Source organism: Martes martes, assembly GCF_963455335.1.
Source record: "Martes martes genome assembly, chromosome: 12".
Taxonomy (NCBI): Eukaryota; Metazoa; Chordata; class Mammalia; order Carnivora; family Mustelidae; genus Martes; species Martes martes.
Window position 1 is genome coordinate 27,195,270 of NC_137900.1, and position 288,358 is coordinate 27,483,627.

The 288,358-nt window shown below is 38.9% G+C and overlaps 1 protein-coding gene, 1 long non-coding RNA gene and 1 pseudogene across 7 annotated transcripts; 2 read left to right on the forward strand and 1 right to left on the reverse strand.

Moving 5' to 3' along the window:
- Nucleotides 1-75,833: 75,833 nt before the first annotated feature.
- AGTPBP1 (ATP/GTP binding carboxypeptidase 1) lies at nucleotides 75,834-228,867 on the reverse strand. 5 transcript variants are annotated; one of them, XM_080819315.1, is made up of 26 exons: nucleotides 228,678-228,867; nucleotides 206,276-206,340; nucleotides 195,122-195,246; nucleotides 184,679-184,746; nucleotides 181,245-181,308; nucleotides 180,670-180,816; nucleotides 179,728-179,859; nucleotides 177,356-177,449; nucleotides 170,562-170,599; nucleotides 167,414-167,622; nucleotides 165,233-165,410; nucleotides 158,032-158,129; nucleotides 152,884-153,000; nucleotides 139,598-140,313; nucleotides 130,932-131,015; nucleotides 129,257-129,343; nucleotides 129,025-129,173; nucleotides 110,380-110,467; nucleotides 107,076-107,220; nucleotides 104,384-104,537; nucleotides 103,074-103,254; nucleotides 101,023-101,152; nucleotides 99,874-100,005; nucleotides 97,199-97,375; nucleotides 93,277-93,437; nucleotides 75,834-76,679 (listed from the first exon to the last, which is right to left on the reverse strand). In XM_080819315.1, the coding sequence occupies exons 2-26, from the start codon at nucleotides 206,305-206,307 to the stop codon at nucleotides 76,502-76,504; spliced, it is 3,684 nt and encodes a 1,227-aa protein (XP_080675441.1). In that variant the 5' UTR covers nucleotides 206,308-206,340; nucleotides 228,678-228,867; the 3' UTR covers nucleotides 75,834-76,501. The 5 variants fall into 5 exon arrangements, 4 of the variants coding, with proteins under 4 accessions (XP_080675441.1, XP_080675442.1, XP_080675444.1 ...); XM_080819316.1 differs by having other exon boundaries at nucleotides 228,513-228,858; XR_013967697.1 differs by having other exon boundaries at nucleotides 75,930-76,679; nucleotides 107,189-107,220.
- On the forward strand, nucleotides 110,654-111,143 carry LOC308352944 (large ribosomal subunit protein eL43-like; annotated as a pseudogene). Its single transcript has 2 exons — nucleotides 110,654-110,700; nucleotides 110,865-111,143. The product of its transcript is annotated as a large ribosomal subunit protein eL43-like (transcript).
- Nucleotides 228,868-253,678: 24,811 nt separating the features above from the next.
- On the forward strand, nucleotides 253,679-258,379 carry LOC308353061. The gene is made up of 3 exons (XR_013967729.1): nucleotides 253,679-253,952; nucleotides 254,724-254,853; nucleotides 255,964-258,379. It is a non-coding gene; the product is annotated as an uncharacterized lncRNA (long non-coding RNA).
- The last annotated feature ends 29,979 nt before the right edge of the window (nucleotides 258,380-288,358 follow it).

Here is a 288,358-nt window from a genome sequence, read left to right on the forward strand (position 1 = left end):
AGTCTTCACCTCACTTACATACACAAACATCAATTCTTTCTATGTCTATGCATTAATTTTTTAGAAAATATTAAGGAAAAACTGTCCTTTTGCATAGCAATGAAGACAAAATAACCTGAAGTCAAATCAACAGAAAATGTGTGGGATTTATATGAAAAGAATTGGCAGCCTATATGGAGGTACCCAAAAGCTACAAAAGTGGAGGGATATACTGTGGTCCAGATTATAAGTTTCTATATTGTGCAGATGACAATTATCACCAAATTAACATTTAATGCAGTGAAATTCCAAACAAATTCTCAATGGTGTTTTTTTTATTTTAAACAATAAATATAAATAGGATAATATAAGATGTGCACTATCTTGTAGTGAAGAAGGCCCCAGAAGCATAGAATAAAACCCAAAATCCATCTAGAAACTCTCTCAATGGACCGCACACATAAAAATTTAGAATTTCTGCTTGGAAAAAAAAAAAAAAGCTATGAAAAAGTAAGAAAATGCAAAGGCAGAGGACACGCTAAAATAATTTTACAACATAAAAAACAGAAAAAAGTTGACATATTTGGAAGAGGTATTTTTAATCAATAAAATACTACATAACGAGAAATCAAGAAACAAGTGAAAAACACAAACGGGTCACAAGTGGCCAATAAAAATACAAAGTACTGGGCCACCTGGGTGGCTCAGTGGGTTAAAGCCTCTGTCTTCGGCTCAGGTCATGATCCCAGGATCCTGTGATCGAGCCCCGCATCGGGTTCTCTGCTCAGAGGGGAGCCTGCTTCCTCCTCCCTCTCTCTCTGCCTGCCTCTCTGCCTACTTGTGATCTCTGTCTGTCAAATAAATAAATCAAATCTTTAAAAAAAAAATACAAAGTACTGTTCAACATCAATAGTAACCAAAGAACGCAAGCATTCTTAAAATAAGATAATTATCCTTTATCACTAGGCAAAGTTTTTTTTAAGTATTCTTAAGGATTCAGGAATTGCACATTCTCATACACCATCAGCGTATGACAGGGTATAAACCTGCATAAGTTAAAAAGTGTTTTGGCAGTAAACATAAAATCCATAAAATGTGCCTAACATTTGACTTAATAGTCTTTCTTTCAAGAATTTGTTCCATGGAAATAACTATACAAAGGGTCTAATTACCTGAGCAAAAGAATGATTGTCTTGACCATTATGAAAGGTGAAAATTTAGAAACAGCCTGAATGTCCAGCATCTGCCAAGCCCGCTAAAATTAAGCATCGCGGGGTGGACTATTGGACAGCCATGAAAAATGCTGCTGCCGGCTCCAGGATGTTAGCAGGAGGAGCCAGGCACCTGCCCTCCCCACAAGCACCGCCAAGATGCCCAAGAGGAGGGGCGATTCAGCCCACAGACAGTAAAGGAACCCCAAGCTATCAGCAAAGTGGTCCACCAAACCCATTTCTGCGAAAGTTGAAACCGGTCCCCACCTCACAAAGGCAACAGGGAACTCTCAGTCTTCAGAATACAAACAAATAAAGGAGAAAAAGGAGCAAAAGGAGGGGCTGAAGTGGGTCACAAAAAATCTATAGACCGATCTGCAGAAAACAGAACAAACAGGAGCGGCCAGGCTCTGAGGAAGCCGAGCAAAAGCCGAGTCTGGTGACGAATATCCTATCCCAAGACTTCTCCGTGCTGCCCGCCCTTCCCTCACTCGCCAACTGTCTTATAAAGACAAGATTTTTAGAAGCTCTGGAAATAATTATTAAGAGGTTTTGGGGGGTTGGGGGGTTTTGTGTGTGTGTGCGTGTGTATGTTTTACATCCTTAGGTAAGCGTAAATGCTTTTTCTTCAAGGGCTAAACGAGGCCTGTTGTTCAGTGTTTCTGCACAGCCAGGAGTCACAGGAATACTGGAGTGAAGTAGCCTGTGGCATCTGGTGCACCAATTTACCATCCCACAGGCTGGTGGAGGGGAGGGTTAGAGCCCATAATATGAAACATAATTAAATGCCATGCATACTCATAATCATGCATGCAGCATGTCTCAAAGATTTCAAACTGCGAAGCTTCTACCCCCGTGTTCTTTGAGAGCACAGTTTTTTCAAGGCACCTGCTCCCTGACTTTGGCTCTCCTACTTAGACGTGTCACCTGTGACATTTCTGGTAGCAGCAGTCCAGTCTATCCTAGAGCTTTGCTAATACACTGCTAAAGATGGGACTTTTTTTTAGAATGTATGATATTAAGAAGATTTAGAAGTATGATATGAAGTCATGAATTCGTAGAACCTTAGACTTTCACTGAAGTGACTGGGCGATTTTTTAGAAAAGGATCGCAACCATTCTTTTTTTAGATTGTTAATACTTGCATTGGAATTACATATAGATTTCTACATGTATAGATTCTTATATGTAAGAATTGTTTTTTTTTTAAGATTTTATTTTTTTTTTTATTTATTTGACAGACAGAAATCACAAGTAGGCAGAGAGGCAGGCAGAGAGAGAGGAGGAAGCAGGCTCCCTGCTGAGCAGAGAGCCCGATGCGGGGCTCGATCCCAGGACCCTGGGATCATGACCTGAGCCGAAGGCAGAGGCTTTAACCCGCTGAGCCACCCAGGCGCCCCTATATGTAAGAATTGTATACAGATTGTTTATAGTGTCTGTGAACGAAAGAGGCAGAAGCCTTAATATCTCAATTATTAACCAAAGGGGGAAAAAAGGGGAGGGGATTCTTGGTAGCTCAGTCAGTTTAGTGTCCAACTCTTGATTTTGGCTCAGGTCATGATTTCAGACTCCTGAGACAGAGCCCTGCACTGGGCTCCTCACTCAGTGGGGAGTATGCCCTGCTTGAGGATTCTCACTCCCTCTCTCTCTCTCCTTCTGCACCTCCCCCTGCTCATGCACTCTCTCGCTCTCTCTCTCTAATAAAGGAATAAATCTTTTTTAAAAAGGGGTGCCTGAGTGGGTGGCTCAGTCAGTTAAGTGTCCAACTTGGTTTCAGCTCAGGTCATGATCTCAGGGTCCTGATATTAAGACCCATGTCAAGATTTTCTCCCTCTCCTTCTGCCCCTCCCCTACCACCACTTGCACTCGTTCTCTCTCTCTCTCTCTCAAAACAAACAAACAAACAAACAAACAAAAAAAAACCATGGTGCATATATGCTGTATTTTATTGACTTGACCACCTACATTTTTCACACAGGTCCTGCTATCCTTCTAACTGCTTGGACATGCACAAACCCCAGCAAAGCTTCCATACGGTTATCATTTCAAATTGAGTTACACACTTTATTGGTAGTAGAGCCACTGAGTTTCATCCTTATTTAAAATACCTTTCCAAAGATTTCACCATAACGTCATTGGAACAAACTTCCATAATGTATACAGAAAGATAGGGAAACAAAAAGCAAGGAACAAACTTAATATTACTGAAGAAAATAATCTTTGTTGGAAGAATGAATTTAAGTTCATTTTTTTTTTCTAGAGAAGACACAACCAAATGCTCAATGGGACCCAAGGAAGAAAATACGCAGAAGTGGCTAAAGATAGGAAAATATAGAAAGACAGCCATCACACACCATGCAATGCAACTGAAGGGTGGAGAAACACAAAAGTCAGAAGAGATGAAGGAAATTTTAAAGCATCAAGAAGCTGCTTCTGTCAGACAGAGAAAGACAAATACCATATTGATCTCACTTGTATGTGGAATTAAAAAAAAACAAAAAACCAAACTCATGGACACAGAGAACAGATAGGGGCTTGCCAGGCATGGGGGCTGGGGAGTAAGCAAAATGGGTGAACCGGGTCAAAAGGTACAAACTTCCAGTTATAATATAAGTCCTGGGGATATAATGTACAGCATGGTGACTACAGTTAATAATACTGTCTTATATTTTTGAAAGTTACTAAGAGATTAGATCTTAGAAGTTCTCATCACAAGATTAGACATGTGTAACTATGTGTGCTATTGAATGTTAACTAGACTTACGCTGATCACCTCACAATATATACAAATATTGACTCATTATACTGTACACTTGAAACTAATATAACCAATACAATATAATATAATAATATATGTCAATTACACCTCAATTTTTTATAAAGTTTTTTTATTCATTTATTTGAGAGAGAGAGATAGAGCAGATTGAGTGAGAACACGAGTGAAAGGACGAGGGGCAGATGGAAAGGGAGATGCAGGCTCCCCACAGAGCAGGGAGCAGAGTCCAATGTGGGGCTCGATCTCAGGACCTCAGGATCATGATCTGAGACGGCGGACCCTAACTGACTGAGCTACCCTGACGCCTCTACACCTCAACTTAAAAAAAAAAAAAAAAAAAAAAAAAGGAGGAGGAGGAAGAAGAGGAAGAAGAAGGAAGAAAGAAAAAGAAGAAGATGAGAAGGAGAAAGAAACTGGTCATGACAGGACTATCACTGAGGCATTGTCCCGTAGTTTAAATGGCTGCATTTTTTTCTTTCTTCCTCAGCAGAACATAAAACACTAACAATAATGGTAACTTACATTCAGTGAAATACAGTTTTTGTGTTAACACGAAAGATATCCTTGGTACACTGTAAGCTTCCCTTTCAGCAGCACACAGGCTAAAAGAGAATGATCCAGAGTTGGTGCAGCACCCGGATAAGGGCAACATGCAACCTCACGAAGTGTTCCATGGTCTTTCTATTTCTTAATCTAGGTGTTTATTTGTGAACATCCACCCATCTGTACACTTACGTTTGGTGCACATTTCACTAAGTGCGCCATGCTTTAATATAAGTTTCTTGAAATATCAGCGTAGAACAGTTTATAGAGCATGGATACCCTTTTTGGTAACTAGGTGCAGGTGGGCACGTATTCTCCCATTTGCGCGCACGTTCGTGAATGCAGGCATAGAATCTAAATGTCAATAGGAATGATCGGAAGACAGGTACCTTTCACTTTCTTCTTTATCCTTTTCTGTGTCTGAAGACTTTCCTCAATGAACACATTTTTTACAATCAGAAGAAAAAGACAGAAAGACCTACCGTCACTTTACAAACACATGCACATAAAACTGGCATATTGTGCTTCACAGAAATTGTGTAGAGAAATAATGAAGGATGTGTACAAATCAGCTATTAGAATACTCATCACATTCATATCTTCTACCCAGTATTTTCATTTCTGAGAATTTAGCCTACAAATGATTAGAGATATCGGCAAATATTTATTTACTAAGTTTTCATCACAGTGTTTTATAAAGTATCAAACACTTCAAAAACATATAAATAGTTAAATTACTGTACATTCATACAATGAATGCAACCATTAACATGGGTGTGGATTTTGAAGAAAATGTGATGACACAGGAGATGCTTATTCACACTGTCAAATGAAAATGTGCAACACAAGACTCTAAATGCAGTATAAAAAATTTTGTAAAATAGGCATAAAATAAATATATGAAATACACGTGCAAATAAAAAAGGAAGAAATACATGTAAATGTTTATAGTGGTTATTTCTAACTGTGAATTTTACTTTTTAATTGTCTTTTTATACCTTTCTGCATGTTCTAAATTCTGTAAAATGAGTATTACATATTCTGTAATTTTTACAAGGTCATTTTTTAAATCACTGTAGTCACAGACACTTAATCCAGAGAGCAAACATCCACACCAAAATAAAATGCTAATTCTACACAGAAGCACAGAAAGTGCCCCAGGCCCTGCTTTGCAGCCCTATACTCACCGTAACTGAAAGATGCCCTGTTTATTTAGAGTCTATTGGGTCCATTGAAATGCAGTCCTTTTACTCCTGCTCATCTTATTTCCTTCCCCAAAATAAATTACAAAAACTGATGGAGGCAGGCAGAGGAATGTAGTTGTCAAAAGATATAACAATTAATGTAAACATGAGAAAAAAAGAAAATAAAAAATAATAGTAGACACAGTCATAATCCAGGGTTATTTAGTCACAGGACATAGAATCCTATAGACTTGAGGGCAACAATGAATTAAAACAATCCATATCCACATCCAGAATGTAAGTCAAGTCATTAAAAACTTTTCTATGGAACATTTCTCTATTAAAAACTCTCAAGTTATAAAATTTCATAGAAGTGAGCAGAGTTATAAAAGCTAGACCAAGGAGTTTTATAATTTTTTGAATGCATAACAAACATTTCCTTTAATAGGTTAATATTGTACTACCATATTTATAGAGAAACAGAAATAAAAAATATAATTTTTGAAGGATCAGACTTTGAAATGTGTCTTACATCATAAATGGATCATCTTGTGCATTGATTTGGTTCAGATTTCAGCAAATTAATATCTATGTTTTTTATTCATTCCTTTTATTACTGAACACTTTATTAAAACACAAGATAAATTCAGAGAATAATTTTATTCACATTTTTACTGAGAATTTCTGTATTAAAAGGAGGGAAGTAGAAAACACCACCTGCTCAGCATTTAATTTACCTGTCACCTTATGATTCTTCTGGCAATCTTATAAGAGATCAGAAGAACAAACTATAGCCCTAGTCTAACACTATTGGGTGATTAAATCTGGCTGCTTTTTGATACATAATGAAGCCCTCTTTACCTGACAGGCTCCCTATCTCTTACGAAAAATAAAAAGCAAAATAGATTATCTTTAATACCTATTATGTTACACTTTACATGGGGGAGGAAGGGTCTTTACTTCTATCTGCTCATGTCTTCTATACATCACAAATTTTTCTCAAGGTAAGCACCTAGGATTTGAGACAAAGGAAAGCAATTTTGTAACCATAACAATAATAATCACATATACAGATCTATCTATCTATATATATATAGTAAGTTATGCTAATACGTGAGTCTTGTATTACATAGTAACGGCAGTTACATTTAGAAGTGATTATGGGCAAAGGTGACTTATGGATAAGAACTGCACTAACAACATACAACAGTGTTTTTCCCAACAGTAGCTTGTAAATTATGGGGGAAAGTATTCGAGTTAAGAGATATTTGCCTAATTTTTAAAATATTACATGAATGGCTGAATAATGATTATCATTTACTAATGTTTATAAAAACTTTTACATTTTATGTATATTATCCCACTGTTTCCAAAAGCATGAGAGATGCAACAAGCAAAAAGAGACATTGCAGATGACTGGACTGAAGGCAACTGTGGTTCAGCCACAACAGTAGCTACAACAACATGCAACATACATAGGAGACACCCCTGAAGCACCAGGTCCTGGTGAACAGGGACACTACACTGCAGGGCACTATAAGATCTCCTCTTCACAATGCCACTACTTTCAAGAGCAGGAGACAATAACTGACTTTCCTAGCACACATAAGGAGTTGGCAAAATGGGAAACAAGAGAAATATGTCCCAAATGAAAAAACAGGACAAAACCACAGCAAAAGAGTTACATGAAACAGAGATAAGTAACATGCCTGATAGAGAATTTAAAGTAATGGTCAAAAATATACTAAGTGGACTTGAGGAAAGAATGGAAGATTTCAGTGAAATCCTCAACAAAGAGATTGAAAACAAAAAAGAACCCATCAGAGATGAAGAACTCAATAACTGAAATTTAAAATACACTAGAGGGAATAAATAGTAAACAAGAGGAAGCAGAAGACAGATCAATGACCAGGAAGACAGAGAAATGGAAAACAATCAGGCAAACAGGAGAAGAAAAAAGAATAATAAAAAAAAAGAGAATAGATTAAGGGAACATCAAGCATAACAACATTCACATTATAAGAATCCCAGAAAGAAAAAAGAGAGAGAAGGAGGCAGAAAATTTATTTGAAGAAATAATAGCAGAAAACTTGCTGAATCTGGGTAAAGAAACAGAAATCTAGATCCAGGAGGTACAGAGGGCCTCCAATGAAATCAACCCAAGGTGATCCACATCAAAACACATAGAAATTAAAATGGCAAAATGTAGGGATAAAGAGAGAATTTCAAAAGCAGCAAGAGAAAAGAAAACAATTACATAAAAGGGAAACCTGATAAGCCTATCCACTGATTTTTTAGCAGTAGCTTTGCAGGCCAGAGCAAGTGGCATCATATATTCAAAGGGCTGAAAGAAAAAAACTTGTGACCAAGAATACTCTATTCAGCAAGTCTATCATTCAGAATAGAAGGAAAAATAAAGACTTTCTCATAGAAACAAAAGTTAAAGTAATTCATCACTTTAAACCAGCCTTATAAGAAATGTTAAAGGGGATTCTTTGAGTGGAAAGGAAAGACCATAAGCGGGAATAAGAAAAGTAGGAAGCCCAAAGAAATAAAATTAAGTATATCTACAAAAATCAGTTAAGGGATTCGCAAAATAAAAAGAATGTAAAGTATGACACCATATATCTAAAATGTGGGGGGAGGGAGTAAAAATTTAGTACTTTTAGAATGAGTTCAAACTTAAGCAACCATCAATGTTAATATAAACTGCTATATGCAGAAGATGTTATATGTAAATCTAATAGTAACCACTAATCAAAACCAGTAATACATATGCAAAATATAAAGAGAAAGGAATCCAAGTATATCACTAAAGAAAGCCAGCAAACACTGAAAGAGGAGAGCAAAAGAAGAAAGGAACAGAGAAGGACTATGAAAACAAGCATAAAACAAGTAACAAAATGGCAGTAAGTGCACATCTATCAATTGTTACTTTGTTAATGGACTAAATGCTCTTAGCAAAAGATAGAGGGTGACAGAATGGATTAAAAGCAAGATCCACCTGTATGCTGCCTACAAGAGACTCACTTCAGACCTAAAGACACATGCAGATTGAAGTGAAGCGATGGAAAAGTATTTATCATGCAAAAGGAAGTGACAAGAAAGCTGGGTAGCAATACTTATATCAGAAAAAAACAGACTTTAAAACAAAGAGTGTTATAAGAGACAAGGAAGGAAACTATATAATCATAAAGGGATCAATCTGACAAAAAGATGTAACAATTGTAAATATTTATGCACCCAACATGAGAGCACCCAAATATATAAAGCAACTACTAACAAACATAAATGAAATAATCAATAGTAATATACTAATAGTAGGGGACTTTAATGCCCCCCTTACATCAATGAATAAACCATCCAAGCAGAAAATCAGCAGGGAAACATTGGCTCTGAATGATACATTGGACCAGATGGATCTCACAGATATATTCAGAAGATTCCATTCTAAAACAGAATACACATTCGTTTCAAGTGCACAGGGAACATACTCCATATGCCACAAAACAAATCTCAACAACTTCAAAAAGACTGAAGTCCAACCAGGCATCTTTTCTGACCACAACATTATAAAACTAGAAGTCAACCATATGGAGGTTAAATAACATGCTAATAAACAATGAATGAGTCAATCAAGAAAACAAGGAGGAAATTTATTTAAAAAATGGAGACAAATGAAACTGAAAAAACACTGGTTCAAAATCTTCGGGATGTGGCAAAAGCTGTTCTAAGAGGGAATATTATAGCAGTACAGGCCTACTTCAAGAACCAAGAAAAATCGCAGATAAACAACCTAAGATTACACCTAAAGGACCTAGAATTTTAAAAAGGGAGAAACCTTAAACCAAAATAAGGGAGGAAATAATAAAAGATTAGAGGAGAAATAAAGGAAAAGGAAATTAAAACACAAATACAACAGATCAAGGAAACCCGGTTCTTTGAAAAGATCAACAAATTTAACCAGAGTCACAAGAAAGAAAGAAAGAAAGAAAGAAAGAAAGAAAGAAAGAAAGAAAGAAAAAAAAAAAAAAAGATGATTCAAACAAAATCAGAAATGAAAGAGGAGAAATAACACCACCACCACAGAAATACAAACAATTATAAGAGAATATTATGAAAGATTATATGCCAGCAAACTGGACAACCTAGAAGAAATGGATTAATTCCTAGAAACATAACCTCTCAAAACTGAATCAGGAAGTAGAAAATCTGAACAGACTGATTACCAGCAATGAAACTGAATCAGTAATCAAAAAACTCCCCAAAAATGAAAGGCCAGGACCAGTTTCATAGGTGAATTCTACTGGACATTTAAAGAGGAGTTAATACCTATTTATATTTAATTATAATATATATATTATAATTATATATAATATATATGATATATATTATATATTATAATATAATATATATTATATATAATATATATGATATATATTATATATTATAATATAATATATAATATAATTTATATATTATATATATAATTTATATATTATATATTATATATTATATATAATATATAATATATAAATTATATTTATATAATACCTATTTATTAATACCTATTCTTCTCAAACAAAACAGAAGAGGAAGGAAAACTTCCAGATTCATTCCATGAGGCCACCGTTACCCTGGTTCCAAAACCAGATAAAGACACTACAAAAAAAAAAAGAACTACGGGCCAGTATCTCTGATGAACGCGGATGCAAAAATCTTCAACAAAATATTAGCAAACAAAATCCAACAATACATTAAAGAAATCATTTGCTATATGATCAGGAGGAATTTATTCCTGGAACACAAGGATGGTTCAATATTCACAAATCAATCAACGTGATACATCACATCAATAAGAGAAAGGATAAAAACCATATGATCTTTTCAAAAGATGCAGAAAAAGCATCTGACAAAGTACAACATCTATTCATGATAAAAACTCTCAAAAAAGTAGGTTTAGAGGAAACATAGCTCAATATAATAAAGGACATATAAGAAAAACCTACAGTAAACATATCCAAGTGAAAAACTAAAAGCTTTTCCCCGAAGATCAGGAAAAAGATAAAAATGTCCTCTCTCACCACTTTTATTCAACATAGTACTAGAAGTCCTAGCTATAGCAATCAGACAAGAAAAACAAATAAAAGGCATCCAAACTGGTAAGAAGGAAGTAAAACTTTCACTATTTGCAGATGACATACTATATATAGAAACCCCTAGGACACCACCAAAAAATTACTAGAATGGATAAATGAATTCAGTAAAATAACAGGAAACAAAATCAATATGCAGAAATCTGTTGCATTTCTGTACACTAATAAATGAAGTAGCAGAAAGAGAAATTAAGAAAACAATCCCATTTACAACTGCACCAAAAATAATAAAATACCAAACAATAAACTTAACCAAGGACGTGAAAGACCTGTACTCTGAAAACTATAAAACACAGACGAAAGAAATTGAAGATGACACAAACAAATAGAAAGATATTCCATGCTCATGGGTTGGGAGAACAAATATTGTTAAAATGTCCATACTACCCAAAGCAATCAATTTAACACAATCCCTTCAAAATACAAACAGTACTTTTCACAGAACTAGAACAAATAATCCTAAAAATTTTTTGGAACCACAAAAGACCCCAACAGCCAAAGCAATCTTGAAAAAGAACAAAACTGGAGGTATCACATTCCTAGATTTCAAGATATACTACAAAGCTACAGTGATAAAAACAGTATGGTCCAGCATAAAAACAGACACAAAGATCAATGGAACAGAAGAGAGAGCCCAGAAACAAACCCACAATTATATGATCAATTAATCTATAACAAAGGAGGGAGGAGGGAAAACTCTACAATTGGGAAAAGACAGTCTCTTCAACAAATAATGTTGCGAAAACTGGCAAGCTACATGCAAAAGAATGAAGCTCAACTATTTCTTACACTATACACAAAAATAAACTGAAATGGATTAAGGACCTAAATGTGAGGCCTGAATAAAACCCCTAGAAGAGAGCACAGGGAGTAATTCCTTGGACATAGGCTACAGCAATGTTTGCTACAAGATGTCCCCTAAGGCAAGGAAAACAAAAGCAAAAATAAACTACTGGGACTACATCAAAATAAAAAGCTTTTACACAGCAAAGGAAACCATCAATCGAGAAAAAGGCAACCTATGGAATGGGAGAAGATATTTGCCAATGACATATCAGATAAAGGGTTAGTATCCAAAATACAGAATGAATATATAGATAGATAGATAGATCTATAGAATATATATATATATAGAATATATATAGAATTTACACAACTCAACACCCAAAAAACAAATAATCTAATTCAAAAGAAGACATACAGCCAACAGACACATGAAAAGATGTTCAACATCATGCATCTTCAGGGAAAGGCAAATCAAAACCACAACGAGATTACACCTCACACCTGTCAGAATGCCTAAAAATCAATGGAACAAATAAAAATCAAACACACAAGAAACTACAAGTGTTGAAGAGGATGAGGAGAAAAAGGAATGCGCTGCTGGTGTAAATGCAAACTGGTGCAACCACTGTGGAAAGCAGCATGACAGTTCCTCAAAAAATTAAAAATTGTTACCATATGATGTAGTAATTCCACTACTGGGTATTTAACTAAAGAAAAGGAAAACACTAATTCAAAAAGACATATGCACTCCTGGTTTACTGCGGCATTATTTACAATAGCCTAGCTATGGAAGCAGCCCAAGCGTCCATCAACAGATGAATCAATAAAGAAGAGGTATATTGTATATATACATCATGGAATATTACTCGGCCATAAAAAAGAATGAACTCTTACCATTTATAACAACATGGATGGATCTAGAGAGTATAATGCTAAGTGAGATAGGTCAGTCAGAAAAAGACAAATATCACATAATTTCACTCATATGTAGAATTTAAGAAACAAAACAAATAAACAAAATAAAAAAGAGACAGACAAAAAAGCAGACTCTCAAATACAGAGAACAAACTGGTAGTTACCAGAGGGGACATGAGTGAGGGGGATGGGTGAAATAAGTAAAGGAGATTAAGAGTACCCTTACTGTGATAAGTAATTGCTGAGTCACCATATTGTACACCTAAAACCAATATAACACTGTACATTGACTGTACTAGAATTTTAAAAATTAAAAAAATAAAATAAAAGCATGAGAGATACTCTTCAACAAAGCAGTTCTGTGATCAAGTAAGTTTAGGAAATACTATATCTTTCTTGGAAATTCACAATGTCTTTAACATATCAAAGGCTCTGAAAAGGACCAAGGTAAATATTTTGTCCAAATCAGAATTGCCTAACATAGAATTTCCCAAATGTATTTGACCATGAAACCTTTTTTGTTTATTTGCCACCTGTTAGTATCTCATGGAACTAATGTCCCTGGGACTACACTATAGAAGCTTTATCTTCAGTTTCCTATAATGAAATTGACCGTGGAGAAGTTGGAAAACCTGCCCAAGATTTTATCGCGGTAAAAGACAGAGCTAGGCTTCTGACCCACATCCATGGTCTTCCCTCTCACAATTTCTCCATCACTTGCTTTATGATTAATAATAAAGAAGCCCAGTTAAATAAGAAACCTACCATTTCTCATTTAAAATACGTTCTCCTTGTTTTACATTCTTGTTTTGTAGTTTTTCTTTTGAAAATGAGTCTATAGTCTTGTCAATAGTCTTGTCAATTATTAATGAAAAAATGAGGGACTTGTAGCAGGAAAATGAATGCCTTATGAAAACTGTAAAAGAAATGAGGGGTACTTTACTCTGAACATGATTAGTTTTCTTCCCTTTAAAAAACATTGCATTGTGAGCTCTCATGCAAATAACAAAATGTACAAGATAAATTACAATAATATATTATGCTCCAAAAACCAATTCTTGAAACTATACAATGGAAAGAACTATAAGAACAGTCACTATGCAGATCAGTGGGCATTTTCTCGTATTGCTTACTAAATGGCTCAAATAATACTAAGTGTATTTCTTGTGTTACAAAAAATGTTTAAGTTAAATGCTATGAACCTTCTTACTGAGTTTGTGTGACAGGCCAAGTACTTTGTATACATATCTCATTTAATTCTCAGTGGGACCCAGCCAAGTATAGGAAGTATATGCTCTTAATCCCATATGAGAGATAGCAAAACAAAGGCTCAGGGAGTTAGCACAGGATTAGGAGCTCAGAAATCCAGAACGGATGTGCTTCAGTTTAAATGCTGTCTCTCCCTTCTGTGTAACCTAGCAAGCCCCTGGGCTCCTCTGTGCCTCAGTGTTTTTATCTGTTAAATGGGGACAATAATCCTCGAAGAAAAGCTGCCATGACTAAATAAGCCTCAAAAAATGTATGTTATTTCTAGGAACTCCTGGGTGGCTTGAGCTCAGTTGGTTGAGCGTCCCGACTCTTGATCTCAGCTCAGGTGATGATCTCAAGGTCGTGAGATCAAGCCTGGCATGGGGCTCTGTGCTCATTGCTCAGTGCAGAGTCTGCTTCAGATTCTCTCTCCCTCCTCTCACTCTTCACTCTCTCTCACTCTCTCTCAAATAAATACATATTTTTTTAAAAATGTATGCTATCCTTGTTTTTAAGTAAATTTCACAGGCTCACTGAGTGGATGCTTGTTTTTCTCTCATGACCATAACCAGCTCCCTCCACCTTCTGCATTTATTATCCTGTTAAGTCTCAATTCAAAAGCAGCAACGTGAGTGCTACTTCAATCCACTACACCCCCATCACAGAACGAGCGCCCACGCTTGGCATTCCTTGTGCGTCACTTTAATACACCGAGGGAAACCCTGGGGCCCAGAGGCCTGGTTCTGAAATGCAGACTGGAGGTGTCAGGGCATGCCCCTGAGAGGATGGACCAGCCAGGTCCCCAAAACGCTGGCTTCCTGATTGCTTCACGTCCCTCCGTGTTCTGTGAAGACGGGAATCAACAGAGCACATGCCTGAAAACACAGCCTATCCAAAGGCAAAACAAAACAAAAAATCTTACCAGAAAGGATGGAGAAGCTTGCGTTTAATATGTGAAACTGTAATTTTCTCAGGCTTGTGAAGGGGGAAAGGAAGAAACATCAAAAAAGCATTCAGAAAGCTGACTGCGACCACGAAGAAAATTCACCTCAGCTGAGCAAATATTTATTGAGAGTCTACTTGCTCAGGCCCCGGCAGATGCGAAGGAGTGTGGGACTGGAATTTTACAGAGTTTATAATTGGCTTCCTATTACACATGGCAGGCTGAACACCTGTGTTCCCTCCTTAAATCCTTCTAAAATGCCTAAAAGGATTTCTGAAAAAGCAGCAGCAAAGTTTAAGCTCACCGCCTCAGCTTACCCTCGTCCTCACTCTCAGCTAATGACCGCACTGCATGTTCCATGAAAGACCTGAGGCAGTCGGAAAAAACTCCCCCAGCTCCCATCGCATCTCCCCCCGCTCCAGCTGCCACAGCATCTGCACCCATGAGTCCTTCCTTCCTCTTACTGAAAACGAGCTGAGTATGAGCACTTACGGCTGCACGGCAGTTGTGAGGCTCCCCCCACTACGAGCTAGTTCAGGGAACCACTCCAGCGCTCTCCCTGTCCCACCCCACCACGTTGCCTCTCTCATGGGCCACCCCATCTGTCGACAAACCAGCTGGATTTCTCCTTCCTCCTTCAGCTCCCTCCATATTTCTCCATATAAAAGGTCTGCAAAGTCATCTTACGCACTATTTTATTCAATTCCTTTCCCTATTTAGGTCCACCCCAATCAATTTTCCCACCCCACAATCTTAGTGTGCCACCAATGATGTCCACATTACTTATTCCAACAGTCAACTCTCTCCTTTCCTTACCTGGCACAATTTATCACTCCCTCTGACTTGATACACTTCTCTCCCTTTGCTTCTCTAATAACACACTCTTCTGACTTTCCCACCTTACTGGTCCCATCCCTCATGTTAATCCTCTGTTCTCTCTGCCTGTTCCAGGGGCAACTCAGAGGACACATGTTGAAGATGGTGGCATCAAGAGATGGAAGGAGCCTGAATTCCTTGAAGGTGTGGAGAACCACCTTCTACCTCCCTGACAACCTACACTGGAAAAGAAAGAAGACTTTGTTGGCAGGGTCTTCTTTCTTTCCTTTTTTCATTCTTTTTTGTCAAGCCAGCATGATGGGGAGGTTGTTTATTACAGGAGTGAGCATTACTCAGCCTAATATGCTCAACCACTGGAAGACAATGAAAAAATGTGATAAATCAAGAAACAGACACTGAAGAAAATACTTAGATATATGGATGTACATAGGGAAAAGAGAGAGAGCAAGAGAGAGAAAGGTGAAAATGATCCATCCAAGGAGTGGAACTAGGGTGGGGTGGGGTAGACGACCGCTGATTTTCATTATAAGCCTAAAAGTAATACCAACCTTCTAAGTACATCTTTGCATCATTTAAATAAATTATTGATTTAAGAGAGATTTCTAAGCTTCTAGGAGAAGTAGACAGAACACAATCACAGAATACACACTATAAACACCCAAAGTGAAGCATGATGTGTCATGAGTAAAACCACAGGAAAAGTTCTCAAAAGGAATCAAACACACTTGAGTGTAATAAATGTTGTGTTCAATTCAGTTAGATTGTTTTGCCATAGATTTGGGGTACGATGGCTTCACAGAGGGTAAAAATCTTGGCAGTGTCTTCTTTCTTTTCTCTTTTCATTCTTTTTGGGGGGAAGAGGAACATGGAAGAGGCAGATATTTTAAATAAGTGGAAGAATGCCAAAAATCAGGGCTTTGCTAGCACACCCTTTCTTTGTGCAAATTTTTTTAAAGCACCCCTCTCGTAATACTTTCATCTGTTGGAAAATTGCCTCTAACAGACTTCTACTGTTAGAATGAGACACTTTACTGACATCTGGTGGATAAACATCATAATAAATACTCAAGTTCAAATACTCTTACCCGCGAAGTGAATTGCCCTCCTTAGATGTGTAATTTGTTCTGTGCACAACCTGTACAACTCACGCTTTGGATGTCATTGTTCCTAAAATACCTGTTGACAACCCCAGGCCTTCTAGACCCTGGCCCCTCAACTGACCCAGTTGCTAGCTCCTGTCTTTCCCCTCCTCCCTTCCATCCTTTTCTTTCTCTCTGGCCTCTTGTTGAAGAGCGCCTCTCTCCTTCAACCTACACCCCCTTCTTTTGCAGAGCCAAAGCCTTGGTTTCACCAAACGAGACCCTTAGAGCGTCACTGTCTACCCAGACCTATATCCAAAACGAAGGTGTAAATCCAGAGCCTGTCGTTAATAAAATATTTTCCACCTCAATATAGATATAGGCCACAATTCAGTATGTCTTCTAATTTAAGGCCCTGTGCACCAGCTGAAAGGGGTCTGCCCATAGCAGTATCTTGCCTGGAGGCTCTCCTGGCTCCATCCCTGGGACCAGGAACACAGCTAGTTTGGAAGTGAGCATTTGCCACATCCATTCGGGTCATCTTCAAGGACTCACCTCAACCAGGGAGGGGCCAGAAAAGCAATGAGTGTGCTTTCTTCACTTCTCCTAGAAATCTAGGCTGGTTTTGCTGATGTTTGCATGAAGCCCCTGCCTGATTCAGCTCAGCTGATTAAAAGGGAAGCCTTACTTATTTCCCTCTGCTTTTTCTGGTTCACTAAAGGGATTGGCTGATACACATCTGCAGAAAAAGTTTCATTCTTTCTGGGCCTAACTCACCTCTTTCTCTTTGTGAGGAATTCAATGAACCGACCTATGATTTGAGAATGTACAGTGTCCCAATCCCTTTTACCCACGTGCATGGCTTGATGCCACCAATTCTCTGTATTACTCCCTACAACCCATAACCCCAGATTAAAAGATTTATCTCCAATGAATCTCTTTCTTGCCTTCTATCTCCCCTAACACTAGTAAAGGGAAATAAGGTGCCTTCAAACAGGCAACCCAATCTCAATGACTAGCTTCTGAATTATTTTGATTCTTAAACATGCCGAACTATACGAAACATTGTCTGTAAACTGGGGGCAGTATAAATTCAAACGTCTTTAGCCAATTTCATCACAATCTACTGAGTTTGAGTCCTGGGGAAATTTTATGAAATTGAGCTAGCTTCGGCCAGAAAGGAAAAAAGAGAAGTTAGCCAGGGAAGGCATGGATACCTTCAGATATAAAAAGAGTTACTGTAAGGATCTTACCATTCATTTTTATTTACGTCCAATAAAATAAGCTTAACTTGCAATTATACAGCAATTGGTTAGAGAAAGATTTTAAACATGCAGAAGAATAAACTCTGGAAGGCCGTCCTTACTCACACGGGAGAGCTTTTTGCTTTGTTGTAAACCCACTGGAGGCAGGGAGATGAAGAGACGGCCTCCGGACCCCCCCGGAGCCCGAAGACTACACTGCTCGCTCAACGAGCACTAATTGGGTGTCTCTATTCGCCAGACACTGATGTGAGATGAGGAGTACAGAGTAAATCAGCTAAAATCCTTGCCCTTAGGAGCTCGCAGTCTGCCTGTGGACTCCAGTTGCACAGTCCTGAAACAGCTCAGTTTGTCCAACCGGTAAGGGGAAGTCACAAGTTACTCCCTTAAACTAAAGTCCTGCTGATCTGAGCATCTCTCAGACTCACCTGCCAGTGTAAGTGTGGCTATAATTTACCCCAAATCACCAAACACCTGGATTCTGTGCCCTTCCAAAGAAGACCCCTTGGCTCTCTATTAGCCAGCCAGCATGGGAGCAAAGAGGGTTTTATGTTAAGTGTCCTAGAAGTACCTTCAATTACACTATACATCAGGAATGACTTAGGAGTAACATAGGGAGGGATTCTAATTCCAAACTGGAAAATTCAGTGCCGCTCTGTCTCTTCTGCAGCTATAATCAAGACTTTCCCTGCCCATCCAGGATTACAAGGCTTGTAAGAAATCAGAGCAAGTGTAAAATCAAGACGACACACACTGAAACATGAAAATGCTATATTACCTATTATATGATCTACCCTTCTTAGTCCTCATAAAATTAGGTCATTATTATCATGTTTAATTAATGATCATTTTTCATAGGTCCTATATCAGCATTCTAGCAGAAAAGACTAGAATATTCAAATGGGAACATTTCAAATGAGAATACTTCAAGAAACATTAAATAAAAGAACAATTTTAAGTTGCACAGTGAAACCACAAGGAAGAGAACAGCCCCCTAAACTAGTGGAATTGGTATTAAACACTTGGGACTCAAAGTGGGAGGGAAGGAGTGGTTACCTACAAGAAGGTGTAAGTCATCAGAGGATCCCATTTGATGAGGAGCTGTGACTTCTGTGAAAGGGCACAGCCATCCAAGGCCAGCCCACAGGGGGCAGACATCCAGGACAAGAAAGATCCCAGCCCCACCTCCCTCCCTTCCTTCCTCCTTTCCTCCCCAAGTGGAGCTGAAGGACAAAGAAGCCCATTGGTTCCTTCAGGATTATCACCAAGAGGAAGAGAGCAATGCAGAGTAGACATGGATGGGCAAAGAAAACATCTAGACCAGAATTCAAAGTCTGAAACCAACATCCAGTTCCCAAGATATCACCAAACAACTTTAAAATTAACTCAGTCCACCCCATGTGATTAGAAAATAGATGTAGCAAATTCTCAGTCCAAACTGGACCATCCTTCTGACCCATCCTGCACTTTTTCTAACAGTGTATCATCAAATGCCAATGGACATCCTTAGTAAGTCACTTGAATATGTTCATTAACTCCATGTGGGAAACCCTTTCACACTCATATGTTTATCAAGTCTCATGTTGTACACTCTAAATATCTTACAATTTGTTTACAAAAAAGCCAAAAGAAATACTAAAATAATTTCTTAGAAAGAAAAATAATAATAAGGCATCTGAAAAGATAAAGATACTGGTAACAATTTAATAAATGTATTTAAGATGCAGGGTCAGAAGTATGATTAGTAAATGGAGGAGCACCAGTTAAAAACCTAAAAAGCTTCTGCTACTTTTTCTCCTCATTTTTCTATATAATCTATATTGTTCTATCTGTATCTATAGATACTTATTCTAAAATAATAGAATAAGACTTTACATTCAAAATCAACAACCACATACAAATATTTACTTTTTCTGTCAATCAAATCGCACTGAAACAATAGAAGAAATAGTAATGACTAAAATAAATCCACAGCAATTCCCATAAGCTAGGTAAGTGTCACCAGAAGACCTGACAATGACAAACTGAGAGATAAAGCAGAAGGGAAACAGTAGGTGCCAAACTGAATGGAACTGAGGAGCTCATAAACCCAAAGTCAATAGAGAAGGGCATCCAATAATAATGAGGATCTCTCTTCAGAACCTCTGAATAAACCCAAGCCAGCAATGAGGGCCTGGAGAAAGAGCTGTTAGGAAGCTAAAATCTGATCACTGGCTCAAGCTTTCTGAAGATGAACTTCTGATGGGGCAGCGACCCAGGGTGGGTGGGGCCATCAAAGCTGATGTTTATAAGGAACAGGCAGTGTCCTTGACCCAGAAGACAAGTTACCAGCACACCTGCCTAGCCACGCACCTGGCTAAGAGAAGGTCATGTACCACGAGGGCTGAGGCCTCAGGACCTGCACTGGGGCCCTTTCGGAAGAGCTCATGCCCTCCAGGTTCACAAATAGCTGATGCCAGAACCTTCCCCAGCCCAAGGAGTCCAGTAGGTGAGCAGAGGGTAAATTAAACCCACTGTAGCATTATTCCACTTTCGAGCTGAGTGGAGTTGGTAGAAACAGCTTTTGTTATATTATTTATACTTCTTGCATGTGTAAATACTTCATTATATTTAAAGAACTGCAACTTTAAAAGAATTGTTTAAACGTTTTTAAAGAACTCTTGTGATAGAAAAACATTTATCTGAGTATTTCCCTCAGTTTCATTTCAGCTGCCTTTTATAATAATTTCAGATAATATTACTTAATAAATATTGTTTTTAATAATACATGTGGTATAATCCCATGCTTCTGAAATTCTTCGTGCGTGTGTGTGCACGCGTGCACGCACACCTGCATAGATGCACAGAAATGTATCTATTTTGGTGTTCAGAAAATATTAGCACAGGTGTACTGGGGATAGTTGGGCTTTGTGGTTTATCCCCTTCATTTTGTAGTTTTAAAAAAAATCATGTTAATTTTTTATAATGAGCATGTTCATTTGTGGAGAAAAACAGTCATTAGACCAAGGAGCTGAAATCCTGGGGATCTAGACCACTTGCCCTTAAACATAATTCAAGAGAGAAGGAATGATTTCCCGTTCTCTGAGGAGTGACCAAGGCTGATCAGGACACCAGATTTCTGCCAGTTCACTGAGAGATGGTCAGAGAGAGGCTCCTGGCCCCAGGAGCCCTTTCAGGGTATCCCTGACCCCAGCACCAAGCCCAGCCTCCCACTCCACTGAGCACAGCCACGGAGAGAAGAAAATCACCAGCAAGACTGGGCAGCCAGCTCCCTCACACTCTCACTCTCACTCTCTCTTCCCACCCTACCCTCCTCCCTCTCTCTCTTTCTCTCTCTCTCTCTCTCTCTCTCTCTCACACACACACACACACACAGTTTAAAGACCAAATGAACCACAGGAGGAGGCCTACCCTCTTTACCGTGGCACAGGAGAACTAGGGAGGAACTGAAAAAACCTCTTAATCCCACCACTTATGGGCGGGCCAATCCTCAGCCATTCCAGCCACAGCAAAAACACCCTTAACAACCAGCGCCAGAAACTCGGGCCTCCAGAGGAACATGGGGCACCTGATCCACCAGCAAATGTGATTCTTAGAAAATCTGGAGACAGGGACATGATGCCGGATTCTGAGAAAATCAGGGGAGAAGTGGCCTTGAGAAAAGACTAAACTTCCTGCCAAACTAATGGTTTAGGACTTTGTAGAACCAGAGAGATAAAAGTGACCTAATCTATTCTTCCAAGCTGTTCTCATCCATTCTCTCTTGTGTTACTTTTCTTTGCACCTAGAAGGGCAGAAGGAAGGATTGCCACATATTTATACCTTTTGTATCTCCTATATTGCTATAAATATTTGTATATTGGTATATCCCTGATTTGTGGACTCAGTCTCTCATTCCATTCCTTCACAACACATATCCCATTAACAATTATTTCATTTCCCTGCCAGTTTATTAAATCTCCATACCACACAGGAATATAACCTCCAGGAAGGCAAAGAGTTTACCAGTGTTGTTTATCATGATATTACCGCTGCCCAGCACACTCCAATAGCTGTGTAAATAATGAATAAATGTTCTACCATGTGGCATCTACTACACTAGCTGACTTATCTACATCATCTCATTTAAGGGACTGCCAGCAGCTGGACCAGATATTCTGAAATAGGGGCCTATCACACAACACCCAAATACTTGATGAATTCATCAAACATAATTTTAGATGCACCGTTGTGCTCACAATAAAGGATATCTCAACCCCACCAGATCCTCCCTCCACACCCCACAAAACACACCCGTAAGCTTAAAATAGAGGAAATTTGGTAGGTAAGGCTACACTGGAATGGCAGCAAATGCTGATGTCAGGGACTCGGGGCCTTAGGGAATCACAGCCACCTGCAAGGGAACAAGGCCTTGAGCCCACTGAAAATGAGACCCTACAAAAAGCCGGCACAGCTTTAGTGGCACCGTGAAAAAGCGGGCAAGGGGAAACTGGCCAGAATCAAAGGGAGCCCATTAGGGAACCTACCTGCTTCTACCAGCTCCCAGCAGAAAAATTAACAGTCATCAGTTCCTTGAGATACTGCAAGCACAGATGTGCTCTCACAAGAACCTGAGAAGGAAACCCACACTGGCTGCCGTGGCTTGGCAATGTGTCGGCTGGTTGGGCCGGACCACAAGTCCCAGAATTCCCTTGCTTACGTATTTCTGGTTCGGGCGGAAGACAAGAGACTTGTGGGAGGTTTGGAGGGAGGGAGAGAAGTCCTGCTGTGTTGTGGCTCCCACGTGTGCCTCCTTCTTTGCTGGGTTATCTCGCTGTCAGCAGGCCGCAGAGGGGCCTACAGCAGCCCCTCCTTCCTCTGGAGCCTCCTTCAGCTACTCTGATTCCAGGGCCATGTGTGTGTTTAGCTTTCTGACGAAGGGCCGCCAACATCAAAGGTAAGGCGAAGGGACATGCATTCCCGTGTGTCCTCATGGGAGGTTCTGGTATGAGTTCGAGCTTGCCCTTATTTTCCCTGCTCTATGCCCCTGTTCTCTTCCTGACTGTCTGGAGGACTTCAGGCTCCAGTGTCAGAGCGGAGAGCGGAGAGCGATCATGACCAGCCTGCGTGAACAGTGGCCACAACTGCATCAAGTCGTGGTCCTGCCCTAGTGGCACCCTGACTGGTCCTGATCCTCAGAACTGAGAACAGGGGAACAGAACCTCAAGGATGGGTTCCCTGAATTGGTTCTGGGTTTTCTCTTTTTAATTATTATTATTTTAATTTTTTAATTGAAATATAATTGGCATGTAACATGTATTCATTTTAGGTGCATAACTTAATGATTTGCTATGATCACCACAATAAGTCTACTGAACATCCATCACCACACAATTACAATTTTTCTTTCCTTGTGATGAGAACTTTTAAATTCTCCCTTAGCAACTTTCAGATATACCATATAGCATTGCTAACTGTAGTCACCATGCTGTACATTCTATCCCCGGATTTATTCATCTTATAACTGGAAGTTTGTACCTTTCACCCACCCTCCTCCCCACGCCCCTCACAACCACCAGTCTGTTCTCTGTATCTAAGTGACATCATACAGTACTTGCCTTTCTTGGTCTGATTTATTTCACTCAGCATAATGTCCATCCCTGTTGTTGCAAATGGTAGGATTGCCTTTCATATATACTGCCATCTTTATCCATACGTAGTTTAATGGACACTTAGGTTGTTTACATATCTTGGCTATATAAACAATGCTGGTGTAAACATGGGGTGCAGATATCTTTTTGAGATAGTGATTTAGTTTCTTTCAGATAAATGCCAAAAAATGGAATTGCTGGATCATATAGTAGTTCTGTTTTTAATTTGCGGGGAGCCTCTATACTGTTCTCCTTAGTGGCTGCACCAATTTATATCCCCACCAGCAGCGCACGAGGATTGACTTTTGTCCATATCTTTACCGACACTTGTTATTTCTCATCTTTTTGATAACAGCAATTCTAAAATAGCATGAGGTGCTATCTCATTGTGGTTCTGACTTGCATATCCCTGATGGTTAGTAATGCTGAGCATCTTTCCATGTACCTGTTGGCTATTGGTATGTCTTTGGAAAAAATGTGTATTCAACACTGCTTCCCATTTTTAAATCTGATTGTCTCTTTTCTATTAAGCTGTAGGTCTTCTATATATTTCAGACATTAACATCTTATCAGAAATCATTTGTGGGTATTTTTTCCCATTCCTTAGGTTGCCTTTTCAATGTGTTGATAGTTTCCTTTGCTGTGCAAAGTTTTTGTTACAGTCGTTGTTGTTGTTTTTAATGTGGTCCCACTTGTTCGTTTTTGCCCTTATTGCCTTTGCTTTTAATGTCAAATCCTAAAAGTCATTGCCAAAACTGAAGGTTCTGGGGTTTCTGATCTTTAGTTCTCTGGTCTAATTAGATTTAAAGGCATTAGTAAGTCTCCTTCTAGTGGTAAAGAGAGGACTGGTTTGGGGGCACCTGGGTGGCTCAGATGGTTAAGTGTCTGCCTTCGGCTCAGGTCATGATCTCCGGGTTCTGGGATTGAGCCCCATGTGGCCCCCAGCTCAACGGGGAGTCTACTTCTCCCTCACCCTCTCCTTCTGCCTCTCCCACTGCTCATGCTCTCTCTCTCTCTCTCTCTCTCTGTCTCTATATTTCAGGACTGGTTTTTAGTTAAGCAGTAAACTGAAACAAAGCACTGTTTGCCTCACATTCTCTTTGTTTGCCCTGCTCTGTGTCAGCAGTTCTGTTTTTTGAAAGGTTTGCTCCAGGCCTAAGATTAGAAATTAGTAATTACATTATTCTTCAAATAATTGTCCCTGAAGATTAGCGGCTATCATTTTAAGACATATGATTTTCATGCTTTTATTGGATTTCTTAAAGCTTAATTTACCTTCTTATCTTCACAAATGTATACATAATACATACTTTTTTCCTCTCTTCATTGATCTATGCTCTCGATTAATCCTGTTATTCCTTGTCATTTGGTATCTATCCACCCAGAGCCTTTCTGTGGAAAAATCTCTCTATCCACAGCCCCTTCGGCCTAATTTTATAGCATTTGGATGCTTTACCACCTAGTCTTTGCAGGTTGGATTAGAAATAAACACTTAACCCACGGGCAGCCAATCCATAAACTTGCCAGCAATGACATGGCCTACCCTTGAAGAACCAGACTAAGCAGACCTTCTTTGTCTGTAATTCAAATTGGGAAAATCGGGGATAATGGTCGTCACATGAAAATTAAAGCAATTGAGGGAGTGTAAGCTGTGTGTAGGTAGACCAGCCCTGTCCATAAATGCTGTGGAATAAAGCAGGACACACAGAAGGCTGCACGGATCCTGAAAGGGGATGGGTGGCTCGTGAGTTAGAGTAACTGAATCCTGGGGGCTGTTCAGTCTTTGCCACTTTCCCAGTTCCAGTTCTAGATAAGTTCCTTGTGTGCCATTTTCCTGAGTCATTTTCCTCAAGTAACAGCCATCAAAGGCTTATCAGCACATCACAGATCAATATTTTCACTATTAATTAATAAACTTAAAAGAGAAGCAGCAGAAAAACTGTCCCCAAAATGACAGTGTTAAGATCACTGATCTGTAAATAGCTCTTACAAACCAAGAAGCAAAATAGACCCCAGCAAAAATATGGGTACAGGAGAAGAGACAATTCAGAAATAAAAAAGAAAAAAGAAATTGTTAATGAACATAAGAAAAAAGTAATCAAAATCAGTTGTAAAGGAGAAAGCCAGTGATTTAGGTAACATATGATTTTTTTTAAGGGCACAGAGTGGCAGAGGGAGATGGGGAGAGAAAGAATCTCAAGCAGGCTTCAAGCCCAGCACAGAACCCACCTGGGGCTCAATCTCACAACCCTGAGATCATGACCTGAGCCAAAATGAAGAGTTTAATGTTTAACTGACTGAGCCATCCAGGCACCCAAGTAATATGTGATTTTTAAAATCTCAAATAGCAACACTTAAAAGTGAACACTAGAGATGAGGGAATTCCAGGGTTGGGGCATTAGTGCAAAGTATGTACACATCTGCCAGCCAAGGGAGTGGTGAGGAAGGGAGGTGGTCACTGAGGACAGGCCGGTCAGGAGCAGATCACACTGCAGAGAGACGGGGCTGAGGTTTGCCGGTCTAGTCTATCCTGGTCTCTCCTGGTCTCCCAGGGCAGAGCCCTCAGGACACCATTTCCCCAGTCTTTTGGGTGGTCCCTGATGGTCCCATCCGTCTGCACATTCATCTGCATCTCCCCTGTGTCCTGGGACATGAAATCTTTTGAAAGTTTAAAGCCAAGTTGCTGACCATCCTTAAGAGTTTTTTTTTGTTTGTTTTGTTTGTTCATTTATTTTGTATTTTAGATTTCACATATAAGTGAAATCATATGGTATCTATCTTTATCTGACTTATTTCGCTTAGCATAATGCCCTTGGGTCCATCCAGGTTGTTGCAAATGCAAGATCTCATCCTTTTTTATGGTGTGTAATATTCTATTTATACACACAGACACACACACACACACACACACACACACACCCCTACATCCATTTGGTTGCCAGAGGGAAGGTGGGTGTGGGAATGGGAAAATAGATGAAGAGGATTAAGAGGTACAAATTTCCAGTTATAAAATAAGTAAGTCACACAGATGGAAAGTGCAGCATAGGGAATATAGTCAATAATATTGTAATAATGTTGTTTGGTGACAGATGATGACTGCACTTATGGTGAGCACTGAGTAATGTACAAGATTCTTGACTCAGTGTGTTAAAAGTGGAATCAATATGTTGTACATCTGAAACTAATATAACATTGTATATCAACTATAGTTATAAATGAATAAATAAAGCTGCTATAAACCTCCTATAAACAAATGAATGTAGGATATCATTAAATTATGGACCTCACCATTCAGTTATCAACTTACCTTATCCTTTCTGGTCGGATTCTCTTCTCTCTTTCTTTTCAAGTTGCTTTTGTTACACAGTTAAGCAAATGGTTGGTGGAGGCTTGGTCAGAAAACCCATCAAATGCCCCAAGTGTTGCTGATGCTCAGAGAGACAAGCTTTGTAAATGTTTTTGTAAAACTAAGGTTTCTCCCATTTCGGGGGTGGAAACATCAGATACATCCAGCCTTGGTAGTTCAGAATTTATAGTTTCACCAGAGAGAAAAAAAGAAGAAGAAGAAAGAAATAGAAATAAAAAATTGCCAGCAAAGACATTGCCTCTGGGAAAGATTTGTAAACATTTAGGATTCTAATCTCAGTGTAAGTTGACATCCTCTCCCCCAGTCCCACCCTGTGGGGCCTTGTCAGCTAATTCATCGCCCTCCCAACCAGGAAAAGAACATTCTTTTTCTCAGAAGAGCTCTCAAGAACCTCCAATGTGGGGAGAAAAACATCTCAACAATAGTAGTTTCAGGGGAAAATTACAGAAGGAAAATGCTCAGATGGAGGTGGGTGATTGAGCTACTCTTCAGCAAATCTGTAACTTTGGAAGACTATGGGGACAAGGGAAATTTGAAGTGGTCCCTGAGGCTGCAGACAAGGAAATGGGAACTGAGTGGGCAGAGGCTGAAGCTCCCCCATGAAGTTACTGAGGTGGGGGTGAGTATCACAAAAAGTGTAAAACCCGAGCGGACTGTACATCTGAAGCAAGTGTTTGAGACTCCTGAGTCATCCATAGAGTGGAGCTTTGTGAGGAGGGAGAATTCAGATTCTGAGAAGGCGTCAAGGTAGATCATCCAAAGCCTTGCTCACACCAGTTAGAGCATACCTTCACAACAGGGCACACTGAGATCTGAAACAGGAGGGCACAATGGTTTAAAGCAGCTTTATGATGCTAACAACTTCCACATAAAGGTAATTTACACTTAGATGTGGGGAAGCCATGCTGTGCCTCACTGTGGGATTCCTGCAGCTAGCAATGCCCATGGCCATAGCCAGCAGTGTGACATCGGGGCATAGGTGCATGAGGACACATTCTTATGTGGAACCTACCCTTTATGGCAAGCTCAGAAGAGAAATTTTTGAATTAATAAAAGAGAACTACATTTTGAAGATCTACTTTGGGACTCTACAAGTGACAGTGCTAAAAGCATTTCCAAACAACTTAAAAACGTGGATCTTGCTCCCAGAAGCACATCTGAAGAACTGCTGGGTAACCAGTGGTTAGCAGGCAATATGCTTTGTTTGGCAAGATCCACCAAGGTACTAGAGATTATCTAAGGATGGAAAATCAACCTGGGGACTGATGAGGAAAACAGATCAATCATTCCATTTAAGAACCGTTGTAAATTATCAACCCAGGAGAAGTGTCACTGGTTCTGAAGACTGCCATCGAAGTAGAGGAAACCAGCCTTCTACTTGGGAAAAGGCTGGTTGGACAAAATGGACAGTTTGAAAATGTTCTGTCCAGGTTCCATATCTAGCAAACTAATCCAGTTGGGTTTGAGGAAGAACTAGAAAAACCCTTTGTAACTTCAAGCCAAGGAAGGGGAACCCAAGGCACTACTAAAGGTGATGTCCGTGTAGAATTGAAAAGAAGGTTTACTGTTCCCTCCCATACCGACAGAATGCTCTTTCTATAGCTAATTCGAGGCTGGGAGAAAGGACTGACCATGCCAAGCCTGTTAGTGTTGCTGACCCCTACGCCCGCCTGAAGCCAGTCATCTCCAAAGCCACAGGCACTGCACAGGGGGGTTCAAGGACAGCCACCACTTGGCTTGATGGCAGACTGCAGTTGGAATCCAGTTAAGCCAGATGCAAGGGTTATCAAAATAGACACCTTCAAAGCAGCAAGGCTAGTTGCAGAGGCTTCAGGTCTACTTGCTCAGTTTTACTGATATTTATTTTATTTTTAGTCACAGTTATTTACAGGTGAATAGGAGAAGCCAGATATGATCATGGAGGGCACAGGTTAGGCGCACTCCACACTGGAAGACTTGGTTGGCACATTGCTCATAAGCTCGCCACAGTCGTTACGGGCACATGCTCTGGCGACCTACACGTGTTCTCATGGCTTGGGGTTGCTAGACCTTACTCAAGATGACATAGTTTAATTTTAGAAGAACAGCAGATTTTATAACTACTCGCTATTGACCTACTGCTAAATTCCACATTTTATTGATTAAGTCAAACAAATATATGCTAACTGTGCCTCCCCTCCAAATAAAATGAATTCCGCAAGGGTGTGGCGAGATTCACCACTGGTCATAATGTAATTCAGAACACATTTTCTGAAAAATAGTGGAACATGCAGCAAAAACCTTAAAAGCATGTATATTCTTTGCATAATCGTCCTGAATCTCAGTCTTCTCACCATAAAGAGAGGACGATGATGCCCCCTCCTCAGGTTGCTGTGACAGTGGAAATTCTGTGTTCGGATCAACTGGAAGGAATAGCTGCTCAGTAAACGCCACTTCCGTTCTCCCTTCCCTCTGTTAAAAGCCCATCTGTTCATCGCCCATGTCCCTTTGCTAGGTCCCACATTCGCACAGCAACTCAGTAGAGACCATGATTCCCCATGTTACTCTGGAGACCTGGTGCCACATGACATACACGGTGAGATGGCTTTTAAACAGGGAAGATGACCAGTGTGAGTCCGAGGCCAAGAAGTCAGATGCAGCCAGCTCATGAGACATTAAATTCATGATGTGTCCTCACTTTGTTAGCTTTATGTTCTGAACAAATAAGCCAAGGAGATAGAAAATGCACCAAGACCATTTGTCGTATACCCAGCACTGCCACATGTCTGACCTTATTTAATCTACCCAGCAACAACCTGAAATAAAGATTTAACTCCATGGCACAGTTGAGGCACCCAGAGCTCAGAGTAAATATGTGACTCCCACGTGGCAGTCAGAGGTAGACCCATAATCTGAACCTAGGTCCTCTGACTCTTGAGACCCATCCGGGATCTTCCTTCCACCATGCCCCCTCAGCGAAGCTCCTGATTCCATCTCTTACTCAGCTGACCTGACAAGCTGTGCTGTGGTGTTGCAGAGAGGACAGTGGCTTGTCTACATTCATCTTTCATCGGATACTAACTGAGCATCTTCTGTGTTTGGGCCCCATGGTAGATTCCGGGAATGCAGAGGTCAATGAGCCAAAGCCCCTGTTCAGCACATGGACTTATGTTTCAGCTGGGGAGTCAGCTTGTGGGGAACTGGAAATGTGATGAGGGTAGCACTTGGGATGGGGCAGCCACAGCATCCAAGCAGACTATATTTGAAATGAGATCTGGAAGAACTGTCCTGTAAAGATCTGAGGATGGAGAGGTCCAGGCAAAAGAGCACAGACAGCACATACCCTGGGGCGGGTGGGAGCTGAACAAGGAGAGGATAGAGAAAATGCTAGTGTGGCTGGAAAGGAAGGAAGATGGAGAGTGGCATGAGAGAGGGCAGGAGGTGAGCAAGGTCTAATGAGTCACCACCTCGTGGACCACGGTTGGATCATACTCTAAATTATGGTGGGAGGCCACTATGGGGTTTTTAGCAGGGGGATTACACCATCTGATTCATATTCTTTTTTTTTTTTTTTTAAGATTTTATTTATTTACTTGACAGACCGAGATCACAAGTAGGCAGAGAGGCAGGAAGAGAGAGGGGGAAGCAGGCTCCCTGCTGAGCAGAGAGCCAGATGCGGGGCTCGATCCCAGGACCCTGGGATCATGACCTGAGCCGAAGGCAGCGGCTTTAACCCACTGAGCCACCCAGGTGCCGCCTGATTCATATTCTTAAACAACTACTCTGGCTTCTGTGTGGAGAATGGAATGAGAGCTGTAAGACCAATTAGAGGGCCCATTATAGTACTTCCTAAAGGAGCTGATGGTGGTCATGGCAGAAGCAGTAAAGATGCAGGAAAGTGAACCATTTTGACACCTACGTTAGAGATAGCATTGAGTCAGTTCGCTAATAAATTGAATCTGTGACTATTGGGAGTAAGGTGAGGGTAGGGGAAAGAAAAAATTTGAACAAGGTGAGTGGCGAGGCCATTAACTGAGGTAAGGAGGCCTAGGGGAGGAAGCTGGGCATCAAGAATTCTATTTTGGCCATTTGAGATGCCACTTAGAAATCCAAATGAATGTGAGAGAGGTAGGCAGGTGAACTTGCCTTTTGCCCTGTGGACTGGTCACTGTCAGACTGGATCAACTAGGAAGTGAGTGAGAGAAGAGGAGGAGTCTGGGCCCTTTTTAGAAAGTTGGAGCAGTGCTTCCTGCCTGGTCTGCCGTAAACATAGTCTTTCCTAGGAGGAATGAGGTGAGGGCATATCTCTGTTGCAATGCCAGGGATCGTCACTGAGTTGTAGATGCCACCTTCTTAGAGGTAAGGTGGCTGATGAGGATTTTCCAATGTGGAAAAGCCCCCCAATAACTAAAGAAACTGAAAGAGGTGCTGGAGTGACCTCACCCCTCCCTCTAAGACCAGCTGGTTTCTCTGAGCCTTAGCTTCATTCCAGTGACCCTGAAACAACTAAAAATGAGCCCATCTTCTTCCCCATCCCGCCGTTGTTTCAGTGACTGCCACCATCATTGCGCTGAAATGCAGGGCCCACCATGATGCTGAGATGCTCCTGGAGCCATTGGGCAGTTGGCTGGAGAATTCTGGGTGAAGCCAGTGCTCCCTTTTCTCAAACTTGATAGGCACGTGGAAGGATTCATTTTGTAATTGCCAGATGTTCTTTAGTCTGTTATCTACGAGGAAGACAGATTCTTTTTATTTTGTTTGCAGTGTTACACACACACACACACACACACACCCACCCACCCCCCCCCCTTCCTCCCATCTAGCCTCAAAACAGAGAACATCTTTTCTTTGATTTCATCTCCTCTCCCGGGGAATGCCCACCAAGCGTAGCAAATTTCCAGTCGACGAGCAATTCCTCCCAAAGCTGTGACGCCCATGAGGACAGGGTGCGGTAATGACCTACACCTGCACCCGGGCTGCATGCTCCTCGCTGTTGGCCCATGGGGCAAGCGCCGGGCTGGAGGCAGGCACCTGCTCGTTACTCGAACCTCCACAACTTGTCCAGCCTTCCACCGAAGAGGATGAAAGCATTGTTTCCTCCCCAGGGGTGCTGTGGAAAATGCATGGGAGAATCCACTGCGTGTGGGCTTGTGGTCTGAGTTGCTCTAAGACGGGAAAAAACGGAAGTATAAAATAAATGCATTAGCAAAGTCTTCTTTGATCTTACTTGGTGATTAAATAAATAAATAATAATTAATAAACAAATAAATCCTTGTTATATCATATTATCCATATTATTCACTCAATACAAGCTTCTCTTACTCATTCCCTCAAAAACACTGTATTGAAATGTGTCTTTGTACATCTGTTTACACAGACACTTTGCTACACTTGCCTCTTAAGCACAATTATACACAAGGAGGCTATAGGTTACACGAATATTAAATATCTAGAAATTTTTCTGAAGTCCTATCCTGTGTCAGGGTCTATGCTAAGTACTACTGATTCAAAAATGAATAATGCACAAAATATCTTTTCTTGTGGAGTTCACTGTCTCATAGTAGATACAGACTCTTAAACAATCTCATTCTGCTTACCAAGGACAACCTTAGGAATTTTTTCAGGTTTAGAGAATGTTCAGAGGACAGAGCAAAGCTGTGTGGCAGAAAAAAATAGGCTGAATAAAGGCTTCCAGATATATCCACGTCCTAACCCCTGACACCTGTGGATGTGCCTTACATGGCAAAAGGGATTAAGGATCTCGCTGTGGGGAGATTATCCGGGATTATCCAAGTGAGTCCAATGTCATCACAAGGGTCCTTGAAAGAGGGTGGCAAGAGGATCAGAATGAGAAAAAGAAATGAGGACAGAAGCAGAAGGTAGAGGGATGTGTTAGGACAGGGAGGTGGGGGCCACAAGCTGGGAATGTGGTAACCTCTAGAAGCTGGAAGAGCCAGGGCACGGATGCATCCCCTGACACCTCCCCAAGGAACACAACCCTGCTAGCATCTTGAGTTTAGACTTCAAACCTCTAGAACTGAGAGAATAAATTTGTGTTGTTTTAAGCCACTGAATTTGTGGTAACTGGTTACAGCAGCAGTAGGGAACTAGTGCGGAAGGATAGGACGTGATGCCTGGAGGAGAGCAGGTTTAGGTCTAAAAACTAAGTAGGATGTTTCTGGAAGCCAACACGGGGGTGACACACTGAGGCAGCCAGGCAGAGGACCACCTCAGCAATAGGTGCCCCTGTAAAAACACACATGCTGATGAGGCTTTGCTTTCGTGTAAATTTTGTTCTGCTGGTAAAGGCAGTGGAGGGAGAATGAGGTGACACTGAGCACACCGTGGAGGCCTTGAAAGGGGCCTGTCAGCTACCTATGGCCACAGCCAGGCTACATAACAAACCACCCCAACACTGTGCTTCCAAGCACTACCCACTTACCATTTCTCACCAGTTGTGTCATCTGGGTGGTTCTACCCACCTGAGCAGACAAGGCTGTTTTAGCTGGACTTGCTCATGTGTGCGCAGACAGGTTGGCTGTGGGCTGGTTGGTCCAGAGCAGCCTCAACTGGGAGGTCTTGGCCCTCCACCACTTGTCTCTCATATCCTTCCAGGGGGCTAGCCTGGGCATGTTCTCTTAGGAGCAGCCAGGGTCAAAAGAGAAGCAGACATTCAGAACAACTTTTTCAGCCTTCTGTTTGCTCGTAGATTGCCACTGTCCCATTGGTGAAAACAAGTCACGAGGTGTATTGGTTTACTAGGGCTGCCAGAACAAAGTACAGACTGGGTGGCTTAAACATCAAAAATATATGTCCACACTATTTGGGAGACTAGAAGTCTAAGATCAAGGTGTTGGCACAATTGTTTCTTCTGAGGCCTCTCTCCTTGGCTTGTGGATGGCTGTCCTCTTCCTGTGTCTTCACATGGTCTTCCCTCTACACATGTCAAGTTCCTAATTTCTTCTTCTTTTAAGGACACCAATACTGTTGGATTAGGGCCCACCCTAATGACCTAATTTCAACTCACAATTCAGCCTATGACACGTGGCCAAATCCAGAGTCATTGTGAGAGGGGAGTATCAAGGCCATGGACCGTGGGAAACATGAAAATGTGGGACCATTAATGTAATCAATGTCCCACATGAACTGAGAATTTTGCTTTAAATCCATTAAGTGATTGGAAGTCTAAAGATTTTTAACTGGGAAGGATAATGATTTAAAAAATATGTTTAAAAAGATGATAGTTCCAAACATATATTTTTGGCGTACAGAACACTATTTGCGGAATATGAATAAGAGTAGATTCTAAATGTCATGGCTCTGATCGAACATGCTGATTTCAGGTATCTATTGTAAAACAGCTCCAAACTTACGACTGAAACAACTACTTTCTTAGATTGCATGTTTTTATGGGTTTGGAACTTGGGCTGGACCAAGCTAAGCCCCTCCGAGCACCCAGATAGAGTGTTCCAAGAGAAAGTCCGGCCTTGTAAGGACTGTGCCCAGAAACAGGCACAGAGTTACTGCCACTGCACTGTGTTGGGCCAAAAAAGTCACAGACCAAATCAGTCTCTTCATTTCTAAAACCCTGTTGCTTCCTCAGGAAAACGGAGGCCGAGTGGCTGGGTTTACATTATCCTTTTTGCACATGTTTGAGAAGGGCTTTGCAAGAACATGAGCAACACTTCACACCTGTGTGGGACAGTACTGGATCTGGAAGGTGGGTTGGTAGCCTGTTCTCAGTCCTACTGTAGATTCACTCAGGAGAACTGAGCTTGGCACTGTACCCAGACCCAGCATCGCCAAGCGGGGCCTCTGTGCTCTTGACCACTACCAGCAGCAGTGGGCTCCAGACTGTCTCTGGCGTGGAAAGAATGAAGGGACTGACCTTCTGGCCCTTCCCTACAGGTGCTGTTATTCTACAGCACCAAGAAAGGAGCGAGGGGCACAGGCGAGCATTGTGCCAGTTCCTCTACCCCATGAGAGTCTGGGGGGCAGGACATAGCTCCAGAAAATGTTCTTCTCTCTCTTCTCTCCTCTCAAAAATGCTCACTTTCTCAGAACATCCTCACCTGACTTCCCCGGCTCAAAAGAGAAAGGCAGTCCATCTTCCCAGGATACACACCAGAACTTAGGTCTTGGTTTGGCTTACCCCGAGACGGTGAAACGAGGATTCAAGTGCAAGAAGTTAACCTGGGAGGTGATCGCAGGAAGCTCTAGGAGTGCAGAGGGGAAGGGAAGGAAGCCCAAAGAGAGCATGTTGTTGAGCGGATGGCCATTGTGGGCAATCGAGACTCGCTCTTGCTGGGGGCCTCTGGGGCTGAGGCTGCTGTGGAGCGCACTTCAGAGTGGCCCCACGCACCAGGCGGGAGCCCCCATCCATTCTGCTGAGGACTGCTCTCAGGACAACTCCCCTGCATATCAGGCCTGCCCCCTGCATGGGGCTCGCAGCCAGGGCAGGCTCAGGCGGAGCGCAGGCACTCAGAGCGGCAAGCTGCCAGCAAGTGCAGGACAGGAACAGTGTCAAGGGAGTAAGGACAGGACACCAATAAGATCCACCAGAAATTCATAATCCAGGGGCCCACGTTAGACCTCACATCCTGGCTATTTTTACCAATTACATCGCTGAAATATTTTTTTACCAAATAAGAAAAGAAAGGAAAACTTGAATGGCAGATACGTCTCAGCGAAATAAAATACACGGAAGTGAGCTGGAACATTTCAGAAACGTATACAATCAAAAATAAAAGTGCCTCTCATCTCTTTGTTCCTGTGCCCCATTCCACAGAGGCATCAACTCTTCACTGTTTCTGTTTTCAATGGTTGGTTACAATCATTCCTCTAAATCATATACTTAGACAGAAGGTCCTCATTATCCAAGTACAATTGGCACCGGAAAAAAAGCCACTTAAAGTGAATCCATTTAAAACAGATCAAAATTTCACAGTAAATGGTGATTAGGAGATTATCTTGAAAACTGAAACTAAAATTATAAAAATAAATGTGTTTTTATTTAATAAAACTTACGTTATAATGGCAGCTGTGCACTAGTTCTTAGAAAGAGTAAAGAAGAAATCAAGCATTTAAGGGGCTGGGGAGTCATTTTTCAGACAAAATTGTACAATAGCAGGAGACGACATCCTTTGTTTCATATTTGACTTTCACAGTTCAATCATAGGACGATCATTTTTGCCAAGAGCATTCAGAGATTCCATAAATGTTCCCAAGGACTTCTCTTTACTATGAGATATTAAAATTCATTTCCAAGCAATGGTACCATTGCCATTCTGGCCAGCTTTTCCCTTCCCAGTTGTTAACCCGCCTCTTCCTGCCAGCCCTTCATTTGCCCTTGGCTTTGAGGGTGATACATGCAGCTGTGCTTCTTACTTTAGAGTTTACACAAACCCCTACATCTTCTTTAGGATTTTGATTGACTGAATTAAAGTGATAAATGGAGACAACCATGAATGTCAAGAAGGGAGGGTACTGGGGCACCTGGGTGGCTCAGTCGGTTAAACTTCTGCCTTTGGTTCAGGTCATAATCCCAGCTCTCGCTCTCTCTCTCTCTCTCTCTCTCTCTGTCAAATAAATAAATAAAATTTAAAAAAAAAAGAAGAAAGGGAGAGTGTCAGGGAGATTACCACATAATTTTTAAGTATATGCATACTTTGACAACTTTTGATTCTCTGTACAACCTCATAACTACAGAGACTGACATAATGAACCCTCGGATAATAGGGGCCACTGTACATCCATGTCTTATCTTTAGACAGATCTACTGACATTCCCACTATGAAAGATGGAACATTGTTGCCCTTAAATTGCCTGCTGCATCCCCACCCTATACCTCTTGAATTTTGCTGTATAATCTTCTAGGTCTTCTAGGTTTGCCTTTGTGTTTTTTCATAAGATTTTATTTATTTGACAGAGAGAGCAAGAATGAGAGAGAGCACAAGCAGGGGGAATAGCAGAGGGAGAGAGAGAAGTAGGCTCCCCGCTGAGCAGGGAACCCAATGCGGGGCTCAATCCCAGGACCCTGAGATCATGTCCTGAGCCAAAGTCACTTAACCAACTGAGCCACCCAGGTGCCCCAGTTTGCCTTTATGTTTTTAGATACACGTCAACTTCTATCTTCCGAGCCAGAGATTTTGAACTGCAAATATTGACTCTGCCGTGAGAACCACTGCCTTAAGCCCCCACAGAGCTTCCCCAGTGGACCAAGAGCACAGATACAAGTGTAGGACGCCAGGCCTCTGGGCTGCTGAGAAAAGGTCTCACTGCACAAGGGTGGGCCCTGCTGTGCCTGGGGAAGGGCAGCGCTGAGCCCCAAGGCACCTGAAATTGAACTTGATTCAATCTGGGTTTCTTAACCTGGTCCATTCTCAGTTTCAAGGGGGAAACTAAGGTAGCCAACTCCACCAAAAAGACACATGCATGTGTAGCAGAGAAGAACATCTCCGAGATAACAATCTGTTAAAAAAAAAAAAAAAGAAAAGAAAAAGAAGCAACAGCTAATGTTGATGAGAATTTTCAAATCAATGTACCTAGTCTGTAAAGGGAATTAAATCTAAAATCCGAAAGAACAGTAACCTCCAGGGCAGCAGTCCCCAAACCTGGTAATACACCCCAAACGTCTGAGGAGTCCAGTTTCCAGGCCCCACCTCTATCTCTGGGAGTGGGGCCAGGGAGTTGGGCTTTTCATCAGGAACCCCAGGTTTCAGATCCTTCTGGGCACCCTGCAGCCCAAGACCTCTGAAAGGCATTTAAGGACAGCTTCTGCTGAAGTGCTCAGCTATCCTGACTAGGCCACGGCTGGAAGGAGGAGGAAGAAAGAGGTCACCGATGTTTAGTGAAGGCCTCTCCCACACCTGGCACAGGGCCAGGCTCTCTACAAGCGCTATCCCCTTTCGTCCTGACAACACCACCATGAAGTGTCAGTGTTCCCATTTTACAGATAATATATCTGAAGTTCAAAGAGGTCAAGCAAGTCATCTGGATCATTCAGCTTATAAATGGTAAAACCAAGATCTGAACCCACGCCACTTGATTCATCAAGACCATTTCTGAGAACAGAAGTGCAGAAAAGAGTATTATGGCCTGAACTGTGTCCCCTCAAAATTTATATATTGACGCCCTAACCCACAGTACCTCAAAACAAATTTGGAGAAGGACATTTTTAAAGGGAATTCAAGTTAAATGAGATCACAAGGGTGAAGCCTAATCCAATAGGCCTGATGTCCTTATAAGACGGATGCACCAGTACAGAGGAGAGAACAAATGAGGGCCCAGTCAGAAGGCAACTGTCGACACACCAAGGAGAGTGGTCTCAGGAGAAACCAAATGGTCCAACACCTTGCTCTTGGACTTCCAGCTTCCAGAACTATAAGAAATAAATGTTGGTTGTTTCAGCCACCCAGCCTGTGATCTTTAGTTATGGCAGCCCTGGGAAAGGAATAGAGAAGGGAAATGGAAAAGGAACAGAGGAAGAAAAGGGAAAGGGCAGTGAAAGGGAAGCAGAGGAAGTGAGGAGAAAGGACTCATCGTTGGTCTCGCTTGGGTTGGGGGAGAAGCTTGCTTCATGAATCAGCAGAGAAGGAACAAACAAAACTTTAAGGAACACTCTCTTCACCATTGATAAGGAAAGCCTCTAGAATGTGCTATGCACAGACACCAGCTCCACACACATTCTGGTCCCTCGGAAGAACCTGCTGATCCTAATAAGGATGGTCTTTGTTTTATTTTCTCCTGCGCCCTTGACGTGACACAACGCCCTCGAAGGGAGGCGTCAAAAGGAAATCATACCAAATGCCTACTAAACAAGCAGATTCTGTTTTTCAGATGGATTTCCAAATTCATGGAGGAATGTTTCAGAGCTGCATGTTTTTCCTAAGCTCAGAGCTCTGTTTTCCCTACCCTCACTGCTTCTAGTTCTGACTTCAAAGCCCCTGGGAGATTTAAAGAAGCAAACAAGCTCCTTTGTCCCCGTCAAAAGCAGATTCCACAAAACAGCAGCCCTCTCCAGAGTGATTGCTCCATGTCCACGGTGAACAGCATGGCAGCCGGAAAGGGGTCTGCACCAGGAACCCGAGGCCCCTGCCTAGGTGTGTTCACAGCAGACTCAGGACGCTTGCTTTAATGTCATCCAACCATTGGAGGGCACAGACCTTGAAAGAGCTTCTGTCTGAGGATGTGAAGGGGTGAGCCCCTCACACTAGCAGCTGAGAAAACCAAGTCTTCAAAGGTGGGATCAATTCCTGACCACAGAGAAGTGTTGTTAGTTCTGAGAAAGGAGGAATTTTTTAAATTTTGCAGTAGAGATTCTGAAATAATAGACGGGATGTATCTGGAGGTGTGGAAACCCAACTCCGAGTAAGAATCACTCAACACACACCAGAAGGATTTAGTGGCTTGCCTGATGAGGAGGTCTAGGAGGGGCTGACTTCAGGCCTGCCTGAATTTGAGACAGGATCATCGATTGCCTTAATAATTTGTGTTTGGTTTTTGCTATGTTTTTCCCTCTGAGAGCTAAGAAGGCAGCCACGTCTTTCTTGCTGCCTGACTTCAAAGAAGTGTTGTCACAGAGAAAACAGCAGAAATTGCCTGTACACGCTCTGCCTTCTGTTTCCCTAAACCAGGGCGTCCTTGAGAGGATGTCTGGGTTTGGGAACCTCCAAAAGAGACCCCAAGGCAAGGATGTCAGTGCACATGGTTATTTGGGAGGCGATGTCAGGAGATACTGTGGGAGTGCTGGAAGTGACAAAAGGGGAGGGAATTAGCAGGTTAGCAATGCGGGCAATGGGGCTCATGCCTACAGTGGAGCTCTGGGAAATGGTGTAGACCACACCTCTGAGATATCCCAGTCAGGAGGAGAAGCATCGGGAGCATTGGTCCACCACATCCCTTCCGTCATCGGTTGAGGGCTGCTCCTGGTGGGACATGAATGATCATGCACTTCAGCCTGCCCTGAGAGCAGGCTCAGGGGCTGCAGAGGCCAGAGGAAGGCACAGTCTGCACGCACTTTCAGCTGGAAGTGGGCTTTCGGAGCATGTGAGGATGATGAGGGCTGTGGGAACGTTGATAGAATACCACAGTCTCCCGCCCCAGGGTTTGTGCTAAGGGAAGAGAGAGATGCCTGACGAGTTAGAAGTGACACTCAACTGGTCGAAACCAACAATGGCCAATAACAATGGCTTGTGTCAGGGGAAGAGCTCTAGCTGTAGACAAACCCAGACCTAAATACAAGCTTGTGGTCAATGGGCTCTGACTGCCAGCCTCTGCTTTCTGCATCTTTTCTCTGCCTCCCATTCTACCTCTTTCAGCAATCCAATATCTTCATGTGGCCCGGTGCTCCTTGCTTTAGAATTCTCACTCAGGAAATGCTCATGTGTCAGTCATTTACACCATAGTATGAATTTAAGATACTAAAGCATCTGAATGCTGAACTTCATCTCGACTGTGGAAGAAAAGGCAGAATCTCTATGAAAGACACATTTGTAGCGGGCCGTGGTGGGGGGGTACTTTGCCTTACAGCAGCCCCATGGTGGAATCCCACGAGGGTAGGCCATAAGGCAGACCAATCTTACTTTAGTGTTTTGAGGGAGCTTGTGGCCTGTCTTCCCAAATCTGTCACAGCCATTGACCCTTACATCCCTTACTCATCAAGCCTGATGACCTCCTAGGACACTGATCGACTCTTCCTTGGTGCCCCACCCAACCACATAGCATAGCATCTCACCAGAAACCAGCTCGGTGCTTCATTCCTCCACAGGTCGGGTGAGGAACTCTGGGCTTATTGAAAACAGAAGCCCTGCTTTTGTAAGACTGTGCCAGCCGGGTCCCAGGGCATGCCTGCATGGGCTCTGTCCTCGCCATGGGGTGGAAGAGGAGGAAGAACTCTCTAGCCTTGCACAGCCCTCAGTCCCTATGGCCATGCTCGCCCGAGACTGTGCCTCTTCTAAAGCCAGAAGAAGTCTCCACCCCTCTTTCCAGCCTCTACCCACCCCTCTGCCCTGGGTTTTGCTGCAGATTTTTTTTTTTTCCCTAAAAGCACGCTGAGCAGTCTTTAAAAACACAGCCAGAAGTAAGCTGTGTCCCCCAGCAGACCTTCCAGTGGGTTCCTGCTGCCTTTTCGTAAGTCCCCCAAGACTGAACTTAGCTTGGAGGGCATCGAAGAACCTTTGCTGTCGCTTTCCCACACTCGGGCCCCAGAGTCCATAGGACAACCACCCTCACCTCGGGGGGAAATACAGAGATCTGTTCACATGTCCACTGCTCAGGGGTCCACGAGGTTGGCCTACCTCTACTGCAGCATGTGTGGGGCGTCCCCTGGGAAGACGTGAGATTGGGTTCATTCCAGTGGGCTGGGAGGAGGTCAGGACTGCCCGCTGGGGCATGGACGTGCAGCTGTTCTATGTGGAGTGGCTTCTACATGCTCAGGGGTTAGGACTTCTTCATGGGGATTCGGAGCTCTGTATGTGAGTGTTCCCATTCCCAGGGCGCGAACCGCAAGTCCGGTTATGGCCTAGCCTTGCAGATCCGGCATCATCATTAACACGGAGTTCCAGCAGCTACATACGGGGCACCAGCCACACCCTTCAAAGAAAGAAGAGAAGACCTCCCATGACGCATGGGAGATGTTGCTAGGATCATCTTTGGAAAATATGATCTGCCCAGTAAGTAGAAGCCAAATGAAACCTCTCGCTGTTAGCAAAGTGTGTCCATGCTCTCCCACCCTTGGCCCCCCCGTGGGAGGCCTAAATATTCTAAATATGGCCTGGCCTTTAAGGTCCTCCCTGAGGGCTAGTGCCCCAGCCAAAGTCAGCCCTTCCTTCTCTGCTTCCCCCACGCCATAGCTGTGTTCAGGTGACTACCCACTTCTCCCTTGCGTGCCAGGTACCTGGGTCCGCCTGGCTGCCCTAGTCCCCAGGGCTCATGCCCCACACCTCTTTGTGGCCCCTCTGTATCTGGGAATTGGCCTGACTCACAGTAGATTTAAACCCCAGAAGTATTCCAAGAGCACCCGTGAGGGGCCAGGGTAATGGGAACGTGTCCTGGGGGTGTGTCTGTTGGCAAAACATGCCCCTGGCAAATTTATTTAGCCTCCGAATGCAGCCTCGGCCCTGGCCCAGCCCCAGCTGGCAAGCTCTGGAGAACAAGCTGGACTGGCTGGACATCGTCACTGACGCTTTCCAGGCCCGTACTCTCGCCCCTGGCTCCTTAAACACGATGCTCTCAAACCAGGCTCCCCAGCCTTCTGAGCTAGACAGACATCGCCTCCAGGCCTGCACGGAGCTGGCTGGCATGCAGAGCTCTTGCTGTACAAATTCTGGGGTCCTCTAGAGGCTTGGATCCGCCTAAGATATCTTTTCTCTCTGGGCAATGGTACTCATGTGAAGACTATGGCCGCTCCCCCTTCTTTTTTTTATTTTTTTCCAGCTTTATCAAGGTATATGCGATAAGTAAAATTGTAAAATATTTGAAGTGTACACGGCGACGATTTGATAAATGCATACATTGTGGAAGGAGTCCTCCCATCAAGTCCATCTTCTGGACCAAGGATGGCAAACCACACCTGGGGGCCAAATCTGGCCCGTCACTCGTTTTCATAAGCTTAGATTGGACCACAGCCCTGCCCATTTGTTGCATGTTGTCTAGGGCTGCTTTCCCACTCTGATGACAGGGTTGAGTATGACAGAGATTGTACAACTTGCAAAGCCAAAAATACTTACTATCTGGCCATTTACAGGAAAAGTCTGCTGACCCCAGCTCTAGACACTTGTAGATGATCTCACCATCCCTCACTGGGGAGGAAGAGCCCCAGTTGGCATGTCCAACCTGCGACTCAACCCAGGAGTTCAAGCAAAGGAGGAAAATTTCCAACCAGCACATAAGACAGAGTCTCACATTATACCAGATCAAAGGCATAACGAGAAACAGACTCCTGGAACCAGCAGGCCATCCAGCCTCTACTTCTCCCATCTCCTCCTATAGAGATAGGCAAGTTCTTTTTTACCTGCCTCATCTAAGAGCTGGGATTGAAATTGTATTAGAAGAAAACCCAGAGAAATAAAAAAAAAATTGGGGTGAGCTCAAAAAATCAGTGTCCAGCTTCAATCAGCTCAGTGAGAACTACCCCCAGATTCAGAGCCCACAGCCCCCCTCAGCCAGGCTGGAGGATAGTGACCGACGGGCAGCAAAACTTGGGTCCCCAGCATGAGAGGTCTGCCACCAGGTCCTGGTTGTCTCGGGTCCTTTTTCATCTCAAATCTCAGCTGACACCATGGTCCCGGCAGCCCTCGGATGGGACAGGTAGATCCATTCTCTTTCGCCACAGTGAACCACCCACCAGGCCACTCTACAAAGAGACCCCCCTAGTCACCCATCCGCAGCAGAGAGATGACGACCTTACCCTGAGGCAGAGAAGGCTCAGAGGCTTTCCTTCAGGTGACCAACTTGTAGCCTTTTCCTTAAGGAAGGAAGCTTGCAGAATTTTATTCCATAAGGCTGTCAAATAATGAGTTCCAAGAATGAATCGCTCCTTTGCCAGCTTTGAACCTCAAGCAAATTATTTAAATCTCTCCCAAGCCTCATTTTCATCTTCTGGAAATGGGATAATACTGCCAACCTCATATGGTTAAATGACATGTATAAGGCCCTCACTAGAGTGACCTGTGCAAAGGGTGAATGAGGGCTTTGAACAAAGGGGAATAACGACACCTGTATGTCAGGGGAAGTTTTGTTCACCAGACCTCTTGGGATTATGCCTCTTTCCCTTTGTCCTGTTTCATTCAATTTATCCTCATTTATCCCCACAGAAATTTCTTTCCCTTTTTATTCCATTCTCAAGGCAATAAAGAATAAAAGATACACTTGTAAATTAAATTTATATTTAGTTCATTATATTATACCAAAATATAAAATTTGACAAGACAGCTGTACATTGCTGCTTCCTCTCTTTCTTCCCTCAGACCAAAGTTAGCCCCTACATATGCAGCCAAATTTATTAATGCCCAATAAACATATGTATGTGTACCTCATTTGCATAAGGAAGTAACTAAATAAAATTTTCTAAATGATCGAAAGGAGCGGCCAAAGACTAGATTCCAAGTTTTTGCTTTGCCCACAGATACATCGTGTGACCTTCAGAGACTCACTTGACCTCCGTGAGTCTCGGTTTCCATAGCTCAACATAAGGGGTTTGGACTAAATTCTGTTATGCTTGGCCCTCTTATAAGACCTAACATTTGAGGAAAAGCATTTGGGTTCTTAGGTATTTTTGGAGAACTGAGACTTTTATCACTGTGTAAGAACCCTCTTTATCTGCGACAACTCTCCTTGCTTTGAAGTCCGTTCTGTCAGAAATGAATATAACTACTCCTGTTTTCCTTTGAGTGGTGTCAGTGTGGCGTACCTGTCTCCATTCCTTTACTTCTAATCCACACGTGTTTAAAGTGAGCTTGTTGTAGACAACATATAGGTGAGTCTCACGTTTTGATCCACTCTGGCGATCTCTGCCCTTAAACTGGTGCCTTTAGACCACTGAGGCTCAGCGTGGTTACTGATAGAGTGACAGCCCCCATATTTATTACTGTTTTCTAGTGGCTGCGCTTGTTCAGTGTGCCCATTGTTGTCTTCCACTTCCTCTACTTCTTTTCTCTTTTTTTGGCCTTGTGTGATTTAATTAATTTATTTATTTTTTAAAGATCTATTCATTTATTTGAGAGAGAGAGCGAGAGCACGAGCTGGAGAAGCAGAGGAAAGAGAGGGAACCTGAAACGGACTCTGTGCTGAGCGTGGAGCCTGACACGGGGCTCAATCTCACGACACCGAGATCACGACCTCAAGAGATTGCAACCTGATATGAAACCAAGAGTCAGATTCTTAACTAGCTGTGCTGCCCAGGTGCCCCTGCTTTGCCTGGTTTTAACTGATCACTTAATATGGTTTCATTTCCTTTCCTTTCTTAGCATGTCAGTTGTACTTCATTTTCTTTTTTTTTAGTGGTGGATTCAGATACGCAGGAATCCTATGCCTCACGCTCACAGGTGCCTGCCAGCTCAACATCACCTTAACAGTTACAGCTTGCCTGTAGGACTCAGCGCATTTCTCTGCAGACCAGGCTTTTGTACTCAGCTGATGGGACCATAAAACGCTGGCTGGCACGTATATCCTTCTTCTTGAGCTGTATAGCATTCTGGATAACTGAGAATTCGGGCAGATATTTTCATTCCAAATTTTCAGTCTTCCTCCCACACAAAGACTTGTACAGGAGTGGCCGGAGCTGCATTGTTCATAGCAGACCGAAACTGGACACAATTCCAGCAGGCAACAAGCTCTGGATGAGTAAAAGAATGTGGTATGTCCATATAATGGAATATTTTGCAGTGATGAAAGCAAACAGAGTGCAGATCCATGATGAGACATGGATGGACCTCAAAAACGTTTTGCTATGTGAAAGAAGCCAGACGCAACAGACTGCAGAGTGGATGGTTCTGCTTATTAAAAAATGTCCAGAAAAAGGCAAATCTAGACACACAAAGTAGATTATTGGCTTCCTGGAGAGTGGAGAAGGAGAAATGGGGATTAACAGTAAAGGTGCATACGTGATCCTATTAGGTGACAGAAGTGTTCTAAATGTGATTTTATGGTAATGATCACACAACTTGGTAAATTTACTAAAAAAAAAAAAAATCATTGAATTGCGCACTTGAAATGGATAAATTAGATGATATGTACAATATACCCCGGTGAACTTTTCTTTTTTTAATTCTAAAATTCATAAGCTTGTCTTTTAAAATATTTTTTGCGTGCCTCTGCCTCCCAGCCTCAGTCAGTCAGTAGAGAGGACCATAGTACATTTTCAGCTGATTATTGCTGAAGACTTTACACTAAAGGTGCAGAAGCTTCAAATAGAGGGCTAACATCCTGAATCCGTAAGACCTACCCAGAAAGCTTTTTTTATTAACAGGTCTCCAGCTTCCACACACCGGCAAGGTGTCCATATTTCTGTAAAATGGGTTCTAAATTAATCAGAAATTTTATCATTTTTCCTCTTTTCTTCCTCCAGAATCTTCTCCTGGGGAGAGTCAGACCATCAAAAGCATTGGGCGCAATTCCAGATGGGGTCCTCGTCACTGCTACACTCCCCCCCCCAATCACTTAGCACTTAGTAGGACCTCCATATTTGTGAGGCCGTAGAGAAAGGCAGGTTGTTTGCATTCCATCTGGGAAACATGCATGACCCACTTCCAAAGCACCTCCAAGTGGAGCAGCTGGCTAAGCACAGCACCAGGGAGTCAAATTTGTGTTTGCAGGAGAAACAAATAATTAAAACAGATCAAAGACTCGATGTGATAATTAGAAAACATGCTCATCGCTGTTCACACACCGGGAAGATCTCCATTCTCCAAGACAGAGAAACAAACACAGGCATTATTTTAAAACTGTCCTCATTCCCAGCCCCCACCACCTAGGTTCACTCCCCCACCCCCGAGGGGGTTTGAGATTTCTGCTTGTCATATTTGCAACCTAAGCCTCGGTCTTCTTTCTCAGACTCCTACACATACATTAAGACAACCTCAAATGCCACATCGTCTGAGAAGCCGGTCTTGGTCCCTTGGGGCTCCAGCTTGGCCGTTGGAGCACTTCTGTTGTGCTTTGTCGGGCATCTGGGGTGAGGCTGCAGGTTCCACCACCAGCGCATCGTTCTATGAAGGCCAAACCTGGGACACTCATCTCCGGGCCTTTGCACAGCCACCGGCCCCCGGGGCCCAGCAGACGTGCAATGCGGTTCACACAGCACCTGCCACTGGCCACACAGCATCTCTCCCACTCTTCCAAGGGGCACCAACATGCCCACAATACCCACAAGTCATCCACCTCTCCCCCCAGACTCACTGAGAAAGGAGAAACATTCGGAGCTAATATTCCCTCCACCCTCAATCATTCCCCACTGCCAGTTCTCACCTGATCCCTTAGTGTCGAGAAGGAGACCCCCTTCCTCTCTTTAAAGTGAAGTCCTCTCTCCTATCATTTTCCACTTTGGTTTCAAGTACCTGGCATTGCCCCAGAAGCTTCAACCTCTCCCCCTGTACTTACCTCACCTCCCAGCAAACTCCAGAGGACCCCACCTTGATCCCACCCAGGTGCGTGCACACGTACTTGCCCACACGGGCGTGCAACATGCAGCAATGACGGAAAGGCTGGCGGGGAAGAGGAGAGGAGGAAGTGAATAGATTGGGGAGGACCCAAGAGGGATTACCAGGGCCTCCCCAGGTCTCTGTGCTCCGCTTTCTCTCCAGGCAATCTGATTCCCATCCAAGGCTCGGGTAGGCGCTACACCACACTCACGGGCCACCCCTAACTCGGTTTCCCTGGCAAGTTCTACAGGCAGGTAAACATTTGCCCTTCTCTCGTCCTGCCCTTTCCATCCCACCCACCCCACCCCTCCAGGCCCACCATCCCTAATAGGAACCCATCCCCCACCTGTGGCCCGTTCACAGATGCTCAAGACTTCCATATTCGGTCACCAGCCTGGTTTCTCAGCCTCCAGAGCAATTCTTCAATCCTCCTCCCCCCCCAAACGCTTTGTGCACTCCTCAAGTCCCTGATGGGCCAGGTTCGAGAGCCCGCCCCTGCTCTCACGGACTCCAGCCTCCAGAGCAGAAGCCATTCCGTCCCATCTCTTGCTGACAAGCCCTCACCAGCTCCTCGTCACTCGGAAATCAACGTCACAATCCTTGGCTTGGCATTTGAGACTGTCTCAATTCACCATCCCATGCCTTCCTGCCATCCCACACCCTGCATCCCAGCCACACCAAACTTCCGGCCCCATCTTACTGCGCCACACCCGCCCCAGCTCTGTGCTCTGTGTAGGCTTTTCCCCTTCTCTTCTTTCAAGATGGGCTCCGAAGCAGCCGTTCCAGGCCCTGCCCTTGGTGTTCATGGCACAACCCTGAATCTAGTATTTCCTGCACTGTGTTGTCAATCTGTGTTTGCTTGTCCGTGTCCACATCCAAATCGCAAGGATCCTTACAGCAGAGACTCTGTTTTGCTCATTTTCACGGTGCCATGACTAGCAGATTTTAATAGGTTTTTAATATTAATCTGGTATGCCAAAGCCAACAGACCAGGAGAGGACTGCCAGTGAAATGATGGTATGTTAGTCCCAGTTCCCAAGAGGAGAGGGCACAGCACGCCACCATGTCATGGCACGACATACGGGGAAGCCCCAGAGCGGGCGGGGATGCGGAGGGAGTCAGGGGAGAGCAGGGGCAAGAGCCTTTATTGTGGTTTCCGTGGGAAGAATGAGGGAATAGGGTGAGCAGGTTTAGTGTTGGCTCATTGGAATCATTTCAGAGGACAATGGAATATAGGAGCTGCTCCTAGAAGCCTAGCATCTGGGGTGCTAGGACACGTTGATGGTGGCCCCAAGTGTGCAAGTCCAATAAGGAAGGTAGCTGGGTGTGTGGACTCTGGCTGGACTTCTTCGTATTTGAAAAGCACACTCCTGGGAGGAGGACTCCTCCCAAGCAAGTGGGAGGTATCAAGGGAGATAGACACAGAGGCAAGGTGATTCAGGCATATCATCCGGTTGTCCAGAACAACGTGTGTCTGACATGTGCACGCACAGCAGATGTTAAATCCTCGAGTTCACCGAAGCTGGAAACATGGTTAACACCATAGATGTTTAAAAGAACTTGAAATAATAACCAAATGGGTAGATGGTTGGGTGGGTGGATAGATGGGTACATGGATGGGTGGGCGGTGTATGAATGGAGAGATGGGTAGATAGTTAGATGAATGAATGGATGGGGGGTAAATGGATGGACAGGTGTGTCGACAGGTGCGTGGGTGGGTAAATGGACAGAGAGCTCACATGCCAGTAGTTTCAGGTAGTCCAGAGAAATCACAGAGGCATTTTGGTCTTCCATCCTTTAGAGTTTTGCATACTAAAAAAATATGGGAGAATTAGGATTTCTCCCTAAAGCAGTGCTCAAAAAACCTGAGAAAGGCTTTTGTTCATAGCCTGATTGTGATAGATATTTTACAGATACTATCAACTCAAAATATTTCCTTCTAATTATGGTTAACTATAAAATTCATATTATAGTTTTGATTGGGGGGGGGACCTCTACGTTTACTGCCCCAGGAAATGCAATAAAGACTGTAATATCCGGCCTTTGAAGAGCTCATTGGCGCTGATGGAGTCCAGACCTATCTGGACTGGGATGTTCAAGGCCAGAGATAAAGAGGCTTTGAGGAGGCTTAGCCTCAGCCTGGAGTCAGTGGCTTCAGAAATGGCTACACTGAGGCTAACAGCCAAGTAAGTCTCCGATGACGCCTGATGCCAACCACCTCCCTGTCTCCCTCTCTCCTTGTCTGCCTCCCTCCCTCTCCTTCTCTATCTGCGCCCCCCCCCGCCCACCACAAATACCAAATTTTTGCCACCAATTAAAAATTACTGATGATTTTTAACCTAGTGCAAAGATGTTTCAAAAGAAAGCCACACTCTGGAAACAGAGCAGAAATCCAACTTTCAGACGCATCCCAGAAATATCCCTGTGGTGCATCCCCCACTTTAATCTTTTTTACGTGATTATAAGATTTTAACTTTTTTGTTTTTACATTGGAATCATCAGTCTCATAAAAAAAAAACCACCCTGCCTGCTTACATAATCCAACTTAATATAAATCCAAACAAATATAAAAGGAAAAGAGGCTGCATTTATAAGATCAAAGACGGCAAACCACTGTCATTGCTAAAATCTCACTTTCTTTCTTTCTTTTCCTTCCTTCCTTCTCTTTCTTTCTTTCCTTTTTTTTTTTTTTTTAAATCTCATTTTCAATGGCTTTGGTTTACCACTGCATGAGCTTTCCACTGCTCCCAAAAAGAAGGCCACAGGGGCTCGTGTAGCATAGCCTTTAGCTGAGAGCTAATAAAAAGTGGGGAAATAAAGCACATTATTGCAGTCAGTGCAGGAGAGACTCCATTAAGCAGGCCAGAAAGTTTAGTGCTCATTCCTCAGGCTACTGAAAGACATGGTGGTTCCAAGTTCCCAATGAAGTGGACGTTCCTGGCAATGCAAGGAGAGTCTCAGGGAACTTGGGGCTCAAACTTTGTTTGGTTTTCTCCCCCATGGGGAGTCAGAAACAGGCAACAGAGCACAGGGAGCAGGGGGTGGGGGGCAGTCTGCACACCCAGCCCCGCCTCACGGAAACTCACAACCAGCCTGTGCAAATGACCAGGCGTCCTTGGGCTCCCACCGGGGTCGCGGTCTCTGGCATCCTGACACAACATCCCATCTCCTGCAGCTGTGTCGGCTCCCCGCTGCAGGGCTCATGGTGGCAGGGGCACCCGGGGACAGTGACTGGAGCGCCCCAGGTGGTCACTTTTCTCCTGCCCTGTCACCGTCCCTGCATCAGGGGCCCCTCAGTATCTAGTCTCCGATACGTGTGCCGATTGGCAGAACGACTTCCCATTTTAGCCGGATTCTCCCCTCCAGCCTCTACTTGTCAAGGTTCTTTGAAGAATTTTGAATTCAAGGCCCAGAACCTGTTAAAAACATAGCCCCAAGTTTGTGATGTATAAGTCAGGATTGAGAGCCCTGAATGTTATTGCTATGTGTTATATAGTGAAATAATACTTCACATATACTGGGCTACCTTAAACATGGACTAGACGTGAGCTGTTATTATGAAATCATTGATATTTTCTTAGTGTGATAATAGTGCTGCGATTGTTAGGAAAATTTAAATACAGACTCCTATAGAGCTCGATACATCCTATCCGTAGCAAAATGTAAATGAATCTAGATGAAGTATGTGGGTATTCCTTGCACTATTATTTCAACTTTCTCACAGTTTGAACATTTTCTTTTCCTTTTTTAGAAAAGATTTCATGTATTTGAGAGAGAGCAAGAGAGGGCACAAGCAGGGGAACAGCAGGCAGAGGGAGAAGCAGGTTCCCGGCTGAGCGGGGAGCCTGACTTGGGGCTCAATCCCAGGACCCTGAAATCATGACATAAGCCAAAGGCAGAGGCTTAACCAACAAAGCCACCCAGGTGTGCCCCTGTTTGCACATTTTCATAACACACACACACACACACAAAAAACAAACTGCAATTAGCAAACAGCCAAATAAATACTATTATTATAATAATCAGAAGCTTATAACCATAATTTAAAAGGAGAAAAAAATCTTTATTACATGAAAATTTCCCATGTCAGGATATGCTAATCATTCAGACATCTAAGAGAAGGGAGATGCTTGCAGAAAATGACCGCTATGGTCCGGAGGGTCCCGGGGTGGGGGTGGGGGGGGCTGTCGTGAGCGCAGGCATCAAGGAGGGCAGCTCCGGACTGGTCTTCATGGCTTTTCCCCAGCAGTTCCACTGCAAAGAGGTGAGCCTAGGCAGATTGTAAAACAAAGGGCCAGGAAGACGCACGTCTAAGGATAAACACAGCTGGCAACTCACCAACCGTCCCTCGGGGCTGGGAGAGCCCCACGGTGGACTGATACTCAGGCATCACCATTTCGGATATAGACCACATAGGCTGCCCCTGAAAGACATCTGTAGTTGAAAAAAAAAGCAGCTTAGATAATAGATAGAAACAGACAGGGAGACATTATGGCTCTTTTTTTTTTTTTTAATCTTTACTTTTTGTTTCCTGAAAAATTTAAAGTGATCATATTTTTGTAATGGGGGGGGAAATGGCCAATGAACCAAAAGGTCACAGGCCTGGTTACCCAGGGTAAATCTGTGGGGGCACAACGCGGGCCCCGCGGCCCCGCCTGTCTGCAGCGAGAGGCGTCGGCGTATGTCCTCCAGGACCCCTTCCGGGCACTGACGGGTTAACCGAGTGTGCAGCTCTCAGGCTTCTCGGAAAGAAGAGCACGCAGTGTTATTCTTTCCCTCTCTCTCTCTCCAGGCATGCCAGGCTGCATTTCATAGTTTGATTGAAATTGTGCCATCCAGTCTGTGTCTCCACAAACAAATGGAGTATTCTGAGCTTCCAGCATTTGGAGGCACACAGCTTGCATCTTTTTATGAAGAAAAATAAACACCGTGTATGGTAACAACCAAGTCATGATGGATCCAACATGCCTGCCACGCAGAAGCCCTCCCGCAGGCTGGACGGCCGACCGCAGCCAGGTGAGGACCGGCTGGCCGCGATGGGGGCCCGGCCAGGGCGTGGGGAACGCGTGGGGACGCGCCACGGGGAAGCATGCCCTTATCTGGTCACGTGCCCACCTTTCCTGAAGAACAAAAGGAGCATGTTGTTTATCCCAATGGCGACAGCGGTGGAGTCCGGGTCCCTCCAAGCTTCTGGTCACGACTCCTGTCACCCGAGTGTCTCCTGTCACCCCTTCCCCCCCGGACATCCCCCCGGCTGCTCTGGGGCTGGAAGGAATCAAAAACCACTCCCGTGCGATTTTCCACCCGATGTCTTAGGGTGGCCGAGCGGTGGTTCCGCAAGCGCGGTCTCTGGGCGGGCAGACCCATACGGGCAGGAGCGCGTGTAAATTCCAAGTTCATAAGCTCCGCCCCAGACCTACAGGAGCGGGTGGGCCAAGGGCAAAGAACACATGCCCCGTGAATCTGCACCCACTGACAGACTTTCCAGAAGGTTTAGCCAACAAGCTCAACGGGGTCTCTTTGGCCAGAACTGTGTTGTATGGCCATTAATCACTGCAAGGGAGATGGAAAGTGTAGCTTTTTGGTTGGGGCCACTGCATTGGGACATATACACACGTCCCCAGGAAACGAGGGTTCTGTCAGCGTGGCCGAAGGGAAAGAGGCTGCTGAGTAGTGGCTGGGAATGCCTGCTACCATCATTGTGTGTCTCTTGTTCATCCTTCCCCTTTCCACCCCTCCAGCAGAAAGACCAAGGAGAACTGGTCCACCATCTATACGTGGGCGGACTGGAGGGTCCTGGAGTCATCAGCTTTTCTGAAGGCCAAATCCAGGATGTCCCTAATCACCTCTTCTCATCTTTGGATAACACTGTCTCCCTTGGCACCTCACCACTGACAGTAGAGAGACGTCCCTATCCCTAGAAGAGTGCCTCTTTCCTCACAAGCGCACTTTCTGTGTTTGGGAATTTCCCACGTCATCAGCATTCTCTCTCTGTGCCAAGAGGCTGGGTGACATGTCACTGCACCCTTGAAAGCCACTGCAGCTGGTCCTTGGTGTACTCGACCAAGGCTCTTGACTTGCTTTCATGGGACAGTTTGTCTTTGTACTTACAGCATTTAGGAAAGCTTAGAAAGTCCCTGTAAAGGATGTCGGGACAAATCCCTTGTGTTCCAGTCAACCGCTGCTGCCCAACAAACCAGCACAGAACTTGACTTGAGACAATAACATTATCTCCCATAGTCCAGTGGGTTTATGGACCTCAGCTAGAGGTTCTCACGGGGACTCTCACGCAGTTGCATTCAGATGTCGGCTGGGACTGCGTCACATGAAGGCCTTGCCATGGACGTAGCAACCTCGTGGGGCAGGTGCTTGGTGCTGGCTGTCAGCTGAAAGCTCAGCCGGGGCCGGAGACTGGAGTGTGCTCCCAGGGCTTCTCCGGGGCGGGGGCGGGGGGGGGGGGGACTTTAAGTAAAAATTCCAGGCTTTGTTCTAGGGAAAACCCATTGAATATAGATAGACTTCTTTTCGAAACCTCACAAGATATCTCCCTATTTCAAATATGATACACAGCTGTGGCTGTCCATGAAGGTTAACACTCACTTGTAATAAAGAAACAGTAATATCATGGCGATTCAATTCGGAACTAGATCCTGGAGCAATTCTTCAAGTATTTGTGACAACTATTCATGGAGCCTTCCTATTTACTGAGTCTTTTTAAAAATAGACCATAAAGGGTGCCTGGGTGGCTCAGTGGGTTAAGCCTCTGCCTTCGGCTCAGGTCATGATCTCACGATCCTGGGATCGAGGCCAACAGGGGAGCCTGCTTCCCCTCTCTCTCTCTCTCTCTCTGCATGCCTCTCTGCCTACTTATGATCTGTCTGTCAAATAAATGAATAAAAAAAAATCTTTAAAAAATAGACCATAAAGAAGATCTCTACTCATGGGGGGTTAGATTCTAGGGCCGGAAACTGAATGAGTAAGTTGTCTTAGAAAGCAAATGATCCTAAATGCCTCCCTCACATCTTTCTCAGATACTCCAGCACTAACTGAAAGTATTAGGAATTTTTGCCAAAGTGACCTCCTGGTGATGTCCCCGAATCGAGTCTCCAATGTTTCCACGAGTTTTATCTGGCCACATGGCCACTCACATAAGAACTACAATTCCCAGGGGTGTCTGGGTGGCTCAGTCGTTAAAGATCTGCCTTCGACTCAGGTCATGATCCCAGGGGTTCTGGGATCGAACCCCGAATCAGGCTCCCTGCTCAGTGGGAAGCCTGCCTCTCCCTCTCCCATTCCCCCTGCTTGTGTTCCCTCTCTCACTGTCTCTCTCTCTGTCAAATAAATAAAATCTTAGAAGAAAAAAAGAACTACAGTTCCCATCTGCCCATGCATCTCGCTTGGCCTTGTGACCACATCTGGACCAATGGGATGACCACTGTCTGGATCATGACCTGAAAGGGAAGAGGCAGGCCCTGCACCTCTCTTGTCCCCTTTCTGCCGACTGAAACACAGGAGTCCTGGTAGGAGACAGAGCAGCCATCTGAGACCCAGAGGTTGGAAGCCCGCTGTGAATGGCAGCATGTGGCCACCCTTCACACAGCTTGCCACTGTTCAGTCCTCACCTCTGTCCCCACACAACTGTTGGAGAATTTCTGCCCATTGAGTTGTGTGTGAGCATGTCACTCACTGATATGAGGCCGCTGCTGTGACCACCAGAAATGTTCCAGTAGTGGCTGTTGATCAGCCTGAGTCCCAGATAAGGACAACACCCCTTTGCTGACCCTCAGTGGATAGGGAGCATAACGGGGAAATAAAAACTATCCTTTTAAGCCACTAAGATGTTGGGATTATCACTGCAGCAGAACCTCGCCTCTCCTGACTAATCTACCAGCCAACAAGAGAGAGGGATCTTGGGTCCTTGAACTCCCAGCACCACCATCTCTCCTGTACTGCTCACACCGGTAAGAGAAAAAAAATCTTATCTTTTTTTACGGCACTATGATTTTGGCTGTTCTTTGGCAACCAAGCCACTAATTTACTCACATAATTCTCTATAAGGAATCAAATTTGGGAAGGCACTCAGCCCCCTGGTGATTTAAAAAAAAAAAAGGAGGGGTGAAGTTGGGGGGTGGGCACCAGGAAGTTGAACTTTGAGTTCCGATCATATCTGCATGTCCAAGTTTGGACAAATGGGGTTTAATCCCATAAGGGAAACTCTGAAAGCCAGGGTCAAACAGCCCAGTTATCACACCCATGGTAGCCAGGATGCTGGGGTATGTATCCACCAAGCCCTGAGAGTTCCTGGTTCAGTGAGGCTCCGGGGACATTAATATTTCAGAACTTGTAGCCCGACATATTGATGGCAAAGTCAAGGCAGAAGAAAGAGAAGGCCATCTGGTGAAGCAAGGAAGGTGCTGGTATTGTTACAGGTGGGACTTGTGGGCACTAAGGTGGGAAGAAGGTCCAGAGGAGGTGGCCAGCCCACATGCCACTTGCCTCTAGGCCCCCATCCCTATCCCAAGCCTCAGCAGGAGCTTCTATGTGCTGACAGGGAGGCCAGCAAGCAGAGATGTCTGAGGGAAGGCCCCGCACAGCCCAGCCCAGCCCCTGCTGCCCTCTCCAGCTTTCTCATTCCCTCCTTCCACACGGTGTGCTGACCATCACGGGCACCCACAGCTTCTCCCAAGCTCTGTGCCTGTCTCTGACCTTCTGCATATCCTGTTTCTGCCACTCAGAATGTTCTGCTCTGGCTTCAGAGGCTGAAGTTCATTCTGTAGGTCTGAGCTTAAAAACATCATGTGCTCTAGAAAGACGGATGCTCACCTCTGTAGCGCCCTCTGCTCCGTCTCACAAGGTCTCCCCAGCCTGCTGGGCCATCATTCTGTGGGGCTCGTCCTCTCATCCTTTAGGCCACTGACCCCGCACTAGAGCCTGGTCAGCAGATGAAGCAGGCAGGTCAGGAAACACCAAAGAGGCAAGAGCCTCATCCTTCCAGGAGGGGACCTTTCTCGTCAGGATAACTGACCAACTGACCCCTGTACCAGGACCACCAGATGGGTCATGTGTGAGGCTCTTTCTTCCATAAAAAGAAGTCAGAGGGATAAAAGGACTCTATGAACAGTAAGCAGAAGAGAGGAGGAAGCTCGGTCAGTTTCCACGTTTTGCACAATAGTCAAGAGATTCCTACGGACCCCACCCAAAGCTGACCAACATTCGCTCCCTGAGAGGAACGAACGGGCATGACCTTCCACGACAGGTTCTGAAAGCAAGGTCTCAACTCTCCCTCTCAGGGCCTGCTTTGCTCCCTTCTGCCTGGGAGTTGGCTGTGTGTCCCCCCGAGCAATAATCAACTATCTCTAGTCCCCCCCTGTACAGACAAATAAAGAAGAAACCCAGGCAACAGGGCAAAAGTGAAATAAATGATAAAGAATACAATTATCACTGAGAAGTCCACCAACGGTCAGAACCTCCCCGAAAGCCTGTTGCCTCGCACTTAAATACCAAAGCAACCCCAGGCGGTTCTAGGAGTGCTGGCCAAGAGAGGTGACCTTCCTCCATCAGACAATTTCCATCCCCACAGGAGAAACCCAGCCCCTAAAGTCCCCACCATTGCACGGACGATGTCAGGACCACACTCATCTGCAAATAAAACCCCTATTTCCCAAAGAGACAGGTGAACCCCCACTCCCAAAGGGAAGAGGACACATAGACGTATTCTTTCTCCTTCTTCCCCCACCCCATGACTTTATTTCTCCTACTTAGAGATGGTAGGCCAGAGTAACTGGGGGAGATCTATGTAACACATATTCCCTCGTAAACATTGGGGGGCCAAAAAACATGCTGATGGAACAAAGTCAAAGGAGTTAATGCTTGTTTAACCTAGGATGTACCATGTGCTAAAACAGCTGCTCTCATTCATTAACTTATCAATACCCACAAAAATCTTATGAGGTCCGTATTGCCATGCGTTACAAAAGAGATAACTGAGAATCAGAGAGGTTCAGCAACTTATCCAAGCTCACACAGCAGAGGCAGGAAAACCTAATAGGATCATCCTTTTGTTGTTATTATGGTTTTCTCCTCACCTTAACATGGCTGTTGGCCTTCTGCTCCCCTGGAATTCGAATCCATCTGCTGTCAGGAAAAGACCCCTCCCATTCTGCCTTCCCACCAGCTCCCCCATTCCCACCCAGGCCCGTGTCTATTTGACAAACTGCAGGAGGGAAAGCTGCTCCAGGCACAGCTCAAGCTGCAAAGCTTTTAGGAATGTGGGGTTTAAGACACCCTCTTTGAATGATCCCAAATCTGTGAGACACAAATAAAACCCCGAATTCTTCAGCTGTGGTCTTGGAATATCTTGGACCCTTTTCCCAGCATCATGACATCATTTCCCTTCCAGACTTCGATGTTAAAAATAGCCTAGCAAAGCCTTTGAACCACTGTCTCCTTAAAACACAATATGGATTGTATGTGTGTTTAGCACTTTGAAGAAACACTCTGTGACAGGAGACAGGCTGGCCGACGGCCCCCTCGGAGGACGCACAGGCTCGTTGCACTTACACTAAACAGACACGCACACACACTCAGGCTGCTCTTATGCGAGGCAACCACTCCAAAGCCACGGCTCACACGCCTTAAAACAGCCCTGTGAGGCGACCAGCACTCCGGACGACTGCCCCGTGTTCTGTCTCCCATTCAGGTAGATCGAAAGCCTGATCAGGAAGAATTTTAAGAAGCTGCCATTTTAATATTTCTAACTGCTTTTCTGTCTGGATGGGCACGACACATTTGGTTCGAGAAAAAGTTACTCAGGTGACTTTCTGGCCTCTATAAATGGAGGCGGTTGGCCTCCTCTGCTCTGGCACCTTAACGAAGGCCTCTCCTTCTGGAGACACTTCATAGGTGGGGCAGGCGCTGACAGGACATGAGAACGTTTGCTGGAAGCCAACACACTTTCTGGGGGCGCAAGGATGGGGCACCGACCTGAGTCGTCAAGGTTCATGATACAGGAGCCCCTCGGTTGGACTAGAATATTCCACCACGGTCAGACGACAGGACAAGAGCAAAAGCCCCTCAGTGGGAAACGGGCGTTTGACTGGAAAGCCCAGCTCAACCCAGACCAGCTAGCTGGGCAGCCCTCCCAAACCAGGCACCCTGACACAAAGGTGGCTGATCCTTCAGCCTCGTGGGTAAGCAGCTTCCCTCAGAGAAGCACAGAGGCTTGCCGAAGGTCCTGGGGGAGGGCTCGTCACAGCGCTGAGCAAAGGCACATCAAACCCAGAAGGGCAGTTTTTAAAGCAACGTGAGGTAGTGCGGCACTCAGCGAAGAAGTCGATCCCCCTAGTTGTTTATTGGGGATGTGGGAGGCGGCAAAGAGGGTCTGACATTTGCCAGCCCACTGCGCGAACCCCAGGGGGCAAGGATACCCCAGGATACCCCAGGTCGCCCGGTTAAATTGGAATTTCTGATAAACAATAAGGAAGGTCTTGTGCAAGTATGTCCCAAATATCACACTGCTGTTTCTCTGAAATTCAAGTTTAATTGTGCGAGCGATCTTTGTGTTGGCTGAATCTGGCAACCTTGACCTCACTGCAAAGTCTGCTGTGGGCCTCTACCTGCACAAGTACCAGAGCCTTCTTCCCATGAACCCAAGGAGACGGTTGGGCCCAGCAAGGATGAGGCTGGGGAAGAGGAATGATTTTTTACTTAGTCAAGAGGGGGAAGATATAAAAGCACTGATGCTGTAGGGAAATAGGTGTGAGGACTAAGGCCCATGGAATCTTAGGACTTGAACCCCTAGGTTCTTTGGGGCCTGCTGAGCCCTGGGGCAAGTGCATGATCTCATATGTGGTTTTGGGTTTCTTTCTTCCCCCAAAATCTGAAATTAGCAGCAACCAGCGCACAAGGTCCCACGACCAAGCTCTAGAGGTACCTCCTAACTGCCTCAGGCGAGGGCTCCGTGGCCTGGCCCTTCCCACTTGCAAAAGTTCACGTCCACCTCACACAACGGCAGAGACGACCACGTGGGAGGAGAGGTGGCCGGCCCTCCTGCGAGAGCAGAGGCAGGGTGGCCTGAAGTTCAAGGGCCCTGGGGGTGGTTGTCACCACTGCACCCCCCTTGGGAGGCCTTGGGCAGACCCAGTGCAGCAGCTAGTGCAACTGTTGTCAAACACCATCACAGCCACAGCCAGCGGGCGGCGGGGGCCCAGAGAAGAGCCTGCCCCGGGCCAGGCAGAGGCAACGGGAAAAGTCCAGCTCCACGTACCACCGACCTCCAGGCCCTGACCAGCCCGGGGGCATCTGCAGCTGCAGACCATCCCCTGCCTGCCCTCTTCTCCTGAGCTACCTCTGTCCATGCACCTCTCCCAGGGTCCCCGAAGAGGCAGAAAAGCCCTGGGTTTGGAGTGACTTTAGGGAGCATCTATGTGCTCCAATTTCCCTTCAGCCCACCTCCTTGAAGACACGAAGAACTCATTCTTCCATGCTCGGCTTCTACCTCCAGTCATTCCTTACACTGAGTCCAAACCCAGTGGCTCTCACACCGTTACCCAGAACCTGGGGCCACCTGGAGCCCATGACACCCTTCTACTGTATGACACCTGTATCAATTTACAGGACAGTTCTCAACTCTGTGGGGATAGAAGCATGAAACAGTTTTATTTTTTCCTCCAGTGATTTTTTTTTTTAAATTGAGGTGTAATTGACATAGAACTTTAAAGTTTTTTTGTTTGTTTTTGTTGTTTTTTAAAATAATCTCAACACTCAACATGGGGCTTGAACTCACAACCCCGAGATCAAGAGTCGCAAGCTCCTCCAACGGAGCCAGCCAGAGGCCCCTGACTTTGAACTTTAGATTAGTTTCAGCTGTACAACATGATCCACTATTTGCATATATTATGAAATGATCATCACGGGAAGGTCTTGTTAACGTCGCTCATCACACCTGTTATAAATTTTTTTTCCTGTGGTGAGAACTTTAAGATCTACTCTCTTAGCAACTTTCAAATATGCAGTACAGTATTATTAACTATACATCATACTGTATATTACATTCCCAGGACTTATTTATTTTTTAGTGGGAAATCTGTACCTTTTGATTCACCCCCCTTTGGCCCACCTTTTTTTTTTTTAATTCTACACAGAAGTGAGATCATACAGTATTGGCTTTTCTCTGTCTGACTCACTTCACTAGCAGAACGTCCAGTGGTTATTTTCGATGATACTCAACTCTCCTATTTCCTCCCCTTGATGACATTTTGAGTTCATACCATAGACTTAACCTCAGATTCTATTTCAGGCTCATCTTCTCCCCTCCTCAAGGACTAACTTGATCAGACCTTGAATGTGTGCAGAGAGGGGTCGGGGTTGAGATCTGAATCAGCTCCTGACCCTCGGGGCAAGGCTCCTCTGGCCTGTTGGGGATGGCGCAGGGAGAGGGAAAAGAGCCGGTGTTTCTTTAGTTCACTGGGTCCTGATGTAGTCCCTTTCCTGTTGCCTCCACCTCTTGGACTAAGAGTTAGGGATAAGATTAGGCTCAGCTACACACCTCCTGCTGGTTGTTGAAGTTTTCTGGCTCACACTGAGTCGCTATCGGTGCCCTTTGGGGGGTGGGCATTTCAGGGGGTTGTGTCTGAGTCCTTCAGAGCAGCCTGAGGGGGCCTCCTTATGGCTCAGTTCCCTGCTGTCTCTTTAGAGCCCTCAGCCTGTGCCCCCAGCATACAGCCCCTGGGGCAGGGGAGGCCCATCTGCTGGGCAGTGCCAGTGAGTGGGGCAGTGGAGAACCACCTCTAACCCAGCTGCTTCCCCAGCTCCCCCTCCCTGGGCCCACCGACACGCACATATCCCACCTCACCTTTTCTATGGGTCCACGGACTCAGGGAATTTTGCTCATTGTAATCCCACATGCACTGAAGGCACAGGTGTGACCACCCTCGGTACCGGCAGCTGGAATAGTCCACCTTTCCGATATTAAAAGCATAAAAAGGCCAAGGTCATTCTGACAAAGCGGAACCTTGTACAAGACTCGAAATCAAGGAAAAAGCATATGTGCCGGAGAGTCCTATGGAGTTATGCAATTCTCGCGACATCTACATATTATCAATCACTCCACACAAATAAGGACACCCAAATTGGCCAAGCTGTTTGGAGCCAACTGGGTGAGGCAACTCCCAGACCTCCTGGCAATCCTAAAGGACAGTGTCGGGCTGCTTCACGGTCTCATCTGGTATGTTTTTCTCTCTTTCCACCCAAAACTTCAACCGAACTATTACTCCACACCACGTGTTAATCCCATAAAATGCCTGAAACTTCAACGCATTTGGAACGATTTGACTTTTTTAAATGAGGAAAGTGTATTTTCTCCTAACTCAGAAGGGGATTAAAATAAACTTTCCAATACGCTCGCAAACAAACAAAAAGCAGCACCTCAAAGCTGAGGCCAAACGTGCAAGTTGGAGCTCAAGTGACAGGAGAGGTGGTTCGTGTTGTCTATCAAAGGAATCACGTTGCCAACCCATCCGAAACCTGCGGGATCGTCCCACGGTGGCTGGGCGGCTGGCTTCCGGCTCTTTGCCCTCTTCTCCTTCTCTAGATACCCCCTTTGGATTATTTTGAGTTAAAGTTACTTAAGGGGGGGAATACTTGGGTGGCTCAGTCGGGTTAGCGTCTGCCTTCAGCTCAGGTCAGGATCCCGGAGTCCTGGGATCAAGCCTCATGAAGGGAGCCTGCATCTCCTACTCCCTCTGCTGCTCCCCCGGCTTATGCTCTCTGTCTTTCAAATAAATAAATAAAATCTTAAAAACAAATAAAGTTACTTAAGAAACAGCAACACAAGAAGGACATTCCGACCCTCCTTGGTCCTCCTGAAAGCAGGAGATAAATCTCCCAAACGACGGAACCCCCCAGTACAGGGAGGAAAGCGTCCTTATCGCCAGAGATGGGGAACGGAAGGCTGAGGAGACGCTATCAACCAGCTTCGTCGCTTCTTCATTAATTTGCTATCCCAAACCCAAACCCCCTGTGTTTTGTCAGATCTTCACAAAGAAGTGAAAAAACGTGCATGAAAGCGGGCTGCGCCGGTCCCTTCTTTGAGACTCCCGGCTCTCCGGGCTCCCGCCCTCTCCCGTCCATCTGACGTAGGCCAGTGTAATTATTAGTCCAGCCGAAGAGCCCCGACGGGAAGAGGGGGAAGATGTCGGTTCAGAACATCTCTAGAATCCTGCCTCCCTCCCTCTACTTCTGCTCCCATTTACTAACTTGTTTTTCAGGTTAATTTTCTTCTTTGTGCGGACGGAGAGCCAGGTAATTTGAATCCACGTTGTCACTTCCAACCGGATGGCCGTCTGCCTGGCCGCCCCCCGGGAAGCACTCGGCTTGCAACTACACGCCGGGGCTGGGGACACACACACACACACACACACACACACAATGTCAGCGGAGTTCGACACCAGCTCCTTTGTGAAGGTTTCCCGGCCGCTGGAGGGGAGCTCTTGGGATGGTGTGTGTTGCCATCCTGCACAAAGTCGGGATCCCGCTGCAGAGGGAGAGCAGAGTGGCCCGGTCAGCTGTACGTCCCCGGCCGCATGGCCCCATCAGCAGCGAGGCGCCGCCTGCTCTCAGAGAAAACGAGCGCAGTCTTGCAAAGAATCCGACTCGGAAAACACGAGTGGAGCTTCTCTGCCTCCGCCAGAGTGAAGCTAGCAGAAGCCAGCTCCTGCTAGCTTCTTTCTCACCATTCTCCATCAGCACCCACCCCCACACACACACACAGTACACACATACCCCATACACACCAACACGCCACACACATACACATATACCACACAACACACACACACAACATGCCACACACACAACACACACACTTCCACATCACACACACCATACATACACCACTCACACACGTACACCACATACATATACGACACACACACACACCACATACACCATACACACACCACACGTGCACTTGCATATCCCCCCCCACACCATATACACGTACCTCTTAAAAGGAGATAAGCTACAAACCTTCAAATGAGGAATAAAATATGAAAAATGGCACCATTTGTTCAAATAACATGGTTAACAAGGAAATTCCTTCTAAAGACAGTAATTTTTCTCAGGAAAAATGGCCAACGTCGCTCTACTAGGAGGAAAGCACCTGCCTCACAGGGGCCCAATGGGTGGTCTCCAGTGAGAAATGGCCAGCCGCGTCTGTCTTTGGGTCTTTCAGGGGTGAGAGCTCCACCCAGAGCGGAGGTCCCTGCCTTCTACCCAGCCCACCCCTGTCCAGAACCAGAGCTTCTCCCGCTTCACTCAAAACTCAGTCAAACCTATGTGCCAAAGCAGAGAGTTCCGAAGGTACGAGAGAATCTGGGGGAGCCGGAGCTCTCACTCTGGGCGGGGGTGGCGTCACTGTAGGACAAGGGAGCCAGACACTGGGCAGGTAAGAGCGTGAGGGAGGCCTGGCAGGGGGGCGCGGTTAGGAAGGGCACCCCGCACTATGGGTCACCCTTGGAAGGACCACCCAGGAGAGCCGCCCCTTGCTCAGCCGCAGGAAGTGGGGGAGGTAGACCAGTGGCTCGACACTGTTTTCCCACCTTCCTTCTCCTCTGCACCCGCAAGGCATTTGCACACTTTCTGGAAGCTTCAGCAGTACACAGGGCACGCTCTCGCTGGGGCCCGATGAGCCAGCAGTGGGCACAGCGGGTGCTGACCAACTGCAGGGGGCAGGGAGGGACTGAATTCCCCAACGGTCGCCCTGGTAGGACAGAGAGGAGGTGGCCCACCTCCTAGATCTTCCTGGGCAACGGAGCCCAGCCCGAAACAAAAAAGCGATACAGGGGTTGGACACACGCCTGCGAACCTGACTTAACTCTTCCTCCTTCACGTCCTCCCTCCCTCTCTCCCCCTTCTCTCCCTCACCTCCCCCTTTTCTGTCTTCCCCTCATCCCAAACGAATGTGAACCTCATCCGCCCTGCCTAGTCAACCCACAGATGTTAATCCAACATTTCCCTCCCAGTCCCACTAAGAGGGCTTCTAGATTTTGCATCTGAGAGATAGAGAGCCAAGTTCAATGTGAGACATAGTGACAAGACGAGCCATAGTACTGCTTGCAACACTTAACGTTTGTTTCTTCAGTTAGTCCTGGCACACCTCCAGTTCTGTGTCAGAGTCCAAAGCAGATCCCATGGGAAGACCAGCTTCAACGGGGTGGGGAAGCCACTGGCCTGCAGTGCGAAGTGGAGGGTGCCAATGCCTGCGTAATGACCCCACTCGGTCCAGAGGGGGAGGGGTGGTCACTCTCCACCCTGTTAGAACTAGCGGTAGGAAGTGTCTATATGTACCATGAATTTATCAAACTTGTCAAAGCTAATGTGATTGATTCAAGTCCTTTCCATTATACATGTAACAAAAAACAGAGAAACCTATCTAATACATGTTCTAACAGATAAAGTTGGGCCAAATCATCAAATCAGAGAGCCAAGGGACCTTAGGATCTCTCAATACTTTGATGTTATAGACAAAAAAGATGAATTTCAAGGAGATGCACTATTTGCTGAAGGTTTGACCAGGGAGCATTGATTAGACCAGTTGGCTCCCCTCGATTCAGTTCTGTCCACTTCCCGAAGATGGCTCCCCTTAAGGGTTTGCTCAGCAAATTCATTCATCGGGAATTTGTTTGCAGCTCGGGTGAGAAGGAGAATTATTTGTCAGTTTCTGTAAGATCTGCCAGCCTTAGGGAACTTCATTCTGTGCCCACATTGATCTAGCCTGGAATCCTTAACTGACACCTCAAGATCCCTAGTTTGCAGGAGCTTATGAAATTCGAGAAGCAGGAGTTAACTTTGGTGTGATCATCACTGTCACTCCCTCTGGGCTACAGCAGGCGAGGCAGGCCCGGCTCAGAGGAAGGCGGGGGCTCATCTCTGAGGGCTTGAGAGGCTTGTTCCCCCGAGGGGCAGCCTGTGGCCAGAGGGAGCTGGGAGTCGGAGACAAACTCCTCCCCAAAGAAGGGAGGTAGAGGCATACCTAAGAAACCCTACTGGGTTGGTTATCAGATCCAAAAGTGGAATCAGGAGATTATACTCTTCTGATCATTTTTTGTCTATCTACAATTTATTTTTATTTTTTATTTTTTTTAATGTATTTATTTGACAGAGAGAGAGCACAAGTAGGCAGAGCGGCAGGCAGAGGGAAAGGGAGAAGCAGGCTCCCGGCTGAGCAGGGAGACCCATGGGGAACTCAGTCCCAGGACCCTGGGATCAAGACCTGGGCTGAAGGCAGCCACTTAACCAACTGAGCCACCCAAGAGCCCCCTATCTCTTTACGATTTAAGGCAACTCCCCCTACTTCCTTGCTCAAGATCCATCTGTAGCCTCCCATGGACCTACAGGTACAGATTCCATAGCAGAACTTCCAAGGCCCTCTGTGACCAGACCCCTGCTTCCCTCTCCTCAGCTGTCAACCAGCCTCCACCCCGTCTCACCTCGTTCCCTCTGCCTGGAATGCTGACCCTGCTCACCTGCTCTCTCTACCTGCGCCTGCTGCCAATTCCCATCTCCACGTTTCATAATTCCCAGCATTCCTTGAGGTCCAGCTGGGACTCACATTGTGACCCCTTTCCCAGAGGCCCACCTGGGGATGCGTCAGTCCCTGTGACCCCTCGGCATGGTGTCCCTTGTCCTGGCATCATATTCTGCCTTAAGTCATTGCTGTTTATTGAAACCAGGCCTTTCTCCTCCACGAGACTCGAGCTCTCCGAGGGTAAGGACCGCGTCTTACTCGCTTTTGTGCGCCTTCACCCCCTCTGCTGCCGTGCACATCAGTACTTGCAAGAAGTTTGACGATTTAATGAATGAATGAATGCTCTCAATTAAGAGCTGCCAAGCACACAGGCCAGTGTCACATGTCTCGAGTCCAAGGGCAGCTAGGACTTCGACTCCAAGAATAGAGCAAATTAAACCACTGAGGCAACAGGAGAGAAAAAGTTGGTTTTTTGCTAGATCTACAAACAGTAACAAGCACCACTTGTAAACAAAAGACAGAAACATCAAACAGAAAGCTCTGAAAATGAAAAGTCAGTCTTGAGGTACGTCGTTACGATTCTGCAAAATAATCAAAATCTTAACCAGTCATGGGGCAATGACCTGACACTTTGTGCCTTTCAAAATATAAAATGTGCCCACATAACCGTGGACCAATGATCAGAAAACTGGTGTCACTGACTCCATTATCAAATCCCATCAGCCCAGATTCCCCATTTCACATGAGCTGTCATCATCTTGCTGCTCTCCTATGCCGCCACTTAAAAGCCTCATTATTAGGCAAGGAGCGTGCACATTTGGATGGGTAGAGCATTTGCAATTATATTTTAAGGTGCTTCCCAAAGCTGTAAAGTCAAGGCTATAAATGAAAGATGGGCGATGTAATTGTCAACAGAATATGAAACAAGTCTGAAATTAGAGCCGGCTCTGCTCAGCCTAAAAGCATGTGCCAGCGGAGCGTACACATCAGAAAGGACTCAGGGAGTTCGAGATGCAGTCAGAAAGCGGGTGGCCTCCCTCAGGCAAGTCGCCTTTCCTGGATGAATTTCTTCATCTAAACAAGAGCGGAACTGGAGGACCTATGAGGGCTGAGATGGAAAAATTCTGAAATACCAATCAGGGTAAATGAGATGGGAGTCAAATGAGCCGCCACCCACAGAGTCATGCTATTTATTGAGCTGTTATTTTGTGCAGGGCTTTGTGCCTGACATCCTATGAATTTGGGTCTCTAAAACTTCACAAGCCATGGGGGGTGGATTAATTAAACAGACATGAGCTGCTCCCCCCACTGCAAACCAATTCCAAATTAGAAAAGCCGACCTCTGAAAGGACAGCCTGTCCCAGTTTATTGACTTTAGATCCCACTTACACAACAATATGAGTGACTTCCCAGGCCCACACCAGCCTCTGAACCCCTCCTGTGAGAACCTGATGCAGGGAAACACTCATTTTCTGGTGGGGGGACGGGTATTGCAATCAGTTTCATCAATAAAGACAACAAGATAGGGACGTGGGCCTGATAGAGATGCAAAGGCTGAATTAGGTACTAAGAGCTCTAGAGTTTGGACTTTACGTGGTTCATTGACTAAAGTGTCCCCAGTTTCCAAGAAGTTTAGGGGCATTTTTGACCCAAAGTGAGGAGGCAATTTTAAGCAAGATATAAAGACTACAGAAAAAGAGAGAGAGAGAGACTATAGAGTATCTCTTGCTTTCCTTCCCTCTCTCCATTATAAACCCATACTATTATGTTAGGGGACTCGAGCAGACTAGTACCATCTTCCTTCAGCCAACAGGTTGTTGCTGTTACTCTGGGCCTCCAGAACTTCACAAGCTGTGACAGTAATATTTGGTGAATTAATTAAAGGGACATTAAATCTTTCACTAACTGCAAACTAATTGCAAATCAGAAAGGTCGGCCTATGAAAGGATATCCTCTGTCCCTTCGAACAAAGTCCGATAATTTGAAGGAATCCATGCTAACGAGATTCCAGGGCTCTCAAGATGGGACCAGAAAGCAAACCTACTGGGGAGGGCGGGAGAACATGTGGGTGGTGTTGGTCAGGGAGAGGTTAAAAATGAAAACAATCATTCCAAAGACCTACAGTGGATTTCCGAGGATTTCCGCCTCTGGGTGTTAATTCTGCCCTTGTCAGTTCCGAAGCAGGTAGCTCTGACATAGGGTGGGCACTATTTAATTAATTAACCAAGAAAGTAGTCTTGTTATGTCTAGCTTTTACCTGTATGGCCCTATTAAATGACACCATTTTTTAAACAATTCCCACCTCCCTAAGCCTGGAGAAACATTTCATGTTCCTATACAAGGTGATAATAGTATATAATGCAAATACGACAGTTCTGTGGGCACAGGGTGGTTTCCTGCTGTGAGACGCTGCCCCCACACTGCCCCCTGGATCACCCGCTGATTCTCCTCCCCGGGTGCTGGGAACCTTCCCACCCCTGTGGGACACCTGTTATTGAAAGACTCAAGAAGACAGTTTAGGTGAAATCAACCCTTCATGGAGTGGACAGTCTCTCTCCGTTTGTTGAACTGCCAAGTAAGGCAGAAGGCAGAAAGCTCTTACAGGATAAGGAATGAAGAACAAGAAAAGAAAAAAAAAAATCAAGAAAATGTTTGATGGGCAGGAGCCAATGTCAAACCTGTTTAGGGTGAGAAGGAACAGGGTAGTAAGTACAGAGCCCAGGGCTGGCTTGGGCTTTGGGGATTGGCTGCCTGGACATACCACATTTCTGGCCAAGCAGAGCATTTATGGAGAAAGAAGGTTATCTAAATTTCCATTTGCTGTTGTGGCATCCTGGACAGCGGCTGCCCATCTTGGGCCTAACAACTTATTCCAACATTCCCTCCACCCCAGGTTCCCTACAGGCAGCATCTGTACAGTGATCAGGTAGACAGTCCATGGCTGGTCTCCAGAGAGAGCTCCTCCGAGCCCAACTCTGGCCCCACACGACCTGTTCAGTGCACCCCAGGCAGGTGCCTCCCAGGAAAAGGAAGTGCTGGAAGGTACGGCACCTCCCCCAAGAGGGGATGAATACAACCCAACCTCCAGATTTATACACAAGTAGCGTGGGAGATATTTATTTTAGAAACATGTATTTGTTTTTTTTTTCCTTGGTCCCAATTAACCATGTTCTCTTTATTCTAATCAAGACAACAGGACAGTTCTGATCCTATTTTCTCTCTCCTACAACAACAAAGGTTTATGATGGCTATAATTGGCAGACTGGATAGTACGTGGCTGAGTGACTGTCTGAATTCCATCATTCTTGGCTACAGGGAGGCCTGCGATGGGGGAACCACAACACAGACTGAGAAGTGAAATATGATGGAACCGAGGCCATTCTGCTACAGTTCCCAAGTCACTGAGGTTCCTAAGCTTGGACTTACGTGTTCCACTGCACCTAATCCTGGGGTTAATAAGCAAAACGGCAGGCCCATGTCCATAAGCCTTTCTTGAACTGTATCGGTTATGAAATGTGCCCCCTGGTCAGACACCATGGAATCTGGGATGACAACTGTAAAACCCAGTTTTTAGGTGGTTCTTAGTTGCCACTTTCCTGCTTGACTTGAATAAGAATCAACTTATTTTTCAACATCTATTAGCTGTTGATCTTTAACAGGTTAGTTTCCACATCTGTAAAATGGGGGTAATAATACCCATTGTGCAGTTACTGTGAAGATTAAATAGGTACACAGATCAGTATTGGTGGCTTAGTAGGCACTCAGTAAATGCTAGCCTTTACTATCACCAAAGCAAAAAGTCACTATTTTGTTCACTCTAAGTGTTAGATAGATTTGCATGCTTTGGTCTTACTGAAAGACTTTTAGGTTTGATGGGTTTACCTGTAAAGACATGATGAAACCTACCTGATCCCATTAACTAGGAGTAATGTCATGAAGCATCCTAGGGCCCTCTTGCTTGTTTAGGAGGCTCTTGCTTTTGAGTTTCCTGTACACACCCTAAGACTTATCCGTAGGGGGCGGTATCTTCTGCAGGCAGGCAGGACTGCACCTTGTCAGAAACATCACAGAGGCCTCAGGTGCCCAGTTGCTAAGGACTGTGCTCACACCCTTAAAACTGCACAACTTTGAGGACGATTGAATCAGCTTGCTTAGCTTAATCAACAACAAATAAAAACAAAGTCTCCATAAAAATTTTGCCAACAAGGTGATCAGACACCAGTACAAATCCAAGTCAGGGTGTTGAGGTCATCTTACTTCTGTTTTGTGGTATAAAAAAGATTATGTTGCTCTAGAAAACAGATCACTGTGGGCTTATTTCTAAAACTGATTTCTTGGCCCTGCCAGTTAAAGTGATAATGAAGCTACAGATTAAACTCTTTTCCCAATAAAAATGGAAATTTTTTTAAGGAAGTGAAGCAAAATTTATTTTAGGTTAAGTCTATCAGACAAAATGTACTGTTCCTTTACCATCATGGCTGTAAAAGCAGCCTTTCCAAGCCTTCAGAAAAACAAGAAAAGACAGAGTAGAGCTTCTACTAAACCATTACCTATTCTGTTAAACATATAACAAAAAAAGACTCAAGGGTCTCTCTTTAAAAAACAAAAAACAAAAAGACCCCCACAAAAAGACACAAAAACTGGATGTACCACTTTCTACCTAACCATCCATAAAAATAGTGATTTGGAAAATCTGAGAGAAAATGTTACCATCAAGATCATTTCCATAAACCCCCAGGAGAGTGATCAACACACACTAGGTAACATTGTCAGGTTTAGCTCACCCCGCCCTCTGTAGGGACCCTATGATGATGTCATAATAAAACAGTTGCAGATTTTCAAAATCATCAACCTGTTTACCAAACTCACTCGCAGGGCTGGGACAGGCCACGGGTTGGCGGCACGTGGAGAGAAAGCACGGGGCCGCCAGCAAAGGGCCCGACACCCGGGCATGGGTCCTCGCTCTGCTGCACACCAGCTAGCCTGGGGGAGGCCTATGCCCTAACCATCATGCATTCAGTGGAAATACTAGTGACATCTGCTTATCAATAGTGATGCTCAAATAAGGGAACCTGTAGGAAGTACTTCCTAAACTTTAAAGGGCTTTTTAGACACTCCTTATGCATGAATCCTGTGTGGAGATAAGGCAGGGATTTGTAGTTCCAATCAGTGGGGGGATAGAAACAGCTCGGAGACGGCTAACTAAATACCACTGAATCCTCATCCCATTATATTTGCTCACTGGTCTAACTGATGTAACTCAACAAAGGGATCCCTGCTCCCTCTCAGCTTGCTCTCGGGGTCCATCCTATTATGATGCACCATCATAGAGGCGCACTCCCTATTCCGTATGAGTAGTTCACGTTTGTGTTCTCCGCTGCTACAACAGAGAACTTCCAAGATGTCGAAAAGTCAGCTCTTAGGCTAATGCTACCTCTGAACACACCAATGACAAGTCTCAAAACTGGAGGAAATAATTCCTAAGTTTAGAGCCGGATGACAGAAATATGGCCCATTTCTGGCCCAGTAAATCTTTCTGGTAGATATAAAATAAAAACTAGTTTGACATGCTTGAGACGACAGCTGTTTTTGCCTTTCCAGAGTGTCCCTTTGGGTAAAAGGACTTGTACCTTTCTTTTAACTGCTCTCAGGATGTGTGCTTTGGGTAGGGCCATCCCTCCGAGGATGGACACTAAAGGTTGCTCGTTTTTCAGATAGGTTTCAGACACACCTGTGTAAGACATACCTTCACCAGTGGAATTCAACTTAAAAAGCCTGAACAATGCAACTGCCTAATTCAAGGTTTCACAGAAAGCTCAATACAGGGCTCCAATGATAAAAGGACCCAGTTTTTCTCACTTTCGGCTCTGTTCTTTCAACACTGGCTCGTCTTGGCAGTGTTCTCCTCTCAGGGCTGCACAGAGGCCAGCAGTAGCTAGCTACAATGTTCCTTTTCATGGAAGGGCCTTTGTCCTAGCATAACTAGCTGAAGTTCCAATATTTGCTCTGTTTGGGTTCACGTGGATCACATGCCCGCCTGACCATCCTTGTGATGGGCTGCATGGGCGGGGGCACGTGCCGAGGGGCTCAGCTCTTGTGCCCCACTCCTGAAGCCTCAGGAAAAGGTGTTGACCGCAGGACACACAGGTCTTACATGGTTTGGGGCAAAGGAGAGAATGAATAGTCAAGAAGCAAGCATGCCTGGGTCCATTCCATCCTGTAAGCGATCTGGATTTCCGAATACGTGAGAATTGTGGTTTAGTTTTTGAAAGGTTTTCATCTCCTGTAGCCATTTAGGAGGGACAAATAAACGTTGACAAAGGTAGGTGTGCACTAGACACTCCTCTCTCTATGTTAAACACAAATTATAATCCTTTAAAAGGGATCTTCTCAGATTTTGAAATTTATCTTTTTAAATGAAATTATACAATTTGTTCACTGTGTTTCAAGTGCCCACAACTGAAAAGAAAAATAGATGAAATGTCAAACATTTCTAAGAATTAATAGGAGAAAAACAGGAGAAAAAGCAGTTATATAGATGACATGGAAGAAAGCATAGAGTCAAGACACTGCAAAGAGAGTCCGTAACCTGACTTTAGTAACTATTTGGCACTGAACATGAAGATAAGTTTCCAGTCTTAAAATGTAATTACACTTTCTGCTCGAGGAACAGCTACAGAGAAGCCCATCTACTTTCAAAGGTGCAGACTTTATTCGTATTTATTAAACTCGAGCTTTTTCCATTTGTTTTTCAGGAACAAGCATCCTTGCCTTCCATAATTTCTTCCCATCTGCCCTTCATCACAGCTCTGTATGGAGCTTAAGAGCACGTTAAAAATGTTCGGAAACCAGCGTCATGATTCCCCCGGCCAGATTTTTGTTACTGTTCACCTCATATTTGCTTGGCATCCTATCAGGACATCTTGGAAAGGGACAGCCCCACATTTGTTACTGTAAAGGTAAACCTTCTGAGCCTCTGCAGCAAAGTGTCCCAAGCTGCTGGGTTTACGAAGCGAAGGGCACCACAAGTCCACCCCCGCTCTGCAGGGGTTTGGGAGTACGCATGCATGCAACCGCACAGGCAGAGCTCACTTCAGTTCTCACAGCGTCAGCCAGGCCCCAGACTCCAAAACATCACCCTGGCTGGCCTGCACGGTGCCTCAAATGCCGCCACAGGAGGCCCATTCATTGGGATTTCAGTCCTGCCTATGCATTGACCTCAAATTGGAAAATTTGTTCAATGACCCCAATAACCAGCCATGCTCTGAAGCCTAAGAGCTGATAGAAGGTGCTAGGGGGTCAAAAGGACTTGAAGTGTAAGGAAGGCTATGAGTTGGAAGGAGTGGGGACAGGCCTAAGTAAGTGACTGCTTAGGGTCTCAAAAAGAAGGCCCTAACAGTCAGCCCCGTATAGGTAAGTACAAAGGCTATATATAGATGATTAACGGTGGAAAACAACTGAAATTTGACATTCTAGGAACAGAACCCTCAAAACAGGAATTCTCATAAAGAAAATGAGACTTTCTTCTGAGTTTCCCTTTTCCTGTGCAGGAATTCAAATGTGCTTTAGCCGGAGAAATATTTGCTTCATGTTAGTAAGAACATTCCATAGGATAAAGTAGAATGGTCTTTCAACTGAAAATATCGCTTCACCATCTTTTTCCAAATGGAGAGACCTAGGGCTTACATGTAGCTGATTCATTGAATTCACAGATTTTCAATTAATATTTTATAATGATTAAAGTACATACAGGAAGGGTGCCTGGGTGGCTCAGCCAGTTAAGCATCAGTCACGACCCTGGGATCGAGTCCTGCATCAGGCTCCCCACTTGGCGGGGAGTCTGCTTCTCCCTGTGACCGTCCCCCCTCTCATGTTCCCTCAAATAAATAAAATCTTTTTTCTAAAATGTACGTATAGGAAAACAAAAGGATTTATAAAGATACATTTATGGTTTCATTAATGTCATTTATTTCTGGATCATGCACAAAGACAATTCCATCAGTACATTTATTATATTATCCACTTTAGTGCTTATAATAATATGGTCATCTTCACTTGGATATTTGAAATGTTGAAGTAGCATATTCATGGCTGTTAGTGCATATCTGAAGTGCAGCTCCAGGTTACTTATTTGTAATTAGAATTCAAACAAATGTCCATGTCTCTGAACACCACACACCACTGGCAGACGTGGCAGGAACCGAGTAAGGATACTTAAAGCGGGACGAAACCCTTTCTTCAAACAATAGTATGACTGCAATAAAGGAAATGCTGATGTGAACCACAGGTTTTTTGCATTCTGCCTTTCCTGGATCAATTTCACAGACTCAAGAAACAAAGGCTCTCAAGCTTTTCACGTTCCTTACTCTTTGGGGGAAAGGCCAAGGACAGCACCTCCTTCTGCGGCAAGAACACGAGGCTAGTCGCCTGCAGACCTGGGGTGAAACCCTGAACATGGTGACCTTGCTGGACCTCCGTGTGTCTACTGTCTTGATTCTACACCTGAGTCTGATCTAAACCATCCCTGGTGCTGATCTACAGTTCACAGGTTCTGCGACTCCTAGGAAACTGGGGGCCGAGGGAGCACATCAGATCGGACAGTGGTTCTCCCAGCGTGGTTCCTACAGCATGACCACCTGAGAATTTTTAAGAAATGCACATTTGGGGCCCTGCCCAGAGCCACACTGGATCAGCAATCTCTGATTTGGGAAGCAAGTCCTCCAGGTGATTCTGACGTACACAACACAGTACGAGAACCACTGGATCAGACCAAAACCACATTTAAGAAATTCGCAGTTCCAAAACACAAGGCAAATTAATCAGTCTAAACTCTATCACTAGGTTCAGTTTGTCAGCTACGCATTGCTTTTTCTGGGTAATGTCACTGAAGGCATCTCAAGCATTCTTTGAAAATCCTGAAAAGAAATAGCCACAGAGATAAAATGTAGGGCAATTTTAGTTACTAATAGTGACAGTTTTACCCACTAATTCAGAAAGTTAGGATTTTAAATTTTTATTTTTCCAAAGCTATTTAATAAGGAAAAAATCATTTCCTAACTATAGAAGACTTTCTCTCCAACCTTGTGAATAATGATTTAATAAAATGCATATTCAGGTTTGTAACATATACTAAAAGATGGATGTTACCCATACGAAATTTTATAACAGTACACAACTAGGGATTTTTACACTGTCAACATAATAAATTGAAGTTTTGAGTTATCTGCACACTATAGTAACTGTAATTGCTTCTCATACATGGATACATTGTGTTTCCATTTCTAGTTTTATAAGAATCAAGAAAAATTTACATACATAGTGGCTCCATATTCCACTCTCTGGAAAAAAATCATAATTAAATATGCAATTATTTTCCATATGAAATATATAAATTAAAATAAATAACTTTATGAATTATTAGATAAATTATTAAATAAATAATATTTTACTTTGCTAAAGTATCCTGATCTTTCCCAAATTAGCTAATCAACACACTAAGAGGACTGCCAATCCTCAAAATCTAGTCTTCTATTTTCTGAGATTAATTAAGACTTAGGCTACTAAGAGAAAAAGAACTCTGTCAACTGCCCCATACTATGTTTTTAAACATAGCTGCTAGGACGTCAAAAATGAGCAACACTATGGAGAAAATGCCTCAAATGATACAGTGAAAATCACTGATTTGGAAAATGCAAAGATCTGACATACATTTTATCATTTCTTTTCCATTATTATAGGTTTAAAAAAAAAGATTAAAAATTTCTAATCAGGAATAATGTACCAAAACCGAAGCACCAAATGTACCAAAATCTGGCAAGAATCTGATAATGAGGTATCTCTTTCAGATTTGTTTTATTACAACAGAACCTCAGTTCTTAGGGCATTTATCCAAAGTCGCTGAACTAGTTTTATTCTATTTGAAGACAAAGTCATTCCCGCAGCAGGGCAGCTTCAACCGGAAAGATGTCACTACAAAAAATGGCTTATGGTCACTGCAGTCATCTAGACTCAGACGCCAGGGTCAGCATCACACAACTCAGCAAATGCTAAATATGCTTAATATACAGATACACATTCAACACTGTATCGTATCCTCACTGCATGTTTCAAGCTGAACAAACTATTGTGATATACACTCTAGATGCACCCAAGAGACACAGTTTTAGAGAAAAGAGCCATTCAAATATATTGTTTACGACACTCAGAGAGAGGTACACCTATACCCTAAAAAACCTAACACTAGTAAATTCAGCATTTTTTTTTAAACAAATTTTTATCAATGTGTTTGGATGCTGGATTTCTAGAATATCTTCACAAAGATTCTATAAACCAAATAATCTAAGCTGGTTAAAAAGGATGACGAAATGAATTCAACATTTAATATAGCTTTTATTTGTTTAATTTGGTAAGTGGAGAAAGTAACGCTTTCAAGGCAAACTCTGGGTTATTTCAGTCACAAGTCCACAGTTAACATGATTCTGAAGCACAGTCTTATCTTCAGTATCTACTCACCCTACACAGTCACAGCTAGAGAAATCCATGTACATATGTATTTGTTTTCAACAACTCGGGATTTTCAACAACTCGGGATTCAGATTTTATAGTCTCACACACTTCAAAATGTATCCATCTGATGCAGGATATAACCATAAGAAGATAAAAATTCATGCAATGATACTCAGGTTTGGTTTTGTTTTGTTTTAAAAAGTAAATCCAATATTTGATGATTCAATGCCATATCAAGTGCACTGAATATCTAAAATAAAACAAGTGCCAATTTTATCATGAATTAATAACATATTTATTGTCTTGAAACCAAACAGGCCCAAGTTACTTTTTGTCTTTCTTGAGTCAGCTATTAACTCATTTCTCTCAAACTTCCTGTGTAAGAAAAAACAAGCTATTTCCTTTCTGTTTTGCACTTTCAAGAGATGGCAGAAGGTTTAAGGTAGGTATGTTCTTGATAATTCAGAGTCAGAAAGTACTTCCTCCTGAGCAGAAGGTTCATAATCCCCTGCGTTTTCCGCCAATTCAGTATCTAAGTCGTCATTACTTTCTGCACTGTAATCCACTTCTTCAAGGAATCGAGGCTCATCTTCATCCAAAACGTAAGTGGTAGGGCTGTGGCCAGAGCACATAGAGCACACGAGACTTCATTAGATCCTAAGGTTCTAATACAAGGTTATTTGACCACACTGGGTTAACTCTGATTTCAAAATAATACAAGTAGTTTGCGTCAGCTTTAAAAGTGTTATCCAAATGAAAAAGTTAAGAGATTTATAATAGTTGAGACCATAAATGGTGACATGTTAAGTATTAATTGTACAACAAGGTTGTCAACATATACCCTATAATTAGATAGCTATAAAAAACAAGAGACTCCCCTATTTGGTTGCTTTTTTGTAGGACTTTTATCAATTTGCAGGGCTAAACAGACCATTTCAGTAAGCCTTATTTTATTTATCTTATTAATTCATCCTTTATAAGAAAGTGCAATATTTAAACACTAAAACCACTTATTCTAAGTCTATACAATGATTACTTGCCATAAAACAGCCCATACACGCTTCCTCCCAGTTTCCATTGGTCAAGAATAAAAATGAAAAACAAGTGAATGCTCCACATCCAGATTAATTACTTGCCCTTGGGACACAGAATAAGATATTTGCTTAAAAGCACTAAGTGCTTCTGAATATTTCATTAGGTAGGTTGGGATAAAGACAACCTTTCCGTCTTGATTTCTCCCCATTTGGGAGATTTTACACACACACACACACACACACACACACACACGTGCATGCGTGCACACACATGGCATTATCAAAGAAACCCTACACAAACATTTCAATGTCCCCATTTTGTGACCAAAACTATCTTAATTTCACACGCATATATGTTTTATATTCCACCTGCTTCCAAAAAGGATTTCCCATCATGGATGCAATTAAAAGCTATAAAATCAGACAATAAAAAGGGAACAATAATCTGTTAAAATGAGCAGAGAGGCAAATGTCATTAGGCATCTAGAATGAAAGAAGTCCTGAACTGAATATGAAATTCAGTTCAGATTATCTCCAAGTCTAGGCAGGAAAGACAAGTTACTGGATTATACTGTTCTCGTTTTCTAAAAAGAGAAAGCAAAACTCATCCACTGAGATTATCTTTTTTCCCTAGAATTGTTTTTATCTTGCTCATTAAAAATATATTGCAAAACCCCCTTCATCTTATACAGCAAACTTCTTTAAAAGTTCAGAGCTTGCCCTGTGATGGAGTAGCCCTGATAAGCCAGCTGAGTGGCTTGAAGGACTACGTGAGACTTTATGACCTACCTAACACTCACAAGTTTCATAGCTTTCAAGTATGCAACTGAAATATTTATGATGAATCTACTAAGTCTTTAGGGAAAAAATGAGGTTAAAAGGAAAAAATTATTTTTGCCTTCTAAAATGACCATTTTTCTCTTTTTCTTTAAAAAAACAGTAATTCATTCCTCCTTCTTGAGTTTGGTGTTTCAAATTCTCAGGGTATCCCAGGTGAATCACCGCATACATTGAGGACTATTAGAACAGACTCTTAGGACAGATGGAGGCTTCAGCTAGAGCAAAAGAGGGGGAAGGACAGAAATGAGGGGAGAAACTTGCTTACTTTCTTCCTGGAGACTGTCCTAACAAGAAGAAATGATAGTGGGGATGCAAGGGAGGGGGCAGATTTCCTCAAAAGCCATGCACTCCTCTGGTACAGGGGCTGAGGAAACCAACCAGGACTGGAGAGGCTCACTCCACAGCAAGGAGGCTCCTGGACCAGAGCAGCGCAGTTACCTGCAGCTTTGTGGGGTCTCCTGACAGGTAGGAAGAGCACAAAATCCATGTGGTGGGTGGGCAAGCAACGTTCAGGATTTTTCTACGGACTGCAGAATTCCAACCCACCCTTGCACTCCACCCCCCATACCACCACCAAAGAAAACGGACTGGCATAAAGTAAACTGGTTACCGGAACCCCAGCCACTACACGGAGGTCAGGGCGAGGACCTAGTTCTACATGGGAAGCTGACTACTAGAACATTAATCAACATGACCTAAGAGAAAGGGTTTAAAGAAAAAACCTAGTTTTACGGGCTAGAAAATAGTCTTATAAGTTAAGGAAACAGAAGAAGTATGATTCAGAAGCAATAAAAATGCCCAGGATCAAGCCAAAAAAGCTCCTAGCCTTCAAGGAGACTTGGAGCAGTGCTAGGATCAGACACTTGATAAGCACTTTTGTTAAGTCTAAGAAGCACAAGAAATCCCATAATAATGAATGTTCAGAAAATACTTTGAGCCTGTCAATTCCTGATCTTGGCTCCTTCAAATGCTGACTGTGACATAAACTCCATCCATGTTGTCGCATCAACCATCGTGATACCTAGCAATGGACCGGTTTCACACTCTAAGTCTGTTCCCGGAACCCACACTGACCCTGCTATTTGATGCCTGCTTCTGCAGGTCCTATTGGTCACGTTCCTAGCCTCAGCTTCATGAAGATGTACCATCTAGCTGAAATGCAGTGAGTCCATCCAGCAACAGCAAAGCAGCCCTCCGTGCTAACCTGTGCACATGTGGCAGTGGGGAGAGCGCTGGGTAGGCCTAGGGTCAAAGAGCTGCGGGAATCCTGAGACAGCAGGAACAGAGGAATTCAATCCCCATCACTCCCCTCAAAGCAGCCTTCTGGCCGGTGTTCCAGTTGCCACTCTCCAGTCCATTGTTTCTTGCCCTTAACTGGTAGAAATTCCAGCATTCCTCCCTTCTGGTGTGCCATATTCCCCTCTGTCCCTCTTCACTGCTGAAGTGCTCTCCATCCTCCCTCCTATGCCTCAAAAACAGGTGCTTATAAAAATGCTCTCCCGGCGCGCTCGCTTTGAGTAAGCTCACATATTTTAAGTTGCATTCTGGTCATTTCCAAATTCCAAATTTCAAGTCCTGACTTCACCCCTAAACTTGCACTGTGCACACAAGCACTTGCGAACAGGTTCACATGGCTATCTCACATATACCCCCATTGTTTGTTTGCAAGGGAACTCACCAGACTCCCCTGCAAGCCTGCTTCCGCTTGCCCTCGTCCCAACATCATCCACTCAGTGAGTCACAAAACCACAATTCTCAGCAAGCAAGTCCTGCCAGTCAAGCTCTGAGCTATTTCTTGCCTCGCATTTTACATCACAGAACTTCACTGACGTTGCTTCCTCTCCTTCGGACATACTTCCCACCTTTTATCTCCCACCGACTCGTATTTCCTTCAAACTGCAGCTCAGGCTCATCCGCAGATGTTCTTCCTTTATGAAAGCCCATCTCGGGCTAAGCGCCCTTTCTCTGTATTCCCTTCGTACCCTGCACATTCTGTCCAATCCCTTCTCCCGTGCAGGTAAAACCATCTTTAGGTGGGTCCATCTTCTCAGAAGCACGTTAAGGTCAGGAGCTGTGACTTACCCACATTAGTACCTCCTATCAGCTCCTAAGAGTACTCGACACATTGCAGGCCCCCAAAAAATATTTGCCAAACTCTTTATGAGAAGCCACAGGGCCCACAAGATCACCGCTTTTTATATTACCCCATCCCACTGATTATACTTTATGTTAAAAAAACAAAACAAAACAAACGTAAGGCACAAGACCACAGCTATTCAGCTTTGCTTTTATTAATAATTCCAACATGTTTTGAACAATGTACAACTTAGGAAGGGCCTTCATATACATTATATCTCACAATAACCTGCAGGTAAGAGAAATACCTTAAGATAATCTGCCCTAGAGTTATAAAATAGTTAATCCCTTGACATCGGTAGAAAGGAATTCAATCACAAAATTTTGATCACAAAAAGAAACTCTAATCAGCACTCAATTATTTCCTATCACTATTACCTTTTCCCTATCACAACTTCCTTGTCCCCCTACTTTTCTTCATGTAAGCTTACTCCTGTTGCCCTCTTCTGCTTCATTCTCCCAACAGCTGGCCTCTGTATCGCTGCCCTAACATCCTTCTTTTCCGGATTTAATCAATAAGAAACACTTCATTCTAAAAGAGAATAGCATTTTAGTCCAAAACCAAATCTTTCTCATGGTGCTTCATGAAAAAAAATCAAAACCTTCACCCAATGGCTTTCTCACAGGATGAATTTGTTGAAATTCTCTGCTGTATGGTGTCACTACGATGTAGAAAAGGTTTAAAATTCCAACTGATTTCCAAAGATGAAAAATTGTGCTTGTTCAGATTCAGAAAGTATTCTGGCTATCACTATGTTAACTAGAAAGCATATGCAATATTGAACCTAATAAATTCACCAACTCCCCTGATGTATGCCCAGCTACTCACGCATGAGAGCTGACTGGACATCAGAGACACCTGGACACAGATCTTCAGCTCTGTTACTTATACACAAGCATGAAAGAAGCAAAACACTGGACATGGAGTCAGAAATTCTGGGCCTGTGCCTCTCTTCTCCCACTAGCCAGCTGCATGACCCTGAACAAGTCATGTACTCTCTCCAAGCACTGGTTTTTCTCCAGAATAAAAGCAGAGATAACAGTGTCAGCCCCACTACCTCACAAGTTGTTTGCCTCCAATTAGGTAGTAAGTGTGAAAGCATCTGTAAATTCTTAAACTGTACAAATATAAAATGCTATATAAAATTAATAAAACCTACCTTGTTAAAGAAAAAAGTTAATCAGTTCCTAAAGGGCCCAGGTAATGGGCTGCCACCACACCAAAAGGACTAAAAATACTGCCTTACTTTTGTAACTCCAAATCCTCCCTTAACCTCATACTCTTCTACAATTTTCAAACTAACCTACCTGTTTTCAGACAGCACAATAAAGATATCCTAGGGGAGAAATTCTGAAATTGATACACAAACAGAAATATACTCCATTGCCCAAATTAGCAGCAATTTGTGACTTGCTGATTACGTCTTTCTTGTATCGAATTATCAGATCTCATGTGAAAGTAAAGGCTCTGTCTGCCTAAATATCAGAGAATGTTTTATTTATACAATTTGATTCCCAGCTCATAAGAGATGTTTTATCTACTAAATATCAAAGCAAACAAAATTATTCATAGAAAATACAAGTTAACAATTTTGTCAGTCTTAATTGTCCACAGTGTATATACACAAGTATTTGCACATTCCTACACAGGTACATACCTAACACACAATTAGAGTACAGAATTTCTAACAGGATCATCTATGGTGGAGGGGAAGGAAAGAAAGTTGTTAATTTACTGATATTTCTTGGACCACAAATATAACCAAGCTGCCTTCAAAAAACAGTCACTAAACTCCAACTGACTTTATATTACTATTGATCTAAAAACATTCCTTGTACACAACAAAAAGGTTAAATAGTTGTTTCCCAATAATACAGGACACCCTCAAAAGCTGAAACCATTCCCTTTTAGTAATTTTGCTTAGTCACTTGGAAGATACAAGATACAATGAAAGCACAGGGGAGTTCTGGAGTCCAATCTGGGCACAATTCCTGGTTTTGTTGGGAATTACCAGACAGATGACCTTGGGTCAATTCATCTCTGAGCCTCAGTTTACACATATGAAAAGGGGTTACAATACCATCTGTCTCTGATCGTTCTCAATAGAACACAAAAATCTCGGAGATAATAATCAAACTTAACAGAAACTCAAAACGGGCATGCGTGTTTGGGGTCCCAGGGCCATCCCTGGTTTAGTGATGCGCTAGCCAGACGTACAGGATTCAGCACACAGTTGCATTAACAGCTGTGATGGATATTACAGTGAAAGGATACAAAGCAAAATCAAGAGAAAAGGTGCATGGGGCAAAGTCCAGAAGAACCCAAGGCAAGGCAAGGGCAGCTGCTAAGAGGCAGAGAAGTCATCAGAGCTTTCAGCAATTTCAAAGGACTGGAGGTAAAAATTGGAGTTCAGAGCTGCCACGTTTCCTGAAAAAAGGGAGTTGCAGAGATATGACCCCAACAGTTCTCCCCTGGAGGCGTGTGACAAATTCTTAAAATACACAGTGCAAGAGGCTGAAAAGCAAAGCAGAAAGCAGCAAAACAAACAAACCAGAAAATAAACAACAATCTGGGGCAGTATTGTGGTACTGAGGAAAGGCGAAGCCCTAGGCCTTCCACGGTGACCTCTGGAGGGCAACCACTTAGAGAGGGGGCGCATGAACCATGGCTAGACAAGTTTTACAAGTTTTGCAAACCCACCTCCAGTTAGCTCCGCCCCTTGCCAGACTGGGACCACCTGCCTACTCCACAGCCTGCCAGAGCACAGAATGAATCCTCTTGGAAACAATATGTATTCTTCCTTATTCTGATATATCATATTCTTACTTTGGCGTCTCAAACAGGCACTAAGAGGAATAACTTCATTCTTCCAAGAGGCTACTGAGAATATAGCTTATAAATATTAATAAGTACCTAAAATCATCAAATTCTTTATACCGCTGTCTTAGAGATTAACAATTACTAACTTCATACTTATCTGGATCTCAATGATAAGGATCATTTCTTTCTCTTATGATAAGCCTCAAAGCTTTCATTATAATCAAATCTGGCCTGGGGTCCTGAAGTGTTCACATTAAGTTCCCAACTTATTTTTCCAGATGATTTTAATCTCCTCTGTATTTGTAGGTAAAACAGCATTTCATTGACTTTGCACAAAACCACAAATGGTTCACTTTTAGTTATAAGCAACTATGATTTCCAGTGGACAGAAGAGGTAATATGATCTTCAATTACATGGCATGATTTATGGGCCTAGAAAATATTCTAATCTAATTATAGCTGTAAGAATTTTCTACACGGTTACAATAAATGACACTCAACAAATGAACACCAGACTCAAGCATGTGCATCACAGCCATTAAAAAGGATTTTTTAAGGAGCAGCTTGATTAAACAATAAACTGTACATTTAAAATAAAGCACATTAATAACAGTAAGTTTGACTGCATTGCTGTAAATACTGCCATTAACATGTGACCACAAACGATCTATACTGACAGACTCTGTCCTTGACCAAACTTGAATTAGGTTCTTCTGAGTCCTCTTACAGACTAGGCCCTGACCTTGGGCTCTGTCCTCAGGGGCTCCCCTGCTTAGTCTAGCTGTGGTAAGAATCTTGCTGAGTCAGTTTTATCAAAATCCCTCACTCTCTGTATCTCATCAGTCTGGCCTGCTTTAGCAAAAACTCCATCAAGTAGGTTTAGCCAGAATCTCTCTTACACGTGAGTTAAGGGCCTCTTAGTAATTTTCCATCCACCAAGCCCCCTCCCTACTCCCTGGCTGTAAACCTCCACCTTGCCTCACTGCCTTCACCCCTGATAGCAGTCCTCCTGAACAGTCTGCCTTCCTAGTCTATAACAGTGTCACAAATAATTTTCTCTTTAATAATATTAACTTAATTTTCTCAGAAGAAAAAGTTCTTACATATTTACAATAAACACTAGCTTCACATGAAGAAAGTACAGAAAATACAGAGGCTAATATTTCATTCTAGTGTTAACAGTCTGTAGCAATGAATATCTTTGTGCTACCTTACCAGTAACTTCCAGCCAGTCTCTCTGATAATGCTAGCAACAGAGGCAGAGCCTTTAACCAAGAAACATGATGATGTTAACTCATTCACAGGCCTGTACTCATTCTCTATACCTGATGAGAAAAGTACTCTATCTTTACCAAAATGCATCAGATTAATTTTTTTAAAGTATTAACAAAAAATAGAACAAATGCTAAGCATATTTTAAAGGTTTTCTCCAGCTTAAGTCCTATTTGTTTTATTAGTTGCATTAAGAACAATTTCTCACCAAATTTTCTAATGTCCATGCTGTATGCACAAATACGAATTAATTGCCGATACATGCTACACCACAGATGAACCTTGTAAACAAGCTAAATGAGTGAAACCAGACATAAAAGACCATAAACCATATGATTCCATTTATCTGAAATATCCAGAACAGGTAAATCCACAGAGACAAAAAGCAGATGAGTGGTTGTCAGGGTCTGGATATGACTATTTAACGGGTATGAGGGTTTTCTTTGGGGGTGCTATGAAAAGTTTTGGAACTAGACAGAGGTGGCTGGTAGTTGCACAATATTGTGAACATATTAAACATCATTTAATTGTTCACTTTAAAATGACTGATTTTATGCTGTATGAACTTCATCTCAATAAAAAAAAGAAAGAAAACAGGTCAAAACACTGATTATAAGACAGTCATTAGGCTTCATTTAAACACAGGCATATGTTTTTATTTTGATAAGACACTGTACAGAGTTCGGCATTTTTCAACTTCACTTTCCTATAATGTTTTAAATATATTCAACCTTCAAGTACTTCTTCTGTATACATGATATCCTGAATGTAGTCCCCACTAACCATATCCTGATGAGCAGCACTGTTAAATGTTTTATTAGTTCTCAAATACTTTAAATGAGACTCACTGAGAGGACTCTTTAATAGCTCAGGTGACAGGTAAAATAAAACACTTTCGCTAAGTACAAAAATACTACATAGTTGTAAGTTTTAAATGAGCTCTACCAATATTCCCAGCTTTGACCTAAAAGAAACACATGCCCCTAGGAAAGATATAATGCAGACTTAGTGTTACAGCCGATGAAATTTTTATTATACAACAGACGATTAAGTAAAGTTAAAAAGATTTATGTATGGTAATTTCCAACGAATGCTCTGGCAATATAAAACCTGATTAATTTTCAACCACAGGCTTCGCTGAAAAGGAAGTTCTATAACTTCTGGTAAATACAGTGAATCTCAAGAGCAACAAAGATGATTGTAAAAGAATAATTTTTTTAAAAGGATAATCCACAGGAAAAAGAAAACTGAAGAGGAAATAATAGCAAAGAAGAGACATCAACAAATGTTAGAAGATGAAAGCAGATGGATGAAAAATGAACAGGGTCTGAGTACCAACCTCTATTTTGCTCAAGTACTTACAACAGGGGAAGCCATGGGGAAAAACACTGATTTGCATTACAAAGTCAAAGGAAAGCTAAAATAATCTGGGCGATAAACCTGATTATCAGGGTGCAATTGAAAAGAGAATAATTGATTGAAAGATTTTATAAAGAGCAGTTAGACCTTCATATCACCTTCCTCAGGTTATTCCCTAGTTTAGAAAGTGGGAAAGATGACTTTCTAAAGACTTTTATCAGAGAGGCTATTCAGTTTGGGCCAAAAGACAGAAATGAGGGTCAGGAGAGTAAGTGAAAGTCTGCTCAAAGGTAAGTCCAACTGGGTCTCCAGAATGATAGCTACTGGACCTTGTGCCCCACGGCAACATTTCTCAAAATTTTTTTAAATCACCTCCCAGTGCCCTGCAGGTGTTTTTTCCCCTTAATCCCCCTAATTAAGTATTATTAAGAATTAGAAAGCTAAAAGATTAGACCCAGCTAAAGAAAGCATAGGTGAATTAAAAGCTGGTTAGAAAAAGCACCTAGCTCTGACAGTCAACAGGACTTGTGTTCACAGGATGCACAAGGCTATAATAAACAAAGAACCAAGTCTTAACTGGAATGCAGGAGCATGCATATATATATATAGTGTGTGTGTGTGTATGTATGTGTGTTCAGCACAAAGGAAGCAGGCAAAACTGTCCGTCTCCCAGTCTTTCCCTTAAAAAGTTTCACTGGCATATTTTAGAAGCTGCAGCCTGAGGGCCAGACTTCTAATTTAGCAGGAATTGTGGGCTGCCATCCTCTTCAGAGACTGGGGAAGTCAGCAGATACATATCCTGCCTTCTTCCCGCAGGGTGCTCCAGTAACCAGAGCACGTTACATCTGACGCCTCAGCTATTGTGGCTGCCGCTGAAGAGACAGACCTACAGACAGCCTGGTTCTAGCAGCCAACAGGGCTTGCATGCATGAGTCCCGTGTACTCTATCAAAAAAACAGTTCTTAGGCACAGAGGCACGTCTTAATAGCCATATAGTCAGGCTAGCACAAAGGGAAGGGGCAAAAATATCCATCTCCTAGTTTTTCCCTGGAAGGGCTTAACTACAGACTTTTCTAGCTGCTGCTAGAAGGTCCAGCTTCTAATCATCCTGCATCTAAGCACGACTATGATCCTCCTTTTTGGGATATTACTATGACCTGGCACCCTCAACCACTGGCACTAAAAACGAAGAAAGAGGCCTGGGCAATCACAAAAGCCTGAGACACAATTAGAAGCTAAAGCCAGAATAATGAATGAAGTTTATCTCCTACACAAGAACATTCTGCCACAGATTGGGAGAGATGGCTACTTCATCTAATGTGCAGAAACCAAAACAGAGAGTCATGGAAAATGAAGAAACAGAGGAATATATTCCAAACAAAAGACCAAGATAAATATCTAGAAACAGATCTCAAAGAATGCAGATAAGTGATATACCTGATACAGATTTCAAAATAATGGTAATAAAGATTTTCAACAAAGTCAGGAGCAATGCATAAACAAAGAGAGAATTTCAACAGAGAGAAGAGTAGAAATCATAGAACTGAAGAATATAATAACTGAACTGAAAAATTCAATAGAGGCTTCAGCAGCAGACTAGAGCAAATGGAAGAAAGCATCAGTGAACTCCAAAAGGGCAGCAGGATTCATCCAAAGAGGAACAAAAAGAAGAATGAAGAGTGAAAATTACTTAAGGGACTTATGGGACATCAACTAACAAACCAATATATTCATTAAGAGGTCCCAGAAGGAGAGATAAAGGGACAGAAAGCTTATTCAAAGAAATAATGGCTGAAAATTTCCCTACCCTGGGGAAAGAAAAAGACATCAGACATCCAGGTTTACAAAGATCCAAAATGATGAATCCAAAAAGGCCCACACCAAGACACATTATAATTAAAGTGTCAAAGTTAAAGACAAGGAAAATCTTTAAAGTAGCAAGAGAAAAGCAACCTGTTATGTACATGAGAACCCACATAAGATTACCAGCAGATTTTTTTCAGCAGAAATCTTGCTGGCTAGAAGTGAGTGGAAGGATACCTACAAAGTGCTAAAAGAAACACTCCCAACCAACCAGGAATACTTTTCCCGGCAAAGCTGTCAATCAGAATTGAAGGAAAAATAAAAAATTTTCCAGACAAAAAAAACTGAAGGAGTTCATCACCATAGGACTGGGCTTGAAAGAAATGTTAAGAGAGTTTTTCAAGCTCAAATGAAAGTATGCTAATAACAGAAAAACAAGTGACAGCATAAAACTCACTGGTAAAGGTGAATATATAGTTACATTCAGAATACTGTAATCTTTCAATGGTAGTGGAAAAATCATTTATAAATCTAGTATGAAAGTTAAGAGACAAAAGTATTAAAAATAACTATAACTACAATAATTTGTTAATGGATATACAATGTAAAAAAGATGCAAACTGTGATGTCAAAAACAAAATGTGGGGAAGGAGGAGTTTTGGTATATATTTGAAGTTAAGTAATTATCAGGCTAAAATAGTCTATCATAAGTATAAGATGTTTTATGTAACCCTCATGGTAACCACAACACAAAACCTATAGTAGACACACAAAAGATAAAGAAATCAAAGTATACCACTACACCATTCCTGAAGTCATTAAATTTTTTATAGCCATGTTAAAAAAAAAAAAAAAAGTATACCACTACAAAAAATCATCAAGTCACAAAGGAAGGAAGCAAAAAAGGAAGAAAGGAACAAAGAAATTACAAAACAACTAGAAAACAATGAACAAAATGGCAACAGTATGCCTATACCTATCAATAATTACTTTACATGTAAGTGGACTAAATTCTTCAAGCACAAAACACAGAGTGACTGAATGGATTTAAGAAAAAAAATGGTAACACCCAACTCTATGTTCCCTATAAGAGATTCACCTCAGCTTTAAGGACGCACATAGACTGAAAGCAAAGTGATGGAAAAAGATATTCAATGCAAATAGAAACCAAAAGATGGCAGGAGTCAGTTGCACTTACATCAGGAAGAAAAAAAAAAAAAAGGAAAAAGAAGGTCATCATGTAATGATAAAAGTGTCAATTAAGAGAATATAATAATTATAAATACCTATGCACTTGACATAAAAGCACATATTAAATAAAGCAAATATAGATAAATCTAAAGAAGGAAATGCACAGCAATACAATACTAGCAGGGGACTTCAAGTACCCACTTCCAATATGGATAGATCATCCAGACAGAAAATCAATAAAAAAACACTAGAATTAAACAACATGTTAGACCAGATGGATCTTAACAGACATATACAGAACATTCCAACCAACAGCAGGAAAATAATATATTCTTCTCAAACACACATAGAACATTATTCAAGGTAAATCACATGTGAGGACACAAATAAATCTTAATAAATAAAAGACAACTGAAATCATATCAAGCATTTTTTCTAACCACAATGATTTAAAACTAGAAAACAACTACAAAAAGAAAAAAACTCACAAATATGTGAAGATTAAACAACATGCTCCTGAACAACCAATGAGTCAAGAAAAATCAAAACATATCTTGAGACAAGTGAAAATAGAAACACAACATACCAAAATTTATGGGATGCAGCAAAAACAGTTTTAATAGGGTAATTTAGTGTGATATACACCTATAGTAAGAAAAGAGAAAGATCTCAAATAAATAATCTAATTTTACACCTCAAGGAAAAAGGACAAACTAAGCCCAAAGTTAGCTGAGGGAGGAAATAACAAAGGCAGAGCAGACATAAATGCAAGAGACTAAAAAGAAAAAAAAGATGAATGAAACTAAGAGCTAATGTTCTGAAGAAAAAAAAGATTGTTAGCTAGACTTTCCAAGAAAAAAGAGAATTCAAATAAAATTATACATGAAAGAGGACATATTACAACTGATACCAAAAAATACAAAGGACTATAAGAGATTACTATGAACAATATGCCAACAAATAGAATAACCTAGAAGAAATGGATAAATTCCTAGAAATGTATAATCTACCAAGACTAAATCATGAAAAAATAAATAGAAAATCCTAACCAGACCAATTATTACTAAGGAGACTAAATCAGTAACCAAAAATCTCCCAACAAAGAATAGTTCATGACCAGAGAGCTTCACTGATGAATTCTACAAAACATTTAAAGAAGAAATAGTATCAATCCATTCAAGCTCCTCCCAAAATAGAAGAGGGAACACATCCAAACTCATATTACAAGGCTAGCATTACCCTGATACCAAAGCCAGACAAGGGCATTCAAAAAAACAAATTACAGGCCAATATCCCTGATGAACTTAGATGCAAAAATCCTCAATAAAGTATTAGGAAATTCAACTCAACAATACATTCAAAGGATCAAACATATACCATAATCAAGTCGGATTCATCTCTGGGATGCAAGGATAGTTCAACATTTGCAAACCAATCAATGTGATATACCTCATTAACAAAATGAAGAATAAAAATCATGCGATCACATCAATGGATGCAGAAAAAATACCTGACAAAATTCAACATCCATTCATGATAAAAACTGAAAGAGGATGACACACACCTTCACATAATAAATTGATATAAGCCCACAGCTAACATCATATCCAGTGATAAAGTGCTAAAGCTTTTCCTCTAAGATCAGAAACAACACAAGAATGCCCATTCTCACACTTTTATTTAACCTAGTACTGGTAATCCTAGGAGCAATTAGGCAAGAAAAAGAAACCAAGGACATCAAAATCAGAACAGAAGTAAAATTTTCTCTTAGTGCAAATGAAAGGTTATATATAGATACCCTAAAAACTTCATACAAAAATGTTAGATATAATGAACAATTTCAGTAATGATGCTGGAAATAAAATACACAAAAAACAGTTGTATTTCTATACACTGACAATGAACTATGAAAGAGAAGTTAAGAAAACAATCTTACTTACTAAAGCAGCAAAAAGAATAAAACAGGACTGTTATCCAAGGAGGTAGAAGATATATACTATAAGAAAGTGATAAAAGAAATTGAAGGAGACACAAATACACAGAAAAGACAGTCTGTGCTCATGGATTAGAAGAACTAATGTTGTTAAAATGCCCACACTACCAAAAGCAATCTACAGATTCAATGCAATCCCTATCAAAATGTCAATGACATTTTTCAAAGAAACAATCGAACTACAAAACACCCTGAATAGCCAAAGCAATCTTGAAAAAGAATGAAGGTGGAGGCATCACACTTCCTGATTTCAAATAATCCTGCGATAGTGATCAAAACAGCATGGTGCTGGCATAAAGACAGACACATAGATCAATGAACAGAATAGAGAGCCCAGAAGTAAACCCCTGCATATATGGCCAATTAATTTTTGACAAAGGAACCAAGAATATGCATTGGGAAAAGACAGACTCTTCATTAAATGGTGCTGGGAAAACTAGATAAACAAATACAAGAGAATAAAACTAGACCCCCACTTTACGCCATATACAAATATCAACTCAAAACAGATTAATGACTAGAAATTAAGAAATGAAACCATAAAACTCCTAGAAGAAAACACAATGGGTAAACTCTTTTGACACCGGGCTTAGCAATAATTTTTTTGACACCAAAAGCAAAGGCAATAAAAGCAAAAATAAACAAGTAGGTCCACATCAAACTACAAAGCTTTTAAACAGCAAAGAAAACCATCAACAAAATAAAAAGACAACCTATGGAATAGGAGAAAATATTTGCAAAGCACATATCCAATAAGGGGTTAATACCAGACATACACAGAACTCACAGCTAAAAAGCAAAAAACCCCAATTTTTTAAAATTGGGAAAAGGACCTAAATACACATTTTTCCAAAGAAGACATATGAAGGGCCAACAGATATATGAAAAGGTGCTCAACTGTACACTGCTGGTCACCACATAGACTGGTATGGGCACTATGGAAAACAGTATGGAGGTTCCTCAAGAAATTAAAGGTAGAACTGCCATATGATCCAGCAATGCCACTTCTGGGTACATATCCAAAGGAAATAAAATCATTAGCTATCAAAGAAATATCTGCACTCCCATGTTCAAAGCAGTATTATTTGTAACAAAGTATCAAAATAACTTAAGTATCCATCAATGGATGAATGGATAAAGAAAATGTAATATACAGATATATAATGAAGTATAATTCAGCCTTTAAAAAGAAGGAAATCCTTTCATTTGCTACATGGATGAACCTGGAGGGCATTATGCTAAGTGAAATAAACCAAAGATAGACAGTTACTACATGGTGTCACTTACATGTGGAATCAAAACAAAAACAAAAACAAAAACAAAAAAATGGACCTCAGAGAAACAGAGAGTAGGCAAGTGGCTGCCAGGGGACTGGGGTGTAGGGAAAAAAGGAGAGACTGGTAAAATGGTACAAATTTTCAGCCTCAAGATGAATAAGGTCTGAAGGCTTCACTGAAAAGGAATGGTGACTACAGCTGATAATACTAGACTGTATGACTGAAATTTGAAGAGCAGAACTGAAATGGTCATATTCATTCACACACACCAAAACAATAAACATGTGCACTGATGGATGGGTATGTTGGGGGCAATCCTTGTACAATACATACATATATCAAAGCATCACAAAATCTTACAATTCTATTTGTGAATTATACTTCAATAAACCTAGGAGAATAAAGAACACCTGAAATAACTTGAAGGAAGGTTTCTAAATATCAGTCAGAACAACGGACAATCTTTATAATAAATATGTACTTCCAGCAGAGAACTCAGGTGATTACTGTCTCAATAATCACATTAAAAAGAACAGAGTTCTAATTAATGTTTCACAACATAAAACTCCTAAACTAATATATGTAACAGAGCATAGCAATAAACTGACAAATGACAAGTCAATATCTAACAAGAAAAATCATGAAGATTCTACAAAATGAGCATTTTCTTACCCATATCCATCAAACTATAAAATGCTAAGATCTGGTATTATGATTAAGAATTATAATACTGAATTATGTCTGAGGCTGTAACTGATCAAATTTTATAAATATTTAAGGAGCAAAGGTTTATCTATTGAGAATATTACTTGGTGAATATAATTAAATAAATAAGTTATATTAAATTATTTGGCAGGATATTAAATTAATTAGCTGGTTTTAGTATATGTAACCAGAAGATTACTGGAAAACCATTTGATGTGTGTAGATATCAACAAAATAAAATTTCAAGTATGAATCCTGATTCCAAGTCCTCTTAATTTAAATATAATCTAAGTACTGTTTTCCACATTGCTTTTTTGGGGGTTTAAAGGTAAACCATTGGGGCACCTGGGTGACTCAGTGGGTTAAGCCTCTGCCTTCGGCTCAGGTCATGATCTCAAGGTCCTGAGATCGAGCCCCACATCGGGCTCTCTGCTCAGCAGGGAGCCTGCTTCCCCCTCTCTCTCTGCCTGCCTCTCTGCCTACTTGTGATCTCTCTGTCAAATAAATAAATAAAATCTTAAAAAAAAAAAGGTAAACCATTAAGATCACTAAAAATAGCATTCAAAACACAAGGATGTTTCATTACAATCTCAATCCAAATAAAAGAATGAAGAATATTATCACAATTTGGAACAAATAAGTATGTAATCTAGACATTTAAACTTAATTATAGTAATTCTAAAAATATTCTTGGCTATCAAAATCTCTGTGCCTTTCCTCAATTTAATGAAGTCTAACAGTATACTACACACAATAACAGAAGGAAACAAGTGTGTCTTACCTAGTTACTTTGCAGTTCGATTCAATCAAGTCATTTTCAAAGTCAAGCAGGCTGGAAGGCAGATTATATTCCAATGGGGACGTCAGTCTTTTCAAACGCAACAGACCAACACAAAATTTTGCTCCCATCTCTTCCAATTCTCGAGTACCAATCTGTAAACCCTAGAAATAAAGCAATTTCATACATGTAATTAGGACATTTTTTTAAATTTAATTTTTTTTCAGTGTTTCAAAATTCATTGTTTATGTACCACACTCAGTGCTCCATGCAATAATACATGTCCTCCTTAATACCCACCACCAGGCTCATCCCACCCCCAACCCTCCCTCCCAAAACCCTCAGTTTTTTTCTGAGTCCACAGTCTCTCGTGGTTTGTCTCCACCTCTGATTTCCTCCAACTCACTCGCTATCCTCTGGCTGTCATCATTATAATTACATAGGTGAAATTTATAATTACATTAATAAAATTAAAAGGTGCTTTGTATGGGGCTACAACTCAATAAGCACAATGTCTTAACAATATAAGATCATTTTAGGTCACAAAGGAAACTGTCTCAAAAAACCGTTTCTAAATGTTTGTTCTCATTCATTACATGCAAACTATTTTCACTAACACACAGGGGAAAAAACATTCTGTGGTTATATTACTCTTGGGAGTTCATGTGTGAAATTATATTTTTGCGAGACATTGCTAGTATTTCTTGTAATCCACTACTTTGGATGCCAATGTTGAAATACTGTACTGTCAAAATCAAGGCCCTAATTTGTATATCTGAACATTACCATATATACTTTTTACTGTATGATAAAAGAAAATGGTAAATAAAAAACAAACAAAAGAAAGGTAACTATGTCAAAAAAAAAAAAAAGAAAAAGAAATCAAACAGATCTAGATCAATGATGTAGCAGTAAAATAAATTTCTACATTCCATGTCAATTAGGAATGCCCATTTCAAATTTGGTCTACTGCAGCAAAAAGAAAATTTTACTGCAACTCATTATCCTTTTCTAACTGACAGTTCCCCAATAAACAATATAAGGCTTATCAAAAGTTTAATGTTCCCACATAAAATGATAAAAATGGACTATAAATCAAAACATTGCTTATTGTTTAATTTTCATATAAAAATTAATCTCTAAAATAAGTGAAATCCTTACACCAACAAAAGTTGCAGTGAAAATGAGAGCACACATCATTTAGAGAAAAGGTACTTTAAAACAGTTTTACAATGACCAGACTGAAAGCACAGAGTAACTGAAGAAAATAAATTGTAAAAACTGTTACTTACCCTACCCTGCACAAAACACATGCCTTTATAATAATGACTATTTATTTTTTTTAAGATTTATTTTTTATTTTATATTTGAGAGGAAGGGGAAGGAGAGAGGGAGAGAATCTGCAAGCAAATCCTTCACTGAGTGGGGAGCCTGATGTGGTGCTTGGTCCCATGACCCATGAGATCATGACCTGAGATGAAACCAAGAGCTTGACATTCAAATGACTGATTCATCCAGCTGCCCCATTTGACTGACAGATTAGACAGTGTATCCATCTCCAAACAGTCTAACCTAACTTTATTAGAAGTTTCATTTGCCTTCCTAATTTAAAAGCTTTAGAAAGGCTATGACTGTTTCTGAAGTAGCTCACAGAAAATAAAAATAAGGATATCATTTACAGCCTAAAATTCAGTAATATAAGAAAATATTTGAGGTGAAAAGAACTGTTTCTTAAAATATCATTAAACTTGTACAACTTATTAGCTAACATTAACAAGTCTGAAAAGTATATGTTACAGGGGTAGGGGCAGATAGGACTATATGGGAATTATGTACTTTCCACTCAATTCAGCTATGCATCTAAAACAAAATCAAAGTTTATTAACAATAACAAAAAAGCTTATAAAAAATAAATGTTATGATCACAGTATTGAATTTTAGACACTAAAAAATGGCTTAGAAAAGGACATTTCTCTGCATAAGAGTTTTAAATTTAAAAAAAAGTTTTAAATCAACATTAACTCTATTAACTAAATCATACTTAAAAAATGAGTATTTACTAGGTACCCATTTTATTTTTTAAAAGTCTATAGTTTTTTTAAAAATAATTTTTAGAAAACTGGTCTAACATTTTATGTTTCAAAATATATTTTAGCTATTTTTAAAATGTTTTTTTAAATGACCAAAGAAATTTATAAAAATACAAATAGAATGTCTTAAAAAATCCAATGAAAGTCTATCAGTAGAATCCAAATATAGTAAGAAAGCACTACTGCTATATCTTATAGTTGATTTCAAAGGGCATGTAAACCTCGGTTTCCCTACTTCTCTGCCTACCCCCAGAGGCTAGTTTCAAAAACACTGATGCTTTAGGTTGCCTTCTCCTGTCTGACTGCATAAAGGATCTCTTTAAGAAGTAATTTACAGTTTATTTCCATAAATCATACAGCCTAAGGGTTTTTTCCTCAGAGACACCTATGGTCTTATACAAAAGTGATTCTCAAGCTTTGTTCCCATCCTACACACAGAACGTGAGACTCTTGTTAAAGTTGTCCACGACAGCAATGATTAGGAGACAGGGGCTGGAAACTAGAAGAGTACTCTAGCACATCTTATCTCCTATCACCATCATGTCCTTAGTAGATGAGAAGTCACTGTTTCACAGTATTTGAAGAGAATTCAAAAGACATTTTGTAAGAATAATATACTCTGGTCAACCTAAAATTTAGAGAAGTCACTCAACAGAAAGTACTAAAATTTCATTAACTTCTACTCTACAAGGCCCCTAAAGTTTGAATGTCAGTTGCAAGATCTCTAAAATTTTCTCCCAGTTTGGTACAGACTGAAAAAGTCATTACTTAGGCTCTCCATTTAAGCTTTCAGTCAACTATAATATATTGACATTTTTACTACTAACCAATTGGAAAATTTTTAACTCCTTCCAAAGTTACAACCATTTTTATGTGAAGTATATGAAAATCACTCTTAATTTAGTTTCCTCTTGCCCTATACCAAACCAAACCAAATCAAACAGAATGAGGAATAATTAGCATGACACCTGAAAATCTTTCTGTGGCAAGAAAAATAAGTACTTGTAATATTCATTTGTTTGCTGTTGATTATCCAAGCTTCAAATGATTGCCCATTAGGTTCTCAATCTTCCAAATTAAAAACTTCAAAGTCACCTAATATTTTATTAGTCTTTAATTTCAAAAGTAAACTTTAAGCCCCAGTTGTTTCCAATAAAAGACTATGGCACCAGGGGCGCCTGGGTGGTACAGTCAGCTAAGCATCTAACTCTTGGTTTCAGCTCAGGTCTTGACTGAGTCCAGTGGTGGGCTCTGCACTCAGTGTGGTATCTGCTTAAGATTCTCTCTCTCCCTCTGCCCCTCCCATTCATGCTCTCTCTCTCCCTCTCAAATAAATAAACACATCTTTTAAAAAAAAAAGTCTATGACACTAGAGAAGAGCAGTCTTAGTAAAGAAAACATTTTAATGAAGGAATATGCACTTAAAAGTCACACACACACATCTAAATATATAAAACTTTATAAATAAATGTATTTCTAAATGCATATAAATATATCTGCATCCAACAAATTAAAATGATAGAAAACTTTTATTCATAATGTACTACTTGCACTGCTCATAAGTTACCAGTCAATATTTAATGTACCACAACATGCCTTCTTAAAAATTATGATGTAGATAGGCTCAACCAAGATTTCATAAAGACCAAAAGCAAGCTATTTAAGTACAGAGAAGTAAAAAAGAATTGCATATGATTCAGTTCTATTCTTGCAAATTACATTTAACTCAGTATAACAAATGTGACATTAATACATACTTGAAAACCAACATCATACTATACGAAAAGGAAGTCCTTCAAATAATTTTTACTGCTTGAAGTCCTGAGATGTTTTACCTTATATTTTCCCTGATCACAGCCACACAAAGTACTTTCCATGGTATAGCTTCTTTGTACCCCGATCTCCCTCCAAACTACGACACGTGCCGTAGATTCTTTAGATTTTTCTACTACAAAGCTACAGCTGCTCATGCAAAATGCTGGGGCAATATGGCTCAGTATCTTAGGCAAAGTCTGCAAAGGTAAGAATGACATAAGATTTCATGAAGGTTTTTTTAAAATAATATTGTTTTTGTAATTTTTAAAACTTTTCACAAAAGCACAGTGATTAGAGCAGGGCTATGTGTGTGGATCTTCTTGCTTTATCCTCTGCTTTTCCAAGCATCCAAATCATTCTTTACTAATTTAGAATGTTCTGCTTTCCTGGATGAACAGTAATCAGTTAGAAAACAGAATAAAGGATCACATTCACAGTAGCAACCAATAAATGAATAAAAACTATGTTAAAAAATGTTTTAAAACTATGGGAAAAAAAACCTCATGTTTAAAAAACAAAGCAACTTTAGTCATGAAAGATGGTCTACTAATTAAGAGATTTCACATTATAAATGTCAATGAGCTCTAAATTAATCAACAAAGCTAAGACATCACAATCAAAATGCCCACAACCTTTTCAACTTCAAATTATTCTCAGGTTCTCTTGGAGTGTGTAAGTATGGGGGCAGAGCCAGGGCAACTCTGAAAGAAGAGGCTTTGACTAGAGACATGATCCAACAGATATTAACCTAATTACATATGTAAGGGAAGTAAAATTGTGATAGTGTGTGGGAGTAGATATATCTCCAGAAAGAAAGAGAATTCTGAATTAGAACCAAAGGCAGATTTTAAAATTAGAATGATTAGTGGAGAGAAGACTGATCACTCCCGAACTGCTGACACCACTGGAGAGCCACTGGGATAAACGAGCTGAAGCCACTCTTCAGTAGTTCAAGTCTAGCTGGATCATGAATTTAAACGTACAATTAGTAAAATTGCAAAATGAAATTAAAAACAGTAAACGTGGAACTTTAAAAAAAAAAATCTTGGGATGAGAAGTCTTTCTAAGCCTCAAAACTCAGAAGTCATTTATTTTTTTTTTAAAGATTTTATTTATTTATTTGACAGACAGAGATCACAAGTAGGCAGAGAGGCAGGCAGAGAGAGAGGGAGAAGCAGGCTCCCCGCTGAGCAGAGAGCCCGATGTGGGGCTCGATCCCAGGACCCTGGGATCATGACCTGAGCCAAAGGCAGAGGCTTTAACCCACTGAGCCACCCAGGTGCCCCTCAGAAGTCATTTAAAAAAAAAAATCAACTGGGCACCTGAGTAGCTCAGTGGGTTGAGCCTCTGCCTTCGGCTCAGGTAATGATCTCAAGGTCCTGAGATCAAGCCCCACATCGGGCTCTCTACTCAGCAGGGGGCCTGCTTCCCCCCTCTCTCCCTGCCTCTCTGCCTACTTGTGATCTATCAAATAAATAAAACCTTTAAAAAAAATCAATAAACATGATGCAAGTTTCAAGTTACCACATACACACAAAAAATGTTTTAGTATATTTGTGATACATATAAAGAGTTGTTAGCTTAAAAACAATAATGATTAGATGAGCAGTATAAAAATAAGCAAAGAATATAAGAAAAGGCCTATAAAAGAGAGGGAGAGGTCATAATTGGCCAAACATATGAAAAGATACTCAACCTCATTTATAATTACAGATATGCAAATTAAAACCCTCAGTTTTTCCCTGGCAGAGACGACCGCATGCTGTAGTAAGGGTATGGAAACAGCACTGTCAGCTGTTGTACGGAGCAGTATCAACTTATACAACCTTTTTGTAGGACAATCTGGCCATACTATTCAAATAGCCACTAACAGGTTGGACTACTAAGAAACAAATTTTGGTACGTCTGTACAGTGATAAAAATGCAAAGCAATGCACACTGGCCGTGGTATGGGAATTAAAAGAGAACTTCATAGGCTACATGTACATACATTTCAGAATTAATGTTCTTAGAGGCAATCTCACAACACACATGGTAGAAATGATTCGTGACTGAGAGATAACTTTTTTCACTTACTACTTTTGTTTCTGGAGTGTTCCCATTTTTTTTTCTTTTTATATAACCCTAATCATTTTATTTATTTGGGAAAGGGGAAGAAGAAAGAAGACACCAAAAAGAAAATGTGCCTTTGAATTTCTGCTCATGGCAGTGGTATGCTACTAAAACTCTTTTGGGAAAATAACCTGGGGTGCTTTGTTTGAGCACAAATATAGTAAGGAAAGTCACTGTGCCCAAATGGAGAGCACCCAGGGCGTGAAGCAGTCGGATCTCCTTAAGTCCTGGGCATGCCTCAAAACATACCCAGACGCGTGGAAACATGGTATGTAACAGATGGCTTTATAAATTGGCACAGGAAGGATGTACTGTTTAATAAATGGGGCTGAGACAACTGGCTACATATGGGAAAACTAAAATTAGATCCCCAACCCTCATACAAAAATAAATTCCCAATAGATTAAGAATCTAAATATGAAAAGCAAAAATTTTAGAATGTTTAACTTGAAAAAATCTGAAACAAAAAAACGGCAAAATGGCAACACTTGCTGAATCGGAGTAGTTCGTGTATGTTAAATTATTTTCTGTAGTGCTATGCATGTTCGAACTCCAAAACTCCACACATCTCTGTAATAACTACCCTGTATCCTCCATCTTCCACAACGTCGCAGGAAGCTGCATTATCACTGGTGTGCCATACGGTCTCTTTGATGCTGCAGCCATACATAAATACATTCTTCTTTCGGGAATGGCCGTGATAATCACAATAAACCTGGAAAATACGATATATTTTAAAAGTCAAAAAGTTTCAAATTCATATACTGCCAAATAAAGCTAATTAATACCAAGACAATAAATGAGTCTGTTTCTTTGTTTTTACATTGTAACTGAACCACCATTTAACAAGTAGAACTAATAAAAGTAGCAATACTGTGTTCTGGAAAGGATCTGTGATTAATTCCAGAATGGCTAAATCCTTTCCAGGACCTGCATTTTAAGCCACAAGTTCCACTCTTTCTTATGTATCTACTATTTACCATTTAAAAAATAATAAGGTCAATTACAGTTCAAATCTACAGAGCAATCATCACTGATCCAGGGTTGTTAAAACATTTACCTAATTTGAAAGAACATGAAAATGCTCTCATGAAAAACACTATTTAAAAAAGGGTATGGTTTCAATTTAATTTTTAAGAGCATCATTTTTAAAATGAAGAAGAGGCTTGCATGTCACTGCTGCTCCTTCTCTACAGATTTCCTATCTTTCCCAAAGGAAGATCACCTCATTTAAACCATAATACAACGGAAACATTCTGCGGAAAACAGAAGCAGCATATAGCGTCTATATGTTTGGAAGTCTACCACTCTGCCTACGCCACCTTTCATGTGTAAACTGGAGACCTACCTCCTTCAGAGTTGACTAAAGAACTCAGAAATAAGCTTCTTCTAGTTTGAGAATTTGGAAGATACATCCTGTTACCTTAGTATTGTTTCAACAGTGAAGTTAAGTACCTAAAACTTACCACCAGGAGTTACCAATATTCGTAAACAAAAAAGATAAAGAGCTCATGCGAACTATAAACCTTAAACCTGATGAAATAAGAATATGGATACACTGTATTAATTTGGTATCATAATACACTGATACTATGTAATTGATAACAGAAGTAATTGATAATAGAAGATATTTTAAAGAAACTGCTTTTGAAATTAAAACTTAACTTTTATAACCATATAATGCTGAGTTGTTAATTAACGAAAGCATCTCTGTGACTAGACAAATACTTACCAGTGGCAAATGCTTCACAGCAGCCAGGTACTGTAGTAGCCCCTTAGCATGATAAATTGTAGGATGTAAATCTGGATTTGGACTTTGCCACTGTCTATTCAGATCCTCTCCACTTAAAGAACAGCGGTGACTACACATACGTAAACACAACCACAAACATTAGTACTGATAAACTCCTACCTATGTTTAATTTGATGAGTCTACTATTAACTATTTCCAGTAAATACATTAGTCATTAAATAAACACTTAAGTATTTGCTTTGTGTAAGATCTTGTTTTACATGCATTTAACCTGGTAAGTTTTCAGATACTTAGGCCAACACTGTCAACCTATTAAAAAAAAAAAACTTGGGGAAACTAAGAGGCGCCTGGGTGGCTCAGTCTGTTGAGCCTCCTCTGACTCTTCATTACGGCTCAGGTCAAGACCTCGGCTCAAGATCTCAGTCGTTAAGATCAAGCTTAGTGTAGGGCTCTGCGCTCAGCCAGAAGCCTCTTGAGAGTCTCTCTCCCTCTTGCTTCTGCCCTCCCACCACTCATGAGTGCACATGTACTCGCTCTTTCTCTCAGATAAATAAGCAAATAAATAAAATCTTTAAAAAGGAAAAAATTAATTCTCATTTTATTCCAGGCTCTCTAAAATTTATTTTCCATTCTGGCTATGTAATAATCACTTGTTACATACTAATATCATGTACTTCAACTGTATTAGTTACTATGTAAAAGTGCTATCTGGGGGGCTTCCAAGCAGCCCAGTTGCTTAAGCATCTGACTCTTGATCTTAGCTTGGGTGTTGATCTCAGGGTTGTGAGTTCTACCCTACACTGGTCCCCGTGTTGGGCTCCAGACAGGTCATGGAGCCTACTTTAAAAAAAAAGTAAAGAAAAAGAAAAGAGAAAGTGCTATCTGAGCTGGGCCCTCCTAAAAAGGAGAAGTATATGAAAAGTTTACATTCTTGAAAAATTCAAATATATTTTCATTTAATTGCAGGTATTAAGTATTGCAACTGAGCAAAAATTTAAGCAAGTATCAGAAGGTGATAACAGAAATATAAACAGAATTTTAACTAGTCAATATGTTTCTAAATTAAAACCAGTCATAAAAGTCTCATTTTAATTCTGTAAGATACTACCTAAAAGGACATTATTCTAGCTTTTTCATTCAAAAAATCTCCTAAAATATGAGAACTATCCACGCTATCTTTATTAAATAAATAAAATATGGTATCTTCAGCTCTGCAGATGCTCGTAACATCAAGACCAAATTCCCATCTTTCAGAAACAGAGACCTTTCCTAATTCCCACAAAAAATAAACTGCACTAACTGTTAAGCCATCTCCACTTAAAAAGAAGTTATCTTCGGGAGGGAGACAAACCATAAGAGACCCTTAATCTCACAAAACAGACTGAGGGTTGCTAGAGGAATGGGGCGGGTAGGGAGAGGGTGGCTGGGTTATGGACATTAGGATGGGTACGTGCTATGGTGAGTGTTGTGAATTGTGTAAGCCTGATGATTCACAGACCTGTACCCCTGGGGCAAATAATACATTATGTGTTAATAAAAATAACAAAAAAAAAAGAAGAAGAAGAAGATATCTTCTAGTATTTCCAGTCTGAAGAATTATTTCTGTCAAAACTATACCTCTTCCTACGAGGAAGAGGCCAGTAGAGAGAGCCAAACCGTATCAGTGGAAAGAGATCCCAGAAGATGCTAAATCTTAGAACAAGCCAAGATCATGCCACTGACAAACAAAAAGGAATATAAGAGGATATGTTAAATATATTTCTCATATCCCAACACTGATTTTTCCAAAACAATTCAAGCAAGACATACATTTCATAAAATCATACTCTTGTAGAATACAGAATTTCTCAAAATATGATACTGCTACATAAAATGTATTTTCCTTTAAAAATTTATCTTAGATGAATTCCCCACCAAAAATTTCTTTGTTCTAGAAAAATTTCTCAATTTGTTTTCCAAATTAAGCTGGATTCTAGTATTTTGAACAGCCACATTGTCTATAGCATGTCTCTAATGTTTGCTTCACTTACTTTCCATTGATGACGCCATCTGGATTTAGCATAGGGACAATTTTAAAAATATAGGATTCTCGTAGGCTCTGGGCAGTAGGGTTATTACTCATGAGGTACTCCAATGTTCCCTTCATTACCCAACTTGCATTAGTTTCTCCAGGATGTACCCGAGCAGATAAGAAAACATAAGGGCGGTTTCCTAAAGTACACATAAAATCTCAAATTAAAATGAATAGCTACTAAGAATTTGTATGCTGTCTGACTTTGGGATTTAGAAATATTTCCATTCAATTGTAAATTCTGATACACATTCATAGCAACAATTTCCTGTGCACCTACTATATACAAGAGTGGCACAAGGTCCTCTAGAGAAAACAGATAAAACCCATATAAGCCATGTCCTAAAGGAGTTCATAGTGTAAACATTACACAACAAATACTTTTTGAGTTGCCTATTTACTTCCCAATAATTAATCTAAAACTAGTTCTTTTATATAATCTTGCTTTTTATAAAGAACAAGTAATTGGGGAAGCTTTAAATATAAATTTATTTTTCATAAAGTCATGGGGGGGAGGGAAAATGTCATTTTACCCGTTTTATAGTTGCTATGATAAGCACAGATAAAATAAGGTATATCTGCTCAGAGATTTATGAAGAAAATTTTTTCATTTTTTCATGATACATTTAGATATATAGGTCTACAATATAACCACTCAGTCCACCCACTTCTTATCAAAATTAGAGCAGTTTTCTTATTTTTTCTATTACAGCTGTACATCTGAGACAATTTTAAAAAAATATAAATAGCAGGAAAAAACAAGTAGCTATTCAGTGCTGGCATCAAAGCATTTGATAGGTTTCTGGTGGTTTTACTTATAATAAAATTATTTTATTAGTTTAATAAATAAATTACTAATCTTAATAAAATTAGTTTATTGTAAATTTTTAAATTTTTAATACAGTTTATTATAAATTTTTAATTGCAAATTTTAAATTTTAAATGTTTAAATTTAAATTTTTAAATGTTTTAAGAGTTCATGTAAACTCTTCAAACATTTTGTTGAATTATACTTTGGGTAGGACTTCTAAGGATAAGAACTACAGAATATTCATATTGAGACCTCAGAGATAATCTCACACAACTCCCCCATTTTCAAAATGAGGAAAATGAGGCACAGAAGTAGGCCAAAGGCCAGGCAGTAATAGGACCAAGACTAGAACCCAGGACTTCTGATGCCTATTCCTAGTACTGCTGCCCTTACAAAATATATACAAAGAAAAGAAAAATAAGAATAACTGGTATTTTGAGTGAAGAAGACAAACTTACGGAATTGACAGATATGTTCATAATAATTAGACTCTGGCATTGCTGTTATAGTCACCAAGGGACAGGTGTTTCCAGACAGGGTTTCACATAACACATCTTTTCGAAAATAGATTTGCTGAGGATTGTGTGCTGATTCCAATTTTTGAAGATGCATCTTGATAAAAATTTAAAAGCAAAGTATACAATCATTTAAAAACTCCCTAGGATAAACAGAAACAAATGTATCCAGAGTTCCACACAACAAAAGTGAATCAGACTCCTAATTCCTTCTCTGAAACCCTCAGGGAGTCAGATGTAGTTCAAACCTCAGTTATTTGGGGCAGGTGAGAAAGGGGGATAGATACAGTGCATATACCGTTAATTCTGCAATACCCCAGTGGGATCAGTGCCAGCAGCCTGCAATAAGCACATTATTATTTCTGCAGCAAAACATACGTGGAGTCACTCGAAGTGGAATCAATATTCTAAATAAGCTCACATCAATTCAGGCCAGGCTTTGCTGCCAAATGGGCTACGAGAAAGCTTTTGGTTTTAAAGCTTTCTGAACTTTGAAATTATAAAAGTGACTATAGACCTGCAGAATGAAATATGAAGCATAAATTTTTTTAACAACTTTTCCTGATTTCAAGATTAATTGTAAGATGTGTAGAAGACACAGAAAGTACAAAGAAAAAAATTTAAAACACCCATAAATGCATCACCTAGATTACTACTAACGAATGCCAATGTAACCTGCTTTTTTTTCCCCCCCAGGGTTCATACGGTTGTAACCTGCTTTTATCACTTAATAATTTGTACACACACAAACATTCATAATTATGAACTCTATTATCATATCACTCAACATGTGAATTATGTGTCTTTTGAAAACACAAGTTTTAATGGTTTTAGTATATGGTTATATCACGCATAAATTTTTCAATCTCTTATTTAAGATACTTAGTTGGTTTCCAAACTTTTGCCTATGTTTGTTCACACAATCACGATTTACTAGTGGTCACTATTTCTGTGCAGGAAACTGTGCCTGGCATTGGGATGTAACAGGGAACAACTAGACCCTACCTTCAGGAAAATACAGAGTGCCACGAAAGCCTGTGATCAGGGGCAGGAAGCCTAGTGGAATCTGGACAGTGAGGAAAGGTCTCCTAGAAGTCACATTCAAACTGAGATCCAAAGGATGAGTGAGGAGGGTAGAGGGGAGTGCTGCAGGTGGAAGGAAGGTACATGGGAAGACCAGGACAAAAGAAAGAGGAATAAAGAACTGATAAAGATGCCCTGGAAAGATGACCAGGAAAGCTGAGAAACAGAATTAACATAGACTGAAGGGCCTCGTAGGCCATTCTCTCACAAGGCACAGCATATATATGTATGGCTGGTAACTGATACAGAAATAAGTGACATGTGGATAACCTTAACAAAAAATGAACAGGCAAATATTTTACTGTGAATTAATACCACAAATATTAACTTAGCTGGAGGATAAACTTTAAAGAGTGAATTATTTTAAAGTTCATTTAAAGATAAATATTAAGTATATAAATAGTTCAAACAATACGTGGATATGGCAAAAATTGTGAAAAACAGTAGAGAAATGATGACATAAGATTCATAAAAATGGCAAGAGAAATCACTAAGGAGCTTTAAGACAAGATTTATGGGATTAGATCTTCCCACCAAGGAGCCCTCCTGCTATAATGTGAGCGAAAAACTAATGAAGAGGAAAGGGGATAGAAGTGAATTCTAGAACATCAGTGAGAAGAAGTGGCAGAGTGGAGAGGAGAGGCAGCGGTAATGCCTGCAAAGGTCATGGTAGTGCCATTGGAAAAAAGGAGGGGAATTCAAAATACATTAAAAAGTAATATCAATAAAGAACAAAAATATATAACCCTGTGAATAATAACATTATATATTCTGATGTTATGTTATTTGGCACAGAAAGATAAATGATAATATCTTTATTGTAAATTATAACCATTATTAAAATAATGTCAGCCACATTGAATATTCTCAGCCTTTCTATCTCTTCTGTTGGGCAGAGTATGTTTTTCTCTCCTTTTCCCCTCATAATTTGGAAGCTTATTTCTAAATCACAGTATTCCAATATCTTCCTGGGTAAACTGATCATATCCCTATGACCTAGGACAGACATTCTGTACTGAGAAAAAAATCTACCACAGTAATTACTTGAATTCATTTTTCAGTTTTGTTTTACAATGCAAACACTCATATCTCAAAAGAACCCAAACAAAACAACATTTATATCCTAAATTCTAAAGAATCTGGATCTAGAACTCTACATCAAACCACTAAAAGAAATGAATTCCCTACAGAAAAACTTACACATTTTCCTATTGTTAGATTTTTTATGAGATTTAATGCCTCTCATTAAAACAAGTGGAAATCTCACCTAGTTAAAATGTGTAAATCATGGAAAGCTATAGATTTCTACACAAAGATGGAGAGTAAAAATCTTTTCAAATTTTTAAAGTATTTTTACTAAATAAAAATGAAGACTACATTTCCATTTTATTCCTTTTAATGTTTTCAACAAGTACTGTATTTTCTAAAATATTCAGCCTTGGATTTTTTTTCTCATCTTATTAAGATATTTCATTAAACCATTTTTTTTCCAATTATCTGACACATGCATATAGCACAATGACAGCCATAAAACAACTCAATGACTTCTCACCTGTAAAGTCGAATATGTGTATGGATAGTGATAAGCAAAGTAGCAAACATCATCTTTATGTGGAAAATTGACAGTGAATGTAATTGTATAGTAAGATTTTCCCTTTTGCCCACCTGCAGCAACTGAACTTCTTGAGAAGTGATTTCTACAATAGAAAAGCAAAAAACATGTTTATTTCTTCCACACAAAAGTTCTGGTTTTCCTTACTACTTTTTTAAACAGAACTTTGGGGGGAAACCCATACAGTTTATAAAAAGTTTAGCTTAAATATTTTATAAAATTTAGACTTGGTACTAATGGAGCAGTTAATTGCTATCAACCGACGCTAGTTTTCAGCTATGGATTTACTACTAAATGGAGTTGAGACTCTACACATCAATAAAAAGTTTAGAACCTAATTCCTCATTAGCCATTCACATTACTGGATCTCACCAATTACCATTGGTGACTGCTACCACACTAGATGAAAAGCTAATAATGGCAACTGTTCAAGTGGATGGATCAGAGAGGACAATTAACTAAATTCACTATCAATCTTAAGATTACAAAAAAAGAAATAACCAGACAGGATGTGTTTCCTGATGTGATGCAACAGGAATTCACTGCACCACTTATGAAGTACTCTTGCCAAAACTCAAACCTGAAGTTGATCAAGCTTCTAGATCTAACCACTACTTTACAGGAAATCAGTAAAATAGAAGAATTAATTATCACCACAGGGATGCAACCAGCAAAACCCAAAACGTGGAAAATTTTGCATGACAAATGACCCAGTTTCTTCAACAAATAAAGGAGAAAGAATAGGGGGGGAAAAAAGGCAACCTACATATTAAAGGAGACTTAAGGGACATAGCAACAAAAATCAAATGTAATGTGCAGCCTTGGTTGGTCGGATTAAAACAAATTAACTATAAAACAACATTTATGAGGGGCGCCTGTGTGGCTCAGTCTGTTAAGTGTCTGCCTTCGGCTCGGGTCATGATCAGCTCAGGTCATGATCTCAGGGTCCTGGGACAGAGGCCCTGGGATGCCTGTCAGGCTCCCTGCTCAGCAGGGAGCCCACTTCTGCCTTTCCCTCTGCCCTTCCCCCCTGCTCCTGCTTGCTCTCTTGTGCTCTCTGTATCTCCCTCTAAAATAAATAAATCTTAAAAAAAAAAAAAACAAAACAAAACTTATGAGACAGCTGGGGAAGTCTGAACAATGACAGGATATTTTATAATATCAAGGAATTTTCTTAGGTGTGATAATAGCATCATGGTTAGACTGTCTTTAAAAATCTCTAAAAGACAAAGATCTTTGAAGTATTTATCATAAATATGATATCTGGAAATGCTTTTAAAAATTCAGTGTGGCGGTAGGGGTGAAAGTATTCCTAAAACAAAGCCAAACACGTGTTGGTAACTGTTGAAACTGGGTGATGAATAAATGTGGTCTCATTATTCTATTACCTGTTTTTGTAAATGTTTGAAGATTTCCCTAATAAAAAGTTTTTAAAACTACAATTACTTTCTAAACTTTTAAATATCACTGACATTTGATGGCCTGAGAGTACTTTGTCTATCAACCTAATTTCTAAAATTTCAAATCATCTTCTATGATTTAAGTAATGAACTAAAGGAAATCCATGACCAACAGTTTATTTATGTGCATGCACATACACATGGGCACGGTATTTTCAAACTGCTATTGTCTTCATTAATGTAGCCACCATATCTTGAGTACTCAGTGACGAGGTGCTATGGGTTGAGGAAAGCACAAAATAAATTCCAGAACTTTTGGCCAACTCTCTTCCCCCCTAAGTTTAACATCTAATTGGAGAGGTATTAATAACAACCACATTACATCTATACGGTAGTCTGTCAGTTATATTCTCTCAGAGACTGGTGGGAGTAGTTTTATTCTCACTGTGCAGATGAGACAAAGAAGCATTGGAAGACTTGGCTGACAAATGAAAAGTTAAGACACATGCAAAGACAGATTTTAATCCTATCTGGATTTCAGGTTTCAGGAAAGCAAGTAGGATACTGCTTGTTACATAGAAAACAGTTAATAAACATGTGTCGAATTGACCTGAATTCCAGTTCCAGGTCTGGAAGTAGCCAAAAGAAGGAACAAAAATGAAACTAAACAAACAAAAATCCTTGCCATCACCCCTACACAAAACAGAACCACGACCTGTCATATTATGACTTTTCACTTGACTACGTGAAAAAGAAAAGCACTTGCTGACTGACAATTCCAATTCCAATTTTATGAGAAAGAGATAAATTAAGGGTACTTTTATATTAGCCTACCATTAAAAGAAATACAAAATGTATTCAGGCACAGATGAACTGCATATCATCTTATATTTCCATCCCTCATTTACGACTTATTTTGCTATTACAAGTAGGGGGAAAACCCTGCTGAAATGAATTCTAGGAAACACTGTCCTTCTCAGAAAGTAATAGCACATTAAGAGCTAGGTTTTTCCAAAGCCATGTCTTAAACCAGTAAGAACATTTAATTTCAGAAGTCTTCTGATTAAAAAAGGAGGAATATTAGAGCTAGTTAAGCACCACATAAAAACCCAAAATCCACTGAACAAAAATGTCAGGATTAAGATTATGAACAGAGAAAAGACAGGGATGTCAAATGCATTCGGTGGAGGAAGTTATCTAGAAACACATGACACATAAAAACAGTAAAAATGGGAAGCAAGACATATAATAATGCCAGATTACTTAGATATGAAGTTGAAGAATAATCCAATCATTCCAGTGAAGCAATAAATGATTTCAAGCACTTATTTCTGACTTGATAAGCAGATGGCCTATGTGAGGTCAAGTTGAACTGCATAGGCTGCTATAATAATGTAATTTTGGAACACATCTCCACGTAAAATATCCTGGAAATTCAAATCAAGTAAATATTTGCATGCAAAAGAGAAAAGATAAGAACTGCACTTAATATCACCAGAACAACAAAAAGGCACTGCTAATTATTTCCTAAAATTCCTAATTTCAGTTTTATTTAAGTTTTCAGAGTCTTTTTAAAGCTAAAAAAGTTGAAGACACATAACTATCTAAGTGGTGAAGATAAGATTTGGACTAAGTAGGTCTGTCTGTCTTTAAGACACATTTTATTTCCACTAAATATACCTCCTCCATAAATCTCAAATTTTAAAGGACTCTGTTAAAGGTAACAGTACAGCATACCAACACAGTTCAAATAATGCAATGACTCTACTTTCTAACCTTCAAATTGAAAGAGAATGAAGATCCCCTTCTGTCACCTGATATCCTATTATTCTTAGAATACTTACTTATAATAACAAATGTCCGTTCCCACACGAATCCACCACGGTCTTGCGTTTAATGCTTCCTGAACCGAATACATGAGTGGTTGCATACCTTTGACAGAGAAATAGGAAAAAAAGGGAAAAAAAAATCTTTTCAGAGTTTCTGAGTTAAAAATTAATCACACCATTATAGAAAGCACCAAATGCTCAGCAAAGCTAAAAGAAAATACATTTCAGTTTTTAGTATGTATAAAAAAAAAGATATTTCTTTAAAATCTCCTCTAAGTCCATCAATGATATGCTTTTAATCCCAGTTTACCTAAAATGGGATTACAACTTTGATGAGTGAGAAGTTATTAAACTTTATTAACTGATCTCTATATGAGATCAAGTAAAAATAATAAAAACAATAAGTAAAATGTATTCCTTGGAGCAAGTGAGAGTCAAAAAATTTGCAAAGAAATAGAAATAGGAATAGAAATCCTCTCTGGGCCGAACCTAATTTGCAGAAACACGGCTCAATGCACCAAGAAGGTCAGAATTGTGGGGAAACACGGGACCGTTATGGTGCTTCCCTCAGGAAAATGGTGAAGATTGAAATAAGCCAGCACACCAAGTACACTTGCTCCTTCTGGGGCAAAACTAAGGTGAAAAGAGGAGCTGTGGGGATCTGGCATTGTGGCTCCTGCATGAAAACCATTGCTGGTGGTGCCCGGACCTAGAACACCACTTCTGCCGACACAATAAAGTCTGCCTTCAGACGAGGGACAGAGTTCAAAGACCAGTAGAAGCTCCATCATTTGAAACGACCGCTAGCCTATAATACATGGGTTAATTTATGTAACAAAATTACTTGGGCTTGTTGTTAAATTTATTAATTAGATCTTTCAATTTGTGGTGCATTAGTTTTGCTTTCTCAAAGGACTTGGAAATTAGAAATCCTTCTAATTTTTATTGACAAAAAAAAGAAATTATATATAATCATACTTTTAACTCTACACTGAGATTAAGGAGGAAAATATCACAAAAATGTCAAGATTGTTTTCTTTTTCAAACTTCTCCAAATATGTGCTTATAGTGGGGAGGAGGTGTAAAGACTATTAACAAAAATAGGATTAAATATGTAGTGTATCTTCTTAGGTAGTTATGGAAATATATTCTATATAGGAACTTTAATATTATCTTACCCAATTTCATAAAATAATACACTAGACTTCTAACTGGAATTAATGAAATTCCTATGTTAATTTTAGAATTATTGACAATTTTTTTAAGGCCTACTTTGACTTTCCTAGAGACAGAATAATTTTCTTTGTCTTGCTACAGAATAATTTTGTTAAATTTACCTCTGAATATTTTTATTAGTCTTTAGTAGTCTCTTGGGTTTTCTACATATGAAAATCATATAATTTGTAATTCAAAGTATTTTACCTCTTCTTTTAGTGTTTGTATCAGTTATTTCATTTTCTACTTCTATTGTCTTAGAGAAATGGAACGACCTCAAAAATGATTCCAAATATAGAGGTAAGAAAACAAACAACTCTGTCTTGTTTTTCATTTTAATCAAAATGTTTTGCCATTCAATACAACATCTGCCAACTGTATCATTTTTAATAAAAAGAGCTCAGGCTGAATAATTTCTGTGTGCCAGACACTGCTCTTAGCATTTTTACATGTGTTAATTCATTAAATCCTCACAACAACCCTCTGTGACAGGTGCTATGATTACTCCCATAACTAGAGTAGTTTCTTTCATAAAATTATTGCACTTAAGTATTTTAATTATTTTATCAAATGTCTCTTCAGCATCCACTAAAAGAATTACATGGCTTGTCTCCTTTAATCTGTTGATGCAGTAAAATATGTTGATAGGTTTCCTAATGTGAGCTATCCTTGCATTCTAAGAAAATGCTATTCTTCTACTAGTATATCATTATATTAGCTAAAATCTCATTTAGAGTTCCTGCATCTAAAAATTGGCCCCTTTAAAAAAAAATTACCTTTACCAAGTATAAGATTACACTAGCTTCAGAAAAAAATACTGAGAAGCTATCCATTATTTACTGGAATAAATAAAAGTACAACCTAATTTTTAAAAGATAAATATAATTCAGCTGAAATACCATCTAACTAAGGTGACTAACAAATATGTTTTTTTAAAGATTTTATTTATTTGAGAGAGAGAGAGCAAGAGCACAAGCAGTACGGGGAGGAGCAGAGGGAGAGAGAGAAGCAGACTCTCTACTGAGCAGGGAGCCCATGTAGGGCCTGATCCCAGATCATGACCTGAGTGGAAGGCAGACACTTAACTGACTAAGCCATCCAGGGACCCCTAAATACATTTTTATTTTCCTTTTCTAAAGTTACAGTCTGTTCAGAATCTCTACTTTTTATTAATCAATTCTGGCATGTTTTGTTTTATTTCTATTTACAATTTATATTTTTTTTTAATTTTTTAATTTTTTTATAAACATATAATGTATTTTTATCCCCAGGGATATAGGTCTGTGAATCGCTAGATTTATACACTTCACAGCACTCACCATAATTTCTATCATTATTTTCAGTATTTTAAAAAATTCATTCTCTTCTTTTTGGTTTATTTTCCTGTTTTTCTACTGTCTTGAGTACTTAGTTCACTTACTTGCGGTCTTTTTAATTTAATTTAATTTTATTTTATTTTTAAGATTTTATCCATATATTCGGCAGAGAGAGAGCACAAGCAGGGGGAGCAGGAGAGGGAGAAACAGGCTCCCTGCTGAGCAGGGAGCCCAATGTGGGACTCGATCCCAGGACCCCAGGATCATGTTCTGAGCCAAAGGCAGACGCTTAACCAACTGAGCCACCCAGGCACCCCTTTTATATTTTAGATAATACAAGTTATTAAAGGCTTTCAATTTCCCTCCAGCTACCAGTTTAGTTATGTACCGTAAGTCTACAAAGTGTCCTCTTTTGAAGGACTCCCTACATTAGAGCTGTTCAGTTGAACTCTACCAGAACACAGATGTTCTGTATCTACAACATCCAAGATGGCAGCAATCTGTGGCTATTAAGGACGGGAGATGGGCAGAGCACCACTAAAATAACAGAATTTTCAACTTTAAATTAACTTAAATTCAAATAGCCACATGTGTGTGCTGGACAGCATGGTTCCAGTGATCTGAAACACCAATTTTAAATTTTCAGATTTTTTTTAGAAGGAACTTTATATTTCCAAGTATCCACTTTTTTTTTTTGAAAAACTAATACTCTGAATCACAATGAAATGTGTAAAATATGAGTATTTTTAAATCACCAATAAGTTGTGCCTTTAACAAAATATACTAAGTTTTAAATGTTTCATGAACATAAGGAGGATACCTTCTTGCACTCCTTCTATAAAGCAGAATGTAAAATGTGAAAAACAATGGTACTTATATTCTGATTCTGTAAGTATAGTTCACTGCTTGCCCACCCCCCAAAATAAAAAATTTCCAGGCTCAAGTTCAAATGGATTCTTTCATACACTTCATCAAATACTCCAACTCATGTGACATTTTGTTTCATTCCCATTTGTAGCGTGACTTTTTTTTACAGTTCTTCTGTTTTATCCTTCTGTGGAAGAAGATACAAAGGACTTCTGTCCTATGTCCCTAACACTTCTCAGTTTCATAATCATATTATAGCACACCGTTTCTTGGGACCATTTCAATTTTTTTTTAAGATGTAATTTCAGGATCCCACTAACTTCCAATTCTAATTTGTATGATCTGCTTTCTAGAAATGCTACTCAGCTTTCATCCTATTCACAGTGGAATCCCAGATTAGTTCCACCATTTCTCCCATCTCAGACCTTACATCTCACTCTCAGTCGGCTGGAACACATCTTCAAACATATTCTCAAAATAGAATCCTAATGAATCCAAAAACCAAGCTTGTTGACTGTATTACTTGAATTTTCCATATCGTTTACGTAGTGTCTTCTTGATATGTTAAATTCTGAAAGGGACATTTTAAATTCTTACAATAGCTGTCTTCTAATTAAGTTATATTTATTGGAGCTTTTGTTTGATCTATACGGATGCCCCGTGGTTTTGGTTGCTATTGTATTATATAGAGGTTTGTGTTCTACAAAGCAAAGGAAACCATTAACAAAATGAAAAGGCAACCTACCAACTGGGAGGAAATATTTGCATATCCTGTATTCAATAAGGGGTTAAGACCTGAAATATATAAAGAACTCATACAACTCAATAGAAAAAAAGTGATTAAAAAATGGGCAGTCATAAAAAAGAAGGAAATCTTGCTATCTCCAACAACATGAATGGACCTTGAAGGCATTATGCCGAGTGAAATAAGTCAGACAAAGAAAGAAAAATACCGTAAGATCTCATGTGTAGAACTGGGAAAAAAAAAAAAAATCTCATAGAAAGAACAGATTGGTAAGGCAGAGAGGGAGCAGAAACAGAGGTGGGCAAAGTGGGTGAAAGTGATTAAAAGACACTAACTGCCAGTTATAAAATAAGTAAGGCTAGGGAGTGTAAAGTATGGCAGTAGGGCTATGGTTAATATATAATACTAAATTACACATCTGAAAGTTGCTAAGACAGTAGATCTTCAAAGTTCTCAACACAAGAAAAAACTTCGTAACTGTGTGGCAACCGATGTTAACTAGACTTCTTGAGGGGATCATTTCAAAACATATTCAAATATTGAAGCATTATGTTATACATCTGAAACTAACATAAGGTTTTATGTCAATTATACCTCAGTTGAAAAAATGTCTGTGACTGGGGCGCCTGGGTGGCTCAGTCAGTTAAGCATCTGCCTTCAGCTCAGGTCATTATCTCAGGGTTCTGGGGATCAAGCCCTGTGTCCTGGGGTTCCTTGCTCAGCAGGGAGTCTGCTTCTCCCTCTCCCACTACCCCTCCCCCAACTGGTCCTTGCTTGCTCTCTTTCTCTCAAATAAATAAATAAAATCTTTAAAAAAATGTTTGTGATTATTATACATCTTCAAGAACTGCAACTAGTAAATACGAAGTATCTATTCAGTGCTTTTGAACCTGAATTTTTCTTTGTCTGGATGGAAATGTAAACTGACACTGCCACTATGGACAACATGCATGGAGGTTCTTCAAAAAACTGAGAATGGATATACCATATGATCCAGCAATTCCACTTCTGGCAATAACAGAACCACTTCTGCTGTATTTTATTTGCATTTGGCTAGTTTATCTCTGCCTAAGCACTTATTTTCAACTTTGTCATTTAATCAACACTGCCCTCCCTCCTACTGTTTAACTTTTTTTTTTAAGATTTTATTTATTTATTTGTCTGAGAGAAAGAGAGCACAAGCAGAGGAAGCTGCAGGCAAAGGGAAAAGCAGGGTCCCCGCTAAGCAAGGAGCCTGATGCAGATCTCAATCCCAGGACCCTGGGATGACCTGAGCTGAAGGCAGGTGCTTAACCAACTGAGCCACCTAGGCGTCCCCTGTATAACTTCCAATATTTTATTTTTGAAGACATTTCAGCTCACAGTTAGTGATGACAGATATACGCTTCATTTCACTCCTTTTATCTAATTTTCTTTCTACTATTTAATGTTTCTTTCTTCTTCTTTACCTTATTATTACTGGCCTGGTTACATTTCTCCAATTTCTTTTTCTTTTTCCATTATTTGGAAGCTTTCTACTGTGTTCATCAATTCCACTTCCCATCCTCATAGTTAGGATTAACTGGTATTTCTCTGATACTGTATCAGTAACTAAGCAATCCCACCAAGATAAGTTAACTTTTCACTTCTCCCATGTCATCCCCCACAGAACATTTTAACTTTTAACACATTTTATAAATTCCGTTTCTATCTTGAGATCTTTTACTCATTTATTTTTCTCACAGAGGGCTCAGGGGTAACATATTTTCTGAATTCTACATACACATTGATGTAGTTTGTTGGTAGTGGCAAACAAATGACAGATTTTGCAAAAGACATTTGGCTGTCCTCTAGCTTCCAGTGCCACAGAAGAGAAGTCCAACACAAACCTAATTTTTTCGCATCCAGAACACAGTGATTAAGAGCATACAATCTGCAACCAGACTACCTGTTTGAATTCTAACTTCATCACCTACCAGATGCATGATCCTGGGCAGATACTAAACTTCTGATGCCCCCCTTTTCTCTGCTGTAAAATGGATTCTGTTTAATGGATGAAGAGTGTCACATGTGTTAGCACTTAGAACAAGGCCTGGCACATGGCAAATATTTAATAAATGTTAGCTGCTCTTATTATTATCATTATTTGAGTAACCAGTTGTCTTAAAGTGGAAGTATGTTAAGATTCTCTTTTTATACCTGAAATTCAAGTATTTCACTGGTACATATAATGGAGTCCAGGATCTTTATTCCTTCCTAGGATTCACTGGCCAATTTCAATCTGAAACTTCAAACTCCTCCAGACACATAAAACGCATAATCATGGTTAACTATAGTAAGATTCCAGCTGAAGTCAGGGCACATTATATTTATCTGAAGATTTATAGAAGACAATGTATTCTTATAGTACTTTTTAAATGATAGTTGATTTTAGTTACAGTGGAAGAAGGGATATTTGAAAATTCTGACTATAACAAAAACCATTTGAACCAAAGAAGTAGCCCCAGGAAGAATCAATCAAATGAGGTAACTCAGACTGAATAAACAGTCTATTCAACCTGACATTTTGGCTATAACTGTTGTCATCAGCCACAGGATAAACCTGTATATGCATAAAAAGTATGCTAAGAACAGTCAGCCTTGTCACTTGAATACAATCAAAATACTAAATTGCCACGATGAAGCCAACAACCAATGGCATTGGCTTCTAATAATAGCTGTGTAAAGGCCAAAGCTATAGGGAGTAGATGCTCAGTAACAATACAGACACAAAGAAAGATAAGGTGTTTTAGGCCTAATCATCAAATGTACTATGAATCACAGATTCATGAAATTTTCAAGTTGAAGCTATTACTCTCACATTTAACAGAGAAGGGGGACAAGTAAAGTTTAAAATGGAGCTCGAATAACCTTAAGGCACCTATCACAACCTGCATATATTATCTGGACTTGGTGATTCCACCTAGAAAAAATACATGCTTCTAATCTGGCTAGTATTACAGCAGAAATTTATACTAAAAATAGGAAGACCACATTGTTGGTCTGGAGGATAATGGTGGCCACTTAAATCTGAATCTCTACACATATCCTCACCACCAAAAAGTAAATAAATAAATTCAACGTGTAGCACAAATAAAACCACACATAACCCCAGGTTTTCAGCATTACTAGAAGACAGACTATACCAAATTTTTTAATTAAATTACCCTAAGTCTAAAAATGGGCAAAGACACACTAGGCAAATAGAAACAAAGTAGGGGTTGAAACGCTGAGATTAAAGTAGATTAAAGACCAAAAAATATTAAATGAGACAAAGAAAGAACTTTATAAAGTGACCATTCACACTGAAGAATAATAACACCCAGTACCTATGCACCAGGTAAGACCAATGTCCTGTGTAAAGCAGAAACTACAGGAGATACAGAAGACAAATCATACTATTTATAGTAGACGGACACACCACTCTCAGTACGTGACAGGCCAAGTGAACAAAAATGAAGAATATGTATATGGAAGATTTAAAGAACATAATCGATGAGGTAAATCTTATATACAGATGTTGAACACAATATCCTGATAATACAGAATATATATACCTTATTCTAACAGCACGTGAAATACTCACAAAAACTGATTATATATTAGATCAAAAGGAAATGTCAGGAGTTCCATAAAAAAGAAACACTACAAACAAAACTGCCACCATGTAATAAAACTAGAAATTAAAAACAAAATGAACACAAGCAGAGAGGCACACTTGCAGGGGTGGTGGGAAGAAAGGCAGACTTGGGTGTCAGACCCTGAATGAGGTGAGGAGGGCATCTGCCCAAAAAGGCAACAGAAGGATTTTAACATACACTGGAATTGATCACTATGTAAATACACTAAGGATAATGGAAGCCCAAATTCTCCATGTTGGAGAAGGACACTGTAAATACAGGGAAAACCACCAGAACAGAATCTGTGGAATTAAAGGTATAAAAGTGTGACCTCATGGAGATTGTATGGGGATGTGTGTATATGTGCATACAACACACACACAAACATAAATATATACATACATTCGGAGAAACTACTACAAATGAAAATTCCTGTATATATATTTGTATATACAAACATACAGTCCTCAGCTCTGTCTACTAAGAAGTCCAGTAACAATATGCGTACAGTGCACACAGACCTTGGTTTTTAAATACCATTCACAACTAAAACAAACCAGGGCTCTTCCTAGAAATGGTCAGTACCAGGCAAGGGGAACTCTGAGCACCGTATGCCAAAAAGCAAGGACGCCCATAAAGAATAATAGGGATATGTCAAAAGGACACAGAAGCCAGTACTAAAGGGATCCCACTGGCCAAATTTTGGGCAATTTGATCATGAAAATAATGACAGAAAAAAATTACAATCCATCCAGTAAAACAGGAAACCCATTCTGGACTGATATTCACATATTAAAAGTCTGAAGAGGAAAAAGATAAATACTTCCACCTAAAATACTTACTAAACACAAAAAGGAAAAGGGTAACTTTACAATGGAAAAACCTGACAGACTCAGACTTAATCAAGTGATAAAATGATTATTATCAGTAATGGGACAAACACATCCTGTGTCACCAGAGTACATCACCTCTGTAACATTTCCACCACAGACTCCTAACTTGAATTGAGTCAGGAGGAACATGAGACAACTCCACACTGAGAACCACTCTACAAAATAAGAGTCTTATAACTTTCAAAAATGTGAGGTCATGAATGTTAAAGCCTGCAAAACTGTTCCTGATTAAGAGTTTAGACATCTAACAACTAAATACACATGGTTTGAGCTGAATCCTCTTGCTATTAAGCACATTACTGAGAAAACAGATGAAACTCAAATGAGGGGCCTATGGATTAGAGAGGATTCACGTATCAATTATAATTTCCTCATGTTAGTAGTTATACTAAAAAATGCCACTGTTTTAGAAAATACACCAAAAGTATTCTAGGGTAATGAGGCATCATTCAAATCCTCAACGACTGCATTAAGGGAGTCGTTAAATTTGAAAGTATTTCAAAACATTTAGAAAAAGTTGATCATAAATTGAACTAGAATCTTCTTTTTTGAATCTTCTTTATTTGAAGATTTATTTAAGTGGGGGAGGGGTAAAAGGAGAGGGAGAGAGAGAATCCTCAAGCCGACTCCCCGCTGAGCATGGAGCCTGATGCAGGGCTCAATCCAGGACCCCGAGATCATTACCCGAGCCAAAATCAAGAGTCTGCCACTCAACTGAGTGACCCAGATGCCCCAAACTACAATCTTCTTGACATATTATTTTGTGCATATTCATTTTACATTCCTAATGGGATTTTCTTCATAGTTCATTCATCCATCGCCTCATTCATTTATCAATCATCCATTCATGCCATACTGTAAGTACAGCAGTCAGCAACAGCGACACTGTCCCTGATTGTGTGGAATTTATAACAAGTGCGGGGGGAGGGGGTGGCAGGGCAGGAAAGGGATTAATCAGCCACACACATAAACAACATAAAACTGTTATAAACACTCCAAAGAAAAAAAAATACAAGGAACATTTATCAAGGGTACTAATCTAGCCTGAAGAGTCAGGGAAGGCTTCCTTAGTCAAGAGACAGCTCAGCTCAACTTCCAAGTATGGAATTAACGTGGGCAAGGTGGGAATGCTACAGACAAGACTCCAAAATTCTATTCTGTTGCCTGGTTCCACACATGTTCAATTTATATAAGAAGGTGGTTAAAAATCCTTATGTATCTGGGAGACATGGCTGGGGGGAGGGGGGAAAGGAAGGGTGGTGGTGGGAGCTAGAGAAACGGAGTACAAAGGCACCAGGGAAGGAGCTAGAAATGAAAGCTCCAAGTAACTAAGATGCAAGACTGCCATCTAGTGGTAATCGAAGCAAACCCCTTTCAAGTAATGGGGGGGCGGTGAGAAATAGATTACAACAGATAACAGCATTATTATACAGTGACAGAAATTCTCAAATTAAATTCACAAATAAGATCATTCACCTGTGATAAAACTAAGTATTTAATACAATCACCTGAAAAATTCCCAAGAAAAGGGCAATTTGAGAAACAAAAGCAACAGTAATTCTGCCTCTTCTGGGGGCACTGCAAAAGAAGACATTTTTGGACATATTTGCTAGAACCCAATACTTAAATACTCCTGCAACCAGAACGTCCCAATCAAAAAAAGAAAAACAATTAATTAAAACTAATATTATTTCCTGATTTCAATTATGTATGGTAATTAAACAAATCCTTCTGGCTGAACAAGTTTCCATTGCAAATATTTTTAATCATCAGCATCACATCCCTGAAGGGAAGTCAAAATGAATCTAATGACAATAACATTAATTACATAGCTAGTTGCAATTTCTTGAAATGCTGAATTCCAGTTCACTAAAATACTAGTCCTTCCTTCTTCTATTGATGTTAAGAAAAACCAAGATTTCCTTTATGATGTACTAACAACAAAACTAATGACAAGAGTTTAACTTAAAAAAATACATCTACCTAAAAGCTCATTTTACAGCTATAAACAACTTCCTAGTTAAATACTTAAAAATAATGGAAATAAGAAGAACTCATAAGAGACCACTTGTTGTCAGAATTTGGGAGGAGTTTCTAGTAAACTTAAGGCAGATGGAGCAGGACTGAGAAAAATCCAATGCAATATGCCTCATGCTCTATTTTTTCATATACGTATTTTGGATTTCCACAGCTAAAGAAAAAGAGCTGCACTATACCTTGAAGTCCCGTAAAGAATAACAGATAAAACAATAAAGCACAAAAACAGGAAGCATTAAAAAACCAAACATGTCAATTATAAAAATAATTTTATATAAGTTAAAATCATATTAAAGACAAGGGTCAAACAACAAAATCAACCTCTATTTATCAGAAACAACAGGCAAAGATATATCAAGCAAATTCAAACCAAAACAATATAAAAATAGAATTCAAGGCTAACAATACTGAGGTACGGCTATTAATTTATACCATTAAATGGTACATACAAAAGGAATATGGAAAAGTTATAACTATGTGCCAAATAATATTGCTTAAGTAGAAAAAAATATGTTTTTGTAAATGAGGGATTGACAGAAACACAGAACTGAAAGACAATTTTTTTAAGAGGCAGAAAGAGAAGGTAAAAAATAAATAAGGACACAGAAAACCAAATAAATGAACTATGAACTTATAACACTAAACTAACAATGTATATTAAGTTGTTGCCAGGAGAGCCAGATCTTAAGCCATAAAAAGTTATTCCAAGTCATAAATTTTCTATGTATATGAACAAAATGCATTAAAACTTGAAAATAATTTAAAAATTTTAATCAAAATAACCTAATCAACTATAGGAATATAACAGATGTTTTCCTAAATAATTCTTGGATCAAAAAGGATACCAACACTACATACAATTAGAGGCAATCTAGAAAATAATAAGGAGTCTTAATATTAAAATCTAGAGGGGAAGGGATATAGAAATAAGTTATAATCAAGAGCAAATGCTTGGTCATCAAAAATAAATTTAGGTAAACAAACTGAAAGTTAAAAAGAAGAAAAAAAGTCAAACTTCAGAGAGGAAAACAGAAAAATTAATAAATAAAAATCTTTGAAAGGAAATAATGAATAAAACCAAGACCTAGGTTTTTAAAACAATAAATTATGTTGTGAGCACAATTAAAGGGAAATAAGCAAAAGTAACAAGCAAGCACACATACTGCAGATATTGTATAGAAATCTACATGATTTCTAGTGAATTTTGAAAATTTAAATGTGAGGTATATAAGAAAATATAAATTATCAAGATTGCCACAATAAGTAAGAGAAAACTAGGGGCACTTGGGTGGCTCAGTTAGTTAAGCCTTTGGCTCAGGTGAAGATCCTGGGGCCCTGGGATCAAGCCCCATGCAAGGCTGGCTCCCTGCTCAGCGGGGAGCCTGCTTCTCCCTCTTCCTTTGCCTCCCCTCAACCCCGTTCATGCTCGTGCTCTCTCTCTCAAATAAATAAAATCTTTAAAAAAAAAAAGAAATAGGAAACTAGACTAAGTCACAGATATCTGAAAAAGTTATCCAGATACTCCCTTTCCCACCCAAGGGGCACACAATCAAGATAGTTCTAGAGATGCATTCTTTCCAAATTTCATAAAGACATGTAAATGCTATACTGCTCCAGAACACAGGGTGAGGACATAAAATCTTCTCCATTTAAATGTTCAAAGTTAGCATCAGCTTGCCTCCAAAACTGGATGAAGACAGCCCTCCAAAAACGAAACTGACTTGCCTAACTTATGACCAGTGATATAAAAAGCCTTTAAAACAAAATACTAATAAATTAAAAATAGATGTATATTAAAATATTAATTCACATGGCAAAGTGAATTTACTTCTGAAACCCAAGGATGATTTCATAGTAAGAACATTAGTACAGGCACATTAACAGCTCATAGTATTATATGGTCACATCATATTAATAAATACAAAAAAATACTTTTGATTTTTAAAACTTAACAACAACAGAAATTCTTTACTACAAAAAAGAATCCATACTCAAAAGAAGAACTAATGTATTTAATGTAAATACTAGAAAAATTCACATTAAAGTCAAAATAAAACAAGGATGCCCAATGTCTCCTTTTTACTTTAAACATTCTCATAAGTCATATCTAAAAGTTATGAAACAATGAAAGATACACAGTATAACTATGGATAAGGAAAAATTCTAGGGACCTGCCAAGAAAATCCACAGTATCAACTGAGAAACTATGAAACCTGGTAAGGAAATTCAGTAAGGAGGCTGATTTTCAAGTGAATATATAAAACTTGACAGCTTTCTTAATTATAAGTAATAACAAGCCTGAAAACAGGGAGTACTCTTTCCTAAGAGAAATTCAAAAAATACATAAAATACTTGAAAGTAAGTAGAAATGAGCAGAACTTACAAAAAGAAAACTAAAAAACTTAGGTGAGGCCATAACAAATGAATAAACAAACCTATACACAATGTTCTTAAGCAGTAAGACTTAATATAAAAAATTCAGTTTGTAAAAAAAAAAAAGAATTTCTCTCAGATTATTCTACAAGTTTCATGCAATGGAAATTTTTTGGCACTTGAAAAAACTATTTGAATATTATTTAGAATAAACTATTCTGGAAAAATAGGTAGAAAATTTCTTAAAATTGTTTTTGAAAAAAGTGTTAGCTGTACTATACAGTCAGTTACACAACAGTGGTACTAGAGCAACAAAGACATCATGGTGGGTATTAAGGAGGGCACGTATTGCATGGAGCACTGGGTATGGTGTATAAACAATGAATTTTGGAACACTGAAAAAATTAAAATAAAATTTTTTAAAAAGATGAAAAAAGGAACCAAAGACATTACACTAGAGAGAAAGTCTTGGATCATTAAAATCAAGTGGTACTAGAGCAACAAACAGCCCCCAAACAAATGCTAGTCCACCACTGCACTGCTTCTGAGAACTGTGGTATTTCAAACCAGTGGGAACAAATAATATGAGTAGAAGGTCAGAATAATTCAACCTAGATTCAAAAAGGCAGGAACTATGTGCAAGTTAATAGTGCTATCTCACCAACCAGTTTCCAAACTGTTTTAACTAACCACACCATTTTTCTGTAAGCGCTCCCACAGACCAACCACATATAATGTCTTCTAAGCAATGTTTCCTCCCCTTCTTTCACTAGTGGGTCAGGAACAGAGTTATAAATGTAAACATTTGAGAAATAACTCAATTTGTCAATATTGATAAATACCGACTTAACTACTAATGATAGGATTAAGTGAGATCCCAATTCACAGAATATACCAAAATAAATCCTAGGTGATTAAATATTAACAATGAAAGCATATTATCAAACGCACTTGAAAAAGGCTGAACTAATTTAACACCCCTACCAGCACAAAAAGTACCCTTTTTCCCTAGTCTTCAGGAACCTATGTTCATTTTCTTTGATAAATTCTACTTGGAGGAATTGGTGGCAATGCAATAATCAGAAATACACACACACACACAAAATAATTAAGGATATCAACCACAGCACAGCTTATAATTTTGAAGTGATGAAAACTTAAATTCCCAAACTGTTATCATTAAAATAATCAGTGTACATAACTCAACAGAATATTATATAAACATAGCAATGATGTCACTGAAAATACTGAATGGCATGGGAAATTTTTTTTTATAAAATATTGTGCAATTAAAATAGTTTTGAGTGAATTTTCATATTGTAAAATGAATCTACAAAAGGATAAAATTTAATATTAAAATTATGTGAGTAAGTTTGAGGATAGATAACAAAATGCTAAACGGTGGTTTTTCTCTTCTTCCTATAAGATTCTTCTCTAAATGGGTTTTTTAAAAAATTTTTTTAAAGATTATTTATTATTTATTTATTTGACAGAGAGAGAAAAATGGCGAGTGAGGGAATATAAGCAGGGGGAGTGGAAGAGGGAGAAACAGGCTTCCTGCTGAGCAAGGAGCCCCACGTGGGGCTCAATCCCAGGACCCTGGGATCATGACCTGAGCTAAAGGCAGATGCTTAACAACGGAGCCACCTAGGCACCCTTAAATAGTTTTTAATTTGCCAAATTTCCCACATAAAGATCCACTATTTAGGGTGCCTGGCTGGCTCACTCAGTTAAGTGTCCCACTTTTGATTTCGGCTCAGTGGTGATCTCGAAGTCATGAGATCAAGCCCCACATCAGGCTCCCCGCTCAGTGGGGAGTCTGCTTAAAACACTCTTCCCTCTCCCTCCTCACTGCACATGCGTGCTCTCTTTCTCCCTCTCTCTAAAATAAATAAATTAAAAAAAAAAAAAAAGACCCATTGCTTGCTAATCAGAAAAAAAAGTATTTACAGCTGGCAGTCAATGATATTCCACTTTCGTGAATTTGTAACTAAATAATTATATACACAAATATTTGATACAATAATGTTGATCTCAGCATTATTTAAAATAGAAAATAATTAGAAACTTAAATGTACAACAAAGAAAGGTTTGGTTAAGTTCTAGTAACTCTGTAGGATGTCCATTTAAACTCTGTTTCAGAGGAATATTTACCAGAAAAAATGTTAACAATATAATGTTTGGTTAACATACAGACTGTGAAACTGCATGGGTTACATGTCTTATTTTTTTTTAAATAAATACCTAACTGTGTATATGTAGAAATCATATATTGCCTTATTAAAAAAAAAAAAGTTTAGAAAAAAACAACAATATTAAAGTGATTATTTCTGGATGATGCACTGTTGATGGTTTTAATTTTCTTGACATCACTCTGTTACCCAAATCCCTATGAGGTTGAGTTTGGAAAGTACGACAAACACACAAGAATACACAAAGGGCAAGTACTAAGGAGAAGCGGAAATTTTAAAATAAAGCAGTCATCTGTCTCATTCCTTTGATTTGGTTTGTTATAAAATTTTATTTATTTTAAATTTAAAATGACACTAAAGGAAGAGTTTGTGGTTTTTTTTTTTTTTAATGTATCACATGGAGGTAGAGGTTTCAAAAAAAATAGAAAAAATTTTTAATTAAATAAATAAAATTTTTTAAAAAATAGAGCACTGGTCCAAAACATAAGCTTTTAATTTTATGTATGTAGTATGTATTTATTTTTGGGAGAGAGAGCAAGCATGAACAGAGGGAGAGGCAGACGGAGAGGAAGAATTTCAAGCAGGCTACCTGCTGAGCACAGAGCCCAAAATAGGGCTCAACCTCAGGACCCTGAGATCATGACCTGAGCCAAAATTGAGTCTGCCACTTAACCAACTGAGCCTCCCAGGCACCCCTATAAGCTTTTAATTTTAAAAATTAAAATACTTAATAAAGTTTAAAGTAGTAAGAGTATTATTTTATAAAAGTAAACAAATAAGAACAGTTAGTAAAGAGGTCATCTATCTATAGATCTACAATTTGAAAATGATCATTTCTGGAATCGAAAGCCTTTTTATATTTATATGCTCTTACAGAGCACCCAAAATACAAACATAATTCCATTTAACTGATTGTCCTTTTCTCCTCTAAATTACTATGCTAGCATTACACTTAGAAGTTAAATAGGGAAAACATGAGATTCTCTAATTGCTATAATAATCTGAGTTTCAAATAAGGTAATTTTTTAAAATTATATGAAGGTTTAGGGTCAAAAGTAAATTTTTCTAAGAAACATGACATTCAATGATTACTAGTTATGCCCCCAAATCCCCAAAACAAAGAATGTTAAATAGATTTGTATCAAGAATATTCATATCACTGTCCATGCAAAATATAACCACTGACTCCTTAAATAAGAAATACACGTTAAAAATGGATTATTTAGGGCGCCTGGGTGGCTCAGTGGGTTAAGCCGCTGCCTCTGGCTCAGGTCATGATCTCAGGGGTCCTGGGATCGAGTCCCGCATCGGGCTCACTGCTCAGCAGGGAGCCTGCTTCCCCTTCTCTCTCTGCCTACCTCTCCGCTTGCTTGTGATCTCTCTCTCTCTGTCAAATAAATAAATAAATAAAATCTTTTTTTAAAAAAGAGGATTATTTAAAGTAAGATTACAAAATTTAAAAACTTTAAAAAATGTTTATAACTAAACCAGATATTAGTCTACCCAATCTTCCTATAATTACTGCATTAAATTAGTGAATCTGCCTAAAGCTTTTATCCCACACATGTAATCATCCAGCATATACAGTTTCCTACTTTCCACGAAAATAATGACAACTGAACACACCGTTTTCAACTCTTGAAAGCTATAATTTCCAGAAATGCCCCTTAAAAAGCATCATCATATTCACACTTAACAACTATTAATATTTTTGCTGGTAGAACACCAGAGTTTTTAAAACTGTCTCATGAGAAAAAAAAAACAACAAAACTAAAAGCTGGTTCTTGGAAAAAGTTAAGAAAATTGGCAAACTTCTAGCAGGACTGACAAAGGAAAACAACAAGAAAAACACAAATCACTATTATCAGAAATTGAAATAAGGGGTGTCACTACAGACAATGCAGACCTCAAAAGGCTAGTAAGGGAATACTGTGACCAAATCTACACACACATTTGACAATTTAGAAGGAATGGATCAATTCCGAAAAAGCACAAACTACCACATAGCACAACTCACTCCAGATTAAATAATTTGAACAGCCCTAAAACTATTAAGGAAATTTAGTTTGTAATTCAAAGACTATCAAAAAAGACATCCTTCCAGATCCAGATCGTTTCACTTGGACAATTCTATCAAATGTTTAAGAATTAACACTGAATCTATACAAGCTCTTTCAAAAAACCAGAGGAGGAAACATTTCCCAACCCATTTTATGAGGTCAATATTACCATCATACCAAGAAGAAACGGAATACAAAAAGAAAAAAGAAAATTATAGCTCAATATTCTTCCTGAACATAAATAAAAAAATTCTTAACAAAATGTTAGCAACTATACTATCCATGGTTTAAAAAAAGGCTGTTTCAATATTCAAAACTCAATCAATATAATATATCATAGTAACAATCTAAAGAAGAAAAGCGTATGATCAGACCAACTGAAACAAAGCATATGACAAAGTTCAACACCCATTCATGATTAAAAACAAAACAAAACATGGGGCGCCTGGGTGGCTCAGTGGGTTAAAGCCTCTGCCTTCAGCTCTGGTCATGATCCCAGGGTCCTGGGATCAAGCCCCACATCGGTCTCTCTGCTGGGCAGAGAGCCTGCTTCCTCCTCTCTCTCTCTCTCTCTGCCTGCCTCTCTGCCTGCTTGTAATCTCTGTCTGTCAAATAAATAAATAAAATCTTAAAAACAAAACAAAACAAAACAAAAACCTCAGCAAATAGTAACAGAAGGAAACCTCCTCAACTAGATTTTAAAATTTGCAGAAAACTATAGCTAGTATCTTGCTGAAAGGTGACTGATAAAGGAGGGGCACAAGGCTGTGTGGTGACAGAAGTATTTGGCATTTTGGTTTGTGGTGACTGGTTCAAGAACCTACAAATGTAATAAAATGGCATGAAACTCTGCACCCGCACTGCACCGACGTCAAATCCTGACTCTGGAAGACGTAGCCACTTGAGGAAATTCAGTGAAGAGAATGTGAGACCTTTCCTCAACTTCTATCATATTTCTAGGAGATTATTAAAAATTAAAAAAGATAAAAAAAAATTTAAAAAGATGACTTTATGTAATTCTCCTCTAGATAAACTGACATTAAAAACTAGATTTTATGCAGCATTAGTAATAAATCTTTGGTTGTATTTGATTTGGATGAAATCAAAGATACTCACTACATTTTAAAGGGTTTTTCCCCATCAAAGCAAAACTGAGTTTATTTTAAATTTTGCATAAAAATTACTGAATTTTGAGAACTAGAGAAAAAAGAACAATGAACCTTTTTTAAACAAATCAATAATTTAAAAAAAAAAAAAAAGCTCATGTCCCTCAGTTAAGATGCCTACATACTTTTTAAAATTAGGGGAACAAAACATGTCTTACCATAATTAAATTGACTGTTGGACTTTTCACAGTTAATGATGTTAAACCTGTAAGCAACACCCGGTCGCATTCCACTGACTTCAAAGTAAAACCACTGGTGATAATGATTGCTATTTATATCTGAGTTCAAAATAAGATCATATTCATTTCTGAAAATAGAAAATATAGAAATCTGATTAGAATTAGGAAAATATCTGTGTATAGACAAAATGTGAAAACTTAAATGACTTACTTTCTAATTTGAATTACTTTGCGCAGATTCCCAGATTCAAATTTGGAGTTAAACTTCAAAATATCTCCTTCTTCTGGAATAGCGTAACTAAACAAAATTTTTGAAATAAGTTTAATAAAATACATGGCATGCAAATAAGTGGACAAAAGATAAATAAAACTACACTACAAATTAAAACTATACCACTACGGCCACTTCACCCTCACTATTTTTAAACCAAAAAAAAATACAATCAACACAAGCAAAACACAAACTCTGGCTAACATTTATAGATTTAAAAATTATAACTACAAGTAGAGATGTGTTCCCACATTTATAGTGAATGATAATCAAAATAAGAAATTCCACCTCACTGAAGAAATGTCATTCCTAAATACTAATAATCGTATAAAAAGGACAGATTTTTTTTTAAATGCATATGACCTGTATTGAGTAGCAATAATTCTAATTAAACTATGTAGTTCTCAGGTAAAAATTTTATTTTAAATTTACAGAGCTATATTAGATAACAGATATTATCTTATTTAATTAGTACCAAAAAGGTAAAGGTATTATCTTCACTTTACATAGTCACTACTTAGTATTTACTGATTGCTTACTAGGTTCCAGATTCAATTTTAGTTGTCTGTCTGTTTCCCTGATTAAACACAAATGCTTGCTCTTTTGAAGCTTATACTCTAATAGGGGGACACTAAGACTCCAAGAAGCTCAAGGACTTTGCCAAAGTCATTTAAGTTAGAAATAGCACTGGTCTCTATGCTATCCTCAAGGTTCCTGAGTTTCTCTTATCACATCTGCCTGATCTGACACAGAATTACAACCACTGAAATAACTAAGATATTTTGAATAAGGAGATTTGGTTTCCATTTTTAAGATTATTCCAAATTCAGTAATCAGCTTTGATACAGCTTTTATCCTTATTTCTCTGACAAAGATCTTTAAAAGGTGTTTTATTTCCTCCAAAAAGACCAGTAAGATGTGAAATTTCCCCCTAAATATTAGAATATTGAAGAAGGGGAAAACCCATTGAGAGCTAATTAAATTTCTCCTCTAAGAGGGCAAATAATAGTCACATTCATCATTTCTAATTTTCATTTATTTACTTATATTTAAACCCTAAAATGTGATGATACCAGTGATAACTGTAAATAATACCAATGCATGAAGCATCATAAGCAAATGGCCTCAAAGGTCTGGAAAGTAATAGAAAGGACCAATGCATATTGTAAGCAGCAAAAGATGAGAAAGAATAACAGGGACCACGGAGATATTGGCAACCACATAGTCCTTCTATAAAGGATGATAATTTGTTGTCCCAAGGAAATGAAGGTTCAATATTACAGGACAAAACTTCAGCCTTCCATGTGAAATCTCCACTCTCTCCACTGGAGGTAATTAGAAATTTTTTAAAACATGGTATCAGTTTGTGACCTTTCCATTATTAAGCCCATTAAAAGTCTACCTATGAACAAACAAAAGGCTGTGATATATTCAAATTAACATGATTAACTATTACATTACCATTATATCCCTGCTAAAAGATGAAAACGGAGTAAGGGCAAACTAGGTGGAAGTTAGCTCTATTTTTTTATCTTTTACAAACAACACTGAAATTTGAGAGTGCAAATAAAACTAATAAAAGTAAAAGCAAAGACAACAGCAACAACAGACTTACTTGGGGTTATCTAAGTCATACACCACTCGATCTATGATATCACTCTGATGTATTAACCTCTCAATATCTTGAGCAATTTTTGTCCTGAAATCATAAAAGAAAAGTGTGACCACCGAAAGTCATTATTATTATGCCAAGGCACAACTTTCTCCAAAATAAGTTTTGGATGAAAAACATATAAAATGACAAAACTTTCTTAAAAGAAAAATGATCCCTCCTCTATGTATTTTGTATACACAAAAAATTACCAATACATAACAAGACAAAAATCAGTATTTTCATGTAGCTGTAATTCAAACAGCTTAAAAAAAAACTTGAATGTATATGACAACTTTCTACATAGAAATAATATGCAGCTACTCTCTAGTCCTTAAGCAAATAATTTTACATACATAGTAACAGCAGTAAAGACCTAAGAAGCCAGAAATTATGTACAAAGGAGATTTTTTAAACCCACCCTTACTGGAATTCAGCTAAAATGCAAATGGCAAACAGTTTACACATTCCACAGAATCTGTGCTCTCTTCTGTGGCTGGAGAGGAAATGTGGAGAGCAGGGGAACACTTGTGTCAGGAAGCAAGTGTGGACCCTGAAACTCCAGGATTCTCTAGGCCTGATCTCCCCCTATTTCAGTACAACAAAATGGACACCAACTAACTGAAAAATTCCTAGAATCCCTGCCACTGTCCTAGAAGAGTGAGCCACACACAGACCCCACAATTCTCCCTGTCAGTAATTAAGCCAAGGAATATACCAATCACTGAAAGTGGCACCAAACTATAACCAAACCAGAATAAATCTTGACCATAAAACCAGATGCCTGGAACTCCAGGTAGACTGGCCACAAGGGTCCTGGTGGGAAGATGTCTGTTGGTTGTAATAGTCACAGTGTACTTGTCATATTAGCACTTATTCTTAAAGAGGAAGCCAGTTATATGAAATGATTTAAATTTTAAGTTTGTCTGTTTCAGCTGAAGATTGGTAATGCAGGGACGCCGAGGTGGCTCAGTCGGTTAAGCATCTGCCTACAGCTCAGGTCATAATCCTGGGATCAAGTCCTGAGTCCTGGGATCAAGTCCGGAGCCGGGCTCCTTGCTCAGTGGGGTGTCTGCTTCTTCCTATGCCTGCTTCTCTCTCTGCCTGCTGTCTCCCTGCTTGTGCACGTACTCTCTCTCTCTCTCCCTCTCTGACAAATAAATAAATAACTTTAAACAATAAAAAGACTGGTAATGCAGACTAGAACTGTAGTCTATTGATTTACTAATAGAGGAGAGTGGGAAAATCTGCCAAAATGGTTATAATAAAATGTTAAGAATCCACTAAAGAACATGTGAAACTAGTCTCCTGCACAAAGATACTTCTTTGTGATTATGGAGTATTAACTCTCATATGTAATTTAGAAATATATCTAATCATATCATAGTAAAATTTCAGAATAAGCTAAGAATCTATTCTGATGAACTCAAAATTATCAGGAAAACATTAATGTAAGGACCTATTTTATATTTTTATTTTAGCCAGAGGCTTCCATTGAGGTTAAAAACAATAAAACAATAACTTTGTTGTTTAACCCTTAAATTGTTCCTGCTCCCCTTCCCCCAGGGGACTTACTTAAAAACTAGTCCCAGAAACCAGCCTCAGCTAACAAAGCACAGATACAAGGATAGGTCAGGCCAGGTGGAGACATCCGATCAGTGGGGGGTTGCATACTGTCTCCCTAGCTACCAAGGAGTACGGGCCCCGCCCTCTGGGGGCCTTTAGGGCGCCAATCTTAACCAAGGTGAAATTGTAACTCAATTGGTCACCTAGCAACACTGTGCAGTTTTCTCTGTGTGTTACAATTTCATTGGCCACCTGGGCGTGGCCAGGCCCAACCGCATGGCCTTTGCCCTTAAAAGCCAGTCGGTAAAGAGAGTGGGTCGCCCTCTCTGTAAGAGGTGTGGCCCTGGCCGGCCAGTTTGATTCTTGATGCTTGGCGCGAAATAAAGCTTTGCTTGACCTTCGCTTTGTCTCAGTCTCTCTCCTTTAATCACAGACCCATTATTGGGGCATAAGAATTAAAAGGTATGATAAATACAATACAGGAAAAATTAAGAATGTACAACTCTAAATTTATTTTTAGTTTTATTCTTCAAAAAATAGTTCATCACTGATAAGCAGTCTATCAGAAAAAATGAGTATCAAAGGATTATGATATAAATCCTTGAGTTAGGCTCAATATCATCACTTTCAAATGCCAAATTCTTTCTAAAGAAACAACCTTTTAAAAAGCTATTAATTACAAAAACAAACAAGTCCAAAATTTATATTGCCCAGATATTTGACAAGAGATGGCACTCACATATATTCAGATATGCCATGTCAAAAAAAAAAGTGAGTATTCAAGTATGTGTGAAAGACTAAATACATCCACTCTTCAGAATAACTTAGTAAATAAGGTTGATACATACTGCAAATGTGCAAAAAATAGTACCTACAAAAGTCCGAGTTTTGGTTTGTTTTTTTTTTAAAGGAAAATGTTATTAACAGGCTGATACAACAGCTCAGTTCTATAGCAAAGTTCCTTAATGTAAGAGGGTCAGGGGTGCCTGGGTGGCTCAGTGGATTAAGCCTCTGCCTTCGGCTTGGGTCGTGGTCTCAGGGTCCTAGGATCGAGCCCCGCATCCAGCTCTCTGCTCCACGGGAGGGCCTGCTTCCCCCGTCCCTCTGCCTGCCTCTCTGCCTACTTGCGATCTCTATCTCTCTGTCAAAAAAATAAATAAAATCTTTAAAAAAGTAAAAAAGAGAGAGAGAGTCAAAACAGCACTGACAGCCATGCAGCAGGCAGCTCTAACTACGTGAGCTGACCCAGTGACCAGTGTGGAGAACTGCAGAGCACAGCCTCTATCTAAAACTGCCAGGTAGGAACCATAGGTTAAGGCTATCATACCAATTTCTCAAGAAACATCAGAAACTTAGATTTCTATGGGGAATCTCCCAAATCTTAAATGCTAGCAATCAGCAAACCAAACCAAAACAACAAACAAAAACCGGTCTGCAAGTGAAGCCAAAATCATGGGCAAGTTAATATAGCCAAGGGGCCACTGGTTTTCAACCTCTGACATTGTATTTTAGGGGACATAGTGGCCCATGTAAAATTACACTTGAGGGAAATATCTGCCCTGCCATCAGCCCTCATTAATAAAGAGGGAAACCAGTCCTTTATTCAGATAGGGATTTGTGTGAAGCAACACAACTTTCATAAAATATCAATCCCTCCTTTACCTTACCTGCTTATTAAAATATACAGCTCTCCAGCCAAAACAAAACAATATTTTCCAGGTACCTTCAGGAACTATAACCTCAAACCTACTGACATTCAGTATCTATCAGAAGCTTTGCCCGGAAGATAATTCCTGCAGGGCAGTCTGAACAGAAAATACTCAGAAGGTCATGCGATATGCGGCCACCAGCAACACTGTCCTGTGTTAGTTAGGTTTTAATCAATACAGAGCAGTGTTACAAGAAAGAATTTAATACATCTCAATGCTGTATTTACTCTAAGCGTATTATGGGAAATGTTGTTCATTACACAAGTACTCCCTGAGGATCCACAGAAGATAATCTTCTTTATATAGAATAGAGTGTGGTTTAACCACAACCACATATATATGATCACTCTATCTAAAGGATGGACAGGACAGGCTCATGACCTAGACCAGAGTTTGACTTTTGGCTCTGCCACTTACTAACAGTGTAATCTTGGATAAATTGCTCAAAAACCCTAGCTTCAGCACAGTCTTGTGTAAAATAAGAGGAAGAATAGCAAGTTCCTCACAGAGCCAAGTGATACAGCTTACTTTAAATACACATATACACGGCATAAAAAGTGCTGATTACTTAGTTCTGTCTGGCCCATAAAAAACACTCAATAAAAGTTACCTGCTGCTGTTGCTCCTACTAAGCATCTTATATCTCCTTCCATCAGTGCCTAGAGATCTTTCTATTTTTTAATCACTGCACAGTATTCACAGAAAAGATACACCATAATGTATTAAGCTAATCGGGCTGATGGGAACAACGCTGCAACAAAAAACTTTGAACACCATTTCACATATGTGTAAATTATATGTGTACATATATATATATATATATATATCATGCATATAAATTACAAATTCCCAGATGTGGGATTAACGTGTCAAAGGAAATATGTATTGTTCATCTTGACAGACCCTGTAAGACTACCCTCCACAAGAGGTACTATCAATCTGAAATCCCATTATCAATGTATAAGGGAGCCTGTTCCTCCACAACCACATTAATAGAATGAGCTATCAAATGTCTAGATTTTGGCAATTTTTATGTAGGACATGGTATCTCAGTACTTTTTAATTGGCATTTCTTTTATTTTGAGAGAAGTTGAAATACTTCTGTGATTAAGAGTCACCGCATTTCTTTGTCGTATATTTCATTTTTATTTTGATAGAAGTATGTTGGTACAATGTCTTATACGCTTTCTAAAACAAGGCAATACAAATTATATTCTATTATAAAATACAGTTAGACAATCTTAAAACACACAGAAAAATAATGGAAAGTAAAATCAAATGCTAAAAGTTACCACCTCTGGTGAATGGGGCAAAGTGACCTTTCCTCTTTCTATGCTTTCTCATGCTCTATTTTACAGAATATGGAAAACAGGAAAAATGCACCCAAAAATGCTATGCACACTTTAAAACACAAGAGGTCAGTTACACTTTGATTTGTAAGCCAACTTAAATAAAAAACATGGATTCAAGTAATTATCAATATGTGATTACAGTAAAAAAAAAATTTCAAGGGTTAAAGTACAATCTACAATGAGATATGAAGCTTATAATAGGCTTTTCCCCTTCCATATGAGGTGAAGAAATTTTTAATGAAGTTTTATTCATTTGCTGCATTATTTTCAAAAATATTAATGCTTAAAAGATCAGTGATAGGGGCACCTGGGTGGCTCAGTGGGTTAAAACCTCTGCCTCAGGTTGGCTCAGGTCATGATCCCAGTGTCCTGGGATCGAGTCCCGCATCGGACTCTCTGCTCAGCGGAGAGCCTGCTTCCTCCTCTCTCTCTCTCTCTGCCTGCCTCTCTGCCCACTTGTGATCACTGTCTGTCAAACAAATAAATAAAATCTTAAAAAAAAAAAAAGGATCAGTGATATTTGGAAAGTAGAAATTCAAAATAACAAAAATATTTTCACTGACTAATTTTAAGAAGTCTAATGCTTCCTTTTTCTGAAAATGATCAAACAAGAAACCCTTATAAATTGTGACATTATTTATTTATAATTTTACTGCATTTGAACAGGGGCTGGGCTAAAAGTTGGCAAATAATTTATAAAACATTTATCATTTGTTCAAAACCTAAGTTGCAGAAGACTAGGCTAATAAGATAAGCAAACTAGAAACAACATCCTCAATGCAGTATTTCAAAAACCGAGCATTTCTGGGTAATAAGAAATACTTACTATCTGGCCTGTATTGGATATTTTATCACATACACAGAACCAGGAAGCCTTCAGACTACCTAGCTACTAGGGTCAAGCAAACTTTTCCTTTAGGAAACAAATAATAAATATTTTAGGCTTTGCAAGCCACCCAGTCTCTACAACAACCATTCAACTCTACCATAGTGGCACCAAAACAGTCACAGATCATACATAAACAAACAGGAATGGCTGTGCCCCAAAAAAATCTTTACAAGTAAACACAAATATGAATGTCATATAATTTTCATGTGTCAAAAATGTTTTGCTTTTTTAAATTTTTTTGAACCATTTAAACATGTAACACCACTCTTAGCTTGTGGGCTGAACATAAACAGGCAGTATTGACCTGTATTTGACACAACAGGCCATAGTTTGCATATGTGTTTTCAAGGTGAATGACAAAGTTTTCTGATCATTACCTACTAGAAATACATTTTAAAAATCACTGTCCTGAGTGCCTGGGTGGCTCAGTTGGTTAAGCAACTGCCTTCGGCTCTGGTCATGATCCCGGAGTCCTGGAATCAAGTTCCACATCAGGCTCCCTGCCCAGCAGGTAGCTTGCTTCTCCCTCTCTTCCCTGCTCCTGCCCTATCTCTGTTTCTCTTGCTCCAATAAATAAATAAGATCTTTCAAAAAAAAAAAAAATCACTGTCCTAATGCGTCGTCTGGGTAGCTCAGTCAATCAAGTGTCCAACTCTTGATTTTGGCTCAGGTCATGATCTCAGAGTCATGGGATCAAGCCCCACATCAGGCTTCCCACTCAGTGGGGAGCCTGCTTGAGATTCTCTCTCTCTCTCTCTTTCCCTCTGCCCCTTCCCCTGGGCACTCTCTCTCTACAACAAATAATTTTTTTTTTAAGATTTTTTATTTATTTGACAGACAAAGATCACAAGTAGGCAGAGAAGCAGTCAGAGAGAGGGAGAAGCAGTCAGAGAGAGGGGGAAGCAGGCTCCCTGTCGAGCAGAGAGCCCGATGCGGGGCTTGATCCCAGAACTGTGAGATCATGACCTGAGCCGAAGGCAGAGGCTTAACCCACTGAGCCACCCAGGCGCCCCTACAACAAATAAATCTTAAAAAAAAAAAAAAGACTGCTATGAGTGTGCACATGCACATAGACACATGCCCCTGAAACAAAAGTTTATGAAATAATACTTTGCTGTGCTGTACTACATATGACACACTATTATTTTCTCCTTTAATACATGTTACTAATGGGCATCAATCCATTGTTTGAAAATAAAATTGGTATCTAGAGAAATTAAGTTATTTCGCTCAAACATACACACAAAGAATCAGTGGGAGAGCCAAGTCTAGAATCCGAACACTTTGACTTGATTTTCAGAGTGCGCTGTCCTGCCAGGACACACCCCACTGACTCAACACACTTATCAAGTCAAACCAACTGGTTCAAGTATGCTTGCTACATGCATTTGTTCCTCCAGTCTCAAATTATTGTCACTTGAAGGAACAAATGCAGTTCCCATGCAGTTCCCCCACAGTTCCTGTGGGCATCTCCTAAGGAGAACCTGAGAAGACAAATGTGACCAGGATGAAATTTGTTCCCAACACTGCAACCTCCCTAAGGCTGCAATGCCTCATCTCAATCCCCCAGCATCAATCTAAATCCCCCTTCCCCTCAGCTCCACCCTGCAATCTTGGATTAAGTGACCCAAACTTAGAGGAGTCTGAGCCCACTAGCAATCATCTCTTCTCATTCTAGGGGGGCTGTGACATGCCCACTCATGCTTAAAACGAGTGGATCACTTGAGTTCCACACAGTCAACCTCCTGCCATGGTGTACAAGCAATCTTACCTCCTTTAGCTGTTCTGGGTCAAGATGGTAGAGCCTATTTCTGCCTGCTGGTCCTAGACACAAGAGTCTAAAGACATCCTTGGCAGCTTGTAGGGAAGTTGTACCCTTATTTCATCCCCCATGGAAAGAAAACATCCACTCTGGGAACCAGGACTACTAACCCTGCAGAGCTCAGAGGTACAGAGACAGAAAGTACCAAGTCCCCTAGTGGAACACTGAGAGCCACAGGTAGGTAGGACTACTTCCTGTCCCCACCTCCTGGTCCTCCTGGTATGAGACTTATGTGTTCTTTCTTTTGGGGATACAGAACCATGTGGAAGTTTCTAATTTAGTGCATATACTTCATTTTGAAAGATGGCAAGCCATTACTACAGAGTATTTCCTCCTAGTTGGGAGCTTCACCTGCCTTTTGAAGGCCATTCTGGCACTCTAAGAGGCCAGGTGCCTCTGGAAAGTGCAGTGTGTGTGTGTGATGCATCCAGTGGATGCAAGAGCCACGCCCACTTCTACACAACTTTCCCAGTTCTGATGCTACGTCGTATGTGATTCCATACCTGTGGGTCAAGGAGCCAACTGGTAGCATTAAACATATACTAAGTTGTTAAGTAAAAATGATTAATTTATATAATACGTTAAATATAAAAAAATTAAGAAGATACAACTGTTGTTTTAAAAAAGCCTATAGTCCAAGGAAAATCAAATGCCCACAGCAGTGTCTTCTGTATCATTATGTGCTATACTCATAACAAGAGCACAGAGATTAGGCACTAGTAAACCATCATCACAAAACCCTAAACATAATCACTGAAAATAGTCAAGTTGCACCACAAATGTACTTATAGGCCAAGTATTACTAGACAGTAATAGTTAATACTATTTGTAATTTATAAAATTAACTGGCAAGATTTAATAACTTTAGTTACTGTTTTCATGAGACCCAAATTTTCATACTGAGTATTTCCAATTTCAATTTTTGCAACAAAGTAATACTTGTCCACATTTCTATTTTTAAATCATTTATCTAAATCAAGTTCAAATTATAATAAAAGACTAAATATATTACTACTAATATTTATTCAAAGATTAGTAAATAATCTATATATTCAGATGCCATCTAAATAAAAATTTCTAAATTGTCCAATGGTCAGGTTTATTATGCTGGCTCCATCTCAATAAGTAATGAGCTTAGGAAATAAAGTCAACCCGTAAGGACAATTGCAAATAAGTGCAAATTTCCAAAGCAGGATAAAAAAATGACAATAACTTTAATTCAGAATATTTTTCTTCCTAAGTACCCATATTTTGACAATGGGCTTAAGAGAAAGAAGAAACCTGAAACTTACCTTTGTACACCATAAGGTCTTTCTAAAATAGGCTCTTTGAATGGAGGCGGAATGTGACCAAAATAATCAGGATAAGCCACTTCTGAATATTCTGGGACAGACTTTGTATTTTTCACAATCTCAATATAGAGATCTGAGTCGTGGAGTGTGGGTCCATCAGAGACTTCCACTGACGCTTGTTCCACTGATGAAATAGACTCTGTATCTTCATCATCCTCAGTTTCAACTCCAGTACAACACAGTTTCCCTAGCTGAACTGTTCTTCCCTCAAAAAGAACATTTCCACAAGTGGTCATGTGTGGACAAGCTTTAGTGCACGTGAGGACAGTAAGAGGGAGGTTGTAGTCCTTCTTGGCTCCTGCAGTAAAACCTGGGGCTGTCTGGGAAGGGATACTCTGCAACGTAATTCGGTCCAAGGCCTTCACAATATCATTATTTACGCCCTGGGCGGATGCAATAGTTCTGTTTTGATCACCTAGCTGCTGTTGTGATGTTCTGTCATTACTCTTAATATCTTCTTTTGCCACATCCATACAGGTAGGTTTCTTATCACCTTCCTCTCCTTTAGGAGACACATTTGCATTCCTGACAACTCCTTTTTTTAAGTTGCCTGGATTCCCAGATGCTTCCTCTCCCGCAGTAGGAACAACAATAGGACCACGTACTTTTCCCTCAAATACAAAAGGCTTTGGTTCTTTGGAGATCAAGTCATAGTCCTTTGAAAATTTAAAAAAAAAAAAAAATTCAGTCTTTTATCTGTAAATATTAAAATGTATTAACAAAACTAAGACTATACTCTTGTATATGCTGCTTCAGAAACCTAACGTTTGAACATCAGGAAGATGGATAAAAGAGTATGTTTTAATTTCACTAAGAAAACACAAAATATTTAGCCACAAAATTCATTACACTTATTTTACTTTTTCTATTATAAAAATAATGCCTACATATAAGAGAAATATGGGAAATTTTACAAAAGCACAAGCACATTAAAAGCATCCAGACTCCTATTAAAGAAAACACAACTGAATTGTTATTCATTAACTCAACAATTAGAGTGTCTGTTTTGTGCCAAGCAATGTTTCAGGCACTTAAATACCATCAGCTTAAAAACAAAAAGAGAAACAAAAACCTCTTCCCTCTTGCAGCTTACATTCTTCTGTGGAAGGAAGGGAGAAGAATGTCAACACATCAAGTAATAAACATGACACAGGCACGCCTGGGTAGCTGAGTCGGTTAAGCATCCACTCTTGATTTCAGCTCAGGTCAAGATCTCAGGGTCCTGAGATCAAGTCCCCCACCCCATGAGGCTCTGGGCTTGGCAGGGAGTCTGAGGATCCTCTCCCTCTTGCTCTGCACCCGCCCCCTCCAGTTATGTGCACCCTCTCTCTTCCTTCTCTAACATAAATAAATAAATAAATCTTTCTTTAAAAATGACAAAAATGTATTTTATGGAAGGTGAGTATGCTAAAGTATTAAAGAGGGGAGAATGGGGTACTGTGGACTGGGAGTGCCAAGGGGAGGGAAGATGGGCTACAATTTGAAACCCCATGGATTTGCGAAGCCTCACTGAGAAGGTAACATAAAAGCAAAGGCAGAAAGGGCTGCCATGCTCAGGAGCCAGAGTAGAAGAATGCCTGATGTATGCAGAGAGACCAGAAAGTGAGTTAGAATGGCTGGCACAGAATGAGCAAGATGAAATCCAAGATGTAAAAGAGGACCAGATACTGTAGGGCTTTGCAGGCTACACTGGGAGCCAATGGACAGTTTGGGGAAGAGGAATGCCATGAGATGATTTACATTTAGGAAAACAAAAACACACACAAAAGAAATAGAACCTGTGTAAGCACAGAGTTTCTTAACCACCTAGAGTACAGGGTTTCATAACCAAAGGGGCTGAGACATTTGATCTAGATAATTCATTTTGAGAGAGGGAAATAAACCATAAGAGACTCTTTTTTTAAATTATTAATTTCTTTTCAGCATAACAGAATTCATTGTTTATGCACCACACCCAGTGCTCCATGTCGTATGTACCCTCCATAATACCCATCACCTGGCTCCCCCAACCTCCCACCCCCCGCCCCTTCAAAACCCTCAGATTGTTTTTCAGAGTCTATAGTCTCTCATGGTTCACCTCCCCTTCCAATTTCCCTCAACTCCCTTCTCCTCTCCATCTCCCTATGTCCTCCATGTTATTTGTTATGCTCCACAAATAAGTGAAACCATATGATAATTGACTCTCTCTGTTTGACTTATTTCACTCAGCATAATCTCTTCTAGTCCCGTATGTTGATACAAAAGTTGGGTATTCATCCTTTCTGATGGAGGCATAATACTCCATAGTGTATATGGACCACATCTTCCTTATCCATTCGTCCGTTGAAGGGCATCTTGGTTCTTTCCACAGTTTGGCGACCGTGGCCATTGCTGCTATAAACATTGGGGTACAGATGGCCCTTCTTTTCACTACATCTGTATCTTTGGGGTAAATACCCAGTAGTGCAACTGCAAGGTCATAGGGAAGCTCTATTTTTAATTTCTTAAGGAATCTCCACACTGTTCTCCTAAGTGGCTGCACCAACTTGCATTGCCACCAACAGTGTAAAAGGGTTCCCCTTTCTCCACATCCTCTCCAACACCCGTTGTTTCCTGTCTTGCTAATTTTGGCCATTCTAACTGATGTAAGGTGGTATCTCAATGTGGTTTTAATTTGAATCTCCCTGATGGCTAGTGATGATGAACATTTTTTCATGTGTCTGATAGCCATTTGAATGTCTTCATTGGAGAAGTGTCTGTTCATATCTTCTGCCCATTTTTTGATATGCTTCTCTGTTTTGTGTGTGTTGAGTTTGAGAAGTTCTTTATAGATCCTGGATATCAACCTTTCATCGTACTGTCATTTGCAAATATCTTCTCCCATTCCGTGGGTTGCCTCTTTGTTTTGTTGACTGTTTCCTTTGCTGTGCAGAAGCTTTTGATCTTGAGGAAGTCCCAAAAGTTCATTTTTGCTTTTGTTTCCTTTGCCTTTGGAGACGTATCTTGAAAGAAGTTGCTGTGGCTGATATCGAAGAGGTTACTACCTATGTTCTCCTCTAGGATTCTGATGGATTCCTGTCTCACGTTGAGGTCTTTTATCCATTTCGAGTTTATCTTTGTGTACAGTGTAAGAGAATGGTTGAGTTTCATTCTTCTACATATAGCTGTCCAATTTTCCCAGCACCATTTATTGAAGAGACTGTCTTTTTTCCACTGTATATTTTTCCCTGCTTTGTTGAAGATTATTTGACCATAGAGTTGAGGGTCCATATCTGGGCTCTCTACTCTGTTCCACTGGTCTATGTGTCTGTTTTTATGCCAGTACCATGCTGTCTTGGTGATCACAGCTTTGTAGTAAAGCTTGAAATCAAGTAACGTGATGCCCCCAGTTTTGTTTTTCTTTTTCAACATTTCCTTAGCAATTCGGGGTCTCTTCTGATTCCATACAAATTTTAGGATTATTTGCTCCAGCTCTTTGAAAAATACCGGTGGAATTTTGATCGGAATGGCATTAAAAGTATAGATTGCTCTGGGCAGTATAGACATTTTAACGATGTTTATTCTACCGATCCAAGAGCATGGAATGGTCTTCCAACTTTTTGTGTCTTCTTCAGTTTCATTCATGAGTGTTCTGTAGTTCCTCGAGTACAGATCCTTTACCATAAGAGACTCTTAACCATAGAGAACAAACTGAGATTAACTGGAAGGAGGCGGGCATTAGGGAGGGCACTTGTTGTGATGAACACTGGGTGTTGTTATACATAAGTCATGAATCACTAAATTCTATGCATGAAACCAGTTTTACCTTAACTAACTAGAATTTAAATAAAAATTTGAAATTGTGTGTGTGTGTGTGTGTGTGTGTATGTGTGTGTGTGTATGTGTATTTCTTTTTTGTTGGGTTTTAGTTCTGTATTTCAGGGGTCGGGGTAGCAAGATAGGAAGCACCATCTTGCACGTTGTAGGATGTTTGGCAGCATCCCTGGCCTCTCTCCTCTGTCCACCCATAGCATCCCTACCCATTTGTGATCACCAAAAATGTCCCCAGATATTGTCAAACACCCCCTGGAGACAAACCCAGTTGAGAACCACTGTTCTAATTGTCCTTCTGAGGACTGAGGAGAGGAGAGTACAAGCAGAGGACCAATTAAGGGTCTAGGCAAGTTGGTGAGAAGGGGTTGGATTCTAAATGCACTGTGAGCCAGAAGTGCCATGATACTGTAAAAGACAGTTTGCAGGACAGAAGTTACAGAGAGGTGTCACATATGGCACCAAAGTGCTTGCCTGAATAAACGAAAAGCATTAGTTTAGCTCTGAGAGGTTAAATGTGAGCTATTAAAGTAGGCAATTAGACATATGAGTCTAGAATGGAGAAGAAATATCCGTCCAGAAGACAAATACCTGGGAGTCATTACCACACAGATATTATTCTGAACAATGAGACTGGAAATCATCATTGGAAAGAACTAAAGAGAAGAAAAAAGACTGAACACCGGGGGCACTAAAATCAATCTACAGAGGTTGAGGAGATAAAGATAAAACCGAAAAGGAGACAAAGAAGGAAAAGCCAGTCTGGAAAGACAAATACCAGGAAAGAAAAATGTCCTGAAAGCCAAATTTAAAAAAAGGATGCTGCTGACAGGTCAAGTAACCTTCTTTCCTTTTAGATTTATATAAATATTTTTTTGTCTATCTAAGACTCTGTAAAAGAAATATACTGCGATTGACTTAACCTTTATTCCACAGTTGGGCATTAAATCCTTTATACAACAGAGAAGGATTTAAACACATAAAGCATATAAGTAAGCCATTTCCAAAATTTTATTATTATAAAGAATTCTGTAATGAACATCCTTTTGCATAAAATTTTTCTTTCTCTAGGATGATTTCCTAAGCACAGACATGGAATTACAGGAACAGATACTACAATCCATTTTAATATTTAATACAAATTGTCCAAATACTCTCCAATAATACATATCTTAATGCTTATTCTCACTCTGTATGAGGTTATCTATTCCAACTGCTCCTCTTCCTTGCCAACATTAGCTACTATAGTTTTAAAATACTTCTTCAAAAGTGGTAGTTAAGAGGTATCATCTCTTGTCATTTAAATTTTAATTTCCCTATGAGAAAAGCAAAAAATTGTCTATTCGTCTGGTAACTGGCTTAATTCTTCATAGATAACTTATTTGCTCCTGGAATATAGGGTTTTTCTTATTTTGTTGTATAAATTCCTCTATTAAAAAAATACAGACATACACACACACATATACTAATCCTCTAACCCATTTTTTGCAAACATTTTTCTGTATTTGCACTTCTTTTAATTTTCTTTAACTTTTTAAGACACATTAGGTCATGAAAATTACGAAACTTTTCCTTTGTGATTCATTCCTTAAATACCCACTGTATAAAACTCAGGGACTCAAAGACGATTCACTCTCAACCCCTCTACCACGTCTAATCCAAGGAGACAGTGGAGGCACAAAGGAGGTAGTAGGTAGGTGGCTGTGCATTACAGCTGTTGAAGGGGAAAAAACTCTGTTGATTTATGAAGACTGGCATTCAGAGAATAGTGCTGAATTAAGTGGCATCTAATATCTGGATGGCATTTTGATTCAAGAAGTTACTTCTGTATCAAAGTCGGTATGCAGCAGAGGAAGTTTTCCCATAAACAAACAAGAGTGTAATATGAAAGCTGCCTTTTTTTAAAGAGTGTAAGCACATTCCATGTACATAAATGAATTTAAAATAACAAGTTGAGGCAAACAGTTAAGAAATTTGATTTTTAGAACAGCAAGTAAACTGTGAATATTTTGATGTTAGTCTGCTCATCTATGATCTGAGATCATGCTGAACTGAGAACAATATCCCCCAAAATACAATTTAATGCATTAGGGTAAAAAAGTAAAAATAGTAATTCCAGCTACAATCTTCAGATCACCCTCGTAATATGTGTTATGAGTCCATTTTTCCTGAGAGAGCCCCTATTCTGGAAAATTTTGTAGTTAATTTTAACTATTGTTCAGAAAAGATGGGCTGCTGTGTAGATATATGAAAGATAAGTTTTTTCATAAAATGGACGTTTATTTTGTATCAAAAATACCACTGTGTTTATTTTATACCATTTGTACACAGGTGGTGATATTAATGCTGAACTGTAAAATTCAGGAATTAAAATGTGACCCTGTAATTCTTAAAAAAAAAAAAAATCCTGTTGTAGGAAACATGGTGAGTTAGGTATCACCCCACAGGAACTCTTATAATTGCTGGGTAAGATATTAAAATATTTTAAGTACAACAAGTGAATAAGACAGCAAAAATGAAGAGGAAATAGTAATGAAGATGGGATCCCAAAGTAGTAACTTTCACTTGGAAACCATTTGCTAAACCAGGTGACCTGGGGGTTTAGGTTTTTCTATCTCAGAGTATAAAGAACAGGAGACTATCCCAGGACCTGCATAAGATGGGAAGTCTACCAAAAGGTCCTCCTCCCATAAAAACAACTCAGATTCCATGAAGATGAAACCCCATAAAGAATGAAACCTTTGCTATAAATCCCCTAGAAATAGTTCTACCACAAAAGAAATAGTGAAGAAAACCAACAGTCTCAAACCTTAGCACTAAGAGGGTAAAAAAAAAAAAAATGACTACTCATAAATTGGTACCAAAAGCCTAACATCACACACCACACAAACTGAAGCCTGAACTCACATTCCTTGAGTATTCCAAAAACCCTCAAGGAAGAATGTAACCTATACAAGTGCTTGTCAAAGGAAATAACAACAAAAATGTCTGGTGTTTCCACATAAGCTCCACAAGCAGAATTATAAAGAAAACAGAATTATAAAGAAAATCAGCTTGTAGGGAGGAAAAAACAACAACAACAACAACAACAACAACAACTATATGAAAAATTAAGCAAGTAGAAGAGAAGGAACTAAAACAAACAGATGTAGAAAAAGACCTACAAGAATTTCAGACACTAAAATTATAAGACTAACTAAATGGCTATATGTAATATGTTCAAAAGAAATAAAAGACAAGAAACAAGAAGTTTAAGAGTGACAAAACAGATTTTTTTTAAACCTTCAACACCAAAAAATAAAACAAGTTTGAATGCCCAATGGATGTTTATAATGACCAATCAGATAGAGCCAAAAATAAAATTACAGAACTGGCAGACTGAATGAATTCAGTTGAATGCAGCACAGAGAAAGAAAGGGAAAACATGAAAAAGAGTTAAAAGAAACAGAAGAGAGTAAAAAAGTCTACATCCAACTGGTAATGCCAAAAGAAGAGAGAAGGAAAGAGAAAAAGGCACTTTCTGGAGGAGAGATGGGTTTTTCCAACCCCTAAGAGAAAACAACTCAGATTCCAAAAGACAGTGAATTCCAAACAAGATTTTAAAAAGAATACCCACCCTTAGTCAACACTACTGGGAAACTGTGGAGCAGGAAGCTAAAGAAATTATCCCAAAAGTCACCACAAACAATGTGTTATAAAGTGAAAACATACAATTCCCATACATACTACCCAACAATTTCACTCTTAGTTATTCACCCAAGAGAAATGAAGGCAAATCTCCACAAAAAAAGCTTTTTACACAGATTCTAGTATCAATCTTATTCACAGTAGCCCCAAAGTGCAACCATTCCAGTGTTCATCAAGTGAACAGATGAAGAAATTATGGTACATCCATACAATGAAATACCACTCAGCAAGCAGGAAAGAGCCACTGATACATACAACATCAGTGAACCTCAAAACCCTAAGACAAGCACAGAGGCCTTACACAAGAGTACATTCACATAGGATCCTGGTTATGAGAAGTTCTAGAACAGGCAAAGTTAACCTACAGTAACAGAGAGCAGATCAGTAGTTACCTGGGCAGGAGGTGGGGAGACTGACCACACAGACATAGGGGCCCAGGGACACACCTGGAGTGACAGAAATAATGCTGTATCTTGGCTGGGTTGGTAGCTGCACAGTTGTACAAATTTGTCAAAACTCACTGAACTTAAAGATGAGTAATTTACTGCATGTAAATTATACTTCATTAAAGCTGATTTTTAGAAATTAGCCAGAGAAACTAACTTTCAAGATTACAAAGTAAAGACACTTTCAAACCAAAAGAGAGAGACACTAAAAGACATAATTCCAGCAGAAGGAAAGTAAGTCAGACTGAAGGTCTGAGAAACAAGAAGTAAAAAACAAAAAGTAGTAAAAATGTCTGTAAATCATAACACTGAATGTAAAACACAAAGCAGTACCATCGTATGGATTTTTTTTTTTAAAGCTAGCGTTAAAACATAAATTAAAAGTATGTACATTGGTTTGGGAGGTGATTATACTTAAAGTATTCCAAGTTTCATTTTATTGTTAAAAGAAGAAAGGTTCCGATTAACATCAGAATAGTAAAAATGTATGTTACAACACCAAGAATAGCGAGAATTTCTGTATATATGTCAATATTCAAACTTATATTTCAAAGGAATACAGTTTATTGTATGTAAATTTATACCTCAACAAAGTTGATTTAAAAAATAACAAGACCACACAGCTTTCAAAAGAATAAGGGTTAAAAAGTGTAACAAAAAAAGAGTCAATTGAAATGAAGGCTAAAAAAAAGACAAAGATAACAGAGATGAAACAAATGGAAACACAAAATAAGATCTCATAAATATAAATCCAAATACAGTAATAATTCTATGTAAATGAACTAAATGCTCCAGTTTAATGGTAAAGACTCAGACTTGATTTTTTTAAATCCAACTATATACTATTTAAAAAGATATACATCTAAGGATATCAAGAAGCTGAAAGTAAAAAGATTTAAAACGATACCAGGCAAGGGGCACCTGAGTGGCTTGGTAGGCTGAGCAACTGACTCCTGACTTCAGTTCAGGTTGTGACCTCAAAGTTGTGGGACGGAGCCTGCACTGGACTATCAAGCCTGCTCAAGATTCTCTCCCTCGGCCTCTGCTCCTCCCCCTGGTGCATGTGCTCCCCCTCTCTCAAAAATAAAATAAAATAAAAATAAAAGACACCAGGCAAGTGACCAAAGTTAATTTAGCTAACATTAATATTTTATTGAACATTTTTTGCCTTAAATTCTTAGAGATGAGCAACTTTACAGCATCAGCAACTTCGTAACTATTAAAATTTCATTTCAGGGATGCACGGGTGACTCAGATGGTTAAATGTCCGACTGCTGGTTTTAGCTCAGTTCATCATCTTAGAGTCCTGGGACAGAGCCCTGCGCTGGACTCTACGTTCAGCAGGCAGTCTGCTCAGGATTCTCTTTCTCCCTCTCCCCCACCCCCAACCTGCTTGCTTACTCACTCGCTCTTCTCTCTCTCTCACTCTCTAAGATAATCTTAAAAAAAAAAAAGTTCATTCCAGGAGGAACAGAAATCAATTCACATTTACATGCAATAAATAAATAATCTCAAAAATACATAATAAAAACAGACCTACAAAAAGAAGGAGACACACTTGCAATCACAGTGAGAAATTTTTAACACATTTTTAACACTAATTGATAGGACTGGAATAAAAATCCAGGACAGAAAAAATCTTCTCAACATGATGACCAATCTTATTCCAATGGGAAAACATACCACTGCGCCTGACAGTTGCAGAAGAGTTCTTTCCAAGGATACAAAAATAGTAACAAAAGCTGACCAAATTCAATGCCATAAAATAAGCTTCAAAAATTTCAAAAGATTCTAATTATAAAGAACATCCTCTTGGGGCACCTGGGTGGCTTAGTTGGTTAGGTCATGATCCCAAGGTCCTGGGATCAAGCCCCATGTCAGGCTCTCTGCTCAGTGGGGAGTCTGCTTCTTCCTTTCCTTCTGCAGGTACTCTCTTTTCCTCTCTCTCCCCCCAGCTCTCTCTCTCAAATAAACAAAATCTTTAAAAAAGTAGACTATCTTCTTATCCTGCTACAAATGCTAAAGTCAACAGAAAGATAAATACAAAATTGGAATTTAAAAAGCTAACTTTGACATGACTGATGAATCAAAGGAAAAATCATAATGAAAATAAAGTTTCAAAACAAAGATAATGAAAATACTAAATATCAAAATATGTGTGATGTAGCTGAAACAGTAACTGGAGAGAAATTTGTAACTTGAAAATATACATCCTGGAAAAGAAGACTGATAATTACTGGATGCCTATCTTAAAAACTGGGGGAAAAAAAGGGGGGGGGTGACCAAAAGGAGGAAAATCAAGAGATGGCACTGTAAGCCTACAGTTTAGATGCATGGAGATTTCAACTTCAAAAACATGCTAAAAGTGATTCTAGGAAATAGCAAGTAGGAAGGGGACCCAGTTTTTCCTGATTAAACTGTAAAATTATGTGACTCTTTAAACTCTGTCCATACACACCTTAAATAAAAATTTAAAACCAAATTAAAAAGAGGAAAAAAAGAAAAACCAAAGTCCACATGGTAACTGTCATCATGCTACCAAAGACATATGAAAAAAGAGCTGTGAAAATTCAGAATTTTGACACTTCCAATATTCTGCTATTAAGAAACAAAAGCAAATAAAACTGTAACCGTCACTATGAATAAATAATCACAGTTTTAAAAGCATGGTAAGGTCCTTCAAAAAGTCTGCTGATAATCACTTCAACCATTCTATATGTTGCCTTCAAATGCATTCAATGTGCCTCCATCTGGCCACTGAATAACCGCCTTAATACATCTGGAAACAAAAGTGGATGGTGTACAGAAAACACATCAAGTAATTTTAAGCTCCAATGGTAGATACTGAAAATGACATGCAAATCCAAATGGAAAAAGTTATAATTGAACTTAATTTCATTTAATGTTTAATATGTCATGATCTGCCAGTATTTGATAATTTGATGGCTGAAAAAATCCTTTCAAATACTTCTTATCTGGAACCAACCAGTATTTTCAATTCTCAAAAATCTTTCACTTTAATTTAACTGCTGCTTAGATATAGTTCCAACACACACTTCAAATAACAGAGACCAAAGTGTTTGAACAATGCATTCCTCTGAAACTGAAAAATGAGAAAGGCAGTCCAGTGCCAACACAACTACTTCAGAAATGATTTTCCAGTTATGTAAATAAAAGACAATGTGCTATTCCTGGTAACGTATGCTACAGAAATACAGCTGTTCTACATTAAACTTTATGGCAAAGTAGAGAGACACAAGAATAAATACATGTTATCTGAAATACTTGATGCAGCTCCTTTTGCTTAAACATAATAAAAAGAAGTGACTCACTTGGGGAGACTTTTCAGAGCACTTACACTCTGACAAGCATGTCTTTACCATCTGACCTTGGCCAAGTCAGACCAAAAGTAGGAACCTGCTCTCTTCAGCAGCCAAACTAAAGGCCAAGCTGGCCAGCTGTTAGGTGCAGAGCAGGAAAACATCAAGGGTAGCCTGTTCCAGGTGATGCATTGACAGGCAGACCTACAAAAACTCACCATCACAGCCTACAAGAAAGAAGTGGCCTGCGAAAGAATAAGAATCAAAATCCCAGCCTTGACACCCATTAAAAAAAAGTATTTTTCTTTACTCTCACATCAAAACTCTTACCATTTTTAATCATGTTATATAGTTCTTATACATACAGAGAGAAGAAAGTAGGTGACTTCTTCACATAATAATCAATCCCTTCCCCAAATTCCTTCCACAGTATTTTTCTGCATTGAATTAGCAGAATTTATCATCTCCAGGGTTTTATTTTGAGTTCTTTAGCTGAGCACAAAGCTGTTGAAAGAGGAGCCAGATACTTCTGGTAGGTTTAATGGGAGAAAATCACCCTGTATTCTTTCCCAAATGCCTCTTCCTGCATTCTTTTTCTCTTTCTGACAAACAGCGCTCTCCTTTATCCCTACCTTCCTTCTAGTTCCTCTGACTTCAAAGTACCCCTCCGACATTCCCCCAATCTCTGAAAGTACCAAGGAACTGGGGCAGGGGGAGGAATGGCAACCTGCTGCTGATTCTAGTGCATCCAAAGCTCCCAAGTTCCTAAAGAGAACCCTGAATAGTGACAACTATGAAGTATAAACATTAGCTAGGAACCACAGCCCAGCCCACCCTTTAGCAACATGCTGTGAACTGTGCAGGTCCTCTCACACACGGATTTTTTTTCTGATACATACAGTACAGTTCACTTCCTTATGATTTTCTTAATCATGTTTTCCTTTCCTTAGCTTACTTTATCATATACGAATACAATATATAATACACACAGCATACAAAATGTGTTCATCAACTGCTTATATTATTGGTAAGGATTTCAGTCAACAGTAGGCTTTAAGTAAGTTTTGGGGGAGTCCAAACTTATACATGCATTTTTTTACTTTATTGGGAGGTTGGCACCCCTAACCTCCATGTTTTTCAAGGGTCAACTGTACTTCCTTTTTTAATTTTTCACATATAACCTTACATTGAAGTCTTTTTCTTTAAGCAACTAGAAATTAAATGCATGGATTTGGGAGGCATGAGGGCCTGTAGTAAGAGCTGAATAAATCTGAGATTATCTGGTCCAAATGCTTTATTTTACAGGTTAAGATCCTAGGCAATTTCAGGGACTTATTCAGGGACCCACCATAAGGGAGCAGCTGCATGAGAGTAAGAAACTCTATCTACTAATTCCCATCAATTCAATCTGGTTCACTTGCTGCATAACCCACGCTAAGTAAGTACACTCCAGAAAATAAATGAGGGTAAGCAATGTTAACAAGGAGTCAGTCTCCCTATGAACCAACTCAGATATAAAGGCTTCGGGCTGTCCTGCCCTGGCCCCACAGTCCCCGGTTATATGGTGACTGTCAGGAAAAACAAGTCAACCAGCAGAGACTCCCGTTTTAATTCAGCACTTGCTCAGCTCCCACCTCCCCCTTCAGCTGGACGGAACTGACAGACGACTTCAACTTAAGACTTTAAAATGCCATTTTAAAGATTTCTTTGAGTAAAAAACTATGCTAATTAAAGCAATGAGCCAAAGTGATGATAAAATGCAAAAGCTAGTCCAAAAACTTAATAAGCTAGTTCCTTCATTTTACAGATAAGTAGCTTGCAGCTCAGAATGCTAAAGTAACTCCCAATGTCACCCAGAATACTTTCATATTTTAGAAATAAAAACCAGAAGGAAAACAGTGAACACGCCTAAGGAAGGGAAAAAAAAAAAAAAAAGAACTGTTTCTTAAAATCAATTAAGATGCTGTATTTCCTATATTTATACCTGAAAATCATCAACAAGCTCAGGGAAAAGGTGTTCATACATTTTAAGTTCTTCTATTGTTCGTCCGGGTTCCTGCTGGGGTTTTAGTTTGTTAATATCCGTTTCAATATCATCATTCTGAAATAACAAAAATGTAACCAGTTAAGAAAAAGGTAAAATTACAAAATACATTCCAGATTAAAGTTTTCCAAATTATTTATTACATGTAGAGAATAATCACTGAATAAAGGTTGTACTAATTTTACCGTAAGTTGAAATTTGCTTGTATTAGGCCATTGTCATGTTGTTGCTGTTTTGGTTACTGCACTGTATTTTGTTTTTGTCAGAGTTTATTCTAACAGAACACAGTATTTGGGCTCCTCAAGATAGAAAACCTAGTGTCAAGATCCAGACTAAAGGATGCTCCCCTCAATCTCCTTAGTTGCCATAGTTTTACTCATATTAAAGGGCAGTTAAACTTAAGAAAACTAAATTAAAAAATATAAATATATGATGGTGGTGGCAATAATCAAAATAACTAACATTTACTAAGCACTGAAAATGTGAGAAGCACTATGCTAAGGATTTTACATAATTTAATCTGCAGAAGAACACTATCAAGTAGATAGTATCAACACTTCCATTTCACTGAAGAGGAAACTGAGGTAGAAAGAGGTTAAGGGGCTTGCTCAAAATTACACAGTGTACAGAGAGCCAGGATGTAAAACTAATCACTTAATTCAAAGCATACTCTGTTAGTCAATGCAGTGCTTCAAGAAAACCAATGATCACCCTGTACTCTCGTATTCCATGGTCAACAAAGTTCCCCTAGAAAAGTTCAGTGTCACCACACAGTATGTTTTTCAGGGTGGAGGGGGAAGGGCAGGTGGGGGGGGGCAGGGATGTAGAAAATTGAAATACAGCCAGAAATGATTTCCATGCTCCTTTGGGAAAAAAGAGGGTAAATTTAAAAGGGAGGTATGACCTCAGAAAAACAGGACATGTATCTGGGATTAATTCGATCTGTTATCTACTCGAAGACCTAATATACACTGGGCCAGAAAGACAAGTGTCAGTCTACCTACCATCCAAGCTATTCTCTATGACCTTCAACAAATCTGGCCTCACATACAAACTCACCATTATCTTCATTGCTAAAGAGAGATATAAGACCACTTACTAATTTTCAATGGGTTTAATTTTGTAATTATCTTATTATCAGAGAAAACCTACTTTTAGCCTTAAATCTATTCTACCATGCTTCAATCCTTATAATGCTTTATATACATGTATCTGACTAAAAGTATATATTTCATATTACCAAGTAATTTAAAAGGAAATGTACTTTATATTATTCATATTTCATGTTCAGGTTAGCTATTATTTGTATAACCAATAAAAAATTTCCTCCCTTGCCATAAATAATAAACACTGGTTGTATTTAAAGAGTATCATGTTAGTATATAATTAATTATTGTGTAGTTATTAGGACATGAATATGTAATTTCATAGATCTTTAAATTATGCACTGATGAACCAAAATACATAACTTCCTTGACTGGCATGTAATAAAGTAGACAATGCCTTCAAAATAACAAAAAGTTTACAAAAGTATTCTTTCTCTAAACAGACTAGAACTCAACATTCAATACTACTGTGAATACAACATTCAATACTACATTTCAACACGACTTTGTGAAAACAGAGCCTTACATATGTGCTCTCTACTTTCAAAAAAATTAATTTATCTGTAAAACAGGCACTTTGGAATAAAAACTACACTTTGAGAAGTCAACAGCAGGAAATTTTGTGTTTTGGTTTAGGGGAAAACAAAGATGAAGAGCTACTGACAGCCTTAGGGGGAAAAAAAACCAACCACCTATCATCACTCCTTAAAGTTCTTCTAAAGTAAAGGAGGGGAGAAGAATGCATATAAGTTTATATACTGACAAGTGCTGGCTACTGGAGATGAGTTTTCTAAATCTCCAAGTTTCTATAAATGCTACAAACAGAAAAATCTGGATAAAGAGAATGGAATCACTATGGTGAGGGAAAAACAGTCTCTAAAGCTACAACCACAATCAAACACAAACAAATATTAAACCTGTATGTAGCAGGTTCACCTAACACAGGAAATAACTAACAAGATTTAGATAAAAAGGAAAAATTAAGTCCAAATGTAACCGCCAATGACAGTAAGCCAAACTGTGGTCAAGAAGAAAAATAAGATAATACAGCTCAATAATCTCAAAGAGCCAACAATTCTGTAGTCCTTTAAAAAATAAATAAATAAATAACATTTTGGCTGGGGCACCTGGGTGGCTCAGTGGGTTAAGCATCTGCCTTCGGCTCAGGTCTTGATCCCAGAATCCCAGGATCAAGTCTCAGGTTGGGCTCCCTGCTTGGCGGGGAGTCTGCTTCTCCCTCTACCTCTCTCTCTCTCTGTCAAATAAATAAATAAAATCTTAAAAAAAAAAAACATTTTGGCATGGTATGGTGGTAGAGAGAGCTGATATTCACATCAGACTGCTTTATTCTAAATCCTGGCCCCACATCTTTAAGCTACATTAATAATCCTTCTGTGCCTCCTTCTTCTAATTATTAGCCCTGTAAAGCAGAGGTAATAATGTCATGTACCTATAGGATAGACATGAGGCTTTAATAGTTATTATAGGTAAAGAGCAGGGTAGATGGTATAGGCATAGATGGTAAATTCAAAAGATCTAATTAGACTTATTGTGGTGAACATTTCATAATGTCAAATCACTGCTGTATACCTGAAACTAATAAAATACTGTATGTCAACTGTACTGCAGTTTAAAAATAAAAAAGAGCTTGGGCCCCTGGGTGGCTCAGTCAGGTAGACATCTGCCTTTGGCTCAGGTCATGATCTCGGGGTCCTGGGATCGAACCCCACGTTGGGCTCCCTGCTGAGCGGGGAGTCTGCTTCTCTCTCTCCCTCTGCTGTTCCCTCTGTTTGTGCGCTCTCTCTCAAATAAATTTAAAAAATAATAAAAATTAATTACTTTTAAAAAGAGCATGGACTAGAATAGGATTAGATGTTCAATAAATTCAATATATTATTTTTTCTCATTATTATAATTGGTGTGTTAAGATAAAGTGGGAGAGAATATAAGAAATCGCGGCTACTCCAGTGAACAATACAGCCAACAACTGTATTTTTCAAAGATATGAATGTCACAAAAGACAAAAAAAAAAGAGAAAATATTCTAAATTAAGGGAGACTTAAAGGACAAAATAATTAAACATAACACCTGATGCTAGCTCCTATTCTAAGAGAAGGAAAAAAAAATCTCATGACGGACATTTATTATATAGTGGAATATGGATGGTAGATTAGCTAAAAATGTATCACTATAAATTTATTAAGTTGATAACGGCATTATGTTTACATAAGAGGGTACCACTATTCTTAAGAAATATTCACTGACATATTTAGGGGTAAAGAGCCATGATACATAATATATGTAACTTACCCTCATATGATTTTTTTAAAAATTTTAAGTATGTACTCATGAGTACACACTGACAATTTCCAAGCAGCAAAATTAGAATCATTATTATAATTCTCACTGAGTTCTATTTCCCCAACAATCTCTGTCTTTACATCTGTAGTGATCACAACACAGATATTTTTAATAAGGATCCTGAGGCATAAAGAATAAATTATACTCGGGTACCTGGGTGGCTCAGTTGGCTAAGCGACTGCCTTAGGCTCAGGTCATGATCCTGGAGTCCCAAGATCGAGTACCGCATCAGGCTCCCTGCTCAGCAAGGAGTCTCCTTCTCCCTCTGACCCTCCCCCTTCTCGTGCTCGCGCTCGCTCTCTCTCTCTCTCTCTCTCTCTCTCTCATTCTGTCTCTCTCTCAAATAAATAAATAAAATCTTTTTAAAAAAGAATAAATTATACTCAATATACTATGTTTTTAATAACATGGAAACATACAGAAGAGAAAGGTTTCTATCAAAATACAATATATTAAAGTATAAATTTAGTATCAACCTGAAATTTTGCTATCCCTAAACACTCAATTCCCAAAAAATCCAAACAGGTGATTTTTAATTATAGCTCCTATTATCTAAAGAACTTTACATGACAGAATTTAAATTCTCATAGCTTGGATCGCATAGTTCTTTCACTTATATCAGGTCCAGAACCACAATCACACAGTTAACCCAGATTTTTTCCCTTGAAAATCAGAGCCTGTGCTGTTTCTCTTCTTTCTAGCTTCTTGAGGCAAGGCTAGAGACCATTATGCTGCCCAGATTGGCTAATGTGACAATTCTGCCAAAGCTTGCCTTGGTGATTGCATTTAGTGATAATGAAACTGGAACTACATCTACTATCAAAATGGATTATCTCCATCCAGTATCTTAGATTGTCTCCAGAGAGGGTTAATATTCAGTGTACCCAATTCTGATGTAGCATTTCAAGAGAAAAAGGGCCAAGCAGGCAAGGGTCAAATGAATCCCTCCCCACCCACCAAAACAGACTAAGCTAAACAGCTAAAAACTGAAGAAGTTAAGCAGGCATTTCTCCACAGATACCAAAATGACCCCCTGACACTAAATTAAAAGCAAATATCGTCTCTACACTTCCAGAAGTGCCATAAAATTCTAAAAACTCTCCTGCCTCTTTACTTAACATCACATTTATATCATGGCAATATTTTTATCTTGTCTCAATTCAATAAACACTTTTGCCCATTTCTTCTCCAATTAACTGAAACCTAAGAATCATTATGTAAACACTAATTCTTACCAAAAAGCCAGCAGTTACAGATTATTTTCCTACTCTTTTTATATCCCCAAAAGATTGCTAAAAGAGGAACAGATTGCCACTTAGAGTCTCAAACCACTTTTCTTCAAGCTCAGATTTTCCTTAGACTTTGAAACCTAAGTCAGATGGGCTACCTGAGGTTGTCCTGGTCAAGAAGAGTGAAAATAAGTTATTTTAAGAACGTTTTCAGACCAATGCATTCAAAGCAACATTATTTTCCCTTTCCTTAGTGTCCACAGTCATCACAATAAAAAGATGTGGACAAAACCAATTAATTTACCATTAAGCTACACTTATTTCCCCAATCTTTATTTTACAACTGCATATCCAATTTATAAAGTAGACAGAAGATAGAGATTTATACCAACCTTAAAATTCTGATCTACGTCATCTTCATTTTCAGTTTCATTTTCAGCTTCTAAGTCAATATCATCATTGTCATCACTTTCATCTACTACGTCATCCACTGTGACACAAAACATGCTATAAGTAGGTCAGAGGTAAGCATTCTACAACATGTACATCCAAAGGAAAGATGCTATTTACATACAACATTAGTATTTCAATCACCAAAGGAAAAGTAAATGAAATTCCTTATTAAAAATGTCCCTAGGGGCACCTGGGTGGCTCAGTGGGTTAGGCCTCTGCCTTAAACAAGGCAAGACGAGTGTACGAGTACTCAGGTAAGTAACTGAGTGCTTTAAAACAAAGGAGAGAATATTTTAAAAGGACATTTTTCTAAACTAACTCTATTGAAGAAGAAATAACTAATATTAACCGTATATATTAAGGTGTACAAATATGATGATCTGATACAAATACACGTGGTAAAATGATTACCAAGATGAAGATAATTAATACATCCATCACCTCACATAATTAACATTATTACTGTGTGTGTGTGTGTGTGTGTGTGCATGCGCGCACGCGCAAGAGCTCCTCTCGGAAATGTCCAAATATGCAATACCACATTAACAACTATAGTCACCATGCGTGCTGTACATTAGATCCTCAGAACTTAATCTTCTTAAACTGAAAATCTGTACCCTTTGATCCCATCACCCCATTTACCACACCTCTGACCCCTGGAATCCAACATTCTATTCTCTATTTCTACAAAATCATATTTTTTTGTTTGTTTGCTTTTAAAGATTCTGCATGTAAGTGATACCATACAGTATTTGCCTTTCTGTCTGGCATATTCCACTGCCCTCCAGGTTCAACCATGTTGCTGCAAATGGCAAGATTTCCTTCCTTTATATTATCTGAATAATATTCATATATATCACTGTCCTTTATCCATTTATCCATCAAAGGACATTATGGTTATTTCCAAATCTTGGCTACTATACATAATATCACAGGGAAGATGGGTGTACAGATCTCTCTTTAAGATAATGATTTTAATTCCTTTGGATATATATGCAGGAGGACTGCTAGATCATAGGTAGTTCTATTTATAATTCTTTTGAGGAACCTCCATGCTGTTTTCCAGATTAGCTGTACCATTTTACATCCCCACCAAAAGTATTAAAGAGTTCATTTTCTTTACAAGTAGCAAATAGTTCCTATGTCTTGTCTTTTGGGCAACAGTCATTCTAACAGGTGTGAGGTGATATCTTACTGTGGTTTTTATTTCCATTTCCCTGATGATTACTGATGCTGAGCACTTTTTCATACACTATTGGCCATTTGTATGTCTTCTTTGGGAAAATATTTATTCAGGTCTGCCCAATTTTTAATTGAATTACTTGCCTTTATACTCTTTAGCTGTGTGAGCTTATATATCTCTCTCTATATATATATACATACACACACACGTGTGTGTGTGTGTGTGTGTATTTGACAGTAGCCCATTCCCAGATAAATGTTTTGCAATATCTTCTTCCATTCTGTAGGGCAATAAATTGCAATTACTGTTTCAATTTATTTGTTTCCTGGGCTGTGCAGAATCTCTTTAGTTTGTGATAGCTCTACTTGTTTATTTCAGCTTCTGTTGCTTGTGCTTTTGGTATCTTATTCAAGAAATCATTGTCAAGAATAATCCCCAAGTTTTCTTCCAGGAGTTTTACAGTTTCAGGTCTTATAGTTAAGTTTTGATCCATTTCAAGGTAATTTTTTGTGAATAGTATAAGACAGGGATCCAATTTCATTCTTTTGCATGTGGATATCTAGCTTTCCTGATACAATTTACTGAAAACAATGTCCTTTCCCTACTGTGTATTCTTAGTGTCTCTAATAAAAAATTAGCTGACCACATACGCATGGGTTTGTCTGGGCTCCCTATTCCATTCCACTATAGGTCTATGTGCCTGCTTGGAGTACCATACTGTTTGGTTACTATGACTTTGCAATAGTTTGAAATCCAGAACTGTGATGTATAGCTTTGTTCTTCTTTCCCAGGACTGCTCTGGCTACCGGGGTCTTTTGCAATTCCATTAATTTGAGGATAGTTTTTTCTATTTCTGTCAAAAATGCCATTACAATTTCAAAGAGATTACTTTAAATCTATAGACCACTTTGGGCAATATGGGCATTTTCACAATATTAATTCTTCCAATCCAAAAACAGAGGGTGTCTTTCCCATTTATTTGTGTCCTCTTCAATCTCTTTCATCAATGTCTTATAGTTTTCAGTGTACAGGTCTTCAGCTCCTTGGTGAATTTATTCCTATTTTGTTTTTAATGTTATTGTACATAGGGTTACTAAATTTCTCTTTCAGATATTTTACCGTAATTGTATAGAAACACAACTGATTTTTATATATTTGATTTTATATCCTGCAACTTTACCGAACTTGTTTATTAGCTCTAACAGTATTTTGGTAGAGACTTTAAGGTTTCGTATATGTAAGATCATGCCATCTACAAACAGATGATTTTATTTCTTCCATTCTGATTTGGATGCCTTTTATTTCTTTTTCCAGCCTAATTATTACAGCTAGGATATCCAGTACTGTGTTGAAAAGAAATGGTGAGAGAGGACAATTCTGACTTCTTCCAGATCTTATAAGAAAAGCTTTTAACTTTTTATCACTGAGCACAATATTAGCTACAGATTTATTATATATGGTCTTTATTATGATGAAGAACATTCCTTCTGTACCTAATTTGTTTAGAATTTTTATCATAAAAGGATTTTGAATTTTGTCAAATGTTTTTTCTGCATCTATCAAGATGATCATATGACCCTTCATCTCTCGTTGTTAATGTGGTTTATCGCATTTTCATTTGTGGATGTTGAAATGTCCTCGTATCCCAAGATGAATTCCACTTGATAATGGTATATTATCCTTTTAATTTGTTGTTAAAATCAGTTTGTTGTTACTTTGCTATGGATTTCTGCATCTAGGTTCACCAGATATTATGGTCTATGTAGAAGTGCTAATAACACTGACTCCATCTCCGGCCGTCCATCTTGTTCACGTCCAAGCAGCGATCTCCCTTGGGGCCCAGTTACGCCCTGACCATAAAGCATGAAGGCTTATCCTAATCTTCCCTGAAGCGGTGCACAGATGACACCACTTCCGGTACCAAGGAGAGATCCTCTGGCGCACATATAGCACCACTTGAGATAATTACCCTTTCACTTCACCACAAATGCCCCTTGCTCTATAAAAGCTGTGAATTAAGGTCTGGACTGGGCAAGAACAGCTGTGCAGCAGCACGTGGATTGCCTGACCTTGTCAATAAGTTACCCTGAAAAAATTTTTCCCAAAGAAAAAAAAATACAAAATTTTATAGAGAATTTCAAAGTGTTCATAATCTTTGAAGTCTATTCATGGATTCCTACGGCTCAATAGATCCCAGGCTACAGATCTCTGTTTCCGACATACTTTTACATATTAAAATGCATATATGAACCACTATTCCTATAATTATTTTACAAATGCAAAAACAGTGCAATATACCTAAGAACAAGAACTCTATCAATATAAATAATATAAATTATATATAATATAAAAAATAAAAATTTTAGTTTGTGTAAAATAACCCAGTTTGTTATAGCTGTGTATTATGTATCCTTGGCCAAGAGTTGGTTGATGTATTTCAAAATAGTATTACAATTACTTAGTATTACATAATTAACAATTTGTACTGTTTAATACAATGATTCTGCTACCATATTGTCTCTATTCTTGTCATCTTAATTCATCACTGGCCAGACGAGTAATATTTTATGTAATTACTTCAGAAAGGGAACCTGGGTATTCTACTCCCATACTTACAGGCCTAAGAATATGTCACCTTCACATATGGATGGCAATGCAAGTGTTCAGAAATCCAGAATCAGGACTCTTTCCTCCAAACCTCTGTAAGATGCTGCTTCACTATCTTTTGGCATTTAATGTTCTAGAGACTAAGTCTTGAGGTCAGGTCAATTCCTTCAACAACAAATGTTAAGTGTATACCAACTGTGTACAATGAAGGATTAAAAAAAAAAAAAAAACAGTTCTATCCTCACAGAACTTATATTCAAGCTGAGGAAGGTTAAAAATAATGAAAACTGTGATCAATGTAATGAAGTCTGATATATGAAAAAGTAATAGTGAACAGAAGGGGTATTTTCCTTGTGTCTGCACAGTTGCTGTCAAAACCCTCCTCTCACATCTTAACCATGAAGTCTTGACAATCAGTGTAAATCTCCCTTTCTAATTTAGTGAGCCATTAGTCCGAAATGAGACAGGAAAGGAGCCCTCAGAAAAATATCATCTCTCTGTCATTTTTTCCCCATGTTTGGTGAATTCACTGCACTAGAAGTCAGCTTCCTCTACCTATGTGATTATTCTGTACGCTGAATAAAGAACACTATAGGGTAAATCCTATATCCCATCTCCCTCTCAGTATTACCACCGGCTGTATCATACAGAAGTCTCGCTGGCTTTCTACCAGTTACAACCGCCACTTAAATCCCCATAATCCTACACTGAGATACAGAAGAGAAAGGGACTCCAACTGCTCCCTGACTGTCCATCCGACTTAGGTGCTACCAGTGCCTCAACTTGGAGACAGATATAACTGCATTCAAGAAGGGAGAGCAGAGAACTGATGCTCTTCAATACATCCACACCTCCACCACGTACGGTGCATGTTCTACGTGTGGTTCATGAGAATGCTTCTTTTACCTTGTTCTCACTTCTGGTACAGACTTTCCCCTATTTTTAAAGTCTGTGGGTAATTTTATATCAATGGGAAAAAGAAACTAGACCACAGTTTTCACTTCACTATCTTACTCAAGTTCCAAACTGAGTTGTGGACTTTTTAAACACTTTAAAGGAAGTTTCTGAATAATCCATTTTGGTATTTTACATAGACTAAAGGTGTACTTTAATAATAAAATATTTTTAAAATAAAATCATAACAGTATACTCTGTGATATATACCACTAATAAATCTGTATCAAGGATAATAAAACTAATTATAATTACCTGAAAATTCTCTTACATCACTTATTTCAAGTAATTACTTTTAAAGATAAATATAAAAAACTTTCCATTTTTCTTGCAAAAAATTTATCAACTGATGAGAAAATACTTTAGAAATTGTAATAATAGTCTAGACTATATTCTCTTTTCCATTTAACTAGATTTACTTTTCCCCATACTAAAATTTCAACTCTTACTCCTTTTACTATGTTCCCAGTATTGTACTGAAATGGCAAACAGCCAACTTCTGATAATTTCACTATTTTTGTTTAGGTAAGTCACATGCAAGTTTTGTTAAGCATAAACCGTAATATTTTGGTTTCCTGTGTTGTTAATTTTTGCCATTCTACTGATGTAAGATACTGGTGGTATCTCATTGTGGTTTTGATTTGTATTTCTCTGATGGCTAGTGATGTTGAACATTTTTTCATGTGTCTGTTAGCCGTTTGTATGTTTTCTTTGGAGAAGTACCTGAACCCTCTTACACTGTTAGTGGGAATGCAAGGTGGTACAGCCACTCTGGAAAACAGTATGGAGGTTCCCCAAGACACTACTAGGGATTTACCCCAAAAGATACAGACATACTGAAAAGAAGGGGCACATGCAGCCCAATGTTCGCAGCAGCAATGTCCACGACAGACAAACTTTGGAAGGAGCCAAGATGTCCTTCAACAGATGAGTGGATAAAGAAGATGTGGTTCATATATACAATGGAATATTACTCAGCCATCAGAAAGGATGAATACCCACCATTTGCACTGACATGGATGGAATTGGAGGAGATTATGCTAAGTGAAATAAGTCAAGCAGAGAAAGAAAATTATCATACAGTTTCATTCATATGTGAAACATAAGGAATAGCACAGAAAACAACCGGGAAAGGGAGGGAAAACTAAATGGGAAGAAATCAGGGAGGGAGACAAACCCTGAGAGACTCTGGACTCTGGGAACCAAACTGAGGGTTACAGAAGGGAGGAGAGTGGGGGAATGGGATAACCAGGTGATTGGTATTAAGGAGGGTACATGAGGTGATGAGCACTGGGCATTATATGCAACTAATGAATTGTTGAACACGACATCAAAAACTAATGATGTACTATATGCTGGCTAATTGAACATAATAATAAAAAATTTAAAAATTTTAAAAAAGAAAAATATTGGTAGGTGTGTTTCTATTTTCACCTTCCTTTTCCCAAGCATTATAATACTGTGCATATTTATATGCAAATTCTGAATCATTAGAAAACACTGCTGTGAACCATATGCACTAATATCAAACCTTTTTCTTAGGAGAACTATGAATTTACATAAGGAAGCTAATCTTGATAATAGAAATTGTAAAATTTTTAAGAATTATTTAAATAGCTGAACCTTACTGCAGTAGATAGAAATTACTCTGTTAATTTGGACTAGTACTTTTTTACGCTTCTTAAAGTACATATTACCTTCTCTTTTCAATTTTTTGTTTGTTTTTTTGTTTTTTTTCTCTTTTCAATTTTTTAATCAGTGAGTCATCTGTTAAGTTCTTTCTTGCCACAGAAATTTCATGGGAATATGCAGAAACTCTATGAAGAGAGATGAATTATTGTATAATAAAAAATGAGTGTAGGGGCACCTGGGTGGCAAAGACAGTTAAGCCACCGACTCCTGGTTTTGGCTTAGGTCGTGATCTCAAGGTCCTAAGATTGAGCCCTGTGTCAATCTCTGGGCTCTGCACTTCCCTTCTCCAATCAATAAGATTTTTTTAAAAAATCATATTTTTGGTGATTAGGTATTCTTAACTTGAAAAAAAATGAAGTTCACCAGAAAGTTATAAATGTAAGCCCAAATATAATTACCTAAATATTTAACGTTTACACTCTTATCCTTTGAAAATTGATGTAAACTATGAAATAATGTTCCTATGTAATGCTTAAATTTTTTCAAATTCAAATTTACATAAATATAACACATTCTATATTATTGCCCTTAATTATCAGATCTCAATTTCTTATATTTGAAGAAATATTTAACTAAAATATAATGTGAAAGTTTATTGTGTTTATTAATGTGTCTTCTGCTGAGGAACTAGAAATGAGAAAAAAAAGTCGACAGTCACACAATTCCAAGACCACTGAAAGCCAGTGGTAAACATACAGTCTTACCTTCTGGGGGTAAACTGTAGAGCTGGGCCACAGGCCCAGTCACAGGAATAACTGGCAGCTGGAAATGGAAAGAACTTTTAATCGTTGGGAGTGGCAGGCGATTTTTAGGAAAACACTTCCTCATTATCAAACTAGAGGTGTTGACAAGGGGATCAAGGGTCCTGACTGCCAAACATTCCTGTTTTTTAAGAAAAAGAAAAAAAGAAAAAAGATATTGGGCCTTTGGTGAATAACTGAATCAACTTTACATTACTTCATAAAGTAATACATCAATAATTTTCAAGAGACAAATACCACAAAAACCTCTATTTTAATGTAATATGATTATAAAATAGCTCTGGTTATTCAGAAGTATCTCTTCATAAGTAAGAACTTCATATGGCAAATTTAATAATACTAAGCAGAAAACAGTACCATCTCTGGCCCCCAAAGTCACCAAAGTCTATGAGTCTTGCTTTATCCCTGGTTTCAGTTACTCATGGTCAACTGTGGCCCAGCGCTGATGATCTTCATTCTGACCTCAGGTCAATACTAGCCCTAATGCTACAACACAACATACCTACAGCATTTCACCTCACTTCATCTCATCAGAGTCATTTCATCATTTTACATCATCATTGTAAGGATGAGTACAGTACAATAAGATATTTTGGGAGAGAGGGACCACATTCACTTAACTTTCATGACAATATACTGTTACAGTTGTTCTGTTTTACTGTTAGTTGTTAATCTGTAACTGGGCCTCAAATAAATCAAACTTGATCAGATATGCATGTTTAAGAAAACACACATTGTATATATAAGGCAAAGTACCATCCAAGGCTTCAGGCATCTAAGATCCAAGGGATCGTGGACCGTATTCCCCACAGATAAGGGGGGACTACTATGCTAAGTAGTATCTATGAGTGACCTACAAGGCAGTCAGCAAGCCTAGGGCACAAAATAAAAATTCTTTTTAATTTAAGGGAAGAAGAAAAAAACATTAAGTAAAAAAGATAGTAAGAAAGGAATAAGAAATAAGGAATGTGCACTGGCTGAGCTTTTCTCAGAACTGTATCAGTTATCATACAACAGCACCTTTAATAAGCTGACTCTTCAACTTATAAAAAAATAGTCTGAATACCATGATTTTAAGTGCTAAGAGTTTAATATGCTGTCCTGGTATCCAATCTTGACAAGGGCTAATAGACAGGGGATTTGAACTTGTAACATACAACACTATAATTTTTATTATTATTGACAACTGGCATTTAGATAGCATTTTCATATCCCATAAAATTTTCAATACAAACTTTCACATCTGACCTGTCAGAACAGATGAGAAACTAAGGCTCAGAAATGTTAAGTGGCATAAACAAGGTCACCCAACTCTTCCTGATATATCAATTATCCATGACTGTCTACATTAGGAATAGTAAAAACAAGTGCATATGACTGATCTAGAAAAGAAAAAGCTTAGGGTAAACATCAATTGTGTTTTCAGGTACCTTAACTACTGCCATGTAAAAAGAGACTGTTGTGTGTAAGACCAGGAGGGCACAACCAAGATTAGTGGCTGCAATTTTAAAAAGACAGATTTCCTTGTAATAATTATAACCTTCTAAAAACAAAACGGTTGCATTGTAACATCCCCATTGCCCAGGGCTGACAGTCTTCTTGCTAAAGATACTGTTAAGAACGTTTACGATTAAGATGGCCGGCAGAACTAAAATTCCTAACTCCAGGTTTCACTCTTGTACCTTCTCTGTGTAAAAATGCTCTATCCAGAAGGAAGACCCTGACAACGCTCCCAAACCAGAGAATTGCCTTACACTGCAGTTGTGAAGGACCCATAAATATCTTATGAGGGGAACATGCAAAACAGCCAACTTTATGTACAGCCAACTGCACATCTTAGAAAACATGGCTATACAGATTCCCCTCCTGCCCAATGGATGGATTTATACATCCTCCTTTCACCTAAAATCTCATATTGCAGAGATATGCACGGAGCCCTTTCTCCAACTCGGTCTGAGGAGGTCACGTGAGAAAGGTTTATTATGCCTTTGGTTTTCAGATTTTTTTCTTAAATATATTTATCACGCTTTTTTGAGTATTTATAAGAAATACTAACTTTTCTTAAGAACCAAATAGTATCATTAACACATAACCACAATAATAGGAAGAAAATTAAAAACTCACTTGTGAGGTGTTATACAGAATTTTCATGCCATTGGCATCTATAAATGCTTTTCTTCCCAACTTGATGTTTGTAACACTTTTTAAACTCTGTAAAATTCCTTTCCGAATGAGCATGTTTCTATGCCGGTTATCATGGCGGTGCCAATCTACATAAATTGTTAAAAGGACTTGGACATATCCTCTGTCTACAGCTCTTCTGGCGTTTGTTTCTTTAACAAAAGAAAATTGAGAAAGAACATTTTTTAAATGACAAGAGAAAATGGTAGAATAAATTAAATTTAAATTATCACAGTACTGTAATGAGTTCTTACCATTTTTTTTCAAAAAAATATATATAGCAGCTACATATTTAAATATTTTTTCCTCTAACAAAATAAATGAAAAGTCCCAGATGGCAAACTACATTATCACTGTTGTAACTTCTATTATAAACCTTGTTTCCACTGAAATTAACTCTATTGAACTGCAGCTTCCATTACAAAATGTATATATTTCCACTGAAATCAACTGCTTTGATTACTCCCACAATTATATAAATATCCATGCCATAATAACACTAAGTTAAAAATACTTATAAAACTTTTAGTAAATGAAATGTAAGAACCACTTTACTGTTTTCTGATCATTAGTTATCTAATGCAATAAAAACTAGATTAAAGAGGTTTCTTTTGTAAATGGTTGGTTTTACTGGGGTAGAATTAACAGAAATCCACAAATCTGATCTGTTTTATTAAAGTGTTAATATTTTAGATTATTAACCAAAAGGGGAGATTTCACTAAAATGGACGTAGGAAAATCCTATCACAGCAACATCCTGAGCCCCTCAGTACAACACTGGTGGGCCAATGATAGGAACACAAACTAATGGGGAATACCAATCCAACCAAGCTTGTTTAATTACAAAGAAATTCCAACTCTCCTTAACCTAAGTTTACCCTGGCTCATGGCATAAGCACCAAGATAACGTAACTGTAAGGTAAGGCTCTGCTACTTTTAGTTACCTGAATGAATTACTATAGCTTCCAAATTGCTAATATGCTAAAACATAAAGATGTTGAGATTAACAAACTATTAATGCTCTCTCAGAAACCCTGTTCTGACTTCAGGGAGCTGGAAGAAATTCACAGGGTGGGAAGAGGGGCTTTCTTATGTAAAAGCTTTAAAAAGTGTCTTCAAGAGCTAGATGGCCAAGGCTGTGGCTATTTACACAATCTGGTCAACAGCAGTTTCCTGTATTTTAAAGGAATATTCACTTCGTTTACACCACCTGGAGCATATAAGCCTTTAGTTTACTGGTTGTGACTATGATTTTCTTAAAAGACACTATAAGCCTAAATGGTATTTATGTGAAATATTTAAATTCTTATTAAAGATCAAATAAGAAACGCCCATAACTCAAACACAGGTGCTAAATGAAGAGATGTAACAAAAAGAGCTATTTCTTTGCTTTACACTCGCTCAGGTTTATTTTGGTAGCATCATTTATCCTTTTGTTTTTTTCCTCTCATTTATCCTTTTAAAGTAAGTAACTGCCCCCTCCCAGAAAGCAGTTAAAAAAAAAAAAAAATCAATGAATGAGAATGTTCCAAAATGCCCCGGTGCACTTAGAAATATGCAAGTGCTACTAAACATTATCTTGCATTATTAAATTTTTATTCTATTTGGTGCCATGTGCCCTAAGAAAACATACCTGATATAAACTAGAGTCATCCTACTGGTCGGTTACTTTTTTTACCTGATGAAGTAAAACAGGTATGTTTTTCCACCATCCTCCTTTGAAGGAGGAGGGAGTAAAAGGAAAATTACAATTTAATACACAAGATACCAGATTCCAGTCCTCTTAGATTATCCAATTTCTATCTGCAGTTGAAATTTATGAGGGTTTTAGTTTTTATTAACTTAGAATCAGTGATTTTGACATCAGTGATTCTGAAAATTAATAACTTCAGTTGTAATAGCTATTTTAATCTACTCTAAATCAAAAATATACACTTTATATTAATTTAAAAATTAATCTTTAAATTACAATTTGAACCGCCAAGTCAGGGCACAATAAAGCCAGGCTACAAACAACTTTTAAAATTAATCCAAGTATTATTCTCTGATCTTGGTCTGAAGTTTATCATATCATACATGAAAATAAAACTACATGGCTCATCTAATCGAGTCCCACACATTTCATTTCAAAGATAAAACTCTTAACTGAATTTTATATACTCTGGTATAGAATACTAATATCTAAGATGACTTTTTAAATTTAATACATGTAATAAATCATTACTTTACCAAATACCAGATTTTCAATCAATTAATCATTTGCTACTATTCAAATGAACAATTCTGGTCATTCAAATTTAAGGGCAAGTTGGTCTCACCCTTGATAGACAGTTTTGGGGAAAAATAACATCGAAAGCCATCATATCCTTGGGTCTATATATTACTGTGGTTAAGATGTTAATTTAATCAGCCAATGAGAATGGAAGTGCTAACAAAAGTTAGTATTTAAACCACAGATACTGAATACCCTGGAGAGAGAGAACATATAATACAGATAAATTACTCTCCAAAGGAATCTTATCAAGACACATTTACTCCAATGCTTCAATTCTGAAGACAAAGAAAACAGTTCCTTTAGTTTTTAAATGAACTTAGTAAATTATAAATTTACATTAATAGTCATTTTTTAATGCTTGAAACTTGAACTTGATAGAAATAAAACTTCTAATAAGAGGTTTCTAAATAAAAATCATGTGTGTTCAATATACAGTAGTTGTTCACAATATTCTTCATAGTAAATATCCCCAATATCATGTTAGCTTCATTTTTAAAAAGATGATACTTACATAATATTTACATGTTACTTGTCTCTATTAACAGGACTTTATACTTATATATTGAACTTATAAAAAGGAAGTCAATGTAGTAGAACAAATTATATAAATGTACTATATTATAGCTCAATAAACGTAAAGGACATTAGCTATGATGTATATCAATCAACCATATGAAAAGACAGAATCAACTTTGACATTAATTATAACAAGCTAGCTTTGTAACTACAGACTAAATCTACATTTCCAGTTTCTTTAACATAGTAGACAATACTCGGAAAAATAGTATCTAGTATTTCTAGTATTTAAAAACTTACTTGATTTTAGCAATGCAGCAAGAGTGTCTAAAGCAACCCTGTCAACATGAGAAAACACAAACAACAACAAAACTAGTAAAATTAATCTACAATAGTAAATTCATACAGTCTTTTCAGATAATTATTATCTATTCCAAAAGTCATTCCTGTTATAGTCAATTACATATGGTGTTTCTCTGATGCATCTCTCCCTTCAGGTTAAAATTGGGTATGAGGAAGATTGAAATTTTAACAGGCAAGTATCAAAAAAAAATTTTTAAGGAAAAATAAAAAACACTGTTTAAGTCTTTATATAGGAGATTAGATACATAGAATCAATTATTTATACTTGTATCTGACCCTGACAGAATTCACAAAATAACAGTATTAAGAATCAGAGGCCCTGATTCACAAAATATTAAAACAAAAACAAGTTTTAACACAAAATTCATAACTACAAAATTCTACAGACACTCAAAGCTATCTAACTTTAAAGAATTTTAGCTCTATCAAGCAATAATCCCAATATTCAAGGTGATAACAAATGTAAAATATTTTGGAACTAGGAGGTTTGGGGAGAAGTAGGAGTCCTTAACATTCTTCAACCATAAGGCACCAAAGAGAATAATGAACCCAATTAATATCTCAAAAACTCTTACTGCCCATTAGAGGACAAGGAATCGTCCAAAAACTTAAAAGTACTTATACTTTCTTTGAACATAAATACACAATATGCATAGTGACATCAACTGCCATTATTTAGCTTTAAAAATGTGCAAAACATCACTGTGGAAAATCTATAATTCAAACATTAAAAAAAAGTAAGTTACTGAGGAAATGGCACTTAATTTCAGTAACTTTAAAAATCTTAATTTCAGTGACTTAAAAATCTAAAAATCTAAGGCTACAGACTACAGTACCTGTTACCGAGATTTCAACAACTACAATTTGCATAAAAATACACACTTTGTCAAATGTAAGCATGTCACTCATCATTAAGCATTTGTTGAATGCCTACTAGACACTAACAGCAGCAGGTTCTTTGTTGGTATAAAATTTAAAAACTTATCTCTTCCACAAACAATTTTACAAACTAGATAATGTGATAAAATACACACACCTATGAAAAAACAGCTCAAGAAACTAAAACAAAAACAAAACAATGAAGTAAAAGCTGCACACACAGCATGACAGAGTGTTTAACGGCAAAGAGCACAGTTGACTAGAAGACTGAAGATGGATGCTGGTTCACAGTAAAACCTGCAACGACTCTCTAGAATTAGGCACAGAGTAAGTGCTCATTTATATAAATGCTCATTAATGCTACCCTCTAGAGCAAGTCATTAACAGCTATGCTTTGGTTTACTGACACAAATAAAGCAATTATACAAACATTTATTTAAGATAACATTCATAAAAAGAAAAACAAAAGTACATGCTTTAAAGAAACATTACAAATTCAAACCTGGAACTTTCTCAAAACAATGCGAAGTTCTTGTAATGGTGAGTTAAAAGTAAATGAAAACTATGAAATTACATACTGACTTTTCATGGCACTAAATTATCAGTAAGAAAGTTTCCATAACCTATGCACTAAAATGTACCTAAGATTATACAACTACGAGCATAAGGATGGCTTTGAAATTGGTCAAAATTAAACACAGAACTAAAGGGATCTTCCAAATGAAACAGCAATACAAAATAAGAAATAGAAAAGAAGCAAGATCTGATAAATGCCAGAAATTGTTACAGATACCTTACATATGGGTTTTCTAGTTTATTTTTTTATAAAGATTTTTATTTATTAGTCAGAGAAAGAGGAGAGAACACAAGCAGGGGGGTGGCAGGCAGAGGGAGAAGCAGGTTCCCTGCTGAGCAGGGAGCTCAATGCAGGACTTGATTCCAGGATCCCGGGACCATGACCTAAGCCGAAGGCAGACGCTTAACCGACTGAGCCACCCAGGTATCCCTGAGTGAAATTTCTACTTTAATTCTTTTTTTTCCCCTAGTTTAATTCTTAAAACAATCCAGGTCCATAGAACGGGTACATTTTATGGATAAAGAAACCAAAGATTTCAGAATACAATATGCCTAGGGTCCCATAAAAATGAGATGCTATGGAAAAAGAATAATAAAAGTCTCCTGTTGTGAAGGAAACTTTCAAAATCAGAAATATCAGTCTCTGCCAAAGAGAGGTTGAAGTCCTAACCCCCAGAACGTGACCTTATTTGGAAAGAGGGTCACTGCAGATATAATTAGTTAAAATGAGGTCATACTGGAATAGATGGTCATTAATCCATTAGGACTGGTGGTGCCCTTATAAGAAGAGGAGACTATCTGAAGACAGACACACAAGGAGAGACTCTCATGTGAGCATAGAGGCGGAGGTTGAAATGCTGCAGCTCCAAGCCAACAAACACCAGAGATTGCCAGCAAACCACCAGCCAGAAAGAAGCAAGGAAGGATTCTCCATAAATGTTCCAGAGGGAGCACTGGCTCTGCTGACAGGTTAACTTTGGATCTCTAGCCTCCAGAACGGCAAGACAATACATTTCTATAATTTTAAGCCACCGAATTTGTACTAGGTACTTTGTTATGATAGCTCTAGGAAACAAATACAATCACTTGGATGCAATCAATTGCAATGAATTTACAGGATTTTCCCACCTACAGTTAAAACTGTATTCAAAATTTTAAGTATCTTACTTTTAGAAATAGTCTTTCTCCCTGGTTGATAGTAGTTTAAAATATATTTGAACCAAATAAAAGTGCTTCTGACAGCTTCTAATCCTTAAACTACATGTTTTGGGGTTGATGGTTATTCTTTAACACTGGCAAAACTAGGATGTGAACCCAGTTCTTTCTGACTCCAAAGCTCATCATGCTTGTTTCACAGCTGCACTAGATTAAAAGAAATTATGAAGGGGCACCTGGGTGGCTCAGTCGGTTGGGTGTCTGCCTTGGCTCAGGTTGTGATCCCAGGTTCCTGGGATCAAGCCCCAGCCCGGGCTCCCTGCTTGGCAAGGAGCCTATTTCTCCCTCTCCCTCTGCCTAGTGTGCCTAGGACTCAGCTCCCCCTGCTAGTGCACTCTCTCTGTCAAATGAATAAATAAAATCTTAAAAAAAAAAAAAAAAAGAAATTATGAAGTTTGGTGCAAAGTCACTTGATATTTTTACCAAAATGTTATTTAAAATATATTTTTAGGGACACCTGAGTGGCTCAGTCGGTTAAGACACTGCCTTCGGCTCAGGTCATGATCCCAGGGTCTTAGGATCAAGTTCCGCATCAGGCTCCTTGCTTGGCAGGGAGCCTGCTTCTCTCTCCGCCTCTGCCACTCTGCCTGCTTGTGCACGCTCTCTCTCCCTCTGACAAATAAATAAAATCTTTTTAAAAAATAATAAAATAAAATATATATTTTTAAAACTTCAGTACCAAAAAATTTCTGAAATTCTCTGACACTTATAAGCCAGGACAAATTTATAAAAGGTACTGAAGAATTTTAGAATAACAAATTTATCAAAATGCACAGTCTGTATTATGTTAATACATAATACTATTTTACACTTCCTCATATATTTTTCATATATTTTTCCAATCTTCCTATGTCCCACACAGAATAATACAACCAACAACTGCTTAAAAAGCACCCTGTGGCTTATTCACTTAGGAGCAGAGAAGGAAGAAGAGATTCAGCTCCAGGTACTCATGAAAGCTGTATCTCCTTTAAATTGGAGGGGGGGGGTCAATCCTTATGGGGACATTCAAGAAGAACCCTTTACTTCCTGGGTTTCCTCCATCTGGATTAACAGTGTTTAAATCCAAAACCTAAATTGGAAAGGAAAGAACATCTTCAAGGGCAGCATCACCCTTCAAACATACATAATATGTATAATAAATAATAACCCTAATCTTATTCCACTAAGCACAGGGCATTGTTTTAGGGGAGGAAAAACAAAAAAAGAGTGTTCCAGATGTCAAGATTTTTTAATTAAGGGAGAGACCCTAAGATTATTAAAAATGACAGAGAGCAAGATACAGATGTTTGATCAATGAATCTTTTATTCTTTTTAAGTAAAAACAAAGAAAAAAATTTTCTTTTTTAAATGTAAATACAGGAAGGAATGAAGGGATAATTTAGATAGCTCTATTCTTTTCTCAGGAGTTTAGACTCATTGATTTCTGCCTAATTTTGGATGTATCCCCATACTGTATATTATAATGACACTTGTGAAATGTTTTGTTTCTCCCAGGAACATCATACTAGATTTGGTAACTGGTTAGAATAGGCTAATATAGACCTTAAGAATGAGATCATAACCACTAGATAAACAAATTAAGAAGTACTTTACAGGTCAAGGGGAGAAATTGTATATAAATTTTAAAATACTGACTATACATTTAGTCCTAACTAGAATTAATTCACATCCACATTACTAGATTACTTACTTAAACTGATTACATTGCATTCATAGGCATTGTGTTAATTAGAAGAATCATCTCATTAAAACCTAACATAAACCTTCTGCTGTAGGGGCTAATACTATTATTTATAGACATGAAACCAGGGCATAAGTTAGGTATTGTACCAGGAATCCTGGAGCCAGTAAACGGCAGAGCTAACATGCAAATCCAGGTCTCCCTACCTCCAGAGCCCACTCACTACACTACACCAATTCTGTAAGTTGGTTTTACTTAATTGTGATATAATCACTTTTTGTTTCATTACATTTCATCAGATGTTCCAGAATTATGTATGATCTTTACATAAGTAAAAAGTTAAGACATCCCACCAAGTAATATTTCATGAATAAATGTATATTGCAAATAAGCTCCCATTTTCAAGAAGGATATAAGCTAAAATATTTGACTTTTTTTCTTCACCCTGATCTTTATTTCAAAAAGAGTGAAAAGACCGGAAATGTTCTGAACTTATTTGTAAAATTTAACCAAAGAGTTGATGTGAGTTCTTCCACACAAGAGTCACAACTAAAAGAAGTAGAGAGAATGAGAAAATTAGAAAAGTCACTATTTTGCAACCCCTAAAGAAATATGGATCTAGACAATGTCATGAAATACTGCTAACTTACTAGTTGAGAAGTGGAGGGATCACCTCAAGGATCTTAAGTGGTGCAAAACAGAGTATGAGCACCACGTATGAAATATTTTTGACCAGAAAAAAAAGGAACCCAAATCTAATCAGTCTCTAGATCTATCGGCCTACAGGAAATTGGAGGGACACACCTACATGTTAAAGGAGTCCAGGATACAGTCATCTTAATCAAAAATGCTGGGACAATCTACAAGACATCACCCAAGTCCTTCAACAAATAAATAAAACAGAATCCAAAAATAGAGGAACTGTTATTGATTTTTAAAGATTTTTTAAGGTTTCAATATATAGCAATCAAATAAAATGTACAGATCTTATTTGGATCCTGATTGGAACAAGCCAACTGTAAAGAAAACATTTCTCAGACAGCCAGAAAATATTAAGGGATGATATTAAGGGATTATTAATATTGCTGGACAAAGAAACAATAGTCCAGAAACAGTAAAAGAAAAAAGTTGTGTCTGATAGTGACCATACTAAAGAATTCACAGAACAAATGTAATGGCTAATATTTGCTTCGAAATACCCTACCAAAAAAAAAAAAAAAAGGAAGGACAGGGAAGGGAAAATGGAGATCAAAATGGCACAAGATTGGTTACTGCTGAAACTGGGTGGTGGGTACATCAGTTCTCTTCTAGTTTTGCGTAGGTCTGTAATTATTCTAGTCTATTTTTGTGTAGGTTTGGAAATTTCCTAAATGTGATGAGGAATAATGTGTGCACCTTGCTTGGATTCTGATTCAAACAAACTCATTATAAAAAGGCACTTTGAGACAATGGGAAAAAATTAATAATTTGGTTGAGTATGATTTTAGTATTATGGTTATTTTTTAAGTTGCTATTTAACAGAGTGATATATTAAAGTATTCAGGGAAAAAAATGATAAAATATCTTGGATTTTTTTTTTTTTACAGAAATTCATATATGAGAATGACATCTGGGATTTGCTTTAAAATACCTCAGCAAAAGTAAAAGCATAAAGGGGAAATAAATGAAACAAAAGTGGCAGAATGTTAATAACTACTAATTTCAAGTAAGTGATTAATAAACCTAATTCAAAATAATTTCAGCCTAATATAATATAAACTCTAGGTATCTCTGAATAATTCCACAATAAAATATTTTCTTAAAAAATGACTTCTAATATGGTTTTAATAAAAATACTAAATATAACCAAATAACTAGAAATTGCTATATTTTCTGAGGCTGAAAGATCTACCAAGAAATAAATATGTATACCTTGTAATATATATACATAATTTAAAGTAAGAAAAAAGAAAAAGAATGACATTATTTTGACAAAAAAGAAATGTATAAATTTAAAATACATTCAGATAATTGTGAGAATGAAGGATGTCGTCATTAAAAGATTGCAACCCTCGGTAGGGAATATAGTAGGCATTCAATAAATGTTTCTGAATGAATGCTACTCTGTCAGTGATCATTTTCCTCTTATATTATCTAGGAATGTTGACATCTAAATTTCCAAAACACTATAGTCAACGAATTTAAAGGTTTCTAATTTTGATACACCTCTGAAGATTAAACTTTCTATTGAAGAAAATCTTTACCATAACAAAAATCAGTATTTAAGAACTAAGAAAGGACCCCTAGATATAATACAATTCAACCTGTTGGTTGCACAGATAAGATGATGAGGCCCAGAAAAAATACACCTCTATTTATACCCAAAGTATTTACTCACTTCATGAGACCCGAATTCTTCTTACTAAATGGTCCAATGATTTTAAACAGCAGCTCCACAACTCCATTTTTCCCTAAGGATACTGAATTCACAGCTAGGAGGCAGAGGAAAGGATGCAAAATGATTTTAAAACCTCAACAAGTAGAAATGTGTATTCTTGGTGCTATAGAGCTGAAAACATACACAAATTCTTTAGCAAACCCAAGTCACTCATAAAGACTACCTTAGCCAATCACTTGAAGGGAAGACTATTGTTTTTTGGTTTTTGTTTTGGCTTTATTTACTACCTTGCAGTTATATAAAACAACAAAATGTTACTATTTTAAAGTAAGAGTTTTAAGATGCTCTATTTATTTCTTCAGTAATTTAAATAGCAGGTCGTGGAGATTCAAAGACAAAAACTAACAGTGTGGGCCCTCAGAGAACACAGTCTAGAGGAGAGTGATAAAAATAAACAAATAATTACTAAGTTACTTTCGAAACAGATTAAGAGCTGCAGGCTATTTAGTTACACCAGTATGGAGCCCCAAGTCCATAATGAAACTGAAGGTATCTCTGGAGAAACCGATGCCTGGGCTCACTCTGTACCAATGAAGAGGAGCTAGCTAGGACAGGGGTTGTTGTAAGGAAATGTCTCTGGAGACAGGGATAACACAGCAAACAGAACAGAGTCAGTGAACACCATGGGTATAAAGTTACACATTAAAACATACAGTACCAGATAAAAGCTTATCAACAAGAAGATGAGGTGGGAAAAGAAGGTAAACAAATTACAGAGCCCTAGAAGTTGTTCATTCTTTCAACTACATGGAATTGCCCAAAAGGACCCGACCAATCAGACATGCATTTTAATACACAGGTCAGATGTCACAGCACTGTGGGGACGACAGATTTGAGAGACACGGTCGCAGGCTGTGGTCCAGCTGAAGGGTGACGAGGACCCTGGCTAAAGCAGCTGTAATAGGTAAAAAGAAAACTAACAACTGTAGAGTTTCACACAGAATATGCAAATAATTACCTAACCAGAAAAATGTGCCTAACATTTTTAACTCTGAACAAATATATTTTAAAAGTCATAGGTAAAACATTTACTAGCCTTCTAATGGTAAATTCAGTAAGATGCTGCCAAATATGTCAGCTAAAGTCTTGTATGATTTTAATTTCCTCAGTATCTTTTTTTTACATTATCTTTTCTAATTTTATCTCTCTGCGGTCTTCCTTTTTCTTTAATTGGGGTATTCAATGGTTTATCTGTTTTAGTTTTTAATTTTATCAAAGTATAGTTGACACACAAATGTTACATTAGTTTCAGGTGTGCAACTTAGTGATTTGACAAGTTTATACATTACGCCATATTCACCACAAACATAGTTATCATCTGTCCCATTATATTGCTATTACAATTGCTATATTGCTATTTTACTTTTAATCCAATCATTTCACTTCTTAAATCAACTGGGGTTTTTCCCCTAATGTATTCTTTTTTCCTCTACATTCCTCTGTTTTCCTTGTGTTTATTGCTCTCTTCCTAACTTCTTTGGTTAGATATCCAATTCATTCACTTCCTTCTTTCTTTTTAATTACGTGTTAATTATTTAAGTGGTCAAAGCTATTTTCCTATGAGCTCACCTTTAGCCATACTGTCAAAGTATAAATATAGATAAATAATCAGACATACATAAAATTTTATACACACACACACACACACGTATGTATACACCCCCATCTCTACTGCTTTGAATACCATTATTCTGCAATATCATGTACTCCCCACAATTTCAATTTCAGGTGTTTTGTTAACCACCCTAATCCTATAGTCAAGGAATAGAAAGAAAATCCATACTTCCTAGGTTTGGGACCTAATATTAGAGACAGTGTATATCTGCGCTGGGAAACTTTCTGTGATCTCTCTTCTCTCCAGCTTCCTCGGAAGATGCTATACTATTCATTTTTCTGTTCTGCTACTTCCCTATTGATGGCTGAAAATAATTAGCTCCAGGTGACTAATTTTCCATATGCCTTCCTTCCCAGCTTTCCTCTCATCTGTGAAAATCCAAACAGGCTCAGCAGTTTTTCCAGCTGCCAATACCCTCCAATTCTTCCACATCTTTCCACGGACTGTCTACTCATTCCCTTCACTACAAGCTTTTACAAACTGCAGGAAATGAGAATTCTCAAGACTTTGTCAACTCACCTTCCTACCCCACATCACTTTTGTGGTGGGGAGATTAGGAGTTACAAAGGGTCATATTACTTATTATCTTTTCTTGTCTACAATTTTTAGAGATTTAAGGAGTTCAGGTACTTCTACATTTTCATTTTGTGTAAGCTGACAACACTGAGTTAACTGAAAGATGCTCTAAAATACTTACAGTTGGCAGAATATACTCGTAAAAGCTGAAGACAAGGCAAAACCAAGCGATGATTCTGCAAATTCTGTTTGACCAAATTCAGGGTTATAGTAAGAGCTCCATTAATTCTAGCTTTCACTCCAAATTTTTTGTCTGTTTAAAAAAAATGAACAAACACAATTTATTCATGTATAGCTTTTGAATGAAATGAAATGTCATAAACTGTATACACACTTTTTAGAATAAGCATTTTAACCAAACACTTCAAAATTTATCTCATATGTATGCCACAAAAGCACTGGGAGAACTCCTAAATAATCACTGTTCTAAGAGCTTAGAGAATCATTTTAATCTGTGTAGCTAGACAACTATAAACTAAACTTGGGTTCTATTCCAAGGATGCCTTTCTCTGTTAACCTAACCTAAATCAGCTTTCTCCTTGTTTCAAATCCCATGTTTTCTCAATTTGTTTTTTAACATTTTGCATGTCTTACTATTATAATACTCGGTTTTACAATTTTTTATAACTCTTTTGATCTGACTAGATCATAAGCTTTTTAAGCACTGAGAGTGTGCAACACCAATATGAGTACTAATGAAAAGCAAACACATTTTACCTACATGTTCCTCGAAGCATTCCCATCCATACTTCCACCTTCCAGCTTCAACCATATCCATGTAATATGTATCGTTTGCACACATACACATGCAAACACACACACACACTGAGACACACTTGTGATTCTGATATTTTTCTCCCTTTTTCCAATCTATGCAACAGAATTCCTCATGAATTTAGGATCCTCAATTTTTCAGGTCACCAGTTGACTGTAAAAAGCAGTCCATGACTAAGACCAAGACAAAGCAGTACTATTTTAGATTTTCAAAATTTACCAAGTTTCAATGCAAACAGAATCAATGTCACAAATGGTTCTATGATAAACCCACAAGTGGAAGCCTTACCTTTAGGTCCAATCTTTGCGAGAATAGAATGAATCTGCACCATCAACTCCTCATTCGGGGGAGATTCCTTGCTGGCATTCATGAGTAACTGCAACAATATTTGTGAACCACCTTTGGTGACCAAAAAACTTGCTCTTCGGCCTCCACCTAAAAAAAAAAATTGTTTTTAATTGCTTAAACAGCAAATCTTCCCATAGCATACTAGACATCACAACTTCTTAGCATTCAAGAAATATTTCAAATGATGACTTCTGAAATCAAACACCTCAAAATCAAATTTTCTTTTATCTCATTTAGTATTTCAGTTAGAACATAGCAACGAGGGTTAATACAAGTGATGCCAAAATTCTACATTCAAGGCTCTGAAAATGGGTTTTGGGGTGGTTTGAGGGATACTGGAAGACCCCTCAAATCAAAAACAAAGCAAAAATAAGAGTATGAGATTTCGGTTTCCAAATTCTGATACTCAAAATAGCCTCTATAGGAGTATCAGAAAATTCCAAATAAAGTACACATGATATATTGTTGATCACTGTTTACAAACAGAAATTAGACCAAAGGAAACAAAAACTTACCAGCTGACACCAGCTCAACAAGAATGCTTAAGATATTAAGTGTAGTTTGAAGATCTTTCGTGTTCTGAAATAAATAGTTTATTTGCTGTATTAAACCATTGTAAATCTATGATTCCCAAACCTTTTCTGATCCTGTTGTGAACTACCTATATTTTTACAAATGACCCTTCCAACTTCCCTAAGCACAAAGGTATTTGGGCTGGCACTATTCTCACTTAACACTTCAGTAGCTTCTTCTTGCCCCTGAGAATGTCTACAAGTCATCTGAGCTATTGTTTTCTTAGTATCAACATTATTACAAGAGGAATTAATTTGTCATTTGAATTCACCATCTTCTACCAAATAGATAACCCAAATGAATTAATCAAAATGTAAAAGGCACAACAATGTATATATGGTGACTACTCAGTCACCTAGCTCCCCTCTCAGAAGGCAATGGCATTATCAGTTGCTTGCATATCCAGCCAAAGATAATGTGCACACAGGAAAGAAATCCATGTAAATATATGTGTATATACAGATTCATTTCTCCAAATGGTATTGCCCTATGGATACTATTTAATACATTGACATTTTTATATATCAATATACCATTTCTTCACCCTTTTTAAAGGACCACCATATGGCTATGCCACTGTTTATGAAACCAGTTACCTACCAGTAGAATATTTAATTTTTTTAATCATTTGCTACTAAAAAACTGCAACAAGAAATTAACATGTTTATACAGATTCAAGTACATCTCCATATGGGATAAATTCCTAGAACTTCTGAGTCAAAGAATATGGGCATTTACTTCGATGAATATTTACTAAATTGCTCTTCATGGAGTAATTTACACTCCCACCAACAACGCAGAAGAGTAACTATGTCCCAAGGTCTGGATAACCAATCTAAAAGAGAAGATGTTTAAACACTGTACTTCGGTTACATCTCTTTTATTAAAAGCGATGCCTGGATAAGAAAACCAGAGAAAGCAGAATTATGGCCTATGTAAGGAACTGCTTCACCTCCAAAGTAAAGGAATTTTAAATGTTTATACAGAGGAATTTGAGAAGTGCTGTGTATTGGTAAACTGGCATAGGACCCTTATTCTCTGCCCTTCCAAAAGGGAGTGAATGTTGTCTCTGCTTCACCATTTGACGCTATAGACTAATGGAACCAAAAAGCCACATGCAGACCAGTTAGAGGATTACGCACTAACCAGAAACCCTTGTCTCAGCACTGGGGGTATTACATGGACCACCAACTCACTAGAGAGGAATTTGGAAGAATGAGAAGAACAGACATGTGTTAAAGAGAAGAGAGGACTGTGGCAAAACACTGCTTGTGTTTTGCAAACAGATCTCATCTTCTTCCTGGGTACACAGCCAAACATTTTCTAGCCCTTCAGTAATTAGAGTTGGGCCATGTGACTGAGCTCAGATTGGAACCTGAATGGAAGTTGCATTGTTATCTCTAGGCCTTACCCAGACAAGTTTCCCATATATAATTCACTGCCTCCCACCCCTGCTGACCTCAATAAATTGTGATAGAGCAAACAAACAAAGGAATGGTGTTCAATCTCAAGTGCGATTTGCATTTCTTTTCCTGAGAACTGTCCATAATGTCTACACATTTAAATCAAAGTCTATTGATTTAATTTTTCCTTACTGATTTGTAGAAGTTCTTTATATGTCAAAAATTACACAATTTGAAACATTTTTCCAAAGTTCGCCAAGTGTCTATGGTGTTTTTTTCCTCATGTACTTTTGTTAATATAGTTGAATTTAACAATCTTTTCCTTTATAGCTCCTGGGTCGTTTGTATTAGAAAAGCCTTCCCTGTTTTAAGATCATTTAAAAATTTCTCCCATTACTTCCTCTAGTATTATGATTTTCTTTTCCATGCTTAAATCTTTGCTATTGATATGGAATTTACTTTCGTATAGGAAGTAATGATCCATTATTCTTTTCTAAGTGGCTACCATCTGTCCCAGCTCCCTCTAGTAAATAATCCCTCTACTCCTCACTGATCTGAAATGCTACCTTTCTTAAGTGGTTTTAAATCGCCCTATGCCGAGATGCCCTTCAATAGACGAATGGATAAAGAATATGTGGTCCATGTATAGAATGGAATATTATTCAGCCATTAGAAAGGATGAATACTGAACTCTTGCATCAACATAGATGGGAGTGGAGGAGATTATGCTGAGTGAAGTAAGTCAAGCAGAGAAAGTCAATTATCATATGGTTTCACTTACTTGTGGAGCATAAGGAATAACATGGAGGACATCAGGAGAAGAAAAGGAAAAGTGAAGGGAGGGAAATCCAAGGGAAAGACGAACCATGAGAGACTGTGGACTCTGAGAAACAAACTGAGGGTTTTAGAGGGGAGGTTGTGGGAGGGGAATGGGTGAGCCTGGTGGTGGGTATTAAGGAGGGCACGTATTGCATGAAGCACTGGGTGTTATTTGTAAACAATGAATCTTGGAACACTACATCAAAAAATAATGATGTACTGTACAGTGACTAACATAATACAATATAAATAAATAAATAGCCCCGTGATCTTAGTTTATTTTTGGACTTTCCACTCTGCTACACTTACGTCTATTACTCACATACAATTTCTAACCCAACTGAATTACTAAAGTTTTACAATGTTCTCTGATATTTGGTGCAGCTAGTCCTTTCTCTCTTCTTTTTCAGAAATGTCCTTTCTACTCTTGCTTATTACTTTCCCAGTGGACTTTAGAATTTTAGTATTTTCAGTATTTTTACTGAGATTATGTTAAACTGACAGATCAATTTAGGGGAAAATGACATCTTGTACCATTTTTAATAGGAAGTAATTCCTATCAAAAAATATGAATTCAACTCTCTGTTCTTTTTTTTTTCCCAGTTCTACTGAGATATAATTTGATATATAATACTATGTACTTTTAAGGTATACAACATACTCCCTGTTTTTAACATAGCACTGAATAAAATTTAAAATTCTGATTCTAAATATATCCTTCTGATCCACCCAAAAATTTCACACTGGGATAGAAATTTAATTGTTACCAACATAATATAGTTACTCAACCAATATAGGTAGTAAACTAAATCACTAATATATATCACCTAAAATAATACAATAAATGAGAATTTCCAGTATCAATCATTTATTTTAGACTAAAGATTTATTTCAAGCTAATGCTTTATTTTTTATTACCAAGTGGCATGTTAAAATTAAAAATATGGTTAACATTATAATCATAGGGAAATACACTTAGGGGTTTACCTAATATATATTAGAATGTTTCTGACACCGTTTCAAGTGATAAATTAAAACATAAAATTTCCATTCATTACCTCTAGGATTAAAAATTTTGTACTTTGTATATACATTTTTTTTCTTCTACTTGTTGGTATTAATAGTTACATAATTAAAGCCTGTCTATGATTTACCTCTAGGGTTGACAGCAGAACTTCCATTCCTGTAGAACCTTTGGCTGTCATTTCTCTCCTTGTCTTTTCTGAAAGGTATAAAAAAGTTTCCTTCTAAAACAAGAAAAAATTATATATACCTTTATTCTACAGCTAATGTAGAATCAACATGACTCAATTGGTCTAGTGAACATTCTAAATTGGTTCTTAGATGTTTCTCCCTCTGATGCTGCTAATTCTACCGGGTGGGAACTTCCAGTTCTCAGTTTATAAGCCCTTCCTTGCATTTAATAACATCTCCTGTCATGAATTAGATGAATCCCTGTCAATCCATCTACAATCTTAAAATCAACAACAGAGTATGAGTACCAGAACTGGAGGTGAGGTAGAAGGTGATAATGGCAGGCCTCTTTCTTTACAACTAGAACTAGAAAACATTTCATCAAAATTGGTAAAAACAAAAATTTAGTACCGCTTTCAAATGTTTTTACTGAATTAATACTATTTTAAAATTCTGAATTATACAAAAATAAACAAAACTAAGGAATAAACAAAACTTGCTGCTTCTGCAAGAATTTGTGGAGACCAAATCATACAAATAATCCCTTTAATCTGAGATTGGGGGGGGACCAGTATAAATTTTTATAGTATTAAAGGTTTCTAGAGTTTCTCCACTATTCTTTTCCTTCGATTAACAAGATAAGAAAGGTAGATCATAGGCCAAAATTTAGGTAGATCACATACAAATTACATGTACTTGACCTTTATTACCTCATTTATGACTCACTTTATTTAACCCTTCAGGAGAAAAATCACTCTTTTTATAGACCAGGAGTTTGAGTTCAGAAAGGAGAAGAAACCTGCACAAAGTCACTGAGCAAGTAAGTGAAAGAAACCAGGTGACCCAGGTGTTTCTGAACCCAAAGCTTACGGTCCTTCATTGATTTCATGTATTTCTAAAAGACCCACAGGAATCATTCTTTTAGGCAGGACTGTTGCACAAGAGACTTGTTAACCCTCTCCAACTGTTTCACACCTGGATATCAGTGCCAGAAATAGGATGACAATGCCATTCCTTTCACATTTTGAGATTTTAAAAACAGAACACAAATAACCTATTCTCAATACAGCACATATTACACAGTAAAGTTCAAGAGGTTGACAGTACCAAAACTGTTTTACATAGAGATAACCAAGTAGTCTAAGATTAGAATGAGCCCTGAAGCCCTGATAAGGGGAGGGAGGGAAAAGTCAGGCTAGGCCTTTAGAACATCACACCCACCCAGAGCAAATCCTGTTCAACTTCCATTACCAAAGAACAAAAACCCATACAGGTATAGTTTTGACACATACAAATTACACATTTAAAATTTCACAAGAACATGAAGTATATAAGATATAGAAAAGTAGTCACAAAATCTCAGGAAAAAACTCATTAGTCTGATATCCACCTGAAAATCAGGTTATTCTAAATTAGAAGTTATTAAAGAAAGGGACAAATGTGCTACAGAGAAGTAACAGGATCATATTATTTATGACAACTATCAGTAACTACCTACAAAATAAAAACAGGAATTAGAAATATTTTTCTTTAGGGGCACCTGGGTGGCTCAGTGGGTTAAAGCCTCTGCCTTTGGCTCGGGTCATCACCCCAGGGTCCTGGGATTGAGCCCCGCATTGGGCTCTCTGCTCAGCAAGGAGCCTGCTTCCCTTCCTCTCTCTGCCTGCCTCTCTGCCTACCTGTGATGTCTGTCAAATAAATAAATTAAATCTTTAAAACAAACAAACAAACAAAGAAATATTTTTCTTTAAAACGACAATCTCACGCTATCATGCATCATCTTGGATCCAGATAATGAACTTTGTAAAACTGAGAAACACCTTACTATCTTTCTAAACATAAACTTGCGTAAGTGATCTAAAGATCTAAAACACTACTCATCTCTGCACCCTGTGGCCATAATTCCTAATGCTTAAAAGAATGACAGACTTCTTTACCATTAAAAAAAAAAGGGAAAACTCATTAATATTTGTAAAACCCAATTCCTTTTTTATTTTCATTTTTTTAAAAGATTTTATTTATTTGACAGACAGAGATTACAAGTAGGCAGAGAGGCAGGCAGGGGGGTGGGGGGAGCAGGCTCCCTGCTGAGCAGAGAGCCCGATGCAGAGCTCGATCCCAGGACCCCAGGATCATGACCTGAGCCGAAGGCAGAGGCTTTAACCCACTGAGCCACCCAGGCACCCCCCCAATTCCTTTTTTAAAAGTGATTCTTCACCTGACCCTTCATCATTTCCCTGGCCCAGCTGCCTCCATCAGTAAATATTAAGTTGTAAAATAAATACTGTTTACAAGACCAGTGCTCTAACCCCTGAGCTATGGAGCCAACTGCTAAATACTGTTTAAATATCTACAATGCACCCGTGACTTAACATTTTAAAGTTGTTTTTTTTTTTTTAATCTGACAGAGAGAAATCACAAGCAAGCAGAGTGGCAGCCAGAGAGAGGGGGGGAAGCAGGCTCCCGGCCAAGCAGAGAGCCCGACGCAGAGCTCACTCAAGCCAAAGGCAGAAGCCCAACCCACTGAGCCACTCAGGCGCCCCTCATTTAACATTTTAAATAAGACAACTGATTTAATGTTAAAGCCAAATGATTTTTTCAATATTAATCACAGAGGGTAGTCAGAAGACTGAGATCTCCTCTACTAACAAACCATTGTTTTTTCACCTTCATGGGACAAACCAAAAACTCCCTGTACTGTAACATCCACAATCATGGAGTTTACTCCCCACACTAAACGAAAACTAGGTACTACAGTTTTCTACTCTACTCTAGACTCTGTCATCATCTAAGGAGACTTCAATGTCTATATGGATGATTCCTTCAACACCTAGCTACGTAGTTTTTTGACCATGTAACAAAAAAAACCCTTCCCACTTTGTTCCAATTCATCAACTCTCTCAATTCTCAAATCTCAAATTGCCCTACCTCTGAAATCTTAGCCTCCAATCTCCCACTGACAGACCACAGCCTCCTAACGCTCCCATTTCTCTTTGCTTTCAGAAAATAAGGGAAGCCTCACTGTCACTTTCACTGAAACTTCTAACTCATCAGTGGTAGTGCTGTTCTCCTGTAAAATCAGTTCCAGACATGCCCACTTGGATACCAAGGCTCACCCCTTAAACTTATCAGTGTGAACCTTTGTAATTAAGTAAACGCTAAAATGTGCATTCTCTATTCCTACACCACAGTAAAAATAAGGCCACAAGAATTTCTTCTCCAAGTTTAAGATACTTAGTACCAAAAAATTCACCATTTCCATCCTCACTTGGAAACACAAAACTTCTATTCTTACTTACCTCAACTCTCAGCCATGTCCATCTGCCCTGCCATAGCCCACAGCTATTCCAAAATGTGTGCCAGTTCTCAACCTTTCCTCTCAATCTCTGGACCTGTTTCTAACTCTCAGCATCTACATTTCCTCAGTGAACTGAAACAAAGTAATAAGTCAACCAGAGATGAAATCCTATAAACAATGACCAAGCTCCACACACTCATGTATCCAATCCTTGACGATTCTGCATTCCTCTTTCCAGCCTTCGGAAGAAAAATGAGGATGTATCGTTTCTACTGTGTTCTAAATCCCATCCTTTCTACCTACTTATAAACCTACAGCTTCAACCTGTACCCACATATTGTTTTCTGTTTTCCCACATATGTAACAAATCTTATTTTAACTTGTCTCCTCCTCTGTTTCCTTCTTGTTTCTCAGTAGAACTCCCCCCATGACAGAAAGTCTACACTCCCTGTCATTATTTCATCTGCCACTCACATTACAGCATAATGCAATCTTCCTTCTAATTCCACCACTTGAAAGTGATCTTACTGTGGCCGATAATTTATTAATTGTCAAATCAAAAAGATCTTTATTTTAACTAACCTCTCTATGTTCCTAACATCACAGACAATGTTTCCTCCCTTGGCTTTTCTAAAACAGTCCTTCCCAGTTCTTATACCACTACATGCTAATAATAACCGAAATGTTATAACAGGCAAGAATTTTAAAGCAGCTACCATAATTACGTTCAATTACATTAAGGAAAACAAGCTCACTATGAACCAAAAGAGAAGAGATCACAAAGTGGAGAAATAACAAGTATAAAAAAGAAACACACGCACATTTTAGAAACATACACATACATTTATGTATGTAAAAAATTATCAGACATACATAATGGCAGAATGCAGAGGAAAAAGGCAGTAGCTTCAATATATAAAAAGGGAAATTATCCAATCTGAACAACACAGAGAATTAAGATTGAAAAATAGGAACCTCAGGGAGCCTGGGTGGCTCAGCCATTAAGCGTCTGCTTTCAGCTCAGGTCATGATCCCAGGATCGACCCCTGTATTGGGCTCCCTGCTTAACAGGGAGTCTGCTTCTCCATCTCCCTCTGCCTCTGCCCCCCTCTGCCCACCCCACCTCACTTGTGTTCACTCTCTCTCGTTCTCTCTCTCTTAAATAAATAAAATCTTAAAAAAAAAAAAAGAAAAATAGGAGCCTCAAGGACCTTTGAAGCAATCTCCAAAAGTCTAACATATGTATAATTATATGCCAAATTATATACCAATTATATACCAAAAGAAGAATGAAGAATAAAAAAATTTTGATCAGGAAAAATTTCCTAAAATTGATAAAAGACAAATTTACAGATTCAAGAAACTCAGCAAATTCTATGTGTTACAAAGAAAACTACACACACACTCTGAAAACCAAACTACTGGAAAATAATGAACTCAACCAGAGAAAAATGACACATAATTTTCAGAAAACAAAGATTCAAATAATAGACATCTCCTTTGAAATTATGGAGGCCACAAAATAGTAGAAGCACTGTTTTACATGTAATTTATTGTGCTAAAGGACAAAAACCATCAACCCAGAATTCTACACCCAGTAAAAATATCCTTCGAGAATTAGGTGAAATAAATCCTTTGTCAGATTAAAAAAAAAAAACTCACACAGCAGATTTCCACTAGAAATACCGAAGGAAAGTCTGTAGGCTAAAGGGAAATTATGCCAGATCAACCTCATGTCTTTGGCAAAGAAAAAAGAGCTTCAGAAATGGTAAACATGTGAGTAAATATAAAAGTGACTTTTTTTCTTCTTAATGTCTTCAAAATACACATGGCTGTCTAAAGCAAAAATTGTCTTTAGGGTTAACAGTGTATATAGATGTGATACATATCACAACCATAGCTAAAGAATAGTAAACACAAATGGGTATGTAAGGTTCCAAGGTTTCTGAATTTCATATGAGGTTACAATAGTAATTCTAAGCAAAGTGCAAAAAAGTTAATGATTATTTATTGTGATCTCCAGAGGAATGACTTTTAAAAAATGCAAACAGGTATAACTAAACAAAGTCAATAGGTAAATTAAAATGGAATTCTAAAAATTGTTCAAATAATAGAAAAGAGGGCAGGGCAATGAGAAACAAGAAATAAAAACAGAAAAGACAAACAGAAAACAACTGTAGATCTAAGTCCGATCACATTATATTAAAAGTTATCAAACTAAATGCTCAAATTAGAAGGCAAAGAATGTCAAGTGCTATCTACAAAAGACACACTTTAGATTCAAAAATACAAACAGGCTAGACGGAAACAAATGGGAAAAGCTAAACATCAAGGCAAAGAAAATTACCACAGATAAAGAGGAACTTTGTATAATGATAACAGGGAAATTCATCAAGACAACATAAAAATCATAAAAATGAACTTGATCATTTTCACAGGACTCTATTATAGCAAAACACAAAATGCAGGCAGTTCCCAGAATACAAATCTCAACTGTCTCCCTCTACATCTCCTCCTGAGACAACTTCGCTGCATTTCCATTACTTTACCTACCAAGTTTTGGGTCTAAAACCTGCTTTTCATTCAGACCCCTGTGCTGAATTTTCCACTTTTCTCCTAACTTTTTTTTACAAGGCATAAAACTGTGGAAGCAATAATGATAATATCACTGGGTTTCTATCATCTATAAATATAATATACATGACAATACAGCACAAAGGAGTGAGAAAGAAATGGAGCTATACTGAAAGAAAGTTCCAATATTTTACCAGAAAGAAGTTGGTACTAATCTGAAATTCAATGTATATTGTAATCCCTACAGGAGCCACTACAAAAATAACTAACAACTTAAAAACTAAAAAAATCAACAGATGATACAAAAGAAGGCAGTAAAGGATGAGAAGTAGAATATAAAAGACATGAATCATATAGAAAACAAATGGCAAAAAGGCAGATGTAAACCCAATCACAAGAATAAGTACAGTGATTTGGAAACAAACAGATTAGATTTTTAAAAAGCAAGATCCAACAATATACTGTCTTAAGAGAAACAGATTGAAGGTAAAAGAAGAGAAGGGTATAATATGCAAAGAATAACCATAACTGCTAGAATGATTGTATTATTATGAACAGACTTTTTTTTTAGATTAAACAGATGTTAAATCAAGAAATATTATTGGAGACAGAGACATTTCACAATGATGAAACAATCAAACCAATCCACCAAAAGATTTAACAATTTAAATGTTACACAGCTAACAAGAGTTTCAAATATATTCAAACTAAAACTACCAAAATTGAAAAGAGAAATATATAGTTCAATAATAGGTAGGGAATTCAATACTCAATTCTAATACTTAATAGAGCACCTAACTAGAAAATCAACAAGGTATGGAAGATTTGAACAATACTATCAACCAGCCTGACCTAACATTAATAGAGCACTCCACCCAACAACAGCAGATGGAACATTCATGTGCACATGGAACATTTTCCAGGAATGACCATATATTAAGCCATTAAACCTATCTCAATAAATTCAAAAGGACTAAAATCACACAAATCTCCAACCACAGTGGAATTAAATTAGAAAATAGCAGAAAGAAATTGGGAAATTCTGAAATAATGGGAAATTAACACACTGCTAAATAATCTGTGGGTCAAAGAAGAAATCACAAAAGAAATTAGAACATATGTGAACTGAATGAAAATAAAAATACAACGTATCAATATCTGTAGAATGCAATTAAAGCAGTATATACAGGGACATTTATAGCTTTAATGACCACATTATAAAAGAAAGTTCTCAAAATCCATTATCAAAGCTCCACTTTAAGAAAACCAGAAAGGAAGCACAAATCAAAGTGGAACCAAATCGAAGGTGGGAAGCAATAAAGATAAGAGATCAATGAAATAGAAAAAAGAAAAACAGGAAATCAATGAAACCAGAAGTTGGTTCTTTCAAAAAACTGACAAATGCATCTAGCTAGACCTGGGTCTCTCAACCTCAGCACTGTTGACAGTGGGGCCAAATAATTCATTCTTATAGGGAGTGTTACTGTGTGTTATATAATGTTGAGCATCATCCCTCGCCTCTACATAGTAGATGCCAGTAACAATCCCCTTCTCAAATTTCACAGCCAAAAATATCTCCAAACATTGCCAGTGTCCTAGGGCAAGCGGAGGGGAAAAATCACTGCAGCTGAGAACCACTGAGCTAGACAGATCATGAAAATGACAGATGACACAAATGACAAAAATCGAGAATGAAAGAAAGAACATCACCTCCTTCCCTAAAGAAACTCACAGGATTATATAGGAATTACAACCAAAAGATGTATGCCAACAAATTAGACCACCTACGTGAAATGGATAACTATTACGTTTCTAGGAAAAAAATCAAGGGTAAATTACAAAAAGTACCATGCATGCTATAAATAAGTCATACATCATTAAAGATAAAAAATGTGGGACGCCTGGGTGGCTCAGTGGGTTAAGGCTCTGCCTTCGGCTCAGGTCATGGTCCCAGGGTCCTGGGATTGAGCCCCGCATCGGACTCTCTGCTCAGCGGGGAGTCTGTTTCCCCCTCTCTCTCTGCCTATTTGTGATCTCTGTCAAATAAGTAAATAAAATCTTTAAAAAAAAGAGGGGCGCCTGGGTGGCTCAGTGGGTTAAGCCTCTGCCTTCGGCTCAGGTCATGATCTCAGGGTCCTGGGATCGAGCCCCGCATCGGGCGCTCTGCTCCACAGGGAGCCTGCTTCCTCCTCTCTCTCTCTCTCTGCCTGCCTGTCTGCCTGCTTGTGATCTCTGTCTAATAAATAAATTAATTAATTAAAAAAAAAGATAAAAAATGTAATGCATTCAAGAAAACTAGCACCAAATTGTGGAAATGTGTGTCTCCAGTATGTAAACAGGTACTGTAGGAGTTTGGGGTTTTTTTAATCTTTTAAATACATAAGTAGTATGTTCTTACTGCAACAATTCTAACAGTAGAAAAGTACTTTAAGTAAATCAGGAACTTACCTCATTCCCCTCCATTTCCATCCCACTGGTAACTACTGCTAAAAATTTGGTATCATTCTTCTGGGTTTGTGTTTGGTTTTTTGCCTTGCTCATATAAACATTACATACATATTTAATGGTTTATTTGTATAAAAATGAGGCTACACATATAGTTACATGAACTAAAGAAACCTGCTCTTTTATTTAATACATTAAACTTAGGACTCCAGAACAATTCACAGAGTTCCACATATAAACTATCTGTCCCAAATATCACAAATAACTTCTTGATAATAACTACATAATATACTTTTTAAGTTCCACCATTTGGCCACATCAAAATTAATTCAACCATTCTCTCACGGATGAGTATTTAGGGGGTTTCCTGATCTTTGATATTACAAACAATGCTGCAAAACATCCTCAAACATTCTTTTACCTACTAGCACTTTTATTTTAGTCAAATACATTCCTGAGAGTCAGCGGCAAATGCATTTTAAATTTTAATAAACATTGCCAGATTCTTATCTCCAAAGTTAGTAATAACTACTGTACCACCAACAGTATAAGAGAATACCCTACTTCTCACGTCCCCAACACTGGATGCTGTCATTCTTTAATTTCTGCCAATCTAACTAGTAAGAAGTGTATCTGTTGTTTTCATTAGCAATTCCTGACTTTCAAGGAGTTAAAGAATCTTTTCATAGGTTTACTGGTTACTTGCATTTCTTCTTCCTTGAACTATAAATTTCCAAACTTTTTCTCTCAAATGGATAGCCAACTGAATTATCCTATAATGATGATGGGACCCTCTTCCACTACTCATTGACACTGCCTTGACTGGCTAATCCAAGGTACATAAACAAAGTCACTGTCTTACACAACCCGGGAGTGAGTGGGGTATCACCCACCCCAGAAGTGACTGATAGCGTACAGGGGCAGTGGTGATGTTGGAGTAGGGGCGTCCAGACTGCACTGGGGAAAGCCTGCAGTGGCGGGAGCAGTGTATACAAGTGTTAGCTACACTCCTAAGAAATGTGTTTTCTTTTGTTTTTACTGGTTTTGTTTTGAGGAAGTATTTCATATAACAATACAGTGAATATACTTGGTACCTCTAACTCTGCACTAATAAAATGTACATCCTTGTACATTGACCTTGGATAATAAGCACAGTACTTTCAAAGGCTAGAATCCAGCATAGTGACTTCCTGAATTAAAAAGTATAGACAGGTATCTTAGATTTTGCTAGAAACAAATGTCATCTATTAGAGACCTCACCTGGGTTTTGGAGTGCTGTCAACTACCCCCTAAACACATGGACTGCATAGGAGGAAGTTATCAAAATAACAGTCTGTGACCATGAATAAGGGTTAACAGAGTTCCTGAATGCAGTGAATGCCTACTAAAGGACCTAAAACCCCAGCATGAAAGAATTCCAAAAATTAAATACTAATTATAAAATGTCTGGACTTTAATTTTAACATAATGTGTTCAATATATTGCTATTAAATATTAAGATAGCTGCTGGTTTACCCTTATTTTAAAAGAAAAATCAGGTGTCATCTTGTTTTGTTTTGTTTTAATCAACCAGAGGTTTTGGAACCTTAAATTCCTTTTTCAGTATCTACTGAAGTAATGCCTAATTATAGACATCATTTATTGAACACTTTAACATTCTTTTTACATGCTTCTCATGTAAATCTCATGGTAATTACTGATATCTCTAATCTCTCTTTCGGAGATGGTGCAGCTGAATCCTAAGAAATTTCCCTAAAATCACCCCACCACTGAATGACAGAGCTTGCATTTGAAGTAGGCATCACACTCGTAACCATCTACTTGACATCTTTTTGCCAACATTCTAGAACAAGTAACACTGGAATTAAATATTGTTTGAAAATGTGGTGGGGCAATCATACTCATTTTTAGAAAATGCTTTGAACAGCAATTCATTCCACAGTTACTCAGTTTTCTACTTCTTGAGTCTATTTGAGAAAGTTCAATTTTTACAGAAAATCATCTATTTATCAAAACTTTGAACATTCCTAACATCTACATTTAAAGAACTGAAAAAGTATTTCAGAAGCAAAAGTTTAAAATTTACCTTGACTTTGAGCCAGATGAAGAATTTTTGATGTGACATATCTGGCAGTATCTGATTCTGAAGATTCAGTATTGATCTTCTCCAGCTGAGCCAGGAGTCCCACGACCCGAGAATTATTGGTAAGGCTAAAAAGAATGTTAATTTACATTACGACACATTCTACATCACTTGTAAATTCAATACAATAAAGATCACTGTTTAAAAAACAAAAAACAAAAAACTCTACCCTTTCCTAAAAAAGTGAAGCATTTATGCCACATATCCTTACTGTTTTATAGCTTAACATTGCTACAATTCTATTAAGTGAGAAACATATTCCACTTCAGAAAACCACAAATGTGCATTCAACCCTGTCCAGTAATCTTACATCACACTTTGGTTTTTGTTTGTTTTTTTTTTTTTTAAGATTTTATTTATTTATTTATTTGACAGAAAGACAGAGATCACAAGTAGGTAGAGAGGCGGGCGGCGGGGTGGGGGTGGGAAGCAGACTCCCCGCTGAGCAGAGAGCCCAATGTGGGGCTCGATCCCAGGACCCTGAGATCATGACCTGAGCCGAAGGCAGAGGATTAACCCACTGAGCCACCCAGGTGCCCGTTACATCACACTTTGAAAATTCACCTTTTCACTCTCCAAGAATACTTCTTACATTTCCTATGTTCACCTCAAAACTCTAATCATCCTTTCCACCCCAGTCTCTTTTCAGAGTCCTGCTTTATTACTGTTACAAGCCCACACACCATCTTCCAACTACCACATCCTTAAACATATCTGATTTTCTACCCACTTTCTTTCTTCCCTATTCTTTCGTTTGCTTATTTGCACATTTGCACATCTGCTACCGTACTAGGTATTACCAATAGTAAACAAAACAAAAATTCCTGCCCCCTACAGACTGAACATTCTAATGGTGAGAGGCAAATTAAATATGTAAATAATCATACAGTATTTAAGGTGGTGGGAAGTGCTTTAAAGAAGGGCAGGTTAGGGGGAGGGATGCAATTTCACACAGTGGTCAGAGAAAACTACATTGACAGGGTACCACCGAGGGAAAGGTCTGAGAGAAGTAAAGGAGTAAACCGTGCAGAAACCAGAAAGAGCTGTCCAGGAAGGAGTCACAACCACCGAGACCAAGGCAGGGGTCTGCTAAACTGAGTAAAAAGGGAGGTAGCCAGCGGTGTGGCTGGAGCAGACTCGAGGAGAATTATAGTAAGAGGAGGTCAGAGGTGGGGGGTGAGGTGGGAGAGAGCACCATCATTTAAAGCTTTGCGGGCCACTGTAGGAATTTTGACTTTTACACTAAGTGGGATAGAAAGTTTTTGAGCAGGGGACGCCTGGGTGGCTCAGTTGGCTAAGCCACTGCCTTCGGCTCAGGTCCTGATCCCAGAATCCTGGGATCAAGTCCTGCATGGGGTTCCTTGCTCAGCAGGAAGCCTGCTCCTCCCTCTGCCTCTGCCTGCCACTCGGCCTGCTTGTGCTCTCTAATAATAAAATCTTTTAAAAAAAGAAAAAAAAAAGGAAAGAAAGAAAGTTTTTGAGCAGTGATGTGCTCTGATGTTTTTAAAAGGCTCTCTTTGGCTGGTATGTTGAGACAAAGAACAATTCCTCCCCTGTATACATGACCCAGTAACCCTTCCTGCATTCTCAATGCATTTGCTCCTTCACTTAATCTTTCCCTGATTCATCGTCTCTCTCCCCCTTTCAACTGGATCATACCAGTGGCACACTAATAAGATGTAAAGAGCTCACACTCGCTACCACCCTATTTCTCTCCTACAAATGAGGTGCCTGTACTTGCTCTCTTCATCTTCTCACATCCCATTCACTTTTCATGCTTGCCTTCCCCACCTTGAGGTCTCCCAACCTCCTCTGGTCACTTCCTTCCTTATACTCAGTACCTCAGCACTATCCAAATCAGAGAGCTCCCTCTTCCTTCACCTCCCTTCTCTGGGTTTCATTGACTCCACTCTCTACCTTCTTCCTATCATCAGCTCTCTGAGATACCCTCTTTTGGTTCCTCCTCCTGTGACACATTCCTAGATGTTGATTCATGGACAGCTGTATTCCCGGCCCTCTTCTTTCCACTCTCTCCACTCTGCCAGTGTGATCTCAGAATTTATCACTATTTGAAATTATGTAAACTCTCCAGAGGTAGAGACCTTGCATGTCTTATTCTATATATCTAGCATTTCAAACATTGGCTGGTACAGCACAGACAATACATATCTAGAAAATGAAAAACAGTTGTTTGTTTGTTTTTTTTTTTTTTCCGATTAACTGTGCCAAATGCTTTACATTTGGAGATATTTCAACTGAAAAGGTATCGGAGTTTGAAAATACACATTAAGCATACATTTGAAAATGGGCCTAATGTACCATTTAAAATAATGCAATATTTCCATTTTAGAGAGCCAACATAGCACAGACATATATTCATATGTATAAATCTTCAAATATAAAAATAACCCAAAAAACTAATATGTTCAGTATAATATCATTAAGTTTTAAAATACACAAATTCAATACAATATATTCTTTAATGTGTGTATATATATGAAAACATTTTATACACACACACACACACACATAAAAACATGCATGGAAATGATGAACATCAATTCAGAATAGTAATTACCTTGGGATAAGGGAAAAAATGTTATTAGGCAATAATACACACTGTGTTTGTAATTTTTTTTATTCCTTGGGTGATAAGTACACAGGTGTTCCTTATAGTATTCTCTATCCTTTTGGTTTTCAGAAACATTCCACAAATTTTTTAAATAAAAGAATTCTGCAGAGATAAAACTATGTTACATGTTGTACATATTTGTACATATTTTCTTTTTCTTCAACTGTTGCAGGAGGAAGGAATGGTTCCTTAAAACTGCTGTAAGTCTGAATGAGCAAAAACATTACTATGAAAATTCCATACTGAACAAAAAAAAAAGAAAAAAATAGTATAATGAACCACCACCATGTCCTCACCACCCAGCTCCAACATCATCAATCCACAGACAATCTTATTTTACACATACATACCTACCTACAAGCACACCCATCAATGGACTAATTTTGAAGCATGTCTCAGAAAGATCCCTAAAATCTGTATCAGATAACCAATGAAATATTTTAGTTTCATGCATCAGTATGAACTTAAAAACTTAAATACATTTGGTATTTATTCACTACGATTATAAACACTCAATGATCAATAAATGGGAGCTTCCCAAGTTGGTTCCAGAGTCCTTTCGGTATGATCCTAGCCTTTCATAGGTTTCTGGCTTTCAGGCATGACAAGACTATTACTGGCCAACAGTCTTCAAAGTATTCTATAATACCCTGTCGAGTACCTGAGACCCTACCATAAAATCTACAAAGTCAAAGTCTATTTTCATAAAAATACTATCTGACTCTGTGTTGAGATTTGCCTTGATGATCTAAAAGCACTGGTGGGTAAAGGGCTAGCACCCTGACACAAATCAAGACAGTGACACCAAACTGTACTAGCAGTCACTGTGTTTTTCACCGCCCCGAACTCAGTTAAAAACAAAAATTCCAGTTCCACCCATGAGTACGTATCTCTTTAATATTGTGTGTGTGCATTAAACATTTCAGCTACACACTAAATATGATGGTTACCAGGGAGGAAAACCTGTGATTGTTTAAAATGCAAGCTGAACTAGCCACTTTTTTCACAGAACATGGTTACTTCAAAAAACAAGTCAAAAAATTGTAAAAGAAATAAAAAAAAAAAAAGAAACAATTGACAAAGATTATTCAGACTGGGGAATTGGGGCATACATTTTTTGGAAGTAAACAAAGTGAGTATATCATTTCAAGAGAACAACTGACAGATCTGCTGCCAATGATAAAATCTAGCTTTTGAGCAAACATTAGAATTTCGAAAAATGTGGATCTACTGTCATAGCCTTGTCAGCTTCCCTAGAAAATTTTCTAGGCACCTGGGTGACTCAGTCAGTTAAGCATCTGACTCTTGATCTCTGCTCAGGTCTTGATCTCAGGATGCTAAGTTCAAGCCCCAAGATGGGCTCCACGCTGGGTGTGGAATCTACTTAAAAACATCTTTTATTCCTGATAAAAAAGCAACGGTGATATTAATACATGTAATTTTTCAGTACTGTATAATAAAATGTACCACTATTTAGAAGATCTGCATTAGTCATGGAATCAAATTATTTCTAAATGACCAATGCTGGATGTTACAAACTTAAATATGGAAAAAAATTACTCAAAAGTACAAAAAAAGACCAAAAGAATTTAACAGAGAACAAAAAGTTCACTAATACAGTTTCAGATTCCACCCTGCAATTAACTTTTAATAAAACTATTACTTAGCAAGAATATCCACTTCAATTTGAATTTCAAGCAATACAGCTTTATTTCCAAAGAATAGTATTATCATTTATATATATCTGTTCCTCGTATATAATTATGACTCTTGCTTTAATCATATTTTTACTGTTTCTCTACAAATACTGAACACACAACTTTATTTTCCTCCACCATAAATCAAAGGACAATTATCCACAATTATCTATAATGGCCTTTTGGGATGCCTGGGTAGCTCAGTTGGTTAAGCATCTGCCTTTGGTTTCAGGACATGATCCCAGTGTCCTGGGATCGAGTTCTGTATCAGGCTCCTTACTCAGTGGGGAACCTGCTTCTCCCTCTGCCTGCTGTTCCCCCTGCTTGCACTCACTCTCTCTCCCTCTGACAAATAAATAAAAATAATTAATTAATTAAAGGGCCTTTGATTCAAGTACTTCCTCCTTTTCTAATCACATATCTATGTAAGCCCACATTTTTTTCATATTCTATAATAACAAGAACACCACACATGCACAAACTACATACACATGTATAATATGTGCACATATTATATGTAACATATACTTAGATCAAGAAAGATTAAACTCAGAAACAGATAAGAGAATCTAGCCATCTTCCATTATGCCACACATCAGATTTGCAAAAATGTAATAAAATAATTCTAGTCTTCCACATTTGAAAATATAGTTATTTCTAAAACATTATTATACAATTGGTTTATTGCTATTTTTAAGTGAATAAATAGAGGCTGTGGGTGACAAAAGGCAGTTAAGCGTCAGACTCTTGGTTTCAGCTCAGGTCATGATCTCAGGGTCATGAGATGGATCCCCTCATCAGGCTCTGCACTCAGGATGGCATCTGCTTAAGTTTCTCTCTCCCTCTCCCTTTGCTCCCCTCCCTCAGCCTCCACATGCACATGCACTCTCTCTAAAAATATATAAATCTTAAAAAAAAAAGTCGTTTTAATTTCTCAGTTTTAATATATAACAATGTAAGTATCAATAGATACCTCACATCAACAAAAACTTTCTGGAATCTTCATCACTTTAAGAGAGCACCAAGGGGTTCTGAGCTAAAAAATCTGAGAACACTCCTCTAGGTTTATCTTGCACATTTTGTGCTCCTGACCTAGAATCAGCCCTTTCTCCAAAGAGTCCTGGTTCTTTTTGGTGAGAAATGATATTAAGAGAGCACAGTTTGAAAACTAAGGAGCAAAGTACAACTTTAAAAACAATTCCATAACCCAAACTTAAGAGAAATTTGCATTAAGAAAACCAAACTTTCTTTTTTAATTTATTTATTTGACAGAGAGAGATCACAAGTAGGCATAGAGGCAGGGAGGGTTGGGGGAGCGGGAAGCAGGCTCCCCGCTGAGCAGGGAACCCTAATGCAGGGCTCGATTCCAGGACCCTGGGATCATGACCTGAGCCAAAGGCAGAGACTTTAACCCACTGAGCCACCCAGGTGCCCCAAGAAAACCAAACTTCTGATATTTAATAATGGAGTGCTTCCTGAATTTTCTTCAATTCACATTTTTCTTAAAGATCATCTCACTGTTTTTCAGTAGTTAATAAAACATCTACTATTCAAAAAATTCACAAACATACAAGACACACTAAGCATAACATACAGTCAATTCTATCCCCAACTAAGAATTTGTTTTATCAGTAACTATTAAAATTTTAAATTACATTACATATAAAAAAAAGAAAAAGAAAAAAACCTTTCATCAAAATTATTCCTTTCTAAGAATAATGCTATTTCAAATGATGGATGGGTGAACAGATGGATGAATTTTTTCACGGGAGGCAAATAAATGGAAATTGAGAACATAGGCAAATCAACTTCCCTCTCTATTTCTACTTTTTTCATCTACAGAATCAAAACTGAACAAAATATTTTAAGCCACCCCAACTCAGCTCTAAAATTGTAAGGCATTGTTGACACTAATGTTGAAAGAATCTAGGGTGAACACCAGAGGGCAGCTCTATCTTCTGAATAATTTTTAGACTTTGGAAAATTTGAGGGTGGGGTAAAGCTATACAGCTATTCAAAGGACAATCTGAACTACACTGAGAAAATTTTTAAATAACACAACTCAGAAAAGGATGTATCTTCCTTACTTACCATGAGACCAAACTTCAGAGATTTATGATTGCTAATTATCATATAGTGAGAAAATTATCAAATTAAAAATATGATCAATATGAAATACATCAAATCAAGTTAACTTTCAAATGGATAGTTTAAAGACAGTATCACTCAAATATTTGTTTCATTGTAGTAGTCTCCTACTACTTAATGTTTGAGTTTACTCAGTCTTACCTATTTTTCTAAAAGCATGAATGTTCCTGGATATTACAAAAGTCCCAATGATGTACGGAAACTATCTTTGCAACAAATAATTGCCCAAGTAAGTGCAAGTGTTATGCAACCTACCTTCATATTATAAATCAATGTTACCACCTTTTTTACCTTAAACTGCAGGTAACAGAGAGCTGTCCTCATAAAAAAATAAAAATAAAAAAATCTCACAGAAAAAAAATCCACAGAAATATACTACGGTTTTAGACTTAAACATGACTCACAGAAACTAAGATTTAATTTCAAACAGTATGATTTTATTTCCAAAATGCACATTATCTTTCAGAAACATCTGATCCTCATTTATAGGCCTTTTTTAACCTTGTATTACTTTTGCTTTGTTTTTATTTTTACTGTTTCTTTCCAAATTCTGAACACATAACTTTATTTTCTTCCACCATAAATCAAAGGACAATGAAAAATAGAAATTTCATTATCATTCTTTTGTAGAAAGTTAAATATTTAAATATGTAAGTTTGAAACAATATTCTTATAACTGGAAGAGAAGAGTAACTAGTTCTCTCCTTCTTATAATTAAATGCATAAAAGACTTCTTTAACAATAAATTCTAGTTCAACACTACCAAGTGACTAGTTATAGACAACCAGAAAAAACTTGTTAAAATTTTAAACTGCCTAAATTTATACTAGCATCAGCAATAATTAGTCAAGTTATCCTTTAAATTCCTTTACCAAAGTTAATTAAATGCTAATTATTTTATATTCATTATTTTTGTAACTTCTCTGGTCTTGTTCCACTGGTACTTTAGGTACGTGTTTGTGGCTAACTGTTTTGCCCTGGTATCTGTTCTATCTTTCAGAGTAAAAAGTTTCAATCAGGCGTATGGCCACCCTGTATATCACATTTCTCATTTTTAGCTTAATATAGAAGTTACTATAGGCTAGGTCAGAGGCTCTCAGTTTTGTTTTGGGGTTTTTCTGTGGGGGGAGGACTAGAGGAGGTTTTTGGCCTCTATCATGATATCTTTACACTCAAAAATTATTGAGGAGACACAAATAGCTGTAATTTTCATGGGAAAAAGAAAGAAATCTAACAAACAACCTGAAAGACCAGTACACTGAAAACTACAAAGCATTGCTTAAAAAAAAAAAAAAAAAAAAAAGTTAAAGAAAGGTCATAAAAAAGGAATATGCTGTAGTCAAGAGTAAGAAGACTGAATGTTGTTAAGATATCAATTCTCCCCCAAATTGATCTATAGAATCAAGGCAATCCAGTAAAAATCCCAGCAGGCTATTGTATAGAATGTAAAACTTGTAAAACTGATGCTAAATTGACATGAAAATGCAAAATAAGTCCAACTTTGGAAATAAAAGAACAAAATTGATAGACCAACACTAACTTTGAGACTCACTATAAAGTCACCAAGGCAGAGATAAACCTCTAAATCACTGGAACAAAACAGAGGCCAAAAATAAACCCATACATACACAGACAACTGATTTTTGACAAAGATACAAAGCCAATTGATTGAACGATTTACAGATATATATAGGCCAAACTTACCAAACTGTACTATGTATAATCTGTAGCATATGATGATTATATCTCAATAAATTTGTTTAAAAATTACAGGGGGCCTTAGTGTACCAGATAAGTGTACTATCTTAGTGTACCAGATAAGGCAGAAATGACACAGGAGTGGCTGGAGTGTGTAAAATGAGATATAGACTGAATTTACAGACTATTTCAGATTTTTGGCTTTTAAGGGAAGCAGATATATCGGGTAGTGACAGAAGAGCATAGTCTAAACACTGAGAAGCCCAGATCTTGTTTAAATAGTAATGAATGAAGGAGTTAAAGATTCAAGACAGAAGAATAAATGATTAAAAGACCATGAAAAGGAAAAAAAAAAAAAAAAAAAAGACCGTGAAAAGGAAGGAGGGAGATGAAATCAGTAACACAGGTGTCAGTATACTAGTATCTGACAAGAAAAGGGATACATTCTCTATTGGAGTAAATAACAGGAGGATGGGATCAAAAAAAGACTATGTAAATTTTTCGTGTAAGAAACATGAGGATAATAGATTTTATTATCTCTGTGATATCATGAGGGAAGGCCATTTGATGAGGGTCTGTATTTGAGACATCTGAGAATTTCAAAGATGTAAAGGATAAAAAGTATAAAATAATCATTATAAAAGTTGAGAAAATGAACTTTTCCAGAAAACCATAGTTGCAAGATTATGGGGCTCAGTTCTGGCCAATGATCAATAATTTTTAGTAATATCTGCCAAGTTAGTTCATCCTCCAACATCATTTAGCTGCTCATCAAAGGTTTATCCAGAGAAAGGGCTTTGTGGGATGCATGTGATAGAAAAACACAAACTCAGGTAAAGACACTTCAGGTCTTTTAGAGTGTAATGACAGACAGTGGATCTACACTGGGTAAGAAAGGAGGAGGTGAATGAGAGAAAATAAGTCAATAGATGAGCATTCTGGGTAAGGCAGGGCTTATAGGGCAGACACTGGAGCGAGGGAGTTAGAAAGATGCCAAGATGCAGAAGTATGGGAAGGAATAGAAAGATTTTGATCCTTATCTATGGATCTCAATTCATCTTTCTGCATCCAGCTTTCTTCACAGAGTAAAATGACAAGTATTAGTAGAAAGCGTCATTTCTTTTAGATGAAGACCACTTGCAGTAATCCCAGTTTAGTTAGCCTAAGACAGTGACAAAAATAACAATAAATATCCAGTAAATTCTATCTCGGGAGAAAAAAATGAAAACTAACCCTAAGAGCCAGATGTTGTCAAATTCATTTCATACTCATATGGAACACCAATCCAGTAATTCTAGATAGTCTAGCTGATCAAAAGAAATAGCATTACTTGTTTGACCTAATCCAAAAAGTAAAACTGGTGCTCCTTCTTTTTGTTTTGTTAAGATTTATTTATTTTTGAGAGAGGGAGACAGAGCCCACGTGCAAGTGAGCAGGTGTCTGTGTGCAAGGGGGTAGGGACAAAGGGAAAGAATCTTGAAGCAGGTTCCTAGCAAACTTGAGATCATGTCCTCTGCCAAAACCAGGAGTCTGAGGCTTAATCTACTGAGCTCAGGTCATGATCTCATGGGTCACCAGATGGAACTCAGAGGTGCACAAGGCTCTGCCCTCAACATGAAGTCTCCTTTATGATTCTCTCCCTCTGACCCTACCCCCCTCCTTAGTGTGCACACACACTCTCTCCTTCTCTAAAGTAAGTAAATAAATGAAGTCTTTAAAAAATAAAAATTTTAAAAATTGGGGCACCTGGGTGGCTCAGTTGGTAAAGCACCTGCCTTTGGCTCAGGTGATCCCAGGATCCTGGGATAGAGCACCACGTTATGCTCCCTGCTCAGCGAGGAGTCTGCTTCTCCCTCTCCCTCTTCCCCTACCCCCATCCCCTACTTCCCTGCCCTGCTCTTGCCCTCTCTCAAAATAAATACAATCTTTTTTTAATTAAAAAATAAATAAAACACAATCACTACCTAATTCCTTTCCTATAGAAATTACAAAAATACTTAGCAATGAAATTTGTTCTACTGTATTACATAGTTAATAACTGGAAACCCTAACAGTTTAAGGAACAAATCTTTATCTAAACTGTGTATATATTTCTCATTATAAAACAGAGTCAAACCATACCTGTAAACACAAAGTTGTAAAAATATAAATATAACATACAACACTGCTACAAAGCAAAAACTGATTATCATCAATATTAATAAGTTGTCATTTACTGAGCCTGCTAGACACTGTTTAATCTTCACAAGTTCAAAATAACAGCATTATTATTTCACTCATTATATAGGTGAGAAAACTGAGACTTAACAGAGTTAAGCAATCTAGCTAAAAAAATTCCAGAACAGAATCAATCAGTTTGCCTGACTTTTAACTGAAAGAGTCCACAGTAAAACCTTGCTAAGGACAATTTTTTGGTACATAAGAACTTTAATAGAGATGATGCTTTAACTCAGGGGTTAGTTAAAATTTTTCTGGAAGGAGCCAGACAGAATATATTTTAAGCACCATGTGCCATATAGTCTCTGTCATTACTACTCAACTTTGCCACTGTAGAGCAAGTGTCCAGACAATACACAAAGCACAGCTATATTCCAATAAAACTTAATTTATATATACTGAAATTTCAATTTCATATAAATATTCTTTTTATTTTTTCCCCCAACCATTTAGAAATGTTAAAAACTATTCTTATTTCATGAGCCATCCAAAAACAAGAAGTAGATCAGATCTGGTCCATGGGTCATCATTTGCTAACTCCTGTTTTAATTGAAAAGTTAAACATTAATAAATATTAATTTTAAAATATAAATACAACAGACAATTATTTAAACATAAATAATAATTTCAAATAAGGAGTTTCAAATAACCACTTCATGTAATATTTCCATAACTGATACATACTGGTATTTAGAATTACAGTACCTTTTCTCTGATATCACTTTTAACTTGCTCATCTTGAGTTACTTCATTTCAACATTGCAGATAATCTAAAAGAAAAAATGTTAGTTGTATTAAATACACAATAGTTTATATATATTAGACATCACAAAAACCATACCACTGAAAGTTATTATGGGAAACTAGAAACCAAAGGAGAATGTTTGGGTTTTATGTGCTTCTGGCAAGTTACTTCAAAATGCAAAAATGGGGGCACCTAGGTGGCTCAGTGGGTTAAAGCCTCTGCCTTCATCTCAGGTCACAATTCCAGGGTCCTCAGATCAAGTTCCACATCGGGCTCTCTGCTCAGTGGGGAGCCTGCTTCCTCCTCTTTCTCTCTGCCTGCCTCTCTGCCTACTTGTCATCTCTACCAAATAAATAAAATCTTTTAAAAAATGCAAAAATGTGTGACTATTACATGATCTAAAACCAGTCAGTAAAATGTTATCAAAATCCTAGAGCTACAAAAATGAAAAAAACCTAACACAACAGTCTATGATCTAGTGTTAAGATTTCTTTTGAGACAATTCACATTATCTTTTCCTGTTCTTACAGTCCTCCTTAAAATACTCAAACTATAGCATTGTACTTAGTGTCCACTATTCACACAGTGGTCAAATACTGGTAAGTATGTAAGATTATTTCTATGTGAGAACACTTTTTAATAACAAATTATGTACACGGTAAAAACCATCTATAACATCATCTCATTTAATATACTTAATACATATTTTCCTTCAATCAATACCAGTTTTGTCATTAGAAAGTACACATCATTCACAGAATCTTTACAACTTTTCAGATTTATTTTGCAACCATTCACCCCCTAAAAAAAGAAAAACAAACAAACAAACAAACAAAAAAAACCCTGGACATCTTTTAATTTTACATATCACCGCTTACTGAAGCAGAATTTTGTGGCATCACCAGACAGTAAAAAAGTGACGGCCAGTTCAACAAGTTTCTCACATATTTATGCAGTATTTAAGGGAAACAAATATGCAAAAGAATGTAGTAGATTTAAAAACTACAGGTATTCTGGATGTTTTTCTTCAATTAACAAAGAACTTTCACTTCAGTAAAACACACATGATTTTTTATTTCAGTTTTTTTCATTAATTCAATCATAAAAAAGAAAATATGTATTTAGGATTGTGTACAAAAATTACATGGACTATTTTTCAGGCTGGCAAGAAATTTAAAACTGCTGACTATTCTTTCTTTTAACTGACTTAAGAAAAGACTACAAAGTCAAAGTAATTTTTTCCCATTTCCAAATTAAGAATCAAAAATCCAAAGGAAGGGGTAAAGAAAAAAGTCCTGTGATTTCAAAAGCACTACTGCAGCCATAAACATAAGGTTAATTAAGTTACTTCTTTTTTTTTTTTAAAGATTTTATTTATTTGACACAGAGATAGAGAGAGATCACAAGTAAGCAGAGAGGCAGGCAGAGAGAGAGGGGGAAGCAGGTTCCCTGCTGAGCAAAGAGCCCGATGCGGGGCTCAGTCCCAGGACCCTAAGATCACGACCCGAGCTGAAGGCAGAAACTTAACCCACTGAGCCACCCAGGCGCCCCTAATTTAAGTTACTTCTACTTGCTGGGTGGTAGGACTTTCTCTAAGAGTGCATTAATAGCACCTCTCATGAAAAGCTTACTGTGACTCTTATTAGAGCTGGTAGAGTTGGAAAGGTTAACTTACATCACAACCAATTCTATTTCAACAGTTAAGAAATTATTCAAACTTCCAATTCAAAATAAAATACAGTCAAACAACAGGCATTCCTGTCCTCTCCCTCCCAGGACTAGAGTAAAATAAACAGCAAAGCAATAAAGAAAAATTAAATTATGTTTAAGCCCTCAGTGACAAAAAGGAAAACTAAAGTGGGGGTGGGGGGAGGTACCCTGTCCAGAAGAACTCAGGAAACCTGGAAGCCAAGGACTTGAAAGTGCCAATCACAAGAGAGGAAGAGACTGCTCAACAGCTCAGGAAAACTCTGTAATTCCAAATAACCTCCTACCTCCTCAATATCCCATACCTCATCATTGTGGGAAATGTTCAACAGCCAGTCCTAGAATTTCTGACAAATTATCTCCACTAAAGAAACTGATAACCTCAAAGAATTCTGCTTTCTGGGACTAGAGAGTCCCCCAGGAAGCAGGCCAGCTCTCAACCCCACCATCCTAGAGCTAAACCAGTTTTGTCCTTTGTGGTCACCTTTTATAGCCTAAGGCCAGAGCGCCCCCAGAGAACACAAAAACTTTCTATTTTCAATGTCTGTGTTTGTTACAGCATTGTGTAATTCAAAGAACAGGCACCTGGAAGAAGTGCTGCATTTCACCAAGTTTGTGGCAAAGTAAGAAAGAGGCAAAGAAACTGAGACTGCATACAAGGGCATAACTATAAAAATCGACCATGAAGTTTAGAAGTAAGACCCTTTATTGGGTCATTTTCATCACCATAAAATCATGTTGCTATTTCCCTGTCTTGAAGGAAAAAAAAAAATGAACTCTCTATGCTCCACTTCCTAAATTCAGCTTCTGTCCCATTTCTCTTCCCTCCCAAAAGCAAAGTGTTGTTTACACACACTTGTTAACAAGTCCTTTCTTCCCCTCCTCTCCTAAACACACTCCAGTCGGATTCTCCCCACCCCACTTGTCAGTCCCAGTGACCTCCATTTCCCTGAATCTAACTGTCAGTTCTTAGTCCTCACCTTACTTGTCTTAACAGCAGCATTTGATAGAACTTGTCACTCCCTTTTCTTGGAATACTTTCCTCATTTGGCCGTATTATCTAAGTTTCCTTCACTGGATGCCCCAAGCTCAGTTCTTTCTCGTCCTTTTCTAACTCCAGTCTCTTCCTTAGTGATCTCATCAGGTCTCATGAATGTTCAACATCTCCACATGGGTCTCTAATAATACTACAAACTCAACATATCCAATACTGATCCCCTGATCTGCCCTTCCCTACTCAGTGTGCTCTCACCTCAGCTTTTCCAACTGTAAAGATAATTCTCTAATTCTTAGTCTAAAACCTTAACCTCCTCCTTGACTGTCTTACATCCCACATCCAATCCATCAGCAAATCCTGATAATTCTACTTTCGAAATATATCCAAAATCTCATCACTTCACCATAACTACTACCATGGGCAAACCAACCATTTTAATTAGTCTCCCTTCTACCTTTGGCCTTCTACAGTCTATTCTCAATAAAACATCCTGACCAATTTTTTTAAACCCTCAGGGGGAAAGAAAGAGAAACAAACAACAACAGCAACAAAAAGCCTTAGGTAAATCTTGTCACCACTCTGCTCAAAGTCCGGAGATGTGTCCATTTCAGGGGCATTAAGGGCCTTAGGGGATACCCTCAGCCCTTCCTTCCCTGACCTCATCTCCTACCTACAGCTCTCCTCACTTACATTGCTCTAGACATACTGGCTGTGCCTCCTTGCTTTCCTCCAATTCTTACCTTGCCCAAGCTATTTCCTCCACCTGAAATGTTCTGCCAGATATCCTAATGACTGACCAACTTCCAAACTTTCTTTGCTTGAGTATTACTTTTTCAATAAACCCTACTCCAACCATCCTATTTAATTCTGTAAACTACCTCCACACTCCAGCATATCCACTGCCCCTCGCTTGAATCTACTGTCTTTTTCCAGAGCACTTACCATCTTCTAACACAGTATGATTCAAAAATAACGGAACACTTTGAAAACTGTACTATTCAATAACTGATTACATATGAACCTGTGTCAAAACAACTTTTAAGGGAACAATCAGTTCAGTTCTATAAACTTCTGAATGCTCAATGGATGCCCCATTACATCACATATATCAATCCTGTAATCAAATTCATCCCAGATCCTTACCAGCTTATCACCACTAATAATGACAAAAGCAACCACAAGGGGTTCCTTCACTTCCTCAAGGTTTTGAGGAAAAAGTAGTAGCAACCCAAGGTTCTTGATATATCCAAATAAGAAATCGTATGGTTTAATATCTAGTATCTCACTGGTCAATATGTCATTCATTTTAAACATCTTGTTCACTAGACCATTTAACTCTGTGCATTGCTTATTATCTGTATCTCCCTGCTAGAATTAAAGCTCCATGAGGGCAGAAATCTGCTTTAAATGCCTCCCAAGTATCTAGAATATAGCAAGCATGTGGCAGATGCTAAAAAATTTTAAATGAACAAACCAACTTTTAAAGACTTACTTTGAGAAAATTTTACTACACATATGTGCAAAAAAGTCTTCATTTAAAAAAAAACTAACAATATGTAATAATATGGCAAATATGGTATACTGTCATACAATATATATCCCAATTTCCATCTAGTTGTACGTTCCTGTACTGTAAGAAGTTGAAAGCTTAAAAAAATTAAAATATAAAAAAATAAAAAATTTTTAAAAAGCATTTCCCAGACTCCCCTGCAGCTAGAGTTCCAGATGTGACTTAAATCCACCAATTTCAATCTCATCATTTGGGAGAGACTTAAAAGACTGAAAGGATGCCTGATTCCACAGGCTAACACAGACACACACACACTTCGTTCTTAGACAGCAGTGTATGCAGAGGTCCCAGAGTCTAGTCCAGGGTTTCTCATAAGCTGTTGCTAGAATTCTTTTTTTTTTTTTAAGATTTTGTTTATTTAATTTACAGAGATCACAAGTAGGCAGAGAGGCAGGCAGAGAGAGACGGGGAAGCAGGCTCCCTGCCAAACAGAGAGCCCGATGCAGGGCTCGAACCCAGGACCCCGAGATCATGACCTGAGCTGAAGGCAGAGGCCCAACCCTCTGAGCCACCCAGGTGCCTCTGTGGCTAGAATTCTTTGAGAGCTCACCACTGGAGTGAAAATTTCTTTCTCACTTTTGCGCACCAAGCAATGGCAGCATTCACAGCAACTAATGATTGTGTTAGAAATCAGCCATATATGAGATATCTGGGTGGCTCAGTTGGTTAAGCATCTGCCATCGGCTCAGGTCATGATCCCAGGGTCCTGGGATCGAGTCCCGCATTGGGCTCCCTGCTTGGCGGAGAGCCTACTTCTCCCTCTCCTGCTCCCCTTGCCTGTGCTCCCTCGCTCTCTCTATCAAATAAATAAATAAAATCTTTTTTAAAAATGAGCAAAGGACTTGAATAGACATTTCTCCAAAGAAAATATCCAAATGACCTATAAAGCACATGAAAAAATGCCCAACATCATTACAGTCATTAAAGAAATGCAAAGCAAAATCACATTTATTACTTCATACCAACTAACATGTCTATAATTTTAAAAATGGTAAATAAGTGTTGAAAATGTACATAAACTAAAACCCTCACTTGTTGCTGGTGGGAACATAAAACGGTGTAACCACTGTAAAAAACAGTTTGGCAGTTCCCTCAGAAATCTAAATATAGAACACCCAGGAATTCTACTCCTAAGTATATACCCAAAAGAACTGAAAACAGGGACTTGAACAGATAATTGCACATTAGTGTTGGTAGAAGCATTATTCACAATAGCCAAAGGCAAAAAACAATTTAAGTGTCCACTAACAGATGAACACATAAAATGTGGTATATACATACAAAGGAATGTCATTTGGCCATAAAAAGGAATGAAGTTCTGACATACACTATAATATGAACCTTGAAAACATTATGTCATAGTGAAATAAGCCAGAAACAAAACATCAAATACATGTTTCCACCTATATGAAATATCTAGAATAGGCAAATTCTAGGTATATTAGAAGTTTACCAAGGGCTGAAGGCAAGAGGAAATAGGGAGTCACAGTATATCAATAATTACAGAATGTAAGTTTGCACTGACAAAAAATTTTGGAAATAGTGGTGATGGCTGCACAACTTTATGAATGTAATTAAAATTAATGCCACTGAATCAGAGGTTGTAAAAATGATTAAAATGGCAAATTTTAAGTTAGGTATATTTTTGTTGTTGTTGTTTTTAAAGATTTTATTTATTTATTTGACACAGAGAGAAAGAGCACAAGCAGGAGGAGTGGCAGGCGGGCAGAGGGAGAGGGAGAAGCAGGCTCCCTGAGGAGCAGAGCCCACTACGGGGCTCTATCCCAGCACTCTGGGATCATGACTGGAGCCTAAGACAGATGCTTAACCAACTGAGCCACCCAGGTGCTCCAATGTTAGGTATGTTTTACCACAATAGAAAAATTATAAAAATTAGCTTACATTATTTATTTAAATTAAGCCCATCAAGCCTATCTTTATTTTTTTAAGATTTTATTCATTTATTTGAGAGAGAGAGAGCATGAGCAGCGGGGAGAGGCAGAGAGAGAGGGAGAAGCAGACTCTCTGTTGAACAAGGAGCCTGGCACGGGGTTCAATCCCAGGACCTCACTATCTGAGCCGAAGGCAGATGCTTAACCGACTGAGTCACCCAGGTACCCCAAGCCTATCTTTAAAAAAAAATGAATCCCATTTTCGCTGAAGTCAGTTATTTAATAAAAATTTACTGGGGCGCCTAGGTGGCTCAGTGGTAAGCATCTGCCTTCAGATCAGATCGTGATCCCAGGGTCCTGGGATTGAGCCCTGCATCGGCCCCCTGCTCGGCGGGGAGCCTGCTTCTCCCTCCCCCACTCCCCCTGCTTGTATTCTCTATCTGTCAAATAAGTAAAATCTTTATAAATAAATAAATAAAGTATATAGCACTAGGCCATAAATTTCACCCCTTTAAAAAAAAAATCATTATCTTCACCATATGAGGTTTTAAAAATCATGAAAAGGAAAAACATTAGTTCCCAGAATGGTAAGGTAAGTTTGACCACCTACCTGCTTCTCATGTAAGGTTCATTAAAGTTTTTTGTGTGTGCTTCAAATAAAGAAAAATAAAACTACTCTTATATATATCATATATCCAAGCCATAATTTATTAATATCTAGTGTAGTAAAAGTCTGTGATAAGACTCCTAGACCTACTTACATAAAATAAAAAAATAAAGTGGGAGGGCACCTGGGTGGCTCAGTGGGTTGAGCTTCTGCCTTCGGCTCAGGTCATGATCTCAGGGTCCTGGGATCGAGTCCCACATCTGGCTCTCTGCTCGGCAGGGAGCCTGCTTCCTCCACTCTCTCTCTCTGCCTGCCTCTCTGCCTACTTGTGATCTCTCTCTGTCAAATAAATAAATAGATTCTTTAAAAAAATTTTAAAAAATAAATAAATAAAGTGGGAAATTTCAGAAATGGAAAACCTGCTTCTCCTACCTGCATTACTAACTCACATTAGAGCCTATATCCTTTATGGGGATAGAGATTCACATGAAAGAGTAGACTAATCAAATGGCCAAAATAAACAAATGCACAGGAAAATATTCTCTTTCAAAAGGGCATTAACAATCATTACTGGAGTACTATCACATAGACCTAAAATTTCAAATGCTGTCCCACCAGCTTTGAGCCTCACAGTGCCCCAAAGGCATATGTATTCCCATCTAGCACAAAAGACTTCACCCAGCTAGTCCACCATCAGCTGAACCAGCTGCACTCCACACAGTCCTCAAGCTGTCAGGCCTGAGAACTACTCAAACTAATCATATCCTCCCATGAGGGCAACAGTCCTTCTTACCTCATCCTTTTGTTATTACAAAGCCTGCCAAGGCCTCTGTGACTGGTTCACTCTATTCCCAAGTGCAACCCCCATGAGACATGTGGTATCCTCCACTCCCCTGCTGTGAATATATGACTAATGAACTGTTGTTAATATCATCTGGGCAACGTCAGGGAGCAGCTATGTCACACTATTTAAGAGAGAAGATCCCTCGTTCACCAATGAATAGGTGATCAAAAAACAATTATTATATCTAAACTTTCCCTTCACACTAATATCACAGCTGTAAATGTTCTAATTTTTATGGAGGAATTCCCTGAGACCTGGAAATTATTTCACAGATCCTACAGGGTATAAAGAAAGAGAAAGGCCAATACGCAGGGCTGGTGCAGACCACAACAGGTACTGGTCCACTGTGGATCTACAGCTAGTAAGTACAGAAGGATAATCCTGATCACCATGACCTCCTGACCAGCACAGTTTCCTGATTTTATTTTTTTTTTTAAAGATTTTATTTATTTATTTGACAGACAGAGATCACAAGTAGGCAGAGAGGCAGGCAGAGAGAGAGGGTGAAGCAGGCTCCCCGCTGAGCAGAGAGCACAATTCAGGGGCTCGATCCCAGGACCCTGGGATCTTGACCCGAGCTGAAGGGAGTGGCTTAACCCACTGAGCCACCCAGGCGCCCCTATTATTTTTTCAATAAAGAAAAAATTCAGTTTCTTCAACTGTTTATGATGCGGGACACAAAAGGCAAAGTGTTTCACATTAAGATTTCACTTTCAACTCCCTGGTATGTTCATTTCTTTGGCTGATAGGAGACACTAGACACGAGAGGCAGGCCATGCTCAGGCAACTGAAATGAACATAAGGAGGGGGCAATGCTAACAACATCATCCTCGAAGGGATGGGCACAGGGGACCGTTGGTCACAAGCTATTTTCTGGAACAAAGGAGCACCACCTCTGGATGCTCATGCCATCATGGGCCTCAGTCATCCCCACCACACAGGTACAGCCTGCAGGCAGCTGCCTTAGGTACAGTAGTACAAGAACTTGTCATACTTTCTCTTGAACTCAGAGCTAATTTTCAACACATCCACTTCACTGTGAGAGATACCAGGACTCTAATCAGGACTTTATCGGGGCACCTGGCTGGCTCAGTCAGTAGAGCATGTGACTCCTGATCTCGGGGTCAGGAGTTTGAGCCCCACATTGGGTGCAGAGATAACTTTAAAAAAATTTTTTTTAAGATTTAATCAGGACTTTATCACGAGTCCCCCTGCCCTTCTTGGAATCATACAGTTGGTCAACAAAATTTAAGGGCTTGCTCTGAATGCACTGGAACAGGTTCAGGAAAGCACTTTCCAGGTCTCCTTTGCCCTCCTTTTTGATGCTCTCCAGCATGTCGTAAGGATTCAGGAAAGGATTATTCAAAGTATCATTTATGTGCTCTTACCAAGTAAACGCATTATTAGAAGTGAGAGTTTGGAACATGTATTCTCAGATTAACCTAACTTTCTTTCTTTTTACAGAATTAATTAATTTGTAAAAGAACAAGTGAAAATGACAGTAAATCTTGACTTCTACAAGGTCTTGGAATAGTTTTCTTATTTTATCTTTCAGACTCCAAGGTCCTTGAGTGTAGGGGATTAAATAAGCTTCATTTGTCTTTGGGTCCCCCAATCCCTGGAACAGTTCTCAGTAGTTTGCTAAAGTCTGTGCTCTAGATAAACAAATACATTAACTGAATGAAGGATGCAGAAACAGGCTCAGATGCTGGTATAACCGAGTGGTTACCGGTTAGACAATCTTGCCTAAAAGATCCAGCCAATGGATCAATATCAAACTAGACAAATGAGAAGTTCAAACTGTGAAACAGGTAGAGGACAGTATCATTTTGTTTTTGAAAATCATATATTTGCATGGAATAACAGAAAATGTTGTATCAGCAGGGAGTGTAAATTCGTATATGTTGTAGAGGGCCATCAATATTAAGTGGAATTTAAAGTGTTACAGTTTATATCCCAACAATTTGACTCCTGAGTATGTATCTCTTCACAGATCCTTGAGGAGACAGAAATGAGAATGTTTATCATAATGCTGTTTGTAGCAAAGGACAGCAAACAACACAAGGGCAGTACCTTAGACCTGAGCAAGAGGGGCCTCTGCTCTGGATCCTGCACTTTAGAAGTCCTCATGTATCACAAAAAAAACAAAAAGTGTATTTCGTGAAGTACATACGGGCACCTTGGTCACCAACCTGGTACTTAAGGCTGGCATGGCCTGACCTGTAACCGTACCTATTCTTAGTTCTAATTCCTGTCTCTGCTCATTGCTGCAGTTGGTCAAAATGTTGGCAATAGTGACTGCAGCACACTTTCGGTCTTAATGACTATTTTAGTGTTCAGAACATCACACTCACTATCAAATTTGGTGTACACTTTGACCAACCCATATGCACGTGGGGGTATGGAGGGATCACCCTCTAAGTTGAGCTTGCAGAGAATTTCGTGAACAGGAGACATTTTGAGAGAAGCTGGGTCAGATGCCGAGAGCAGCAAGCATCCCCAGATGTGGAGGCAACAGCTTCCTAATTTTAAAACATCAGTGTAGTTCTAGCCATGAAGATCTAGAAGCAATTTCACAGACAGGAAGTCTCTTAATCATAAAAGAGACAGTGTCTCCCTTGGTTTCTCAGTTTTATGTAGGGGATTTGGGAGTTGTTGCTTATAGCGCAACCTAGAATCTCTTTTTCTATAAAGCTCCAAACAATTCTGTAAACCACTTAAAACCTGTGCCAGATATTGATGTATTGCCCCTCATCTCCAAATTCACCCGTTTTGCCTGCTCTGTGAAAATGGATTTGTGCCCTTAAAATATTTTCCTAGCCAGCTGGCAAGGTATTAAGCTTTATCAAGAGGGCATTGGAAAGACACTGCAGAAGAAAAGGATTTTGCTTCCTGGCTTCATGGTGTTCACTGGACTGCAGCAGGCAAGGCCTCTATGGGACCCATCCCTGCAACAAGGACGGCTTCTAGAGCACCGGGCTCCTGCAGCACATGCAGCTTCTCCAACAGGAGTCCAAGCTGTTCTGTAGCAGGGTGCCTCTGGTGAGACATCTCCCTATAAACAGCCTTCCCTGGTACCCTAGAGGGCAAACCCTCAGCAAATTCCACTAGGGTCACACCACACCTACTTGCCTTGACCTTGCCCCTTCTAACCTGACCTTGCCCTTTCCAACAAGTCTTCAGGGGAGGGAGGGGCCCACTCTATCTCAGCCCCAGGGGTAATAACTGGTCTCCATAACAGCTATTCCTCTATTTAGAGCTATCTTTATTTCTTGGTGATAAAGCCTTCAATTATCTAATCCCTGTTATAGCCAAAATATTTTTGCATTAATTTTTCCCTGTTAAATTACCATGTGGTTTCTATTTCCTGACCGGACCCAGACTGGTACATCCCAACAACTCTTTAAATTATTTAGTATCCTAAAATAAATAAACCCTCTCTGCTTAAGGTAACTAGAGTGAATTCTGTTCTCCGCAACTCAGACTTCAATTTTCTTTTTCAATAAAGAATTTCGTGGGAAAAAAAAATCATACAATACCTTCAGAGGTTAGATAAATCTATGACATCATTTTTTTAATTATTAAGTGATACTAATTATGCATAGCCAGGATTAAGAATGGCTTCTGATGATTATCTTCCTAGGTCAGCCTATTAAATATTTTAATTGTAATATTAACTCCATCTTAGAGTATTATCACTCCTGTAATGCTTAATCACTATTTAAAAACTTAACCCGCAATGAGATACCACTCCACACCCACTAGAATGGCTATAATAAAAAAGTACAGACAATAACAAGCTTTAGCAAGAATGTGAGAAACTAGAAACCTCGTATATTGCTGATGGCAACGTAAAATGGTACAGCTGCTTTGAAAACAATCCAGCAGTTCCTCAAAAGGTTAAACATAAAGTGACCATGTGACTCAGCTATTCCATTTCTAAGTATATACCCAAAGAAATGAAAACTTCTATCCACACAAATATTTGTACACAAATGTTCACAGCAGCATTATTCATAACCAAAAAGTGGGAATAACCCAAATATCCACCAACCAATGAATGGATAGATAAAATGTGGTATAGCCATACAATACAATATTATTCAGTGATAAAAAGAAACAAAGCACTGATATGTGCTACATGAATAAACTTTGAAAATATTATGCTAAGTAAAAGAAGCCAATCATGAAAGACCACATCATTATATGACTCCACTTTATAAAATGGTATAAAATACCATTTATATGAAATACCCATAACAGGTAAATCTATAGAGAAAGAAATTAGATTAATGGTTACCTAGGACTAGAAAAGAATGGGATGGAGGAGGGGACATACTAAAAGGATGTGGAGTTTCTTTTGGGGGTAATAAAAATGTCCTAAAATTCACTGTGGTTATAGTTGTGATGTGGGAAACAAAGGTAGAAAGAAATGTAAATAAAATTATAACTATAATTATAACCTGCAGCCCACTGAAAAATACCTGGGATAGGCAGAGTATAAGATTCCTCCAGGATCCTGTGAGTCCTCTTTAGTGTAGGAAAGTCATTTTGGAACTTCCCTCATCTTTACTCCCCCCCAACCCCAAGGTGTATAATCAGCTGCTCCTCCCAATCCCCCAGGGCATCAGGGAGCCACAGCAGGGAGCCAAAGCAGGTAGCAGCAGCAGTTCATTCGGCCCATGGGTCTTGTCCCCGACCTTTAATAAAACCACCATTTTGCACCAAAGACACATGTCAAGAATTCTTTCTTGGACATCAACTCCAGACCCCACCAACACCAACATTCCAAAAACTACATCAGTTGCACAACTCTGTGAATGTACTAAAGGGCAGTGAACTGCATATTATAAAGTGAAAACTGACAGTATGTGAGTTCTAGCTCAATAAAACTGTTAACAAGAAAACAAAAACAAGAACTTAGTCTCTGCTAGAACCTTCTAATTCAACCCATCCTTAAATTAGGGTCAGGGGTTTACACCCTCTGTAGTTCAGCACCTGATTCCCATAACAAAATATAATATCCTTTTACACTAAAGCAAAATTATTGACCCACCTGGGTCTTTAGGAAATGTATTCTAAGTTATTCATCCAGCAGAGACTAAAACTAAAACAAAAACTAAAACAAAAACAAAACACTGGCGCCTGGGTGGCACAGTCCTTATGCAGTCTGCCTTTGGCTCAGGTCATGATCCCGGGGTTCCTGGGTTAGAGCCCCACGTCAGGCTCCCTGCTCCGCGGGGAAACCTGCTTCTCCCACTCCCACTCCCCTTGCTTGTATTCCCTCTCTTGCTGTCTCTCTCTGTCAAATTAATAAAATCTTAAAAAACAAATAAAAAAAAAACCCTTCTGTGCTATACATAAAAATTTACAGTAGACATTTCCCTAAGTGGAGGAAAGAATTTATATGAGTTGACTTTTATATATTTAAAGATGGCTTGAACTAGAATTATATATATACTACTAATCTTTATATCCATAAGCATTATCTTACTCTAAATTACTATTACTGAGGTATACATTTTCATCCAGTTACCTTATTCACGTATCATTCACAACACAGGATTGGGGCAAACACAGACCCGAGGCACTCAAAAATCCACATAAAATTTTTGACTCCTCCCAAATTTAACTATTAGCAGCCTACTATTGATCAGAAATCTTAACAATAATGTAAACAATTAACACATATTTTGTGTTATATGTATTATATACTGTATTGTCATGATAAAGTAATACACATTTTGCATTCAATATATTATATATTGGATTCTTACAATACAATAAGCTAAAAATTAATAAAATCATACGGAAAAGAAAATATGTTTACAGTACTGTATTAATCAAAAAAATCTGCAGATAAGTAGACTCACACAGTTCAAACCCGTGCTATGGGTCAACTGTAGTTTATGAATGTTTTAACCCAATCTGCAAACAGGCTACTTTATTTCACCTACATTATCATTAATTTTACCAAAAAACTGTGGGTAAGAGTAAACCTGTAAAAGTTATTTATACCTTTTACCTTTCTTCATCAGGCATCCTCATTAAAAACACAAGTTTGGATAGTTCACACACTATGCCCCAAAGATGTTTCAGCACTTACGGAAGGTCTAATTTGCTATGTGATGTTTTAATTATACTACAAATAATAAGGTTTTACTGTTGGGGGAGAGGAGTCGCACCACACTTCAATCTAACTAACAGTAATAATTTATTTAATATGATGCTTCCCTCAGCTCAGATTCCAACTATTTTTAGACTTAAACAAATGCCAAATTTCTTAAGTCAAATATCAAATATCAAATAGGTGATATCTGAAATTAAAATTCTTGCCTTGAAACACACATTTTCCTTGTCCCTAACCTATGACTGATTCATTAAAATGGTTTGTTTTTTAAGTATCACAACCAAAGTCAGCTCCAACAAAAATCAAAATATACATGATATAGGGAACCTGGGTGGCTCAGTGGGTTAAAGCCTCTGCTTTCGGCTCAGGTCATGATCCCAGGGTCTTGGGATCGAGTCCCGCATCGGGCTCTCTGCTCAACAGGGAGCCTGCTCCCTCCTCTCTCTCTGCCTGCCTCTCTGCCTACTTGTGATCTCTGTTTGTCAAATAAATAAATAAAATCTTTAAAATATATATATATACATGATATAAGGGACTCAAAAAGTCATAAGGCATATAAAAAATAGCAAAATGACAAAAGATCCTCCTTACCAGTAATCACTGTAAATGTAAATGGATTAAAACCTCCAATGAAAAGGCAGAGAATGGCAAATGGATTTAAAAATACAATCCAAAAAATTTGTTCTCTACAAGAAACTCATTTAGATATAAAGGCACAAATAGGTTGAAAGTCAAGAGACAGAAAAAGATATTCCATGCAAATAGTAACCAAAAGCAATAAGGGGTAGCTATACTAACATCAAACAAAATAACTTTAAATTTTAAAAGATTACAAGAGACAAAGGAGGGCACTAAATATTAATAAATGGTTCAAGAGAGCAAGAAGATATAACAATTACAAATATTCACATACCTAATAACAGACCACCAAAATACAATAAGCAAAATTGACAAAATTAAAGGGAAAAATAGTTTTACAGTAATTGTTGGGGACTTCAATACCCACTGTCAGTAATGGATAGAACAACCAGACATAAGACAAATAAGGAAATAGAGGACTTGAACAACACTATAAACCAACTAGCGTTAACAGACATATATAAAACGCTACCAAACAACAGAATATGTATGTTCTTCTCAAATGCACATGGGACATTCTCCAGGATAGATCATCTTTAAGGCCACAAATTAGGTCTCAACAGATTCTAAAAGATAGGTATTATACAAAGTATCTTCTCCAACCACAACAGAATGAAGTTAGAAATAAATAAGAAAAAGAAAACTGGAAAATTCACAAATTTATGGAAATTAAACACACTCCTTAACAACAGGTCAAAGAAAAGATCAAGGCAAATGAGACAAATGAAAACAAAACATACCAAAATTTATGGGATGCAGAGAAAGCGGTGCTAGGAAGTTAGTTTACAACTATAAACACTTACATTAAAAAAAAAAAAAAAGTAAATTTTTTAAAAGGGTGGGGGTGCACCTGGATGGCTCAGTCAGTTAAGCATCAGCCTTAGGCTCAGGTCTTGATCCCAGGATCATGGGATGGAGCCAGGCATCAGGCTCCCTCTTCCTCTCCCCTGCTCATTCCCACCCTTGCTCTCACTCTCACTCTATCTCAAATAAATTCAAAAAATAAATAAAGATCTCAAATGAACAACCTAACTTTACAAATTAAGGAACTAGAAAAAGCAGGACACAAAGCTAGCAGAATGAAGAAAATAATGATTAGAGCAGAGATAAATAAAATAAAGAACAGAAAAACAGAGAAAATAATCAAATAGAAAAATTGGTTCTTTAAAAAGATTAATGAAATTAACAAACCTTTATTAAATGTAAGAAAAAACAAAAGACTCAAATTATTAAAATCAGGAAAGCATGTGAAGACACTGCTTCTGATTCTACAGAAATATAAAGGATTTTAAGTGAATAGTATGAAAAATTGTGCACCAAGAGACTGAGAATCTAAATGAAATTGACAAATTCCTATAAACACAAAACTTACCAAAACTGAACAAAAAGAAACAGAAAATATGAATAAATTCATAACTATTAAGGAGACTGGATGAGTAATCAAAAACTTCCCCCCAAAAAAAGCCCCAGATTTGATTGTTTTACTGGTAAACTGTACAAAACATTTAAAGAACATCAATCCTAATTCTTCCAAATAACTTAAGAGAATACTCCCTAACTAATTCTATGAGGCCAACACTGCCCTGATACCAAAGCCGAACAGAAACATTACAAGAAAACTACAGATCAATATCCTTTATGATCACTGATGTACAAAATAGCAGCAAACCAAATTCGGCAGCATGAAAGCAAATCAAAACCACAATGTGATACCTACCATCTCACACCCATTAGAATGACTGCACAAACCACCCCACCTCCCACCCAGCCCCCGCCCAAGAGAAAGACCAATCACAGAAAACAAATGTTTACAAGGATGTGGAGAAACTGGAACCCTCATACACTGTTGATATGAATGTAAAATGGTGCAGCTGCTATGAAAACAGTAGGGTTGTGACACAGGAACTTAAAATAGAATTACCATATGACCCAGCAATTCCACTTCTGAAAATGTACCCAAAAGAACTGAAAGCAGGGTCTTGAAGAAGTATTTGTACACCCATGTACAAAGCAGTGTTAGTCACAATGGCCAAAGGTTACTCAAACAGCCCAAGGGCGCAATGACAGATGATGTGGTATATACAAACAATGGAACATTATTCAGCCCTAAAAAGAAAGAAATTCTGATGAATCTTGAAGACAATGCTAAATGAAACAACCAGTCACAAAAGGGCAAATACTATGATTCCACTCATAAAATGTACTTAAAGCAGTCAAATTCATAGAGACAGAAAATAGAATGGTGATTGTCAGGGGCTACAGGAAGAAGAAAATGAGGAGTTATTGTTTAATGGATACAAAGTTTCAGTTCTGCAAGACAAAAAGATCTGAAGATGGACAGTGTGATGGTTGCACAACCATCTTAATGCCAATAAACTAAACACTTAAAATGTTTTAAATGGTAATTTTTATATTATATATATACAGCCATAATTTTAAAAGTAAATTTTTAAAAATCAAAATATGAACCAAAAATATGAATATAAATCAATATGTTAAGAATTGGGAAAAATAAGTTTCAAATGAAAACACAAATTAAAATTGGTAAAACAGAATTAACAAATGAAAAAGACATTCTCAACAGGCAAAGAAAAAAATCCAGACTTCTAGAGTTGTAGGAAGCTTCAAAGATCACCTGAGAGTCAAATTCTCTTACTTTGCAAATAGGAGAGAAGCTCATCAAGGAGGTTTGCTGTCTTGCATTACCCATTATCACTTCTATCTACATCCAACTAGAAACTGTGCCTACAACAAATTAATAAATCTGGAGAATTCTTATCAAAAGTAGTATCCTTTTCAATTCATTAAACTCATTATGTGGGCAGTGTTCACATTTTTATTACTGTTATTCTGTCATAAGTCCTCACAAACCTTATTATTTTTATTCCCCATGTTACCTATACCCTTAGAATCTTCGTAATCTTAAATCATTTTCTCCCTAAGGTAGGATGTGAGGCAAAGACAGCAAGTGCTGGGTACCTCTCCCTAGGATGGTTCATCCTCACCATGAATTAGGTAAGAAATGAACAGAGCTTAAGAAGGGAAGCTAAAATGCTTATTTTAGCTTAAGAGCTCAGTATCAGTTGAGCTTTGCACACTGTGCCTTCACTATTTGTCTAATATGCAACCCCCCCATATTAGATTTGAACATTTGTGTGGATACGTACTCCCAAATCTTTTTGTTTTTAGATAATCTAATTTCAGATTACTAATACTATAGTTCCACTATACTATATAATACTAATACTATAGTTCCCCCGTATCAGCACCTGACCAAAAGAAATCTCAAGTACCCTGAACTTTCTGTGAATAACCTCTATTGGGCCTTTTAAAAAAAAATTAAGACAGACTTTACTGGGGACCAAAAGTCTGAAGCAAAAACAGATTAGTGATTGTCACCACCACTTCCCTTCCTTATCAAAGTTTGGTAGGAATCAGCTGATTTATACCAGAAGTCCTCAAAATGTGGTCCATGGTCCCCTTGGGACCTGATACTTTTTTTAGGGGGTCCGCAAGGTCAAAACTATTTTCATAGTAACACTAAAATATCATTAACCTTTTTAACTGTATACATTTATACTAATGGTACAAAAGCAATGATGTATAACATTTCTGGCATCTTGGAACAACTTATGGTACTGGCAACAAACTGCACTATTAGTCATTATATTTTTCACCATCAAGTACCAGTCGCTATTAAAAAAAAAAAAAAAAGCCTTTTCACTTACGAATGTCTTTCAAGGGGCACCTGGGTGGCTCAGTTGGTTAAGCAACCCTTCAGCTCAGATCATGATCCCAGTATCCTGGGATCCAGCCTGATAATGGGCTCCCTACTAGGTGGGGTGTCTGCTTCTCTCTCTCTCTCTGCCCCGCCCCCTGCCTGTGAGTGTGTGCTCGCTCTCTCACTCTCTCTTTCTCTCTCTCTCAAATAAATAAAATATTTCCAAAAAAACAGTAAAGATTAATTTTATATTCTCAGCCCTTGAATATACACCTTTACATCTTTTTAAATATTCTATGTGACAAAATGGTAAGTACACATGAAGCATTTCTGGCCACATACTGAATTACAATAGTTGATGGCTGTCTCAAGGTAAAGTACTTGTGTGACTGAACTAAGGGCTTACACTGGTTTCTTTTTTTCATGAAACACCATTTTTACTTGAAAGAATGACTACGGTTATTCACACTTACGTATTTTGGCAGAGGTTCTCTCAGAGATGAACAAAATCTGCTTTTCACTTCTAGGAAACAACTGGCAGTCATATTTCTTGCCAATGATAAAATTTGCACTTTCAAGCAAAAATCAAATTTCTGGAAAACTCACCATCAATCATATCATGACCTGGACAGCTTCCCAATAATTTGTTTCTGATAAGTGGTGATATTAACAAATGTGATTTTTTAATAACATATGAAATGTGTCAACATTTGGAAGATCTGCATAACTGAGCCAATACTTAAAAAGGACCACAGCATGATGTTACAAATTCAGGCATAGTTATGTAAGATCCATTCAAAGTTCAGGCCAATCGATTTTAATGTAACACTATGAAAAAAGTCCATTGACATGATCTCAGATTCCACACTGCAAACAACTAAAAAACCAACACATGTTGAGCTGTGATGTAGTACCAAATGAGAAAATCCATTATTATCTGAAAAGGCTATTAAAATGTCTCCCTCTCTTTTCCAGCCATTAGCTATGTAAGGCAGGATTTGTCTTTCTATATATTTCAAACCAAGAAACACTGCAAAAGACTAAATGCAGGAGTAGACAGAAGAATCCAGATGTTCCTATTAAACTAGACACTGAAGAAAAAAGTAAAACAAAACCACTCTTCTCACTGCCTTATTCATTTTGAAAATACTTATTTTTCAATAAAAATGTTTATATTAACATATTACTGTCATATATAAGTAAATTAATAAAAGTTACACATATCTTTTTAATTATAAGACAATAACTATAGACATAATCCACAAAAGCTCTTTGGGGTGCTCAGTAACTCTTAAGAACGGAAAAGGGTCCTGAAATCAAAAGTTTGAAAACAACTTATTTAAAGAACTGAGTATTAATATCAGATCCCTGCAAACAAAGAAGAACAGTTAAGTACATAAAATCATTAATTTAAAAAAAAAACTTTCCTAGAAAAATTACATGAAAGCTGAAAAGGAATACAATGTCAAATCAAAACCAACCTCACTCTCTAACACCAATAAAGAAGAAAACAAAAGAATGCATAGATGAAAGTGATTTTGTATGCCCTGGAAACATCATGCAGTATCTTGATCAGATAAACTCATATATACCTATTAATAGATAATATTTTTGATAGCAGCACATCACAGTCAAAGAAACATGCCATCACAAAGTCAAAAACAGGTGATTAAAATAGCAGTCATCACCATCAAGAGGGAGACAATCCAAGGTTCTGTCAGAAGGGACAAATAGGGATACTTCAGCACCTCTCCAGCAGCATCGCAGGGCACCCAGCTCAGGGTCTAGCTGTTCTATTTAAAACTAAATTACATGCTTCCAAGGCAAGATAGTGAGACTAAGCTCTTATTTAGCCCCAAAGGAGCAAATGGGTCACCATGGAATTATTCTACATCAACCTAAAGTCCTTCTTCAGCTTACTAGATCCCTTGGAAGAGTGAGGAAAAGCAGTAGCCGTAATATTTACTGAAAGATTACTACAGGCCAGGCACTGTGCACTAAGAACTTTATGTGCATTTACTATTCAAGATCTTCAGGGCATAACCATTATTACTCCATTTTTGGAATTGAGAAAACTGAAGCACAAAGAGGATAAATAACTTGCCTCAAGCAAAGCCAGGATTCAAACCCAGCCAGGGTGGCTATGAAGCCCAACTTCCTAGGCACTACACTACAGTACACACGCACAGTAACCCAGAACAACAGATAAAATTTAAAAGTCCATCTTCACTCCAAACAACTTCTGTCATTCACATTAAGAGCCACCGCCTAAGGAAGGCTCCCAACTTGCAGAGAGCCCTCTGACAGTTTCATCCATAACTACTGATAGACTGTTCAACTTCCAGGTACCGAAGGACCATAAGCAAGAGTACATTTTGGAAGGCTAACACTGTGGAGATTTAGTGAAAACTCCAAAATGTAGAATCTAATACAAATTAGGTAATTTCAAAAGTCTTCGATCTCTTTTCCCTCTGCTGTTGGAGATAAAAACCATTATTATATAATAGTCTAGCTAATCTGTTTCAAAGAGAATAATGCCTCAATGCAAGTCAACGGGAAAAGCTTCATAAAAATTGCTTCTACAAAAGCTTAAATTACATTAAAACACTTAAATGTTCTGCAGAGGAACTACAAGTCTATCCCCTTCATTTCAAAGTTCAGGGTGAGACTGCAGTTCTAAGTGTAGAAGCAATGAAGGCAGAGTTTTGAGGTCATTAAAAAAGAATCTATAGCTTCACTGCAGAACCTAACTCAAGCCAGGTGGAATGGGAAACTAAAGAAGTCATATCACAGTGAGAAAATAAGCAGTAGATAAGACATGGCTATCTCACAGCAATTACAGGACTAATGACAGCAATTATAGTAAACACACATCTCCCAGGTTTTGTTTGGTTTTGATTAGCATTCGGCACATGTTTTGAAATAGGTACCATTTAAAGTGCCTTAAAAAACTACTACTTTTCGGCTTACTGAACTGAAAACATTCCACTACACTATTACAAAAATAACTTTCTAGTTTTCTCATGAAAAAAAGACAATTTATAAGAAGAATTCAGAGGTTACTGAAGAAAGTGATGTAACTCGATTTACATAAAGATTACAACATGGACATAAAAGTGAAAATGAGTGATCAAGAAGACTGTTCATGTCCTTTCTCACTGCAAACTGTCATGCATTATAATTAAACACTGCTACAATTTTCAACACCTAAAGAAAAACAAAACACCCACAAGGAATTAACATTGCCAAAAAAAAAAAAAAAAAAATCCGGTAAGTGTTACAACACATTAGGTCATCAGCAGCGCTGGACCTTCAAGCACCGAATTGAGCAAGCCATGTTAAAACAAGAAATGGCCTTTAAATTATCACCATTCACATCGATTATACTAAGGTGTATAAAAACTCCATTGTATAATGGGAAAATGCCCAGGAAACCAACCGATTCAAAATTGCACTAGTACTAATACTAGCACTAGTACTAGTAAGAGGCTTAACCGGCACAAGCGGAAAACAACAATAGTAGAGACAAGCCTTTGCGCGGGGGTTGCAGAAGTCCTTGAATACTTGCAATCAAGAGCCCGCAACTCAGGAAGGCAGGCTGTAAGGAAACTCTGCACTGTCATCTAAGGCGATCTGATTCAGACTCAAACCAAACCCAAAAGGCGACAAGTTGTAAACAGAGAACACACTTCAGGCCAAACCACCCCGTGAAAGGAAGCAAACCTAGCCACCGCCGAAATCTCACAACACCAACCCCACTGCAAAGCAAGGCGCACCTAGACGGTGGGTGCCAGGGTGGGTGGGGAGGCAGGGCGCGCGCCCGCCCCCGGCCCGCCACCCCTCGGCTCTGCTCCGCGCTGCAACGCGGCGACCGGCGCTCCCGGCCCCAGAGAAAGGGCAGGGCACCGGGGCTGCCTCTGCCCGAAAACTGCGTCGGCGACCCTCCACCAGGGATTGAGGCGGGGGCCACCGAGTGTCCGCAGGTGGGGGCGGGGTGGGGCGTTTTCCAAAAACCAGCCAAAGCCCCAAGCCATCAGGGGTTTCCCTCCAGCTCCGGTCCACTGCCCCCGAGAGACACGCGTTACACAACCTGTCAGGTGAGGGGCGGCGGGGTCCCAGAACGCAGACTGCGGCGGGCCCGGGGTCGCTCCTTCCCGCTTCTGCCACGGCCGGGAGACGGCAGAGGGCGGCGGGCGGGAAAGCCGCAGCCGAGAGGCTGCCGGCCCGGACGCACGGACGGTGGCGGGGCGCTCACCGGCTCAGGACGGGGCGCTGGCAGGGACTGAGCAGAGCCGCAGCACCCGGCTCGGCGTCGGCAGCGCCCGCGGCTGCTCTCTGGAAGAACGGCGGACTCCTCGCCGCCCGCCGCCCGGTGTTTTCATAAAAACCCTGGTGGCAGGCGAGGCGGAGGCAGCGGAGGCTGAGGCGGCGGCGGCGGCGGCGGCGGCGGAACCTGCCCGCATCCCGAGCAACGTCAGCGCGGCGCCCCGCCCACCGCACGCCCGGGGCCAGCGGGCTAGCGCGCGCCGGGCAGAGGGAGGGCAGAGTGCGCGTGCGCGCGGGCCGTGTGGGCACGCGCTGGTGGGAGGGAGGGGCACGCGCGGGCCTGAGCAAGGATGGGACTCAGGGAGCGCGCGTGGGCAAAGAGGGAGCGTGCGCAGGAAGGGGGGCAGGGCGCGTGCGCCGGCGTTTGGCGCTGTAGGGCGGGCAAGGCGCGGCCGGGGTCGAAAGGACGGGGATTGCGCGCGCCGGGGGCCCTTTGCCTTCTGCGGGCGTCCAACCGAACCGAATCGGTTCGCGGGCGGCTTCCCACTTTCTGCAATTCATCTTCCTGTACGGTCCCAGTAAGAGCCTCCCCCCTTTTCCCGGAACTAAGCCGGCTCCCATCCCCACCACCATCGATCACCCCCCTCTTCGGAGGCTGATAGCTGCACTGGAGGAGCGGTTCTTCATTCCTCCACGTGGAATCAGTCCCTGGGGACCGTGGTAAAGCTCAGCCTTTTCCTGACCTCAAGGAGAGTCCGTAAGAAGAAGCTGGAAGACCTGCAGTTACCACAGCTGGGCTTTCAGAACCCAGGGAAATTACACCTTATGGCCAAACCTCAATAAATTACATGCCTAGAGCTGCGGAGAAAAAAAAAAAAAATAGCATGCTGATTTATTTTTTGCTTTGTCGTAATGTGCCTGCATATAGTCACGAAAATGGTAATGTTAAATTGGCCCCTGAACGCAGAGTGTTTTTTTAATCAGAGCCTGAGTAATGTGTCAGAGAGATTGAATACTGATACACCCCCTTCTCTTTTGACTGCACATAAAGACACTACAATAGATTCTTAATAAATACTCAACATTTACTTTTTTCCAAGATCATAGATCATGTCTGCTGCTGTTTATACTAGCTGCTACAGAATGTAAAATTATTACAGCCAGATAGAGAAATAAATTGAGAGCTGTGAAATTTTTGTTGTGTTTTCTTATCATCATGTTTAAACAAAATTAAACAGATGCGAAGGCAGTTCACAAGGTAATCTGAGGTGCACCACACATGCTTCTCGCAGTATGCCCTTGAGAGATATCTTGACTAGGATAAACAAGGGAAAGGGACTGCCATTTTATAAATGCCATAATTCCCGTGGCTTTGAGTACCAAAGGGTAGATAACGGTATTTTAAGTAACTTTAAAACAAGAGCCACCCCAAATCACCTAGTCTGAAAAGCATATCTGACAACACCTAATTACCTAAGAATATTTAACATTTTACAGAAATTAAGTACATGTAATATACATAAAACTTTAAAGAATATCTTCCTTAATGAATCAACCTGCAATATATTAAGATACAGACATAAATGTGACTGTATGTGTATATAGAATTTGAATTCCACTTTAGCAAAGCATTATTAGTGTGGTTTGATGGCCAGGACACAGACCTGGTAGATTAATCCACACAACTAGAGAAGAAGCAGAGCCACTCCCTGTCTGTCACCTTTATCCACTATTTTATATGGTTTTCTCAACACACCCTGTTACGATGTATAAAACTAAATATAAATGATTGTGTGATGTAGATCAGAGTCTGATCATCTAATAATATTCATTTAACTCCAATTCCTCAAGTCAGTCTAGCCACTCCCTTATTGGAATTCAATAAATGTTTGCTTTTTAAACTCTGGACTAGTCAGACAAAGATGAACAGTGGAGCCCAGCTCTCTCTTTCTCTCTTTTTTTTTTTTTTAAAAGATTTTATTTATTTATTTGTCAGAGAGAGAGAGAGAGAGAGAGCACAGGCAGACAGAGTGGCAGAGGGAGAAGCAGGCTCCCTGCAGAGCAAGGAGCCCGATGTGGGACTCGATCCCAGGACGCTGGGATCATGACCTGAGCCGAAGGCAGCCACCCAACCAACTGAGCCACCCAGGCATCCCTCTCTTTCTCCTCTTTTGCTTGTTTCCCTGCTTCCATCCGACTCTTGATTTTGGCTCAGGTCATGATCTCTGTCTGGTTTCTGAGGGGGAGCCCTGCGTCAGATTCTGTGCTGGGCATGGTGCCTGCTTAAGATTCTCTATCTCTTTCCCTTTCCTTACGCCCTTCTCCCCGCCACTCTCCCTCTCAAAGAAAAAAAAAGTAACATCCAAATTGCAACAAACATTATGACAAAACTATATAAGCCCTAAGCTTTAGAACAGCCATGGACCCTCTCAAAAGTCTACAGCCATTTCCATCTTGAACCATAAATATTAAAAGCACAATCTCGATCATGAAGTTTCTGAAACATACCCAGGCCTCTGAAGTTCTAAGACTGTTACAACTATTCAACATCATCCAACAACCATCAGTTTATTGAGCACCTCATGTGCCCGACCAACCTGAAGTCTTCTGAGGAGGCAAGCAAACAATAGCACTCAACAAAATACCTAATAGCTGCCCTGTGGGAAATTGAAAAGTTTGACATATTCATAGATGGATGGACAAAGAAGATGTGAGGAGTGGGGTGCCTGGGTGGCTCAGTTGGTTAAGCATCTGACTCTTGGTTTTGGCTCATGTTATGATCTCAAGGTTGTGGGATGGGACTGAGCCCTGCGTCGGGCTCCATGCTCACTGCCGAATCTGCTTAAGATTCTCTCTCCTCTCCATCTGCCCCTCTGCCCCCTTCTCTCTCTCTCTAAAAAAAATAAATCTTTTAAAAAAAGTAGTGCTAGATGGATGACAGAATATTATTCAGCCATTAAAAAATAAATAAAATATGGCTGCTTGCAACAACATGGATGGACTTATGGGGGTATTATGCTAAGACAAGAGAGAGACAAATACCATATGATTTCACTTATATGTGGAATCAAAAAACAAAACAATGAGCAAACAACAATAACAAAAAAAAATTCTTAAATACAGAGAAGAACTGGTGGTTGCCAGAGGGGAGGTGGGTGAGGGAGTGGATGAACAAAATAGGTGAAGGATATTAAGAGGTACAAATTTCCAGTTTCAAAATCAGTAAATCATGGTGATGAAAAATACAGCTTAGGGAACATAGTTAATAATACTGTAATAACTTTATATGGGGACAGATGGTAACCACACTTATCATGACTGCCAAATAACTATGTTGTACACCTGAAACTAAAATAACATTTATGTAAACTGTACCTCAACATACATATATACATACATAAATATCCATGTCTGTAAATCACTACACCCCCTTCCTTTATTCGTGAAATGGAATTTAAATAGTCTTGTCAAATTTACAGGGTTTTTAAAATAAGTATTTTACTTATTTATTTATTTGAGAGAGAGAGTGAGAGTGACAGAGAAGAGCATAAGGGAGAGACAGAGGGAGAGGGAGAATCAGAGTCTTCCCTGAGCAGGGATCCCGATGCAGGACTCAATTCCCAAACTCTGGGATCATGGCCTGAGCTGAAGGTAGATGCTTAACTGATGGAGCCACCCAGGCACTCCACCAAATTTAAAGTTTTTAGATATTCCATACCTCTTAGTCTAATTATAGGAATTTATCCTAAAGAAATAACAAGGAAAAGGTACAGGGATTTAGTTAGAAGGATGTTTATCCCAGAGTGGTATTATAAAACATCTTAAATGCTCAACAGAATTAAACAAATTATTGTATATCCGTGCATTAAATCACTAGGAAGCCATTAAAAATGGTGTGGTAGAGGAAACCCTGGGTGGCCGAGTCAGTTAAGGGACCAACTCTTGGTTTTGGCTCGGGGTCACGGAGATCAAGCCCTCTACAGGGCTCAGCACTCAGCGTGGAGTTGGCTTGGAATTCTCTCTCCCTCTCCCTCTCTTCCTCCCACTACATGCTCTCTTTCTCTCACTCTCTCCCAAATAAGTAAGTAAATCTTAAAAAAAGGGAAAAAGATGATGTAGTAGAACAAGAGTTCTCAACCTTGGTGCAACTTAGTTTAATTCATGAACAGTCATGGATTTACCTCGAGTTTGAAGTAGGCCCCTCTGAGTGTTGAGTTGTTGAGAATTAAAGAATTTTCTAGGGGTGCCTGGGTGGCCCATTCATTTAAGTGTCTGCCTTCAGCTCAGGGCATAATCCTAGGGTCCTGGGACCAAGCCCCACATTGTGCTCGCTGTTCAACAGAAAGCCTGCTTCTCCCTCTTCTTCTGCTTCTCCCCCTGCTTGTGCACTCGTTCTCTCTCTCTCTCTCCCGTGCTCGCTTCGGCAGCACATATACTCTCTCTCTCTCTCCCTCTCTTTCTCTCTCTGTGTCAAATAAATAAATAAATAAAATCTTGTTTTTTAAAAATTCTAGATATGAAGGGGAATCCAGATTACAATCCCAAAGCATTTCTACTTAAGTATTTCTGGTAAATCTCCTGAACAAATCTCATTTAAACAGGATCTGAATTGAATAGATCACATATAAGGCCATAAAACAAACCTCAGTAAATTTGAGAAGATTGGCTCTTTGAGGAAGAGGCAGTTGCAACTACAGTGGATCTCTGGGCATCCCGCTCCTGCTCCTGACTCCCCACCAGGAAGACACCATGGAGTCAGACATGGTGATTCACTAAATTAGAATTACTCCAACCAGCTGCAACATAAAATCTCTAGAGAAGATATGTGCTGAGTTGCTCAGAGGCACAAAGGAAAAGAAGTTCAAAGTGGAAGAACCAGTTCAGATACCTACCAAGACTCAGAATCACTACAAGAAAAACTCCTTGTGGTGAAGGTTCGAAGACTTGGGATGGTTTTCAGATGAGGAGCCATAAGCCACTCATTGATTTGAGCAACAATATGAAACTAGAAATAAATCACAGGGAAAAAAATGGTTAAAAATACAAACACATAGAGACGAAACAACATGATAGTAAACAACCAATAGATCAACAACTCAGTCAAAGAAGAAATTTAAAAAATACATTGAATGAAATGAAAATGAAAACACAACAGTCCAAAAATCTTTGAGACACACCAAAAGCAGTTCTAAGAGAGAAGTATATAGTACTATAGGCCTATGTCAAGAAAGAAAAAAAGCTCAAATAAACAATCTAATCTTACACCTAAAGGCACTAGAAAAAGAGAACAAAGCCCAAGATGAGTAGAAGAGAGGGAATAATAAAGATCAGAGCAGAAATAAATATTATAGAGACTGAAAAAACAGTAGAGAAAATCAATGAAACCAAGAGCTGGTTCTTTGAAAAGAAGCAAAACTGACAAACTCTCAGCCAGACTCATTAAGACAAAAAACAGAAAGGACCCAAATAAATACAATCAGAAATAAGAGAGGAGAAGTAACAATGGACCCCACAGAAATACAAAGGATTATAAGAAAATACTATAAAAAATTATATGACAACAAACTGTCCAACCTAGAAGAAATGGATAAATTTCTATAAACATATAACCTCCCAAAACTGAATCAGGAAGAAATAAAAAATCTAAACAGACCACTTATAAGTAACAAAATTAAATCAGTGATCAAAAAACTACCATAAAATGAAACTTCAGGACCAGATGAATTTGTCAATGGAATTCTATCAGACTTTTAAATAAGAGTCAATAACTATTCCTCTCAAGCTATTCCAAAGATAGAAGAGGAAGGAAAGTTTCCAAATACATTCTGCAAGGTCAGCACTACACTGATATGAAAATCAAAGGTCCCACAAAAAAAGGAAACTACAGGCCAATATCCCTGATGAACATAGATGCAAAAATCCTTAACAAAATATTAGCAAACCTCATACAACAATACATTAAAAAGACCAGTCCCTGTGATCAGCTGGAATTTATTCTCATTCTAAAAGGATCATTCAATACTCATAAATCAGTTAACATCATACACCACATCAATAAAACAAAGGATAAAAATCACTTGATCATCTTAATAGACATAAAAAAGCATTTGACAAGGTTCAACATCCATTCATGATAAAACTGAAGGACCATACCCCAACATAATAAAGGCCATCTATGAAAAACCCAAAGCTAATACCATCCTCAATGGTGAAAAACTGAGAGCTTTCCCTCTAAGGTCAGGAGTAAGAGAAAGATGTCCACTCTCACCACTTTTATTCAACATAGTACTAGAAGTCCTAGCCATAGCAATCAGACAAGAAAAAGAAATGAGACATCCACATTGGTAAAGAAGTTAAACTATCTGGGGCGCCTGGATGGCTCAGTGGGTTAAGCCTCTGCCTTCAGCTCAGGTCATGATCTCAGGGTCCTGGGATCGAGCCCCGCATCGGGCTCTCTGCTTGGCGGGGAGCCTGCTTCCTCCTCTCTCTCTGCCTGCCTCTGCCTGCTTGTGATCTCTGTCTGTCAAATACATAAATAAAATCTTTAAAAAAAATAAAAATTTAATAAAAATTTAAAAAAAGAAGTTAAACTATCACTATTTGCATACAACATAATACTATACACAGAAAATTCAAAAGATTCCACCAATAAAATAAAATAAAATAAAATAACCTACTGGAAGTAATAAATGAATTTAGTAAAGTGGTTAATACATTGTCTGTCTTTCTTTCTTTTTTATATTTTACTTATTTATTTGAGAGAGAAACAGCACAAGCAGGGTGGAGGGGCAGATGGAGAAGGAGAAGCAGATTTCCCAATGAGTACAGAGCCCAACATGGGGCTGGATCCCAGGACCCCGGGATCATGGCCTGAGCTGAAGGCACATGCTTAACCAACTGAATCACTCAGATGCCCCTTGCTGTGTTTCTACACATTAACAACAAAGTCTCAGAAAAAGAAATGTAAAAAACAACACCATTTACAATTGCACCTAAAAAGTTAAAGTACCTAAGAATAAACATAAACAAAGAGCTGCAAGACCTATACCCTGAAAACAATAAAATGCTGATCAAAGAAATTGAAGATGACACAAACAAATGGAAAGATATTCCATGCTTATGGACTTGAAGAATTACTATTGTCAAAATTCCCATATTACCCAGAGCAATGCACAGATTCAATGCAATCCCTATCAAAACACCAATAGCATTTTTCACAAAACTAAAACAAGTAATACTAAAATTTCTGTGGAACCAAAAAAGATCTTAATAACCAAAGCAATCCTGGGAAAGAAGGACAAAGCTGGAGGTATCACCATACCAGATTTCCAGATATAAGAAAGCTGTAGCAATCAAAGCAATATGGTACAGGCACAAAAGTAGACACGTAGATCAGTGGAACAGGATAGAGACCACAGAAATAAACTCACAATTATACTCAGTTTATCTACAACCAGGAAGGCAAGAGTATATATACTATGGGGAAAAGACAGTCTTTTCAGTAAATGATGCTGGGTAAATTGGACCACTTTCTAACACCATACACAAAAGTGAACTCAAAAATGGATTAAAGACCTAAGTGTGAAACCTGAAACCACGAAATTCCTAGAAAAGAACGCAGGTAGTAATTTCTCTGACATCAGCCACAGCCACATTTTTCTAGATATCTCTCCTAAGGCAAGGCAAATAAAAGCAAAAATAAACTATTGGAACTACATCAAAATAAAAACTTTCTGCACAGCAAAGGAAACCATTAACAAAACTAAAAGATAATCTGAATGGGAGAAGATATTTGCAAATGATACATCTGATAAGAGGTTGATATCCAAAATATATAAAGAGTTATACAGCTCGGGCCCCCAGGTGGCTCAGTCAGTTGAAGACTTGCCTCTTGCTTTCAGCTCAGGTCGCAGTCTCACTGTGGTAGGATACAGCCCAGTGTTCATCTCTGTGTTCAGTGGAAAGCCTGCTTCAGATTCTCTCTCACGTCTACGGCCATACCACACTGAATGCGCCTGATCTCGTCAGATTCTCTCTCACTCTCTTTCCCGCTCTTGTGCTTGCTCTCTCTCTCTCAAATAAATAAATAAAATCTTAGGGGGAAAAAAGAACTATACAGCTCAACATTAAAAAAAAACAAAAAACACAAAAAACCTAGTCTATTAAAAAATGGACAGAATACCTAAATACACATCTTTCCAAAGAATGCAGACAGATGGCCAACACACACATGAAAAGATGTTCTACATCACTAATCTTCAGGGAAACGCAAATCAAAACAACACTGAGATATCACCTTACATCAGTTAGAATGGCTAAAATCAAAACAATAAGAAATAACAAGTGTTGGCAAGGATTTGGAGAAAAAAGAACCCTCATGCACTGTTGGTAGAAATGTAAGTTGGCACAGTCACTGTGGAAAACAGTACAGAGTTTACTCAAAAATTAAAAATAGAAACACAATTGGATCCAAAAATTCCACTATTGGGTATTGACCCAAAGAAAACACAAACACTAATTCAAGAAGATATATGTACCCTTCTGTTCATTACAGTATTATTTACAATAGTCAAGTTATAGAACCAACTTAGTGTCCACCAGCACACAAGTGGATAAGGAAAATGTCATGCGCGCACGCGCGCACACACACACACACACACACACACACAGAGGAATATTACTTACCCATTAAAAAAGGATGAGAGGGTGTCATTTGAGACACCGTGCATGCACTTAGAGAGTATTATGCTAAGTGAAATAAGCCAGACTGGGAAAGACAAATACCATATGATCCCACTCATAAGTGGAAATTTTTTAAAAAATGAATAAACAAACAAAAAGCAGAATTAAAACTATAAATACAGAGAACAAATTGATGGTTACCAGAAGGGAGGGGTGAGGTGGAATGGGCAAAATGGGTAAAGGGGAGAAGGTGATACAGGCTTCCAGTTATGGAATGAATAAGCCATGCAATGAAAGGCACAGAATAAGGAATACAGTCAAGGATATTGTAGTAGTGATGTAAGGGGACAGATGGTAGCTCCCCTTGTGTTAAACACAGAATAACATACACACTTGTCAAATCACTAAGTTGTATGTCTGAAACTAATTGACATTGCATGTCAACTATACTAAAAGTTAAAAAATGAATAAATAAAAATAACCTTTAAAATTTGTAAATAGAAAATAAAAAGGACCAGAATCTCTGTCTCCAGCAACATAGTGTGATTACTCCTTCTACCAAAAACATTCACATCTATATATAATTTTGTGGTTTTCCTTTTAGAGCACTTCCCACAGTGTGAGAAAAAGAAAATTTCCCATCATTTTTTGGGTCAGTTTCTCAATCTTACAATTTAGACTACTGTTTTGTTTTAAGTTTTTATTTAAATTCCAGTATAGCTAATATACAATGTCATCTTAGTTTCAGGTATACATCTTAGTTTCAGGTATAGTGATTCAACACTTCCATACAACACCTGGTGCTCATCACAAGTGCACTCCTTAATCTCTTTGTTTTGCTTTTAATTACAAAAATAAAATAAACTTTTTAAACAAAAATCATAAATACTAGAAGTACTGTTTTTTCCTGTTTAATAAAATTGCTCAGCATTTCCAAAAGACTTCTTCATTAATAATTAACTGATTTGAAAACATTAAGGGAATTGTTCATATCAGCTGTCCGAGCTTCCCTGGGGCAATCTGAAGCCAGCCCCCTCATTCCCCCCACACACAAGGTGGAGGTCGTCAAGACACCGAGGAAAGAGGCAATCCACTCCAGATTGGTAGGTGATAGGCTTAATAAGCAAGAGAATTTACATAGAGGCTTGTCTTGTGCAGCCACGAGATGAGTTTTCTGAAGCCATCCAACAATTCTTAAAAGTTTCTGTAGAGGCCTTAACTGGGTTCAGTCGCAGATACCACCCAGACAGTCTCAACATCAAGTGTCTTAAGGCTATGTCCTTGGGATAGCCTCTGCGAGTAGAGAATGCACATTCCAAAGACAAGGAAGAAGGTAAGGGACTGTGATATCAGGGGTCCAGCTCACAGGGGTCATGTCCTCTCAATAATCTTCCCCCAACACTAACTGTTAGAGACTGAAACTTAGAAATAGGGTCAAAACTAAGTTCACTTTTTCACATTTAAAAAACTTTTCAGGGCGCCTGGGTGGCTCAGCGCGTTAAAGCCTCTGCCTTCAGCTCAAGTCATTATCCCAGGATGCTGGGATCGAGCCCCACATCAGGCTCTCTGCTCAGTGGAGAACCTGTTTCCCCATCGCCTACTTGTGATTTCTGTCTGTCAAATAAATAAATAAAATCTTAAAACAAAAAAAGAAACTTTTCAATGTTTAATATATCATTAAGTGAGAAAAGCAAGTTGATGAACTGAATAGATTATATGAGCCCATTGGTATTGTTAAAAAATCAATACTATAGAATATACTATGGGTTTCCAGTTTTGTAAACAAAATTAAAAGAAAAATGTGATTCTATGTCTAAGAAAGAGACAATTCCATTTACTAGAGTTACTTATGGACAGGTTGAAGTAGGAGCTGCTGCCTTATATATTTTGCACTTTTTAAACATTTTTAAAGCATGAAATGTAACAAAAAATAATATAAAATTGAAAACAAGAAAATAAAAGAGAGTCTCCAAAATTATGTAGGTTTCAAACTGCTCGAATTCTAGATCATCTTCTGTTCATTTACTGATACATTTCAATTGTATATTTGCATAGCTGTTTGTCTGGGCCTTAGGGAACGTAGCTTTCATTAGGTTATTAAAGACTTCCTAATTCAAAAGGATTAGGAACATGGTTTAAAAGGAATACACTCAGGGACATAACATATTCATGATATATTGTTATGTAAGCTAACAGATTACATGCAATGTGATTTCATTTTTATAAAAACATGCCTATATACATAATAACAAGACTGGAAACATATACATTGAAGTTCTAACAACAGTTATCACTTACTAGTGGGATTACAAATCATTTCAAATTCTTTTTATTTCTCAGTGTTTATCACATTTTCTACAATGAATTGTAATATTTTAACAAAAAAACTAAAATGTTACATAATTTAACTGTCGTCGTGACTAACTTTGTGTGTAGATTAAAAGGTAAGAGTATAAGTCAAAGCAGGCGATAAATCACAAGGCACTTACAAATATTAATTATTGTTTTTCAAGCTTTAAAGCAGGCACAGAACACAATAGATTGCATTAGCCTGAAACCAGATGTGAGCATTGGAAAGTCCCATTCACACAGTAACCTCTTCTGTCACACTGAACCTTATGGACAAACACCATTTAAAATAGGAGTTGATGGGAATATGGAGGATTTGGAATTTTTTCTAATTATAAAGAAAATTCATCCAGAATATCTTGATATATTTAGCCTCAGGTTTAAACATAAGACATACATTTTCACAATTTCTTGAAGAAACACTATTTCCTATTTAGAATATGTGAAATTTGGGGATACCTTCATCCTCTCAGGGCTAGACCTGACTTTAATCCTGATTCATCACTTTGTTTATTTTGACGCATCACGTTGAGATGGAAATTTCAGGACAATAATCAATCAAAGCAATGAAAGGGCCTCTTTATTCTCTATTTGCATCAGTCTCCATGTTGGAGATCCAGATCTTGGAAAGAGTCCACCAGTGGCTAAATGGATGACAGAGAAGTCACTTTGGTCTGCTAACAGAGATGGCTGGAAATCCACTATCAAGGGTGCTGGGAAAAGTTGTTCATGGGAGGTGTCTCACTGGAGACACTCTGCTGTGAGACTGCCTGGAAGGGTGCCAGCTACTGGCCATTGGGTGCTGGTGGTCATCTGCTGGTGGTGAAGGTAATCAGCTGCATGCTATCGAAGCCATGTGTTGGAGAAGGCACCCAAGGGGACAAAATGTTGGTCTCTGCCGTGGCAAACGAGGCATGCAACAGTACCTTTAGCCAAGTCACCCTCAGGAAGGATAAGTTCATGTTGTTGAGCCTCCATCACTCCATCCCCACAGTCACTTTGTTCCAGGATCTGCTGAGCAAACACTGGGGTGACTAGAGAAAGTGTCTGACATCTCAGAGAGCATCATTTTGTCCATCTGATAATGAAGAGCCTTCTTGGCCATGGCTGCCCTTCCGCGGACTCCTGTGGAGCTCACGAATCCTCACAGTTTGTGCTCATCCTTGTCATCAATTGATGACCCTTCCTTGTCATCAATCTTTCAATCCTGTTTCTTCCAAGTCCCTGACCCACTAGTCCAACGACTGGCAACTGCCCAAGAAGCAGTGTAGACCCACTCTGATGACTGTCTCTCCCTCCAGACATGGACAACCAAATCTATTACTCAAAATCCTGCCCACTGAAAGTATTTTCCCTCACCCTTGTCCTTCGGCATCACTGCTAAGTAGAGCTCTAATGGCTAGCCATCCGCTCTCGGTGGTGCTAGCCCATTCTACAGACCTAGCTGTAAACCAGGCTTGATCTTTTTTCTTCCTCAGACAACTAGTCATATACACAATGTCCCCAAAATATCTAGGTATTATTTGTAATGCTTTCTGTCTTCCTTCTATCACGGGAATCCTCAATTTCCCAAAAGATTCTAGAATTTAGACTTTAATTTAGACTTTAATTCTGGGACACTGGTCAAAGTAATTTACAACTTCCCTTTGCATGGCTTGAGAGTCAGAGTGACAAGCTTATACCTTGATTATTTATAAAGAAACACATGTCAAAAACACAAGGAAACAGGATTCATAAATAAGAAGGATTTCAACCAAAAGATTACCAGATGTTTCTCAGTGAGACATGAAAACATCTTACAGGAAAATACTCAGTGACTTTGGCCTGCCTTGCTTTTAAGAACAATGGTCACAATATGCTGATTATTGTTTTTACAAGAAATGAAAAATTGCAATTTAGGTAGGGTCAGACATCTCAGGCCCCATTCCGGGATTTCCTTGAGAATCCCTCACGACACAGGATAACAGAGAAGGAATGCGTCTTTCTTCTGAGAATTCATTTCTCTTGATCTCTATAGTGGGCAGAATAATGAACCACGAAAGATATCCACATTCTAATCCCCAGACTTTGCAGATTTGATTAAATTAAGGGCCTTGAGATAGGAAGATTATTCTGGATCATCAGGATTATTCTGAATTCTCTGGGTCCAGTATAATCACATGAGACCTTAAAAACAGAAAGCCTTTCCTGGCTGTGGTCAGGGGAAGATGTGGTTGCAGAGGATGGCTCAGAAAGACGCAATGTTGCTGGCTTTGAAAAAGGAGAAGAGGTGGTGAGCTGGAAAATCTGGGTGGTCTCGAGAAACTGAAAAAGGCAAAAAAAGGGATTCTCCCCAGAACCTCCAGAAAGGAAAGCAGCCCTGTCAAAAATCTTAATTTTCACCTAATAAGACCTATGTCAGATTTCTTTTTTTTTTTTTAAGATTTTATTTATTTATTTGACAGAGAGAGACACAGTGAGAGAGGGAATAAAGCAGGGGGAGTGGGAGAAGGAGAAGCAGGGTTCCTGTGGAGCAGGGAGCTGATGCGGGGCTCCATCCCAGGACCCTGGGATTATGATCTGAGCTGAAGGAAAATGTTTAGTCAACTGAGCCATCCAGGCACCCACAAAAAAACTTTTTAAAAAGATTCTAAGAGGGGCACCTGAGTGGCTCAGTGGGTTAAAGCCTCTGCCTTCAGCTCAGGTCATGATCCCAAGGTCCTGGGATCGAGCCCTGCGTGGGGCTCTCTGCTTAACAGGGAGCCTACTTCCTCCTCTCTCTGCCTGCCTCTCTGACTACTCGTGATCTCTGTCAAATAAATAAATAAAATCTTTAAAAAAAAAAAAAGATTCTAAGAGATTTACAAATGCTGGAGTTCTACTCTCACATATAAGCCAGAAATCTTTTATGTTAACTATTACAATTTAGAGATATGATTGCATATACTCAGAGGATCTCAGAAAAAATAAGCAAGGAATTGACAACGATGTTTGCCTCTGGGGAGAACTGATGGACTACAGTTTATTGAATACCATATCGTGCTTGTAAATGATACCATATGCCTGTGATGCCCACCATAATTACTACTTGATTTTTTAAAATCTGAGGCTTTTACATTAGCTATTCTTTAGAATTTTATATAGAGAGGAGATCTTTCATGCATAGATCAAGTGCACCTGTGTATAACAGATGATGACACTGATAAGAACCAGTCAAGCGACATTACATCATGATCTCAAAGTTGAAAAATTCCTCTTTAAGTAAAAAAGTCATGTGTATGTGGGTGTATATGTGTGTTTCTAAAGAAGCTACTGGTTTTGGATGGTAGATAAAGTGATTTTCATTTTGAACTTTTTGCTTCTTAACTGTCTAAAAATTTATAAGGACATTCGGGTTGCTTTTGTAATTAGAAGAGGAGCCATTTTAAAAGGTGTGTTTAGGGGTGCCTGAGTGGCTTAGTGGGTTAAGCCTCTGCCTTCGGCTCAGGTCCTGGTCTCAGGGTCCTGGGATCGAGCCCCGCATCGGGCTCTCTGCTCGGCGGGGGGCCTGCTTCCCCCCCTTTCTCTCTGCCTGCCTCTTTGCCTGCTTGTGATCTCTCTCTCTCTGTCAAATAAATAAATAAAATCTTTTTAAAAAAATAAAATAAAAGATGTGTTTAAAAGGTTAGAACCTCCCATTATTTCAGCCCAGCTCACCCAACTTACTCATTTTCCAGTTTCCTTGTAGCAAAGAGAGTTTCCCAGTTGCTACCTATAAGACAGCGACGCTGTGCTGACCACCGCAGTCAAAAATCTCAGAAGGACAATTCCTAATCAATGGCTCTGGGGTTCAACATGGTTACTTAAGAAATTTTGAATTTTCCATTCGTGGGTCCCTACTTTATCAGTTGGTGAGAAACTAACTGATGTTAACTAAACTCACAAGTAACTGAATCATGCCCAGTAGAATGATCATTTGTTAACAGTAAGATATGTGATTTTTGGGGGAGCGAAGAGCTCTGGCTTACTATTTTCCAAAGTTTTTTCGTAGCGGTCTGCTTTCTTCACGCAATGGTTCGGTTGGCTTGTTTTGTTTCTGTTTCTGTTTGTCTGTCTGTGTGCTTCTGTTTGGAGGGGGGACCAATATGTAAAACCAAGAAAACGAAGCCGCTCCGGTTGCAGATAGATAAAGATCTGCTCAGCCTCGAGTAATTCTTCTCCTCCCTTCCCCAGATGTCCCCCAGGGAGCTCCTTAGAATCCCCAGGACTTTAAAGAACACCATCGAGCACCAATTCATCTACTGGTACCAAAAAAACAACAAAAAAACACCCAAAAACAACAACACCAAGAATCGCAGCAAGTTGCTCAGGGAGCAAGAGAACTGGAGGAATGCTAAGTCCGGGTTCTGGGAAACGTCTGATGAGCTACTGCAGCTCCACAATAACACACACCCCTCTGAGAGGTGGAGACACGTCTATCCTGACCGACAGTCTCTGCCTTCAATAGCACTAGGCAGTGGTAGGCTGGTAAACTAGCTTGCTGACGGCAAAGCAAGACCAACCTACCCAATGATATGCCCCAGCCTCCAGCAATTGCCAATTTCTGTCATATAAACACTGCCACCATGGCTGATTTCAAACTACCAACTGAATTTAACATCAGCTGGCAAAATTCCCAAGTATTTCACAATCAAGGCTGTAAGCCCGTTTGGCTGACTCCAGCACAACACTATTCTGTGTGCTCGTTGTGCCGAACACAACCTGCCGTGTCTTCATTTGTTCAGACATTGGGGCGATAATAGAGTTTGTTAGGCCCCAGCTTTCTCTGGTGTTGTTCTTAGCTTGGTGATCTATGTAGATCTTTCTTAAAGGTAGTGGTTTCCTGAATCTCTAATGATCCCATACCTACAAACCTTCTCTACATGAGGGTTTCTGTAAAGGGCAAATCTACCTGTCATGTGATAATCCTTATAGTCCATGTTCAGAGAGCATCCCAATTCCGAAAGTCAAGCTATTTATTGACGGCAGTGTTTCTGGAAAATTGTAAACCTATCTTTGGCCTGGTGATGATTTCATACCGTACAGACCTTTTTCTCCCTTATGAATCATACTGTTGTTTATTTCTGGAAGGGAGATGGGCAATTTTTAATAAATGCTGTGTTCATACCACCGTGGAAGAATTGGATCTAAACAAATAATTGAGTAAGTCCCTTTTCACTGTGTCCTATCCCTTTGTTTTTGTTTCATACCGAGGACCTGGATGACCAGTTCTGATTTCCAAGATGAAGAAGCTCCTGCTTCAGGATTTTGCACAATCATGTAAGATTACCATCTTGAGCAGAATCACAAACTCTGTAAAATATTTCCATTCATCTCTTAGGCAATGTTAGCTAGCATTCATGGCTGATGAGAAAGGAAAAAAGCTTAGCATAACTGCCTACTCCAAAATATCTCTAACTGTAGGTACATGGAGGGACCTGAAATTCCTAGGCTAGGAGTCACCAATTTCAGGTCAATTACAATTCTCCAAAGGAACTCATAGCTAGAAGATATTTAACCTACGAGGAAGATGCCTTAGCAGTTAGAAATACAATTTTCAAGGAATTATTAATTTAATAGAAAGGAAATAGACAACCAAAGAGATTATCATGAATGAAAGGGAGGTAGGTGCCGAGCTTGGCAGAATGCTGTGTGCAGGCTCTGTGCAGAACAAGTCACAGTGAGCTTTTAAATTGAGTATAAACTCACAGTAATGAAATGCAAGGGAGTGGAAGACAGACTGCTTCTGTGATTTTTCTTTGTTTCTCTTTCTGGCTGTGATTCTAGCACATGCATGGTTCGGAAAACAAAACACTTCTAACACTTCTAACACTTCTAAGTGCTTTAATTTCCTTTGGCATTGCCCCTGAAACTGACAAGGGGCTGAGGACCCTATGAAGACATACCAGCCCCGGAAAGAGCCATCTTCCCTAGGAATCAGCAGTAATTGTATTAGTCAACAGATGATACCAGGAAGGAAGCCAGCATGTCATGTAATCAGGTATTGCTAACCATTACAGGAAGATGAAAGGAGACAGTAGCTAAAAGAAGACTTTGCGCCGAGGCATGCGGCCTGAAAGCAACCAGAAGGCTGAATCATACTACGTGCAGAATCAATCCTTCCGGTCAGTCTTTGGGAGACTCCCTTATTGCCAAGAAAGGTTTAATTCAATTAGCAGAGAGCTGTGGGGAAAGGTCTGTGCAACCTTGAGCCTGGCTGGATATCCTTAGCTCTAAAGCAAAGTTATTTTGGGAGAATCATCATAATTCACTTGCTTCGCATCTAAGCCCATTCTGGACATGCTCCCTGAAACAAAAAAGCTCTGTCTTACATCCTTTGTTTGTTTGTTTGTTTGTTTCCTTTTTTTTGAAGATTTTATTTATTTATTTGACACACAGAGAGAGAGAGAGTGAGAGAGAGAGGGAACACAAGCAGCAAGCAGGGGGAGCGAGAGAGGGAGAAGCAGGTTTCCCACTGAGCAGAGAGCCAGATGCAGGGCCTGATCTCAGGACCCTGGGAGCATGACCTGAGTCAAAGGCAGACACATAATGACTGAGCCACCCAGGCACCCCCCGCCGTGTGTTTCTGAATGTAAGTTTCCATGAACTTTGTTACTTCTCCCTATGCCCATGCCTTTCCTAGCTTCCACTGCCTCTCTACCGAGTACCTTCACTTCATGGGCACAATCTAATTTGTCTTCTGCATCCTCTGTACACACCCCTCTCCCTGAATTGGCTGGATCTGTCTCCCCACCAACAAGTCTCAAGTTATACCCTCCACTCTTAGCCACAGGGAAAGCATCCCCCACCAATACTGTGCATGATGGCTGGATATCCCTCATATAGCACGTCAGCATTGTGCACAAGACCCTGGAAATTTTCCATTTACATATGAAGAAACTGAGACCCAGATAGGTTAAGTAACTTACTCATGGTCACACACGTAAACGGAACAGCAACCATAATAACTATTATTTATTAAGCATTTACTATGGGCTGAGCAATTTGTATACATTATCTTAGAATCAGAAACCTAGGGTTTGGCTCTGGCTTTAGTGATTTTTCCACTATATCCGATCTAAAATTACAGTTAATGGAGAAAATGCTATAGCACGAATCAATGTTAGATACTGTGGGGGTGCACACCAGCTTTATTCACAATAACCAATTTACTTGAAACAGCTCAAATACCCATCAACAGGTGAACAGTTAAACAAATGTCAGTCTATCAGTATAATGGATACACAGCCACGGAAGGAAAAAACTACCAATTAGGTCCTGGGATTGAGCCCCAAGTTGCATCAGGCTCCCTGCTCAGCGGGGGTCTGCTTCTCCCTTTGTCCCTCACCCTGCTCGTGCTCTCTTACTCTCACTCAAATAAATAAAAATAAAATCTTTTTTATTATTATTATTTATTTATTTGACAGATAGAGATCACAAGTAGGCAGAGAAGCAGGCAGAGAGGGGAAGAAGCAGGCTCCCTGCTGAGCAGAGAGCCCGATGTGGGGCTCGATCCCAGGACCCTGGGATCATGACCTGAGCCGAAGGCAGAGGCTTTAACCCACTGAGCCACCCAGGCAGCCCAAAATAAAATCTTTTAAAAAAGTTTACTGAACTGTCCACTAAGAATGGGTTCATTTCATTGTGTGTAAATGATACCTTATTGAAGCGGACTTTTTAAAATTTTATTAACAAATAATATATCATTTGCTTCAGAGGTACAGGTCTGTGAATCGTCAGGCTTACACAATTCACAACACCCACCATAGCACATACCCTCCCTAATGTCGATAACCTAGCCACCCTATCCCTCACCTCCCCACCCCCCAGCAACCCTTAGTTTGTTTCCTGAGATTAAGAGTCTCTTATGCTTTGTATCCCTCCCGATCTCATCTTGTTTCATTTTTTCCCTCCCTGCCCCCCACAACCACCCACCCTGCCTCTCAAATTCCTCATATCAGAGAGATCATATGATAATTGTCTTTCTCTGATTGACTTATTTCACTTAGCATAATAATGCCCTCTAGTTCAATCTACATCATTGCAAATGGCAAGATTTCAATTTTTGGTGGCTGCATAGTATTCCAGTTGTGTGTGTGTGTGTGTGTGTGTGTGTGTGTGTGTGTGTGTTTATGTACATTTCACATCTTCTTTATCCATCCAACTGTTGATGGACATCTAGGTTCTTTCCATAGTTTGGCTATTGTGGACATTGCTGCTATAAACATTCAGGTGCATGTGCCTCTTTGGATCACTACATTTGTATCTTTAGGGTAAATATCCAGTAGTGCGATTGCTGGGTCATAGGGTAGCTCTATTTTCAACTTTTTGAGGAACCTCCATACTGTTTTCCAGAGTGGCTGCATAGCTTGCATTCCCAACAACAGTGTAGGAGGGTTACCCTTTCTCCACATCCTTGCCAGCATCTGTCATTTCCCGACTTGTTAATTTTAGCCATTCTGACTGGTGTGAGGTGGTAGCTCCCTGTGGTTTTGATATGTATTTCCCTGATGCTGAGTGATGTTGGCACTTTTTCATGTGTCTGTCTGCCATTTGGATGTCTTCTTTGCAGAAATGTCCATTCATGTCTTCTGCCCATTTCTTGATTGGATTATTTGTTGCTTGGATGTTGAGTTTGCTAAGCTCTTTATAGATTTTAGACACTAGCCCTTATCTGATATGTCTTTTGCAAATATCTTCTACCATTCTGTCAGTTGTCTTTTGGTTTTGTTATTTCCTTTGCTGCGAAAAAGCTATTGATCTTGATGAAGTCCCAATAGTTCATTTTTGCCCTTGCTTCCCTTGTCTTTGGCGATGTTTCTATGTCTTTGGCGAAGTTGCTATGGTTGAGGTCGAAGAGGTTGCTGCCTGTGTTCTTCTCAAGGATTTTGATGAATTCCTGTCTCACATTGGGGTCTTTCATCCATGTAGAGTCTTTTTGTGTGTGGTGTGAGGAAATGGTCCAGTTACATTCTTTTGCACAAGGCTGTCCAATTTTCCCAACACCATTTGTTGAAGAGACTGTCTTTTTTTCCATTGGACATGCTTTCCTACTTTGTCAAAGATTAGTTGACCATAGAGTTGAGGGTCCATTTCTGGGCTCTCTATTCTGTTCCATTGATCTTTGTGTCTGTTTTTGTGCCAGTACCATACTGTCTTGATGATAACAGCGTTGAATAGAGCTTGAAGTCTGGAGTTGTAATGCCACCAACTTTGGCTTTTTTTTTTCAACATTCCTCTGGCTATTGTGGGTCTTTCCTGCTTCCATATAAATTTTAGGATTATTTGTTCCATTTCTGTGGAAAAAATTGATGGTATTTTCATCAGGATTGCATTAAATGTGTGGATTGCTTTAGGTAGCATAGACATTTTCATAATATTTATTCCTCTAATCCATGAGCAGGAAACATTTTTCCATTTCTTGTGTCTTTTTCAATTTCTTTCATCAACTTTATACTTTTCTGAGTACAGACTCTTTGCCTCTTTGGTTAGGTTTATTCCCAGGTATCTTAGGGTTTTGGGTGCAATTGTAAATGGGACTGACTCCTTAATTTCTCTTTCTTCTGTCTTGTTGTTGGCGTATAGAAATGCAAGTGATTTCTATGCATTGATTTTATATCCTGACACTTTAATGAATTCCTGTATGAGTTCTAGCAGTTTTGGAGTGAAGTCTTTTGGGTTTTTCACAAAAAGTATCATATCATCTGCAAAGAGCGAGACTTTGACTTCTTTGCCAATTCGGATGCCTTTAATTTCTTTTTGTCGTCTGATTGTTGAGGCTAGGACTTCTAGTACTATGTTGAATAGCAGTGGTGACAGTGGACAGTGCTGTTGTGTTCCTGAAAGTAAGGGAAATCTCTCAGTTTTTCGCCATTGAGAATGATAGTCACTGTGGGTTTTTCATAGATGGCTTTGATGATATTGAGGTATGTACCCTCTATCCTACACTGTGAAGAGTTTTTGTCAAGAAAGGATGCTGTATGTTGTCAAATACTTTTTCAGCATCTATTGAGAGTATCATATGGTACTTGTTCTTTCTTTTATCAATGTATTGTATCACATTGATTGATTTGCAGATGTTGAACCAACCTTGCATCCCAGGAATAAATCCCACTTGGTCGTGGTGAATAATCCTTTTAATGTACTGTTGGATCCCATTGGCTAGTATTTTGGTGATAATTTTCGTATCCGTGTTCATCAAGGATATTGGTCTATAATTCTCCTTTCTGATGGAGTCTTTTACTGGTTTTGGGATCAAGGTCATGCTGGTCTCATAAAATGAGTTTGGAAGTTTTCCTTCTATTTCTATTTTTTGGAACAGTTTCAGGAAAATAGTTATTAATTCCTCTTTAAATGCTTGGTAGAATTCGCCTGGGAAGTCGTCTGGCCCTGGGCTCTTGTTTGTTGGGAGATTCTTGATGACTACCTCAATCTCCTTACTGGTTATGGGTCTGTTCAGGTTTTCTATCTTTTCCTGGTTCAGTTTTAGTAGTTTATATGTCTCTAGGAATGCATCCATTTCTTCCAGATTGTCAAATTTGCTGGTATATAGTTGCTCATAATATGTTCTTACGATTGTTTGTGTTTCTTTGGTGTTGGCTGTGATCTCTCCACTTTCATTCATGATTTTATCAACTTGGGTCCTTTCTCTTTTCTTTTTGATAAGTCTGGCCAGGGGTTTATCAATCTTATTAACTCTTTTAAAGAACCAGCTCCTAGTTTTGTTGATTTTTTCTACTCTTCTTTTGGTTTCTATTTCATTGATTTCTTCTCTTATCTTTATTATTTCTCCTCTCCTGCTGGGTTTAAGCTTTCTTCGTTGTTCTTTGTCTAGCTGCTTTAGGTGTAGGGTTAGGTTGTGTGCTTGAGACCTTTCTTGTTTCTTGAGAAAGGCTTGTATTGCTATATACTTTCCTCTTAGGACCACCTCTGCTGTGTCCCAAAGATTTTGAATATTTGTGTTTTCATTTTCATTTGTTTCCATGAATTTTTAAAATTCTTCTTTAATTTCCTAGTTGACCCATTCATTCTTTAGTAGGATGTTTTTTAGCCTCTATGTATTGGAGTGCTTTCCAACTTTCCTCTTGTGGTTGAGTTCTAGTTTCAAAGCATTGTGGTCTGAAAATATGCAAGGAATTGATCCTAGTCTTTTGGTACTGGTTGGGACCTGATTTATGACCCAGGATGTGATCTACTCTGGAGAATGTTCCATGTGCACGCAAGAAGAATGTATAGTCCGTGGCTTTGGGATGGAATGTTCTGAATATATCTGTGATATCTGTCTGGTCCAGTGTGTCATTTAAAGCCTTTATTTCCTTATTGATCTTTTACTTGGATGATCTGTCCATTTCAGTGAGGAGGGTATTAAAGTCCCCTACTATTATTGTATTATTGTTGATGTGTTTCCTTGACTTTGTTTTTAATTGCTTTATATAATTGGCTGCTTCCATGTTGGGGCATAGATATTTAAAACTGTTAGATCTTCTTTTTGGACAGACCTTTTAAGTATGATATAGTGTCCTTCCTCATCTCTTATTATAGTCTTTGTCTTAAAACCTAATTTATCTGATATAAGGATTGCCATCCCCGTTTTCTTTTGATGTCCATTAGCATGGTAAATTGTTTTCCACACACTCATTTTAAATCTGGAGGTGTTTTGGGGTCTAAAATGAGTTTCTTGCAGACAGCATATTGATGGGTATAGTTTTTTTTATCCATTCTGATACCTTGTGACTTTTGATTGGGACATTTAGCCCATTTACATTCAGGGTAACTATTGAAAGATATGAATTTAGTGCCATTGCATTGCCTATAATATGACTGCTACTGTATATTGTCTCTGTTCCTTTCTGGTCTATTACTTTTAGGCTCTCTCTTTGCTTAGAGGACCCCTTTCAATATTTCCTGAAGGGTTGATTTGGTGTTTGCAAATTCCTTTAGTTTTTGTTTATCCCAGAAGGCTTTTATCTCTCCCATTTTCTTCTCTTTTTTAAAAAAAGATTTTATTTATTTATTTATTTGACAGGCAGAGATCACAAGTAGGCAGAGAGGCAGACAGAGAGAGAGGGGGAAGCAGGCTCCCTGCTGAGCAGAGAGCCTGATGTGGGGCTCGATCCCAGGACCCTGAGATCATGACCTGAGCTGAAGGCAGAGGCTTAACCCACTGAGACACCCAGGTGCCCCATCTCTCCTATTTTCAATGACTGCCTAGCTGGATATAGCATTCTTGGCTGCATATTTTCTCATTTAGCACTCTGAATATATCATGTCTTGTCATTTTATCCAGTTAAGAATAGATGAATGAGAGGGACGCCTGGGTGGCTCAGTTGGTTAAGCGGCTGCCTTCGGCTCAGGTCATGATCCCAGCGTCCTGGGATCGAGTCCCGCATCGGGCTCCTTGCTCGGCGGGGAGCCTGCTTCTCCCTCTGCCTCTGCCTACCACTCTGTCTGCCTGTGCTCGCTCGTTCTCTCTCTAACAAATAAATAAATTTAAAAAAAAAAAAAAAGAATAGATGAATGAGAAAACAAAATACTAAAAGGGTAGCAGCGAGCCCGGGGGGGGATATATATATATATATATATATATATATACACACACATACATAGATAGCTATAGATATAGATATATTGATAGATAAATATATATATACATATACATACACATATATGTATATGTGAAATATATTTATAGTATATATACACATACATATGTATGTGTATATATATGTGTGTGTATATGTATGATTAGACTTATGAATAGGACAAAGCCACAGACTTAGTTTGGGGTGTATTTTGGTCTGTTAGAAGAAACTGTCTCACAATTTTTTTTTTTTAAAGATTTATTTATTTATTTATTTGTCAGAGAGAGAGAGAGAGGAGCAAGAGTGAGCACAAGCAGACAGAGCGGCAGGCAGAGGGAGAAGCAGGCTCCCTGCCGAGCAAGGAGCCCGATGTGGGACTCGATCCCAGGACGCTGGGATCATGACCTGAGCCGAAGGCAGCTGCTTAACCAACTGAGCCACCCAGGCATCCCTGTCTCACAAAATTTTAAAGAAAGAAAAATATATATACAAAAATAAGGGTAAAAATGATGAAGGGATAGAATATGAATATAAAGATGAAAATTTTAAAATTCTAAAAAAGGAATTGATAAGATAAGAAGCTGGTTGAAAAAAGAAGAAAAAAGGAGAGAATGTGATCAGGCTGGAGACTAGAACAAAACCATATGCTAGATTTAGGGTATATTTTGATCTGTTAGAAGAAACTGTATCCCAAAATTTTAAAGAAAGGAAAACTTATATGTATATAAAAAATAAGGTTAAATACAATGAAGGGATAGAATATGACTATAACAATGAATATGAAAAAAGATTTTTAAAAAGGTATTTATAAAATACCTTATAAAATACCTTATATAAAGTACCTTATAAAAAGGTTAAAATAGGAAAGAGGAAAAAATTTTTAAAAATAGAATAAGAAAAAAATAAAATTAAAAAAATTTAACTTTGAGGGGTCCCTGGGTGGCTCAAAGGGTTAAAGCCTCTGCCTTCAGCTCAGGTCATGATCCCAGGGTCCTGGGATCGAGTCCCGCATGGGGCTTTCTCCTTGGCGGGGAGCCTGCTTCCTCCTCTCTCTCTCTGCCTGCCTCTCTGCCTAACTTGTGATCTCTCTCTGTAGAAAAAATAAATAAAATATTTAAAAAAATTTAACTTTGAAAGACTAAAGAATCATGGGGGGAAAAGCCATGAATTCTATGTACTGCATTCCCCTAGGTCTGAAGTTCCACAGTTCTCATTTATCAGTGAACTTGGTCTTGGCTTGATGTTCTTGTTTATCTTCTGGGGGAGGGGCCTATTGCTGTGATTCTCAAATGTCTTTGCCCGAGGTGGAATTGCACCGCCCTTGCCAGGGGCCAGGGTAAGCAATCTGCTCAGGTTCGCTCTCGGGTAGCTTTTGCTTCCTGAACACTTTCCGTACAGCTTTGGAGGACAGGAATGAAAATAGCAGCCTCCTAATCTCCAGCCCTGTAGGAGCTGAGAGCTTAGGCCCCACTCCTCAGTGCACCCTCAGAGAAAAGCAGTCAATCCCTCCTGTCTCCCTGGTCTCCGGCTGCACTCCAAGTTCACCTGGACTGTGACTGATGGTTTCTATCTCTGGCGCAAGGCACCCTTTAGAGTCTCCAAACCCAGCGGATTCCTGCAGCATGCTCCCGCACTGCTCCCTCTGGGGGAGGAAGGTGAGTCTCCCCAGATCTGCCACTTGTGGGGTCCCTGAGCAGTGGCCCAACAGTACCTCAGACCACAGTTTAAGTTAACCTGAGCTGAGAGCTCACTCCTCGGCTCTGTCTCTATAGCTGGCTTCCCTACTCTGATACCTGGGAGCTCTGCCACACTCAGACACCCCCGGTCCTTTGTGACCCTGTGGGTCCTGAGACCACACTGTCCCCGCGAGGGCTCCATCACCTGCTTAGCCTCTGGAGCAACATCCCTCAGTGGAGTAGACTTCTGAAAGTTCCCCTTTTGTGCTCTGCTGTCCCACTGCTTGTGGGGAGCCGGCCCCTTCCCCCATGGTCTCTCTTCCCATATATTGCTTTGGATTCACTTCTCTGCATGTCCTACCTTCCAGAAAGGGGTCGATTTTCTGTTCTTAGAATTGCTGCTCTTCCTCTGTTCGATCTCCTGTTGAGTTTGTAGGTGTTCAGAGTGGTTTGATAATTATGTAGCTGAACTCTGGGGACCTGATGATATTTAGGTCTCCTACTCTTTTGCCATCTTGTCCTTCCCCACTGAAGCTGATTTAAAAAAAATAATAAATCACTGGTAAAAGACAAGGGAATGAGTAAAAGAGGAGGAAGTGACTAATAGTCCAGAGTGGCTAAGGAAGATTAGACAAAGGAGGTGAAGAATCTAACTGGGTTTTGAAGGTTGAATAGGAGGTTACCAAGAGGGAAGAAATTGGAACGGGAAAATGGAATGGTATTTTTATGTTTATCTGTTGCCTCCACTAGACATAAACAAAGGAACAGGAAACTGGGGAACCTGGACTATCAGCATCCGGAGAGGACCTGGCAGCGGTAAAGAGTCATCATCTCTAAATCGAGCTATTGGGAGAAACTCCAATTCAGTATGTGCCCTTGGGTAAGCCACACCAATTCTCTGGGCCTTGGTTCTTTCTTTTCTAAAATTGAAAGGCTGGAAAATAATCAAACTAACAAAATGAGGGGCTGGACTAAACCGTGGAGAAGGTAGTATTTCCAAGCATGCATGCTAAGTAATATTAATGTAATGGGGACAGCTTTATGGGCGAGCAGTCATGCTGGTGTCCAGTATGCACTCTGATTGGTCAATGCCTGGGCAGTAAAGGTTGTTAAAAGTGTGAGGCCCACCCTTGGTTATGGGTCTGCTGGAACCCCTAGGTCTGCTACTTTGAGCCATAAACCTCCTAATCCATTTTCTTGGTTGTACAGTCTATACACCAATGTCTATGAAAAACACTAGAAAATATGAAGATCCCTTTCAGAATTAACATTCTGTGAATCTGTGAGATAAATATTTGCATTTTCCAGAGGGAGAGATTCCAAACCCCCCAGGGATTATGCATGGGAAGCCACGAAAAAGACCAAATTTATTTTCTTTTGGAAATCTCAGAAAGGCAGGAAAGATGTTCATGGCAAAGGTAATTTGCAGGTAGGTGTAAGAAACTTTGGCCTTTGAAGACACATTAATGTTTTTCGCAACTGGATAATAATGATAAACATTAGAAGTGCCTCATCAAATCTGGCATAAAAATATGCTCAAGGAAAGGTGAATGAATCTGACCTTTACTAAGTGGCCACAGGGTACTAGGATTATACCCATAAACCTGTAATTCCATTGGTAAGTCTTAAGCTAGCCATTTATGTATATCTGTTGCCTCCACTAGACTCTGAGGGCTTCTTGAGCAAATACAATTTGTTTTACAGCACTTTGCAAAGTGCTTTGGATATGCTGTCCACTCAATGCAAATTTGCTCAGTTTAGTTTAATTTAGAAATAACAGTTTGGATGGAGCACTCCCTGCTTTAAAAAATTTGCAGTGCATTGGATGTGTGAATAAGGCTAATCAACTTTAATAACTATACACATTACATTTATTAACATGATAAATTATGTTTATTAATATGTAAATTATAAGGATGCTTATTAATGAACTGTACACACAATTCAGTCTTACCTTCATTAAATGCGCTTTCTTGTTTATCTTTCATAGGTCTCTCCTGTGATGTAATTTATTTTTCCTATTTGATGAAAGAGCTCTATTCTCCTTTTCAAAACCCTGGTCTTCCTCTTGCCCTCTCCATGGCTGGCACCTTTGCAGGATTCTGGGCTCAACTGGGTTTCAGGAGGACACCTCCAGGGCAGAGACTGAGATAAGTACTTCGGAAGGGATTCTTGGTAGCAGTAGTGAGGGAAGAGAGAGGAATGAGACAGGAAAGGAGGAAAACCAATCACAGGACCCACAAAGTGGCTGGTTGTGACTAGGGGCAACTGAGACTTCCACCCACCCCCATCCCAGGAACCCTCTAATGAACCACATAGATTAGGCTACAGAATTGTCCTCCTAGAAGGATCAGAGGCTGGGACTTTTATCCACCAACTTTTCTCCTCTCTTGTCTAAGGGTTGCTCATAGTGCACACTTCCAGTTTGCCCTGTATGTGGAAAACCTTGGTAACAAAAACTACCAAGAGAGAGGCAGAATCAGAAGTGGAGGTCTGTCCATCCACACACAGGAGAACTGACCCCTGGAGGTAAAGTTAAAGGCAGAAGTGAGTTAAGCCCTACAGAGGCTCTGCTAAAGTAGGTAGTCCTTCCATCATCTTGCATAACAATATAGATTATCTTTTATTTACTAATCAAGGTACATTATTGTTGATCTTTGGTCATGAACAGCTAATGTTTGGGGAGAGTCTGTCCCTCTGAGAAAGTCTCCTTTGTTATTCTCAGTCCAGGGGCTCCAAGTGGAGACTCCACTCTGGGGTCTAATAATGTCTGGGAGGGCCGGGCGGGCCAATCGCAGCATCACGTTCCCAATCAGCCAATGAGAAATAATGAGAGGTATTCTGGGACTTTCTCCTCCCCAAACTGCTTCAACACCTTTGTGCATCAGGGGCAAGCTTGTTAAAGTATGCAGCCCACAAACCTAAAGCAGAACCAGAAGTCCTAGACAAAGAGAACTTGGGTTCTGTGACATAAATTGAGGTCCTAGATAAAACTTCATAGGAAGCAAGCTCTATTTATGGATTTTTTTTTAAGATTTTATTTATTTATTTGACAGACAGGGATTACAAGGCAGAGAGGCAGGCAGAGAGAGAGAGAAGGAAGCAGGCTCCCCGCCGAGCAGAGAGCCCGATGCAGGGCTCCATCCCAAGACCCTGAGATCATGACCTGAGCCAAAGGCAGAGAGAGGCTTTAACCCACTGAGCCACCCAGGCACCCCTAGATTTATTTTTTAAATTACCCTTTTTCCATAAATCACTTTGGGTTTAGCTTTTCCATTACTTGCAACTCAAAGGATCTTGTTATATTGCCTTACTACCCCCCACCCCTACCAGTAGGCAGTGTGTCCCATGAGGGCAGAGACCTTACCTTTCTCATTCACCATTGTATAAGCAGGATATTTGCACAATGCCCAGCACATAGGTGCTTAATAAATGGTTGTTGACTTAATTCAACTTCACCTTTGAGCAGGGTAAAATATAATAAGGAAGAAAATTCTAATGTTGAAAACAGAATGTAAGAGAAGTGGAGGTCCTGGTAGAAAGTTAGGCTCAGATGTCTTAACTGAGGAGGCTTTAATGAATAGACGATTTAATGAAGGGACTATTGGTCCTTCACACAAGGACCTAGCAAGAGATGTTGGGGTATCTAGAGCCTGCAGCAGTTGGAATCCAAAACTACGCTAGGGCTAAAAGAACAAGGGGAGGAAATAGTGTCATCAGAGCTTGGGAAGAGCAGAGCTGGGGAGAAGGAACCATCCTGGGAGAGCTGGAGCTATGGAAGGAAGCTACCAGTGTCAAAACCACATTGCCCCAGGAGGTAGGAAATGGTGGAATTAATACCCTGTCCGCTATCTCCTCCACACAACTCTGGCAAAACCCAACCAGAAATCAGTCTATAAGTGAGCCTAGATAACACAATCCTTAGAGGTAGCCTCCAGGAACAAGTCAAAGAAAGGCAAGAGAATGGATCATGAGTGGTCAAATGGAGAACAACTACCACAAGTACAAAAGAAGATTTTCTTGAGATAGTAAAGAAAATGGCCACAGATATGAGGAAGGAAGTCAAATATGACAGAAACCTTCAAATCAAGAGTCAATGCTGCTGTGGTTCGCTTTCATATTTTTCCCCTTGTAGTAGGTATATTTGTCTTCATTTTTTCCAGTTGGACCTAATTATTGGCCTCATTACCCTAAATGTTGTCTTTATGTATAAAAAATATACCTGTTATAGAAATTCTCAAGCATCTATAAAAGGAGAGAGAATAATATACCATTATACCAGCCAGCTTCAACAGTTAAAAACTCATGGGCAGGGTTACCTGGCTGGCTCAGTCAAAAGTGCATGCAACTCTTGGTCTTGGGGTTGTGAGTTCAAGTCCCATATTGGGTGTAGAGATTACTTAACTAAATAAAAATTTAAAAAAAAAACAACCCTCATGGGCAATCATTCCACCTCTATAATCCCAACCATTACCCATCCCAGATTATTTTAAAGCAAATCCCAGACATCATACACACATATTTCAGTATGTACCACTAAAGACAAAGATTCTTTGAAATGTAAGTACAGTATCAGTATCACTACCACACAGATTTCACAGTTCCCTGATTGCCTCACAAAAATTGTTATGCTTTGTTTTTTGAATCAGAATCCCAATAAGATCTGTCTTAGTTCATTTGGACTAACACAGTACCATAGACTGGGTAGCCTAAACAAAAAGCTTGTACTGTTCACAGTTCTGGGGGCTGGGAAGTCCATGGTCAAAGCAGATTCAGGGTCTGTTGAGAATCCACTTCCTGATCATAGACAGCCATCTTCTTCTTATATCCTTATATGGAGGATAGGGAAAGAATCTCTCTGGGATGTTTTTTATAAGGACACTAATGCCATTGATGAGTGCCCTATCCCCAAGACCTAATCACATCCTAAAGGTCCTATTCTCCAAATACCATCACATTGGTAATTAAGGTTCAGCATATGAATTTTGAGAGGATACATTCGGTTTATTTATTGCAGTTGTTTGATATGTCTTAGGTCCCTTAATCTATAGGTTTCTCCTATTTTTTTAAATACCCTGTGACTTTTTGTTAAAGAAAAAAAGGTTAGTTGTTTCCCACAAGGCTAGATTTTCTGGTTTTGTCCCTAGGGTATCATTTAACACATTCCTTTGACCTTGACACTGATGCTTCAATTTAGAGTGTTGACCAGATTCAGGTTTGATATTGGGGGGTGGGGAGGGTAAGATAATTTCCCAGGTGGTGCCATATTCTTCCCTCAGGTAGTTCATGCTGGCTAGTTGTCTTTGCATGTATGTATGTGTTAACAATTGAGGATAACTGGCTAGATTGATTAATTTACCAGGAATTGAAAAATGGAGATACTCTACTTCTGTCATTATTCTTCATTTGTTAGCTGGTATACTTCTTCTTTTTTTTTTTCCAATATTTTATTTATTTATTAGAGAGAGAGAGAGAGAAAGAGCACCAGCAGGAGAAGGGGTAGAGCAAGAGGGAGAAGCAGGCTCCCCACTGAGCATGAAGCCCAACGCGGGGCTCAATCCCAGGACCCTGGGATCATGACCCGAGCTGAAGGCAGATACTTAACCAACTAAGCCACCCAGACACCCCTAGCTGGTACACTTTTAGAAAGAGAAACTTTCCATCATCAATTATTGGATTACCTTGTGGTACAACTAATATAAGAAAGACAAAACAAATGCTTGATTCTTTGTCCTTCACCAGTTTTTAAAATAGTGAGTTCATTCCCTGGCATCCTCCAAAGATGACCAATGTTATTTTTTTCTTTAGTGTCATTATGAGCTCATGGATTTTAAACACACTTGAAGTACTCTAATATCTTGCAGTTATTATCCTTATTAGTGTTCAAATGTCTCCATCTTTGGCCAGTGGAAGTCTCCACAAGTTCGTTCCAAGCCCTCCCCCTCTTTTTCTACTAAGTGCAGTGTCTCATAATAATAATGTATATCCTCATGTGTATTATGAGGCATTTTTTATTGAGGTAAAATTGACCTACAACATTATATTACTTGCAGTTGTATAACATAATGATTTGATATTTTTATATCTTGCAAAATAGTCACCAGATAAGTCCAGTTAATATTCATCACTATACATAATTACAGATATTTTTTCTTGTGGTAAGTTTTAAGATTTACTCTCATGGCAGCTTTCAAATATACAATACAATATTATTAACTATGGTAAATATACTTCACACTATATCTCCATGATTATTTATTTTATAGCTAGAAGTTTGTACATTTGACAGCCTTCGCCCATTTTGACCACCCCCTCCCCGCACCCTGCCTCTGGCAACCATCAATCTGTTCTCTGCATCTATGAGCTTGTTTTTTTTTTTTTTGTTTTTTTTTTTTTGGTTATTTAGATTTCCCACATGAGTGAAATCATATGGTATTTGTCTCCCTCTGACTTATTTCACTTAGCATAATGCCCTGAACATCCATACATGTTTTTGCAAATGGAACAATTTCCTTCTTTTTTCTGTCTGAATGATACTCCATTACATATGTCTCACATCTTCTTTATTCACTCATCTGTCAATGACACTTAGGTTGTTTTCATATTCCAAGTCCCTTTGATACACACTGCTAGTCCTGGTAGCTTTCTTATTATCTTGTATTATAAAGTATCCCAGCCTTCCTTTACTTTGCTTGCCCCAGACCTGAAATCAGCCATTTCTCCAAAGGGTTCTGGTGCTCATTCTAACTCATTTGAAAACAATGGCCAACCAGGTGACAATGAGGACCTGTAGTGGCCAGATTATGATCTCAAAATAACATTTTATCAGTAGATCATTGTTTCCAGGTCTTTTAAATATTGCCATGCTTAATATGGTAAATACTAAATTATGATAAATTGTAAAAAGGGGCCCAAACCCCTCCTCTTCCTGTATACAATATGTCTCTTTGCACTGTGACTTTGACACTGCTCCCATCAAGAGGTGGAATCTATTTTCTAACCTTAGAATCTGGGCTTGGCTGTGTGACTTGCCTTGGCTAATGGACCACAGTGAAGGCGAAAAAGCAGGGACTTAAAACAGCACGTGTGCAATACGGGCTTACTCACCGTAATGCTGGGAACTAGCCTGAGATGGCTTCCTTGAGGATCAAAAACCACATGGAGAGCGGCACCCACCATCCAGCCTGTCCTGGCTGAGGCCACAGATATGTGAATTATTCTAACCTACACAATCCCTCCCCAAACTAGCCATCCCAAACCAGAAGACCCACCCAACTAATCCACAGAATCATGAGAAATAAAAATGTTTGTTATTTGAAACCATTATACTCTGGGGTGGTTTGTTAAGCTGTAAAACCTTATTGATACAAAAATATGTATTTTAAAGATACAGTATATCATGGGTTCACATTAATACCTTAAGTTAAAATCCAAATCTACAGAGTTTTTATGTAAGCCTCGATCTTCTACTGAAATGTCTTTCTCCTACCTCAAAAATTCTGATTTAAAACAAACTGGACATGATTACTCATTTGTTTTATGTCAAACTACACATATAAAGGTCTTAGAATAAAACAAATACTACCTCTGTCACAGGCTGAGTTTTCTAGAAGCTGACACTGAGAAAGAGTTAGGATAGAACATAAGAAAGGTGGGGGCACAAAGCAGAATTTGGCAAACTCCACCCATGTTTACCATGACCTCCAACAATATGATTCCTGAAAACAGTTGAGGATTAATTTAATTTAATTTAATTGAAAGAGAGAGATGGAGAAGGAGTGGTGGGGAAGGGCAGAGGGAGAGAGAGAAGCAGACTTCCCACTGAGTAGGGAGCCCAATGGGGGGCTCGATCCCAGGACTCTGAGAACATGACCTGAGTCAATGGCAGACACTTAACCAACTGAGCCACCCAGGTGCCAGTCGAGGATTATTTTTATGGTTCTTAGTCTTTTGGGTTATATACCTCTAGGTATATGCGATCAAATTACTATATTTTAGAGACATTTAGACTAACGCTTCTCTCTGTAGTTATGCCATTGACTGGATCTATTTTTAAGTTCATTTGATTATATTTTAATTTTACATCTAATTTTATATTATGATTATGTGAAACATGTACATGGTTTCAAAATCAAATATATGAGCAAAACACATTTGAAGAAATCTCTCTCCCCTCCATTCTCTCCCTCCCTATAGGCAATCTACTTTTTAAATGTAATGGTTTGTCCTTCCATTATAAATATATTTTTAAAGATCTGTTTATTTATTAGAGACAGACAGAAAGAGAAAGAGGGTAGGGGCAGAGGGAGAAAGAAACTTTAGCAGACTCCTTGCTGAGCTTGGAGCCCAACATGGGGATCAATCTCACGACCCTGAGATCATGACTTTAGCTGAAGCCAAGAGTCAGATGCTCAACCCACTGAGCCACCCACGGGCCCCCTTCCATTAATTTTAATCACTTTGTTAAGTAGTTTTAAATACAATAAATTACTTTTTTGGTAATTAGAGTAATTTTATTAAGCCTTACATTTATCTCAAACATCACAGTTTACAGAAGTCTTCTTTGATCCAGAAGGCTTCAAAGCCTCTCACTTGAGAGGTCTGATTTTATAGACACACATTCTACTCTGCTTTAATTTGAAAAGACAAGGGAATCTGTGCTTTTTACATCCAAGTCATCACATGCGGTATGCACGCCAGGGTACAGGAGAGTCTTTCTGAAGAATGAAGGAAGTGCCATAGGTTAACGAATGCTTTCTTCCAACGGTTGGCTCAGTCTCCTCTATTCTAACTTGGTTCCACTCCAACAGCTAAATTAAATGAATAGGAATTTGTAATCCACTTCCACAGTGCAGCACATATGATTTGGAAAACGGTTGCTAGGTACTGTGGAGGATAGAACAAAAGGCAAGATTTGTGCTTAACTCGAAAAGCTAGGCATCAAGTGGATTTCTGAGACCATTTCAACAACCTCCCAGCATTTTTGTCCTTGAAAGCAGTCTACTTCACCTAGAAATTATATTGTCTAGGAAGCGTCACCAAGCATAAGACTTTGAACCAGAGTTTGGAAATAAGCAGCTTCTGCTTCTCTATTTTTCTTCAGATTTATTGTGGAAAAACTGCCTTCTGGCTTTAGGATCATACCCCTGATTCTGTAAAACCATACCCTTGGTTCTTCAACATTTCCGTACACTGTGCTAGCAGTCAGGGAATGCACAGCAGCTCCCCCAACACAGAATGTTCCCTAACAGAGCCTAGAGAAAAACAAGCTAACATGCTGTCAGAGACACTTAATTGTTCCACATAGTGGCACCTATTTTCTCTCTTAGGCTTGGAACTAGAATCTCCAGAGCTGATTGAAACAGTTTGGCAAAGGATCTATAAAGTAAATGAACAGACTGAAAATTTTTTTACTCCATATCCTTTTTCTAAAAACCTCATATTTATGAAAGAAGGCGAAGAAAATGCAAAATGATTTTAATTTTTTCCAATGTTGTCAGTCCTTTAGAAAGTTAAGAGTGCCAAGGTCTGTGATTGTAAAACTTGAAGTCTGTGGATAGGAAGGTATTGTTTTGGTGTTTTTCAATGAGAACATCGCAAAGATACAATTGAAATTATAAAGTCAAATCTCAGGATCTGTAAGCATTCACTTTCTAGCTATAGTTATAAAAAAAAATAAGCGATAATACTAATGCTATTACTCTACTATCAAATACCTTTTGCATTTAGTCAATACTATCTGGACTTAGACCAGGGGTCGGCAAACTATGGTCAGTAGGCTAACTCCAGCCCACTGTCTGGATTTAAGATCTTAAAAAATCCTATCCTCATATCTATTTCAGGTTTTTCTTAGTTTTCTAATTGATTTTTCTTTTTCTTTCTTCCTTTCTTCTTTAACAATTTTTTTTAAAGATTTTATTTATTTATTTGACAGACAGAGATCGCAAGTAGGCAGAGAGAGAAAGGAGGAAGCAGGCTCCCTGCCGAGCAGAGAGCCCGATGTGGGGCTCGATCCCAGGACTCTGAGATCATGACCTGAGCTGAAAGCAGAGGCCCCAACCCCCTGAGCCACCCAGGCGCCCCATCTTTCTTCTTTAACAATTAAAAGAGCTTTGCGTCTTCTTCAATTTCTTTTAGGAGTGTTCTGTAGTTCCTCGAGTACAGATCTTTAACCTCTTTGGTTAGGTTTATTCCGAGGTATCTTATGGTTTTTGGTGCTATAGTAAAAGGAATCGATTCTCTAATTTGCCTTTCTGTATTTTCATTGTTAGTGTATAAGAAAGCCACTGATTTCTGGACATTGACTTTGTATCCTGCTACATTACTGAATTGCTGTATGAGTTCTAGTAGTTTGGAGGTGGAGTCTTTCGGGTTTTCCATATAAAGAATCATGTCATCTGCGAAGAGAGAGAGTTTGACTTCTTCCTTGCCAATCTGGATACCTTTTATTTCTCTTTGTTGTCTGATTGCTGTTGCTAGGACTTCTAATACTATGTTGAACAAGAGTGGTGAGAGTGGGCATCCTTGTCGTGTTCCTGATCTCAATGGGAAGGCTGCAAGCTTTTTCCCATTGAGGATGATATTTGCTGTGGGTTTTTCATAGATAGATTTGATGAAGTTCAGGAATGTTCCCTCTATCCCTATACTTTGAAGCGTTTTAATCAGGAACGGATGCTGGATTTTGTCAAAAGCTTTTTCTGCATCAATGGAGAGGATCATGTGGTTCTTCTCTCTTCTCTTATTGATTTGTTCTATCACATTGATTGATTTGCGAATGTTGAACCATCCTTGTAACCCAGGGATGAATCCTACCTGGTCATGGTGGATAATCTTTTTAATGTGCTGTTGGATCCTGTTTGCTAGGATCTTGTTGAGAATCTTAGCATCCATATTCATCAGTGATATCGGTCTGAAATTCTCCTTTTTGGTAGGGTCTTTGCCTGGTTTGGGGATCAGGGTAATGCTGGCTTCCATGCTCTTGGATGGGAAGAATAAACATCGTTAAAATGTCTATACTGCCCAGAGCAATCTATACTTTTAATGCCATTCCAATCAAAATTCCACCAGTATTTTTCAAAGAGCTGGAGCAAATAATACTAAAATTTGTATGGAATCAGAAGAGACCCCGAATTGCTAAGGAAATGTTGAAAAACAAAAATAAAACTGGTGGCATCACGTTACCTGATTTCAAGCTTTACTACAAAGCTGTGATCACCAAGACAGCATGGTACTGGCATAAAAACAGACACATGGACCAGTGGAACAGAGTAGAGAGCCCAGATATGGACCCTCAACTCTATGGTCAAATAATCTTTGACAAAACAGGAAAAAATATCCAGTGGAAAAAAGACAGTCTCTTCAATAAATGGTGCTGGGAAAACTGGACAGCTATATGTAGAAGAATGAAACTTGACCATTCTCTTACACCGTACACAAAGATAAACTCAAAATGGATAAAAGACCTCAACGTGAGACAGGAATCCATCAGAATCCTCGAGGAGAACATAGGGAGTAACCTCTTTGATATCAGCCACAGCAACTTCTTTCAAGATATGTCTCCAAAGGCGAAGGAAACAAAGGCAAAGATGAACTTCTGGGACTTCATCAAGATAAAAAGCTTCTGCACAGCAAAAGAAACAGTCATCAAAACAAAGAGGCAACCCACGGAATGGGAGAAGATATTTGCAAATGACAGTACAGATAAAAGGTTGATATCCAGGATCTATAAAGAACTCCTCAAACTCAACACACACAAAACAGATAATCATATTAAAAAATGGGCAGAAGATATGAACAGACACTTCTCCAAGGAAGACATACAAATGGCTACCAGACACATGAAAAAATGTTCATCATCACTAGCCATCAGGGAGATTCAAATCAAAACCACATTGAGATACCACCTGACACCAGTTAGAATGGCCAAAATTAGCAAGACAGGAAACAACGTGTGTTGGAGAGGATGTGGAGAAAGGGGAACCCTCTTACACTGTTGGTGGGAATGCAAACTGGTGCAGCCACTTTGGAGAACAGTGTGGAGATTCCTCAGGAAATTAAAAATAGATCTTCCCTATGACCCTGCAATTGCACTGCTGGGTATTTACCCCAAAGATACAGATGTAGTGAAAAGAAGGGCCATCTGTACCCCAATGTTTATAGCAGCAATGGCCACGGTCGCCAAACTGTGGAAAGAACCAAGATGCCCTTCAACGGATGAATGGATAAGGAAGATGTGGTCCATATACACTATGGAGTATTATGCCTCCATCAGAAAGGACGAATACCCAACTTTTGTAGCAACATGGACAGGACTGGAAGAGATTATGCTGAGTGAAATAAGTCAAACAGAGAAAGTCAAGTATCATATGGTTTCACTTATTGGTGGAGCATAACAAATAATATAGAGGACAAGGGTAGATGGAGAGGAGAAGGGAGTTGAGGGAAATTGGAAGGGGAGGTGAACCATGAGAGACTATGGACTCTGAAAAACAACCTGAGGGTTTTGAAGGGGCGGGGTGGGAGGGTGGGGGAACCAGGTGGTGGGTATTAGGGAGGGCACAGATTGCATGGAGCACTGGGTGTGGTGAAAAAACAATGAATACTGTTACGCTGAAAATAAATAAAAAATTTAAAAAAAAAAAAAAAAAAGAGCTTTGCTTTCCTGCTAGCTAACTTTGATGCATGAGCTCCGAAGTGAGCTTTAGTTCCTGCCTAAGAATGGTTTTACATTTTGAAATGGTTAAGGGAAAAAAAAAAAATCAAAGGAAGGGTATGTTTCCTGGCACATGGAAATTATATATGTAATTTAAATGTCAGCATCCATAAATAAAGTTTCAATGGCATCTTACCATACCCATTCACTTACATATTGTCTAAGTCTGCTTTTGTGCTCCCAAAGCAGAGTTGAGTTGGTGTAACAGAGACCATATAGTTCCTAAGGCATTAGATATTTTCTATCTGCATTTTTATACATAAAGTTTACTGACCAATGTACCGGGCAGACCAGGGGTGAAAGGTACATTGATGACTGATGAATCATAAAAGATGAGATTCCTTGACCCATGGAACTCACCACCAAGATACTAACTCATTTAAATCTCACAAATCTAGGAGAGGAGGCATAACATTATTATCTCCATGAAGTGGCTGAGACATGTTATTCTGCCCACAAGGCCACTGATGTAGAGAGAGGCTAAGAACCTTGTCATAGTCCACACGGATCCCTGAAGGAGGTGGGCTCTGCAGCTCACTCTTGAATCCACAACCTGTCTGCGCATCCAAGTGGGCTGGCTACTAAGTTATACTCCTTAAACTGAAAAAAAAAAAAAAAAAAAAAAAAAAAAAAAAAAAAAAAGAACTGACTATGAAGACAGTGGAATAATAATGAAGATATTATTCTATTAATGGACTGATTTGGGAATTGTTCTAGACATACAGAAAAATTGAAGAAATAGAACAGTCAGTATCAAAATACAGCCCCACTTCTGCATATAATTGCTCCTATTAGTAACATTTTACATTAGTGTGTTAAATTTTTATGATTAATGAGTGATATTGATGTATTATTAACTATAGTCCACACTTTATTCACATTTCCTTACTTTTTCCCACATGTTCATGTTTTGTCCCAGGATCCCATCCAGAATATCACCTTACATCCTGTTGTCATGTCACCTTAGAGTCCTTTTGGTTGTGACAGTTTCTCAGACTTCTCTCATTTTTGATGATCATTACCATTTGGAGGAGTACTGGTGAAGTGTTTTGTAGAATCTGCCTCAGTTTAAATTTGCCTGGTATTTTTATCACGATAACTAGGATTATGGATTTGGGGGAGGAAAACCACAGAGGTGTCATTTCCATCACATCAACATAATTTTTAACTGTCGATGTTGACTTCCATTACCTAGCTGAAGTAGTATCTATCATGTTTCTCCACTGTAAAGTTATTTTCCCCAACGACCCACCCACACACACCCCTTTCCAGGCTTTGGAGGGAAGTCACTATGCACAGCCCACACTTAAGGAACAAGAGTCATGCTTTCCTCCTTTACAATGGAGTTTCTACATAAAGTATTTGGAAGTCTTCTTTATAGAAGATTTGCCTTTTCTCCTCTGTTTGTTGATTTACTTAATCACTTATTTATATTAGTATGGACTTTTAGATATTTATTTTAAACTTTGGGTCATAATCTAATACTACTTTATTTATTTTGTTCCTCAAATTTTTCCAACTTTGGCCATTGAGAGCTCTTTCAGTTGACTCCTCTGTCCCTTTAAAACTCTCCCATAAATGTGTTCTGTTGTTGCTGTTGAAAACTTCCTTACTTTCTGGTTCTACAAAATGTTCCAGACTCATTTTGTATAGCTCCTGTCCCAGTCCTAGAATCAGCCATTGCTCCAGGAACCCTGGTTTCTTCTACGTAATGGTATTAGAAACCAATGTCTGGGCAATGGATATACTTGTTGCTACTGGGGTGTTGTTTCTCTAAGCTGCCAGGGTGAAGAAATGTGTGTGTGTATGTTAATATGTATGTAGTAAGCCAAAAATTCTCTCTCTCTCTCTCTCTCTCTCACACACACACACACACACACACCTGTCAAGTTCCCTACCTCAAATCCCTGGAGCCTATGAATGTACATTACCTGGAAAAATTGTCTTTGCAATTGTGACTAAGAATCTTGAGATGAGAAGATAATCCTGGATTATCTGGGTGGACCCCAAGTGCCATCACATGTATCCTTATAAAAGAGACACAAAGAGGAAAGACAGACAAAGAGGAGGAAGCAGAGGGATCACAGAGACAAACACTGGAGTGATGCAGCCATAAACCAGGGAATGCCTGAAGCCACTAGAATCTGGAAGAGGCAAGGAATGGACCCTCCCCTAGAGTCTCTAGAGAGGGTACAGCCCTGCTGACACATTGATTTCAGACTCTTGGCTTCCAGAACTGTGAGAGGATAGATTTCACTTGTTTTAGGCAATCCAGCTATGGTAATTTTCTACAGCAGCTGCAGCAAACTAAAACACCCTGTATATACACACGTATAAATATTTCTCTATATGATCATCAGTATCTACATCATACTAAACCTGAGTTCTTCCTGATGTCTCCAACTCTAATTGATTACCAGATAGGCCATTCTAGCCTCCTCCCTGATCTGTCAGCTCCTATTTCAACAGTGAGAAGCCTGGCTCCCACATCTGTCATCAATTTACTTAACTGCTCAAGCACAATATACATGTATAATATCAGCATTCCTATCCCACCAAAGGAAACATTGTTATCAACTAGAATACGGGACTGCATGCAGTTCATTTTGCCCTTGGTCACACAGTCTCCATTCGTTGCCGAAGTTATTTAGGTCAGCACCTTTTCCTTGGTCCCATCTGTGAGTTTGTTTCATTTACTCATAATGCAGTTAGATTCTCTCAGCAGAGCCTGGATGCTTTCCTAGTATCCCCTAACCTCCCAAATGGATTTTTAAATTAGTATACATTAAAATTCACTCTTTGTGTTGTAAGGACCTGTACATTTGGACCCATACATGATGTTGTGTGAACACCATTACACTATCATGAGAACAGCTTTGCTTCTCTAAAAGTCCCCACCCCCTCCCTGAACTCCTGGCAACCACTGGTCTCTTTACTACTGTTTCTATACTTTTGTCTCTTTCAGAATGTCATATTGTTGGAATTACAGTATGCAACCTTTTTAGACTGGCTTCTTTCATTTAGCAATAGGCATGCAATTGTCCTCTATGTCTTGTGGCTTAATAGCTCATTTATTTTTATTGCTCAGTAGCATTCCATTATATGGATAGGACACAGTTATTTTGTGTTCTCATAGATTTACAACACAGATAGGTAAATACCTACCAGTGCAATTGCTGAATTGTTTGACAAGACTATATTTAGTTTGAGGAAGGCAAGCGTATCTATGGATACTTTTATTCTAGAAAACAAAGGTACTTCAGTGATACCTTTACTTTTTTAAAAAGATTTTATTTATTTACTTATTTGAGAGAGAGAGAAAGAATGTGAACAGGGGGAGGAACAGAGGGAGAGGGAAAAGCAGACTCCACACTGAGTGCAGAGCCTGATGCTGGGCTTGACCTCATCACCCTGAGATCAGTACCTAAACTGAAATCAAGAGTCAGATGCCCTAGGGGTGCCTAGGTGGCTCAGTGGGTTAAGCTTCTGCCTTTGGCCCAGGTCATGATCTCAGGGTCCTGGGATCGAGCCCCACATTGGGCTCTCTGCTCAGCAGGGAACCTGCTTCCCCACTCCCCCCAACTGCCTGCCTCTCTGCCTACTTGTGCACTCTCTCTCTCTGTGTCAAATAAATAAATAAAATCTTTAAAAAAAGAGAGAGAGAGTCAGATGCCCAACCAACAGAGCCACCAAAGTGCCCCAGCCTTACCCTTTTAGGCAAGAGAATTCCCTATGTTTTAGCATCTGATTATCTTCTCTATGTCTTTTTATTCTCCATGCCATTTATTACCATTTATTGAAAAACTCTGAATTAGGTAGTTTTTAAAAATAACTTTACTACCAGGGTGCCTGGGTGGCTCAGTCTGTTAAGCATCCGACTCTTGGTTTCAGCTCGGGTTGTGAGCCCAGAGTCATAAGATCAAGCCTCACGTTGGGCTCCACACTCAGCTCAGAGTCTGCCCTACACCCCCTAAAGTAAATAAATAAATCTTTAAACAAAAAATCTTAATAATTTTACTGCCTTCATATATGTAGAGTTAGGAAACATTTGGCCACATTTGCACTGACTAATAAAGTTCTCATTTATAAATAAAGAAAACGCTTTTCATTAACAGATAAGAATTATAAAATGTAGTATGGTATATGTAATTGGATTTGAAACTGTAAAGCCATCTGTTTATTAAAATATGACTGACATTCTTTATACTTTATTTGGATTATAAGATTGCCCCTTCTCTCCCCTACAACCAATAAGGTAACCTGTGTGCCTACAGTCTGCTTCCATTATTTTCCTTACACATAACTAAAGTTAAATATCTTTCTCTGATCTCCTTGAAGCAGGGACTATACTTATTTCAAAGCTAATTTTTAGCTCAAAGTCTGATATATATTGGCCACTCAGTAAATGTTCATTAGGAGGAGGGATGGATGATCTTGAAGCTAGAAAGAACTTTGGTTGTGAGTTAGAGCATCTTTTAGACAAATAACCATCATCCCAGACCTTGTCTAGACTATCACATATTCTAAATCAGTGGAATCTGAATTAATAAGTTAACTATTGAAGAATTTGTGCCTCCATACTCAGCACCTTTTACATTTTACTTCCACTCAGTATTTATTGTTTATTACGAACTCAGCAATGTGTAGCCAAACACAGCCCGTATGTCTTGTCCCCTAAACCAAGGTCAGTGCTGCATCTGTGGTAATTAACTACCATCAGGTGTCTGGACTCATGAGATCCCATAAAGACCAAGCAAGCCAGAAAATTTCTGGAAAAATGAAGGAAATTTCAAAACACCAGAGAAATGTGAGATTAGTAAAAAGGGAGAGATGTAAAAGGTCGTTAAAGGTCTCGCTGCCAGGGGGAGCCTGGGTGGCTTAGTCATTAAGCGTCTGCCTTCAGCTCAGGCCATGATCCCAGGGTCCTGGGAATGAACTCTGCCAGCGGAGAGCCTGCTTCTCCCTCTCTCACTCTCCCTGTTTGTGTTCTCTCTCTCACTTTCTCCCTCTCTCGGTCACATAAATAAATAAAAAGTCTGTAACAACAACAACAAAAAGGTCTTGCAGCCAGGACAAAAGAAATCACAGTACCAGAGGAAAGGTAAGACCAGAGATCAGATGGACACAAGCCTTCATTATGGGTGAAGCTAGCCACAGGGGAGGGCTCAGCCCTCTGAGAGGCAGACTGGTTGGCAACCTAAAGCGGATTAACCTTGACAGTGTACTAAGAAGAAAGGAGAAATATGTATTATTTCAGGATTTCTCAAATTGTAATGTGCACACAAATCACCTGGGAATCATGTTAAACCTCTGATTCTGACTCAGGGAATACTGATGAGATCTGAATTCTGACTCAGGAGATCTAGGGTGCGGGACAAGAGTCTGCATTTCTAGCACACAGTCAGATGATGCTACGCAGCTGGTCCAAGACTACACCTTGGCTAGCGAAGCTGGGTTTGACTGAATTTCAGTAGAAATTTATAGGAACTCTCTATACTTGGCTGAGTTTATCTGGAAGTGTCTAGATTAAATTTTCAGACATGAGGCAGAAATGAGGAACTGAAATAGAAACGAAGTTTGGTTTTAGGAAAATTAAAATTTTTATACAATCAATGCTATGAGAAATCCTGGGTCACCACCACTATTATCCTTCAGTGTCCAGTTCAAATACACCCTCCTCCCTGAAGTCTTTCCAGATTATTCTTCTGGTTGGAGTTAGTCTTGAGAACCCATGTCTCATGGGTTATGGGCTGAATATTTATGTATCCCCCAAAATCTATATGCTGAAATGTGATGGTTTGGGAGGGGGGCCTCTGGGAGGTCACTAACTTATGAAGGTGGAGCCCTCATGAATGGGATTAGTGCCCTGACAAGAAAAGGGCCAGCTCACCCTGTTTTCAGCCATAGAAAGACACAATGAGAAGTCAGTTATGTGCAACACAGAAGAGGATCCTCACCAGAGCTCGACCATTTGGGGATCCTAATCTGGGGCTTTCAACCTCCAGAATTATAAAGAAATAAATTCCTGTTGTTAAAAACCACTCAGTTTATGATATTTGCGATAACAACCCAAGCTAAGACATCACTTTACTGGTAAAACTCATTTTAGCACACATTCCACATATTCCATGCATCACAGTTATTTACTATAAAGGCAAAGATGTCATTGTCTTCTCTTTTTTCTCCCACATATAGTGATTCATAGGAAAGTACGTGGCGATGACTCCTTGAATTGAAAATATTAGCCTGGCAATAGAATGAGAATAGTATTTCAAGAATTAAAGACATCATAAAATCAAGCAGTTAATTAAAAAGCATTCGAGGGCGCCTGGGTACCCCAGCTAGTTAAGTGTCTGACTCTTGAGTTCAGCTTAGGTCATGATCTCATGGGTCGTGGGATCGAGTCCCCTGTCAGGCTCCCCCGATAGCCAGGAGTCTCCTTGAGAGACTCCCCTTCTGTCTCTCTCCATGCTCACACTTTCTCTAAAATTATTAAATGAATCTTTTAAAAAAGGATTTGAAGAAACGAAAGTGAGAACAGTGACAGTTGGATGGGAACTTCTCGAAGCAATAGAAGTTGGGAAAATAAGGATAATTTAGGTGAAACCAGCCCAGGGCATTTTAGGTGACTAAGTGTTTAATCTTTAAGACAGCTAAAAGACTTGAACAATGTAATTTTAGTTTTACTGAAGATAAAGGGTCAGCAAGGATGTGAGTAAAAGGAACACTCATGCACTGTTGGTGAGAATGTAAATAGAGGCAGCCGCCAGAAAACAGTATGGGAGGTCCTCAAAAATTTAAAAAAAAGAACTACATATGATCCACCAATTCTACTGGGTATTTATCCAATGAAAATGAAAATATTAACTCAAAAAGATATATACAACCCCTTGTTCATTGCAGCTTTATTTGCAATAGTCAGGATACAGAAACAACTCAAGTATCTGTCAACAAACAAATGGATAAAGAAAATGTGGTATATATATATTTATGTGTGTGTGTGTGTTTATATATCCTTATAAATAAATTTATATATCCTTATAAATACATATATATACACATATATGTACATATATATATATGCGTGTGTGTGTGTGTGTGTGTGTGTATATATATATATATATGCAATAGAATATTATTAGGCTGGGGCGCCCGGGTGGTTCAGTTGGCAGAAGGGCCAACTCTTGGTTTTGGCTCAGGTCATGATCTCAGGGTCATGAGATCAAGCCCTGTGTTGGGCTCTGTGCTCAATGGGGAGTCTCCTTCTCTCCCTCTCCATCTCCCTCTGCCCTTCCCACCATTTGCACTCTTTCTCTCTCAGATAAATAAGTAAGTAAGTAAATAAATAAATAAATAAATATTTTTAAAGTAATATTATTTGAACATAAAAAGCAACAAAATCTTGCCATTTGCAACAAAATGGGTGAAACTTGAGGACATTAAGTGAAATAGAAGAGAAGGACACATATCATATGATCTCACTTATATGTGGAAACTGGAAAAAACCAAAAACCAAAAATCCCAAGATCATAGATATAGAGGACAGACTGGTGGTCGCCAATGGTACGGGTGGAGAGTGAGCAAAATGGATCAAAGGTGTCAAAAGGTACAAACTTCCAGTTATAAAATAAATCAGTCAAGGTATTTTAATGTATAGCATGGCGACTCTAGTTAATAATGCTGTATTCTATATGTGAAAGTTGCTAAGAGGGTAAACCTTAAAAATTCTCAGCACAAGTAAAGAAATCGTAATGATATACAATGACAGGTGTTAACTAGACTTATTGTGGTGATCATTTAACAATATACACAAATATAGGGGCGCCTGGGTGGCTCAGTGGGTTAAAGCCTCTGCCTTCGGCTCAGGTCATGATCTCAGGGTCCTGGGATCGAGCCCCGCATCAGGCTCTCTGCTCAGCAGGTAGCCTGCTTCCCTTCCTCTCTCTCTCTCTGCCTGCCTCTCTGCCTACTTGTGGTCTCTGTCAAATAAATAAAAAATCTTAAAAAAAAAAAACAAAAAAAAACAATATATACAAATATAGAATCATGTGTTGTACACCTGAAACAAACAAAATATTATATGTCAATTATACCTCAATAAAATTTTTTAAAAATAAAATCAAATTACATTGTAAAGGCACAAAAATTAATAATTGTTACCACATGCAAACTTTAAAAAAATATGAGCAAAGTTAGGTTATACCTTACAGAAAGCCATCAAGATACATCTTCTTAATGGTAATGATATTTCTAAAAAAATAGATGCAGTAGGGGGAGGCTGGGTGGCTCAGTCAATTAAGTGTCTGCCTTTGGCTCAGGTCATGTTCCTAGGGTCCTGGGATCTAGGCTGCCTGCTCAGTAGGGAGCCTGCTTCTCCCTGTTTCCCCTGCTCATGCTCTCTCTCACTATCTCTCTCTCTCAAATAAATGAATCTTTAAAAAAAAATAGATGCTGTAGGGGCACCTGGGTGGCTCAGTGGGTTAAGCCTCTGCCTTCAGCTCAGGTCATGATCCTGGGGCCCTGGGATCGAGCCCTGCATCGGGCTCTCTGCTCAGCGGGGAACCTGCTTCCCCCTCTCCCTCTGCCTGCCTCTCTGCCTGCTTGTGATCTCTCTCTCTGTCAAATTAAATTACATTAAAAAATAGATGCTGTAGAATTATTTCATACATGGAAATAATAGGTTCTAATCTAAAAGACAAAAATTGAGATAGTTAAAATTCTTCTTTAAAATCCCTCAAGATCCAGAAAAAACATACTATACCTATATTTGTAATCAATTTTCTTTTTTGTCAGGTACCTGTAGTTTAATTCATATAACTTAAATTCATGAGGTATGCTGGACCTCCAATACATAGCACAGGGAAAATAGGCGTGCTAAAAATGTATTTCATTAATATCTATTAATAATTGATTCTGGTTTTGTTCAATTAGCAAATAGCTGTTACTCGTTTGCTAAGTCAGCCTAGCATATGCAACAAAGAAGAAAAGGTCCTGTGGGTTAGAAAAGCATCCCTCCATTCCCTGAAATTAAGATCACAGGCATTGGGGCATGCAGTAGGAAGGCCTCCAGGGATCTTAGTTAGCAATAAGATTGTACATATACACACGCACTCACACAGGAGGAGGGAACGTAAGCTATATAAAGATCATTGAAAATCTGGAACCTATTTTGTTGGCCTTGAAATCCTCTGTAATTATCACATTCCTCATAAAAAGATGAAATACGCATTTCATGGTTTACTAGCCTTACCAAAGTCAAGAGCAAAATTCTTTTTTGCCCTTAGGATTTCATGGTGTCCACCCGTGAGCTTTTGGAAATGTTACACAGCCCGCATTTGTTACTGAACAGCTGCATCTATTAGACCACAGTCTAGAACCTGGGTAGAGTGACCTGATTTTGAATGTGTAGGAAAACCAGTTTTATTCGGCTTTAGAGAACACACAGGAGTATGGCTGACATACTGTGGTTAAACGCATGCCTCTGAGAACCTGAGTCCACTGAAAGAAGGAATGGACGTTTTCCCACTACCATGATGTCAGCTCCAACTTTTTGATAATACTCTCGGAGTCTTTCTAAAATATCCCTGACTACTCTCATGACTGGTGGTTTTGTCTTGTTTCTTTTCCCACAGGTCTCAAAATAGCTATTCATTTTAGTAGTACGTGAAGTCTTTGAACACTGGAAACATCTGTACATTTTATGCTTTAATTTCTGTCTTTCCATCCCCAAAACTAAAAGTAGAAATGACTTCATTTTTGTTCTATAGTAAATGCTTTATTATAGTTATTAGCTTTGGCATTCCTGAGATAATTCTGAGTCCTTCAGAAACATACATACTTTTTTGGTATTGACTGTTTTCATGTTTAAGAATGTCCAAACCAATTTTTAGAACCTATCACCAATTAATGTGCTAAAGTTATTTGTTCATAACTAATTTATTCTGTGTTAAATTATAAGCAAACTGAGAGGTAGGGTCCTATACTATGCCTTACAAAAAAAATGCATGGATGTTCTTTTTTTCTTATAAAAAACTTACATTCTAGAACATTCTTTGACAATATTTGGGAACCACCCTTATAAAAGTGAGAGCAAACAATGCAAAAACATAAGTTTTACAATTTTGGGGGAATAACTCTTAATACATTACTTGGAAACAAGTAGTAATTAATTACTTTTTACAAGTATTACTCTATAAGAAAGATTTAAGTCAGTATCTGAATTTACTCAAGATTTAAAATATCCGAGGGGTGCCTGGTGGCCCAAGTCATGATATTGGGATCCTGGGATCAAGGTTCCCCCCACATCCAGCCCTGCCTCTGGGTTCCTGCTCAGTCTGCTTCTCCCTCTCCCTCTGCCCCTCCCCTGTTCATGCTCTCTCTCTCTCTGTCTCTCTCAAATAAATAAATAAAATCTATAAGGAAAAAAGGATTAGAAATACCCAATAGGTATCCTTATTGATTATGTTTATAAATGCAGACAAAAAATTCAGAAATGTCAATTTTAACATGATCTGCTGAGTAGTATTTTATCAAGTGTAGTGTTGGAGTAGGCTAAACTGCTAGAACAAAGAAACCAAGAGGGGCGCCTGAGTGGCTCAGTAGGCTAAACTGCAGATTCTTGACTTCGGCTCAGGTTATGGTCTCAGGCAGGGCTCTGGGATGGTGCCCAGCATGGGGCTCTGCACTCAGCAGGGAGCCTACTTCAGGATTCGCTCTCCCTGTCCCTCTGCCCCTGCCCCACCCACTGCTCACTCTCTTTTTCTCTCTCAAATAGATAAATCTTTAAAAAAAAAAAAAAAGGAACCAAGAAATGCAATGGTTCAAACACAAAAGAACTAGGCTTCTCACTTGGTCAGTGGGATCCAGCCTCTGTTCTCCGAGAGGCGGCTCAGAAACCCAGACTCCTCTAGTAGGTTTAGTTAAGGATCTTGTGGCTCTAGTTAAGGATCTCCTTGTCTGCAACCTGAAACAAGAAAAAGGGGACAGAAGGCATACACTTGTCTCTGCAAAGTCACCTCTGCTTGTAAGCCATCAGCTAAATTCAGTCAGGTAATCACATCTAACTGGCAGGAGGGCTGGAAAATGTATATAGTTTAACTGTGCGGTTAGGAAGCGGAAATGCATCATCTGTGAACAGCTAGCCATTCCTGCCCCATCAGATCAGACAGCCACACAGGACTATATCTATTGAAAAAGTTATTTCCTAGGTTTGCGAGTTGTTGGGGTTAGAATTTAGGCGAGTCTTTCTTTTTGTGAGATTTGAGTCTGGAAGAGTCCTTTGCTTCCGGTCTTGGTGACTCGGGGCATCTACCACAGAGAGACCCCTAGACACGGAACCGGAGCTGACCAGATGACCTTTCCTCAGGAACAGGGACTGCTGCCACCTGGAGGATAGACACCAGAGAGAAAACCCGTTCATGGGAAGCTCTGAGCATCCGTGGGAATACATGATCTCTCCCTCATTACAATCTCATCTGCAGGAGGAAGGGCACATTGACACAAAGACTTTTCCTTCCTAAACTCTCCCCAAGCATCTCCGCTTTTCACCCTCGGAAAAAATAGATATATTTCATAGAAATTCAAAGATGCGTTAAGTCAAGCTGTGGGGAAAAGCTCTGAGTGCTAGCAGCAAGGATTTGCTGTGGGGTTTTGAAATGTTTGCAGGAAGACCTGGCTCTTTCACGATCTGATTGGTTAAATTTGTTTTCTTTTTTTAGGTGCATAATGGAATAGGAAGAAACAACGTGCACTATTTAAGAATTCCCAAAGTCAGAGATATTTAACTGGACAAGGATCCAGCTCTGATGTGCAGCTCTCATATGCTGTCTGGGCATCCATCTCTGCCACATCCACAGTCCAACATTTTTAATGTCACCCTGCTAAGTAAGATCTCCATCCAAGAGTCATTCTGCTAGACTAGAGGTAGGGACTCCTGACCTCAAAAGAGGGCCTCCTTCATGTCAGATTTTGATAGGATGTCTCTACTTTTTCCCCACTTGAATAAGGACTCTGTTCCTCCCAAGCTGCTATGGGGACACCACTGCTGGTAAAGGACATGTGCTTCCCTTGGAAACCATCCTTGAAAAAGAGAGGATGGCCCGCCTCCATAGAGAATTAACAGATAAAATTCCTGAGTCCCAAATTCAATGGCTCTTCTCTTTTGATTGATTTTTAGACACTCTCAAGAACTTATACAGATCTAAAATAAGAAGTGTCAAAGTTTGCCAGGAAAAAAAGAAAGAAAGAAAGAAAAAAGAAGTGAAATAAAATCTTTAATGCTTTATATGAGCTATGCTTCTTGAGAAAATCTTTCCAGGATGGAAGAAATAAAAGTGTGAACGTCATGAAAATGCCAAGCAGTAGAATACACTCTGTAACTTGCACAAATACTTTAAAATAGATTAAAGAGATCAGCCTTTAGGGAACTAAATCTTATAATGGTTTTCTACCTGGAGAAGAACCTTGTTCTATTCCAAGTAAAAATCAATTACTCAACTGAGTTATGAGACCATTGCTTAAAGGTAAATATCTTTACCAAATGAAAATATAACTTTGGTTTATTAAAGTATTCTTTAGGATCCTTGCTTCTGAATTATAAGATTAGGACCTAAGAGAGGCGCGTTGGCACTGCTGGCATTGGGCCAACAATTAGTAATTGTAAGAGATCTTTAAGGAATTTTTCAGTATTAAGATCTTTTATTAAGGTTTGGAAGGTTTTAATTCTAGACCATAAAATTAATTTGAAGACTTCTATTTTAAGCATTAGCTAAGTTTACTTAACACTTCTAATACTGAAAAATCCTTAAACAAATTAACTTTATTTTATGAATTGGAGTTAAAGGATAGTTGAATGCCTTCTCTCTGATTTATATCACAGTGCAAAACTTAAGTGCAAATATGACATTGTCATTTGTGCCAAATTTGAATTTGTTTTTTGGCAAGAAGGTTAGTTAACTGTAACCTCCTAAATTTGTTATCCTTATTCTTTACACAATTATTTAGAAGTATATGGAAGGAAACAGATTTCATTAAACTGAATTTTTTAAAATGATGGTTATATAATTTGCTCTTGTAAATTTCTGACATTACTGAAGATTATGTGGACCTGCAGATATCCTCCAATTACACCATCCTGAGATGTTTTATTTTTCTGATGCCTTCTTAATATTAATAGTGATTTAATAATTTAATGTCAACTTAGATTATACATTCTAACTGATTATGAGACTTTGGAATAACACTAAATTAATTCGTGAATAATCTCAGGTTGCCAGAGAATTTTCTAAAGAAGTTCACATTTTGAAGGACAGAGAAGATAAATTATATGTGTGTGTGTTAATAAAAAATTTTGTGGTTTTTAGGTATTGACTAGGATATTGACATTGGTAGTCAGATTTCTTTAGCAACACAGAAGAGGATCATTGCAAGCTTGACTCTGCTGGCACATGATTTGAGAATCTATCTTAATTTAGCATAAGAGTCGTAATTTAGACAGACTTTCATTGGAAACCTACATGAATTTTATTCAACAATAAGTTTTATATTTAGATTTTCTACTCTCTTTTAAATACCACCATAGAAAATAAACTAAATAATATAAAGCAGTTGCTCCAAAATACTAGTCTGTACACTTCTCCTTCCAGATAATCAAATTTTCACTGATCCATGATGAAGGGAGAAAAATAAAAAGATAATGAGCTTTACATAACACTAATTTATCCAGTTTTGAAAATGATCTTTCATGAGATTATGTCCTACCTGATTTTTTGGCATTAAAATTTTCTTTCATTTGTGGAATAATAATGATGGTTGATGTTAATTTTTATTAATTTGAATGTACTTGAGAAAACCAGAATTTCCAACTTTATGTCTACAGTGAAAATGTAAATTAAAATGGAATATTTTAAAGTCGTAGAAATTAAGAAGTCTAAATACTCTATTATCATCATAAAGCACACATTACCGTTTTATTAATGAAGTATTAAATGTATCATATATACTATATAGATAGATCAATAGGCAAGTTGTAAAAACTAAATAAAACTAACTAACTAAATAAATAAATAAAAGTACTGATTTTAGTCCAGAAGAGAAGATGCTCAGTGCATCTCTAGGCCAGACATAGAATTCTTCTGCTGCTTGACCGATACTCTTGCTGGTGATGATCAGAAAAGCTGGACAAAATGTAGAAAGCATCTACTTGAAGACATCAGAAAGCTAGCAAGGTAGAGAAGAATTGCTAAAATCCAAGAGAAGACAGAGATCTTGGCATCTGTGGTTATTTGCCTTTGGGACGTTTGTCAGCTGAAAGACTGAGTGATGCTTTTTGACAGCTTTGATTTAAGAGGGGAACAAAAGTTGGAGTTCAGAGCCCACTAAGGGAAAGGTGCTGATAAAGCCCCACTTTGGAACAGTACACTGAAAGGTGGTACCCTAGGTCTAAGAGGAAACCAAGGCATAACAGCCCTCACTCAAACTGCAACCCAGCTCCCAGTTATCTAGGTGGCTCATGAAAACTTTAGTCTCTGAAATTGACAAAGGTAATCCAAGATGGTAGTACTTATAGACACCTGATCAAAACAAATGCAACTCTTTTTCTGGAGAAAGATAACATCCTAGGACTTGCTCAAATACAATAACCAGCACATACCTATAGATAACCAGGCACATCACAGGGTAAGACAACATGAATGAAGTCCATTTAGAAATCATAAGCAGTAAAATTAGATCTATAGAAGTTCTGGATATTGGAACTAATATACAGATATAAACAAATAAATAAAATTTAAGATAGAAAATTCAGCAGAGGGGTACCTGGGTGGTTCAGTTGGTTGAGCGTCTGCCTTCAGGTTGGGTCATTATTCCAGGGTCCTGGGATCAAGTCCTGTGTCGGGCTTCCTGCTCAGTGGGAAGTCGGCTTCTCCCTCTACCTCTGCCCCTCTCCTCAACTTGTGTACTTGCACTCTCTCCCTCTCTCTCTATCAAATAAATAAAATCTTTTTAAAAAAATCAACAGAAAACTGAAAATTATATAGAAATGACATAGAAGATTTTTTTCAAAGGAAGTATCCAGAAATTTTAGAACTGAAAAAGTATAGTAACTGAAATTAAGAATTCAGTGGGTGAGCTTGGTGGTGGGTATTAAGGAGAGCATGTATTGGATGGAACACTGGGTGTCGTACATAAACAATGAATCTTGGAACCCTGAAAAAATAAAATTAAATTGAAAAAATAAATAAAGTAAGTAATGAATGAAGTTATCCATGCAGCATTATGCTTTTGAAAACAAAATCTTTTACACTCCCCCCAAAATATCCAAGGTGTAGCGTGGAGAGACAAACATAAATATTTCAGAAGAGAGGATAAGAACCAGAGGACTTGGTGGAAAAAAATCTATCTTGCATTTCACTGAAGTTCCAGAAGAAAAAGAAAAAGGAAGTAGATCACAAGAAATATATAGGGATTATAGCTGAGGATTTTCTAAGCTAATTGAAGACCTTGCCTTAGCCCAGATCACTTAGAAAACAGAGCCTGAAGCAAATGCTTATTTGTCATAACATTTTCTTAATCCCATAGGAGTAGGAGGTAAAAAATGGAGTGAGACAAAGAAAGAGATTATATAAATATAAAGAATGTGTTTTGTCAACCTGGTCATAAACTTGTGCCAAGCTCATCATTTAGTCTCACAAGGACTCTTCATATATCTGCAACTGTTATTCCAACAATCTGGCTAGGAGGAGAAAGAGAGAGAAAATTATCCACCGGTTCTCCTCTTGAATTGAATAGAGTCCCCCAGTCAGGTATTAACCCCTGAACTTCAGGACTGTGTATGTGTGAGTGCCAAGTGAGTGCCTTGGTGTGTCATGCCTCAGCCGCACTGGGAAGCCCCGGGGCAGGAGATGAAAGTACATAGGGAGTGTATGCGGTGAGACGCTGGCAGACTGAGCTCAAGTGTGGCAAGGGACTGGGAGTGGTCCCCACAGAGGGAAGGGGTGGGGATGGGACTCAGGGCTGTGACGTGAATCTGTGGAAACATTAGCATATGGGTCATAGTGACAACACAAAATAACTCTTGTACAGATATCAGCCAACCAGTTCAAGAACCTCTGAGAAAACCAACCAAGATTGGAAAAAGAAAGACTACCTAAGCACTCTGGAGTAAAACTGCCAAACCCTGAGAAAAAGAGAAAATCTTAAATGCAATTGGAAAAAGAAGGCAGATCATCTTAGAAATGAACAACTGAAATGATAGTTTGTTTTTCAACAGCCATAATGGCAGCCAGAAGGCCATGAAATGGCACCCTCGATTTGCTAAAAGAAAATAACTACCATACCCAGCAATCGTACTCCTGGGTATTTACCCAAAGGATACAAAAATACTAATTCAAAGGGATACATGCACCCCAATGCTTATAGCAGCATTATCCACAATAGCCAAATTATGGAAGCAGACCAAGTTTCCATCAACCGATGAATGGATAAAGAAGATGTGGTATATACATATGATGGAATATTACTCAGCCATAAAAAAGTGTAATCATGCCATTTGCAATGACAGGGATGGAGCTACCATGCATGACGTTAAGGGAAATAAGTCAGTCAGAGAAAGACAAATACTATATGATTTCACTCATACATGGAAGTTAAGAAATGAATGAGCAAAGGGAAAAAGAGAGGCAAAACAAGAAACAGACTGTGGGGGTATCTGGGTGGCTCAGCTGGTTAAATGTCTGACTCTTGATCATGACTTGGGTCATAATCTCAGGGTTGTGAGATCGAGCCCCGCCTTGGGCTCCATGCTTAATGCAGAGTTCCCCCTGCCACTCGTGTGTGCTAAATAAATAAATAAGATCTTTAAAAAAAGAGAGAAAGAAACAGACTGTTAACTGTAGAGAACAAACCGATAGTTACCAGGGGAGAGGACGGTGGGGGGATGGGGGAAATCAGTGATGGGGATTAAGGAGGACACTTCTCATCATTAGCACTGGGTGTTGTATGGAAGTGTTGAATCACTAAATTCTACACTGGCAACTAATATTATACTGTATGTTAACCAACTGAAATTAAAATAAAAACTTTTTTAAAAAGAAGATTTTAACTGCCATAGCTACTTGGTAAAATCTATCAATCGTGAAAATGCCCTTTAGAAATGAAATAGAAATGAAGACATTTTCAAGAAAAAATATTGAGTGGTCATCACCAGCAAGGCCATAGTATGAATATTAAAGGGAGCACTTCAGGCAAAAAGAAAATGCATCAGTGTAGAAGGTGAGGGATACAGAAGGAATGAGGAATAATAAAAACAATGGTATTAGTAAATCTAAAAATGTATTTATGATATACAACAAAAATAATAATGTCTTACACAGTTTAAAATATTTATAGAGTTAGGGGCGCCTGGGTGGCTCAGTGAGTTAAAGCCTCTGCCTTCGGCTCAGGTCATAATCCCAGGGTTCTGGGATCGAGCCCCGCATCGGGCTCTCCGCTCAGCGGGGAGCCTGCTTCCTCCTCTCTCTCTGACTGCTTCTCTGTCAAATAAATAAATAAAATCTTAAAAATATATATATATATATATATATATATATATAGAGAGAGAGAGAGAGAGAGAGAGAGAGAGAGTTAAATATAAGACCACAATGGTGCATAATTTGGGAGGGAGGTATATGGATTTGCACTGTTCCAGAAACCTCCCATTGTACTGGGAATGAGTAAAAGTGCTGTTATTATTAAAATTTGGCAACGTAAAAACTGCATGTTGTAATCTCTAAGGCAACCCCCAAAAGAGGAGTGAAATATGTAACCTCTCAGTGAATAGAGATTAAAAGTAGAATTTTTTAAAAAATCAGTCAATCTAAAAGACATCAAAAGGCAGAGAAAAAGGAAGAGAACAGAGCAAACATAAATCACGTAGTAATCACAAATGTAGAATGATGTAATCAAATATTTAAATGATTACAGTCAATATAAAGCAATGAAATGCTCCAACCCAAGCACTAAAAATGACAGGTTAATTTAAAAATAAACCCCAGGGGACAGAGTTTAGAGTTCCTCTTCTTCAAGTTATCTACAACATGAAACTCACTGCATACAGCCACTCAGCTTTGGTTTGAACTTGTAAACAGAAGGCATCTCACTACATTGCTATGTCCCACTCCAAATCATTCTTTTCTTTCTTTCCTTCTTTTTTAAAGATTTTATTTACTTATTTGACAGAGAGAGATAGAGAACAAGTGCGGGAAGCATCAGGCAGAGGGAGAGGGAGAAGCAGGCTCCCCACTGAACAGGGAACCCAATGCGGGGCTCCATCCCAGGACCCTGGGATCCTGACCTGAACCAAAGTCAGATGCTTAACCAACTGAGCCACCCAGGCACCCCTAGATTATTCTTTTCTTACATAGATCCTTTACCTCCAATATTAGAGTCCTTTCCTTATTGAGCCAAAAAGTTCATCCTAGGTGTATTTATGGAGTTACAGATAATATGTCTGTCTCTAATTCCAGATGATAGTCCTCCAAAAAAATGAATATGGCTACCTCCTTTTTCCTCTTCCTATTCCAAGTTCTTTTTAAATGTTTTACATGATCTTCACGATCTTTATATATTATTTATGAAAATAGCGTTCTTTAGATTTGACTCATTGATCCAGCTTGTCGAATTATTTTTGGATTTTGCTGCAGCTATCCATCATATTGACACTTTCTTCAATTTTGTATCATTGGGAAATGATCCAAAAACATGCTTTTGTGCTTTCATTTTGTTCACTGAGAAAAATATTGAAAAAAAATATATATATAAAAAGAAAAATGCTGAATAGAGCACATTGGATGACAGTGCTTCAAAGTAGACACTGGAGAACTTTCTCTAAGTTGACCTAAGTTGACCTAATTAATGGATCAAAGCCAACTTGATCCATTAATCAGCATTCTGAAAACCTGAGCACTTAAACATCAAAGACAAATATAAATCAATAACAGCAATAACTAATATAAATCAATAGCCAGCTCACATTTGTCCAATTGTGTACAAAGCACGAGAGGCTTTGTTGGAACATCTTGCTGAAATTCAGACACTTGCTGAAATTCTAGTCTACTTAGCAGACTAGACCTAACAATCTCGATGGTAATAGTAGATCTCATTCCCATTTGTTTTTAGGGACAGAGAGGCAACTATAAAATACAAACCTACAGATTTAGGTTATTTTAATGCAACAATCAAGCCCCTCCTCTATCTATAGGCACTGAAACTGCTGGGCGTTACTTTTCGAAAAAGATGCCACATTGGAATGTATAGGGTCTTTGAACCCTGGAGAGCTTGATGCGGGGCTCGATCCCAGGACCCCGAGATCATGACCCAAACCAAAGTCAAATGCTCAACTGACTGAGCCACCCAGGTGTCCCTCTGCTACACTTTTCATCCCTGTGACTTACTCATTCCTTAACTGGAAGCCCATATCTCCCACTCCCCTTCACCCATTTTGCCCACGTCCATCCCACTGACTTGTGAATGTAGAATTGAACTCCTCGTTCTAAGTCAAAGTCTCCTGACTTTTAAACTATAACAATAAAATTGAAATTAAGGTTGTAAACTGGTTGACCTGAGAACATCCAGCAGGATGTTGTTTCACCCACAACTACATACCAAAATACAATCCTACAGAGACTTTCCAACATGACAGTAACACAGTTCTTGAATCCTAACGCAGGCCTAGAATAAGCACTAATGTCACAGATATGATGTTTGAGAAGAAGCCTTTCTTTTGGAAGCTTGTGGTGGAGAATCTACCCGAGGGGGAGGATACCTAGGCTAATTTTAATCAACCTAGCCTAATTCTAACAAATGGTAAAACATAAGCTTTTGATTCTATATTTAATTATTCATTCAGTAATGGATTTAGTGGGGAGAAGCTGGAACTAATGAATAAACTGAGGAATGAGGTATTGATTTCATTCATGTGTGTTATCCTCATCTTTGATCATAAATACATAAGAGCTAACTACATAGTATGGGCAACAATATTTTCCTTATCTCTTCCTTATTGAGATGTTTTTGAAAACAGGGAAATATTTTTGGTAGTCCAATTTATCATACATACTAAAATTTACAATGTATGCAAGAAAAAGAAATTATTAGATGAATTGCTAAAAATGAAACATTGACTTCACCACGGGATGATTTCAACATTCTTAGGCACGTGCATTTGTCTCGGTCATGTGGCTTGCTCTTTCAAAGAGAGGAGGATGGAAAGAAAAGAATTTCATTTCTAGAGTAAGATAAGTGTGTAACTTCTGTCGACTAAGAATAAAAATTGCCTTGAATTAAAGCAAAACTTATTCAAGCCGCATATTTTCTGTCTAGTTCTACCTTTGGGTAGCATATAAATTTCTAAGAAGTAGACAGAGAGTGCCAGATTTGCATACAAATTTAGATATCCAATGCAAGAAAGCTATCTTAGGAGCTGACAAAACATATTTGAATAATAGAAGCCTGAAAAGCTTGAAAGCTTGAAAAGACCATGTATCTGATGCTTGCATTGTGTTCTGTAGATAATTGCAAGTTAATTTTTTGCATATTAACATTTTAATGCAAATATTTCAATGAAACTTTGAGACTCACTCAGCTTCCTGTGTATTAATGTAGCTGACTAACCCTTGCAACTTCATAATTCATTAATTTGTTCAACATATTTCATATGTGCCAACCAACCACAGCTCTAGGCATTGGGGATATAGTTTAATAAGATGGGTACACTCTTTGTGCTTGAGCAGATTGCATTCTTGGGGGGAGGGAGGAAATAACTAAGCAGATGAATGAAAGAGATAATTTCAAATAGTAATGAGAAAATGGAACAGGATGATAAGATAGAGTGATGTAGGAATACAAGATGAGGTGGTCAAAGATGCCTTGACAGAGGTGATCTTTGAACTGAGACAGAAATGATACCAGGGGGCGCCTGGGTGGCTCAGTGGGTTAAGCCTCTGCCCTCGGCCCAGGTCATGATCTCAGGGTCCTGGATTGAGCCCCACAACGAGCTCTCTGCTCAGCAGGGAGCCTGCTTCCCTCTCTCTGCCTGCTGTTCTGCCTTCTTGTGATCTCTCTCCCTCTGTCAAATAAATAAAATCTTAAAAAAAAAAAGAAAAGAAATGATGCAAGAGAGGCATCCACAGGCACAAAATCTTCACTCATCCAATATGAACAAGATATAGAAAGGACTACTGCTGCATTCATACAAAACCTTATTCTTTATTGCTGGTAGGATGAGTTTTTCATTGAAATACTGTCACATTTCTAATAAGTGCTTACAACTGTGAATATTAATTTGTCAAGCAAAACATGAATGACTTTAGCACCTGCCTCAAGATGCTATAGTCTGTCTAATGTCTGGACTGGGGAGGAGGGGTCACTGAAGACCAAAGGAGGAAGTGTAACCTGCTAACTTCTATTTCCAGGTTTACTGGTCATTTTCAATTGTGATAGCCTCATGAAATGCTCTCAGTCCAAATGTGAGTGTCTTTGGCTGCTTTCTTGTTGTTTGATTTTAAGTTGGGATATAAATTATTTAACAACACAAAAAAGGGGACAGTTCCTTTCACAGGCCTGAGACACATCTTCCTTAAACATGTCCATGTGTTCTCACTGTAACTGTGAAATGGTGGAGACAGTCGAGCACAGAAGT

Bases quoted from the DNA above. Each gene is read 5' to 3' on its own strand.
- AGTPBP1 (XM_080819315.1), bottom strand. From the start codon at position 206,307: ATGAGCAAGTTAAAAGTGATATCAGAGAAAAG. The intron at 181,309-184,678 runs GTAAATCATAGA...TATTTATTTCAG, and splicing joins TTCTGCTGTCAACCCTAGAG to AACACGAAAGATCTTCAAAC. The intron at 103,255-104,383 runs GTAAGTTTGTCT...TGTGTACTTTAG, and splicing joins TGAACATATCTGTCAATTCC to GAAACCGCCCTTATGTTTTC.